We start from the raw sequence: 243793 nt of genomic DNA on the forward strand, positions 1-243793 counted from the left end.
AGCGGGACTGAGGACAGGGCTGATTTAGGGGCCCATGGGGGGGGCGAGGGGACGGGCACGGATGAGGGACAGAGGCAAAGCTAAGTGCTTATTCCTCCCGAGTCTTCACTGGCTGCAAACAAGTTCCTTTGGAGGATGCTGATAAGAAGCAAATTATTTTATTCTGCACGCAATCAATCCCAACTCCAGCCTTGCACGGTCCCCTGAGAAATAAGGTATTAATACTTCTCGTACGGAGCTGAACTCTGGGAGGAAAAGTAATCCGTAAACAGACGGAGGAGATGAGGCGTCATTTTTAAACCATTAGGATCCAGCGGCGTTGCTGGCTCATCCTTCTTCCTAACGAACGACGTGCTGTCTTGACAAATTCCGTGTGAGAAATGAATTCAAGCAGCTGTGCTTCGGCTAGGAAAGGGGCACAGGTCTCTGGGAGCTGGGATTCCTGCCAGGAAGTCCTGGGTCTGTATTATTGACACTGTGTCCTTCTCATTGTCCAGTATTTCTCCTCCCATTTCCCCCAAAGTCTGGTGATGGCACCCCACGCCCTTTGGGGTTCACCCCTCCACTCTACTCAGCCTACCTGTGTTAGATGGGTCCATGGACCACATAGAAGCCAAGCCTGTCCCATCAATGCCTGGCCTCCATCACAAGGCAGGGTAGGGTGGTGGTCATGTGACCTGCATTTGCCCAATGAGAGCTTATTTGACAAATAATAGAAGCAAAAAAGGATGGGGGTGTGGTCAAGTGGTAGAATGCCCGTCTAACAAAGGCCAGGGCTTGAGTTCAAACTCTGGAGCCACCAAAGCAACAACAGCAGCAGCAACAACAACAAAAGAGGCCCCAGGAGCCTACGTAAGGCTGAACAGGTTGCATTACGCTGCAATCTACAGCTCTCAGGAACCCAGGTGACCTTTCCAAATAGGGTTGTGGCCTCCCCCCATCACTGGTGGGACTACCTCTGTGCCTCATGACTGGCACACCAGGACCCCAGCCCATCCCAGGTTCCCCCAGCCTCCGCTTGATGGATGTTTCTGGTGGGAAAGTCTCCATCCTGGGCCTGTCAGGGGCTAAGCAGCCCCTGTGTTGTGGGTTGAATTGCATCTCTCAACATCCATACGTTGAAGACTACCTATGGGTACTTCAGGCCATCTTGGAACTCTTCCCACTGTCCTGGCTAGGAAAGGCCTGTAGCCTGCGCTTCTGCCACCAGCGCCCCATGTCTGTGAGACAAGGTGACTGCAGCCCTCTTCACCCTCACAGCCCCAGCCCTGCTTGGGTTTGGCCTGTGTCCACGCCACAGATCCACTTTCCACATGCTCTGAGGCTGCCGTCTCTCTCCACTCCAGTGTGGCTGTGGGACCTGTGAAGGAAGGAAATCGCTCTGCCATCTCAGGACCAGGCCATCTGCAGGGACTTGCCGTTAATCTCACACCACCCAACAAGGCTGGAGGCTGCACCGTTTCCTCTTCCTCACTACTGGCCCATCGCCTCGCTTCCTGCCAGACCGCCAGACCTGGCTCTCATGCCCAGATGGCAGCAGTTCTTCCCTGTCCCCAGCTGTGGACTTTTGTCCAGCTTTTCCTCCTGCCTATGGAAGAGGAGTGCTTGGAACCCAGTAGCTCCCAGCTGTGGGGAAGACACTCGCTGAATCTGGGATGTGTGGTTACTATGGAAACACCGCGCTGGGCTGCTGAAGGCAGGTGCATCGCAGGACCTCCTTAGCCAGGCCAACCATGGTCCCCGAAAGCTTCCTGTTCCCTTCTTTGGGCCCATCTTCTCTTTCACTCAGCTAGGGAGCTTGAGAGTAGAATCCATAAGCGTTTATTGAGCAACTGGTATGTGCTTGGCTTGAGGGCAGCCATTCCTCCCAGAGAGGGGAGGCCTAGGGGCCTGGCTGAAGGACTGAGGGCACAGGCTTGGAGCCCTCATACCTGCTTCAAACTCCAGCTGCTGCTTCTCCTGTGATGCGTGCTGGCTCTGGCCTTGGCTTCCCTAAAGCTGTGCAGGAAATGACACACAAAGCTGATCTACATGAGGATGAGGACTGTACAGGGATGGAGAGAGGGAAGACCACACTGCACAGGGATGGAGAGGTGGAGGACCACACCACACAGGGATGGACAGATGGAAAACGGCACCACACAGGGATGGGGAGAGCCAGGAGTCGAGCTTCTGGCTTCCGCATCCTCAGGAAGCTGTGAGCTCCAGAAGATTCCTGAGTCCCCTTCCCTCCAAGTCACAGTGGAGCAAAAGTGAGCTGATCCCAGCAAGGCCGCCCCAAATCACAGAGAGATGGACAGAATAAAGGCTCCTGCAACCAGCCGTATGCCTCAAGTTGGAGGGGGCATGCTCTACAGCAACATGGAACCCAAACATTGCACAAAATGGAAATGCCCTGGGCGCTGAGAGGAAGGTCCAGCACCATGGGCCACACTGGGTCTCCGGGGAGAGGCCCCTTGGAGTGGGGGAGGGGCGGGAACACGCAGGGGCACTTCACAAGGCTGGCAGCCCTGCTAGAGTATACATAGGTTGCTCAGCAAAAGGAAGGAGTAAAAAAAGCCAGACTGGTGGTTCATGCCTGTAATCCCAGCACTTGGAAGGCAGAAACAGCAGGATCACAAATTTGAGGCAAGTCTGGCCACAGAACAAGACTGTTTCAATAAACTAATGATGAAGAAAGCCGTTTTGTGGTCCCAGCCCCATCCCTGCAAAAAGAGGGGGTAGGCAAAGAGAGAGAGAGAGCATGACAGAGATACAGACAGACAGACAGGAAGAGAAGGAGGTAGATGAGGAGGAGAAGATAGAGGAGGGAGAAAAAGAGTGAAAGAGTGAGGAGGAAGAAGAGAGAAAGGAGAAAAGAAAATGAAGGAGAGGAGGAAGAGGAAGGATGGAAGAGGAAGAGAAGAGGAGGAGGAGGGACCAAAGGAGGAGAGGAGAAGTAGAGGGAGAGGAGATAGAAGAAGAGAACAGGCAGAGGAGGGAGAGGGATGCACACCTCAGTGGATACTGCTGTGTGTATCAGGGCAGGCTTCTTGGAGGAAGAGGACTGCACTGGGCCTGGGAGTCAAGGTCTGGGCTACAGAAGGGGTGACAATGGTCTTACAGGCTGCACTTCAAAACCCCACTTCCTCAGATGGGAACCTCAGAAAGGCCGCTTGAGACCTTCTGTGATGGGCAGGGGCAGGCCCATTTATGGCACAGTACACATGCTTCTTGTACATACAGTACCACTCTGAAACTCACCTGCAGAGTTGCTGGCCACCGCACCAGGGAGGCAGCAGCAGCAAGAATACCATCACATGCTCTGCCAGGGCTAATTAGGGCAAATCAAAGAAAGGCATTGCCCGTCAGAGCCCAAGTCCCTGACCACAGGGCCTTTGCATCCTGTATGCGGCCTGATAGTGTGAGTGCATTGCTCAATCAGGATGGGCTTTGGCTGTGGCTCTGGAGCAGGTCCTAGGGACAGTGCCAGTGGGACAGTCACTCAGGATATGTCACCTGCACTGGCCATGGCCATTGGGGGAGCTCAGGCCACAGCTTCCGCAGGCACCCAACAAAAGCCCAGCTCCACGGCAGACTCGGAGTTCTTCACGGAGAAGCGTGGCTCAGAGCGGGGGAGCCGTGTTCAAGGCAGAGCGGGGCAGTCTCTGTCTGCAGAGCGGTGAGAGCCTGAACGTGAGCCAGGCCCAGAGATCCAGATGTGCAATAAGCACAGAGCACAGGAGCAGGGCCCGGGCCAGCCGCGAGCCCCATTTCAATAAGCTCCAATCCCTTCTTGTTCAATTCCCAGACATCCGGCTCTGATTGTGCTCATAGGTGAAGCAGACAGACAGACAGACAGTCAGCCCTGTGCCCAACCCTCACTGCAAACACACAGGACTCAAGGCGCTGTACACATTGTGCACTGTCGTCTCCCCAGAGTTTATCCTGTGTCTAGCCCTCTCTGTCCTGTCTCCCAGGTTACCCCTTCTGGAGAGGCCCAATACCCTCCTTCTGTCCCTGCAGGGGGAGAGGGGTGCTGGGCTTCCATGGGGGAGGGGCTCTCCTGAGAAGGCCCAGGCCCAGCATTGTGGATTCAGAGCCAGAGCCCTGGGAGGTGAGGAGGTCCAGCTGCGCCCTGGTCTCCATGGAGACCTACCAGCCGGCCCGGGCAACCTCCACAGGCAGCCGGGCCTCCAAGCTTTTGTCTTCACCAAGCTTTTCTTTGAATGCAAACACTATAAGCAAATTTGCCAGGCATCACGGGGAACCCGGGTGTCTCTCCTGGCTATCTAGACAAAAAGACATGGGGTGCAGGGCGGGGGGGGGGCCTTGATGGAGCTCTGAGGACCACTCGGCTACCTATGCTCCTTCTACCTGCACGGTTAAACTTGCTGCGGCCAGCTGTGGTTTCAGTGCCAAGGCCCCGAAAGTCACCCTGGGTGGCTTGAGAGAGCAACAAGAAGCATGTATAAGAGGTAGATGGGGCGGGGGAGGGGAGAGCAGGGGGGAGGGAGGGGGGCTGGGAGGGATCCTGCGGCCACATTTGTTCATTCAGAGAGTAACCAGGGTGGGGGGTTGTCTGTCCCTGGGGATAGGTGGGTGGGTGACTCTGCCAGCCCCAGTCCTGTGCAGACATCTGCTGTGAATTCACCCCAACTGTGCCGGGAACCCCAATTCCAGATACCCCTTCCTGGAAGAATCGACAACTGTGTGAGCTTGCAGGAAATTTGTGTTTTCGTGTAAAATAATCCCAATTTCTGGCCTTCCTTGCAGACTGACCGCTAGCCACAACTACTCCTTGGGTCCCCACATGGCGCTGCCTTAGAGGAGGTGGGGTACAGGTGTCACAGCCCCCATGGGGCAGTCCCCAGGTAGGCTGGGTGGGAACTGGGGCTGTGGCACCCTGACCACAGCGACAGGCAGAACTGAACAACACCTCGATGTGGCCAGCCTGGCAGTGCAGCACCTGTGACAGGGCCACACAGGCCTTGGCCGCTTTCTGGGCAAACATCTCCCAGCACAGGCTAGGAGCCCTCTCCCTGAGCTGACATCAGCCCTCCAGTCCAATGCTTCCAGCACAAGCATCCAGCCACCTCCTCCAGTAGGCCCTCCAGGCCTCAACCCTCAGGGTGGTCCAGACTCATGAAGGTCCCAGGGCGTATGCAGTTTAGAAAGTGGATGCTGATGGCTACACATACACTAATGCAGCTGTCCTCTTCACCTAGTGGAGCCCCTGATGTCCCACCCAGAGCCACGTTGAGGACACGGGTCCCTGGGCTGCCCCCAGCAGGGCCACTGTGCCTGGAACTGCAAGTTGGCCCTTGTGCCATTGTCAATTACTTTCTGCAAAGAAATCGTGCTCTGTGCTAAGCAATCTCAGTGTGGAGCGAAGGGAGTTTGAGTGCCCCATTCTCCCAGGGGTCCCCTAGCCTCAAGTTTGCTTCCAGTTTTGTCTTGAGACAAGGCCTCACTGTGTAGCCCAGCCTAGCCTCAAATTCAGAATCCTCCAGCCTCAGCCTCCCCCATACTCTGATTAAGGCATGCTCCACCACACTTGCTGCCAGCCTCAGTTCTTGCTTGCTTGCTTGCTTGCTTTTTCTTTTGCCAATTGTGGGGCTTGAACTCAAGGCCTGGGCTCTGTCCCTGAGCTCTTTTGCTCAAGGCCAGTGCTCTACCACTGTGAGCCACAGCTCTACTTCCAGTTTTCTTATGGTTATCTGGAGAGTCTCATGGACTTTGCTGCCCAGGCTAGCTTTGAACCGCAATGCTCAGATCTCAGGATCCTGAATAGCTATGATTACAGGCATGAGTCACGGGTGCCCAAATCCTCTCAGTTCTTAAGTAAGAATTTTCTACTTTGTAAAGGAGGGTCAAGCTCAGGGAAAAAACAAAAAACAAAAACCAAAAACCTCCCTCTGTCCTTGGGCATGGGCTCCAGCAGGTGTCCCAAGATCTGCTCTCAATGATACTTCAGTTCCTACCTCTCTCCCCACCCCCTCCGCCTACCCCTAAGCCCAAGGAGGACACAGTGTGTTTGTTTCTCAGCACCTGTGGCTGCCAGGCCTGGCTCTGCAGGGCAAGCACTGTGTGCAGGCACAGCATTGGGTTTGCTAGTTTGCTTCATTTCTTTGCCCCTCTTCCGTGCGGTCTGAGGTTGAGGCCACATTCTGAGTTGCTAGAAAACAACCCAGTGCCCAGCCCTGCTGGAGAGCCACTGGTGATCAGTGGGAGCGGCTCTGGCTCAGCTCAGGGACCACATTTTTTAGGCTTAGGTTCCCCCCCCTCACACACACACACACACACTCCCAGCCCCACTCTGGCTGGGATAGATTTAAACCTAAAGCAAACAAACAAAACAAACAACCTAGCAGGGTGCCTAGAATGTGCCCAGCGCTACCTCAGTGAACCCACAAGTCCTTTTAGGGGAGGTATCTACTTATAAGTGAGGTCACCAAGGTACAGAGAGACAGCAACTTGTCCACAGTTACACAGTACCTTGCTGGAAGAGCTAGGATTTGAACTCTGACATTCTAGTCGGGATTAGCTTATTTATTTATTTACTCATTCATTCATTCACTTATAGATGAGATCTCTCTCTGTAGCCCATGAGTGGTGACACCAACCAGTGGAGGATGACACCATGTACCTAGTGGGCCTACTGCTTGATGAGTCAAAACAGCAAAGCCTTTAGAATGTGGCAGGCAAGCAGTGGGTGCTCACTTAGAACATGGTGGGCACACAGTGGGTGCTCAACAGCTTAAGCTACAAGTGGCCAAGGACTATCACATCTCCAAGGACATGGTGCCACCACATCCAGGTTGCCTGCCTATGGATGTCTGGATGGATCATTTGACCCTCAGTGCTGGGACAAGCAGCAGATGCCTTTATCTGAGTCCCAACGGAAGGAGTCGGCTGCCTCTCTAGCTGGTCATGCATAGGAAACACTGTGAATCTTCAAGGTGCGGAAGTGCCTTCTCCGGCACGAGCTGCCCCGACAGCAGCAGCGCTGGCGCAGGGACGGGCTGAGGAAGGAGTCCACACTCAGGCGGGCGGTCAGGGTGGCCGTGACGGTCCTTCACCGTGCAGCGCCCACGGCGGGCATTGCCCCCGGGCGGTGGGGCTGGATCCGCCTGGCTAAGACTGCAGCTGGTCCTGAGCCGGGGCGCCTCAAGGTCCTTTCCCGGTCCTGGTCACCTCCAGGCGGGCGGTCCCGGCTGGCGCGGGCAGCCCTGGCCCCCGGAGGTGTTCATCTCCCTCTGGAGGCCCGGCGCGGGGCCTCAGGGCCCGGGTCTGCCCGGAGGCAGAACCACGGCTCTGTTTCCTGTGTAGGCCGCTGCACTGGGGAGCAAGGCCGCGCGCGCGCTGCCCTGGGGCGGGAGTCCGGCCCCGGAACCCCGGAACCCCGGAACCCCGCGAGGTCGCCGTCCACACAGCCGCACGCCGGCCACAGTGATGCACGACGCACGACAAGACAAATCGCGCAGAGTCTCGCGATAGTTCACGTATCCACTCTCTGGCAGAGCGAGCCACCGCGCAGTCTCGCGATGCTTTCCCCCCCATCCCGCTCTCTAGCGGTGTGATCCACCACGGAGTCTCGCGATAGTTTCTCCTATGCGCTCTATGGCGGTGTAGCAGAGTCTCGCGATCGTTTCCCCCCTACCTGCTCTCTGGAGGTGTGAGGCACCGCGAAGTCTCGCGATAGTTACCCCTATCCTGCTCTATGGCGGTGTGACCCCCATACCCCTCGGTCGGCCATCTCTCCAGCCTTACAGGTATGCACCCAGCCCCATTCTCTGATTCTAGGACGTTCTCCCTCCAAATAGGCCCTACCTCTGCAGCCGTCCACCCCTAGTCCTGCCTCCTCCGACCCTGGCGAGCGCGGGTCGCCGGTTGTCGAAGGATGTTCCCGGGCCAGGCCAGGGGTCCCCGCTGAGGGTCCCGGGAGGATCCTCCCTGGCCTCATTCTGATCCCAGACCCCATAGCAGGGAGTGGGTGGGGTAGGATTGGGCCAAGGGACAGCAGGGAGGGGCCATGTGGAAGGACCCCCCCCCCCAGCCCTGTGTCTCTTTTGCCTCCCAGGCCATATGTCACCCGAATGGGATTCGTAAATATTTTGCACCCAGAAACCATCTGCAGATCTGATAGTGAGGAGCCTGGTACAATTTGTGACATAAGGTGTTTACTGAATGTATGTTGATGCGCCTGGTACCCAAACAAAGCTTGTTCTCCAAAAGGCAGTGTGAAGTGGGGACGGGGCTCCCCAGCCCCGCTTCCTGTGGATTCATCCTGCACTGTAGTTATCAGCAGCCAATTCTGGTCCTCAGTGGAAATGTTCAGAAATTAACAATTCATGCTTTCATAATAGGCACACAGCTCTGAATAATGTTGATAAGAGCTTGTCCCTGTCAATGCCACCCCACCAGGGGTATAAATCACCTCTTTGTGCAGTGTCTCCATGCTGTATGTACTGCCCTAACGCTAATCATGCAGTAGCCAGCTCGGTATTCCCACCGTCTTAGGACAGTAGTGCTTGTGTTCAAGTTACTCTTCTTGTCCTTGGTTTTGTTGTTTGGAGACAGGATCTTAGTATGCAGCCCAGGCTATCCTCAAATTTACAATTCTCTCCCAAGTGCTGGGATTACAGGTAGGTGCCACTTATGCCTGGCTTAAGTATAACTACAGTCCTTTTTTCTTTCCTTTGTTCCTTCGTTCGTTCGTTCGTTCCTTCATTTTTCCCATAACTCAACCCAACTTTTGCTAAAGACAGGCCACCCTTCAACAATCCACAAATATGCACTTTATCACCCCAGTTAAGCACATTCACTTTCACCTCACGTTAGGGGCACTTTTGGCCTTGAGGGAGGTTAGTTTTCATCAGATTAAGGGCAGGGACTTTCATGTTGATTGCTCTCCCCTGCCAGCCCCATTTCTAGAAAACCGAATTATCTAAATTGCCTGGTGCTGCCTCTGGACCTGTCACCCGGTCACTGTGCCTTTGTCCTCAGATCCATGGCCCATTTTTCTCCTGCCCATCTTTCTCTGTCACCAGGACCCTTTTCCTTCCAGCCCCCGACTCTCCTGTCTGGGGGTACTGGGCCAAGTTTGGCTGATTAAAGGCACTGCCTGTGGGCTGGAGGTTGGGGTGGGCATCTCTCTTTCACTCTCTGCCAAGACTAGTTGCACATTTCTATAGTGCTGGCTCCCTCGATGTTGTCCCAGGCCAGCCCTGGCCAGGACTGTGGCAGTTCAGTTTGGTATTACTGATGGATTGCTTCTCTGAGGAGACCAGCGGGCAGGTTCACGGCCCAGTGCTTGCTGCCAGCTTCAGTGTGGTCAGGAGAAAACAGTTGCCCCCATTTACGAGCAAATATTTTGAAGGTGAACTTAGTGAAGATGGTTTTCATCCCATAAAAGCAAACAGGGTTCAAGGCTGTCCCCCACAGACCTGCTATTTAGCTGTTAAATGGCAAAGTATCTGCTAATGGCTTTGGCATTCTGGTGACTGGAGGAAGGCCCATTTGGAGGCATTTCCAGAACAAAGTTTGCAGTGTCTGGGTAAACTTGCCTGTGACAGTTGAGTTGCCATGCGCAGAACCCCTAGTTGGAGTTCCAGCCAACAGTGAAATACAGTTACCTCTTATGCCTCTGTGCCATGAGCCTCTCCAGCAAGAATTCCCCACAAGTCTACATCTCCATGTCCTCTTCTCAGCCACCCCGAGACAGTTCTAGAAGGAGACAGCACCAAGGGAAGAAGTGGCAGCACAAGTTGTACTCTAGAACAATCCTGTGATCTTGAATCTCCGTACCTTTCAGCACCCTGGCAAGCTGGATGGGCATTTACTGTCTCCTTAGGCCTAGCTCCTAGGCCCAAAGCTCTGGCCTGAGCCCCCAGCCAGTGAGATTTGACCCCTTCTATAACCAGTTGTGGATAGATGCTTCCTGCTTGAACCCTCCACAATGGCAGCATTAAGTAAGGATGGATATGTGAGATCTAAAACTGGGTTTCCTTTCCATGGCTTCAAAAGTTTCTTAGAAGCCAAGAAAGGGGACAATATGGCCCCACAGTTCTGACTGTTCATCACCAGGGTTAGTGCCCTGGTCACCAGTTCAGGTCAGAGTTCCCTACAAGATGCTCTCACAGCTGGGCACGGATGGCTCACATCTACAGTCCTAGTTAACTCAAGAGACAGATCTGAGGCTCACAGTTTGAAACCAGCCTGGGCAGCAAAGTTCATCAGACTCTTATCTCCAGTTAATCACAGAAAAAGCCAAAAGTGGTGCTGTAGCTCAAGTAGTAGAGCTCTTGCCTTGAGCAAAATATGCTCAGGGACAGTGTCCAGACAAAGAGTTCAAGCCCCAAGACTGGCAGGGAGAGAGAGAGACAGAGAGAGAGAGGGAGAGAGGGAGAGGGAGGGACGGAAGAAAGGAGGGAGAGGGAGGGAGGGAGGAAAAGATTGCTCTCCTTCCACCCACCAGCTACAACCTTGGTCAGCTACAACCTTCATTTCTTCACTGCCTTAGTTTCCCCTCTGCAAGATAGGACAGCACTGGCCCTGATCTAGCTGTTGCAGTGATTAAACTAGATATTGTTTCAAAAGGGGCTTGGCCCTCTATGCTGGCTCCTACTAGGGTCCTCCACACTCTTGTTTTTGTCTAGCTCACGGAGCGGGGGAATGAGAGGAAGCCTGTCAGAGACCTTGAGAGGTTACTTTTCCCCCTAAACTCTGATTTATTCTTGATGTCCCAGAAGTTAATACCCTAGAGGTATGAATTTAAGCCATTCAGAAGAAATCCTGATGAATTGTAATCCCTCATAGAAGGCTTGTTTACATAGTTATCAGCAGATGCTGCTCTTCGCCATCAGACTAGCTGACCACCAGCCCAAGAGAAGCTCCATGATTCATGGGGGGAAGTAGGGAGGAAGGGCTATTTTCAGAATCAGTAACCAGATGCTCACATGACTGATACCTCTGCATTCTTACAGGAGCACCAGTGCCTCAGGGCAACTGACCCCAGCCATCTCTTCCCCCTTTCCCCCCTCCCCAAGCACACCCTGTACATCCTGCCATCCCCAGGTCTGAGTCTGCACCTCCCACCAGCATGCCAGGCTCTGCATTCCACAGGCTCACACCAGCCACCTACCAACAGCCTGTCATTGCCCCCCCCATGACTTGTCACCAACAAGTAGAGTGACAGCAGAGTCCTCTTTATTAACCAAGACATGATTCATAGGCCCCAGGCAGGAACCCAAGAAAAGCAACTTCTATTTTCCCCAAATGACCTAAAACCATCATTAATCACCCACCCACCCCCACCCCCCCAGTCTATCCGGAGTGATGTCTTGGCTTCTACTTTCTTCCATGAGTGTGAGTTGCTAGAATCGGGGTGCATATCTGGGGTCAGAGAGGTGCCCAATACCTTTGCTAAAATACAAACCCTAGAGCTTTGACCCTTTCCCCTTTCCTTCTTAATTCCAAAATCCATTTTTTCAGAGGGAGCAGCAGTGTAGAATTTCCCAGGCCACCACTGAATCTTGAGCTTTCTGGCTAGGGATAGAGGCCACCGTCCCTCCCTGTCCCTCTGTCCCACCCGTCTAGTCTAGGAAAACAGTCTCCCTCTTGGCTGGCCCATCAACAATCAGACTGAATTGATATGCAGAGGCCCTGTGGAAATTTCCTCCTGCATGTTTTATGTAAACAAGTTCATTTGTTCATTCAGCGAATCCACGGTTCTTCAAAGGCCCTGTTTATAGTAAAAGAAAGAAGCAGAAAAATTTGGATTGGCTGGCAGCCAGCTCTACACCTCCAGAGCTGTCAAACTGTTAGAGCAACATTTAAAGCTCAGATGTTTATGTTGAGATGGGCTCTTAAGCCAAAATGAAAATATTGTTTTTGGATGTAACGGCCAGATATATGAGCAATGGACTCACATCCTGATAGACAAAAAGACCAGTGTTTTGCAAAAAGGTGGACAGAGCTGGTGACAGACCTCAGACCTGAGGCAGCCCAAGAACCCATGGAGCTTGCGTCCCGGGACAGCCCACAGAGGCTTTTACATTTCACAACATTAAAGTAACAAAGAAGACAAAGTACCTGAGACCAAGACCTCAACACACCAAGGGTCTGTTCTACTTTCTTGGATCCTAAGTGGGTTGGGGGGAAATCTGCCTGGCAAAGACCTAAGAGTTGACTCCTTCCCAAGTTCAATGTTGTATTTGTGGTTGACAAGAATGAATAGTAACTTGGCTGTGGCTTCCAGAGAAGGTTTACCAGGAGGAAAGTCTTGTATCAGTCAAGATTTGTTGGTTCTAAAAATCCAGCTGAAGCTGAAATATGCCAACCGAGTTTTATTGGGTCACAATAAAAGCTGGGTGAGGATTTTATTTTTTTACTTAAGGTATGGCTGGATCCAGGAACTCAAAAGATGTCAGCCTGGGATTCTCTTTCTCCTCCTTTCAACTTGACATCCAGTTGGGTTGGCTTAATCCTAAAACAGGTGTTTACCTACCTGTAGGAAGATGGCTGCCACTGCTCCAGCTACTCCCTCTGACTTCTCAATGGCAGCAAGGGAAAGAGAACCAGTCTCTCTCAGCTAAAAACAGGGAGCCCACATTTTAGCCAATCACTGTGGCCAGGGGGTGCTGGCCCAACCCGGGTCATGTGCACAGTCTTAGACCCAACCAAACCACATGGGCAGAGCCATAGAATTAACTATATGAAAACGAAGGAAGTAAATTGAGATCAAAGAAAAACACTTGGTTTGAAGAACACATCAGAGCAGAAGAAAAGGGGAAGGAAACGTTGTATTTGGTTTGAAGATGCCAAATCTGGGGGCATCTACTTAGGTCTAGGTCAAGTTCCCAAACTAACCTCTAAGGCAGTGAGCCCTGAAGTCTGTGAGACCATCCGTGACGAAATCAGGGCAATGCTGAGCTCCATAATCTGGAGAGGGAAGGAAGCAGAGAGAAGGAGGGAACCAGCCTCCTGCCCACTTGGTTCTCCAGCTCCTGTGGTACTCTGTGGCTCCACCCAGGACTGAGGAAAGATGGCCCAGAGTTCCTGGGGGTGAGTCGAGGATGATTTACCCCCAGAATAGCATTGACTCCAAGAGCTGCTTCCCAGATCGATCCCCATTCCATCTTAATTTATTAAGGTGGTATGGTTATGTGTTAATCAATTTCATAATCTTGGGTAATTACATTAAAAAGAGAAAAAGAAGCCATTTATTCAGGCTCAGGGTGCTCACAGCTGACAATGTTAGGATAGAATTATTGTACGTATATTTTAATTGATTTTGTTTTTATTGTTTCTACTGAAAAAAAAAGGATTCTGATTTTTTTCCAATTTTCTTCCTTAAATGCAGCTACTGTACAGACGCATTTGCACTGCAATCATTTCTAGGTGGATGGTTCAGGGAAGCGCCACGGGCATTGAGCAGTCACATCTGCATCCGTCCCCAGGACCTTTGCATCTCCCAAACTGAAACTCAGCACTTATTAGATAGTAACGCCTCCCTACCGTCTCTTCTTGTGCCTGGCAAGTATTTCTTTTAAATACATATTTATAAGGAAAACATATAAATGTATGCAAATGGAAAACTTAGTAAACCACAGTTCAGATACTACACAGGAAATTGAGAGTTGGGAAACCCTGGAGGGGCTTAGTCCCAAAGACCACAGAACCTTCTCCACCTTTGAACCTTGAGAACCACAGGGCAAAGAGGTCAGTCTCACTGCAGGTAGGGCTAAATGCTGGAAAATCCTCTCTCAAATCTTGACCTGAGGATTGGTGTCATTTACTGTTTGCCCCAATTGACTATGGTTTTCGAATCTGCGTTTGAGGACATTTCAAAGCCCATCTGATGGCAGATCAAGGACCAATGGCACATGTGACCTACAGAACAGGAGTGAAGCCAGCAATTTTCTCAGCCCGCCTTCTACTCCTGCCTTACGGGACCGCCCTTCTCTACTGTCATTCAATTTGATTGGTGAAGCTGACTCCACCTCATGACCTAGCACTAGCCAATGAGATCAGTCCACTGGCGGGCTGCTGTGATTCTATTGCTGCTCTAGCAATAGAACCCAACACGGGTGCCCTGCCCCCAACCTCACCTGTGTCCTACCCTTGGTAGCCCAGACCTCAGGGCCCTACCATGATTTCCAACCAAAGTTGTCCCTAAGCCTGCCCACGCACCAGAGCTGTTGGACGTGACCATGTCACTAATTCCTTAACTCTTCGAAACCACCCAGGAGGTACATCCGAGGACTATGTTTATTTCCAGGTGAGGAAACTGAGGCACAAAAGGGGCAGAGCAACCTTTCTGGGCTCCTCTGAGCAGTGATTTGAACTCGGGCAGTCTGGCTGGGAACCGCACCTCGCTCCCCACTGTGCTCTGGTTCTGAGAGTGGCTTGCATAGCACAGAGACTGCTCCCTTTCAGAATTCACTCTGGCGATGACGAGGTGCTTGGCAAGGTCTCCAGAACCCAGTGCTTTTGATCTGAAAACTTGGCCTTCTATTTTAAGCCTATGAAGATCTTAGAGCCCTTCTTTATCAAGACAGGATAGGGTCTCTACAGCCAGCCAGCGCTCAGCTCCCCCTCCTCATTATCTGGGCTCACAGGGCCAAGTGTTCAAGATGAAGAAGAAAAAATAAAGCACCTTCGCCTTGTGAAACTGAAATCTGAGGGCAAGGGGCCAGTGCAGCCTGAACATGGCCCCCCAAAAGAGCAGGCTTTGGCTGGGATAACATTGTCGCTGTCTGCACACACAGAGCAACCAGGGGCTGCAATTACATCGTTCATCTGGGGCCTCTCTTTAAATGAGTAATCACCAGCACCACGCTAGTGTTCAAGGCAGGAACCGGACGTGCAAAGAGTTCACGTACTGCTCTCCCACCTGCTGTAGCCCCCAGCAACACCTGCACCAGGCAGCTGCCTCTTCACACCCCTCTGCCCCCAGGTGGCTTTCCCACGCTCCCCAGGTCAGAGGTAGCTAAGAAAAGTGCTCACCAACCATTATGGAATGTGAGAAACACCATGGCTAGCTAGTCTAAGGGCATTTCAAAGCCTGGCACTGGTGGCTATATTCCTAACTACTGTAATCCCAACTGCTCAGGAGATTGAGATCTGAGGACTGAGGTTTGAAGCCCACCTGGGTAGACAAATCAAGAGACTTTTCTCCAAATAGCCAACAAAAAGCTAGAAGTGGAGGTATGGCTCAAGTGGTAGAGCACGAGCTTTTGAGCAAAAGAAAGTTAAAAAGCCAAGCAAGAGTGAGAGGCCCTGAGGTCAAATCAGTACACACACACACACACACACACACACACACACACACACACACACACACACACACACGGTAGATTACAAGTTTGGATTAGAAAGTAGGGCTCTAAAAAACAGGAAGTGGAAAAATCCTAACTCAAACCACCAATAGGGATCAGTGTGTATGTTCATCAAGTGGACAGCAAATGGGCAATTGCACAAAGGAAGCAAAAGTTTCTACCTCTTCCAAAGTGTGACTTCAAGCAAGCCAGTGCACCTCCCAGAGCCTAGTTTTCTCCATCTGCACAGTGCTGATTTTACGAGAGATTAGATTCCTCATCTCCGAAGTTTGTGCAGAGAAATGCACTCACTAACCCCATATTGTCACTTAGAGGTTATTTAAGCCAAGTAAATTAGGCTTTGGCCTGGGCTCACCAGGAATCTCTCCAGCTCCCCATCCATCTCCATTAGTAGGTGAGGTCACACGGGATGGTCTCCTCGGGGCTGGGGCCTGGCGCCTTGCTTCTTACACTAAGGCCTTCCTTGCTTTACATCTGACATCCCAGCCTACCGGCTAGTCCACTTGGGCCCTGGAAACTAGGACTGCTGGAAGGTTTCTTTGAAGAAATGATGCCAGCCAGCCCTGAAGGGTAGACAGGGATTAGTTGGGGAGCCAGGAGCTGGGGGGTGGGAAGGGCTCATGGTGCCAGTGAAAGGCCTGAGATAGAAGAGAAGGGTCAATGCGAGGTCATGAAAGATGGAAGGGCTTTAGATAGCACAAATCCAAGAGCACATTTCTGGCTTCAAAAAAATCTACTCCGCCCACAGAGAGGAGACTTGAGGCAGCACAGGGGCCTTGGGGAGGTGTCCCACATGTGAGATGACAACACTTCAACTGGATGGTAACAGAGTTTCTTAGCTAACACCTTTACTGAGATATATTTTAGATAATACAATGTTCACCTTTTAAGGGATGTATGTATGTATGTATCTGTATCTATCTAATCTATGACTTGAGTTAGAACGCAGGATTTCAGGTTTGCCAAGCAAAAGCTCTACCACTTGAGCCCTAGCCCCAGCCCTTTTTGTTTTAGTTTAGGATCTCGGTTGTTCCCCGGCCAGTCTAGATAGTGATTCTCCTATTTCTGCCTCCTGAGTAGTTGGAATTACAAGCTTGAACATCCTGAACACGCCTGTTCCAAGGAATACATTTAGTTGTCTTCAGAATACACGTGGAGTTGTACAACCATCCCCTCTGTTAGATTCCAGAAATGTTCTTATCATTAATACCATCCCATTAGCAATTTTTCCCCATCCTTTGCCCAGCCGTCAACAGCCACTGTTGTTCTCTGCCTCCACAAATTCGCTTATTCTGATTCCTTTCTTTAAGGCAGTCAAGCCGCATGTGGCCCTTGGTGACTGGCTGCTTCCGCTTCGTGGTCTCTCACAGTGCACCGTGTATCAGTATCTCATTGCTTTTGATGGAAGAACAAGATTCACTTGAGCGCCTATGCCACTTTTTTCCTTTTATGTTGGCATGGAAGCCAGGGCCTGGCCCATGCCAGGTAGGCACTAAGCTGCACGCCAGTGCACGTGCCACCTTTACTCTTTATTGTCATTAGTTCATAGATGTCTGAGTTGCTCCAGCCATGTGTTTGTGTACAAATTTATGTAGACCTCTGTTTTCATTTCCATTGGATGTGTCTGCAAAGGGAATTGCTGAGTATCAAAACTCCATGGAGAACGTTCTGAGGAGCTGTCAGATTGCGTGGTGGCACCAATTACCGCCCCCCCATTTCTTCCCCCCCCCCCCCAGACAGAGCGAGGCTTCCCATTTCCCACATCCCAGCCTGCACTTGCGAATGTCGGATTCCTTGGTCACAGCTTCCTCGTGGTGCCATGGTCTGACTGTGGAGATCTTCTGTGCACTCATGGCCCTGGTGTGTCTCCCCAGTGCGTGCTCGGCTCCCTGCTGGGCTGCTGGGGGCAGCTTTCCTGCCTCCATGGCTGGAGAGCTGAGGGAGAGGCAGGCCAAGTAGAAGGAAGCCTGCTGGTTTCCTGAGGGTGGGGAGTACATCTTGGATGAACATCAGGTGTAACGTCGGGAGCATTTTGGTGAAGAACCAGCATTCAGTGTGTTGGGGTGTGTCCTGGGGTAGGGGAGGTGGAGTGCTGGAGGTCTTTGCCCTGTCACTCTGTATTGAAGAACGTATAGGAGTTCATGTCTACTTAGGGCTTAATCTCTGAGTAGGGTCCTGTTGAAGTATTTGGGAGGAGATTTCTGTTATTTATATTAGAGATGAGGTTACTTTCCCCTGCTGTTGAGGAGGAGGAGGGAGACTCTGGCTCCAGATCCTAGGCTTTGGGTCTCTCTCACCTGGCTGAATCCAGAGTTTCTGGCCAGGCAGGTTTTCCCCAAGGAGCTTGAGCAGCTAAGAACAAAGTAAGAGGTTCCACTGGGGCCTCCTTCATGCTCAGCTGGAAGCTGAGCTGGAAGTGCTGGGAGCCTGCCTGGCACTTCTAGGGTGGGAGACAATCAGAGGGAAGGTGGGGAGGGCAGGGTGCTCAGAGGCTGACAGGTGGTCTGCAGTGGTCAGCTAAGGCAGCTTTCATGCCCATCTCTATTCCCAGTTTGTTGCCAGCAAACCACCCTGTGTCATAGTTCTATAAACCACCCTGAGTCTTATAGCTCCAAGTGCTCTAGGGCCTGGACTGTGAGAAGTCCTAGAAGTATGGGTATGAATGAGAAATGAGCAGCCTTAGAGTCTACACAAACATTCATGTTTAGGGAGTGTTCTGTTTTTACTATGGTCACTAATCTGCATGTAGCCTTTCCAACTTCATCCTCACTACTGTCATACCAGCTCTTTCTGGCTGCCTTGCCGGTCCTGGAACAATTCAGGCACTGGATGATTTATTGGATGGATGGATGGATGGATGGATGGTTTAGTGGATGGATGGATGGATGGATGGTTTAGTATATAGATAGATGGTTTAGTAGATGGATGGATAGATGATAGATGGATGAATTGATAGATTATGGTTTAGATGGTCAATGAGTGAATGGATGAATAGATGATGGATGGGTGGTAGATGGATGGATGATAGATGGGATGGATGATAGTGGATGGATGGATGAATCAATAGTTTAGTGGGTAGGTGGATGGATGGCTTAGTGGATGGATGGATGGCAGATAAATGAACAGATGACGGCTTAGTGGATGGGTAGATGGATAGATAAATGGTGGATGGTTTAGTGGATGGATAGATAGATAAGGGATGGACAGATGGTCAGATGAGTGGAGGTTCTAGAGTCTGTTGGGTTTAGTGAATATGAATGGTTTCATCACACTCTTCATTGAAGGTAGGCTTAGTGGTGTGAATGATACTGTCACACTATTCATTGAAGGTAGGCTTCGTGGTGTGAATGATATTGTCACCCTTTTTATTGAAGGTAGGCTTAGTGGTGTGAATGATATTGTCACACTCTTCATTGAAGGTAGGCTTAGTGGTGTGAATGATATTGTCACCCTTTTTATTGAAGGTAGGCTTGGTGGTGTGAATGATATTGTCACCCTTTTTATTGAAGGTAGGCTTCGTGGTGTGAATGATATTGTCACCCTTTTTATTGAAGGTAGGCTTAGTGGTGTGAATGGTATTGTCACACTCTTCATTGAAGGTAGGCTTGGTGGTGTGAATGGTATTGTCACACTCTTCATTGAAGGTAGGCTTCGTGGTGTGAATGGTCTCGTCACACTCTTCATTGAAGGTAGGCTTCGTGGTGTGAATGGTCTCGTCACACTCTTCATTGAAGGTAGGCTTCGTGGTGTGAATGGTCTCGTCACACTCTTCATTGAAGGTAGGCTTGGTGGTGTGAATGGTCTCGTCACACTCTTCATTGAAGGTAGGCTTCATGGTGTGAATGGTATTGTCACACTCTTCATTGAAGGTAGGCTTCGTGGTGTGAATGGTCTCGTCACACTCTTCATTGAAGGTAGGCTTGGTGGTGTGAATGGTTTCGTCACACTCTTCATTGAAGGTAGGCTTGGTGGTGTGAATGGTATTGTCACACTCTTCATTGAAGGTAGGCTTGGTGGTGTGAATGGTTTCGTCACACTCTTCATTGAAGGTAGGCTTCATGGTGTGAATGGTATTGTCACACTCTTCATTGAAGGTAGGCTTGGTGGTGTGAATGGTATTGCCACACTCTTCATTGAAGGTAGGCTTCATGGTGTGAATGGTATTGTCACACTCTTCATTGAAGGTAGGCTTGGTGGTGTGAATGGTTTCGTCACACTCTTCATTGAAGGTAGGCTTCATGGTGTGAATGGTATTGTCACACTCTTCATTGAAGGTAGGCTTGGTGGTGTGAATAGTATTGTCACACTCTTCATTGAAGGTAGGCTTCATGGTGTGAATGGTATTGTCACACTCTTCATTGAAGGTAGGCTTGGTGGTGTGAATGGTATTGTCACACTCTTCATTGAGGGTAGGCTTTGTAAGCAGAGCTAGAAGGCATTTTGTGGCCACTGAGCACCGAGCCAAGGGGAACCAGGACAACACAGCATTGAAATTCCATCAAGCACAGTGGCAGATGATCCCACAGAAGATCCTGGCCCAGAACATGGTCCTTGTGTGGCTTCAAGAACAGCAACAGCCCTGGAACCTAAAGAGCAAAACACCAGGGACCGACACTGTGCAGCACCAGGCCAGCCACCGACCTTCTGGGGCCTCGTTTTGCCCCTCTGCCCCACTGTGCTCATCAGTCACCTGCCCAGCACCTAGAGCAGAACCAAGGAGAAACTGAGTATGAGGTCAGTGTTACCGCAGGCCCAGCCTGCTTGGCTTGGATCCCAGCTCTGCCCCCGTGACAGCTGTGTGGCCTTCAGCTGGGTCTTTCCCGGCCTCAGAGCCCAGCAGCTAGCTCAGGGCAGAAGCTCAGAGCAGCTGTGTCCGAGCCCAGCAGGCCACCAGCTCTCAGCAAGCATGAATGCCATCGGCACCGACTGCAACGTGGGACTGGCTGGCAGTAGACGCTCAGGAAGCAATTCTGAAATGAAGTCATTGAAAGAGCACTCAACCCCATGACAGGTCCCTGCTTGCCCTGGCTCCCACCTGGTTGCCTTTCCAGTGGGACTCGGAGTCCCTCAGTCTGCCCAGCCTCTTAGGGGTGGTAAATTCCTGTCTCCTCCCATTCCAGACTCAGGGAATCTTACACCTCAGCTTCTCTCAAGTTCTTCTCGAAATCCCCCTTCCTTTCAAAGCCCCTGGCCTGTCTGGAACAGGGGGGGAAGGGGACTTCATGTCTTACAGATGGACCTGGCCGGGAGGGTTCTCAGAAGAACAGCCTGCTCTGGCTTCTGTCTCTGTCCTGACCATCTGGTCCCAACTAGGGACCAGTGTCCTCACCAGCTGTGCCTCTTCGCTGTGTCCTGGGACAGATTTATGGCTCCCAGGCCCCGCACCTCCCCTGGTCTGGCCTCATGGACATGCTGCCCCTCCCTCCTGTCTTATGGCTCCCAGAAGGCCCTTTAGCCAGTGTCCAGATTAATGGCTTCTTGGCATCAACCGCCAATTCTCTGATTTACCATAAAACTGCCTTGGATTGGGCCCCAAGGACAGTGCTGTGGGAGGAGATGATCAAGGGGAAGTTCTCAGGGTGGAGGCTAGAGCCCATGTCTGCCAGCCCTACCTCCTCAAGACCAAGATGCCCAGCTACCTCCTGTCTCCCCAGTCCCAGGCCGCTGCCAGGACTCTGACTGCACTGTGTCCTGACAGGAACCAGGCCTACCTCAGGGCCTTTGTGCCTGTGGTGCCGCTAGCTGACCCCAGGGCTGGCTCCTTCTGCCTGCAGGCCTCAGATCTAAAGGCACCTCCTTGGGAGTCTGCTGACACAGTCAGTGATCGCCCTCGTTCGTTTGCTTCACTGTGGTCTGAAGGACTGTGGCTCTCCTCTGTCTGTCAGGCTACCACTGTTCCCTTTGCCCTTGAACCTCAGCAGTGCTCAGCAACTGTTCTGTACGTGTTCACTCGCTGAGAATCCGCTCCCTCAGACAACTGTATTAAGCAAGGATAGCAGCAATCAGTATGGAGCGCGGGCACTGAGCCAGGCGCCATGTCAGGGCTGTGGTTCTCCACCAAAGTGATGGTGTTTACGTCCACTCCAGCCTTGGCCCCTGCTGTGGCTCCCTGCCAAGGGAGCTGGCCAGTGCTTCTATTCTGGGGTGCGTGAGTCTCCCACAGGTCCTCTCCCAGAAGCCCCCATCCTGGCATAGAGAATCCAGGAGAGCTCTCTCTGGAGAACCCTAGACCCAGCATAATCCTAGAGGTTTGACCTTTGTGTAGTCTCTGCTTCCCACTTTCGTGGAGACCAAGGTGGCCGGGAGCTGTGCGCCCCTTAGTAATCCAGCCACCGGGGCATGGTTGTGCCCTCCTGACTCTACAGACTGGCTAATAGTGCCCTGTTTCTTCCCAAGAGCAAACAGAATCACAAGGCAGCTGATGGCGTGTGCAAGGACACACAGCCCAGCAGTGGAGCCCAGCAATCTGCCTTCAAATCTGCTCTTTACCAGCGGTCCAGACTGTCCCCTGATGGAAATGACCCCTCACTGGAGACGAAAGGGGGCCAAGGCGATGCCGGAGCTAGACAGGACCACAGGTTACTGGGGAAGAAACACTTGATGACTGGTGACAGGAAGCCATCCCCACAGGCTCCAGTGAAAAGGACGGGACAGAAGACCGCTCACTTCAGCCATATCTGGGCCCAGTATCCACACGGTGGTTTCGGTATGGAGTCTCTTTCCTTTGTGTTGGCTGCAGTCTCAGCTCCAGGGTTGGCAGGATGGGAGTCCCTAACTCTGTGCCATTATTCACCCCAGCTACAACCCAGCAGGAAGGAGTGAGCCTTCCCTGCCCCCAGTTTCTCCAGTGAGAAGCTTGGCATCGCCTCTCCTTGAATCTGATTGGACAGAGTGAAGTATACACACACACCTGTAGACCAATCATGATGGCAAAAAACATAAAGAAGTTCTTTGATTGGCTAAGCCCAGGTTGATGTCAGTGCTCAGAGCCAAGGGTGGAGTCAGCACCACCTGAGGCAGACATCGGAGGGCCATGCTTGGGCCAGCACTGGTGCTGGGAGCCGGGAGCAGGAAGTGGGGCCCCAGTGCCAGCTACATGGCCAGTGCACACTCCAACACAGGAACAGCCTCACGTGTGTGATGTAGATACAGAAGGTGCTTTTTTATTTGTGTTTTCGTAACCATTGTAGACTCAGAACGACATTATTCTCTCCATACACTTCTCTCCAACAAGTAGGGCACACATGGTCCTTCTGGGAGATGATGAACTGTTGGGGAGAATCTGGGCACAAGGACAAGGTAAGAAATTCCGCAGTGATGGTAGGATGGCAGGGATGCTCTGGGGACACACAGGTCACGGGCTGGGTGACACGCTGGCCGCCTTCTCCTCCCTCCCCACACCCTGGAAAGGGTGGTGTGGATCATCTCACGGTCCGAACCACTGCTTGGCCTGAACTCCTGGCCTATTACTTCAAGGAGCCCCGGCTTGTGGCTCCGCCCCCTGGCCACATTCCCTGCCATGACCACTCCCATCTGCCCCCCTCCCCCCCGCCACTGGAGCTCACAGCACGCTGTCTTCCATCTGCTCCCTACAAGCCTGTCCCCAGCTTGTCTGTCCCACGTCCTCCACACCCAGCAGCTCTGAGACGAGTCTGCATCACTGCCATGGGCCCAGGGACATGCTCCTGCGATCTTCCTCTCCAGCCGAGATGGGTGATTTCAGCTGGGATGCACCTCTTTAACCTCAGGAGATGATACGACAGATGGACAGATGGGGTGTGGGACTTACAGTGCTCGAATCTTGGGAAAGGCAGAAATTCATGGCAGAAATTCAAGGAGCTCATGGATGGAGGCGAGGGGGAGCGGAAGGACTGCACAGGGCCAGTGCCAGTGCCTAGCGCCTGCTCAGCCATCACCCGAGGGCTGGCACTGGGCAGGACTCGCCCTTTCCTCATGGGCCTCAGTGCTCCCACACGCGGGGGGCGGGGGGAGAATCCTAGCCCACCCATTGGAGGGCTCAGGTACCACACAGGGCTGGAGGTCCACACCGTAGTGTCCACTACATGCTAGGAGCTGCGGACAGGCCCAGCAGTTGCACCTGTCACAGGTCGATGCGTTGGACTCCAAGGAACAGAAAACATGGCTAGAAGTGAATTGTAGGGTGAAGACGCCTTCCTCGCCCATCCACATCCGAGCTGGTCAGGCCTTAGGATCCCACAGAACTCCCTGGGGTCAGAGGCTTGGGCTGCCCTTTCTTCCTGCGCTACGCACAGCCTTCCCCTCCCCCAAGACACAGGCCAGGGCCGCACCAAGAGGACACCCAAGAAGGGCCTCCTGCGGCAGTCATCCATCTTAACTACAGCTGTGTGCACCTGGCGACAGCGCAGAGTAGGCCAGCCCCCGCCCATTGTTATTATAAAGGTGACGGACAGAGGGGTTACAGTCACGTAAGGTGAAGAGTGCATTTCACCTCTTCCCTCGCTCTCTCCAGTGTTTCCCTCCCATCCCCACCTATAAGTTGTATAGTCCATTTTCAACACAGTGTCCTGCTCGAAATCTTGTTTAATTTTCGTTTTTAATTGAAAAGGTGATGTGCTGGGGGAGTTACGGTTACAGGGTAAGGCAGTGAGTGCATTTCTTTCTCATCGTCATTACCCCGCCCCTCTTTATCTCCCATTTACCCCTCCTAATCCCCCCCAGGTTGTAATGTTCATATCCACATAGTGTCGAGTGAGCATCAATGTTGCTGTGGTTCATCCCTTGTTCAGCTGTTTCTGATATTCCCTTTCCCTTTACATATTGCATTGTCTATTATACAAAACACGAGGTACCAAAAGCTGAGAGAAATGAAGAAAGAAAAAACAACAGAGAAAAAAGAACCAACTATATACAGGGTCTAGTGAGAGCCTGTTTTCATGAGTTGGAGTTCATGTTAATAGGCTTCATTATATATATATAATATATATTATATATATTACATATATATAATATATATTATATATATATATGGTCCTTTGCACTAAGCACTTGGATTCTTGAGAGTTATCTTCTACATATTCTAGTTCTTACAGATGAGGGAGATCATGTCACCTGCTTTTCTTTGGGTCTGGCTTACTTCACTTTTGTCCAAGTCTTTCCATTTCCTTATGAATGAACAATGTCATTCTTGCTGATGGAAGCACAGAATTCCATTGTGCATATGTACCACCTGCTCAAGATGGCCATCCTCATGCCAGGCTTTGCCATGTCCCAGGCCTGCCACAGCCTGAGCATCCCACCACCTCCCCCGCCTCCCGGCTTCTCTCTGGCCACTGTGTCCCAGCTCAGGGAACGCAGGGTTGGGTCTGCCTAAGACAGAAATCCATCATCTTCCACATTTCCATAACCACAGTGAGAGCCTCAATTCAGCACCATGCACTTGGTCAGCTGCATGGCCTTTCTCTTACATAGCAAATGTATGAGGCACCCACGCATACGGATGATTAGTCCCTGATAGTTTATAATATCAAGGCTCCTTTATTTCTCCCCGCCCTCCCTCCCCCCCAATACATTGAGTCAATATTGATTGGCTGACCAAACAGAGCATTTCCCGGCAGCAGGAGGCTGTGAATGCTTCACGGTAATTTTGGAAATTTGGGGAGACCGAGGTTTGATATCATGCAGATTGGATGGAAATGTATTTATTTGGTCTGATTTCCTGCCGATGCAATTAGAGCGATGAACGCCAGGAGAAAGTCTTTCTCCTGAGACAGAGAGAGGTCTGCTTAGTATGCAAAAGAGCGCAGTTATTTGTGACACAGGCGCTCAGAGCGTGGTGAGGAAAGCACCCAGTCTGATTTGCAGCTTTAAAGCATTCAAAGATGAATAAAACATTGAATTAATTACTGAGGAACTGTCACCAGCCTGCAAGGGATCTGAGCACCTTGAAAAGCAAGCGCGCATGCGCATACACACACACACACACACACACACACACACACACACACACACACACACACACACACACACGAAACACAAAATCCAGAGTGGGCTGTGACTGCCTGATGCCACCCCCTAGGTTTTGAACACTGGGTCTGATGGGGAATTTTCTCCCATGAAGCCATTGCCAGAGCCTCTCTGCTTGTCCCACCCCCTCAGGAGAGGCACCCCTTTATCCGCCCCCATCCCTCTCTCATCGGGTAAATATTTACTCAGTGCCAGTCTACCTGTCACCCACCCTCTGAGGCTGGTGCCTGGAATCAGCCAGGGCAGCCCAGGCTGTCCACGCCTGCCCCCAAGGGGGACCGGAAAGACAGGAAGTGGGGACCACTTGTGGTTTCAGACCAGATCGGGCAGGCCTAACACGGTGTCACAGGGAAGAGCATGCCAGACCCTGGAGGCCCACGGGGATGGCAGGCCCGGGCTCTGCTCTGTGGGCTCCCATGCTAAACAAACCTAAGTAAGGCAGTGGGGCGGGGGGAGCCATGGCAGAGACGCGGGACAGCTTCGTGTGTCTCGAGTGATGCTTGGCTTCCCCTGAGCCCATACAGTAGATGGGAAAATGGAGGCTCCCTCCCAGTGGGCAGGCTCCCTGCTTCTGCTTTTTGGGAACATGGAGAATGGACGCTCTTCCACTTCTGGGGTGAGCACTGGTTTGGGGGGGCGAAGGGTGAGGCCCCTGCTGCTCCCCACGTCCCATGTGTGGAGGACAACGCAGAGGTGCCTGAGGTGCTTGCTGAGTGGCTGCTGACAGGCCTGGACCGCGGGGGACACAGCCCCCGCCGGCCCCCATCTGCTCCGCCCGCCCTCCGCAGCGCTGGACCGGCTCCCAGGGAGACACTGACATCCTGCTTGTAATTAAACCGTGATTTAATTATCCGCTGAAATGAGGTTCCAGAATTCATCCTGGATGAATCCTAGCCCTGTTAGACAGTGGCTTCCCGCCCTGCTCTTAGAAAATGAGGACATGGGAGAGAAGAGGGAGAGTGTGTGTGTGTGTGTGTGTGTGTGCTGAGGAGTGTGTGTGTGTGTGTGTGTGTGTGTGTGCTGAGGGGTGTGTGTGTGTGTGTGTGTGTGTGCTGAGGGATCGCAGCCCAGGCCCCCCAGGCCCAGTGCACTCCAGGTGGAGGTAAGACAGGAGTCATCAGAACTGTCCAAAGCCAGACTGAGGCAGTGCTGTGTGTCCTGGGGCAGGTTGCCCATCTCTCTGAGCTGACAGGGAAATCACATGGTGAAGGTGCTCTTGCTGGGATCCAGCGTCCTCCTTCAGGCCTCAACTCAGATGTCACTTCTGAGTCACCTGGTCAGCCTGCCGGCCCAGCCCTGACCAGGCCCTCTCCCACCGCCCACCCTGGACTCCTGCTGGGCACCCACCACAGAGCAAGGCAGCTGTTGGTGATCTGTGCCGGGGGAATCCAGCAGTGCGGGTTTGATCTGTTTGCTGTATGTCATCCCTGGTGTTAAGGGGGACTGACCATGTTGGGACGAGGCCTCTGAGGAGGGTGGGTGTTTGGGTGGCCCCCCAAGGGTCCATGGGGCTGGGCTGGGGCAGGGTGCCAGGGACGCAGGGTGCTGGGGTGGGTATGGGGGTTCCTATGGTCTTCCTACATTACCCCGCCTAGACTTTCCTCACCTGGGACACACCCCTTCTACCCATTGGTCAGACAGAGGTCATCTCCTACCAATCAAGGGCAAGGGGCGGAGTCCTGTGACTGCAGAGCCTCCTGGGAAATGCTGGCCTGGGCCTGGTCCAGAGCAGAGGCCCTGGCCATGGGCCGCGGCTGTCCCTGCGGCCTTGGGAGAGGCTGAGAGCCGAGTGTCCCGTGGTTGCTCTGCATACTCGGCTCGAGACCCAGCCTAAAGCAGATGGCTGTCTTTCTGGCCTCTCTGATCAGCCCTCAGTTCTCACAGCTACCCCATGGCCCCCGACAGGCATGAACCCTGGACCACCAGGTGACCGCGTCCAGCCACCGCGTCTCAGTCCCTTCTCTACGGTGACCAGCACTGCTGGCTGGGCGCTGCTAGAGGATGGGAATTCACCACTCACGGTCACAGACAAAGGCAGGTGGCCATGAAAGGGGCCTGCAGGCCTGGCCTGCCGTGACAGCCCGTCTCCGCTCCCAGAACAGTGCTGTGCCCCTGCAGGCTGCAGGGGTGAGCCAGCTGACACAAGTTAGGAAGGCGCCTCGTGCCCTCACACCCCCAATCCTGGGAGCTGGGAGGAGACACAAGCGCCCAGAGCGTGGCAGTCAGATTCATCCCTCCTCACCCCTTCCGGGGTCTCCCGCCTCCCAGCTGCCTCACGGAGTGGATGCTTCTTCCTCTGCCGCCGCCGCCTCAGGCAGCCACAGGGCCCTGGGGAAACCCCAGGCCACTCCCAAGGCCAGAAATGCTTGCCGCCCTCTGAGGACCTGCTCCACTTGGCCCCACGTCATCTTGTCCTCCTCTCCTCTTGCCTTGCGCACTCCCTGCTGCTCCTCAGACACACCAAGCGCAAGGCAACCCCCGGGCCTTTGCACTTGCCATTCCCAATGCCTAGAATGCCCTTTCCCAAGACAGCCTGCTCACCTGGCTTTCTCCCTCAACGAACCCAGATCTTTTCTCAGGTGTCACCTGTGTAGGTGACATCTGTGCAGGGAAACCTTCCCTGATCAAGAATTTAGTTACAAACCCTCTCTCCCCCTCCCTCTCCTTCTCGCCTGCACCCTGTTTTTCTCCTATGTGTTTTTCCTCATCCAATATGTTATTGTTTTACTTAGTTATTTTCCTGGCTCTCCTGCTGGAACACCAGCTCCAGGACAGGAACTTGGCTCTGTCTCTTCAAAGCCATCCCCATCGCTCCTCCTGTCAGATATTCTGTTGACTGAGAGATGGATAGGTAGAAGGAGGGAGGGGGAGGGTAAATGAATAGATAGAAGGAGGGGGCAAGGGAGGAGGGGAGGGAGGGATGAGAGGGCTGGAATTGATGCAGGGACAGATGGCTAGGTGTTGAGGGAGGGATGAATGGATTGATTGGATGGATAGAGATAGATGGCCGGGTGTTTCCCTGTTGAGCTGACTGAGCTTTTGCTCCTTCTGGGCCTCTATAAGACATCAGAACCTTGGGGAGGCCTGGCCTGAGCCCCCTCTGCCTCATGCCCGCAGGAGGAAGTCGTGGTCCCCGGCCATGTGCCTGGGAGCCCAGCAGGGCCTGGTTGAGACCCCAGGAGACAGGGCTGGGACCTCGTAAGTAGCAACATGAGCCCAGGCATATCATGTTGGCCCACAAGACACCTTTCCAGTGGACTTTTGCTAATATTTAAAAATCAGGAGATTTCATATAAAAGTGCTGCACCCCCCCTCGCCCCTCCTGCCAAATGCACAGAAGTAGCAGAGAGAAAGCTGGGCTGGGAGGGCAGGGAACAGGCCCTAGAAGCATCTCTATGGCAACCGCCGGAGGCTGGGGAGGAGCCAGTGCCAGTGGGAGGGGTGGGGTCTGAGCCCAGGACGGGCTCCACGGTCACCTGGCTGCAGAAGAGGCCAGTCCTCAATGCGTGGGGTCCAGTGTCCACCCCCTGCCAGAACGAGGGCCCCCATAAAGACCTTGCGTGCTCACTGCCGGGCCAAGCGCTGGCTGGACAACATTTCCACCCTCTCAGAAACACTAAGATGCTATCGACTCTCTGCCTTGTGGATGGTGAAACTGAGGCCCCGCTTGTTCCGGTACCTGCGTACAAGGCCACACTGGTGGGAGGAAGCAGGTGTAGACAGGCACTGAACCCAGGATCTGGGCTTTAAACAGCTGAATGTCACCAAGAGAGGCTCATTTCAAAAAATAACAGGTCTCTGTAATAGGGCTGTCTACACCAGCTACTTCCTGGGCCATCCGGCCCAGATGGCTGGACACACACACACACACACACACACACACACACACGTCACGCTTCACATGGTAACAATCTGACTTCGTGTGTGGCCTCGTAAGGACTTCTTCCAACTTCCAATTCCACTCTCTGTAAACTACCCCCTCCCCCGCCCCCTTCTTATCAACCAGGGAAGGCTTTGGTCAGCGCATTTCTGGTGGGAGGTAGAGCGTCTGCCTCTGCCAAAGGGGAAGGGTCACGTGTGAGCTGAGACCCAAGGGTGGGATGCAGCCACCAGGAAAAGATGAGGGGAGATGGCAAGTGCAAAGGGCCGGGGGCAGGAAGGACCAAAGCAAACTGGCTGCAATACCGTGATCAGCACGGGGAGCGTGGGGAGAAGTAGCTGAAGCCGGCGGGGAGCAGGCCCTGCAGGGCGTTGGCAGGCATGAGGAAGGGCCTGGATTTATTGTAAGAGCAACAGGGAGTCACTGTGGGTGTCGGAGCAAAGAGGATGCTAAGTTAGTTCATAGTCTCCATGCAGGGTGGGCATGGGTGGAGGGAGGCCCGAGTAGACCCAGACCAGGCTGGGAGCTCTTGTCGCATCCAGGAGGTCAGGATGGAGGCAATAGTGAGACGTGGTGGGTTTGGGTCTAGCCCAGAGGGCGCTCGGCGCTCCAGCTGGGCCGTGAGGCACCTGCATTACGACGTGGGAGCGAATCGTGACGTGAGGATGCGTCCAGCGGTCCTCTTGCTTCTGGAACACTTCCAGGAGAAGTGGCTGGCGTGGTCCAAAAGGCCGTGAGGACACGACCCTCCTGGACCCCAAGCCCCCCAGCTCCACACCCTCACTGCAGGGCGTTTGCTCTGGGGCTTCCACAAGGCCTCCCCCTGCTCCAAGCGAACTCACCCAGCGCTTGCTCACAGCCTGGCCGTGAGGCTCCTGTTTGCGTTTGCTAATTGATATAAATGACTCTCCTTCCACAGCCAGGCACAGGCTCCAGGCACGTCCACAGTAATGTGGCTGGAGGAGGAGAATTAAGTGCTTCCATTTGCCACTTTTCAAAATGAAGAATGGGAAAGGAGGAAGCCTCTCTGCTGAGAGAGAGGGTGCGGCGCTGGAAACCCCTGGGGACGGGGGGGGGGGGGGGGGAGGAGGGGCAGACCCCAGGGTGGCGGGGGGGGGGGCGCGGAGCTCAGGGCAGAGGGAGGGCAGTGGGGAGGGCAGAGCCCAGCCCCTCCAGCGCTCAGACCGGCTGCAGATGGGGCCCTGCCCATGTTCACGGCTGTCCTGTGGGTGCTGAGTCCCTAACCCTGGGTCAGACAGGATGTGAAGTAGTAATGGCAGGAAGTCCCGCCCTCACAGACTTCAAGAAAGAGGGACTTCAAGAAAGAGGGCTGCGCACGGGCTCAGAGGACTGCCCAGCACGGACGGGGAGCTGTGGCTTCAGGTAGGGCTGGATCTAGAAACCTGTGTCTGACGCCTGCTATTGGCAATGCTGCTCTCCTCTTTCCCCACCCCGGTACCAACTGCCGGTGCAGGGTCCCAGAAAGAGCACCTACATCCTCCACTGGCTCACCCCATCCAACTCCTGAGTCCATCTGGCTGGTCAAAGCGGGAGGGGAGAACTCCTGGACAGGACCACCTCGAAGGTGCCCAGGAGAGAGTCACAGCAAAACCAAAGAAGAGGGGAGAGACAGAGAGAGACAGACACAGAGACAGAGAGAGACACAGATTACCTCTCCCCTGCTCCATTCCTTTCAGAAGAAAATGTTACCGGACTGCCTCTTACAGTGATACCAAGCTGATTGATTGCACCTGGTATCTGTCACTGAGAAAGATAATCAAAACCAGCCATTGCCTTGGTTGCTTGGCTGGCCAGGCTGTGACTCTGATAGCTAGGAAAGAGGGTCACCCCCTCCTTACAGGGTTACATCTCAGCCTGCCTGGTGTGGAGGCGAGGGGCCTGGGCTGGGCATCTGGGAATGCCCACTGGACAGAGATGTAAGGGGGTGGGTAGGAGGGACCCCAGCACAGAACACAGGAAGGGAAACCGAGGACCTTCCTGCGCCACCTCCTGCTGGGGCTCAGGCAGGCACATAGGTTTGGGGCAGTGACGGCCATTCCTAAAGCAGCTGGAGTCACCATCTGTTACTCGCCTGGGCCCTGGGACCCTGCCACAGCAGGTGCCGGGTCTGTCCCAGGAAGATGAGCTGAATGGCAGGGTTTTCAGTACGGCTCTGCATCACACACTGGCCTCCAGTTCACCCTAGGGTCAGCTCTGATCAACCACAACTCCACCCACCGGGCCCCCAGCCTCCCACCGCCCAGCTTCCCAGTCCCTCCTCCCAGTCCCCTGGCCAGGTAGTGGCTCCTGCCCACGTCACTCAGCGTTCAGCCTGTCTTTAGCATTTGGGGCAGGCCCCTTCTGACCACCATCTTGGAACTTTCCAAGACATGGGGATATGCCCCCCTGAGGAGCCAGCTGAGGAGAAGAGGGGGTTCAGTGTGGGCCCTGCTCAGTCTGAGAGGCCCACCCCTCCTTCCCCTGCCCCCTGACCTCTGGGACTCCGCCTGGAGAGGAAGCGAGGACCAGGGTGTGGGCACCGATATTTCCTGATTCCGGTGGTCTCGGTGGGAAGTACCGGGCCGGTCAGTGTCCCGCCCCACCCCTCCTGGCTCCCCATGGGGTGCTCCTAGTTCCTCTCCTGCTGTCAGCTAAGTGCACAGTTCATTTGTGAATGTGCTAATAAACCACCGTGAGATCATGCCGGCAATTTCCAGCCACCAATTCCCTCCCTCCCTCCTCTGCGTGACAGACACCTCAACACAGCCCACCATCATCATCACCACCCTGTTCACCCAGCTAATTACCTCCTGCCCACAGCAAGGTGACAGACTCCCTGGGCATCTGCGGGCTCAGAGTACTGATGTAGGTTCCAGAAAGGTCCCCTGCCTGGCCCCCCTGGGACTGTGGGTGGGGTCAGTCGGGTCCACACCCTCTTGTTTGACAGAGGAGGAGCCTGAGGTCTGGGAGGGACCAGCTGCTCCCATTTTGCAGGTAGGAACACAGAAGCATAAAGCAGTAAAATGACAATGCCATCTCCCACTCAGGCCTCCTTCCAGGTTCTTCCAACTCTGGACTTGCCTCACAGCTTCTCCCTGTGCCTGATCTCTTAGGAAAGGCTTTGAATTGTGACCACCTGGCAGAATGAGGGTTCAGCTTTCCCAACACTTACACCAGAATCCTGGTCTTGAATGACTTTCTGGTCCCCTGTGTAGCCCAGAGCCCATCACTGTAGCCAGGGATGCTCTGATTGGTCAGGATGAGGAAAGGGGTGCTCTGATTGGTCAGGTGAGAATGTGTAATACCTGAAACTGCCAATGACTTTGCCCATGGAGTCACTGAGAGCAAAGAGGTTGCTTAGCAACCAGCTGCAGCTCTTTTCTGGTACCCAGGACTGCAAAAGCCCTGATGCCAGGGTTCTGAATGTGGAATTACTGTGGAGCGAACCTCGGTACTGGACTTCAGAGGAGAGAGGGAAGCAAGGGTGACCTTGGTTCAAATTCTGGCAGTGACTCGAACTAGGAGACCTTGGGCAAATGCTTCTCTGCGGGGTCCTGGTCATGTAAAGTGGAGATGATAACAGTGCACTTCGGAGAGTGATCAGGAATCCATCACACTAATTGTGTGTTTGTGGGGGACCTGGAAGAAAGCCTTTCCTGGAGCAGGGCTCAGTAAAGAGAGCTGACCCAGCTGGTACTGGGAGGAGGAAGTGTCACACGCACACCTCACCTGAACCTCTATCCCAGGTCCCCTGGGCATCGAGGGGGGGAGGCCGGGAGCAGACTTCAAAATGGAACCACAGCCTGTGAACCTCCTCGATTCTGAGGTCAGGCTTAAGGACTCCCCACCCTCACTCCTGATGAGAAAGGCCCAGCAGGCCCTGCATACCTCACCAGCCACACACAGCACTACACCTCTGCCATCAGATCTGAGTTCAAATCCCAACTCCCCACCAAAGCCACCGTGTATCAAGGGCCTGTTGTGGCCAGCATCTTGTTACACACCTGACAGGGACCTAGTCCGGTGTGCGTGCGCACAGCTCGGAGTGATGTCTGCACACGCCCACCTCCACCATGACATCATTACCCAGCAGCTGCTGGTGGTTTTCCAGAGCGTAATGGTGGAGCCTTGGCACCCTCCCTCCAGCTCCAGCCAACTCCTTTTGCTGACTGACACCAGTGCTCTGTGTACATGCACAGAGGGCCCCTCAGGTACCCCACCCCTGTGCGTCCACTCAACAGCGTCACATCGGCTGGGACGGAGCCCCCGACCCTCCCCCCCGTGCTCTTGGAGATGGAGGCCGGGTACCAGGGGGCCCCTGATCCTCCACGCTGTCTCACACACGCTGTTACACCTTCTTCAGATCATGGCGACCCAGGATCGGGTCACCAAAGCAGGACCAGAAGGTTCTTGATTTCCTCAGAGGAAAAAAGCTCAAGGACAGATGCAAAGGACGCTCAGCAGGAGCAGCTCATTAATGCGGAGCATAGTGAATGCAAAGGAAAGGCGCACTCTGGAGGGGCAGAGCTGGCAGGCTGGAGAACCCGGGGCTGGGCAGAGCGCCCCAACAGCTCATGATGTCTTCACAAGCTTTTTATCCACCCCGCCCCCTCTTTGATACTAGGATTGAACTCAGATCCTCACGCTTGCTAGGCAGTCTCCAGCCTGCTCTGGTTACTTGTGAGGTAGGGTCTTGCTTTTTTGCCCAGGACGGCCTGGATCACAATCCTCCTATTTATGATTTCTACTATAACTGGGATGACAAGCAGAACCACCGTGTCCAGTTCTTGGTTGCGATGACATCTCATGAACTATTTTCTTCCCCTGGGCTTCCCAGAAACCTCCATCCTCCTGATAATTAGGATATCCATCCCAGATAATTAGGATTATGGGGGGTGAGCCACTGGCCCCTGGCTATGACCTCAGGTTTTCATTGAGACCTAAGGACCTGGGGGTGGTCATTCCTAGGAAATTGAGTTTGTGGATCATCCACACATTGGGTGGCCATGGTGGTCAGCCTCAGGCTGTCATTTCTGTGAGCTGAAGGAATGCCACAAGGTGTTCAGTTAACATCAGCAGGACAGAACATGACTTTTTAAACCAACAGAACATCCAAGTCATCAGTCTCAGCCATCAGGGGTCCTAACTCCACACCTAATCCCTGTGTTACCAGAAACACCCTCAGTTTCCCCTCCAGGCTCTCCCAGCATCTACAGCTGTGCCTTGCTGCTGTGATTCACAACAATCCCTACCCCCAGAGTGAAGAGGTGAGGCCTTGGGCAGCAATTCAGTCACAGAGCTCTACCTCCAGAATGGGGTCCGCATGTTTCCCAGAGGACCCATGTCAAAGGGGAATCTCGCTCTGTCTCTCTCTCGCTCTGTCTCTCTCTTCCATTTGCTTTTCTTTACCATGTACAGACAGCAAGAAGGCTCCATTTTCAAAGCTAAGAGAGTTCTGTCAGAGCCTTCACCCTGCACTTCTTAGACTCCAGAGCCATGAGAAGTGCATTTCTATGGTTGAAAGAGGGAACCAAGGACAGAGTAGGGAGATTCGCTCTTTGGCTGCTACTTACAACAAGGAAGCAGCAGAAGACATGCAAGCCAGCCTCACTTTCTCCTCGTAGTACACAGGACAAAGCTGGCCCCCAGCTGCTGGGCGTACCTTGTCTGTCCGGGTGTGCCACCCGGTGGATGCCCCCTGGGCAGCCCTCCCCCCCCCCCCCAGGTGTGGTGAAGAGGCGCAGACAGCCTGCAGAACTGCTCCAAACCAGTCTTCAAGCTCTTATGGATCCACCCCAGCAATGTGGGGCCGGGGACAATTAGCTTGGGGCACCCTTGCCTGCCAGCTCCCTCTGTGTCCACGTGCCTACCCCTGCCCTTCCTGTCTACTGCCCAGCTTGCACAGCCTGCTCCTAAACTGAGTGCAATCGGATGGAGACATTTGTGCATGAAGGACACAGGGCGAGCCCTCGTAGCAGGAGCCTAGTTCATTAACATTGCTGTAACTACTGAGCTTTGTACATCCACATCTTTCACACACACACAAAAATAGATGACCTCACCTCCTCCGCCAGCCCTAGCCCAGGTGCAGACAGACAGCTCGGGTGGAAGGTGAGAAGCTGGGAGGCAGCCTCGCCCAGGGCAACAGACCAGCTTCAATATTTTAGGAGAAGCTGGGTCAGCCAGCCAAGACCTGTTTTCTCCAGCACCAGCCTGAGAGGTGTGCAGAAAAACAGATCGAATTTCTCTCCATGACTCAAGCTTCCCTCTGCCATGAGCCACAACTGAAGTCATTCACCACCCCGCGCTCTCCGTGACTTTGATGGGCTGGAGGCCTTCATCTCTGAGCGATGATGCTTAAATCCCAGACCCAGAACTCAGTGCTCCCCAGCACCTCCCTGCCCTTCACACACAGCCTCACACCTGCCACTCGGCTCCACTTTACTACTAGGTTTTAACAACTCACCTTTCCAATTATAGTCTCAAAACAAGCAATACTGTCTAGAAAACCATATTATTTGATGTGTGTTTGTGTGCCTGCTGGTACTGGGGCTTGAACGCAGGGCTTAGTCACTGTCTCTTAGCCTTTTCACTCAAGGCTGATGCTCTACCACTTGAGCCACCACTTTCCTTCTGATTTAACTGGGTAATTGAAGATATAAATGTTACAGACTTTCCTGTGGGGGCTGGATTTGAACCATGAGTAGCTAGGATTACAGGCATGGGTACTCAGCTTCCCATTCCAAACTTCTGAGCAAGCAATGTCTGCTGGGACTAAGGAGGCGCCAAACACACAGAAGTTTCAAAGGTGAAGTCTTAGTTTCCCAGCCAGTTCCAAAGGCTGCATGAGCTGGAATCAGGTGCCCACAGCACCCCCTGCAGGCCAAACCTCTCCAGCCCTTCTCTTTGGGAAGACACCTTGGAAAGATGGCTGAGGAGATGCATGTGGGGGGAGGAGGGGCGGGGACGGGTGTGTACACACATGTGCATAAGCATATGTGTGTGTGCATTTCACTACAAGTAAATAACTAGATCTTACAAAACCAGAATTCTTTGAGAAGTCGAGAAGGGAATTTTCAGCTCTCACTACAGCCTCAACTTTAAATAACAGAGTTTATTAGCAAATCAACTGCACCAAAATAGGCATGAGCCAGGGTGTGCGTAGGACTGGGTGCCAGGGGCTAAGCTGCTGGATCAGCAGCTTCTGGGCACCCTGGATGAGCTCATTCCCTTTCCTAAGTGTCAACCTGTCTGTAAAATGCATGCACACATTATTTATTCAGCCCTGTGGTCATGCAACGGGAATTTATTGAGTACCTACTAGGACAGGAACATAGTGGGGAAGGGGAGGCCCTACTCCATGAGCTGTTCAGTGGCTTTGAACAGGGCACATGTGTGTCACCTGGCAGCCCTGCTTGTCACAAGTTCCTCAGCGTGAGGCTGTGTTTTCTACAGCTTCTCATTGGCTTAAAATCCAGGTGTGGGCCAGGCCCCATCTCTCCTCCAGGACTCCCTGGAGTTGGAAGACTGCACTTTCTCCCCTTGCTTCCTGCCCAGCTCCCTCCTTCTTCACCAGCAGAGAGATAGTAGGTCCTTCTAGAATTTCAAAACTTTCTCCTGCTTTCCTCTTCTGCTCCTCAAAGCTTATATAATTTCACGCACTCTGCCCAACTAATCCAGATTAATCTTCTTCTATTCCAGGAATATAAGAATTAGGGCTGGGGTGTCTATGGGGGCTGCATTTCCACAAGGACATGTATGAAGAGAATGTTCCAGACAGAGCAGCAGCTATCGAGGCCAAGCACCAACCCATACATAACTTCAGGACTGGGGAATGATCTCAGGGCCTTGTGCTTGCTAGGTAGACATTATACCACTTGAACCACACACCCCAGCCATTTTGCCTTTCAGTTTGTTTTTTTGGGGAGGGGGAGAATAAGGAAGGATTTTTTAAAAAATTATTATCTTTAAGTGGTTGTACAAAGAAGTTCCCATTGTACAAAACAGTTTATGAATACAAAGTGTCTGGTAACAAAGTCTGGTGCTATTTTTCCCAGGCCAACTTCAACCCTTAATCCTCCTGTCTCTGCCCCCTACATAGCTGGGATCACAGGCACGTGCCACCGTACTCAGCACCTAGCTGACAATTTTTAAGAAGATGACTTGCTCCTGTGCAACCAAAGGCCAGGGCGGAGGTAGGAAGGGCATCTGGAAATCCACAGCCATAGAGGCCATGGCGGGGACCAGGGAAGGGTGCAGGTGGGGTGGGGAGTGAGGAGTGGGGGTTCTGGTGTTCTGGGAACCTTTACTGGCTTTAAATAAACACAGCTTCTCTAATGGAGTGGAGACTTCTCCGATGTTCCCCTTGAGCTGAGCATAAACCGGGATTCAAGGAACTTCCATCCTGGACTGTCCATCACCCTCCAGCTGGAAGCAAGGTTAAAACTGAGCAAAACCCAGGAATCCACATCTGTCTCCTCAGCTCGCTGCCAGGCCATTGACAAGTGTTAGGAGGTAAAATCTCAATCTTATAAGAACTCAGAGGGCAGGAAAAGTCAGGACACTCAGGCTATGTAGATCCACATCACTGCAGCTTCTGTCCAACTGCCAGGTATGGAAACGCTGCTGGGGTTGGAGGTAGGAGGCTGTGGGGTGACTTTCCTCTCTGGACTGGTGTCCTGGGGAACACACACAGGTCTTCAAAGTTCATGGCAGCATCAGCCTCCACGGCTCGTCCTGAGATCAAACCAGGCGGCCCTCGGCACTGCCTTTGATTAGCTATGCATGAGGCTCACGCAAAGGGTCTGAATGCCAAATAAGGCACATAATTATTTTCCAAAGACACACGGTCTGGTTTCATCCCCTGAAGAGTTCCAGGCCCTGGAAATGGGGCGGGCCTCCCAGGGCTGGGGTGTAGAAGGGCCCACATTGGGTTTAACATGCTACCCTCTTAAACATCCTAGCAAGCTTTGAACGAGGGCCCCATATTTGCATGCTGCAGCTGCTTGAACATGGTCCAGGAACCGACTTCCTCATTTGCATTTCAGAGGGGACGGACAGTCCCAAGCTGTGGAGTGGAAGATGAGCAATTGTCCTCATGGCTGCTCTAGATGCCTGAGGATGCAGATCCTCAGGGCCTGAGGATGCAGATCCTCAGGACCTGAGTGGTGCCTTGATTGATTGTGGCTTCCGCCACCATCCAAGGAAAGACGTATCAATTTATCCAAGGACAGATGATCAGAGACTAGAACAGAAATGTTTCCAACCTCCATCCTGTAAACAAAGAAGCCATAGTTCAGTGATCCCCTGATCAAACCCAGCCTAAAGCGCAGGGAGCAGGGCCAAGAGGTAGAAGAGGTTACCTTCCATGTTCCCAGCCTCACTCCAGTGATGTTCCACCCTTGGCCAAGTTCATTGCATTGGTCTTCAGAGTACAAACTGAGCAGTGGTTACATGGTGCTTACAGACCCAGTGAGTGTGGTACCATCTCAGTGGGATCCTCCAGTAATGCACTGACATAAGACACTGGAGGATTTTTCTAGAAAAGGGAATCCCCTTTGGCCTAGAGGCTAATGAAGACAAGCTCTACTCCCTGGAAGGTGGCAGGTATAGCTACATTTGTGGGGGGGAGAGGCTTGGACTCGGCCTGGGCACTGTCCCTCAGCTCTTAGCTCAAGGAAGCACTCTACCATTTAAGCCACAGTGCCACTCTCAGTTTTCTGGTGGTTCATTGGAGATAAGAGTCTCACAGACATTCCTGCCTTGGCTGGCTTTGAACCACGATCCTCAGATCTCAGCCTCCTGAGTAGCTAGGATTACAGGTGTGAGCCACGGGCACCCGGCTCGCTATATAATTTTTAGAGCTCATTGCAAATGAGACATGTAGGTTCTTTGTGCAGGAAGTTTTAAGAATTTCAAATCAGTGGCAGTAGAGTACCTAGCCAAGTACAGGCCCTTCTGAGCTCGGGCTCTGTGCCAAGAATCAAGTCAAACCTTCTCCAGCCAGCCCTGGAGGTGAGCATGGCACTGGGAGGCATCTGGAGGTGATTCCGGATCAAGGTCAGTGAGAGAAAATGTGCTCCAGCTCAGGGTGCCATTAGAGGGCCAGGCTAGAGGCGACTGCTGAATAAAAGACCCAGCTCCAGCATCCGAGGCCACCGTCACCTTGACGACTGAGTCATCAAATCACACCTCATGCCAGCAACCACTCTGTGGTCCCCGAGGTTGTTGGGACCCTTGGCATAGGCCGGCTGGTTTGTACAAATAATCACCTTCCAGGTCGTGGCTCCCTGGGGGCTGGTGAGTCAGAGTCACCACTGAGGGACACTGAGAATGGTGGGCAACCTTCGTATAAACAGTTGGACAGGCGCCTCAGTTTCCCCATCTGTGAAATGTGCCAGGCACCAACACCTGCCTCCTAGATGGCTGGGAGGGGCTGATGTGTTGGCAGACGAATGGCTGAGGTAGGCGGGAAGGACCTCCCTGCCCTTTGGTGGAGCTGCTGACACCTAGCTTTGGGACTGTGGCCTCCAGCCCTGGGGGAGGCAGGGAGGGCAGCGCCTGAGGTTTTCACTTGGTGGCAATTAGCTATGACAGTCCTCAGAAACAATCGGGGAAGGACAGATATAGACTGTAAGGCTGGGCTCTCAGGAGCCTTTCTGGCTTGCCCTATCTTCAACAAAGTTGCTAGAATAAAATCTCTGGAAGAAACATGTAAGTTCCTAAAACTCCAAACAGCAGCCCCAGGTTTTCATGCTTAGGAAAGTTGTATGCCTAGGGCCACGCGTGGACAGAGGGGCTGCTCCAAGCTGCCAGAGCTGCAGGGACACGGGCAGTGGGGTCACCCCTCGACACTGTGCATGGACGGTCACCAGTGCAGAGTGGCTAAGCCTGGCTTTGGGTGTGCTGGGAGACACTGAGCCAGCCCCCACCTTCCCACCCCCTCCCCACCCAGATCCCAGTCTAGGCCAAACGCATAGGCAGATACTTGTCATTTTATTACACTCCATTTTATGTCATCTCATTTCATCCATTCACTTGAGCCAGCACATTTTCTTCAAACGATCGGTGAGATTGGGGGAGGGGGGGTCTTCATGGTACTGCCCATCCCCATGTGGTAACAGAGTCTGTCCGGTCTACTCAGAAGGTCAAAACTCCACAGAGCCCTTCCATCTCCAGACCCCAGAAGGCTCCCTCCCTCGCCTGCCCTTCATCCTGCCGCAGGTTTTAAACAGTCTCTTTCTGAACCATCCTCAGATTAGCTGAGAGGAGGCTTCCATCTGCTTCCTGTCAGCACACTGAGCAGTCAAGCTGGGCTTGGACAGAGCAAGAATGGCGTGAGGACCGTCCAAATCCGAGTCTCCCAAGCCCCCCATGCTGTGGGCCCTCACAGCCCTGTCAGCACCCTGGGCACCGGGCTTTCCGATTAGTGATGACTGGCTGATTCTCCCCCACACTCCATAACTGCGGGAAGACTGACCTTAGGATGCCAGGACCTCATGCTGCCTGCTCAGTCCCGCATCCTTCTCCCTGAAGGACAGCCTGTCTCGTTGCTTTATCCCTCTAGGCTCTCTGCAGCACTGATTTAGAAATTCCAGATGACCCATGGAGAGTTCTTTATTGCAGCAGCGGGCAACTGATCTACAATAACACGTAAAAAGATAGGGGTCCCCAGGCGGAGACAGCAGCTGCAGCTCAGAATGGAAACCAGAGCTGAGATGTGTACGGGATCCACCTGCTGCCGGTATGGCTTGTCCTCCAGGGTAGCCCCCTCTGCCCCTGCTACACACGCGCACGCGCGCACACACACACACACATTCACGTACATACACACAGTCTCAGCCTCCATGTTTGGAAAGCTTCTTGGATCAGACCCTGTCTTGCATTAAACTTATTGAACTGCAATTTCCTTCGTTTTTTTTAATGGCACTGGGGTATAAATTCAGGGTTTCCCACTTGCTAAGCAGTCGTTCTACCAAGTGAGCCCTGCTCCCAGCCAATTTGTTCTGATGATTTCTGAGCTAGGATCTTGCTTTTTTTTTTTTTTTTTTTGCCCAAGCTGGCAAGAAGTACTGGATTGCCATCCCCTTCCTGATGCTTCCTGACAGGCCTGAACCACCATGCCCAGCCATTCTGTTGAGATAGGGTCTTGCAAGCTACTTTTTGCCCAGGCTGATGTAGACTATGATCCTCCCAATCTCAGCTTGATGAGTAGCTATGATTCTAGGCACACATCACACTTGTGAATCTGCACAGAGACAGCAGATGGGGACAGAAGGGTTGGAGAGCAAGTGCCTTCATGTTCAAGCCCAGCATCTAGGCTTAGTCTTTACCAACCAGGATAGGAAGAGCCTAAATGTGTTCTGAGTGGCTAAGTGACCTGAGGAGGATCTATCTCATGGGACCGAGGGACAGCCAAGACTTTCTGTGTATTTTGCCCTGACTTCTCTCCTGTGCCAGTCCTACCCTCTGATACGACTTCGTGTGGGGTTTAGGGCCCAGGGCACGGATTCCTGGCCATAAGAAACCCTCTTCTCCACCCCCAGAAGTATCCTATCTTAGTCACTGCTGACATCGATACTGGGAACTTTCCAGGGACTTCTTGTCCTCCAACTTGTCACATTTAGAATTTGTGAGAACATGCTCACAGATGGGCTCTCTATTGATTTACTATCCAATTTTCATATTCTCAAGCAAAAATAGCTGTCTCTGCTCATCTCAGCTGTCAGAACGGAGGTGAGGTAGAAAGGCTCAGCCGCAGACACCAGAGTGGCAGCGCCCACAGCCTCTCAGACTTGGAAGGGACAAGCGACACTCATGCCAGGGCTCTCTGCCTTGTCACTAGAGTCCCGTCTTGCTAGTTATTGAACTGGGACAGGAACTGAGGAGATGGTGTTGGGGAGCTCACAGACTTTCTGTGAGAGACAGATAATCTGGCTTCCAAGAGTCTACATCCAGAAATAAGATCTGGGTTATCTCTAGTGGGGAACCTCCAGCAGGGACAACATAGCCCCCATGTAGATCCTGAGCTAGGTACCAGATTCTGCTACAGAGCAGAATCTCATGATGCCATCTTGCCCTCAGAAGTCCTTTAGCAGGGCCAGTCATGGTCATGTGCCCTTAGAGGGTTCCATCTGAATGCTCATTGGCCAAGTCCAGGTCACATGGTCTTAGAGGATTCCATCTGGATCTCATTGGCCAAGTCCTGGTTACATGCCCTTGGAGGGTTCCATCTGGATGCTCATTGGCCAAGGCCTGGTCACATGCCCTTAGAGGGTTCCATCTGAATGCTCATTGGTCAAGTCCAGGTCACATGCCCTTGGAGGGTTCCATCTGGATGTTCATTGGCCAAGTCCTGGTCACATGGCCTTGGAGGATTCCATCTGGATGCTCATTGGCCAAGTCCTGGTCACATGTTCTTAGAGGGTTCCATCTGGATGCTCATTGGCCAAGGCCTGATCTCCTGATCTCTGTTCCTGCTGAAGAGAAATTGAGGCAGCATCTTTCAAGCTTCACTGTTGGAAATGGGTGGCTCCTTTGGGGAAATTGCCCAGGTACAGGATAATGCAGTGCAGTTGAAACCATGCCAGGCATCTCCTGCACATGGGAGAGGCCTGGTCTTCCCCAATTCTCTTATTATTTCTTTCCAGGTCTTCTTGGGCCAGTCTTACTAGAAGAGCTTGTGACCTCAAGGATTCTGCACTCTTGAGTCTCTTGAACTCATGGCTTACCCACAAGAGAAACTGACTCTATGTAGATAACTTAAGCCATAACACAGCTTGATGAAAATGATTCACGTAAGGTTGAGAAAAGCAAAGTTGAGCAACTGGGCTTTAAGAATGTCGAGGGCCTGGGAGGTGTCAAGGCCCCGGACAGCAGGGAACAACAGGCCCTCCCTCGCCAGTCTCTCTGTGGCTTTGTTTCATAGCACAGCCTAAAATTACCTTGGATTTATGTTTGCTGGTCCTCTTTCTCTTTTTTCTTTTCCTGTGTCTCCACCTAAATTGGGCAGAGACGGAGTCAGGTCTGTTCACTGGTGGGTGGTGAGAGTTCAGGTCAAGGCAGGCCAGGGCAGCCCTCAGCAAAGTCTGCCTGAGGTACATGCGTAGACAGCTCAGTGAAGAATGGGCCTGAGTGCTGGGTTTGCTAATCCTCCTCCGCTAAGTCAGGAATTCTGTTACTGCCAAGCCCAGCGTGTGGAGGTTAAGAAGGGCTGGAATAACTAGATCTCTGATTTCCTCTTGTGTCAAGATGGATGGTCCTGCTGTGAACCCCCAGGAGACAGTCTTCCGTCTTTCTTAGAGAATTCATCTCCTGCCCATGATCAGATATGTTCTATGTACCAACAGAAGATGAGTTAATGGAGGCAGACACCGGTCACAGGGGATGTGGGCCTTATCTGTCATTCCACAGGGAACTGTCTTCGACTCAGTACCCAGGAGCTATGACCTAGGGCAGAAACCCCTGAGACAGTTCCATTTAAAATGCATAAAGGTTTTTTGGTTGTTGTTTTTTGGGGGGAGGGGGGGGAGGGCCCAAAGGGGAGTGCCAGGACAGAGGGAGGAAGGGTGAACAATCGCAGTCGTGGTATTCAGTAGACACTATGTGGAAAATGAGCTGTGCAGCTTATGGGCAGGGAAGGAGGAAACTCGAAAGAAAGGGGTGACATTGTCCAAAAATGAAACGTACTCATTACCTGACTTATGAAATGGTAACCCTTCCTACAACAACAGCTTAATGATAACAATAAAGTTATGTGTTTTAAACGCACACAGGGAACTTAACTGCTGATGTTGAAATCATAAAAAATTTGTCCCTGAAGTCCAAGTTAGAAATACAGATGAGATGCTTGACCTTGTAACAATCACAAATCTCGTGTTAAAGAAATAATATGAGCCAGGCGCCGGTGGCTCACGCCTACAATCCTAGCTACTCAGGAGGCTGAGATCTGAGGATCACAGTTCAAAGCCAGCCCGGGCAAGGAAAGTCCATGAGACTCTGATCTCCAATAAACCACTAGAAAACTGGAAGTGGCGCTGTGGCTCAAGCAGTAGAGCGCTCACCTTGAGCTGAATAGCTGAGGGACAGCGTCCAAGCCCAGAATTCAAGCCCCACAACTGACCAAAAAAAGAAAGAAAGAAAGAATATGAGCAGCCACATTAAATCCAGTGACTGTCACTACCAACAAATAATTATAAAATTGTTTGTTCCTACTCTCATCTGGAAAAACAACTGATACCCAACAAGGACCTGCTGTAGACTTTTAAAAAGCTACTCAGAAATGAACACGATGAAATTCGCTACTTTATTATTCCTCCTGGGCACTTCACACTGAAAGTCTCCCCGCTCCGTGCTTATCCACATTGCTTCCTTCCAAGAAAAACTTACTACCCAGATTCCTTAAGGACATATTTCCCCTTTTCTTTTCTATGTTTTTCCTTGGCTCTGTTTAAATAAACTATTGATTTGTTTTCAAGGTAATTTAAGAGGGTAATACAGTTGTGATTTGATAAGTGTACCCATAACGCACTCAGGGTAAACACACTTTAGGGGTTCAATTAGGTCTCCTTATTTTGTTAAGAAATCAAATTGACCAAACAATGACTAGTCACTGGGGATTTCTGGGTAGGATGGATGGGTATGAGACTGCATGTGATATTAATAATGCAGGACAAATTAGCCAAAGGCAAATGGATGTTCAAGGGCGAGGAGGCTCCTGCAGACAAGCCCCCTGCCAGGAGGCATGGACTCCAGAGAACCAGAGCAAAGTCCAGAGTTTGGAAGCCAAGAGAACTAGCTCTAGGTGGGCTCCAAATGCCCATCCCAGAGTGGCCAGCCCAATTGTCCACTCCAGGACCAGGCACGTTCATCTTCAAAGACACACATTCACTCATATCCACCAGGACACATTTGTTTGCAAACTCTGAAACACCCAAGTACGGCTGACTTTAGATCAAGCTTGAGCTTAGGCCTGTCTGGTTCCAGAGGCTCAAACTTCCTATCAGAACCCGAAAACCTCTTATTTCAGAAAATCTGCTTGGACTGGCCTCCCATTGAGGCTCCTGCTTTCTCTTGGGTGGTTCCAGAAGCCTTCTAACATTTACATCCTAGGTTCCCCCCCCCCCACCCCTGCAGACAAGACCCAGGATTGGCTCTGACTGGGTCATGTGCCATTTCTGAACCAATCATGTGGCCGGAGTCCTATGGTACCTGATCGGTCAAGTCTGATCACATGATTACCTGTGCCTCAAACCCCGCAGAGAAGCCAGAGCCAGCACAGAGAGTGTGTCTGTCCTTCTGTCCTTCTAGACACAGCATCCTCCAAAGTCTACCTGAGGCCCTGAGCCGCCCTGTCCTCAGATGGCCTTTGGTGTCTGGACCTCTCCTCCCCTGACCTCCTCTCCCAGGCCCAGCCCTCCAGAGTGTGACCTCGCCCCAGCTCCCTTCCCACCCATCAGCTGTGACTCCTGGCCTGTCTGGGGCCTCTCCTGATCCCGACTCAGCATTCTTCCCAGTGTGTGGACTCTGATCTCCAGCCGTGTCACCATTCAAGCCTCCGAGGTCCTGGTGGTCCTTGCTCACTTGCAGGAGGGCGTGGCAGTGGGGGGCGGGAGGAGGGAGTGCAGAGTCTGCACAGCATGCTTTGACCTCAGAGCAAAAGTCACACAAAGGGGTTTTCATGGAAACAAAGAAACAGGTGGTTTGTATGTATATTTTACCATATCATAAACCCTATTATACATGCACAATATACATACACACCCTAAAATTACAGAAGACACTGGACAATTCAGCTGCTCGTAGATTACAGGTTAGCAGGGAAAGTAAGCCTTCATCATCATCATCACCACCACCACCATCACCGCTGCCTGAAGATTGATTGCGTGCCATTCTGAACCTTTTAAGTTTTTTAATGTTACTTCCTTCTTTTATAGAAAGCCCCTCCCGTAAATATGAAATTTCTGTTCTCATTTGATAAATGAAAAAAGTAAGGCACAGAAAAACGAAGGCACAAAGCACACAGGTATCCAGTGGAGTCAAGTTCTAGGGTGGCATTGACCTTGGAAGACCCCGAAGCTGAGAGGTGGTTGGGGGTCCAGCTCTGGCCCCAGGATGGGACAGGACGCTGTCATCATCCGGGGCCTTTGTGATGAATTCCAGGTGCGTGACACAGGTACAGGGGCAAGGGCATGACCATGCAGGCTCTCCCACAGCCCTGGAGGTGAATATGAACTTGCACAGTAAACTCGGCCGCATTACACTGCTGAGATTTGGTCTCTTATCTTTTATGTCACTGCAGGATCACACCAGATATCCCAGGGGATCTGAGCCTCATGCTAATGTGTTCATTCTTTTTAACAGGGAAAAAAATGGACTCAAATATCACTTGTGTGATTAAAACGACACTTAATAAAAAGAAACCTGAGATGTGACAATGGCGGGAGCATTAATCTTTACTCTGAAACCCTAATGAATTAAGACATTCCAGATGCCTATGCTTTCTCAGTGGTTAATGAGTAACAATTAAAACCTGGTTTTCTATGTAAAGGATTTTGGTTGTTTTTCTAAAAGGTTCTACTGGTGTGTTTGCTGCTCTGATCCATTCTCTCTTCAGGTATTTCTGGTGCTGGGGATTGGACTCTGGGCTTTGTGCTTACTAGACAGGCTCCCTACCACTTAAGCATGCCTCTAGCCCCTTTTTGCATTGATTTTGTGTGTGTGTGTGTTGGTATTGGGGCTTGAACTCAGTGTATGTGTTGGTATTGGGGCTTGAACTCAGTGTATGTGTTGGTATTGGGGCTTAAACTCAGAGCCTGAGTGCTGTCCCTTAGCTTTTTCACTCAAACCTGGGACTCTACCCCCATGAGCCACAGCTCCACTTTCAGCTTTTTGGTGGTCCATTGGAGATCAGAGTCTCTGGGACTTTCCTGCCTGGGCGACAGAATGAGGAGGAAGAGGGAGAGGAGGGGGAGGAGGAGGAGGGAGGGAGAGAGGGAGGGAAGGGAGAGGGGGAAAGGGAAGGGGAAGGGGAAAGGAGGGGAAGGGGAGGGGAGGGAAAAGGGGGGAGAGGGAAAGAAGAAGGACACAGCAGAACATAAACACACCTTTGGTGTGATTACCACTGTGGTTTGGGGGTGCTTGCTCTTAGTACCCAAGCCCAGGTCTCCATGTTGAATCAGGGCCATGGTGACAGATGTGGGACATTTGTCTTGATGCTGACCAAGCAGAGCATTCAGTTTCTACTCAGAGTGTTTAGCCCAGATAAATAAAACTAAAACTGATTTTTGCTTTACATATTTTCTTGCTGGGGCACTAGCGTGGACTGGAGAGAGGCGGCCACAGTGCCAGCTCTAAGACATTTCTTGGCACTGTCACAAGTAAAGAATATTAAACCCAGAACTCAGGTGTTTGGGGACTTCGTAAGGGCCACCTCTTATTGCAACTTAATTAAGAAGCTGTGTTGAGAAGCGCTGGGCTATTAAACAGGATGGCAGGCTGTGCTATTCCGGGCTGCAGAGCGACGCGGCCTTTATTACTCTTAACCGCTTCTATGAAAGCAAAGTAGGTTTGCGTTCAACTTGGGGACTAATCCATTAGTCACTGCGGAATCTCTGAGGACAGGCAGGTCCATTTCAAACCTAATTTGCAGTTGGTTTTTCATTTTAGTGGTTTTGGAATAGAATTCATCTCCAAAACCCTAGTGTGTTTGGTTACGTCATGCAAATATCCAATACCCAGGGTGAAATTTCAATGTAACACTAACAATTTGTCTTCCTTGCCCTCAGCCTCATTTGTCAAAGCTATTGACCCAGGTCTGTAAAGAAATGTCACAGTTGGCCCTTCCACAATGGTTTTCTGAAAATAGCTTTCCAGACGATTCTGTGGACATGTTGCGGGAGAAAGTCTCCTTCCTCTGCTAAGAAGGCTAGGCCAAGGCAGGAAATGCAAAGATGGCAGGAAGGAAGAGAGAAAGGGGGGGGGAGGGAGGGAAGCCTGGGGAGGAGGAAGGGAGGAGCGAGGGAGAAAGGAGGAAGAGTAGATTGGACAGCTCTGCGTTTGCTGGGCCCTGTGGATTCAAGAAAAGTCTCCTAATGTTGAATCTGTGTCCTTTGATCTGAGCCATTCTCTTCTGCAGTCAGCTTTACGACTAGATTCATCGCTAACCATCCTGTGTGGAAAGCAGACTTCCCCTCAAAAAAGCAATGTCTTCTTCCTATTACCTCAAATCAAACAGTCCAAAATTCAGGAGCCTAGCTCCTTCCTGTTTTGTTCCAGAAATACAGTAATACTCACCTCTCCAGAACTCCTCCTGGGACAAAGCCAGGCCACATTTGGGACCTGGGACTACCTTGACTTCTGCACACCTTTCTCACCCCCTGATGTCGGGGCCTGAAGCTGATGTCTGGGCCTCTGAAAACGTGTGAAGGTGTCCTGAAGTGCCTGTCTCCTCTCTCTGCCCTTCAACAGGCCTCTTATTTAGCATACAAGGGGAGGAAGTGGCAAGGAGCTGGCCCTAACTTGAGACCCCTGGATTTGGGCCTGGCATCTAAAAACCCAGTTTCACAACTAGACCTCCCTAAACCCCAGGGAGCCAGGGCCTCTTCACGGGGAAGATGGGTTCCTGTCGAGGCTGCATTGGGCAGCACTGCCAGGAGATGACACCATGACTTCTCTATCACTTCTGATCCTAGGTGGAGAAACACCAGGGCAAAAATGTCATCAGTAGCCGAGTGCTGGTGGCTCACGCCTGCAATCCTAGCTACTCAGGAGGCTGAGATCTGAGGATCACGGTTCAAAGCCAGCCCGGGCAGGAAAGTCTGTGAGACTCTTATCTCCAATAAACCACTCAGAAAACCAGAAGTGGCGCTGTGGCTCAAGTGGTAGAGCACATGCCTTGAGCTGAAGAGCTGAGGGACAGTGCCCAAGCCCAGAGTTCAAGCCCCATGACCGACAAAAAAAAATGTCATCAGTGGATCACAAATGACCCAGAATGGGAGGATAATGTGACCTGTGACCTCTCCTGTCACCCACACCTAGCCTCCAGGGAGCTCGTGGCTGTGTGCCAATGTATGTCTTTCCCTCTTCTTCCCACAACTCTCTTCCATTTTACTAAAAAAGGGGAACCACCCCTAGCTGAGCACACTAGGGTTCAAACAAGGGTGTGGCCCCATCAGGAAACTGAGTCATGAGGGTATCAGAACAAAGAAAGGGTGGAAATCGAACTCTACAGACCAAGAGGCTTTATTTGGGAGTGAAGGCTGGGAAGGGAGCTCAAGTCTCCTTGAGCATGGCTGAAGGGCAAATGGCACATACGCACCCCTTACAACGAGAGCTCTTTAAATATTAGGCAGAAGAGTGAAGTCAAGGTGGGGGGGGGGCAGATGGAAGTGGGGTGCGATGGAGAAGGGTAGATGAGCAATGCTATTTGGAGCCCGTGGTGATGCTCTTTCCATTCTTACGAGAGATGCGTTTCCGATATAAACAGGCTCTTCATGATGGAATCACCTGCCCTTCTTCATTCGTGTCTTGTTCCTCAGTTGGGAATCCCTGGGTTCCAGCGATAACCCCCTAATCAAACTTGAAGGCCTTTGAATGTGTGTTCACAATAAGTTTAATTATTATACACCCGTTTTCTGAGACCACAGCGGTGGGCGGGGGGGGGGCATACCCCGTGCATGCTCCCCTCTGCTCCCCCAGAGCATCTGGCTGCTTAGACCTTCGCCCCACTTGCAGGTGGGTCCTGACTCAGGGTGGGGGGCACAGGCAGCTCTGAGGCCTCGCTCTGAGCCTCTGTTCAGGCCCCCCACAAAGCACAGTGCCTTCACAGGCTGCCATCCGCCCAGCTAGTTTATTGATTTTTTTTTCAAGCTCTGTTCAGCGTAAGATGCAACCACATCCATTCCCTTAGTCTCGGGCATTTTTGTGTCCCACGGTTCCATTTTTCTTGTCTAAAAGAGTCATTTTCTGGCTGAGACCATTGATTATTATTTTTTTTTTTTTTGTCTTTTAGAATTCGCCACTTCTAGATGTTGAATTTCTGGTCAGAGTTCAACATTCACTTAAAATTCAGAATCTGAATCTTAATCCATGAGCTACTGACTGGATGAGCTCCTGGATGAGAGACAAGCCCACATGGCTTCGGTTCCCCGCGCTAAGTTCCAGGCCAGCTAAGCGCCTGACAGAGAACACCCCACCCCACCCCAGCTCTGCTGCGCACCAGTGGGGACTGGAAGCTGTGAGCTCTGGTCGCTGAGTGGCACAGCCCTCTTCCTGCCTTTTGGTAGAACCGAATGGCTTTGCCATCCTTGAAGCTTGGACAGTCATGAGATACCTTGTCCTTGGGGTATATGGTTCTTCGGCCAGTATTAAGTACACCATGTGAGCATCTGTCATCTGCCACAGTGACTTTTCTAGAAGCACGTGTCAAGATGAAGCCTGGGTCTGTGAGTGAACACAATGTACAGAGACCCCTGACATAGCAGGGACGGAAACACAGCATTAGTGAGATCCAGCTGTTTCTTACTGCAACTTGCTATGATCTGGGGATCTTTTGTTACTGCAGCATCGGGTAGCTTATCCTGACTAATACGCAATCATTTACAACCAGTTGAAGTGTGACATGCTAAATCCATGAGCTGAGAAGTTCTACCACATGCGTCTTGTGTTGGTGAGGTGGTTGTTCTTATTATGATACTGTAATTGTTGCTGCTGCTGTTACATGAAGCACCTCAACCTTCCTCTGGGTCGGAATCTCATGCCTGTCTTTAGGCAAACACGGGCCATGCTATGTTGGCCTCTCAGTGTTTGACTTCCCGGTGCGGTGAGTGCACTTCCACACTGCTTCCCAGTGCCTGGGGGGCCTTTGAGCAGAACATCTCTGCTCACTTGGCTGATCCTGCAGTCATGACCTCTGACATTCCTCCCAAATCCCATTTTCTGCTTTGACCCAGGGTCAGAGAAACTGGTCAATAAGCAAGGTGGTTGTCCATCAAAGATTGCTTTAACTAAGCATGTCAACAGAAAGGTCTTTACGAGAGAAATCCCATGTGTGGCTAATGGAGAGCAGAGAAAGGCAGTCATTAGCCCTAGAAACTCAGGAGAAGAAAAAAAAATGAATTAGCAAGGCCAAAGGACATGACCTGAAACCCAATACCCAGTGGCAGACTCAGACTCTGTGTGTGTGTGTGCGTGTGTGTGTGTGACAGGACCCTGCAGAATACGCGGGTGAGGGGGTCCCCTGAAGGCTGGCAGGACCCTTTGCCCCCACCCAACAACATCCACGACACCAAGACTCCAGCGTAGACGATGAACAATTGCAGAATGATTAAAAAGCCTCCTGGGACCAGAGGGGAACTTTTTTCTCTCTCTCTCTCTACGTAGCTGGATCTTTTGTCTGAGGTCTTAGATCAGAGATCCAGCATTGCTAACTAAACCTGGAGTGGAAACCACAGGGCCCAACCCAGACCCAGGAGCAAAAGTCTTAACAGTGGCATCATATCACATTCCAGTGGCTCTGGCTTCCATCTTTCCATCCCTCTCCTCAGTGAAGGCTTAATTGAAACCACCTCCCTCCCCTCCCCCCACCAATCCCCTACACACACACACACACACACACACACACACACACACACACACACACACACACACACACGCCACACGGCTGCTCTATCTTAAAGGCACAGGAAATGGCTTTTAGCAGAAATAGAGGCAGAGACTTGGTAACACAATGACTCTTTGTGCAGGCCCAGTGGAACTTCTCAGTGTGATTTCAGAGACCTCTGCCTGCCGCTGCCTTCCCCCTGCACAGCCAGGTGCCTGTGAACCCCTCAACGCCGCTCCTTCCAGGGTGAGCTGCGGAACACGTCCTTTAAAATAAAAGTATCATATCCTGTCATGCAAGAGCCACACCATGTGTATCGACGCTGGACAAATAGGATGGAGGTCTCGTGAGAGCCCAGTGGTGGGCACGGCCACAGAGATTTCAGTCCATGTAATCACATGCTGTGATGCTCACAGTGATGGAATTGCTTAATGACACATTCCTCAGGACTTGTCACCGTTAAATGACTCCCGATGGTGATTGGAAGATTAGAGCAGTCAGGATTCCTGGTTGTTTTCAACAGAAAACCTGAGCTAAATAGCTCTAAGTGAAGGGAATGTCTGCTATCAATAACTAAACACGCACCAGTGTCACTTGTTTCAGGAACCTCTGGGCCCATGGGCTCTAACGACACCATCAGCGCCTGGCCAGAGTCTCAGGGGTCTAGCAAGTCTTCTCTCAGGGACACACCCCTCAAGGCACTTCCTGTCCTGGCCCTAGTAGAAAAGAGTGTATTCCCTTCTAGAAGCCACACAGAAGTCCCTTGTATCTCATTGGCCCTGAACATGTCACGTGCCTATGCCTGGGCCAATCAGATTAGCTGGAAAGGAGTCCAAATGACCTTCATTTGCCTGACTGGAGGGTTGATCCAGACACTGGTTGAGAATAAGGGGGTAAATATCTCAGAGGACACTTCGGTTTCCCAAAGGTGGGAGATGGATTCTAGGTAGCCACTTGTAAGATCGTATTCAGTAAGGAGATTTATAAACAGAGGCGAGAGGTGCATCCTCCTGCCTAAAAGTAAAAGCAACTCTCATTTCTGGGGCTTGACTTCTCAGACCAGGTCAGTCGTACAGGAGGCAAAGAGCCAAAGCCCATAATACAACAGGTCTCTGTGTGAGAGAAAGCATTCTCCCTCCCTCTACCTGCCCCAGGTGACTGTAGCGTCAGTGATCGCTGATTACAAAAACAGATTCCCGCTCCAGTCAGCTAACCCAACACACACTGGAGGCTGGTCACAGGCTTTCCTTCTACAGAGCCTGTCCAAAAGAAAAAGAACTGATGCGCAATCTTTGCTAGGAGAGGGTAACCGGTGGACAGTCTTTTCAGTGGTCCAGACAACATGGGAATGTGTGTTCATCCCCACAGATCCAAGTGCCCAGCTACAAGGGATCCTGATTTCCCCGGCTGGGGTCCAATGTCCACTCCTGGCCAGGATGGAGGAAAAAGAAGCCACTTGGACTCACAGAGCCCCAGGGCATCACCCAGCTGGTATGAGCAGCGAGTCCCCAAAGCCAAGTCACGGTGCAATCACCCCAACCTGATTCTGGCCCTCCAAAGCAGTTCTAGAGGTAGAACACAATCGACCCCAGTCAGCTCAGTTCCTGACCTCTGCCTCAGCTCTCTCCTTCTTCTTCTTCTTCATTCGCTCAAACAAAGCCTGAAAAGGCGAACTTCTGTTCGCCTCTATGAACACACATGTACAAGGCCTGGCCTCCTGGCCTTGTAACATCCGTCGCAGTGCAGTCTGTGATGGCAGAGAACACAGCGGAAGTCTATTCTTTGGAGGCAACAGACTGAGTTGAAATAAGCTGGAACAGGGGGTGGGAGTGTGGATGGTCACCAAGGAAGCAGAAAAGATGCACATATAGTAAACAGACTTCAAGACTGGCTCCCGGAGGGAGGGGGAGAGAGAGAGGAAAGGACCGTGACAGACCAGGTTACAGACAGATGCTCCATGACAGACAGATGCTCCAGCTGTTCTTGCTAAGCTGATATTCTTTAGCAAGGTGGCTTACTGCCTAACACTTTTCTATATGTCTAAAATACTTAAAAACAAGTCCCTGAAACCCAGGTGTGCCGAGAGCACCATCTCCTGTGCCCTGAAATCGTTTCTGTCCCTTGCAGGCCTGCGTGCCTTGCTTAGGATCTCAGCGAGATGGAGGATTGTGGCTCGGGCTGTGCTGCTTTCTGGATCCCTGTGGGTTGCTTCTCTTGTTTTGGGCATGGGGAGCAATGAAGCCCCCCCTCCCTGTGGTGCTCGGCTAACTGCGGCTTGTCTGTCAATCACTGGGGTCCCTAGAGGGAGCTGCCAGCAGCTGGGAGGAAAGTAGTCAGGTGTGATTCTGAGCGGAACCACAGCCCGGGCTGGACACGAGAAGCCGGGCTGGAATGCGTGTGTCTTGTCCGGGCCCGGCTGGGATGTGTGTCTGTCTGTCTGTCTCTGTCGTCCCTCAGAAGGTGGCTGGGGTGGAGGCTGCCTGTCCCCGTCAGCAGCCCCAGGACTGGATTCGAGTCACAGGGGTCTGTCTTCCTCTTGCTTTTCCCCATCCTGTTTATAACCGCAGCGTCTCCCAGGATGCCGGAGCGGTCTCAATCCACGCTGTAGCACGGGCTTCTGGACAAGGGTCCGTCCCATACCTAGAACAGAGCCTGGAACCGGGGTAGAACAGGGTGGGTGTTGGGAGGGAGGAGAAAGGCCCGTAGGAGAAGCTGTTGGGGTGTCTTCTCCCTGAAAACTCACCCCTCAAATGCTCTGTTTTGGGTCTTTTTTTTTTTTTTTAACTAAATGAGTTTTTCTATAAAGTCTCCTTTGAAGAAAGTCTCCCGGCCTACCTCTTTCCAGAAAGTGAGTCTAAGCTGTGATCATTTGATTTCAAAAACTAGCCAAAAAAAAAAAAAAAGGTCTGCAGAAAAGCTGGGAGTGGGGGTTGACTCCTGTAATCTCAGCTACTGACAAGGCTGAGAAAGGAAGATCATGAGGCTGGCCTGGCAATATGTGAGATCTGTTCTCAAACAATAATAACAATAATAAAACAGAACAAGATGAACAACAACATTGTCAACCAGGAAATTCAGCCAAATACCACGGTACATGTCAGGGTCCCACACCCACTAAACCTGGCTGGGTGCGTAGTTATGTCTTGCTAGACACTAGGTCAGCACACATTTTGGGGGCTCAAGGCCACCCACGTGTGTTATCTCACAGTTGCGTGGGTCAGGACATGGCTGGCAGGACTCGGCTCCGTGCAGACTGTACCCAAGGCTGTCGCTTCTTCTGTGGACATCAGTGGTGGTCCCTGCCCCCTCCCCCCTGACCCCCAGGGGAACCCATGAGAACAGGCACAAGGGCCGGTGTCCTGCCCTCTTGTAAAAAGACAGCCACCACTTCCACCCCAGCCCCTCACGGAGGGGAGGAGGGGCTGGCCGAGGACACAGCACACCGGAAGGTAGGGCTCACTGGGTGTCCTTTTAAAGCTGCCCCCCACATGGAGTAATTCTGGAGAGCTGACAGACCACACTCTGACTAATCCACACTGCAGTTTCCTCTAGTTCCCCATTTCAGAAGGGATCTCGCTCCTGAAAATAGCCCTCGTTCGCACCAGAGCTGGGAACCGAAATTCTTGTGTGTGGCTGCCCCGACTCCTAGGAAGGTGTGACATTTCAGGGAAAGGCACACCCCTCCCACCCCACTTTCTAACTGAATTGTGTCTTTTTTCTTTTTTTGCCTAACTGGTGGCTTTCTGGAAACGCTGTTGAAGGAGGTTGGGAGCAGGGAGGCCCGATCTGCTTCATTCTCTTTATTGGAGAAAAACTTGGCTGGAGTTAGTGTCTCCTGACCCCCAGCTGAAGCTGGCGTGGTCTCTGCTCCCCACTGCCCCCACCCCCTAATTCTCACATAGCCTGAGGGGCCAGCTTCTCACAGCAGTGGGCTCCAATCATCCCACCCCGGGGTCCTGTGGAGCAGGGCCCCAGCCCACCTCTTTCCTAGGACAAGTTAACCTGGCATGGTTCCAGGCATTGCTTATCAACACCAAGGGACACTGTCCCTGGGCCTGGCGCTGCTGGTGGCACTTGCTGAGGGTGGGTGGCAGCCACAGCACAGGGGTGTCCGGCTCTCACTGGTGGAGTCAGGCCCGGGTCCCAGCTCCTGGATGGGACACTGCATGGTTCTGGCACAGTCTGGGCTCCATGGAGACGAGAAAATAGGGGAGGAAAATGACTCACCTGGCCAGGATCCCAGGAAGTACATGCTCCGCCTTCACACAAAGTCAGATTGTAAAGACTGAGCACAGAAAGTGCTGGACCTGGAATGGGTCCCAGCGGCCCTGTCACCTGCTGAGATCCAAAGAGAGCTAGCACACGGCAGGACTGGTTTTCAAATCAAGTCTCCTGTCTGTCACTGGCCTGGCAATGGTAGCCTGCCACACCCTCCCCTGCATGTAGCAGGTCAGACTTCCCCATGCTGAAACCACCTCGCCCACCAAGGATGGAGGGGAAGGGATGCGCTGGGTCCGGGGGGAGATCATCCCCTGACTCGCCACAGCCATCATGGGAGCCTACGTAGAGATAGTGACATCGAAACACGGTGGAGGCTCGGTCAGCTGAGTAAAACAAACAAGGCCTGCCAATACCCGAGTCAGCACGCACATGAAGCTTCCGGTGGAGGCCCGGGGCCATTTGGGTGGTGTTTGCTGGTGTCGTACCCCCTTGCCTAACCTGACTAACAGTCCACGTCCAGTCACATTAAAAGCTTACAACTTCCTTTAAAGTCACCTCAGGTGAAAACAGGCCCTCTGTCACTCCTCACAAAAGCACTCAATTGCCACAGACAAGACAGCCCGCTGACTTCAGCAAACAGGAATAGAGCCCCACACCCGAAGGTAATGAAAGAAAACGGAGCCTTGAAAAGCTCTGGCACTGGGGGCAGACTCTGTAACGGGTGTATCCAGGTAGACAGACACTTGGAAATAGCCGAGCTCATGTGTTTTTTTTTTCAGGGTCTGTATTTTGAATGAAGCGACAAGACAGACAATCGGTGGGACTCAGGTACTGGAGGTAACTGATTGCTGCTGTGTGCAATACGAGGTATGTGTTTTATTTCAATCTCTGAAGAACTAGGAGGGAGAAAAACATTCTACATGTTTTGCATTTTTTTATTTGTTTTTCTTTTTTCCCTGACAGAGACCGGACAACCGTTCAATAAGCACAGGCTCAGAAATCAAAGGAGCCCTGATTGCTTTTGTTCCCATCGTAAGTGAACTACGGAGAGATGCCAGAAGGTGACAAAATTACAGGCATAAAGCACTGAGACTGCCTTTCGATCATGAAATAAAAGCACACATGCTCTGCACCACGGCCAGTGTGGCGTCCATCCCTCGGCATTCACTTGAAATGATCCTGAATAAATTCTGTTCCCTTGGGTAGTCCTGGCCTCCACCCCCCCCCCACTCCCCCCACCCCATCCTGAGCGTAGGTCAGGAATCCATTGCCTCCTGCCCAGCCTCAGCCCTGGGGCATGAAGCCAAGGGAGGGCTGTGACAAATGATTCCTAGCAAGCTGCAGAAAGCAGATCGGTTGTTTTCTCACTCTGGAATCTACAGGTCAACAGCACATCTCTGCCAAAACACACGGGCCAGATTCAGCTCCATGGTCCTCCCTCCAGCCTAGGCTCAGAGCACGCTGCACCCCCTGTGCATGCCGACGCCTCAAGTATAGGAGTCCTGGCAGCTGCCACACCCATCACAGCCTCCTCTGCTGCCACACCCACTCCGTCCTGCTGGCCCAAGGGAGTCAAGAGGCCCAGACTGAGGTCCTAGGCCCCAGGCTGTTCCTCCGCCTCTCTCTGATTTGCTTTGGCTCTGAACCCCTCAGCCACACCATCAACCCCACCCGTACTGCTCACTTGGCTACCAGGCCACTCCCAGCTCCAGGGTGCTGACTGCTCTGCCCCCAGGCCCTCCAGCTGCGGGCCACACCTGCCCAAGCTCTCCCTTCTCTCAGAGGAACCTTGGAGAGAGTTGGCGATACATCAGAGGCCCCCGGCAAGAGGTGAGGAAGAAATCCAAGGTCCCAGTCTCCCTTTTTTCTTTCCTGTGCGGGGCGCATGACTTCAGGAAAATTCTTTCTGGAGCCAAGGCCACCTGGAATTAAAGGAGCAGCCGAACCAAAAAATTTACAAAATGAAATGAGCTTCTGTTCCTTTTAGAGCTTCGTGGCCACCAAACCAGTCTTCTTGTTCTCTTGTGGACACTATTAATTAATGCATTATGGACTTCAGTCAGACAGCTGAGCCCAGCTCTAACCAGAAGGAACCCCTGTCAATGTTCCTTCCCTCTTCCCACGAAACATGTTAAATGCCATCTCCATGATCCTCAGGGCCAGACCCTCTGTATCACAAGCCCACCGAGGTCTGAGCCCAGGTCCTTCTCTTCCAGGCTGTGAGGTCCCAGGCAAGTGTACCTACCTCTCTGGGTCAAAGAGAGCTCCAGAAACATTATTCCTCCCTTTCAAACACCCACCGCCGCCCACCTCCCAATGGTATCTGTCCTCTTTGCAGATGCCCTCCTATGAGAACTAAGATGGCGGATATTCCTGCCACTTCTCCATTCGCATGGATAATATCCCATTATAATACATCATTTTCATTTTCCCATACCCTGAAAGTCAGTAACTAGTGAGCTCATCCCCAAAGTAATTTCCTGATCATCAAACTTCTGAATGAATATGTTTCTATTTACTACTCCCTCTGGGACACCTATCAGCATCCATGCTAAACCCTGAGGATTTCATTATTTTTCTAAGATTGATCCAAGTCAGCCCTTAGATCACCTTCAAAATGTCTGCATTTGTTAAGAGCACCGTGGAACCATGAACTCAAGCATTAGGAGGAAGTTCCAGGCCCATTAGAACTGAGAGTTGCTGGGGCAGCAGGGTGAAGGCTTACAGAAGTTGCCAAGAAATTGGCAAGACTGATTATCAGAGTCTTTAAAAAAAAAAAAAAAAAAACCTATGCATATTCCAGAGCTTTCTCAGGCAAGTGTGCTTTGCTCCCTTCCACTTGAATCTTTTGTCTGTGAATTTCCATTTTTCATCATTACTGAGTAGCTCAGCCCCTGAGTAAAGAAGTTCTTCAATCAGAGCCAAGTTCCATATCTTGCCTGGGAGCCTCTGGAAATGATCTAGAGCCAAGTTCCAGATCTTGCCTGGGAGCCTCTGGAAATGATCTCGCGTCTCCTCAGGAACAGTGAGTGCACAGTGCGGGCCCCAAGGCCGCTTCTTCTGGATGTCTCCAAAAGTGAAGCCAATACCAAGCCATCTGCCCAAGGCAGATGAGCCCAGCCAGACCCGCTGCCTGACTGAAGAGACTGCCATACTTCCTGTCCACCCCAGACACTGGGTGGCAATGAATGAGAGCCCTCTGGGCAGGACTGGCAGATTCATTAGCAAGCCTAAGTCAGGATTGTCCTCAGCAAACTTGACTGACGCCTCTCAGTCCCATGGGCCAAGAAAGCCCTTTCTTGACAAAGGCTGTGATGATACATCCTTATGATGCTCTTCTGCAGCCATCAGCCACGCTCGGTGAGTTGTTGACAGGCAGGCAAAAGCATCTATTCCACAGGGTGCAGTCTGAGCTCTACATCTGGGATGAAGGAGGAGCCACAGACCTGGTCTGGCCAATCAGCTGACAGAACCTCCAGACTCAGAAGTGGTCCCAGGAACAGGGAATAGGAGGGACCGGAGCAATGCCCCCAGGGACTGGCCTGCTGGATGTCCTCCCCTCCGTCCCTCTCTGGAGGCTGAGCACACCACTCCTGGCTTTGCCACCCTCCTTGCAATGATGCTGTCACCTGCCTTGTTCTAGCCCATGCAACCCACGGAGCAGGCACTGTGTGAGGGAAGATTTGCCTGCCAATAGACCCGGGAGCTGTGCCCCTGGGTGCCGTGCCTTCCGTCCTGGCTGCCACTGGGGACTGTGCTTAGTGGCCCTTTTCTCATAGACAAGGGAAGAGAAATATGGCCAGAGCTCTGATCTTGAGTGCTACTGAGTCACTCGGCGCTAACTACCTTCAGGCTCCTTGCAGGGGGGAAAGGAATATCCTAATTAAATGACTTTCTGACAAGATCTTGTGGCATATATTCAGTCTGGCAAACAGAGCTGAGCTGCTATCCCACTGAGCACAAAAAAGACTCCTACCCTTCTCTTCCCACTACAAGAAAGACCGCCCCCTCCTCCCAGAGCAGCAGAGCCAAAAGGGCCTCCTGGCAGTGTCAAGTGCGGGCACAGATCTTCATCCCAGAAGGACTTCCCTCGGCACTGCCCAGGCACGTGACTCCGGGGCTTCTCCTTAGCTGATCAGGGTTCACTCTCCTCTCAAAATCAAGCACAGCAGAACATCTCACATCTGCTAACAAAGCCAACAGAGGATGGATCCACACGCCATAAAGCAATGAGAAAATGAAAGTCACATGACAGAAAAACGGATAAAGGCTACAGAGAAAGGTTACAGAAGGGGAATGTGAGTAACCAAGACACATCTGAAGAAGGTGACCGTTTGATTTTTAATTAGACTCGTGAAAAGGGCCGCTTAGTTCACTCACCAGACTGGCAGAGCAAAGCTTGGAAGGCTGAGGGTAAACAGACTCCAGTAGGCTAGCAAACAGGTTCAGGGAAGTGGACATGCCACTTGGGAAGACAAAGTAACATAAGATGGCCCCTGCCTTTGATGTAAGTCAGGGACCAGGGAGGAGACTGGAGGCCATTGGGATCCAAACAGCAAGCATCAAGTCCACAGGAGACAGAAGATCCAGGGCCACAGGCAGGGACTAAGGTAGAGCGAGCTACCAGGAGTGCTGGGGGGGAGGGGGACATGAAGAAGCATGAGCCCCAGGGCCAATTCTCTCACTTCCTTGGCAGGCATCACTAGTCACCCCTGTATTTTCTGCCTGCCTGGGACCCACCCCCCCTTTCTGTATGGGCACCCTCAGGTAAGAGGACAGCCTTCTGTCTTTCTGGGCCACCCCTTGGGGAAGGGATCAGCTTGAGAGCTGAGTCTGGGCATGCTCCCATCTGCCCTGGGAACTCCGCATCCTGGGAACTCTCCAGTCCTGAATCTGGGCCCCATGGTATCCTATTTCCAGGCTTTCCCTCATTTAGGGGCCTAGAAAGTGTGTCGTCTGCTGCGGTATCAGAAAAATTAGTCATCAAACTCCAAAAGTTTCCTTTCTTTCTCCTCTTCCTCCATTTCCTCCTCCTACTATAATTGTGGCTATTGTTACTATCTGTAGAGTTCAGCAACATTAGCTGGAGAGATAGATCCCCACCAGCCGCTCCTGGCAGGGCCTCAGGTCTCCAGCAGCGGTGCTGAGAACCTCCTCCCTGCTCCAAACCCTCAGACTCCAGGAGGAGCTCAGAGCCCTGGGCCTCACCTGTATGACCTGAGGCAGGGGGCCTGTGTTCTCCACCCCACCCTGCCCTGCCCTCTGCCTGAGGTGACCCTCATCCCACAGCTCTGGGACCTGGAAGCAGAGCCAGCCTTTCAGGGTTGTCTCCACAGGACACCAGCAGCCAGCAGCTCCTCCTGCCTTGGGTACAACCTCTGATCTCCCTTCAGTTGCTGGGGCCAGGAGCCCTCCAGCAGCCTGCAGCCAAGAGAGGGCCAATTGCTGCTGCTGCTGCTGGCAGCCTCTGAGACCACCGCCTCTGTGGGCCTCAGGAGCTGGGAGCCCTGATCAAGATGGGATCCTATGAGTCCACATACGTGCCTTCTCCTGCTGGGCTCCAGTCCAGCTTTCAACTTTCTCTGCTTGAGTTGTGGGTGGCTCTATGCCTGGCTTTGGATCCCTGACCCCAGCAGGTAAGAGCTTCAGGAGGAAGATAGGGAGAAACGTCCCTCGAAGGGCAGAAGTCACTGCTGCAGCCGCCATCATGCAATTCCCTGCACCACACTGCTGTCTGCACTTGTGTCTGTCCTTGGAAAGCTCTGAGCTTCCGAAGGCACGAAGCTTTAGAAAACTACACAGATGCTCAAATGTCACCCCCGAACAATACAAGTTGGGCCCAAGGAATCAAAACCTCTCTTCTGACTGTCCTAGTGATTCATAAATACAATTCCTCCCCCAGTTGGTGAGAAACAGAGCTGCGGTGTACTTTTTTTTTTTAAGGGAAGTGGGCTTTTCCTCTTTGGGGATTTCATCTGTTCACGCTGGATGTATTCATCCGTTGGATGTACTTCTTGGACCACCCTTACCTTCTCACGGTGCTTTTGTATTTGCCTCATTTGTTCACTACTCATGACTATATTAAATAACTGCTTTAACAGCTGGGTACTGGTATACATGTCTATAATCCCAGTCACTCAGGATGCTGAGATCTGAGAATCAAGGTTCAACACCAGCCCAAGCTGTAAGACTCTTTATCTCCAATTAACTAGTTAAAAGCTAAATGTGGAGGTATGATTCAAATGGTAGAGCTCCAGCCTTGAGCTAAGCGAGAACATGAGTCCCTGAGTTCAAGCCCCAGTACCAGCCCCTCCCCTTCACTAAAAAGTGTTTTATCATCTGTTTATTTACTCGCTTTATATTATCTTGTAATTGTGGGGTTCACTTTAATTCTAATTAATCTAGGGTGTCTATTCTACCAATTATGACAGAGATGAACAACCTGTTAGAGTCTATCTAAGCAGAAACTTTACCGCTTTGACAACGGAAGAACTTTGTAACCCCCGAAAACCATTTAACCTGTTTGCTGTATTGTTCTCACCCCAGTTTAATCCTCTCTGTCTTACTGACCTCTGAAGGCATAATCTATAGCTTTTTTGGTGCAGTCCTGGCTAACTTAAATTCTTTCCTGGTAGGATATCTATCCTCTCTGTTTCTCTTCATCATTTCTGCATTTTTCCACTGAGGATTACTCTTTTCCTTCTGATGAAAAAATCTCCATTTAAGATCTGTTATAATGCAGGCTGGTCGACCATGATTATCTGGCTTGGGTTAGGTGACAGCATTTATTTCTTATTTGCCTTCATGTTTTTCATGGAATGGAAATTCAGATTGACAGTTGCTGTTGATTTGATTTCCAGGACACATCTGTTATTTCATTAGCCTCCGCTTCCATCATTCCTGTTAAAATGTTTGCTGTCTTTCTCCTCCATTCACCTTTCAAAGTAATTCTGCGCGTTCTCAGCAATTTTCTGCATGTGACTAAGTCTTACCGGGGTGTCTTTCTTTTTCTTTTTCTTCACTTCTTTTCTTCCTTACTTTCTTTATACTTTTTTTCCTTTGCTTCTTTTTGGCGGGCGGGTGGAGCATGTAGCAGTACTGCTCTCACACAGAGCTTGCTTACTTGACTGATGCTCTTCCACTTGAGCCATGCTACCCAGCTGGCATTTCGCTGGTTAGTTGGAGATGGAATCTCTCAGACTTTTCTGCCAAGTGTGGTTTCAAAACTGAGTCACTAGGGTTACAAGTGTGAGCCTCCAGTGCTCAGCCCATCAGGGTTTCTTGGCTTTGGCAATCCTATGACTTCCCACCTCCCATTGTAAAGCCGAATTCGGAAATCCTTACCCAAAAGACCACCAGAGACCGTCACCAATGCAAAAGCAAAGGAGTCTTTATTGCAAGCTCCAGCTTGGTCCCCCGTGTACATGGCAGCAGCCCATGACGCTGAGAGGCCCCGAGCCCAGTTACAGCACTTTTTATACATTTTTTTAGGGAAGGCAGGGGCTTTGCATACATCATAACTTCTTGTAACAAATGACTACAAACCACGGGAAAATCATAAAACAACTCTATAGTATGATGGGTGCACTACAAAGCAGGAAAGGACCAGAAACAAGTTGTTGGTTAGATCAAGGGGGCTGACGTACTTTCAACTGGTTGGCTTGCACCACAGGGGAGTCTCAAGAGGATACGTGCTAAACTGCAGGGTGTCTGGTTTAGATAATGGTCACCAGACCCCAGGAGGGGCAGTTCTGGAGTTTCAGATACCGTAATTCCAGGCATTGGGGCTGAAGTGGGTCAAGGGTTAAGTTGTAGAACTGAGATGGGGGTCTTCAGTGAAATGGAGTTGCTTAGGTTCCTCACCAGCAGCTTTGGAGACCCGCAGTTACACAGACACACAGACACACACCACAATACTTCAGCCTGATTCCACGTCCTCTGCAGGATTGTGCAAGGCCCTGTTGTCTGAAGTTCCTTCACGTAGCTGGACTCCCCTCTGCTCCTCAGGCTTGGGTGTCTGCCTCAGCGCCCCATTGTATTTTAGATACAGTCACTATGATTTTTAGCTGCTCATGTCACTCTTTTCAGATAGACCATTTCCCAAGGACGCACCTTTTCACCAACATGCTATTAGCAGGTATTTTCAAGTTCATCTCACTAGCCAGTCTTCTGTGAGCTTTTGCTATCATACTTTCTAGTTCTTTGTTCTCTTCTGATATACTTCATAATACTTTGAAACAAAAAATTGTAGGGAAAAATATTTTAGGGAAAACATGTGTCTCTGGAAGATATTACTTTTCTGTAGAGAAGATGTATGTGCGTCCTCCCCCCACTGCCCTTCCCCCCACAGCCACTCAGGTCAGAGCAAGCGGCCAAGGTGGTAACAATATGAGATTGCTTCTTCATTCTTCTGGGCTCTGGTTTATTTTGGTCTCTCTCTAGATCGAGTCTTCCAGGGTCATTGGTGGAAGATACTGTGCAATCTCCACGCCTTCCCTGCTCAGTGGTAAGTCCCTGCGCCCCAGGACACAGGAAAACATTGCTGAGTTTCAGCTCTCTAAACTGCACTTCCTGCCGGGCTACAGAGTGGGTTGGGCAGTGCAGGGTGAGCCTCTGCCTCTGAGGGAAAATACTGCAGAGAAGTAAACTCAGTCTGAGTTCTCTGTGCTCTGACATCTTGGGTCCTCAGATCTTAGAAGCTTCTGTAGTAGTCCCAAACTTGAAGTTTTTTTGTCCCCAGGTCTATGAACTTGCTGGAAGTTTCCCAGTTCCTGTGACGACTCTCCACGGGCAAACTGACTTGTTCCTCAAAGGAACAGAAGTAAGGTCCGTGCATGGTGCTGAGGTGTGAGGTCCTGGGGTCGCCAAACCCTGTGGCCTACGTAGCCATCAGATGGTTTTCAGACCCACCCCAGACAGTGCTGGCGACTCTGTTTCTTTTTGGAAGATGTGGGCCTCTTTCCAAAAGCTGCCATCTCTCCTAACAGACAAGAAGTGTGGGGTCTTGGGGAAGCCTGACGGCCATATTCCCAAGACCAGCAACGGCCATATTCCCAAGACCGGCAAACCTCTACAGCTCCTGCCCAGCCACCGACTGTTTCATATGCAAGTTATATTTTTACAGCAAAACATAAATGCTTCCAATGTTTCCAATTTGAGTGACTGATCGCTGTGGAAACACAGCTTCAAAGAACTCAATTATAAATTGTAGCATAGATGAAGAAGCACAGGTTCTAAGTGAGGCCAGCGGGGCTATCTTGCCTTTATAAATTTCTCTCCTAGCAGGTGCCCATGGTCGGGCACTTAACCCTTCTTGGCTGTTTCTGAATCCATCCACTGGGACTGATGTGGATGTCCCCTGTCTCTGGGGACACTTGGGGAGTCACACACGTGTGTGCACAGAACACTCATGCGTGTACAGGAGACATGTAGACTCTGAGATCACCAAAGACCAGCTGGCCACAGGATCTCTTTAACCACATCCAGCCCACAGCCTGTTGCCGCGAAGAGCCACTGGGTCTGCGCCTCCGAATCCACAGCGGGGAAGGTGGGGTGCGGGGAGGGGCAGCGGGGTGCCCACGAGGCTCCTGGGTCACAGAGCCGACTCAAGACTGGAATTCCTTCCTTTGCGGCATCTCCTCAGCTCCACCGTGGGCCCTGTAGGCCAAGCAGCCAATTTCCCTTGAAGACAGAGGGGTGAAATCTCCCTCAAACTATAGATAATTCTCTAATTGGCGCGTGGGCTCCGACTCCGTTGCAGTCATTAGCAGAGCCTGGCGAGCTCCGGCTGGGAGAAGAGGGGGAGGCCCCGCGCTACCACGGCTCCTCGGAATGTTTAATCACGCCCTGACCTTCAGATCGCTGGCTAATCAAACCCAAATTAGCCTGATCCTCAAAGCCTCAGCCTAACAAGGGAGTGCACGGATGAGGTTTCTGTAATGAAAATTTCATCAGTGCAGATTCTCATGGAATATTAAGGCCTTGGCTGGAAGACACCATCAGAGCGGAGGCTGCTGCCACACTGGCCTTCATCCTTAGGCTCGGGAGCAGCGTCGGCCGCTCCACTCCAGGTGACCACGCAGCAGCGCAGGTGGCGGCGGGAGCTGGGGCACCGGGCTCCGGCCTCCTCCGTCCTTTCTAAGGTTTCTCTGCTCGGTGTCCTCTCAGCCCCGTCCTCGCTCTGACTGCTCTTCCGGGACCCCTCACCTTCCAGCAGCAGCCCTCAGATCCTCTGGCTGCGCAGGCCAGGTCCTGGGGTGTGCCCGCTTTGTTTCTGTTCATATCACCTGTCCTAGTCCATCTGGAGCTATGGTAAGAGAGGGCCGCAGAGCACGTCATTTTTTGTTGTTGTTGGTCATGGGGCTTGAACTCAGAGTCTGGGTGTTGAACTCAGAGTCTGGGTGTTGTCCTTGAGCTCTTGAGCTCTTTTTGCTCAAGGCTAGTGCTCTACCACATGAGCCACAGCTCCACTTCCAGCTTTTTGGTACTTAATTGGAGAAAAGAATCCCACAGCCATTCCCACCCAGGCTGGCTTTGAACTGCAGTCCTCAGATCTCAGGCTCTAGAGTAGCTAGGATTATAGGCATGAGCCACCAGTGCACGGTGACCAAATCATTTTTAGTTTACTTGGTTCATGGTTCTAGATGTTGGAAGTTTAGGATCCAAGGGCCCAGTTCTTACGGGGTCCTGTATTGAGTCCCACTGTTTTGGAAGGCTTTTGTGGCAGGGTGGAGCAGGGGTGGAGCTAGCTAACCCTTTAAAGGCCAGCACTCATGTGACAAGGAACCCGCCACTGCACCTCAGCTGGATTTTCTCTCCTCCCTACTCCACTGTCTCATAACCCCACCTATTAGGATCAGTTACACCCTTCCTTCTCCATATAACAAAGTATCCATTGCTCTGTGTGACCCTCATCCCACCAACCTCCTTTCTAGCACCATCTGACTCCTCATCCATCACAAAGATACAGCTCTGCCTCTGTATTAATCTAAAGATGCTGTAGCAAGAGTGATCATGAAACTTCAGTAAGAATTACCACCAATCCAAAGTGGAGCTTTTCAACCTGAATGCTTTTACAGCCAACCTTCCTCACCCTAAGTGTCTTGTGCCCTGAACTTATTGGACCACTAAGCCACCCACTTAGCATCTAGCAACAACAACAATGACAACAAAAATACACTACAAACTAGTCATTTCTCAATCTTGAGTAATCCATTAGGAATCGCGTCAAAGTTTGGACCCAGATTTGGACCCAGATGCATATGTTTAGTGAAGGGTGTGTATACAATGTATACGCAAGGCAACAGCCTCTCCCAAAAGCCAACATCTCCACAAAAAAAACAACTCCAGTGACAGCAAATGAGAAGAAGCAAGTTCCAGCAATAAACTAAAACAACGACAACAAGAATGACCAATGAAAGAAAGGAGATATGTTTAATGCCTGAATGAATTCAAAGAGGGCCCAAACAAAAAGCTAGAGATTTCTGACAAACACCAGGAAAACACAAACAACTGAATGAAATAAGGAAGACAATGAGGATACAAAAGAGGAATACAATAAAGACATAGAAATTTGAGGGGTAAGGGAAGTCAAATTAAATCCTGGAAGTAAAGATCTCTGTAGCCTGAATAGTTTTTAATTACACTAGAAAGCTTAGGTCATGGAACAAATTGAAAATATGGTATCAAGGCTAGAAGATAAAGTGAATAAAATAGATCAAACAGTCAAATATATTGGGAAAACACAAGATATGCAATGCATGTAATTATAAGACCTCCCTCACAGGCCGTCAAAAGATCAAACCCACAAATCCTGGGTATAGAAGAAGAGAGAGCAACTAAGGTATTGAGAATCTATTTAATAAAACAATAGTAGACAATTTCCCCAACCTTGTGAGAACTATGTGGAGGAGGCTTATAATACACCAATTAGGTAAGAGTAGAAATAATCTTGGACATATTATAGTAAATACACTAAATATATAGAATAAGGAATGAACACTGAATGCTACAAAAGAGAGAAAACAAACAATTTACAATGGCAATCCCATTAGAATAACAGCAGATTTCTCTGCAAGGAAAAATCATTCATACCCTGCGAGATAGCAATTGCTAACAAAGAAACCTCAAAATTTAATGACATCACAGACTGAATAGACTTCCGAGGCATCTGTGGAGTATTTCATCCAGAAACTGCACAATGCATCTTCTTCTCAGCAGCCCATGAAACTTGTTCTAAAATAGGTCATAGTCTAGGACATAAAGCAAGTGTCAGCAAATATAAGAAATTTAAAATAGCTCTCTGTATTCTACCAGATCACAATGGAATTAAACTAGAACCCAACAGCAAAAGATACTACAGAAAGTATTCAAACACATGGAAACTGAACCACACATTGTTGAATTGTCCATAGGTCACTGAAGATATAAAAGCGGGAAACAAAAAGCCCCTGGAACCTAGCAAAAATGGAAACACATATTAACAGAATTTGGGGATACAGCAAGCAAAGGCAGCACTAAGGGAAAAATGTATCATTAGAAAAACGACATCAAAAACAAAACAGGAAGATCTCAAATAAATAACAATGCAGACAAATAGGGGAAAAAATCTACAACTATCAGATGAACCAAACTAATAAAGATTATGTCAGAAATAAATGAAATGGAAACTGAAAAACAAAACAGAAGAAAAAAACCTACACAAAGAATCACTGAAGCCCAGTGCCAGTGGCTCACACCTATAATCCTAATTATCTCAGGAGGCTGAGATCTGAGAATTACAGTTCAAAGCCACCCCAGGAAGGAAAGTCCATGAGACTATTAACCACTCAAAAAAACAGAAGTGGGGCTGTGACTCAGTATTAGAGCTCTAACCGTGAGCACAAAAGCTCAGAGATAGCACCCAGGTCTTGAGTTCAAGCTCCAGGACATTAAAAAAAAAAAATCAATGAAAGAAAAAGTTGGTTCTCAAAAAAATAAATACAAGCCATGCACTGGTGGCTCATGCCTATAATCTTAGCTACTCAGGAGGCTGAGGTCTGAGGATCACGGTTCAAAGCCAGCCTGGGCAAGAAACTCTGTAAGACTCTTATTTCCAATAAAAACCACCAGAAAACCGGAGGTGGCACTGTGGCTCAAGCGGTAAAGCGCTCGCCTTGAGCTGAAAAGTGCAGGGACAGCACCCAAGCCCAGAGTTCAAGCCCCACGACCGACACACACAAAAACAAAACAAAACAAACAAAAAATAAATACAATTGATAAAGGCCTAGCTAATTTAGCCAAAAGAAGGAAGGAAAAGACTCAAATGAATCAAATCAAAAATGAAAAAGGCTGGGAAGGTGGCTCAGTGGTAGAGTGCTTGCCTTGCATGCATGAGGCCCTGGGTTCAATTCCTCAGCACCACATAAACAGAAAAAGCCGGAAGTGGTGCTGTGGCTCAAGTGTAAAGGGCTAGCCTCGAGCCGAAGAGCTAAGAGGGACAGCACCCAGGCCCAGAGTTCAAGCCTCACATCCAACAAAAAAAAAAAAAAAGAAGAAGAAGAAGGAAGAAAAGAAAAGAAAGAGAGAGAGAGAGAGAAAGGGATATCACAGGAAATATGCAAGACATCCAAGGGCTCGAGAGAGAATGCTCTGAAAACCTGCGTGCAAATAAACTAGATTATATAGAATAAATTTTTAACTACAAGTAGCCTACCAGAATTGAATCAAAAGTCTATAAATCACTTAAACAGATCTATAACAAGCAACAAGATGGAGGTGTGAGTAGCGTCTCTCACCAGAGACAGATGGATTTGCTATCCAGCCCTGCTCTGCTCAGTGTCCCCACGAAGGAAGAGGCCAGACACCCACGGCTTGCTCTGCTGGAGCCGTGTCCCTCGCTCTCACTGCCCAGCCCAGCGGCAGAAGGAGTCCCAGGGACTTCTTTTCTGATGATGTACATGCGCTTGCACAAAGCAGGGAGGCACCTTGCCCCAGAAGCAAGCTCCAGCCTCAGTGTGGACGTCGTCCCTGCATTTTCTAGGCCCTGGCCTTACCTGCCTGGCTCATAGAAGGAGCCATCCCAGATCTCACATGATGGCTTTAGCCGCAGCCAATGGAAAGACTTTAACCCTTCAGACCCTTTTCTTCCCTGTGGAGCAGGTGCTGTGATATATATCTTCAAGGTCCATTTTCTTCCTTCAAGAGAGAAGAGGCACATTGGGTATTGTGGTGCACACCTGTAAGCCTAGCTATGTGGGAAGCTGAAATAGGAAGATCTCTATACCATCTGGCCCTGGACAAAGTGTGAGACCTGGTCTGAAAAAACAAACCACAGCAAAAAAAGACTTGGAGCATGGCTCAAGTCCCGTGCTTAACTAGCCCCGAATTCAATCCCCAGTATAAAAATTCCGGCGCTATAAAAAAGAAAAAAATGAAGACAGGAAAAGGAGAAGGAGAAGGAGAAGAAGGGAAGGAAGGGAAGGAAGGGAAGGGAAGGGAAGGGAAAGGAAAGGAAAGGCTCATAGACCAACAGTTGACCTGATTAATTAGTCTTTCTTTATTTTCTGGCAGAAACTGGGAGGTGAACTAGAGAGGGTATATATGTTACTGTAAAACAGAAGGAAAATCACTGGTTTTTAAGAATGTATATAAATAGTAAGAGTGCATAGCAGAATGTGTTTCCAGAGTTTGACTCTTGCCAAGCCCAAAACCATTTTTTCAGAAAAACTTTCAAGGGCTGGGAAGGTGGCTCAGTGGTAGAGCGCTTGCCTTGCATGCCTGAGGCCCTGGGGTCGATTCCTCAGCACCACATAAGCAGAAAAAAAAAAGCCGGAAGTGGCGCTGTGGCTCAAGGGGTAGAGCGCTAGCCTTGAGCTGAAGAGCTGAGGGACAGCGCCCAGGCCCAGAGTTCAGGCCCCACGACCGAACCCCCCCAAAAAAGAAAGAAAAACTTTCAAATCTCATTGTCAACCTTGATGCCTACTGTCCAAATGTGTCCAGGAGATGTGGACCAACAGAATGAAAGCCTATCTTTGGTGGCAAGGAATACAAAGCTAAATCAGACTGAACTTGTGATTTCACGGTACACGAGAGGAAGACATTTGGAGTATTTTTTAAAGTGGTTCACCAGGCATGGTAGCACATGCCTATAATCCCAGCAGCTCAGAAGCTAAGACAGGAAGCGAATGGGTTCCAAGCTAATGTAGGCTACATAGTAAGACCCTGCCTCAAAAAAAAAAAAAAAATCCAGGGGCTGGGCAGGTGGCTCAGTGGTAGAGCGCTTGCCTTGCATGCATGAGGCCCTGGGTTCGATTCCTCAGCACCACGTAAGCAAAAAAAGCTGGAAGTGGCGCTGTGGCTCAAGTTATAGAGCGCTAGCCTTGAGCTGAAGAGCTGAGGGACAGCGCCCAGGCCCAGAGTTCAGGCCCCACCACTGACCAAAAAAAAAAAAAAAAAAAAATCCAGTCAAATCAGTATCCATTATGAAGTTTTAAAAAAAGATTTTTATCTTTGTTTCATGTCACAAATTATGAATAATTAAACGTGTATTTTTTTTGCCTTATAGGAAAGGACAAATGATAATGAAGCTAGTGAACCTCATGCATGGCTCAGCCTGCCATGTCACCGTGTCCTTGGTTACAGAGCACAAATCATGAATGCTTTTCTGAGCAGATCGTCCAGCCCTTGGTGACACAAACCAGGGCAGCAGAAGTGAGAACTGCAGGAAGATAGAAGACAGTTTCAGGAGACATCCTGTCCTGGCCAGAGAGGATCTCCTCTGTGGGGTCTCATGGCCGAAGTCTCCAGCCAGTATTAGACATCTATTATCAATGCATCTCCGATCTTTCCTGAGTTGATCTTAGTTTTCCCTGATTGAAACTGACAGGATTTAAATAAAAATTCCTTGGAGGGGAAGAAAGACAGAAGAATTATTAGCTGGAATCATTAAGCAGCCCAAGGACAACACCTTCAGGTATGGCTGGGTCCAGGAGCACAACTGATGGTATCAGGAAGTGGGTTCTTCCCACACCTGCACTGTACTTCAGTAGTCCAGGAGAAAGGGGCTTTCTGTCTCGCAGTTTCAACAAGAGCTCCAGACTCGAGTTTCAAATGTTCACCTGTGATTAAGTGTCTGTAGCCAAGGGCATGACATACTCTGATGACCGGAACTCATTGCAAACTCACCCTTGGGGATGAGGCTAGTGTGTCTAGATGACCACACTGATGGAGAGCAGGAGAGGACGCAGCAGATTCTGTACGCCCTCGACCGGGCCCTGGTCCATTCAAGGACAGAGGATTCCCACCCACCTTTCCAGGGAAGAGCGTGGGAAACCTGGGGCTTATACTCAACCTACTACGTGGGGTGGCCAATCAAAGCACCACCCCGGCCAGCGCTCTACCTTACCCCAGGTCATTCTTTCTAGCCGCTAAATCCAGGTCCTCCATATTGGAAATATCAGGATTAGGAGGCGCCATGTAGAAATAAGAAGACCCACGTGAGGGGAACTCAACAGGACAAAATCCTACTTCTGCACAAGTATGTGCCACTGACCAGACGCCAAGCACACAGCACGCTGCAGGGAACTCTGCCTATGAAGAATCAACTAGACTCTGACCAAAGCCAGAACTTGCCAGAATAAAAAAAAAAAAAGTTTTCTTTTTATTTTTTTCTTGGTGAGTCATGGGGCTTGAACTTCGGGCCTGGGTGCTGTCCTTAAGCTCTTTGCTCAAGGCTAGTGTTTTATACCACTTTGAACAAATTCCAGTTTTCTAGTGGTTTATTGGAGATAAGAGAATCATGGACTTTCCTGCCCAGGCTGGCTTTGAACTGTGATCCTCAGATCTCAGTCTCCTAAGTAGCTAGGATTACAGGCGTGAGCCATCAGCACCCAGCAACAATTCTTTGTTGAAAGACATCTCTGTTTTTTTTTTTTTTTCTTCTGGAATCTAGGTTGCATGGTATTTTAGGAAATGGAAGCCACCCTTTGCTGTGTCAAGCAAACACTTGGACAGATAAGATTTTAATTCCTACACAGCACCACACTCCTAATCTACCTTCCTGCAAGCTCCTATCTGGGGCTCCCTTGGGGTGATCCTGGGGGGGGGGGAAGCCACCACCTGAGCTTCAACCACAGGCCACCCTGAGGCTGATGGGTATGAGTTGGTTTAGAACCCGCTTCAGGTAGAATCTGCGAACATCCTTAGGAAACTGGCCCAGGGGTAAGTTCCAACATAAACACATTCTCTACTTTCTTCCCAGAGACTAGTTAATCTTCCGCTGTTTGGCTCTCCCGTCAGAGGCTGCCGACATTCTCTGAATCCTGCATTATGTGTGGAAGAGGTTTTTAATCATCTTTTAATTCTTCCTCAATTTTCTGATGCATCAGCACGTCTGAAAGGGAGATGAAAAATTGCTTCCTCCTTTTTCTTTGGCTTCATCATCCCTTCCTGGCACTGAGGTGAGGTCTGGTTTGTCTCAGATGCCCCCCTCCCCTTTAAGCAGCCCCATTAACAAACAATCCCCAGGGAACTGGGATTTGCTGGGGGGTGGGGGGAGGGAGGTGGGGATTGGATGCTTCATCCCTGTCTTCCTCAAGCCTGTGAGCTGGGGACATAGGTCAAACATATGCTGGCTTGTTTCGCTGGTTGCTGGGGCCATTCCAGGGGCCATTCTTTCTCACCCCTCTCTGAAAGAAATCTGCAAGCTTTTTAGTCCTTTGGAGGAATAGGGAATGTGTTTAAAATCATCATGGATTTAGAAATTGCTTCAAAGACACTTCTGATTGATTCCATTAGTTGGAGCTGGGAATGTGGCTCAGGGGTAGAGTGCTTGCCTAGCATGCATGAAGCCCTGGGTTCAATTCCTCATTACCACATACACAGAAAAAGCTGCAAGTGGCACTGTGGCTCAAGTGGTAGAGTGCTAGCCTTGAGCAAAAGAAGCTCAGGGACAGTGACCAGGCTCCTGAGTTCAAAGCTGCAGGATTGGCAAAAAGAAAAAAAAAGAAAAGAAAAACATCCTTTAATGATTGATTCCATTTGTTTTACTTAGGGGATACATTTTTTTTTTCTTTTTAATGAAAGCTGTTTTTATCAGTTACTAACCAGGCTAAGGAACCCTAATTTACAAAGATCCCTCCCCCTCAAATTCCCAAGCGGACAGTTGATGCATGCACAGGTATACTATCGCTGTGGCTGCTAGATCTCAGGCCTCCACAAGAGGCTCCGAGGGCTCAGAGAATGCAGCAGGATCTCTGTTCACACCTGCAATCCTAACTACTCTGGAGGCTGAGATCTGAGAATCATGTTTCAAAGCCAGTCCCCCCTCCCCACACACACACACACACACACAAGAAAGTCTATGAGACTCTTATCTCCAATTAACCACCAGAAAACCAGAAGTGAAGCTGTGGCTCAAACTGGTAGAGTACTAGGCCCTGGAGTCAAAGAGCTCAGACACCCAGGCCCTGAGTTCAAGCCTTATGGCGGAGGGGGGGGGGGGGGAGGGAGGGAAGATAGAAGTTAGGAAGGCAGTTAGGAAGGAAGGAAGAAAGGAAATCTGGAGTTTATCAACAAAAAGTCTGAGCCCAGAGGCCCTTTGGAGTGCTAATGGGGCCTTAGCCTGCTTTTAAACACTCCCCCACCCCCTGCAAGGAAGACCCTATTCATGCTCCTCTACCTTCAAGCACTGACAAGAAAACCAAGGCCCAGAAAACTCACTTACTGCCTGGTAGGTGTCATGCCCTTACCTTGAACCCAGTCCTCCAACTCTAGAGCTTTGATCATCACCACTCACCATCTGTCTGGGTACCTAGAAGACAATCTGTTCTTTTTGGGGGGTGGGGGGAGGTGGAGGGAGGCCTCATTGACAAATAAAAGTACAGGTTGTCTTCTGAATTACAAAACAAATATTTCAGTGTAGCTCATCCTGGATTTTACCCAGCAACTTTAGAAGATCCCGCTAGCAAGAAAGACAGGACGGTGGCCTTTGGGGACAGACACGCGGCTGCATCTCTGCTGCTGAGCAAACAGCCCGACATGCACTTGTCCAGAGAGACCCGCTATAAGGGAACGCCCACCTCGCAGACCTAATCTCCGCCCCTCGGTGCCAGAGCCCCACTTCCGGTCCCCCCTCTCCCCCCCCCCCCCGCACTATATAAAAGGGGCCTCCAAAGAGCCAGCCTGCGCCATTTTCTCTCCTTCCTCATGAGAACTTGGCCTTGTCAGCTCTACTGGCAATAAATCTTTTCCTCTGCTTGACCTCTGAACTGCGTGGTCTTCTGGGTTACTTTCTGCCTGAGTTACCTTTTCCTTTCACCCACCACTGAGCAGTGAGCATGGCGCGGTTTTGACGTGGCCACTGTCAAGCCTGTGACCACATTTAAACCTTGTTTGAATTCATTCAGGTGCTAAACACCACCTCTGGAGAGAAGGGGCCAAACAAGACCAGGAAGACTGAAGTGGCTCCAAATGTGTGACTATTCCTCGGGGCAAAATGGTGACCAGCACTGAGCATGAGGTGTCTGTGTCACCGCTGTTGATGCCACATAAGTGTAGAGGTCAGAGAGAGGCTGCAAGCATTGCCTCACGTTTTCCTCTTCTGTAGCAAAATTGTTTCCTTTATTCAAACAGAATACTCACACACGCATTCAAACAGAAAACGTAAACCACAACAGCAACAGTGCAATTATTATGTCGCTCTGAGTGGCTGACACCTATTAGGAAACATTGGCTGGATAAGAAGAATGCTAGGCAAATGGATTGCTACTAGAGGTTATAAAATATTCATTCTACATTTTAGTTTGACTCTTTAGGAAATCTGGTTATCATTTTTTAACTCTCTTGAGTTATTACTAAGTAATCACTTTAAGACATCCTTTAGAGAATCTCAACCAGCCAAAAATTCCTGAATCCAGGTGAGCCCTGACAAACCAAGATGGCGTCCATGTCTCCAATTGGGCCCTTGTGAGATAAGAGGCACTCCCCTCCAGGGGTGGATTCTTTTAATGGGCCTGTTAGAAATATTCTCTCTATGAACCACTGGAGGCACAAGGGTAGACACAAAAATAAAGAATTGTCTCTGAAGGCAAAATTCACTTCTGCAGAAGGGTTTGCCATCAGCCAGAAGTCTTGCAAGCAAGCACACAGCAGGCAGGCTGCTCCTACTTATCCCTAACAGAGCCAGCCCCACCCCTCTGCGCCAATGGATTGAGCCCAGGTTCACAATTTGCTTATAATTGGCTGATTCTCAAGGAGAACATGTATTTACATGAGGTGACCATTAAGAAGAGACTTTGAAATAAGTGTACAAGTTATCTCAAAACATGCCCACACCCTCTGCTACTTCCTGAGCGATGTCAGGTGTGTCTTCTGAGGTGTGTCTAAGTTCCCATCTTGGGGGAAAAAAACCCTAACATTTCAAAAATCCTTATCCCAAAGCATGTCCTCTTTTCCTTTGTGTACTTGCTGGTTTCGTGTTAGCTGATTAATCAAACAAAAGCCAAGCCACTTGGCCAAAGCAGGAACTTTTAAGCAACCCACTTTGATAGAAAAGACAATTTCATCCCAGGGAGAGTTTTTGTGGAATTCCAGGAAAATCTATTGTTTCTTTCCAAAGAGGAAAATGTGGGTTGTTGACATGGAAGGGTTAATGGGGTATTTGGGGAAGCATTTCCTTGTCAGAGACACTTGGTGGAAGGATTCTGACACCTATTCTAATCATCGCACGAGTCTATAATCAGACCACACACTGACACCTCTTCCCTGAGCCTCTGCAGCACCTCCCACGGGACAGGGTGGACGTCCCGCCACTCACTTTGAGGCTGATCACAGAACTTGCCTTGGCCAATGGGAGACTTTGTGTAGACCAGTGGTGAGCAGAGGCTGCGATGCTTTCCAGTCTCTGACACTCTGGCCTCCACACGGGAGCAAGTCCCAGGCGGCCGCTGTACCTCCAGGCAGGGCCCCAGAACAGCAGATACAGAAAGCCAGATTGAAACCACGCCATCACTGGAGACAAGCCCAGCTGGCCTGCCTCCAGAACCACAGCCAACAAGACAAAGTGAGCCGCGATCAGCCAACCCACAGTCTGGGCTATACATCTTTCCATGTGAATATAGCATTGGTTGTTCAAGGTCCCTGAACTTGGGGCTAATGTGTTATACATCGCCAGAGTGGCCCAAAAAAAAAAAAATCGAGTATACTTCCCTACTTGGAAACAGAGCCCTCTCTTGTCTGGCTTCATTGAAGTTTGCCTCCCAAGGAGCCCCCATGCCATGAGCAGAGAAAGGCTCTGGGCCACAAGCATGCAGGGAGGAGGATTTTCTCTGGCCTTCAAAAGAAGAAAAGTCGGGTCTCTAGCTTTCCCACTCCTTCTACATCAAAGCCAGTGAGTCGAGTTCACAGATCATCCTCTGGAGCCCAGGAGTGTCCAGCAACCCAACCATCCGCCGATGACCAGAGAGAAGAGACTGAAGAAGAAAGGGCGTGCTCCCGGCTCACTCCTTCCATCTTCCCGCTCTTTGATTTCAGAATAAATAACACGTGAACACGTTCATCTCGGTCACCTGCGACAAGTCGGAGATGAGGGTAGAAATGAATGCGTTGATTAGGGGGAATTTGTTCCTTCTTTTGTAAAAAGAGCCATGATAGTCAAGTGTTTGAAATACTAAACAGAAACGCCATCGCATCGCCCGAGAAAGAAATCCTCCTAATTACACCACAGGGAACAAATCTTTTGACAGTCTCTTCCTAAGGCACTGGAAGTGACATATTTTCTGTCCCTAAATCGGCAGCTCCTGACTCTACTTCCAGATGATCTCCATCCCAGAATTTTACTTTTTTTTTTTAACACTGCACAAAGTGCTGGCGGCTTATCTTTCCCCTGGCTGAATTGTCTCTTCTGCATTTTACAGTTAATTTGAAACCTAAAGCTGATGACTTATTTTTTGGTGCTGAGTCACCGGATTGGCCTGGTTTTTCAGTTCTGGGTGGACTAAGGTGAGCGACCTGTAACCAGGAGAAAAGCAGAGCTCAGCATATTCCTGAAAGGCTAAAAACAACCAACCCCTGCCAGCCACAGGACACCCCAGCGCGGAGGAGGGAGCCTTCTTTTGTAGCTTCTCTGAGAACAGACACGGGGAGTTTTTCTGGCCACCTTTCAAGAGCTAGGCAAGCCAAGAAATCTTGAAGGCCTGTCCTGGGAGCATTTTAGGGATTGTGAAAGAGGCATAAGGCGAAATCTCTCTTCTGGGAACCCACAAGCTTTTTGACACAGACAAGATTTTAAACCATACAAGGAGGAGGTGTTCCTACTCCTGATGAGGGAGTGAGAGCCTCAGACTCCTCCAGGAAAAAGCTTCCATTACCCGGCTTCCCCTGTGAGACCCTAGAGGCTGGGAATCCAGAGTCTTTTTCTCTTTTTTTTGCTAGTACTGGGGCTTGAACTCAGTCCCTTCCTTGGCTTTTTCACTCCGAGCTGGTGTTCTACCACTTGAGCCACCCCTCTACTATAATAGTTGCCAAAGAGAAACTGCCAGAAAAGAGTTTATTGGGGAGAGCCGAACTCCCAAGCCCCGCTTAGAGTAGGGCATAGCACAAACTATTGGCAGAGAGTTTATATAGGGAAGGGTGAGAAGCAGGTGTGGCCATACTGGAGTCCCTTTGCTGGCTCAGCAGTCAGGTGGTTAACAGTCACAGGTGAGTACCAGTTTCAGGCAGGTGATTCCTGATAAGGCTAAGAGTTGTCCTTCACCAAGAAGAAGGGGGAAAGGAGAGGGGGCTGCTCTCCCGAGTAGACCTAACATCCACTCCTAGCTTTTGGCAGGTTCGTTGGAGATAAGAGCCTCACAGTTTTGATCCACCAACCTCAGACCTCAGCCTCCTGAGTAGCTAGGTCTCTAAGCATGAGCTACTGGCACCCAGCTTCAGAGTCTAACTTTGAATGATCTTAGCCACCTCTACCACACACACCTTGAGCCCCGGAATAAGAAATCCTCAGTCAATTCTGATCAAAAACTTCATGGCTCCCTGAAGCCTGCGAACAAAGGAAGCTGAAAGAAGACAAGTCTTCATTCCCTGAGGGATTGTGCTGTCGCTGGGTACAGGGTGTCTGGCTGTCGAGGGGAAGTGTGATGAATGTCTCTCGTCAAAGCCAAATGACCCAAATGTAAACCTGAGCCTGGCTCTCAGTGCCCCTGGTCAGATGGAGCACCTGCATGTTCCGTGTCCCCTCCCATGACATGTGTCGTCCAAACAGAGGGGAGAGTGCGCTTACCTTTGAATATTGATATTTGTACCTTTGAATATTGATATTTGCACACACACACACACAACACAAAGGCTCTTGTCTCCTTGCTGAACTGATCTGAGGGGAAATTCCATATCCCAAAGAGAAATGCTCACACAGACACAACAGTTATTGAGCAATGGACACAAGCCAGCCAGAAGCTCATACTGTACAGACCAGCAAATCAGTGTGAATAATTGATCCACAGTTTTCATTTTTAAAAATGAGAACATTAAGCCAGGCACCAGTGACTCACACTTGTCGTCCTAGCTCCTTGGGAGGCTGAGGATCATGGTTCAAAGCCAGCCCGGGCAGAAAAATCCCCATGAAACTCTTCTCTCCAATTTACCAACAAAAAACCAGAAGTAGTGCTCTGCCTCAAAGTGGTAGAGCATTAGCCTGGAGCAAAAAGGCCTACGACCGACACCTGTTGGTCATTAGAATAATAACCTAGGTTTTGTTGATACTCCCTGGTTCCATATCAATGTTCCTTAATCTCTTTGTTCCTTCTTTCTCCTTGTTCCTAGTTCAGCTCCTCCCTTCCCCATTCCCTCTCTGCAGCCTTCACAACTCTCTTCCCATTGGTGCCCCATCCCAAAGCCTGGGCTGGACATGGGAAGAAGCTCCATGTTCCCTGAGCAGGGCTGAGAAGGTACAGGTACAGGTAAGGATGGTTCTCCGTCTTCTCACCCCCAGTCCCTTCTCTACTCTGGATCCTGGACCTGAGAATGCACAGCCTCCATCTTGCCCTCTGGCAGCCAATTCACTGTTAAAGCCAAGGGTGGAGAGGCATGGGGATACATCCAACCCGTGTCTCCCTGCTATTCGCTCCGTGCCACAGCCCAGTGCCTGCACCCCGCCGTTCCTCCCAGACTCTCTGTGCACCTCCCTCCACCCTTCCCTCAGCCCAGGGCTGCCAGCTGCTCCCTTCTCTTGCTTGGCCTCAAGTTACCACCTCTCGGAAGTCCCTTAATTCTGCTCAGTACCCCATACAACTTCCTCCTTCTTCTTGGTGCAGCTGTGTCTGATAGAAACCACTGGACCCATGCCCCAAGGACCACAGACAGGAGCAGACTTACAGAGAGTCAGGAGCAAAAGAATGGACTAGAAAGTTTTTTGGCTTTTTGTTTTTGTTGTTCTATTGTTTGGCTAGAAAAGGAGCACGTTTAAAAGTTTCAGCTAAGGAAGGTGTGGTTGCTAAAGAGACTGACATCATTTAACAAAAGAAGAAGCCAAGTGCTTTGCCCTGGGACAATAGGAAAGTTGCCTTGAGGTGTAGCGTGAGAGCTGGCTGGAGCAGGCCGTACAGGCTTCTGGAAGAAAAGTATACAGAAGAGCGGCTCTGCACAGCAGAGAATTGTTGTTGAGAATCGTTTCCCTGGGATTCATGTCACCCAGCTCCGCCAGCTCGGCACTCAGAGGCCACTGCACCCGTGCTCCAAAAGCAGGCCCGGCTACTGCTGCCCCTGGTGGCATCCACCGCTGTGTCTCTGGGTGTTTTGCAGGCCTGCAGAAGGCAAGAGTCAAGAAGACTTCCACTAAGAGGTCAATGGAAGGCTTAGGAAGTTAGTGGCAGGCTCAGATCCTGCAGCGTGTCCCCCAAGTGGGTGGTACATGAAGTCGTAACACAGTGCAGACACCAGAACGTCAGCTGTGCCAGGAAAGGAAGGAGAGCATCCACTGAGGAAAGCCACCACCAACAGAGGGAGCCAGCCCAAGAGAGGCCAGCCAAGCCGTGGAGTGGGGCCGCCCCAGCATTTTGGAACTCATGCTGAGACAGAGGGTAGGGACCCACATCTCCCTGGGGCAAGGGAGCAGGAATTAAGCTTCATTAGAGCACCGTAAGTCTTCGTTGCAAAGTTTATTTTTCCTTTAAATGTGCTGAGTTGTTGTTCCCCGGGGAGACTTAATGCCTGATTGACAGCTGCAAAACTTCTCTGACCCTCAGGCCAAGGCTCAAAGCCGCTCCAGAAGGCACTGCCCCAGAAAGCAGTCTGTGTTGAACTTTTGTCCCAATAACAACCACTTCCACAAATGAGGGACACTTTGACCCAACAGAAGACCTGTGATTGGTGTAAACACAGTTCTTCATTTGCATAACAGGCAGTACCAGGACTGGGATCAAAATGAGGGGACTGTTGTGATTGGTACATACACAGTGGCCAGGCCCCGCCCACAGGTGCCCTTTTCTGGCTCTCAGCAAGTAGTGGCTCCCTCCTGGTTTGGTTTTCATCCATTTACGATGGGGGAGAAATTAAAAACAAATGAAAGGCACTTAGGGGATTGCCTGAGTGGATGGAGCTGTTTTGGGGTCCTCGTCATCATCAATTATTGACACAGCCCTGACTGTGTGCCTGGCGCCACCAAGACAGGAGGGTCACAGGGTCCCTGTCCTGGGGCTGCCCCAGTATGCCGGCGTCTGTGAGGCTGAGGCTTCCAGGCTGGAGTAGAGCTGCTTCACACCTGAGACAGCCTTTACTCTGAGCTGTTCTTTCAGTAATAGAAATTTAGAGAACATTTCTTAGAAACAGAGAGAAAGGTCATACCCTATGCCAGTATTTTTTTTTTAATGTACGTATTTTTGGAGCACAATATCATAATGATCAACACAAGGTACTTATCATTCTACTCTTTTCAAACATGTCTAAAATTTATTGCTAACATAATTTTATGTGTCTGTGATGCATAGTGTGATACTTTAATGCATTCATTTGATAGGTGCCAATCAAATCAAGACATGATGCCTCCATCTCCCTATCATTACTTTTCACGTGTCCACTTCTAACTCTTCACTCTCGTTATTCACAGAATAATAAATTACTGTGGACTACAGTCACCCCACCTCCAGTTCTAATTTTGGGGGTGTTTATTCCAATATTGGGGACTGAAACCCAGGGCCTTGTCCCATGCCAAATCAGTACCCTATGACTAAGGCTACAAGCCAGTCCTTTTCTTCTCCTTTCCTTCCTTCCTTCCTTCCTTCCTTCCTTCCTTCCTTCCTTCTTTCCTTCCTTCCTTCCTTCCTTCCTTCCTTCCTTCCTTCCTTCCTTCCTTCTTTCCTTCCTTCCTTCCTTCCTTCCCTCCTTCCTTCCTTCCCTCCTTCCTTCCTTCCTTCCCTCCCTCCCTCCCTCTCTCCCTCCCTTTCTCTCTCTCTCTCTTTCTCTTTCTTTCTTTCTCTCTTTTTGACAGTCCTAGGGCTTGAACTCAGGGCCTGGATACTGGCCCTGAGCTTCTTTTTTGCTCAAGGCTAGTACTCTACCACTTGAGCCACAGCACCTCTTCTGGCTTTTTCTGTTTATGTGGTACTGAGGAATTGAACCAGTTCTTCGTGCATGCTGAGCAAGCACTCTACCACTGAGCCACCTTCCCAGCCCCACGGTTTTGTTTTTAAGATGGGGTCTCACTGCCACCTTTTCCTGCACTGGCCTTGAGTAAATGATTGCAGATGTGTTTTAACATCACCCTCAGCTTTAAAAGCTCAGACTTCCTAATACTTTAATACTGAATCGTCTCTTTTACATAGTTATCCACAGGTAATTTTTCACAAGTGTTAGCTCTGGGCTGGGAAGGTGGCTCAGTGGTAGAGTGCTCACCTCCCATGCATGAGGCCCTGGATTCGAATCCTCAGCCCCACATAAGCAGAAAAAGCCAAAAGTGGGCTCTGTGGCTCAAGTGGTAGAGCGCTAGCCTTGAGCTGAAGAGCTGAGGGACAGCACCCATGCCCAGAGTTCAGTCCCCACGACTGACCAAAAAAACAAAAAACAAAAAACAAAAAAGAAGGGTAGCTCTCAGAGGTTAGCACTTCCCAAGGTTAGCTATTTTTTGGATAAATGTTTGCCAAGGCCTGTGCATTGAAAACTTCATCCCCAGCCATGACTCTGCTGGGAAGCCGTGCACAGATAGGAAGAACTAACTCTCTCTACAGGTATCAGGCAGAGGGAAGTCAATGTTGTTAGGTAAAGTTCCATGGGGGGGGGGGGGGGGAATGTCACATCTTTTGCTGTAAGTACACCTTAATGTTTCTCTTTGCATAATTAAAGCTGTTAAAGTTGAGTAGCTTGACTGACAGCTTCCAGGCCTTCCCTCTATTCTGTCAAATGAGCTTCTCCTTCTCTGGAGAGCAGAGGGACTGACATCCTGACAGCCAGGCTGCTTTGGACACTTAACTGACACACTAAGTAAACTCCAACCCAGCTGCAGAGACTACTGCAACACCGCTGCTGTGGAAGCCATGACTTGCCTTAGACAGCCTTGCTCCAGTCAAGGCTACCGCAGTCGGCTTGCACCTTCTCCGGGAAACTCCACTTTCACCATGAAAAGTCTCATCTGGACTTCCAGATGACTCTACCCATCTGGCAGATAGTGCCACTCAGGCCAGGGGAAAAGCACTGATACCAGATTTTCTGCTGTGTTCAAGGTGAACAGAGCCTCTTCAAGTTACAGCCTTTCTGGCTCCACAGCCATCAGTGGCCACTACTGTAAGGTCACAGGCAATGCCTGCTAGTGTATTATCACAACTCTACTGGCCATCTTCTCCTTGCGTTCTTGTCTCAAGAGCTCAAAGAATGAAATCTATGGATAACAAAGGGTGAGTGGGAAGACCTTTATGCAGGTGACAGGGTCCTGAGCAAAGGCTGCTTCTGCTCCAAAGTAGCTGAGTCTGGTTTTAATACCTTGCTTGATCTGAGCTCTGATTGGTCATCACACGCTATGCAAATGAGGTGTAAGACAATTGGCCAACTAGAGAAGACTTGCTGAGGTCCTGCAGACATGGAACTGTAGTTCTCGATGAGGTCTTCCTAAGATGGTGCAGAACTAGGAAGGATGGAAGGGGGCCATTCCTTTCTCTGCGGCTGGGAATTTTTAAAAAATAATTTTGCATTTTTTACAGTTTGGTCTCCACTGTTCAGGACAGCAAGGCCTTGTACTGCAAGATGTTCTCTGGGAGCCCTATCAGAATAATAACTATGCTGGTAAGTTCATGATGGCCTAGGGCTCCCAGAGAACTATAGTTTTACCTGTTCAGCACTTTCCCCATGACTCAGAAAACAGACTGCAATCAGTGAGCTTGGAAGCTGTGCACAAGCATGCCATGCCCCTCTTCCAGCTCTATTAGCAGCCTGCTTCTCTGCCTTCCTGGGTCAGCCCTGGAGGCCTCCGCACGAACTGGGCACTGCCTCCTTCTCCTTGTGTATCAACACAAATTAAATTTTGTGTTCCTTAGTGAAAACTAAGCTATTTGAAACCGGCTCATGAAATGCACATAGGAAATTAATGGAGAGAAAAGACTGATCAAAACAGTTGTTCATCCTAGGATAGAAGCAAAGCAGAAGCGACCGGGGAGACACAGAGCCCAGCTTCTCCAACTAAACCAAACCCATGCACACAACCAGCATTTTATGACATTAACTAGTGAGACTGAGTAGAAAATAGTATCACAGTATTATTTTACAAAAATTTTGATGCATGTGTGTTTATTGTGCAAGTGCATACACATATGCTGGGCTTCATTGTAAAATACATTTTTTAAATGATAGGTTGTGGTCAAAACAGCTTGAAAAACACTCTAGTGGATTAAATTACAGAGGAAAATAATTAAATATTATTTAATTATTATTATTATTTAATTATTAACATCTGTCAACAAATTTTGTGAGTAAAAAGAGCAAGGAAATGACTACCTCTAGGAAAACTCTGTGGGAGAAAGCAAACACCACTGTTTTGTAATCGTTGGCTCTGCAGAGAATAGTATTTACCTGTCACCTAATAAAAACCCACCCCTCCCTCCACCCGCTGAATCAGTTGGGGTCATCACAGGAGAACGCCGCTTCCACTCCATTCTGTTGCTGGAATTGGAGTCTCAGCACAGATGGGTGGATTTGTACACCAATAGATACGGGGTACACACTTTTAATTTTAGTGATTGTTGTGTACTAGGAGGAAATCAACCCTGTGATTTCCTAAGGTGACAGGTAAGGTCAAAGTAAGTGGTACCACAGTGAGTTGATTTATTTCAGTACAAATGGTGTTGGGGAGAAAATATTAAAATTACACAGCAGGATGGTCTTTGCATCTGGGAAGATGGTTCTCACTGCCTCTGACATAGTTCCATGGAAGGCCTGCCCCCTGCCACCCACAGCCCTGCCCCCTCCCATCCACAGCCCTGCCCTCTCCCATCTACAACCCTGCCCCTCCCTTCCACAACCCTGCCCCCTCCTCTCCACAGCCTTGCCTCCTGCCATCTACAGCCCTGTCCCCTTGGTGACAATGTGAAGAACCTCAATCCAAGTGTGGAGTCAGCGGCCCCAAACTTCTACTCAGAAAATACACAATCGCCAGCAGTGCAAAATCACAAGTGCTCCTCTCTTCCCAGGCCCTCCTGACATGGGGGTCCTGCAGGTAACCCAAAGGCGCTCTCTGGCCCCATAGCAGTTGGGTCTGCCCCTGCAGTGATCACATGACCAACCTCCCTGTAGACACACGTGCCAGTGCCCACTCTACCTGGCTGTGACCCGATGCGCAGGGTCACTCCCCAGAGTTGCTCACAGCAGCCTAGGTCACACCCAGACCCCATAATTAGGTTCCCTGGCTCCTCAGCCCTCCCAGCAGCATGCACACAGAAGCTATGATCAGTCCTTGGGATCTGACTCAGATCTGCCACTGACCAGGCCTGCCTGGGGTCAGGGGTCATCCCAGGCATCCACAAGCTGTGGAGTGGGGCAGAACACTCAGATCCCCTCAACTTCCAGTAACCCCAGTACTTCCACAGGAGGCCCAGACCCAGCAGGACTGAACAGCAACCCCAACATAGATCAGATAGCACAGGAGATGACATGGTGACGTAATGAGATGACATGGTGACATGTGATGTGGTCGCATGGTGATGTGACACCACGTGGTAATGTGTATGATGTATGACGTAGTAACATGGTAATGTGTGATGTGGTAATGTGACAAGGTGACATGGTGGTTGATGACATAGTGATATGATGATTTGTGATGTGGTGACATGGTCATGTGTGACGTGCCGTGGTGACAGTGACATGGTAACATGACATGGCGATGTGGTGGCACAGTGTCTCAGCAGTAAAAGCGGGAGATGATGTGTCTGCCTCCCGCTCCTTGTCACCTACCCGAGTGTGGAGGACCCAGATGCTGACCAATGACCTAGGAGGCCCCGCGCCGCCCGCCCGCCTGCTTCAGTGACACAATGTGACTTCCTGCCTGAGCTCTCCAGCCCAGCTGGTCACAAATCTTCTTGTAGAGACTGTACAGGCTTGGTAAAGGGATCATCTGATGTTTGCAAACATCCCTGGGCTCAGGAAGGGCCTCAGGCTTGACAAATGAGAAATGAGAAAATTAGAGGCTTCCAGAAAATGTAAATATCATCCTTTATAAATCTGTCCCTGAGCAGGAGGGGGAAAAAAGTTTCCTCAAAGCAAATGAGGCTTTGCTTTTGTTCTTTTCCCACCAGGAGAAATGACTGTGGCTGTTTTACATGCTTTTACACATTCGGTCTGTCTTCCACATTCCTAGCGGGCCATGGCGACAGGTAGAGGGACAGATGAAATTTTAACCCGTTTTCTCGTAACTCTGTGTTACAGCCTTTATTTCATTACCAGCCATGAAGGATCCCAGCCTAACCTGTTCCTGCTTCCAGCTAGGTCCTGCCATAAACCTTGGGAAAGATTTTAGCTATTCTAGGTGCTGGTGGCTCACGCCTGTAATCCTAGCAACTCAGGAGGCTGAGATCTGAGGAGTGTAATTCAAATCCAGTCTCAGCTGCAAACTCCATGAGACTCTTTTTGTTTTGGTCAGTCATAGAGCTTAAACTCAGGGCCTGGGAAAGTCTCACAGCCTTTCCTGCCTGGGCTGGCTTTGAACTATACTCCTTAGATCTCAGCCTCCTGAGTAGCTAGGATTATAGCTGTGAGCCACTAGCATCAGCCTCTGTGAGACTCTTATCTCCAACTGACTACTAAAAAGCTGGAAGTGGAGTTGTGGCTCAAATGGTAGAGCGCTAGCCCTGAGGAAAACAAACAAACTCAGGGGCAGTGCCCAGGCCCTGAGTTTAAGCTCCAGGACCAGCAAAAAAATAATAATAAAAATAAATAACTAAAAATTACAATAAATAAAAAGTTAACTATGGCTATCTAAGCCAAACAGGCCTTGGATATAGTCAGACCATTTCCTTTCCTCTCCCCATGCAGTGGAGGCTGGCCTGCGGGAAAGCCTGAGTCCCTGGCAGTTGAGACAGGTAGACTCATTCACCCCTGGCAGGTACCATGGTTTCTGGAGCCCATCTCAGTCCCAGCTATGTCCCTGGAACAAGTATCTTCACCACTCTGTCTGCCTCAGTTTCCCCACAGCCACTGCCTGGGAATCAGCCGAGAGAAGGACAGCTCTCCTGGAAGTTCCATGGTGACTGACCTCAGGCCTTCCCACTGGAGTTGTTCTCAGGGTAAGTTTAGCCAGGCTCATTCCTGACCAAGTTCAGGAACAGACCTGGTACCTGTTGGTCCCCACTGATAAGTGCCCAGAGAGAGCAATCTCAGGGCCGGTGTGGATTGTCGGGAAGAACATGGCAGTGCCTCACGCTGGCGTTTCCACACCATTCATTTTCTTCTGTAAGTTGCCTGGATCACTGTGGTCCAGGGCTGGAGCCTGTGTCCCAGGAAACAGCCCCAGTGACATCCTGCTGTTCCGCTCTGTACAGTGCTGCCCGGCTTAGGCCAAGGAGCTGCAGGCGCTGAGAGCCACGGCATGAAAAGGAAGAGAAAGTGCCGTGGGCTCACGGAACACCACAGAGCACGGGAACTTCGTGCCCAGACGTCGGTGGCTCTGGTGGAATTTCTGGAAAGACATCTGGGGATGAGTTGGGGACACCTGATCAGTAGAGCCCAGACGGTGCGGCTGAGTTCAAGGACACCCACCAAAGTCTGGGCCCTGCTTTAGAATAAGCCTCAGGGACAGAGCAGGAGGCAGGGGCGGCCTGGGTGGTGAGCGCGGGCCGTTCCCACGCTCTGGTTGAAGCACACACAGGAAGAGTCCCGTCACGCTCAGTTGTCTCCCAGGATTTCCGAGGACCCCAGGAAGGACCAGGAGACGCTGGGAGGCGGAGCGCCGGGTCCCGTCCTGCCGCTTTGGCTCACCCGCTGTCACTCTCAGGAGCAGGCCCTCCACGTGGGCCTGACATGGACTGTCCGCATCACCACTTCCAAGGCCAGGGCTGTCCTGTCACTCCAGCCAAGTCCTCCACGGGGAGGATTTTATGTGTGTGCCATCTGAAGCCACAGCCAACAGGGCTCCACACAGGCCTGGGCACACCGCCGGGGACTGTCAGCTCAGCTTCCAGCCAGGGGCATTTTCAAGCAGAAATAATGGCCACCGAGCTTCTAAAGAGCCCTGACTGATCCCTGGGACCCCATCTGGACTGTTGGGGACCAAGACAGGCCCTGGACCAGCAAGAAGCTGAGACCCCCTTGGCTGGCCGGACAGCACCTGCTGAGGTTTCCAGGGCGGAGACACGTGGACTTAGGGTAATGAGCACCAGATCCCCCCAAAACAGCTGACCGGGGTACCCCACCTCAAAGGGGTGGGGACTTGGGGGGGCCTGTTGGGTGTGGAGCACACGATGTTTGCTTAGAAGATCTAGCAGGTAAGTGCTGGGGCTCAGCAGCCTTGTGGGTCAGAAGCAGGGCTGCGTGCGGAGCTGTGGGCTATGTCCTTGCGCTGTGGACAGTGCTCCCTGGACTGGACCATGGAAGGCCCTTCTGTCACCTGCCACCTATGCCTCTGTCCCTTAGTAATAGCACCTTGAGGGCCACACACCCCCTGGCTGCTCAGCCCGTGGAACATGTGGCCTTGTCTGCCTCCAGGGAGCCCTGTCCACCTCCAGTTTGGGGTCACGTTGCTTTCCATTTCTCAGTGGTGCTCCGCTTACCCAGGGCCCCAGCTCTGTAGCAGGCGCCCTGTGGAACCTCATCCACCTCTACCTGCTGCAGTTGCGTTTCCCGCTGTTCCAGGCCTGGTCCTCTCAGCAGACATGGCAGGATCCAGCTCCGCTCTGGGTTCAGCATTCATTCCTGAGCAGGCCTTTACGGCCCGGCTGCAGAACTCGGGGTGAGGGGCAGGCAGCGGGACTGCGGCACGGGACAGGGGCTGACAGGTGTCCTGGCCTGGGGTCAGCGGGGCCCAGCGTCAGCAGGGAAGTGAGGGCCACATGAGGTGGAGCTTGCCGCACTGGTTCATTCCCACTGCTGCCTGAGCCTCCTTTTCTAGTTGGTTTTCTTACTCTCCAAGTAAAAAATGCAATGTCAAAACCCATGCATAATGCCCAATTTGAACCCTAGAACTTAAAATCTCACGTCTGTAATCCTCAGTCTCCGTGCAGTTAAAGAACACCTTGTATAATAGGGGGATGGCTACACTTGGTGGAACTAGAGGAGACTCGCAGAGCTAATGCCTCATTTTCTTTTCTCTCCCCGCCCTCTCCGCCACCACCCCCCTTCCCCCCCCCGCCCCCCCCCCCGCACCTATTCCTCCTCCCCTGCGTGTTCCATTCTCCAGTGATCTGTGAGTGACAAGGGCTTCCTTCAGGAGTCATTTCTAGGCCCACGTGGCTGGCCATCTCTAGAACCCATGTCCCTCTGTGTGTCCCATTCTGCTGGCCACAGGACCTCCCAGGCTCCCGGCCCCTCCCGTGTGTAACCACTTGTAACTCAGCCTCCAGGGGCTCCACGAATCAGACACAGCAAGCCTGGTTTCCAAGAGATTCCCTCAGCCGCTAAGTCACGGTCCCCGCTGTGGGAACCCAGACCCCGCTGCAGGGACCCAGTTCCCTCTGGATTGACCTGCATTGAGCCGGTTCCATCTGGAATGACCCACATTGAGCCGCAGCTAAGAAGCAGTTAACCTCAGGCTGATTTCCTGGGAACCAGGGGTGTTTACTCCGGCTGGGAAGAAGCTTCCTGAATGTGCCAGAGTGTGCTGGCTGCTGTGGGCCAGTGTTTTCACAGAAACTGCCTGGCTGCAGGGGCGAGGGGGGGAGGGGGCGCTGCTGGGGCTGCGGAATGGGAAATGAGGTCCTTTCTTCCCGCGCTCCTCTGCCCTGATTTGCGTGACAAGTCAGTCTTTCTTTCTTTTTTTTCTTTAATGCGTTTGTCTATTGATTATCGCTCTGTCTCCTATGGAGGGACAAATTAGTTTGCCCACCGGGCAGCGGCCTAAATTTGGCAGAAGCCCCAGCCATGCCGACAGCAAAGCAGAGCAAAAGCCCCCCACTTGAGAAGCCAATTGTAGAGGAATTTCGACGGCCCGAGGATGTGCATGGAGATTCTGGAGGCCTCCAGCAGAGCCCTGAAGAGGAATCTTGGCAGAGGAGGACTGGGAGAAGGAGGCAGGAGAGATCCTCACGCTTTGGCTCCTTTTGGCTCCGTTGACACGAAGCTCGAAGCGCTCTTCAGACCTGCCGCTTCCCCAGGGAAAGAGCGTCGACAGGGTTGATGAGCGGTAGGAACATGGGTCTTGGCTCTGCCAGGCCCGAAGCCACCTTTGCCAAACGTTTTGGTTGTTACCGTGTTTTATTTCGATTCTCGCTGAAATTTGAGCATAAGCTACCTACATGTGTGGCTTCAAAAATAAAAAATTCAATGCAATGTCCTAACTGCACAGAACAGCAAATAAGGAAAGTGATGCATGGCTACTCATTTGAAGTTAGACCAGCCCCTGTTCTCAGGGCCAATGCTCGGACACAAATGCTCACGAAGGGCCCACCAGGTCCTGCACGCAGGAGGTCCTGGCGAGGATGAGACATGCACAGGAGTTAGGAATGCCAACCTCAGTAAGTTCAAAACAAAATAAATACCGCCTGCCATCGTTAAGCCATCGTGGCCATCCCGGGAAACAGAACAGCACGAAACCCACCATTGCTCCCAGGAAAAGTAGATTTGGCTGTGGATGTAAAATCATAACTCTGCTTTAAAGAGATAAGAAAAAAAGGCTTATTGTGAGCCAAGCTGGAGTGGCCATGGCCCAGAAGACAGGTCGCATTGCCCTAAATGTTCTGTTCTCTTTTATAGCCACACAATAAAGGAAGTCCTACCTAGTTGGGTACTGATGGCTCACCTCTGTAATCCTAGCTACTCAGGAGGCTAAGATCTGAAGGTTGTGGGTTCAAAGCCAGCCCCCAAGTAGGCAAGTCTATAAGACTCTTATCTCCAGTTACCCAGGAAAAAGTCAGAAGTGGATCTGTGGTTCAAGTGGTCGAGTATCAATCTTGAATAAAAAAGCTAAGGGACAGCACCCAGGCTCTGAGTCCAAACCCCTCACCCCTCTATCAGTACAAAATGGAAAACGAATTCTTAAAGTCTCCAATTACATTTCTGGAAACATCAGGTAGGGGGGTGGCCGTCAGGTGGAGACCCCCTTCCACAGGTTGCTAACATCACCTTATTGCATTCTGTTTGTTTTTTCTTTGTTGGTAGTGAGAAACGGTTGAACTTAGAGCTTCACGCTTGCTAGGCAGGTGCTCTACCATTTGAATCATACCCCAGCCTCCTTTGCTTTAGGTTGTTTGTTTTGTTGTTGTTATTGTTTTGGTTTTGTTTTTTGTTTTTGTCAGTCATAGGGCTTGAACTCTGGGCCTGGGCGCTGTCCCTCAGTTCTTCAGCTCAAGGCTAGAGCTCTACCACTTGAGCCACAGTGCCACTTCCAGTTTTCTGAGTGGTTTATTGGAGAGAAGAGTCTCATGGACATTCCTGCCCAGGCTGGCTTTGGACCATAATCCTCAGATCTCAGCCTCCTGAGTAGCTAGGATGACAGGCGTGAGCCACCGGCGCTCAGCTGTTGTTGTTTTTTTAGGTATGATCTCAGACTTTTTGCCCAGGGTAACCTCAAATCCCAATCCTCCCAATCGTTACCTCCTAAGTAGCTGGGATTAAAGATGGGAACCACTCAGCCCCGCCCACCTTTATTGAATTGTTAGCTTTAGGAAAGCTGAGGTCTGCCGGGTTTAGCAATATACCCCAAGAAGTTTACCTGGTAGTCACCATGCTGTGGCCTAAGATAATGCAGGTTATTGTTCATGACTGTTCAAGGAAATGTCAGCTCTTGATCTCCAGTGACTTACCTCCGGGGCCCCGATGCTCCTAGTCAGCCAAGCTCAGAGAGTGCAAGCTCCTTCAGAGACCTTGTTGGCCAGCAGAGGGAACACAGCTCTCCACCTTGTCCTAAGAAGCAATCCAGGCAAGACGTGAGATGCAGTGCGGCGGCAGGGAAGCTTAGTGGAAAGGAATAACTTTCCATAGACCCAAGTGGGTCACCACGAGGGCGGGAGTGACAGTCTCCGCTGGCACAAGTGTCTGTTGAAGTGGAAGAGGCGGTGAGCACAAGCCTCCCCCAGGACCGGCCATGGCAGCGTCATGGAATTACATTTGGCCTCTGGCATCTAATTGTGTGGGACCCACCTTAGACTTTCCTTAGTTCTTAGAGGTGGGGGACCCAGAAATCACCTGGCCACGTTTCTTGACCTTGATCTCCACAGAGCTGGGGCACCTCTAAGTGGGAAAGTTGGATTCTGTCAGAGGCCTGGAGACCTCATCCTCCACGTTAAGTTCCTCTTGCTCGTGGCTAAGTGCTACTTGTCAGGGTGACAGGGCTCAGATCACTGCGAATGGCATCTGGTGACAGCCGTGTCCAGAGGGATGCTCCACACTTGAGCAAGATGCAAGGAGAAGGGCTGGCACGGCATTGGCACCGCGTGAGGCCGGCCTGTGCCAGAGTCACCCAGCCATGCCAGCTCCACGCACTCACTCCAGCAGCGCCCAGCCCTGTCACTGGGCAATGAGGACCACGTCTCCATGGTGGCGCCCCATGATTCCTCCCCTCCCCCACCTTGTGGACCACAGGATGCGTGTGGCCAAGGTTAGGTGTGGGCAGGCTTACAAGATGTGCCCAAGGTATGGGTGACCTGTGATTGACAGAAAGCCTCCCTCTCGAGGTGGATCTTTTTGCACACTAGCCAAATGTTGGTTCCCAGGTTTTGATTTATCTGGTCAGTCGTGGGGCTTAAACTCTGGACCTTGGCATTGTCCCTCAGCTCTTCAGCTCAAGGCGAGCACTCTACCACTTGAGCCACAGAGCTACTTCTGGTTTTCTGATGGTTAGTTGGAGATAAGAGTCTCACGGATTTTCCTTGCCTGGGCTGGCTTTGAACTGCGATCCTCAGATCTCAACCTCCTGAGTAGCTAGGATTACAGGTGTGAGCCACTGGTGCCCGGCTGGTTCACAGCTTTTCAACCAGATGCATAAGATAAAGGTCATATGTACAGAGTCTCAAGTAGGGGCTATAACTCAAAGGTCATTTAAGAGATGGTGACTGGTTCCACAACCATGTAGCTAGGTGGAATTTGGGGAGATCTTTCAGGGCAGCCCCTTTCCCTGTTGGGTTCTGCCTCACCTCTACTTCTGTGAACCCCCCCCCAAAGCCAATATGATTCTTGAGGGCCCCAATTAGGAGCCTCCTCCTGTTCACCTGTCAGCTTCTTTACTAACCTGTTATCCTTATTATCAAAACACATGTCAAAACTACCACTTCAACCAAAATAAAAATGGCCTATGCAGCCTCCCCTCACCAACTTGACACATTTCACACGTCCCCAAGCAGTGTTTCCATCAATGACAGATCACATGTGCCATGCCGGTCCCAGGAGATTTTACTGCCTCGCGATGCCTTCACCTAAATAGCATGCTACACACACGACCACGTTGCCTAATGAGGCTGCGTTTCTCAGAATGGATGCCAACTCTGTGATCGACTACAATCAACCATGATTCAGCGCTGGAATAAATACTTTTGAATATTTATTATTCAAATACATATAGAGAGAGGGGGATTGGTTTCTGGTTTCTATGGGATACGTTCCCTAAAAATAGGATTTTCTGAGTAGAAGAATCTGCATATGTTAAAGCAGGAGGACAGGGTGATGGATTCAGCCTGGGGCACAGCCTGAACAAGGTGGGTTCATTTCTGCAGGAAAATGATAGTGCTAGGATGGGGGGGGGTCCCCCAAGGCAGTCCTGGAGGCCTTCTGGAGGAGGCAAGCTAGGAGCAGATGCTGTCAGATGAAGATCTGTGGCTGCAAAAGCAAAGGTCCCATATTGGCCAGTAATACTCTAGAACGAATCTAAGCAGACCAAATAATAGCAAGCAGCAGCAGCAGCAGCAGCATCATCATCTTCTTCATCATCATCATCATCATCATCATGGCCTCTGCACTGTGGCACTGACGTGGCCCTCACCCAGTCCTGCACACGGCCTCATGGGAGACACAGAATTCTTGTCCTCATCTTCCAGGAGAGGAAAGAGAGGCACAGGGAGGGGGCAGCCCTGGTGCAGGTCACCAGCAGTTACCTCTGCCCCACCCCTCTGCTCACAATGGGCGCAGCCCAAGGGAAGGAGGCCGGCATGGGGGACAGAGCTGCACACGCGGAGGCTCCGCGGGGTAGAGGACGGCAACCACTGTCCAGCACGGCTCCCCCCATGCCAGGCCCCTTCCAGGAGCGTCACTGAACCATGACTTCAGCCCTGGGATGGGGCTGATGTCGACGTGTGACACGGAAGGACAGACGCACCCAGGGGTTCACTTGCCAGAGGTTGTGGGTGAGTGTCTCAACCAGGATTTAAATTCTGGTCATCTGGCCTCCAGGCCACCTATACACAACACACACACACACTCACACACAGCCCTAAATGTTATGTGTGCACACACGCATGCGTATTGCTCACACATAGGCAGACACACACAGGAGAGAGGGGTTTTAGCCTGAGACGTGTTTTGCAGCTTTAAGACAGAGGCAGGCTGTGGGTTTCTTGTGGGGCTCTTCAAGCAAAGCCCACGAAAGCAGGTGAATTAAATATTGAAAGGACAGAGGCCAGGATTCCATGTGTCCCAGGCCCCTATGGGTGTGATACAAGCGCAGCGCTGGAAGCCAGCCACTGGGAGCAACAAGCTCGCGTGTGTCTATCCGTGTCACCCCCATGGGCCAAGGTCAACGTCAGGCTCTTCCCACACTGGGAACTGCTGCCTGAGAAATGGGCTAACGGCGTGGCCCTCCGCAGGGCTGCTGTGAGGACTGAGCGGGGCCCAGCACCATGCTCAGATAAGTAAGGTTCAGGAAGGGTCTGTCTGCAAGAACAAATGCCCCGAGCGGACACACAGCCTCCTCGGTCCCAGCACCGGGCAGACCCTGGCCCTGTGTACGCAGCACCTGTGCGCCCGTCTTAAAGCTCGCCCCTCCCCACCCTGCATCATTCCCAGCACTCGAATAAAATGTCTCCGTCAATCACAGAATCACAGCCTTTGCTTCCTGGTGCTGGGCTGATCCAGTCGGAGGCTCCATGATTGCTTTCTTTGTTTGCCTGTGCCTTTTCTGCAGGGATCGACAAACAAGATAGATGGCAAGATGGCTGTGCTGTAACAATGCTCAGGATGCACAGGAGATTGGACTGCCAAGGGACTCAGCACCAGAGGGGCGAGGCGTGCGCAGAGGACCGGACCACAGGAGGGAGGAGGATCAAGGACAGGAAGGAGTAGAACAGGATAATCCAAGTTGAAACCCAAGTCTATCAGTGCCTTCTTCCAGAAGGTTCCAGGCAGAAAAGGGTGGGGCCCTTCCCAGCAGGGAATTGAAAATGGGGACCCACTGAATCCCCAGGTAGAAGAAGACTGGTCCCACCGGGGCCTCTCCACCTGGCCCCCCGACTCCACACTCCCTGTCAGCCTGCAGCCACACTGGCTCTGCTGGTTTTGAAACACCAGAGCCGGCTCTGCACCCGCTGCTCCGCTGCTCCGTCCGCCACGGCCGAGCCTCAGCCCCAGTAAGGAGTGCAGAACTCTCTCCCCGGTCAAGAGATTTGTACGCACATATTCACATGCACACACATGCACTCACACACACACACTTGCAGCAGATGCCAATCCTGAGCCCCGCCCAGAGTAGAGCAAGGCTGAGAGGGAGCGGCTGCTCCCCCAGGAGTTAATACAGGGATGTTGTCAGCCCTAGGCTTTTAACCTGACACAGGTGTCAAGCTGGTTGTCTTGGAGAGCAAGTAAGGGGGTCCCCAGAGGACCCCCTCCTCAGGGCTTGGAGCTCCAGTGACAGGGAGGTCAGGCAGGGCACTGGGGAGGGCAGGCATGACTGGCATTCCAGTGACACTTGCCTGTGAGTGTAAGAATAAGATGTGTTTACGGAAGTGCGTGCACGGGTGTGCATGGTGAGCCTCTGTACCTGTGCATGTCTGTGAGTTCATACAAATGTGTATTTGAGCCAGTATGTGTGATCATACTGTGGTTCTGTGTAAGCGTGTGCATGAGTGTGTATATATGAGCGTGCATGTGTGCACCGTGAGCATGTACATGTGGGTGTTGGAGCATGTGTAAGTGTGCACATCTGACCATATCAGCACAAGCACCTCTATGTGTGTGCCAGTTGTGGATGTGTACGTGAACTCATGTGTGTGGCTGTGTATACGTGTGTGAGGGGTGTGTGTGCATGTTTGTGTGGATGTGGACATAAGCTTACCCATGTGGGTCATGCCTGTATGTGACTGTGCACTTATGTGTGTGTCTGAGTAAGTATGTGTGTACGTGGGTGGATGAGTATGGGCATTGTTTGAGCACGTGTGTGTATGTGTGTCCATGGGCAAGCACATGTGTGTGTCTGCACCTGTGTGCATGGCTGTGTACACATGAGTGTGTCTAGGTGTGAGTATGTATTTGTAAGCATTGTCTTCAGGCAGTGTGGCCACAAGTAGCTCCTTAGGTCTCCTGGGACTCAGCCCAGATAATCACTCATTCCTTTGTTCAACATCCCACTATTGGGTGCTCTGTGAGGCCACCCGTCCACGGGAGCCGTCCACGGGAGCTGTCCACGGGAGCCGTCCATGGGAGCCGTCCACGGGAGCCGTCCACGGGCGCCTGGGGGCAGGCAGATGAGAGCCACAGGCAGTGCTCAGCCGCCGGGCGGAGGGAGAAGAGGGGATCACGCCGCCAGCCCGGCCCCCTCCTTCCCCCTCTGTCCCTGCCGACCAGCACAGCCTCCCCCTTTCAGCTGACCACTGACTGCTCAGAAGTTCGCCTTTGCCCTGGCCATCCTCCCCCCCCAGGACCAGGGGTGGCGCTGCCAGCCATAGAGCCCAGGCTGGCAGGCATGCCCCCAAATAACCCGGAGGCCACCACTCCATGTCTCCCAGACCCCCCCCCCCCCACCCAATGACAGCCCCGGGATCCAGAAAGAAGTGCGTGGCTGCTGGCTCCCCACCCTTGTCCCTCCTTGTCCAAGGGCCCCAGGGCCGGAGCTCAGACCGTAGCCCAGCCCTGCCTCCCCTGGAGCCCACATGGCCCAGCAGGACTGGGGCCAGGCAGCCGCCCCTCACCTGGAGCAGCTCATAAAAGGCAGAGGCCGCTCACCTCAGCTCACCTCACGCGGTGGCGCTCCGGCCGGCAGGTGGCCCAGCCATGTTTGTGAGTTGAGCGGTTTTACAAAGGGATTCCTGGAACTTGCCATTCTTGGGAAATTCTCTCACCTGCAGGGTGAGAGAATTCTGACCTGTGGCAGGAACGCGGCTCATTTGGCTTCCACGCCCCACGTGCCAACATCCTGTCTTTACTGTCCAGTTAATGTGCTCATGTGAAACCGAGCAGAGCAGTCGTTTGAAAGCTTCTAAATCTCTCCTACTTCTTTAGCAACCTGCCCACCATTTCCCAGGAGACCCCCCCCCAAGTCTCAACCCCAGCATTCCTGTACCCAGCCCCAAACATGGTACCCAACCCCAAACACGAGACACCCAGCAGGGCCAATCGACACTTGCTAGTCCTGATCCAGGACCATCTTGGGCCACCATTCTGTGGCCCAAGGGTGCTCAGCAAGGCAGGCAGGACACCATTGAAGAACCAGGGGCCCTCAGCAAACCCATCAGGAGCATGTTCCTAGCTGCTGTTTGCCTTTCCCAGCAACGTTAGTGACCCCATCGGGAGCCAAGAAACCACTGGTGAGGACACTTGCTGCCGTCTGCCCAGTGTTGGACCCTCCTCGGGTTCTCTCGGTGAAGGTGTGTTGGGCTGTAACCCATGTCACCCTCCTTTCTAGTGTGTGGACTCTGTCGTGGACACCTTGCCTTCCTTTGCTCATCCTTATGAGAGACGGATAAACATGGGATGACAATGATGGCCTCAGAGTAAGAACTCCCTGGGTCTGGCAGTGTATTGATCTCGGCTTCTTTTGAGCTCCCACTAAAAGCTCCCATGGAAATGCTGACTGCACAGGGATTTCCTGAGGATCAAACGGAGCTGAGAGTGTAAAGAGCTAGGCAGGGTCAGGCTCACAGAGAGAGGGAAGAAAGTACACATCCTCCTCCTCGGCCCTTCACTCCCCCCCTCCAAGCTCTCCTTCCACTGCGGCTCTTACGGTCCTTAGTATTGTCTACCTCGTGATCAGAGACTCTCACTGGGTTGACACTGTCGGTGACAAGTGTCTGCCACATGTACAGCACTCCCTCTCTCCCTGCCTGGCCTTCCTCTCAGCAGACAAGACAGGAAGACACGCCTCCAGCTCTTAAACATCCCAGAAAGAGAGGCCAGCCTCACAGCTTCTCCAAAGTCCCAAGTCAGCCTCCTACTGGCTGCCTTCAGTCACATGTCCATCCTGGACCAATCACAGTGGCCGAGGATGGATTTTGACCTAAACTCAGACAACCACAGGGGACTCTCAAGATGTCCCTGTCAGGAAATGTGGTCTGGAAGGAATAGCAGATGCCCTCCACCAGGGAACAGGAAACAAGAAGCCTACCCAACCCTGCTCCACTCCTGTCTGTGACATTCTGAAATGAGAAGGATGTGATGGTTAATTTTACATGTCACCTTGGCTGGGTCATTGTGCTCAGATATGTGGTTAAAACTTTTCTATAGATGTCTGTGAGGTTGGGGTTTTTTGGGGGGCAGATGAGATTACCATTTAACCTTTGCGTAAAAATCCAAAGCCTTCCATTTGAGGTGGGCCTCATCTAACCAGATGAGTATCACAAAATGCTGATCGGCCTCCCCAAGTCCCCAGGTTAAGAGGAACTCTGCAACAGACACATTTGGACTTGAACTTCAGCACTGGAGTCTCTAGCCGGTGCCCCACACTGCAGATTTTGGACTTAACACATACCATAACCCATACAAGCCAATCCCTTAAAATAACATCTCTTTGATTCTGAGCAGAGGGTGGGGTTAACTTTTGCCCTGTCCTCTGAGGGTCCTGAGTTAAGTTGACAGATTAATAGGGAGAAAGAGACACAGGTTCATGACTTGCCCCGGGTCAGCCCAGGAAGACTCCAAACCCAGTGGGTCTCCAGGCTGGGGTGCCCTCCTGCTGGGGGAGAGGGGGCCCTCACTGGCCTGTGGCCCAGTACCCCTACTGTGATAGTAGTCTAACTCCCCCCTAGTGAGGACCCCAGAAGGAGATTCGTGACAATTGGGTTTCCTTTGGAAGGCCCCTCTTTAGACAGGGCTAAGCATGGCTGCGGTCCTGCCCTCCAGGGCCAGGCCTTGCTCGCCCGCACTACATGTCTGTCACTCCCAAGCACAGCTTCACTGTGGTATTTTCTGCATAAAGGTCACGGCAAAGCCCCTCACCTCTGGGCTGTAGCTACTCCATGACGGACTTAATCCATCTATCTGCTGACAGCTCCCGCAGGGAAGGGGGGCTGCTGATGGGCGCTGCCCCCCACCTCCCCTCTCTTGTTCTTTACTGTCAACTTAGTGCTCGTTTTAGAGAGCAGACCCCAGAGGCTGCATGTGGGCAAGTCAGGGACAAAGGAAAAGTGCTAATCACACGTGAAGTTTGTGTTTGTTTTTGTGGTTTTGATTTGTATGTGTGTCTGAGTGAGTGTGTGTCTGATTAATGTCTAATTAATACTGTCTTTTGAAGGGAGAGAGATAGAAGGAGAAAAGGAAGGGAGGAAGGAAGGATGGAAGAAAGAGAGGGAGGGAGGGAGGGAGGCAGGAAGTCAGGGAGGGAAGTAGGAGGCAGGGAGGGAGGGAGGGAATGGGTGAAGGAAGGAAGGGGGAGGGAGCGAGGGAGGCTGGCTCACTCCTGATGGATAAGATAGGACTAGAAACCTGGAATGGATGTGGGTCTGGCTGGACCCCTGGACTAGATCTGTCCATTTCCCCTGGGGTCCTCTCACCCCACGGATTGCCCGGCTCCCAGAGTTCCCCCTCTCCTCCCCCCCCCCCCGGCCGGGGGACCTGGTCCTGCCCCTCCAAAGAAGATCCAGGCCCCTGCTCCCCCAGCCTGCTGGTCACCTGGCCTGTCCCTGCCTCCAGAGGGAACATGGATCTGTCACCTGAGACTCAGAACCTGAGGCCGGTGTCCAGGACAGAGGACTGGCCGGGCTGCCCCTGTGGGGCACCGGGAGCTGTGGTGGGCCGGGTGACTCGCGCCTGGCCCTGGGGCTCACAGGAGCCTGTGGGCCTCTGGAATGGGCCGTGAAATAGGCTCTGGCCGGGCTCCAGGCAGAGCAGCTGCGAGGCTTGGCGCGGAGATGGCAGACGAGGTGTCAGGAGCTGGGGGGACCCCGAGGTGCTGCGGTGACAGCACACAGCAGAAGCAGCCTGGGTCTGAGGATCCCGCACTTGGGAGGGTGCGGGGTGCGTCTGGGGTGCCTGGGGCCCCTCCCCACCTGCCACCTGGGCACCCCAGAACAGAGAATGCCTCCTGGCGCTGGCAGGGACAGGCACAGAGCAGCACAGTCTCTGGGTACAGGGGAAACGGGGGTCACCTTGTCACATCAATAGCAGCTTGTGGGACACTCTTCCCCCCACACCTGAGAAGACAGGATGAAGAGCAGATTCTCTGTAAATTACAAGAACAATAAAGAGGAGTGTGACGATACATGCCTGGAATCCCAGCCCTCCAGAGGCTGAGGTAGGGTGATCAGGAGTTCAAGGCCAGCCTGATCTACAAACAAAATAAGATCCCCCACCCCACCCCCCAAAAAAAGATTACAACCCTGGTATCATATAGGTAATGGGATTATAAGTACTATTTATTTTCTTATTTATAATTGTCGGTATGTTCCCACATTCCCAAAATGATCCAGTCAAAATCAGAAGGGGAAAAAATAAAACATTAACGTTATCAACAGCTACCAACTAAGAAGTGCCAATAATCTGCAGCAATGGCTACAAAATATGGGACTCTTCGTGAAATATAGGTCCTCTGATAATTGATATTTTATTCTCAATAAAAAATTTTGATGTTAATGCTTATAAAAGAAATGTTTAAAGTATTCATTATTATCATCCGCATTTGAGAAGAAAACATAGCTGAATTATTTCGGGAAGTATGAAAATGGTTACTTCGGTTTAAATTGCTATCTATTACATCTTCATGCTACTCAGTAAGCTTTTCTGTTTTCTGTCAGCCTTAAAATGCATAAAAATCACAAATTTGAGAAATAAATGTATCATTTTGAATAATCTTTTTAAAATTAGCACTGTGTTCTCTCACTACAGAAAACTCTCTCTACTGCGTGTGTTTGTGGGTTATATTTGCATACCACAGCCTGGGCTTTTTGTTTTCTTTATTTTTGGTGCTGGTCCTGAGGCTTGAACTCAGAGCCTTGGCACTGTCCCTAAGCCTTTTAAAAAAAAAATATCAATGGGGGGGAGGGGGGAGGCTGGGAAGGGATGTGAAGGATAAACAAAGGAGGAGGCTGCAATGCTTGGTAAGAAATGTACACATTATCCTGCCCATGTAACTGTAACTCCTCTGTACAGTATGTTCACAAATAAAATTAAATTAAATTAAAAAAAAAAAAATATCAAGGTTGGCACTCTACCACTTGAGCCACAGCACCATTTCTGGCTTTTTAATGGTTACTTGGAGATACAAGTCTCATGGACTTTCTTGCTTGGGCTGGCTTTGAACTATAATCCTCAGATTTCTGCCTCCTGAGTAGCTAGGACTGTAGGCCACTGGCACCTGGGTAGGCTTTTCATTTTATTTTATTTTCCCTAAGTTCTTGGTTCAAACACAGTGGTGTCACATGTGCCTTATAAAGGCCAAGGCAGCTGGTGTGGGGGCGATGGGGGGCAGGAGGAGCCTCAGGGAGGCAAGTACTTCAGGAGTGACTGGGTTAGAACTCACTGCCTTTCTCTTTGCCTCCCCCCGGACACTGCTTGCTCCCTGAGCCATGGCCCCCAAGCAGGCGAGCAGCCCAGGGACCTTCCCAGAGGATCACTGCGGCCTGGGAAGTAAGCGCAAGCATATACCTGGAAGAAAAGCACCCTCCATGAGAAAGACACTCAGTAAAATGACTCCTTTGATCACAGAAACACTTGCAAAAGAAAAAAGGCAGACATCTGTACTACAATGACCCAGATTTTAAAAAAAAAGAAAAAAGAAGAAAAAAGCCTGACCACCCTTAATAGCTTAATACCTCTAGGCCAAGCTGACACATAATGTCAAATTATCTAACCGGGAGAATGTAGCGCAGCAACCATGGGGACATGCTCTGTACCCTAGGGATGTCTAAGCAGCCCCCACCCTTCCCTCCTGCCTCCACATGACCCCCTGGGGTTGGGACCCCAGCACACCTCGCTGGGCATCCACACTGTTCATGAGATGGGGCTTTGCTTTCTGCCTTGTTACAATGCTGAATAAAACCTCTGCCTGTTTCCCACCTTGTCTGTATCTCGATGTAACATTCTTTTATGTCATTGGAGACAGCACACCCATTCCCAGAAATAAGTGTGCCACATGAGTCATTTATCTCTGCAGACATGGTCTAGATAAACAGCATGTGTACACAATTGCACATGTGTGTGTGTTTGTGCATCTGCATGCATTGGTGTGGAATATGTTTGCATGCACTGGTATATGTTTGTGAGGAATGGAGTATATATGTGTGTATATGCTTGCACACATTGGTGTGTGGTGTTTCTGCTCTGCTAAACCATTTGGAAGTGTGTGCAGAGGTTATGACATTTTGCCTTTGAACCCTTCGGGTGTGTCTCTTAAAGCAAAGCAGCTTCCTCTGTAATCTCAAAACTATTTTCACACACAAGACAGTACTATGGGTGCAAGCTGGAATCTAGTGTACAGTAGCAAATCCTATTCCCTGCAGGATTCCATCAAGGGTGGCACCCTTGACTGGAACTTTCTACTTCAAGGATGGAGGTGGTACACCACAGTCCCCATCCTTGGGGGTCTCAGATGTTTGGGCAATTCCCAGAGTGACAGCCAGTCCTCTGTAGAGGAAGAAACAACCCTGTGTCTGCTGCTTTCTTCTCCTGATCATGCCAGATGCGCCCAGTTCACAAAAGCCATCACTGCAAATTGCAAGCCGGAGCGACTCTGGAATCTGATGTCCCCTGGAGCCACAGGGCCGTGGGGTAACTGGGACTATTACTGTCACCGCTGCCACTGGGACTGCTGGCCATGACCTCCCAAGCCTGGGCAGACACAGAAGCAGGAGCTGGGAGTGGATCAGCCTTCGCCACACACAGCTGCTGCTGGAAAGGCAGGACTTGGGAGGCAGGCAGCCCGGCGGGGACAGAGCCACAGGCTGCATCCTTCATTCAGACCACACTTACCCAGTGCAGGGACCCAGCAGGGAGCAGCAGTGGTTGGGGCAGCAAGAAGCCAAGTGGGTGAAGACCCAGGAATGGAGGGGCCCCTGAGCAAGAAGAGGCAGCCCTGAGGTCTGGTGGTGTCATCCCCCAGCTTCTCCCAGGAGGATCAGTGAAGCCTCCAGGGACCCCACTGGGACCCCTTCAGAATGACCTTGGAAGCCGCACACCTCCTGGGGAGCAAGGCAGGTGGGACCCAGAGCCCAGGTGGGGAAGAAGCAGAGAGCAGCCCACAGACAGCAGGCCTGCACCTGGGGAGTGGGCAGAAGTACGAAAGAAAATAGAAGTTGCTGAGGTCTGGGGGCATAATATTGTGGCACTAACTTGAGAACTCTTTTCCCGTCAAGACGTGTTAGGTTTAAAAAAAGAAGTTTCCATCTGTCAAGAGTAAAAGTGAAGTCTAGTCGCCACGCTGGAATTCCATTTTTGTTTCATTCTGGGTAGTCTACTTTCTTGTCTGTCTGCATTGCCAATCTGCCTCCCCCTGGCCCCCAGCTTCCTGGCATTAGCAGCTCAGCAAGCCCTGGGCAGCCCAGGTGGAGGTTTCAGCCTTCCTTCTGAAACCTCTGCCACCGCCCCGCCCCATCCCTGCCTGCCACTGCCCATCCCTGCCTGCCACCGCCCATCCCTGCCTGCCACCTGCCCATCCCTGCCTGCCACTGCCCCTGCCTGCCACCTCCCCATCCCTGCCTGCCACTGCCCATCCCTGCCTGCCACCTGCCCATCCCTGCCTGCCACTGCCCATCCCTGCCTGCCACTGCCCCTGCCTGCCACTGTCCCGCCCCTGCCTGACACCGCCCCGCCCCTGCCTGCCACCGCCCCGCCCCTGCCTGACACTGCCCCGCCCCTGCCTGACACTGCCCCACCCCTTCCTGACACCGCCCCGCCCCTCCCTGCCACCGCCCCGCCCCTCCCTGCCATTGCCCCGCCCCTGCCTGCCACCGCCCCGCCCCTGCCTGCACCGCCCCGCCCCTCCCTGCCACCGCCCCGCCCCTGCCTGCCACTGCCCCTGCCTGCCACCCGCCCCGCCCCTGCCTGCCACTGCCCCTGCCTGCCACTGCCCGGCCCCTGCCTGCCACTGCCCCGCCCCTGCCTGCCACCGCCCCGCCCCTGCCTGCCACTGCCCCGCCCCTGCCTGCCACCGCCCCGCCCCTGCCTGACACTGCCCCTGCCTGCCACTGTCCCGCCCCTGCCTGACACTGCCCCGCCCCTGCCTGCCACTGCCCCTGCCTGCCACTGTCCCGCCCCTGCCTGACACCGCCCCGCCCCTGCCTGACACTGCCCCACCCCTTCCTGACACCGCCCCGCCCCTGCCTGACACTGCCCCACCCCTTCCTGCCACCGCCCCGCCCCTGCCTGCCACCGCCCCGCCCCTGCCTGCCACCGCCCCGCCCCTCCCTGCCACCGCCCCGCCCCTCCCTGCCACCCGCCCCGCCCCTGCCTGCCACCGCCCCGCCCCTGCCTGCCACCGCCCCGCCCCTGCCTGCCACCGCCCCGCCCCTGCCTGCCACCGCCCCGCCCCTGCCTGCCACCGCCCCGCCCCTGCCTGCCATTGCCCCGCCCCTGCCTGCCTTTACCCCTGCTTCAGCTGCCCTAGCCCTGCCCTGACTGCCCTTTGGGAAACAAACTAGTAAGACTCACATTTTGCTGCAAAAATGTGTAGGTTAACATATATAACCAACTGGTATATAACTTGTACAACTCATCAGTGCCAGGAGACAGGACCAGCTCACAGATGGGGTTCTGATGTTAAAAATGAATGCTTTTTTTTCCAGGGCTGGGAAGGTGGCTCAGTGGTAGACTGCTTGCCTCACATGCTTGAGGCCCTGGGTTCAATTCCTCAGCACCACATAAATAGAAAAAGCCAGAAGTGTCATCCAGTGGTAGAGTGCTAGCCTTGAGCCAAAGAAGCTCAGGGACAGCGCCCAGGCCCTGAGTTCAAGCCCCCAGACTGGTCAAAAACTGAAACAAATAAGATTTTTCAGGCACCAGTGGCACATGCAGGGGCTGAGAACAGGAGGATTGAGGTCCGAGGCCAGTCCAGGACAGAAAAGTCTGGAAAGTCTCTGCAGTGACAGGTGCCTGTAATCCATCAACGATGACAGGAAGCCTAAGGTCCTGGGACTGAGCTCAGGCATGCGCCTGGGACAGGAAGCAAGACTATCTCAGAAACAGCCAGCAAGAAGCCAGGCTGGAAACGACGCGGAGATGTGCCAAGCACAGGCCCTGAGTTCAAACCCAACGACGCTGAGATGTGCCAACCACAAGCCCTGAGTTCAAACCTGTGAGACGGAGGAGAAGGAGAGAGACAGAGACAGAGACGGGGTGAGGAGATTCCGTATTACAGATTTCCATCCTTCCACCACACACAGCGCCGGTCCTAAGCAGGTCAGCAGCCAGCCTGGCCCGACCCAGCGGAGCCGCCCCTGCCGCAGGCCCCGCTGCTCTCTGCTGCCCCCTGCTGCCCCCTCGCCGCGGAGCTGAGCGCCATCTCTGCGCGAGGCGGCACGCCCACACTCGTGTGGTTCTTCTCCAGTTAGAACAAACCGTCTCTCCCCTTCTCTACACAAAACAAGAACACACAGACAGCTCGAGAAACCCATACTGCTTTGTACACATGAATCCGCCATTTCCTAGGCCAACTGGTGTGATGCAGACGTAGGTTGGGAAGCCACGCCTGCTGGCTCCTCCCACAGGCCTGCCGCTCCGCCTCTGGCTCCTCCCACACACCTGCCGCTCCGCCCCGGCTCCTCCCACACACCTGCCGCTCCGCCTCTGGCTCCTCCCACACACCTGCCGCTCCGCCTCTGGCTCCTCCCACACACCTGCCGCTCCGCCTCTGGCTCCTCCCACACACCTGCCGCTCCGCCCCTGGCTCCTCCCACACGCCTGCCGCTCCGCCCCTAGCTCCTCCCACACACCTGCCGCTCCGCCTCTGGCTCCTCCCACACGCCTGCCCACCTCCGCCTCTGGCTCCTCCCACACACCTGCCGCTCCGCCCCTGGCTCCTCCCACACACCTGCCGCTCCGCCTCTGGCTCCTCCCACACACCTGCTTCTCCGCCTCTGGCTCCTCCCACACGCCTGCCGTTCCGCCTCTGGCTCCTCCCACACACCTGCCGCTCCGCCTCTAGCTCCTCCCACACACCTGCCGCTCCGCCCCTGGCTCCTCCCACACGCCTGCCGCTCCGCCCCTGGCTCCTCCCACACACCTGCCGCTCCGCCCCTGGCTCCTCCCACACACCTGCCGCTCCGCCTCTGGCTCCTCCCACATACCTGCCGCTCCGCCCCTGGCTCTTCCCACACGCCTGCCGCTCCGCCCCTGGCTCCTCCCACACGCCTGCCGCTCCGCCCCTGGCTCCTCCCACACGCCTGCCGCTCCGCCTCTGGCTCCTCCCACACGCCTGCCGCTCCGCCTCTGGCTCCTCCCACACGCCTGCCGCTCCGCCCCTGGCTCTTCCCACACGCCTGCCGCTCCGCCTCTGGCTCCTCCCACACGCCTGCCGCTCCGCCTCTGGCTCCTCCCACACACCTGCCGCTCCGCCTCTGGCTCCTCCCACACGCCTGCCGCTCCGCCTCTGGCTCCTCACACACACACCTGCCGCTCCGCCTCTGGCTCCTCCCACACGCCTGCCGCTCCGCCTCTGGCTCCTCCCACACGCCTGCCGCTCCGCCTCTGGCTCCTCCCACACGCCTGCCGCTCCGCCTCTGGCTCCTCCCACACACCTGCTGCCCCCCTCAGCCGGTCCATCCTCATTAAAGCCCCCCACAGCCTGGGCAGGGTCCTGAGGCCCCGCTGATGGGCCTGCTCCCACTTTCCCCATGGGAACCACGCTCTCCTTGAACTTTTTTTCATTTTTTTTCTCCTCAGACCTGGAAGCAAAGAAGCAGTGTTTGTTTTCCCACCACACTGACACCAACAGCCCCTCTTCACACACACACACACACACACACACACCTTGATTACCCGCTTGCTATTGAATCCCTGCAGTGAGAGACAACCCCCGCATTTGGGAGGAAAATTAACCGTACACAAACAACACCCCGTTTCATCTTGAATTAAACCCTTCCACACTCGCTTGGCACCGAACACTCTGGTGTTTCTTTCGTGCTTGGAGTCCAGTCTGCCCTCTTCCCTGGGAGACATTTTGGCGAAGAAGCCAGGAGTGGAACTCCCCCACCCGCACCCCCAGGGCTGAGCTGGTCTCCTCCCTTCATGGCTCCTTCTCTGGCCCATTGAAGCTGCCATTGCTCCAGCCCACCGTAAGCCCCCCCACCCCAGCAGGGCCTTCCCTCAGCCTCTGAGGAGTGACAGCAGCCCAGGCCACCGTGGGCTGCTCCTCCCTGCCGCCCGCCCGCACTTGGGAAGTCAACGAAAGATTAAACATGATGAATCGCAGCTCCGGGAAGACGCAGCGTGGAGAAAGAGCTTCGTGCGCTGCAACTGGAGATTTATCGCCGCGTGCCACAGATAATGACACCATCCATCTCCCCCAGGCTGAGCGCGGGGTCCCCCTCTGCAGGTTGGAGAAGGGCCGTGGGAAAAGCCCTGTGTCCCCTTGCGGGGTGATGCAGAACCAGGCTGCTCAGGGATCTGCCAGGCTCACCAGCCAGGGACACCCCAGGCTCTGCAGAGTGGACGCCTCCGCTCCGACTCCTCAGTCTAAGAGAGGGTCACCGACAGCCTGACCAATGACCTGCAGGGACCTGGGATACCAGAATCTAGGACACACTTCCAGAACTTTCAATTGTCCCAGGGCCTCAACTGCTAACACACACATTGCTCAGTCCCAACAAGAGTGCAGAGCCACCTCACCGCCACACCCCAAAGAGCCTGGGAAATGCAGGACTTAGTTCCGGGGGTCTCTGTGAGAAGGAGGTTCACCCCTCCGCCATGCTCCTCACAGCAGGCTGGAATCAGTTCACACTCACACACTACCCCAGGCCCACAGCAGCCGCCAAACTCCGCCTTCCTCAGTCCCACGATCCGTTCTGTCTGAATGTATATGCCCTTCCAACCTCTAGAACTGAGAGTAATAAATTACTATGGTTTATAAATTACCTAGTCTAAGGCCGGGCACTGGTGGCTCACATCTGTCATCCTAGCTACTCAGGAGGCTGAGATCTGAGGATTGTGGTTCAAAGCCAACCCAGGCAAGAAAGCCCATGAGACTCTTATCTCCAGTGAACCACCAGTGGTGCTGTAGCTCAAAGTGGTAGAGCACTAGCATTGAGCAAAAAGAACTCAGGCCCTGAGTTCAAAACCTACAATTAGCAATAAGTAAATAACAAATAACTAAATAATGAATACCTAATCTAAAGCATTTTGATGGAGCAGCCCAAACAGGCTAAGACAGGATACAAGAGGTAACTGGAGGTCAGCCACACCGAGTGAGGGGAAGACAAGATGGGCAGCTCCTTAACTTCCATGCCTTTTGTTGGTTCTGCAAATGAGAGCTCAGACTAAGCTTCTCCTTAACAGCAAGAGTGGGGGGAGGGGCTAAAAGCTAAAAAGAAGTTTGTTAAAAAAAAAGTCAGCGGATATCTCCTCCTAATTAAAATCTCCTTAACGATAGGAGCAGGTTTCCAAGGTCTTTCCAGGTCCTTCCAAGATTGCCATCTTCGGTTTTAATTGCTGGGGCCATTTGATGTGTATTGCAAACAAAGTAGCACCTCAAATCCTGCTGTCCCGGTATTATTGACTCACATAGATAACAGGGACATTTAAAGAAATATTCTTAAAAGAAAAAAAAACACGGTTCTCAGTGGTAGAAGTAGATACAATAGATGCTAAAATTGAAGAAGGTAGCTTGGGGCACCTATGGTTTGGGAACACCTGGGAATGAGCAAGTTGGGGTGCCCGCCTCCCCCCCCCCTGCCCCCCCCCCCCCCCCCGCCACTTGCCGGAACACAGCCCCTCCCCGGTGCCTGGCTTCCAGGGGCGGTGCCTGCCCTGGCCGACTGCACACTTCCTGTTGTGAAGGGCTTCTGGGATGGCCCGGACATGGCTGCTCCACTCCTGGTCCCCAGCCTCCCCTGTGCCCAAAACAATCCCACCAGCCTGTGTGGACAGGGCTGTTAGGTTTTTAAAAAGAGGTAGCCGAGTAAGAACTGCACCAGCACGCACGTGGTATTCAGGTAAGGGGGAGGTTTATTCAGTAGACCTACTGGGACCAGGCAAGGTTGGCACTCCACGCGGCTGGGAAAGGCCTGGGAATGAGAGAGAGCTGGGAAAGAGAGGAAAGAGCTAGAAAAGAGCAGAGAGAGGGGTAAGAACAGTAGCACTCACGTGGTATTCAGGTAAGGGGTAGGTTTATTCAGTAGACCTGCTGGGACCAGGCAAGGTTGGCACTCCACGTGGCTGGGAAAGAGAGAGGAAAGAGCTAGAGCAGAGAGAGAGCAGAGAGAGCTAGAAAAGAAGAGCAAGAGCAAGAGCTAGAAACGAACAGAGAGAGAGAGAGTCGGGGCCTGGGCTAGGCCTTATCTAGGGTATGGGCGGAGAAAGGTGTGGCCACATCAAATTCAGATGTGACCTCAGCAGATGCAGATGTGACCTCTTCCAGGTGTCCCAGTTGCCTAGGTAACGCAGGTACTGGGTGGAGACTTTGCTGCGAGGAGGGTGGAGTCTGCTCGCCATCCAGGAGCGGACCTTACAAGGGCTAGGAACCTGCCAGTGGCAGCCTGAGGATCTCCGTGGATACGAAGAGCTTAGGTATCCCATCTTCCTGGATTGTTGTCCCCAATCAAGTCGCCCAGGACCTTGCTGGTGACACCTTTGCATCTTCTGGAGTGGGGGTGGGGGTCTTCCCCTCCCCTTCCTGGCGCAGCCCCCCCCCCACAGGCCAGCTCCCCACACAGGGATGGCCAGGGATGGCTGTGGTGCGAGATGACCTTCAGATGGCGGGGTCACACTCCTAGCACAGCCTGGAGTGTGTTCAGGAGGTGACAATACCCCCATATTCTCGGAACCATGGACTCCTGGGGGCTGTGCAGGTCTCAGGTGGGCGTGGGTGTCCGCGGAGGACCCTCTGTGGTGCTTTACCCCTGGCTCATCATTTGGAAATAATTAGAAAATTGTGTCCTTTCTTCTTCCAAAACAGATCTGAAGATTGTAGTTCAAAGCCAGCCCGGGCAGGAAAGGCTGTGAGACTTTTCCAGGCCCTGAGTTTAAGCTCTATGACTGACCATAAACACAGGGCATGCCCTATGGGGGCGCCATCACTGGATGACCCCAGCGCCTTCCCCCACAGCCCCGCAACTCCCCCACAGCCCACTTTCCCATAGCAACCACAGAGGCCTGTGCAAACCTGCTCCTGGGTGGCACTGTCCAAAGGGAAACGTGCTCCCTGCCTAAACTATGTCACTGTCACCCCTCCGTCGTCACAGCCATTCTTTTTACTACTTAAAGGAAAGCCTGCTTGCACATGATCCTTCTCTGCTAGACCCTGAGTTTAACCCCTGACCTCCTGCTCGGCCTCTCCTCCCCCTGCCCACCCTCCTCTGGACCCCCTCTGTCTCCCTCTCAGGGCCCCGCCCTCGCTGAAACATGGTGCTCCAACTTTCTAACTTTCCCATGGCCTGGGTCGTGGCTCAGGTGTGGCCTGGCAGCCTGGGCTCCCTGAGCCCGTCTCACAGTGCATTGGGGGGAGACCCGTACCCTTCAACATGAAACTCTACCCCCAGTACCTCTCCATCCTACACAGGCCCGAGCCCTCAGTCCCTGCACAGCCTGAGCCCCGAGCGGGGTGCCAGCCTGTGCCCCGCATATCCCTGTCCACCCTCTCACGCTCTGCTTTGGCCCCTGCAGGCTGGTCTGACAAGGTGACCCCTCCAGGTGCCGGGCCCTGGGGCCTGGCTGGGAGCCTGGCCATGCATCACCATGCGGGCGTGAGGGCCGGCTGCGGCTCTGCAGCAAGTACCGCACGGCATCCCCCGCGGTCCCGCGCCCCCATCAGGTGGTCCCCATCTAAGGCTTCAACGCAACCCTTTCTCAAGAACGCCACCTTAGCCCAGGGTGGCTCACACCTCCAATCCCAGCGACTCAGGAGGCTGAGATCTGAGTGGATCACTGTTCAAAGCCAGCCTGGGCGGAAAAGTCCATGAGATTCTTTTCTCCAATTTACCATAAAAAGCCACAGTAGAGCTCTGGCCCAAGTAGTATAACACTAGCCTTAAGCACAGAAAGCTCAGGGACAGTATGCAGACCCTGAGGTCAAGCCCCAGAACCAGCATGGGAAAAAAAAGAAAAAGAAAGAAAGAGAGAAAGAGAGAGAAAGAAAGAGAAAGAAGAAAAGGAAGGAAGGAAGGAAGGAAGGAAGGAAGGAAGGAAGGAAGGAAGGGAGGGAGGAAGGAAGGAAGGAAGGGAGGAAGGAAGGGAGGGAGGAAGGAGGGAGGGAGGGAAGCACGCTACCTCCTCCTGCTCCTGCAGGCCTCGGTGGCAGGGGCCTGTCCCCAGGGACAGTGGGTCGGCGGCCCCCCTCCCCCCCGCCATCTCTTCCATCTCTCCTTTCTCACGACGCCACCTGTTTCCTGTCACATGTCCCCTGACTGCTGCACAGCCCTGCCTTGTCCATGGCTTCTTCTCCAGTTACCCACAGCAACCACACTCCAGAAGTACGGCCTGGAATTTTCCAGAAATAAAACATTCAGAAATATAAATTAGGCACCGTTGTGAGCAGTGCAATGAACTCTCCTTCTGTCCCTCCATTGGACCCAGGACATGCCTCCTCCTCTTCTAGTGTATCCACATGGGGGCCATTGCCCAGAAATCCAGGAAACAGGTAACCCAGGAACCCAAGAGCCCAGGAACCCCAGAACCCCAGGAACCCAGGAACCCAGGAACTCAGGAACCTAGGAAACAGGTAAGCCAGGAACTCAGGAGCCCAGTAACCCAGACACCCTCTGGGTTATCAGACAAGCTGGTGCTGAATTCTAGTGCTTGTTTTCTCTCTTCACAGCAGATATTAGCAAACCTAAGATATCATCAGCTATAAGATGCACCGTTCTTTTTATACACTAGCGACTCACACCTGTAATCCAGGAGGCTGAGATCTGATGATCGAGGTCCAAAACCAGCCTGAGACACTCTTAACCTCCAATCAACAACCAAAAATGTGGAGGTGTGGCTCAAATAGGAGAGCACCAACCTTGAACAGAAAAGGCCAAGCAAAAACGTATGATCCGGAGTTCAAGTCCCAGTCAGCCTGATCGCAAGGCCTAAGGAAACTGAAGCTTCCTGGCACTTGATGCTCAGACATCCTCGAACTCTGCTCCCCCTAACCCAGCCAGCTGACTTTCCTGCAGACCTGACACGTGGGGTCAAAAGTGCAGAAAAGAACACGTGGGGTATGAGGAGGCTACCTCCACATGAGTTCATTGTGAAGAGCTCTTCACCCCGATTCTTTCAGCTTGGTGTGAAAAGATTTCAAACCCTTCCTTCCATTTTATTCTCCAGCCTGCTGGGCAGGCGTGAGCAGTTCTCATCTCCTGCCGCACTTTGTTGCGTGCTCGTTCTTAGGAGATAATGTCCCTTCCTTCGGGGACAGCCTTGGTGAATTAAGTGGCACATGGTCCCCAGTCCCCAGCACCCCGCACCTCACAGCAAGCGCCAGGCAGTGGCTTCTGATAAGAGCTAATGACCAACATCTGCTTTCAGTTGACAAATGCAATCCTGGGCCAAACAAGGTTTTTAATGGAGGAGGACGAGGAGATGGGGTGGGGGGAAGCGTCCAGCACAATATGAGGCAAGGATGGGGGGCTGTGGAGGAGCGGGCGTTCTGAGCAGAGGTTTGGAGTGCCTGGCCATGATAAGAAACCTAAAGCTGCCAACAAAATGAAGACAGCCTGAGCCAGTGGCGCGCAGGGACTTTGTCGAGGATGCGAGGAGTGGGAAATCATTAAACCCGGTTACCAGGGCTTCCCAGAGATCGGCAGAGCCAGCCTCCAATGCGAGGCCCCGCACGGCAAAAGAATCTAAACTAATTCTTCGCTTGGCTGTTCCTGGGGGAAGAAGAGGATGTGTTTGCCAAAATAGAAGATAACCAACATTGTAACAGAGGTAGTGTGCATGTGTGTGTGCGCGCATGCTCGCACACGCGTGCGTGTGTACATGGGTGTGTGCATGTGTGTAGCTGGAGAAAAGGAATGAGGGATATTCAGAGAGGAATGAGGAGGAAAATATATAATAAAGGGAGGCACAAATGATCCACCTGTGGGGCGTGCACACGTGCCCGTTCTGGGGCTTGATGGGTACGTGCTATCTGTTAGCTTTCTTGCTGAAGGTTGGTGAGCCATACCTCCACATCTGATTTTCGTTGGCTAATTGGCAATAAGTCTCACAGACTTTCCTGCCTGGGCTGGCTTTGAACCTTGATCCTCAGATCTCAGCACCATCTGATTGCAGGCATGAGCCATCAGTGCCTTGGCAGACCCATTTATGATGCTGGCCTGAGAGTTACACACAGACACACACACACACACACACAAACTACCCTTGAAGTTGTAGCTGACACCAGCCTGCAGGTCCCAAGCAGGCCCTGAGCCCCAGGGCACCAACCTGAGGCCCCCATTACTGTCCTTTGTCTCGATCTGCCCTGTCTCCCTTCCCTGAAGTGCGGGTAATGCTTTCCCACACCCCAGCAGGTCCCGGTGACGGCTCAGGATGTCCCAAATCCTGAAGTGGGGGCACGCCAGAGTGCTCCCCCAGGTCCTACACACACACACACACACACACACACACACACACACACACGGTCCCCCATCATGCCACACCTCTTCTGTCCATTCCTCCACAAAAGCACCTTGACTTAGTGCCCAGGCCTGGGGCACCTTCCCCTCACCCAGGCCCTTGTCCTTGTGACCACAGAGGGGACAGGCTGGGCTCACGACGCCTCTCCATGCAGTCACCTTCCAAGAGACACTGCTGCCCGCGGGCATGCGCCCAGGACACAGCTTTCCTCTTAGAACAAAGCTGCTTGACCACACATGGCGGATGGGTTCAGGGAGGGGGCTCAGGGATCCGCCAGCTCTCACACCAGCCAGGGCTGTGTGTCACCAGGGCACGTAGAACAGCTGTGACCGTGGCCATGCACCCCCGGAACTGGAAACAAGGACTCTCTGGCCCTGAAACATATGAGCCCCGCCCCCCAGGAATAAAGAGCCGTCCAGGGGGTAAGTGGCCAGGACGGCCAGGGAGTGATGAACACTGGGAAGCGGTCAGCTGAGGTTGGGAGTGTAAGCCTTGGGGGTGGGATCTGCCCTTCCAGCCATCCCCTCCCTCCCAGGCCTTGGGCACCCAAGAGCCAGCTCCAGAAGAGCCTCACCTAGCTATGATTTGAGCAAAAGCATCCTGCTTCTCTGCTCGAGAAAACTCATTCAGCAAAGCTGCAGGAGTTCGGCCGATCCTGAGTGTCGGCCCTGCCTAGACCTCGCCCTCACCTCACGCGTGTTTGTGCTGCCTGAGGACCTGGTCTCCAGCGAGGCCAGCACCCCTTCCTTCCCCCACCCCACTGCTGCTGCGCTAGGAACAGCAGATGGATGGTTAAGGGACTAGACAAACGGTCCCCAGCATCTGCTCTGAGCCGTGAGAGGCTGGCCAGGACGCTGATGAGCCATCTTCGTTTTCCTTGGCTACTAAGGAACAGCACCAGAGAGCACAATCACACCTGCTCATCCCCCAGACTCGCCCTCCATTCGTGACCTTGCCCTTCAGGTGTCAGGCATTAGTATAAATTACCCTACACAATTATTTGCAATTAAAGGAGCAAATGTGTACTGTACGGCAAAGATTAGCTGTGCTTTGCTGGAGTAAATCACATCCGTGCCCGCACACTGGCCTGCGAGGCCCCTAGGAAATACAATTAACTTTCTCCTGACTTAATAATGCAGCTTTTGTCATCATCAGAGTCGAGCTCAAGACACACAGTTTCTCCTCGCACAGTGGCAGCCCACCAACAAGAGAGCTTGGTTTAAATGAAACGAACGTATCAGGCAGAATTCACCGCAGGAGTGTGGTGTATGTTCTATGGGCCGTGTTTCAGCCTGATATCAAACCCAGGGACAAAGCCAGCTGCAGTGGCTCACGCCTGTAACCCCAGTGACTCAAGAGGCTGAGATCTGAGGATCGTGCTTAAAGCCAGACCAAGCAGGAAAACTCTGTGAGAGTCTTATATCCAATTAGCCTGCAAAAAGCCAGAAATGGAGCTGTGGCTCAAGTAGTAGAACACCAGCCTTGAGCAAAAAAAATCTAAGAGAGAGGGGCTGGGAAGGTGGCTCAGTGGTAGAGCGCTTGCCTTGCATGCATGAGGCCCTGGGTTCCATTCCTCAGCACCACATAAGCAAAAAGAAAAAAGCCAGAAGTGGAGCTGTGGCTCAAGTGGTAGAGTGTTAGCCTTGAGCTGAAGAGCTGAGGGACAGCGCCCAGGCCCAGAGTTCAGGCCCCATGACCGGACCCAAAAAAAAAAAAAAAAAAAAAATCTAAGAGAGAGTGCTCAGTTCAAGCCCCAGTACCAGTGTGCACACAGACACGCTCACACATACACACAAGCCCAAGGTCAAACGTTCCCACACAGGGCTGGAGATGTTTATTTCCAACCCACAGGTGGCCACAGCATCTTCTACTCCTGTTGAGATGAATTTTGGTCCAATTTCATAAGCTGTTAACACCACCTGTGCCCCAGCCTGGCACCCCAGAGCTCAGCACCTCCGGGTGCCTCTTGGACCTCCCCCCCATCCCCACACACTTATTTTCCTGGTTTTAATGCCTCCTTTCCACGCTGATTGGTTGGAGCACATTAAAACCTTGATGTTTATAGCCTCATCAAATCCCATCTGCTCTGAGCACAAGCACAGGCAGACAGCACCGGAGCCAAACCACACCGCCCAGGCCTCACCCCTCGGCAGAGACACGGGGCCGTGGTGGGCACCTTGTCCCCCAGCAAAACCCAGGCCACTCCCCAAAATGCTGCTGAGGACAAACACAGGGAACAACGCAGCCCCTGCCTGCCTAAATGAAGTTCCCCGCGGCCTACACCCGTGACAGGGGACAAGCAGGCGAGGTCAGATGTCCAGCCCGGGCCATCGCAGACAGAATGTCCCCAAGACACAAGAGACATGAAGGGAAAAACTGTCCCGGGCGATGCAGCCGGAGGCAGCCGGAGGCCGGAGACTCAGGAGGCCATGAGGGTCCCCAGGTTTCGCAGAGCCTACCCAGGCCGGCTGAGACACGGTTGGGGGATTTCCCTGGCTGAGCCCCTCACCTCCCCACAGACATGGAGCCCCAGTGGGCCCAGCTGTCTCCCCTCCCTCCCCCAGGGGAGCAGACGGAGGCTGAGGCCAGGAGGATGGTGGAGTTCGCTGGGAATCATGGGAAAACGTGTCCAGAGAGCACCCTGAGGACACATACACACACATACACCCACCTCAGGGCTCCAATGTCCTCCGCTGCCTCCAACCAAAGGCTGTTCGGGACAGCCTTTCTCCTGCGTCCTTCCATCCTCACCAACACAAGTGCACACACTCATGTGCACACGTGCACGAGCAAACACATGTCTGCCTCGGGACCGAGATGTCCCCGGGCTGAGGGGCCCGTATGTGCTCTGCGGGGTCTCTGGGCCCTCAGGGCCTCCTGTGTCCAGCCCCCGCCCCCGACGGTGCCATCAGAGGCCGTGGCTCATGCTCAATGTCTAGGGACCTGGCTCACATGTTGGTAAAAGGAGGGTTGGAGGCATGGCTCAGGTGGTAGAGCGCCAATGAGTGAAAGCATCTGATACGGAGTTCAAGTCCCAGTCTTGGGCAAGAACAAAAACAAACGGATGTGGGCAGTGTGTGTGGGGTCTCACTGACTGGGGGAGTGGGGATGGGGGGGCTCACTGGTTGGGGGGGTGTCACTGCCGGGAAGCCAGCGGCACCAGCTGCTTTTGGCTTCCAGTCTCTGGAGGGGGGGAGAAGGTGCGTTCTCTTTTCCTCTCCCAGTGCGGCTTGGGGTGGGCAGGCACAGGGTGAGCAGCCCAGGAGCTGGAATTCATGCAGAACGTGGCTCGAGAGACCCCCGGCTGCAGGGTGGTCCTGCAGGCCCGGGGCAGAGAAGACAACATGGGAGGGGCTGGCATCACGGGAGAGACAGTTCAAATCCATCTACTCCATCCTTGCCTGATCTAATCCTCGGGGCCACAGGCGGGCCCAGCCCAGCTCCCCCGCTGCACAGCCAAGTCCCAGAGTCACATGGAGGTTCTCAGTCAGACTGAACCGAGGCCTCTGTTCTAACCCCTCTGCCACCCCTCTCCTCTCCAGGGAGCTGCTGTGGCTGAAACCCAGACACCAGGGGGGCCTCCATAACCCCAGATGCCAGAGGGGAGACAGGAGCTCGTTGCTAAGCAACCCATTGTTGTCCGTGAGAGACTCCAGGTGATGCTGGGCCCTGGGCCTCAAAGAACCAAGATACAGCCAGCTGAGTACCCTGGCCCACTGATAGGCTCGGGGTGGGCCACATGATCATGTGACCATGTGACCATATGAGGTCAAGAATGAGTGTGGGCCGCGCTCCCACCCCAGGGTGGCTATGGGATCCACGCCTTGTGAGCGGAAGTGTGGGGACAGACAGGCCGTGAGAGGTGATCCACCAGGGTTCCAGGCGGGAGATGAAGGGCAGATCTGACCTCAGGACGCCTCTATGGCTTGGGGGGCACAGGCTGACGGGCTGAGCTGCAGGTGGGGACGGAGGGTGGGCGTTGGGTTGTGGGCGTCACTGGATCCAGAGCCGACCCTGACTGTGTGAGAACCAACTCTGTCCGCTCTAGCTGGGGTCCAGGGGAGCCGAGTGCCCGCTGACCCCTCAGGGGCCATGCAGGAGCACCGCAGGGAGCCCCCCCACCCCCAGCTCCCGGGGAGGGTGACCACACCTGTCCTGCCCAGCTGGCCCCTGCCAGCCGTCCCCAGAAACCAGTGGCGTGGAGATGCCTTTCCCAGAGGAAGGCATCTAAGCCATTCTAAGGCCCTGGGGCTGGCCACCAGCCAGTCCCACCATTTGGCCTGGGGCGGGGGGGAAGAGGGGGAACATGTGGATCCATGCAGGTGACCCTGTGGGGGATGGGGGTCCTATGGGAAGGGGCTCTCTTCCCTCTGGGGCTCCCTACTGATGGTGTCATCTCCCCAGGGAGAAAGCAGCACTGCCAGGCCCCGGTGCCTGAACTCAGGTCCCTGGATCCAGCCCTACCTGAAGCCACAGGCCCCCTCCGTGCTGGGCAGTCCTCTGAGCCCGTGCGCAGCCCTCTTTCTTGAAGTCTGTGGGGGCGGGACTTCCTGCCATTACTACTTCACATCCTGTCTGACCCAGGGTTAGGGACTCAGCACCCACAGGACAGCCGTGAACATGGGCAGGGCCCCATCTGCAGCCGGTCTGAGCGCTGGAGGGGCTGGGCTTTGCCCTCCCCACTGCCCTCCCTCTGCCCCGAGCTCCCCCACAACCCGGGGTCTGCTCCTCCCCAGGGCAGCGTTCCCCCCCCCTAGGGGTTTCCAGCGCTGCACCCTCTCTCTCAGCAGAGCAGCTTCCTCCTTTCCCATTCTTCATCTTGAAAAGTGGCAAATGGAAGCACTTAATTCTCCTCCTCGAGCCCAATTAATATGAGAGTGCCCCATGGATCGTTTATATCAATTAGCGCAAATCCATGGTGGAGGGCCTCGGGGACAGGGAGCCCTGGGGGGGCGGGTAGGGGCTGAGCCCCCCCCGAAGGAAGCCAAGGTCTGTGCCCCCCCACACCCCAGCTCTTCTCACTGATGCTCACTCCACACTGACAGTAGCAGCCAGGCTACCTCCACACCCCGCCACGCCACGCCCAGCCACCGTCCCTCCCCGCTCTCCCCTCCTGGCCTCCCCGGGCTGAACCCCACCTCACCATCAGGTCCCCCACATCCCCATGCTATCTTCATGTCTCCAGGTGAGGGGGGCAGACTCACTCCACGCACACGGCAGTCAGGCTGGGCTTTAACAGCGCGAGGGAAAGAGCGCCGCTCTCCTGCTCAAAAGCCCTCAGTGGCTCCCACTGCTCTTCAAACCCACCCCACCCCCAGCATGGCCTCCAAGCTCCCACTGGCCTCTCAAACCCGCCCTCCCGTCCCCCCTCACTCACCCCTGCCTGCTTCCGCCCCACGCAGCGCACACTCCCATCCCAGGCCCTGTGCACTTGCCGTGTCCCACAACCCACGCCAATGGGACCCCAAACACAGCTTAACGAATTCTTTGGGGGCTCCAGATATCCCCTGCTGGTCCACTCAGTCCTCTAATGTCCATGAACGCCTGTGTGCACCAGCCACATGCAGACCCCGGGAACACGGCTAGACACATAGCAAGATAAGACCCTGCCCAGGGGAGAAGCCCAACCCAGTGGCTGGGGATGGGGAGGAGAAATGCAGAAACAGCAAACGGGATAAAGAAAGTAAAGAAAGCCAAGTGCTGGCGGCTCACACCTGTCATCCTAGCTACTCAGGAGGCTGAGACCTGAGGACCACGGTTCAAAGCCAGTCCCAGCAGGAAAGTCCGTGAGACTCTTATCTCCAATAAACCACCAGAAAACCAGAAGTGTCGCTGTGGCTCAAGTGGTAGAGCGCTCACCTTGAGCTGAAGAGCTCAGGAACAGCGCCCAGGCTCAGAGTTCAAGCCCCATGACTAACCAAAAAAAGAAAAAGCAAAAAGAAAGAAAGAAAGTAATGAAAGATGCCAAATAATGAGCAGGGCTCTGGGGAGGATGAATAAGGGAAGGGCTAAGGCTGTAGGCCAAAGCTGGCCAAGGAGGGCTTCCCAAAGACACACGAAGTCCTGTGGGACGGAGGGCTCCTGCAGGTACCTGGGGCGGAGGGTTCCCCACATTCGAAGCTTCATACACCATGACCAATTGGACTTCATTCTATTGATGCAAGGGTAGTTTAACATGAATACTGGTGAATAAAACGAATCACACAGACAGAACCAAGATCAGAAATCACATAATCACCTCAACCAATAGAGAAAAGCCTTTGACAAAACTCAGCAGCCTTTTATGACAAGACCCCTGAAGAAACTTGGAATAGAATGGTTGCATCTGAACTTAATAAAGGCCGATGTTAAATCCAATGGAGATAAGGGAAATTACATTCTCGGAAGTTAGGAACAAGATAAGGATGCCCACACTCTCTACACTTACTCCATACAGCACTAGAATTCATAGCCAGAGCAGTAAGGCAGGAAAAGGAAATAAAAGATGTTCAAATAGAGAAGTCCAATGATTCCTATTTACATATGACATGATGGTACCCTCAACGCACCCTACAGGCTCCACCAAAAAACTTGGAAACATAGTAGGATACAAAATCCACACACAAAAATCAGTAGCTTTTTTTTTTTGTCAGTCATGGGCCTTGAACTCTGGGCCTGAGCACTGTCCCTTAGCTCTTCAGCTCAAGGCAAGTGCTCTACCACTTGAGCTACAGCACCACTTCCGGTTTTCTGGTGGCTTATTGGAGATAAGAGTTTCACCGACTTTCCTGCCCAGGCTGGCTTTGAACCTCGAACCTCAGATCTCAGCCTCCTGAGTAGCTAGGATTACAGGCGTGAGCCACTGGCGCCCAGCTATCAGTAGCTTTTTTCAGTTGTATAGAGTGTTTCATTTTAACACGCCCATTTACACACACGACATGTAATTCTGCCTTCCCCTCTGTCACTCTCCCCCACCTACCTCTTCAGTCTAGACACCTTCCTTGTCCCATTTTCATACAGGAACATAAAGCATTCTGACTATATTCTCCTTCCCCCTTTCACCAATTAAGCCAGTAGCTTTTCTATGTATGGACAATGAGCCAAGAGAGTTCCATGCACAAGAGTTCCAGAACCAATAAAACACCTCAGTACTAACTCTGCAACAGAAAGTATAAAACCTTGAAGAAAGAAGACAGCAGACTATGGAAAGACTTCCCATGTTCATAACTGGAGACTCCCCGTAATGAACATTGCCCACTGGCCAGCTGAAGCATGGCTGGGAAGACTAAAAGAGCAAAGAAGCGAATATTGGTATATAGATATAACACATATTAATTTAAAAAGATCCAGAAGTGCCAGGTGCTGGTAGCTCACACTTGTAATCCTAGCTACTCAGGAGGCTGAGATCTGAGGATCAGGATTTGAAGCAGCCCAGGCAGGAAAATCCATGAGATTCTTTTTCCCCCCAGTCCTGGGGCTTGATCAGGGCCTGGGCACTGTCCCTGAACTTCTTTTGCTCAAGGCTAAGCACTCTACCATTTGGGCTACAGCTCTACTTCCAGCTTTTTCTGTTTATGTGGTACTGAGGAATCAAACTCAGGGCTTCATGTATGTGAGGCGAACACTCTACCACTGAGCCACCTTCCCAGCCCTCCATGAGACTCTTATCTCCCATGAACCACCAAAAAGCTGGAAGTGGAGCTATGGCTCAAGTGGCAGAACATTGAGCATAATAGCTCAGGGACAGCACCCAGATTCTGAGTTCAAGCCCCAGGACCAGCTCCGCTCCCCTCCCCAAGCCAGTAGCACAGTTTATATGTGTGAATAAGCTAATTGTACATGCATAGGGAAAACAAGGAAACTAAAATCATGAAGACATGGAAATAAAACAGTATACTTGAAAAAGTCACTTCCTTTTTTTTTTTTGGTGGTACTAGGATTTGAACTCAGGGCCTGGTGCTTGCTCAGCTGGCACTCTACCACCTGAGCCATGCCGGGCTGGCATACCGACCAGGCAACTCAGAAGTGACATCTGAGTTGAGGCCTGAAGGAGGACGCTGGATCCCAGCAAGAGCACCTTCACCATGTGATTTCCCTGTCAGCTCAGAGAGACAGGCAACCTGCCCCAGGACACACAGCACTGCCTCAGTCTGGCTTTGGACAGTTCTGATGACTCCTGTCTTACCTCCACCTGGAGTGCACTGGGCCTGGGGGGCCTGGGCTGCGATCCCTCAGCTCCCCAACCTTGGACAGCCGCCTTTGAAAGTGGCCCTGAGTACACACACACACACACACACACACACACTCCCTGTTCTCTCCCATGTCCTCATTTTCTAAGAGCAGGGCGGGAAGCCACTGTCTAACAAGGCTAGGATTCATCCAGGATGAATTCTGGAACCTCATTTCAACGGATAATTAAATCACGGTTTAATTACAAGCAGGATGTCAGTGACTCCCTGGGAGCCCGTCCAGCGCTGCGGAGGGCGGGCGGAGCAGATGGGGGACAGCGGGGGCTGTGTCCCCCGCGGTCCAGGCCACCATGCTGGGGCAGGGGTCCCCTCCGGTGCTCGCATGCAGCTGGGCACCCCCTGCCCATGGCCAGGTCAGCCCTGCAGCTCAGCTCTGCAGGGACAGCCTGAACCGTCCACGCTGCTGCTCCCGGAGACCCCATGACAAGGGACAAAGCATGGCCGCGCCGGACAGCGGTGGGCCTCCAGCCTCCAGCCTGGCATCAGCTACAGAGGACCCCCATCGAGGCACTGGGGGGCTCTGGCTGGGGTATGGGGGACCCACAGAGCTGCCACATGGCATGCAGAGGAGCCAGGCCCCACCATGCCCTCCTGCCTTCCACATGGAAACAAGTCTGCCACATGGGCCTCTCTGGGTGGACACGGGACCCGTGTCCATGCCAGGGGCTGGTACATCCGTCCCTGGCCATCTTCCATGGGCAGAGCCTCATCTGTCCTGTCCTCCATCTCCACGGGAGGGGCCGGGCGGCCAGTGAGCCTGACAGGTACCCCAGCAATGCGGGGATCAGAGCAGGCCGGAGCCAGGGGGGCAGGAAGTAAAGGACCACCAGGGAGCAGAGGTCCAGCACCCAGACCCTCTGCGTCCTCCTTGGGACACGGGGAGCAACAGCAGCCTCACCCACTGTGCAGCCTCACCCCTGCATGGTCTCCCCTCCCCCTCCCCTGTGCCTCCTCTTGCATTGCCTCCCTCCCGTGCAGCCTTGTGCTGCATGGCCAACCCCCCCGCCCTGCATGGCCTCCCCCCATGCGGATTCCCCCCTGCACAGCCTCCCCCCCCCGTGTGGCCTTACCCAGCGTGGCCACCCCCACCCCCTGCATGGCCTCAGCCCCTGAGGCCTCTCCCGGCCCTGCAGGGCCTCACCTCTGCAGGGCCTCACCCCTGCACAGCTTCCCCTCCTCCCCCCCCCTCCCCATCTGACACCAGAGGCCTGTGGCTTCCCAAGGACTCAGGGACCGTGGCGGGCAGGGGCTGCCCCCTGACAGCGGCAAGGAAGGCCCAGCTCAGGCACAGCCCCCAGGGTGTCCCCCCACCCTGGGCAAAGGCGCTCACAAGCCACTGTGGGGCCCAAACAGTCCCTGGAGCTCCTGAAATTGGAGCCCGGGGGACCAGGTGTGGAGATCAACTGCCCCGAACCTGGGTGGGCCTGCATGGGCTCCGGCAGGGAAGGAGCGCTGCTGTGGGTGATACTGACTGCTCTGCCCCCACCTGCTGGAATCATGACCCCCCTCCTCGGGGTGGGTGAGTGGTTAGTGAATTGGGATGGAAGGAGCTGGGGCCGGCAGGCTGGGGCAAGCGCGGAGGGCTGCCTGGAAAAGGAGGCTTGCATAGGGTCAGAGAGGCAAGGCAGTCAGGAGAGGATTCCGGCAGCATAAAGGATTCAAAGCCCCGGAGCCCAGAGCATGGCACGGATATCACCTTAACCGTTGTTCCCACGAAATGCTTAGATCTTGTGCCATTCGACAACCGTTCTTTGAAAATTAATTCCATGTTTTATTCATCCTTAAATTCTTTAGAGCTGCAAATCAAACAGTCGCCGGCTGCTGGCTGCGGCTGCTCGCCGGCCCAGGCCCTGGCTCTCCGCATACCAAGCAGCCCGCGCTGTCCCGGGGAAATGCAGTGCATTTCTTTTGGTGTTCTTTGCCTCGCTCTAATTGCATCCACGGCAGAGGCAGAGCAAACACCTTCAGCTCTTGATTTGCATTATGCAAAACCGTAATCTCGCCGACTTCCCGCAAGCCCAGGGGCTTCACAGGGCCCAGCCTCATGCACGCAGGGGTGGGGTAGGGGAGGGTGTTAACACCTTGGCTCTGAGCCCACAGCCACCCCCCCCCCCATGTGCGTGTCCTGCAAGTGTGCTTCCCAGGGGAAGTGCACAGCCGCTCACACCGTGGGTTTCTGCGGGACCCCTGCGTGGTGCCTGCCGGGTGTGCTGGCCTTGCACAAACAGGCATGCAGTGGCTGAAGGAAGGACCTGGAAGGTGGTGCAGGGAGTGAAGGCCACGGTCTCCCCGGGTGCCCGGCCCTGGTGGACGGCAGGTGGGAGAGACGCTGCCTGCTGAGTGGGCTCAGATAACCCGGTGGGGAGGGGGTAGACAGCACCAGGGAGAGCCACAGGACCGCAGGATGGCAGACACCAGGCCACACCCACCCTAGTGACGGCCCTTCCCGTGAGCACAAGCCCCGCCCCTCCAAGCCACAGCCCATGCCCACCAGCAGCCAGAGCTCACAGGTCAGCTCTGCAGACCGATGCATTTATGGCTGATGTGTTGTTGTTGTTGTTGTTACTGTTGGTATATTTCAAGCCCATCCTACAGATGCAGCGAGTGAGTCCTCCCTCGGACTGAGGGAGTCATTGCTTCCTGGCATCCGTGGCCTAGAGCTGACGTCCCCTACTCAGTCCCCACGCTGCTGTCCTCAGGCCGGACGCCAGTGGCTCACACCTGTCATCCCAGCTACTCAGAGGGCTGAGATCTGAGGATCGTGGTTCAAAGCCAGCTGGAACAGGAAAGTCCAAGAGACTTTTTTTTTTGTCCATCATGGGCCTTGAACTCTGGGCCTGAGCGCTGTCCCTCAGCTCTTCAGCTCAAGACGAGCACTCTACCATTAAGCCCCAGCACCACTTCTGGTTTTTTGGTGGTTCATTCGAAATGAGTCTCACGGACTTTCCTGCCCAGGCTGGCTTTGAACCACGATCCTCAGATCTCAACCTCCTGAGCAGCTGGGATGACAGGTGTGAGCCACCGGCGCCCGGCAAGTCTGTGAGACTCTTATCACCAATGAATCACCAAAAAGCCAGAAGTAGAACTGTGGCTCAAATAACAGAGTACCAGCCATGAGCAGAAACACAAAGGGACAGCGCTCAGGCCCTGAGTTCAAGCCCCAGGACCGGCACACACAGAGAAATCAAAAAGCTCCTGTCTCTCAGCTGCACAACGCCCTCATGCACACCCATGTCACCGCAGATGGGTAGTTAGTGACACAAGCCCCCGTTGCCAGCCTGAGACACCTCAGCTTGGAGCTCAGCACCCCTTCCTGCACAGTGCTACACAGTAAATGCGCTACGAGCCACGCGCACCGTGTCCCCACAGCTCCGTCTCTGCCTTTAGCCACAGCAGCCACCAGCGCTGCCCAGACGCAGGCCAGGCTGTGCGCCACGCAGAGCCCACAGAGATGGGGCCCACGCGGGGACGATGGCTCACACCCACTGCCCAGGCGTCTTCTCTGACTGTGGCTCCTTCGTGAATGATGACAACACGCGTGTCTATGCACACACGTGTGCGCTGTGGCCGTGGCGGCTCCAGTCACTGAATGAGCAGGCACGGAACGTGATGGCTTCCCAAGGGCTGCCCTGGCCCCTGCAGATGTCTCCAGAAAGAAAGGGAAAGGGGGAGGGAGACGTTTAACCACGTCCCACCTAGCAGAGATGAAACCCAGCCATAATTCACCAACATCGCACACCTACTCACAAAGCCATGCCCATGAAGTGGAGGATAGACAAGACATAAAAGGGACTGGGAAAGTGGCCTAGTGGTAGAGTGCTCACCTAGCTGCATGAAGCCCTGGGTTCAAGTCCTCAGTACCACATACACAGAAGTCAGAAGTGAGCCAGGCACCCGTGGCTCACACCTGTAATCCTAGCTACTCAGGAGGCTGAGATCTGAGGATCGCAGTTCAAAGCCAGCCCAGGCAGGCAAGTCTGTGAGACTCTTATCTCCAATAAACCACTAGAAAACCAGAAGTGGCGCTGTGGCTCAAGTGGTAGAGTACTCACCTTGAGCTGAAGAGCTGAGGGACAGCGCCCAGGCCCAGAGTTCAAGCCCCACGACTGGGGAAAAAAAAAAAAAGCCAGAAGTGGCTCAAGTGGTAGAGTGCTAGCCTTGAGCAAAAGAAACTCAGGGACAGTGCTCAGGCCTTGAGTTCAAGCCCCAGGACTGGCCAAAACAAGAACAAAAAAAGAAATAAAAGGACAATAATATTCCATGAGAGGAAACTCATTTAATATGCAAATGAGAAGCCCCAGGGCCATGGCCTCGTGCAATCCTGGTCAGCAGGTTGTAAGTTAGGCTTGGAGGGCAGGAGGGGAGGGCGGGGGGGGGGGGGGGGGGGGGGGGGAGAGGAAGGACGGCCCAGAGCAGGCAGACACGGGGTGCCCGGGATGCTGCTGCACGAGGCCACCTCCCATCTGACCACCAGGGGGCACCTGGGGCAGGGAGATTTTTTTGTTGTTGTTGGGGGAAGGCCTCTGCCCTGTATAGATTATTCTCTCCATGAGCATCCAGCATTCCCTGCTGCCTCCTGGAAAGGCTACCGGGGTCCTGGGCCACAGGGGAGCCTGAACGCAGAGAGCCCCAAGTGACCAAGGCTGCCCACTCACCCCAAAAGAAATGTAGACAGCAAACACATGGTGAAAGACTCGGAAGGCATTTCTTCATGGTGTGGCCAGTCCCGGGAGGCAGACCCAGGAGCTGCCCTCGGGGCGCTGCCGCGATCCTTGGGTCTCGGTGGCGGAAGGAGGAAGAGCAGGGGTGAGATGCAGGTCTGGCCGACGGGTCTTGGTCAAAGTGGGGTCTCACGGCTCGTCACCAGCTCCCCAGAGGTTGCAGAGAGGCTAGCCGGTCAGGAAGGCGAGATGGAGCTCATTCGGCTTGGAGGCGCTGCTGGGGGGTGGGGGGAGCAGGCCCGGTCGTGGCTGGCGGGTGACACCCGCGCACCACCATGCCCCTGCAGTTCTTAGAAAGCACTTAGGCACTCCACATCCCACCCAGGCCCTTGAACCCTGAGGAGTAGGAACAGACGCCCCTTAAATGCACTGTGGGGTTCCCATGGTCTGCAGAACTGAGCAGGAATCAAAGCTGATCTGCTGAGCACAGATCCGAAACAGGAGCAGAGGCGCCAGGCCTCTGACCAGGTCCCCAGGGCCACCGCAGACCTGTAAGTAATGCCACCCGTGTCACGGGTCAACAAGAGGGGCCGCACACACTTCCCACGGGTGCCGCCCCGGGGCAGCTGCCAGCCCTCATAGCGATTCCTTTTCTCTGCTGGCCACTGGGGTAGAAGAGTCACGAGTGTGATTTTGGCCACAGAGTGAGGAAGAACTGCCGCTGGGGGAGGGGGGGGTCTCCCTGCTCCCACAGAGGCGGTGGGGAGGGCAGCGGTCTCTTCTCTCCTTCCTCTGGCATGGCCATCATCTGCCCCTCACCCCGGTGCTCCTGGACACCTCAAAGCCGCTGCCAGCTGAAGTGCCAGGGGGCAGTGGCTTGTCCAGTGCCAGACCCGGGGACGGGGGCAGAGCGGGCACTCACTGCTGGTCCCATGCTGAGCCCCAGAAAAGCTGTCCCCTGGACCCAGGGGGCGCTGGCGGGTCTGCCATCTGGGGCCTGCTTCATCGGAACTGTCTAGACCTCTGGTTATCGGGGTGCCGCTTCCAGATGAAGCTGTGTCTCCAGACACTCCTTACTAAAACACACGTATCTATCCTAAATGAACTTACACATATTCACAAGCACATATAAATTCCCCAAGGGTTCTTAGGCATCGGAGGCCTGGAGGACACGAGGCTCTCTGGCTAATCCAGCCGTCAACCCTGGGACAACCACCTACCTGGCCCAGGGGCCGGTGGAAGCCTGGCACCTACCATGCACTTAGCAACCCCACATCTCCAACACAGGGAGGGAAAAGCCTTAGCCAACACCACATGAGGACAGAGGAAGCTGCGCACACACCACCAGCCAATGGAGGAATTTGAGGAGGAATCTGAACCCAGGATCATGGAGCTCATCACCCTAAGAAATGAGCCGGGTGCTGGTGGCTCACACCTGTCATCCTAGCTACTCAGGAGACTGAGATCTGAAGATCGAGGTTCAAAGCCAGCCTGGGCAGGAAAGTCCGTGAGACTCTTATCTCCAATAAACTACCAAAAAAGCAAGAAGTGGAGCCATGGCTCAAGCAGTAGAGTACTAGCCTTGAGCAAAAGAGCTCAGGGACAGCATCTAGGCCCTGAGTTCAAGCCCCATGACCAGCACTAAACAAAACTAAATGCCTTCATGTTTCCAGCTGAGTGCTGGGACAGGTCTGTGGGTACCGGCGTCCAGGGGCTGTGGGCTCTGCGGGTGCCAGGTCCACTGTGAGGGTGGCACTGGGGAGGGCAGGCAGCAGGCCGGACACAAGTGTCAGCCTGAGTTCCTGTGCCCCTGTGTGGGCCCCGCCCCTCGGCCCACGTTGCCCTCTGCCCAATTTCTCCTCCTTCACCATTCCTCTCTAGAGTGAACCCCATTGATTCTGCCTCATTTGCTCCCGAAAGGGAATGAGGTATTTGGGACAACAGCCTCACTGGAGTCTGCTCAGGGTCACAGGACACTCAGGGAGACTCAAACTCAGCCCAAAGCCCTTTCCTGGATGCCCTGCCCTGGCCCCTGTGCCTCAGCCCCACCCCCACCCCCATCCCCCACTCCCGTGTCCAGCTTTGGGCTGGGCTCCAACTCACCCACCTCCGGAGCAGCCAGCTTCCTTCCATGAGATCCTCGGAGGAGTGCCTGGCCCACAGCGCCACCCCGCGGCCACAGTTCCATGGTTCGGGGAGAGGGCACACAGACACTGGGTTCCTGGTCTCAATTCGCAGAACTGGGATCTCCACATCCTTCTAGATCCAGCTGGGAGTGTAAAGGAGAGAAGGGAAGGCAAGATCACACTTCTATGCTATTATGATTCATGCTTTTAATCCTGGTGACTCAGGACACTCAGATCTGGAGGAAAAGGTTTGAACCAGACCAGGCAGGAAAGTCAAGACTCTACCTCCCAAATAATCATCACAAAGCTTGGCTGGGGACACGGCTCAAGTAGTAGAATGCCAGCAAAGCAAGTGCGAGACCCTGGATTCAAACCTTGATACCAGTGAAAGAAAGAAAAATGGAAAACGTCAAGAAAAACTAGCATTTATGATGAGCTCAACTCATCCGAGCAGTCCCAGCCCCACTTCTAGGCAGAGCTAAACCCAAGTAGGCATCGGGTCCGACAGGCACTCCACGGTCCCCAGCGCCCTCTGCTGGACAGGACAGGTATCCCATGCACACCACAGGCCTACCTCGCACCTCCTGGAATTCCTCTGGCGCCCCAGATTACAGCCAGGTCTGGTCCATCTCCATTGTTTACAGAAGAATCAAGAGACAGCAACATCCTGAAAGGGGTTGCTTGGCAAGCAGACGGCTGCTGGTCTGAGGACAGGCACAGTGACTAAGTTCCAAGGTCTCAGCCAGGCCTTCCTGCCAGCCCAGTGTGGTGCTCAGACAAGCGGCAGATGTAGATGCTGAGCGCTGTTAACAGCTCCTAGGAATGCACTTTCTGTCCAGGCTCTTAAGAAAGGTTAGCTGGGAAGGCCTGTTGGCTCAGGGGACTCCAGGGTTGCTGTGACCAACAGAAAGGCCCTCAGAAGATCACCCCCCCCCAAAAAAATGTTCACAGACTTTGGGGTCTTCCCAAGTGCAGGAAGTATGGGAAGGGGATTAAACAGGGAAGAGATAAACTAGGGAAACCAGGGAGGAAAGAAGAGAGGGAGAGATTGAGGAAGAGAGGGAGAAAGAGAGGGAGGGACGGGAGAGAGGCAGGCAGGGAGGGACAGGGGAACTAGTCAGGGAGACTCCCTGTGTTGAGCCCAGGATTCCAGGCAGCACCACAGGACCGCAGGCCCAGGCAGGTGAAGAACTGGCAGCCAGCCTGGGATCCACTGGGGCTCACTCAAGGCATGGGCACAGGTTTTCCTGATTGGCCCACTGCAGCCAGTTCTCATTGGCTGTTTATAGTCAGCCAATCACCGATTGGCCAGCAACTGAGACCACTCCCTGAGTATTTTAAACTCCACTTAACTGTGTATGCAATGGGGTTTGTGGGTTGGGTTGACAACTCGAGGGCCACCCTGAACCCTTGGCAAGTATAGGACTCCATGAAGGGGCAGAAACTTCTGGAAAAACAGCTGTCACTGTTTTTTCACCTGTGGTGGAACAGAGCTCAGTTAAATACAATATAAAATCTGTTATTTGGGAGCCGGTGCTCACACTTGTAATCCTACTCAGGAGGCTGAGATCTGAGGATCACAGTTCAAAGTCAGCCTGGGCAGGAAAGTCTATGAAACTCTTATCTCAAATAAACCACTAGAAAACTGGAAATGGTGCTTTGGATTAAGCGGTATAGCGCTCGCCTTGAGCTGAACAGCTGAGGGACAGCGCCCAAGCCCAGAGTTCAAGCCCCACAACCGACAAAAAAAAAAAAATTAAATCTGTTATTTAGGGTTGGGAAGGTGGCTTAGTGGTAGAGTGCTTGCCTAGCATGCATGAAGCCCTGGAATCAATTCTGCACTACCACATAAACTGAAAAGGCCAGAAGTGGTGCTATGGCTCAAGTGGTAGTGTTAGCCTTGAGAAGAAGAAAAAAAAAGCTCAGGGATAGTGCCCAGGGCCCTGAGTTCAAGCCCCAGAACTAAAAAAAAAAAAAAATCTGTTATGTTTTACAGATCAACCTTGTAATCTAAGGAAGTCTGTGCCCCAGCCCTTGAAAGAGCTCTGAGGCAGAGCAGCAACCTAGCTGGCACAGGGCTGGCGGGCTTGGGGACACAGACAGTTGAGATCCGCATGGCCCTCGGCCTATGCTGGCTCAGGCTGGATACTAGCCCATAGCACCCAGCACCGGATGAAACTGACTTCAATAGCAATAGAAATCTATGGTGAATTTAAGGAGAACCTGTGCGTAGGGCACACGCCCAAGCATGTGCGCCGTCCCTCAGGGGACAGGGGCCATTTCTCTCATCAGGGCTGAGGGCTCCCAAGTTTTGTCTATGACAAGACACAGTTGCACACATGGCAGGAGGTGTGTCCTATGGGGACCTAGGGGACCAAGGTGTCTCAGCAGGAGCAGCATGGGGGAGGGGGGAATGGAGCCTCTCTCTCTCCCCTGCTGGGACATTCCTGTAATGAAGGGAAGTTGGAAGGCTGAACAGCTGGGGGCACCCCCTGTTGGCTCAGAAGCTGACAACATGACCCCCCGGGACACCCCTGTGCCCTCTTCAGGGAAGGTAACACCCCAACAGTAAGATGGCCTTGTGCCAGGCGCTGCCCAGGGGCCAGCCTCTCCACCCATCACCCCAAAACCAAACACGCTGGGCCGCGAAGGGAGGGCGCAGGGCCTGCAGGGCTTGGGGGCCTGGAAGCCGTACCGCGTGACTCTGCTATTGAAAAAGGAAAGGCGTACTGACATCTTCACATTTTTCAATAATTTAGTTTGTGTTCTTTTGTTTTTAGTAGAACTGGGAGAAGCTGTCAATGCGACTGAGCATTGGTCCCACTAAGACAATAGGCTTTTTCTTTCAAATGTAAAATGTCAAAGAGAGAATCATACAACCTTAGAAAAAAAAGTCTTTGACAACATCGATAGGTAACAACAAAAACCTCGGTATAAATCTCGGGATGTCACGCCATATAAATAAAGTCGGAGCCAATCCTGTGCTCGGGGCTGATGGCTCCAGTTCCACCAGCTGTGGGGACACTGAAGGCTGGTGGGCTCTTGTGTCCTCTGGGTACCAGGCCCCTGTCCCCAGTCCCAATCTTTCCTGGCAGAGGCCCGGCTCCCCATGTGTGCCCGGTGGGTTAGTACAGGGCCAGGGGCGCGGCTGGAGGCCAGGGCGGAAGGAGAAAGCTTGGTCCCTCGGAGTGAAGGCTGAAGGACCAGCGTTCCAAAGTGCAGGCTGAGTTCCCGGAGGGAGCCGGGCCTGTGGGCCTCCACGCCCGGGGCCAGGCACCCATGAGCTGTCAGCTCAGCCTCCCTGGGCTCCCGGAACAAGTGTGGAAGAAGTGCTGCACGGGGTCCTTCGACGGGCATGGCTCCCGCTGTCCTCGAAGGTGCATGGAGGAGGCTGGGCGGGAGCCTCGGCCGTCTCCGCCCCAGGCCTTGCGGCCGCTGGCCCCTCCCACGTGGCAGCGGCAGAGGCCGTGGCTGAGCACGTGGCACATCGGTGTTCAGAGGTCTCCATCCACCGGAGGCTGGCAGAGGCGGTAGAGGCTGGTGGGGGACAGAGGGGGCTGGGTGAGGGGCGGCTCCATTGGCATTTCCACCATCGTGCAACAGGTGACTCCTGCCCACAATACAACGCTCAACGGGGCAAAAGATGTGGCGTGCCAGACAGGTGCTGCCCACGCCTGACCTGTGGAGTGGGCACCCAGCGAATGGCACACTCAGGTCTGACCACACCCGGGCCTCCGCCCATTCCCCCTCCGTGGGGGCAGCCGGGCATCCAGGCCTAGACCACCAGGCTCCGGATTCAGGCTGCACAGACATCTACTAGCTGCGTGACTTTGACAAGACCAAACTCCTCGGGGGCTCAGTGCCCCACGGTGGACAGCAGCAGGGCCTAGCTCCCAGGGTGCGTGCATGCTGGACCCAACGGCTTTGTGTGGGGAGAGCCTGGCATGGTGCCTGGCACAGGCAAATGGGGCCAGGGCATGACCAGCCTTGTGGGGACCCAGGCACGGGTCCTGCCCTTGTCAAAGCCCTGGACAAGCTGCTCACAGGGTGCACAGACTCCGCTGCTTCTACCTCCAAATGAATGACTCAGAACTCATGGCCAGGCCTCAGGCCTGTGGGAGGAGTGAAGCCAGGTAGGGAGAGGAGCAGGTGAATGGAGGAGACGAGTCTCCCATGGGTGCAGGGGTACAGGGCGCAGGGATCAGCAGGACAGTCCACCCAGCCAGACCCATGCTCTCCACTCCCCATAAATGAGGGACGGCCCTCAGAGCGGCTGCATCTGATGGGCGAGACCCGAGTCTAGGGGCAAAGCCGGGACATGGTGCTGGTCTTCCTGCAGGGAGGCCTGCGGGGAATGGCCGGCCACTCACCGCGGTGCCCCCCGGGGCATCTGGTCTTTGATGCGGAGGTTTTTGGCCAGAATCTCCACTCTGGGGCCCTGGAAAGGGAGAAGCATCAGGCCGGGCCAGCTCAGAGCTGCCGCCACCCCCTCCAGGCATGACCTGGGGCTGGGGCCGGGCTGGAGCGTCACCTGCTTGCGCATGATGTCCGTGGCCTGCATGATGCACTTGGGCAGCAGCCCGTGGCTCCGTGCCAGGATGGCCGCCTGCTCTGCCGAGACACTCAGCGTGCTCCTGCAGCAGGTGGGGGCCGGTGAGATGCGGGGCCCCAGGTCCCCGCTCTCGAGAGGCCTCCCCGCCTCAGCCCTGTCCATCCTGGCTCCCTCCGGGTCACAGCGGGGCCCCCTCTGCCCATGTAAGGGGAGCAGGAGGCAGGGTCTCCATGGGGCTCCCTGGGGGACGGGGAGGAGGACGTGGGAGCACGGGTGACAGGCGGATCCCCAGAGGCCTCCGGGTGAGCACAGCGCAGGGTGGACGAGCACCCCGCCGGCCGCAGCGCCCCGGTGCCCACCAGCGCAGGGGAGAGTGGCCAGCTGCTCTGAGTCTCTCCCCGACCTGCCCCGGACACACGTCCACACTGCCCGGGTGCAGGGAGCAGCAGTGCCACACGATGCCTCCCGGCCTGGACAACGCAACGGTTTCACCCCCATGAGCCCGGGAGCTGCCCGCGAGGCCGCGCTCGAAGCGGAGCCTCACAGCCGCCCGCAGGGACAGAGGACAAGGGGCCGAGACCCGGGGCCCGTGCCACTTGTGGGGGCACACGGGGGCTGCTGTGGGATGGGAGACGCCCTGCGGGGGGGGGGGGGGAGGCTTCGCATGGGAGGGGCTCAGCAAGGCAAAGAACAGCAGAAGGATGGGTGGGAAACCCACAGGACTCCGAATTCAGGACTGTCTGAAGCCTGGGGACCTGGGGGACCCTGCAGACGGGGTCCACACAGCCCCGCCCTAGCAAGGCTGCTCGCTGGGCCTCGGTTTCCCCCTCTGCGAATGGGCGGGGATGGCCGGTTGTGAGCATCCTGTGAGACTCTCATCAGGCAAAGGCCCGGCACACAGTAGGCCTCCACAAACACACTGAGGCCACAGGAGCGAGGCCAGGCCCAGGCCCCGCCAGCCCCGCCCGCACCCCCTCACACAGGGCCCCGGGCTCGGCTCTCGGCTCACCGCTGCATGCCCGTGCCGCACATGGCAATCTGGCAGGCCCCCAGGCGGTAGCAGAGCTCCGAGGAGATGGGGATGAGGCTGGCGCCCGGGCTGCCGCTGGCACCGGGCCGGGGGTGCACCAGGGACTTCATGAGGCGGCAGAGCTCGTCCAGGGCGTTGATGGGCCGGATCAGCTGCGGGGTTAGAGGCCGCACGTGGCTGGGGGAGGCCCGGCTCCCCTCCCAAAGGCTACGGCCCAAGGAACCTGCCTCAGCTCCTGCCCTAGAACCATCCCTGGCAGCCCACCGTCCGCAGGCTGGCATCCAGTGCCCACTGTGTATTCTAGCCTTCTTCACCCTTCACCCTCTCCAAAGCTCGGGTGGTCTCTTCCCCAGAACAAGCTTTCCATAGACACCTCCCAGGCCATGTGTGCAGGCCCAGTGCCTAGCCCCATCCCAGCCACCTGTGCAGGCTGGAATGACAGTCCACTAGTCCCGCCCCCAGCCACCTGTGCAGGCTGAATGGCAGTCCACTAGTCCCGCCCCCAGCCACCTGTGCAGGCTGAATGGCAGTCCACTAGTCCCGCCCCCAGCCACCTGTGCAGGCTGAATGGCAGTCCACTAGCCCCGCCCCCAGCTACCTGTGCAGTCCAATAGCTGGACATGGACTTCCATCTTCCAACCTACGACACTGTGCAACTGGGATTACAGGCACACACAACCATGCCTGGCTTATTTACTGAGTTGGAGGTCTCACAAACTTTTTGCCCAGGCTGGCCCTGAACCTTGATCTTCCCAATTTCTACCTCTCCCAGTAGCTAGGGTTGCAGACCTGAGCCACTGTGCCCAGTCTGTGGGCGCACATTCCCACAGGAACACCTCCCGGGCACACGCAGCATGGAGTTCACAGGTAATCTGCGTGGGGCTCCAACCCACAGAACGCATTGGTAAATAAAGGATGAATGAGCGGACTCAGGGGGATGGGAGCCCTCCCAGGGGAAGGGGCCCTCCCAGAGCCTTCGGGAAGAGGCGCTGCTGAGCCGCAGGGGCTTCTGGGCCAGGACGCTAGCTGGGGTGAGGCCCAACTCCAGGGCCCCCGCCGGCCCACACTTCCCGTGACCCGAGACACACCTGGTCGATCTTGACTGCTGTGGTGCTGGCATCGGTGGGCAGGTTGGACCGTTCCAGGTAAAACGCCCTGAGAGGAAGACATGGCCGAGGACCGGCGTGTCGCTCACTGTCTTCCCGCCCCTGGCCCAGCCCAGCGTCTGCAGCACCGCCTGCACCCTCCTCCCCGGGCTCCACGTCTTTTCCTCAGGGACCCTGCCCCCACGCAGGCTAGACGGACCGTCCGTGTCCACGGGCCCCACTGGGCTCCTGCCCCACAGACAGGATCCACACAGCCCTGCACTGGCAAGGCTGCTCGCCGGGCCTCAGTTTTCCCCTCTGTGAATGGGCGGGGACGGCCTGCTGCGGGTGTCCCCCAGCACACAGCAGGTGCGCGGCTCTCCTTGGATACCTGAGCTTGCGGTAGTACTGCTGCACCTTGTCCAGCGACTGGGCGTTGATCTCCTGCTCCAAGTCTTCCACCGCCTGGCTGCCTGGAGGTGGAGGCCCCTCCACGTTGTCCAGAGCTGTGAACAGGAGCAGGGAGGGTGGATGGCCCCCGATGCCTGGTGGCTGTGCCCCCCCCCTGTCCTTCCCCCCCCCCCCCCCCCCCCCCCCGCCGCTCCGGCTGGAAGCTCACCCTTGGTGAAGAGCACGGTGTGCAGCCGGAGGCTGGCCCCGCTCTCCAAGCGGGACGGCAGCCTGGAGAAGTGGAAGCTGTCCAGGTAGAAGACCACCCTCAGCGCCTGCCGGCTGCCCTCGATGTGGTAGAAGACGTTGGTGTCTGTGGAGGGCAAGGTGGGCGGGCGGCTCAGCGCGAGGCCCAGGGCGGCGGGGCCTGCACTGGGGCCGATTCCGCACACGGGCGCCGCCCGTCCACCCCGGGCCAGGCTCAGCCCCTTGTCACCCCAGCCTGGGGGGCGGGGGAGGGGCCCTCCCACCCCGAGCTCCCTGCCTGGCTGGGAGGCCAGCTGGACAGGCCGTGCCTTCAGTGCCCCACATGGGCTCCCCTGAGGCCCTTCAGCCCGGGCCCTGCCTCCCGAAGCTGCCCGCGCCCGTCCCAGGCCTGCACCATCTTCACCGGCAGGACAGCCTGTGGCCCGGATGTTGGGACCTCACTGACCCCATCCTGCCCTGTTCAGACATCACTAATCCATCCGTGGATCTCCCGGCGCCCAACTCAGCCTCCATGAACTAAAGAGGCCCCAGCACCCTCGGGGCGTAGAGTGATGCTGGGCTGACAGGTTACTGAGGGGCGACTGGGGAAAACACTCTTTATGCAGAAAGCGGCATTTAAACTTTCACATTTAGGGGGGAGGAGGAGGAGGAGGAGCAGGAGGGAGGAAGACCATGCAGTCTTCATGACGGGATGAGCCCTTACAAATCTTAAGTGTTCACCCTGAAGAAGGGCTTCCCTTAGAAGGAGCTGTGGCGTGTTTTTAACAAGCTGTGAAGACAGCTGGGCATGAATGAAAAGAAACTCCTCTTTCTCCACGTGGACGGCAAGCCGGCCTAGAGAGGCCCGCCCCGCGGGGGCAGCAGGGGTGGGGGCTCCGGTCACTCACTGGCCACGCAGTTCTCGTCCAGCTGCTTGAAGGAGAAGCTGACGTTGTCCAGCTCTGACAGCGTCCCCCACAGGTCCTCCAGCATGCTCCGCTCCTCCTTCTGCGGGGACAGGGCGCAGCGGGACCTCGGACGCCACCCCCTGCTTCCCCCCGCGACCCACACGCTGACGAGCCACCGGGCACAGGTCCCTGGTGTGGCTCTGCATTGGCCAAGGGCTGTGCCCTGGCACATCCTGTGCCCGCTGCAGGTCAGGACACAGCTGGGCCCTGACTGCTAAGTGGCCCTAGTGATGCCCTGTCTCCCTCATGGGCACCGAGATGCAGACTTAACCATGCTCTTCACCTCGATCCACCCACACTCACGGGCCCCACCCTGTACAGGTACCTGGGGCCGAGCATTCGGGATCCACGGCCGTACCCAATGGCCACCACCAAACCCAACTCCCAGCCACTGCCCAAGGCCAAGTGCAGGGCCAGGCCAGAGGCTGGGGCCCTTCCCCCTCCTTAAACAGGACCATCCATTACCTTTTATGCACATTACTCATCTGCCTAGAATAACGCCTCAGCCACCTCATCCCAGGCCCTGCCTGCTCCCTTCTGGTCGCACTGCCTTGGGGCTTTTGCATGTGTTCTCTCACTGCCCAGCACACTCTGCCTCTGTTTTCCTGGCTGGCAAACACCTCTGCTCAAACATCACCTCTGCAGAAAGACTTTCTGCACGGTCTCACTGTGGGTGGCCTGCGGCCAGCCCCGGCTCAGTCTGCCTGCCCCTGCTAGCATGTATTCCGCAGACCCAGACATCACAGCACCAGAGGCAGAGCGTGAGGGGACTGGGCTCCAGGAAGAGGACGGCCAGGGCTGGAGGCCCACAGCCCTCTGGGCCCTGGGCTGAACTGGGCTCTTTGCCCACTTAGAGCCTGTGCCTGCCAGCAGTGGCCAGCAGAGGGCGCTCCAAGGTCACAGGGGGCCACGGGACCTGGGTGGCCTAGTTTGTGCTAGGGGCAGCCGGGGGATTCTGAGCAGCACCCCAGGTTCACACCGCAGGTCGGTTGTGCTCCCTGCCTCTGCCCAGCCCCTTCCTGCCCCAACCCCCTCCCACACACACACCTGTGTCAGGTGGTCAGACTGAGGGTGGCTGGGAACACAGAGCAGACTCGTTTGGTTCGCTCACGGTCCCACCCCTAACAGCAGCACACACCTGACACACTGCTACTACCACCATCACCACCATCACCATCACCACCATCACCATCACCACCACCACCACCACCATCACCATCACCACCACCACCACCACCACCATCACCACCACCACCACCACCATCATCACCACCACCACCACCACCATCACCACCACCACCACCACCACCACCATCACCACCACCACCACCACCATCACCACCATCATCATCACCATCACCACCATCATCATCACCATCACCACCATCACCACCACCACCACCACCACCACCATCAACACCATCACCACCATCACCATCACCACCAACACCACCACCATCACCATCATCACCACCATCACCACCATCATCACCACCACCATCACCACCACCACCACCACCACCACCACCATCGCCACTATCACCACCATCATCACCACCACCATCACCACCACCACCACCACCATCACCATCACCACCATCACTACCATCATCACCATCACCACCACCACCACCATCACCATCACCACCATCACCACCACTATCACCACCACCACCACCATCACCACCATCACCACCATCATCATCACCACCACCACCATCACCACCACCATCATCACCACCATCACCACCATCATCATCATCATCACCATCACCACCATCACCACCACCATCATCATCACCATCATCATCATCACCACCACCATCATCACCACCATCACCATCACCACCATCATCATCATCACCATCATCACCATCACCATCACCATCATCACCATCACCACCACCACCATCACCACCATCATCACCACCATCACCACCAGCACCACCACCACCTCCGCCATCTCCGCCACTCACCACCGCGGCTGGCGCCAGCAGCGACTGGCAGTGCAGCAGGACGCCAGTGGCTGCCACCTGCTCCAGCCACTTGCGGCTGGCGTCACGGCTGCTCTCCTCGTACTCGCCGTTGTTGTTGTAGCGGTAGCTGAGGGCGGCCAGCAGCTGCTCGGAGAAGGTGCACACGGCGGCCACCAGGGCCTGGGAGAAGATGGCGTCCCTGCGCAGCTGCAGCTCTGTGTCTGGGGGAGGGGCACCAGCACTGAGAGGGGGGCCCAGCAACCCCCCCCCACACAACCAGACCCCAAGGCTGGGTCCACAGAAGTCAGTTCCTCCCAAAGCCCCTGGCACCCCCCCAAATCTCACCGGGAGACAAGCTGCCTCACCCAGGGACCCCCCACCCCCTGCCTTGGCCAGAGAGGTGCCAAGCCCACGCTCGCTGCGCCCCTCCATCCCCCCCACCATCCCCCCACCTGAGCCTGGCCCTGAAGAACCCCACTACCATGCACTCGGGCCTTGGGGCAATCTAGGGGGGCATTAGATTGATGGGGTGCCACTGCCACGTGGGGTGCGTCTCTGGAAGGGACAAGGCACAGGGAGCAGCCAAGACTGCCACCTCCCAAACCCGCCCGCTGTGCCCCGCTGGCTCTCAGACAGGGCCTCCTGGCCTGGGCCGGCCGTCCTGTGTCCTCCGCCAGGGCCATGACAGGCCTAGCTCTCAGCCCCGACACCTTCCCTCAGGCCAAGGAGTGAGGTCTGATCTGACTGGCTGAAGGACTGGGGCAAACCAGGGGCCTGACTGGGGGTGCTGGCGGGGTGACACGGGCCACTCACCTGTGCACTTCAGCAAGGCCAGGAGTAGCTGGTTCTTCCCGTCTGCAAGGAGAGGGGGAGACAGGCAGGTGTGGGGGGGAGGGGTCCCAGAGGGGCGGCCCGTGGGCCCTGCCACGCTGCCCCTCGGAGCACCAGAGCACAGGCTGGGCTCCTGGAGCTCGTACTGTGCAGAGGGTGAATTCCAGCAACGCCGGACGCCTGGCCATGGAAGCCCACGACACCAGACTCATCTGGCGACATTGGCCAAGATAAGCCAGCACAGCACCTTACCGCCCACAGACAGCCCGAAAGCCTGCCTGCTCTGGAGGCTGAGGTCTGAGGATCACAGTTCAAAGCCAGCCCAGGCAGAAAAGTCCCCATGAGATTCTCATCTCCAAGGAACCACTCAAAAACCACAAGTGGTAGAGCGCTGGCCTTGAGCAAAAACTGCTTAGGGACAGCACCCAGACCATGAGTTCAAGCCCCACGACTACCAAAAAAAACCTAAGTCCAGCCTGCCAGCCTGCTGACCTCGGATAAGCCTCCTCAGCTGACATGGCCTCCACTTGGGCAGCTCCGTGGTCAGTGTGGACGGCCCTGAGCTCGCTTCCCGGAAAAGGGACCCACTCCTCTTGCCCTGCCCTGAGCCTGCAGATGGGCCTGATCCAGAACACCCTTGGCAAGCCACCCACCACATGCTGACCTTCCACGTATCTCTGGATGTTGTCCACCAGGGTCTTGATGGAGCTGGGCAGGTTCCAGGGGTCCTCCTGGATGCTGGTCTGGATCAGGCTCCGCCCACGGATCATACATTCTTCTTTCTGCTTGAACTCTGGGGCAGGAAAGAGGCATGAGGGCCAAGAGAGGGAGGGGAGTGGCCCATGACTGTCACCAGATTTCAAAGCTCATAATCCTAGACAGAGACAGCTGGCAGGATGCCTGGGTATCGTCAGGTATCACCCACCACGGACAGCAGAGGTGGTAAGCATGCCACTGCTTCATATACCACACCCTTGGCAGACATCACCCATCAACCTCAGAGTTCCCTCCTGCTAGTGTGAGGCTGCAACTCCCACAGCTACAGTGGACATCACGCATGAGTCCTGGCTGCTTTCCTCTCAGAGCTGGAGGCTGTAGCTCCAAGTCTCTCAGGGATTCCCTCCGTGGAGGGACATGAGTGGTAATCTAACCCTTTCTCTACACAGAGGTGGAAGCTCAGACACAGTAGAAAAGTGACTTGCTCAAAGTCACATGGCTGGGCACTGGTAGCTGAGCCTTAAACCTGGCCCCAGCAAGGCCATTCAAAGGCCAGCCAGGCACAGGCCTAGGCCTTTCGCCCTCTTCCCAGCCTTCTGAGGTTTCTGTGGGCTCGGTTCCTCTCAACGCCTCTGCCTCCTGCGGCCTACGTCTGCAGAGGAAATCCCGAGACACAGGAGAGGCAGGCACCAGGACCCGCCTCCTGCCACTTCCTACCTCCTACTTACAGGCAGCCGCCCACCTACATCAACTGCTACACGCCACAGGAGACCCTGAGGGCAGGGCAGGGCTGAGCTCACCAGTGCCCAGTTCAGGACTGGCACAAGCTGGCTCTCAGGAATCCCTTCCTACCTGCCCGGGATGGTGGACGGTGGGTGGATGGGTAGCTGGATAGGTAGATGTGCTTAGCTGGGTAGATAAGTGGGTGGATGGTGGGTAGTAGATGGATGGATGGATGGGTGGGTAAATGTGGGCAGTTGGGTAGCTGGGTGGATGATGGATGGTGGGGGATGGGTGGTAGATAGATAGTGGAATGGGTAGATGTGAGTAGTTGGGTGGATGGGTGGTGGATGGTAAACAGACAGGTGGGCATGTAGATAAATGGGCAAATACTAGGTGGAAGGACCTGGGACATTTTATTTCAGGTGTCTGAGTTTGGCGCCGCGCTGGGCAGGCCTGGGGACATTCTGTTGTCTGTGTTCACACTGGGTTCACTGCTATGGCTTATCATTGACCTATGCATGGCACGCTGGCTTTCCATACAGAGCTTGACAAGGTCTTTCCAAAGCTCAGCTTCTAAAAGGGAGGGGAGAGGAGCTTTCAATAAGAAGAGGAGAAGCTGTGAATTACAGCTGTGGATATTTCCCTGAGCCCCGGGGGCCTGTGCGGTCCCGGCTCACAGGCCTCCCTCCCACTGGGGTCACCACCCTGCAGCCCAGGAGGGCCAGGGGCCGCCCGGGGCAGAGTCTCCTTGTAGAGCCATGTATGGCAGGGCCTGTGGCCTGTGCCACACATACTTGGGTTTTTTGCTTTTTGGGGGGAGGGGGGAGGAGAGTTTTGTTGGTCATGGGACTTGAACTCCTGGCCTGAGAACTGTCCCTGAGCTTTTTCACTCAAAGCTAGTACTCTACAGCTTTGAGCCACAGCACCATTTCCCGTTTGCTAGCAGGTGGTTAACTGGAAGATAAAAGAGTCTCACAGAATTTCCTGCCCGGGCTGGCTTTGAACCGTGACCCTCAGATCCCAGCCTCCTGAGCAGCTAGGATTACAGGCATGAGCCACCGGCGCCCGGCATACTTGGTTTTCTTTTGACAACCCTTTATGCAAAGATGGTTCTCAGCTCTGGGTCTGCACAAAGCAGGCTGTGGATCGGGCTGATCTGGTCCATGGCTCGGACCCACCAATCTGGCGGAGCCTGTGATCTGGGTCCCCAGTGGCTTGCCCGCCCCCCTCCCCTACTCCCTCCCCTTTGCCCCCCCTCCCCTCTCCCCCAGGGGCGCTAGCCAATCACCTTGCAGGTTGTGCTCCATGGGGAAGTGCCGGGCCTCCTCGAAGGCCCTGCTCATCACCGGGCCCTGGAGAAGCCCGTTGATGGCGTCCACCTGGTTGAAGAGATGCTCCAGGCAGCCATGCAGCTTGTCCTGCTTGTCCCACGCCATGCGCATGTCACAAGGCAGCTCGTCCCCTGGCAACCGGAAGACCTCAGTCAGCCACCTCTGCCTCCCGCTGGAGGGCCATGGACACATGAAGCAATGCTGCCTCTGTCCCCCACCCACCCACCCCCACACCCCCCCCACCGGTCGAGCGCATGAATGTGCATTCACCAGTGACCCCCTTCTGGGGCTGGGGAGACTCCGTGCATTTCTTCTACCTCTCCTGGGTGGTTTGGGTTTGAGTTGAGCTCACACACAACCACACAATCATGCGGCACCCCAAGTACATTCCCTCGCACCCACAGGGGCTGGCTCTTAGGTTCCTGTGAGCAGCACATAGGAAGTTCCCAGTCAACACGCGCAGCCTGACACACCACCAATACACAGCCCCACTCTGCACTTACCCGACCCCATCTCGTCGCTGCCCAGGTAGGAGCTGCTGCTCCTCACGCTGGTATAAGACAGGACCGAGTCCCGGTTGCTGTTACACTCGCTGCAACGGGGAGACACAGCTCAGGGACCTCCGCTCACCTCCAGCCCAGCCCCTCGGCCCTCTTTTTGGAGGATGGACGAAGGCTTGGCCTTGAGTAGATACTGGGCAGGGTGCAGCCCATTGCCTGCGAGGGAGGAAACTTCCAGAAACACAGGGGGGAGGACAGCAAGCATCTTCAGCCAGGTGTCACCACGGTCCCTCATCTGCAGGGCCCCCCCGCGCACCTGCCTCCTCCCTTTCTAGCCCTGCTGGACATGTCTGCCCATGCCACACTAGGCCAAAGGGAACAAGTCAGGGAGCGGGAACCGGGGACAGCCTTCTGAACAACGAAGGGGAAAATAAATCCATTAAAATGAAAACTCAGGGGCTGGGAATGAGGCTTAGTGATAGAGTGCTTGCCTAGCATGCATGAAACCCTGGGTTCGATTCCTCAGTACCACATACAAGGAAAAAGCCGGAAGTGGTGCTGTGGCTCAAGTGGTAGAGTGCCAGCCTTGAGCAAAAGAAGCTCAGGGACAGTGCCCAGGCCCTGAGTTCAAGCCCCCAGGACCAGCAAGAAAAAAAGAAAAAAGAAAAAAAAAAAAAGGAAGAAAACCCAGGATGCTATTGTCCAGAAAGAAGCGTACTCATTACCTAACTTATGAAACCGTAACCCTTCTGCATATCACCTTTATCATAACAATAAAAAAATCTATTTAGAATATTGTTTTTAAAGTCCACTCTTAAAACTTGAAGAAAAAAAACAAACCCAGAGCTGGACAAACTTGGACCCAAGTCCAAGGACAGCAAAGTCCCAGGCAGCCAGATGTCTACCATGCGACACGGTGAACACTGGGCACAGGATGGACCGCGTGTGTCCAGCAGGCACCCCCTCCCCATCCCCCGGGGCTCAGAACCCCTCACTCATCCACCCGCTGCGTGAGCCAGAGCCTGGGCCCACTGCATGCTGGGCAGCGCCCCCCACATACACCCCCAGCTCCACGCACCTGTAGGAGTCGCGGTAGCTCATGGTGTCATGGCCCGAGTCCTCCTGGTCCTCCTCGGACACCTTGAAGCACACCTTCTTGCTGCCCCCGTGGTCAGTCCTGTCTGCCTCGCTCTCCTCGCTCACCAGCGGGGAGGACGAGGACGAGGCCCCCTCAGCCAGCGGTGCGTCGCAGGCCCCCAGGGAGGTGGGCTCCGTGATGGTGGACAGCAGCCTGCGGGAGGGCAGGCCCGCGGGGTCACCGCTGCACAGGGTCCCGGGCTCTGAGCCTCCCCGCTGACCTCACACAGAGGGGCTTCCCCAGTGCCTTGTGCCCTTCCTTGAAAGCCCCTCAAACCTCACCAGGCTCCCCTGTCCCCCCAAAGTGTGCGTTCCACAGCGCCATCTTACGGGCAAGCTAACCGGGCTCCAGGCGAGGCCACAGCGCCTGCCTCCTCCTGCAGCCTCCCCCAGAGCTGGCCCCCACGAGAGCTGTGCACACTGTAACTGTGAGTCCGCGCACTGCACACTGACCCCCCCACGGCCCCCTCCTAGGCTTAGAGGCCAAAAGCAAGTGATGTGACCACTCCCAGACTCCGTTTCCTCGTCTGTAAAATGGGATCTATCAGGATCTGCCTCCAGCCAAGTGCACCCTGGCCGCCGTGGAGCCGCCTCCATCCAGCTGTGGGGCCTGTGGGCGTGTACGCTCCACAGCGCCGCTCCTGCTCCTGCGGGTGGCGGCCAGCGGTGGCCCTGCAGGTCCTGTGGTCCCACAGCCCCGGGGCGGCGTGTCCAGTGGCCTTTCCAGGTTGGTAAATTATGAATGTCCCTGGCCCCCTCTCCAAGTAACTCTGGCCCCAGAGGCTTCAGCAGAGCGGGTTCTGGGCAGGGGCCACTCTGCTCTGGGGGCACCTGGCACCTCCCAAGGGGAGGCACTGCCTGGTGGTTGCGGGCAGGGATGGGGCACAGGACGCCCCGCTACAAAGAGGGGTGCCTGGCTAGGCACCAGTGACTCACACCTGTTATCCTAGCTACTCTTGAGAACTGCAGTTCAAAGCCAACCTGGGCTAACAAACGGGAGACTTATCTCCAATGAACAAACAAAACAGCCAGAACTGGGGTGAGTGTGCTCCAAGTGGCAGAGCGCCAGCTGAGAGGGAACAGGCCTAATGCGTCCCAGGCCCTGCCCCTGAGCTCTGCCCCCAGCACCGGGCCCCACCCCAAGCCCTGAGCCTGGCCCTGAGCCCCACCCCCAGCACCAGGCCCCACCCCCAATCCCTGAGCCCCGCCCCAAGCCCCGCCCCTGAGCCCTGCCTCCAGCACCGGGCCCCACCCCCAAGCCCGAGCCCATCCCAGAGCCCCTCTCAGAGCCCCGCCCTGAGCCCCGCCCCTGAGTCCCAAGCCCCGCCCCTAGCCCTGGGCCCCGCCCCTAGCCCTGGGATCCAGGCCGGGCCACACCTGTTGATCTGGGAGACATACTGCCGCATCTCCCTGAGGGCCACGTCCAGCTTGGTGAAGAGCTGCAGGAAGGCGTCCTGCACCTCGCGCTCCTCCTGCTTCAGCAGGAAGCTCAAGCCTCGCTCCTCGGGGCTGCTGGCGCCCAGGCCCAGGGCGTCGCCGTCAGCAGTGGGCAGGCACCTCCAGGAAGGGGCAGCCATGGTGGTGATGCAGTGCTGCGTGTAGGACTTGGGGTTCAGGTGTCCTGGAACAGAGCGGGGAACTGCGCTCGAGTACAGCCCCACACACAGCCCTTGGGGGAGGGGATACCAGTGCACCACAGAGCCCCGATGAAGGGCAAACTCCCCCTTTCCACAACTCTGTCTGGGGGCAGGAACGAGGTTTGGAACTTGTGCTTACTAGGCTGGTGGTCTACACTGAGCCATGCCTCCAGCCTTGGTTTTAGCTAGTTATTTGTAGAACTGGGTCTTGCTTCCCATCCAGGTGTGTGGGCCTGGGGCCTGAGACATAACCTGACTATGCTAGGCACCCTGTCATTGTGGGGTGGCTGGCATGTGGCACCACCTCCAGCCTCCCTCTGGGGACACGGAGTCTCACAGAGTTTCTACGCAGGCTAGCCTTCAACTGTAGCCCTCCTGATCTCAGCCTCTCAAGTAAGCCAGCGTTGTAGGCTTGAGCCACTAGTGCCTGGTCTCTCCTTTCTAATACTTTTGAAATGACTAGGGTAGCTCAAGAAGAAAGTTTGTTTGCTGTTAATATGTTTTTAGCCACTGTGGTCTTTTTTTTCCACGTGAAGCATAGACATAGTGGCTGGAGCTCCAGCAGCTACACTTGACTATGAGGCATCCTGAAGGTTAGAGGTAATGACTCAGAGAAAGAGGAGCAGCCTGTATTTCTGGTGACACTGGCGTCCCTGCTCCACGCCTGGACCGGGGGCCCTCAGACACAGGGTTCGTATCTGCCCTGTGAGATCCACGCAGGTACCTTGCTCCGGGTCGAGGCCGATGAGGGAGGGCTTGCGGCCGAAGCGAATGCTGAAGGAGCGGCCGACCGAGGGGGTGGTCTTGGGGTAGGACACTTCCATGAGGTTGATGTGGCAGTTGGTGGGGCAGAAGTCCAGGCCGCACAGCGGGTGGGGGTCGGGGGACGCCTGCTTGAAGGGGGGGCTGACCCTGTTCCTCAGCTGGGCTGCGAACTGAGGAAGAGGGGAGGCGGGTGGTGAGGCCGAGGCCCGCGCTGCTCGGGCCCAGGCCGCAGGTCCCTGAACGGAATGAGGGAGCAACAGCTCGGAACGTAAAGCGGGGGGCCTGGGGCGCCCCTACGGGGTCCCAGTTTCACGGCCAGCCTGGCAGGAGCAGAGCCCACCGAGAGCTTACGGGCATTGCTTCACCACATCACCCCAGGGCCAGCAGGGAGGACCCTGTCTCTAGAGACGGGAAGCACGTGGCCCGGGCCTTGCCAGCCAGCCACCCTGAGCGAGACCGGAAGGGCCTTGGAGTCACCACGGGAGACTGGAAACGAGGCAAGGCGTGGAGCAAGGTCCCCTCCTGCGCTAGCTACCGAAACACCCAGGTGCCACCACGCCTGAGGCCACCGGTGTGGTGGGTCTCGGTCCCCAGTGCTTCTCCTGCGCGGGGCACCGGGAGCGGGGGGTGTGGGTGGAGGGAGAGGGGCCGCGGCCCGGGCCGCACCTCCCGGTAGCAGGCGATCCTGCGGCCCACGCTCTCCAGCCTGGTGTCGCAGAGGTGGCGGAACTCGTAGTGGGACATGGTTACGATGGCGCCGCTCATGGCCATGAGGCGCCCGCAGTTCTGCACGAAGGTGCTGTCCGCGGCCGCCAAGGCCTCCAGGACCTGCAAGGGAGGGCAGGCGAGGGCTCAGTACCCCCACACACACCCCGGCTCCGTGGGGCATCAGGTGCCCGCCGAGGGAATAGAGGCCTCCCCGGTTTCCTCGGGGGTGGGGAGCAGGGATGGCCGGCAGGGCCAGGGCGGCGCCCCCACCCCGCCCAGGCACAGCCAGACCTTGGCCACCAGGCGGAAGCAGCCCCGGGGCTCCACGATCTTCTCCAGCACGTGGCACCGCACGCCCGCCGTGCTCACGTACTCGTACACCACGCCGTGCTCCAGGGGACCGTTGTCCACCGTCAGGCTGACCACGGGGCCGTCCTCGCGCAGGCTCAGCTGGGGGCCCAGTGACAGCAGGGGAAGGGCTGGAAGCCGAGGGCAGATAGGGCTGGGGTGAAGGCCTCAGTGAGGAAAGGGGGTGTCTGCTGAACGGGGGGGGGAGCTCAGAAGGTTCTGTTCCCCCTGGGAGACTGGCCCAGGGAGCCACTGCCATAGGCGGGCCCAGCCTCAGGGTAGCAGGCCATTTGGGGCGGGGTGGGGGGGGAGGTGGGGGTGGATCTAACCCTAAGGATCCTCAACAGGACGGACAGAGCTGAGGAAACAGGGTTGGAAAGACAGCGGGATGAGGGGAACTGAGGTCAATAACAATGGGGCCAACCAGTCAGCCACAGAGCCATGAAACAAGGAAGCTTCTAGAAGCGGCAACAGATGAGAAGATGGGAGACTCTCTAGAGCCCCAGAGGGAAGTGCAGGCCCAGGGCGGGCATTTCGGGAGCTGCAGGATGGTCAGTGTGTGCAGTGTTTGTGACAGCTGCCCCTGGAGACCACGGAAGCCACAGCCACAAGGACATGGTGCGGGGGGGGGGGGGGGGGGGGGGAGCAGCTCCCTCACCTGGGTCGGGATGGTCCTCCTCCCTGGCACCCTGACTGCCAGGGTCCTCGGGGGTCTCCTGGCTGGCCCGTGCCTGCTGGGCGTCCTCGGGGGTGTGGTAGACCCACTGGTACAGACCCTGAGAGGAGCCATCAGGGGAGGGCCGGGGGGGGGGGGGGGGGGGGAACAAGACAAAGCTCAGGCTCTGAGCCTGGCGGTGACTCTGCATCCAGAGAGGCCCCTCTATTCCCCCACCACCACCACGGGGGAGCCGCGGTCACGGCGTGGCTGTTCTGTGCTCTACACAGATGCCAAGGGAGAGCAATGTCAGCCAAGGCCGAGGCACCATGGCTCACGCCTGTCATCCTAGCTACTCAGGAGGCTGAGATCTGAGGGTCGCAGTTCAAAACCAGCCTGGGCAGGAAAGTCCCGATAAGACTTAATCTCTAATAAACCACCAAAAAACTGGAAGTGGCGCTGTGGCTCAAGTGGCAGAGCCCGCGCCTTGAGCTGAAGAGCTGAGGGACAGCGCCCAGGCCCAGGGCAGGCAGCAGGTGGTCCATCAACAGCAGCTGGGCGCCACCGATGGAGCTGCTGAGCAGCTACCTCCTGGCCCTGCCCCTGGCCCCCAACACCAAGGACACGCCCCACAACTCAACCATCGCCCCACCGGACATCACCCACGGTGCTCTACAGTTATAACATGCAGTCCCAGTCATCCCCCCCCCCCCCCCCCGGAAGGGGAGCGCGGCCCTCCACCTGGGCTGCCGGCTCACCAGGGCCTCTTCCCGCCGGCTGCGGAAGGCCTGGAAGTGCTCCAGGACCTCCAGGGCACCCCCGCTCGCCACGCTGCTGCCGTCGACCTTCAGGACGCACTGGCCGGCGCAGAGCCCTGCGGCCAGGGACGGGGAACCTGGGGTAGGAGCACAGGCAACGATGGACAGACGCCAGCCCCACCCCAAATGCACACCCCAGCCCGCACTGCCACCAGCTCCCCCACTCAGGGCTGGTCCAGGCCGGAGTCTCTCTCCCTGCAGGAGACACTGGGGCTCAGGGAGCCTGCATGTTCCTGGGCCATCCTAGATCCACCCTAAAGTACTCCCAGATTTTCATCTGCCTTCATCCTCTTACCACAAAAGCAAACAATGAGTGCATAAGCTTTACAAAGAGGACCTGCAGGGGGTGGGAGGGCTGGCTCTCCAAAGGCAGAGTGCAGGGGAAGGCAGTCCAGAACACAAGACCTCTGCTGGTGGCCCTGGGCTCGATCAGGCCACGCACAGGCCGGAAAAGGTGCATTTCTGGCTTTTCTTAGGAAGCAGGTGTGGGCTCCCTGTCCTGGCTGAGAACCACCACCCCTGTGGGGTGAAGCACTGCGTCCTTCACCTCTCCTTGTCCTCCTCTCGGGTCCCTCTGCCCACCTGAGAGCTGCCTTTAGAAAATGAGTGCTCACAGGGTGCTGGCCTGCAGTGGCGGTGTCGCAGCTCTGGAGGACTCTGAGCTCCACCGCCCAGACGGCCCGGGGCCCAAAGCCACCCTCAGCCCCGCAGTTCCCGCTCACCTCTGCCCACTGCATAGACACAGGGTGGGGAGGCCCCTCGGATCTGGAAGCTCAGGGCCTCTGGGTGGTCGGGGACTTTGATGGTCCTGTGTGGAAGCCAAGAGAGATCGTAAGGGAGAGCCACAGCTCCCCTGGGCGTGAGGACCAGCTGCGGAGTCCCCGCCTCCGAGGCCTCCACTCCCGGCACGAAGAGAAACACCGCTGCGCAGCCCCAGGCCGGGCCCAGGGGACTCACTCTTTGGCCTTGGTGGCCACCAGCAGGCGCAGCGGGCGGCGGGAGCAGAAAGACTGGTTCAGGATGGTCTCCACCTCCGAGAAGGGACGCAGGAACACGAGGTCCTCGTTGATGGAGTAGATCTTCCTGCCTGCCTGCAGACCGGCCATCTTGGTGGGAGGGGGTGAGAGCATAAGCACAGGGGTTACTGACCTCCTTCCTCCTCACTAAGGAACCCAGAATGTTCTAGAAACGGCGTGGCCCCTGCAATCCAGCAGGACTGGAGAGTCCCCTGGGGTGAGGAGTCCCCAGCCCTGACTCTGGATGACAAGCTGCAAAGGGGGCACTGAAGGGGGGGTGGCTGTCGGCTGACTGGGACACTGATGGTGCTGGCCATACTGCGGTGGCCACCAGGGGGGGTGACCACGGACACCCAGCCAGGACAGGAGCCGACAGGCTGACCGGAACCAGGACTCGGGGCCACCTCCTGCAGCGCTGGGAACAAGGTGAGTGTGCGGCTCACAGCACTCGGATCCTCCATGACACAGTGAGCAAATGTCTCACTACAGACCCTCCCCCCACCACACCCTAAGAAGCAATGGACAAACCACTGATCCCCAGCCAGGGAAGGCTCTTCTAGCATCCCAGCCTAAAAAACCTTTCCTGCGCTTCCAGGCATGGTCCAGCAGGGGGCACCAGGGGGCACACCAGGACCATCCTGAGCACCTGCTCCATCCCAGATCAGCTTCCATAGACATGGGCTTTGACCCCGACCCCAGGAAAGGGAGGAAGGCATAGCAGTGTCCACCCTTGTGCCCCCTGTGCCCCACTCCCATCCCCGGGACGCCTTCTGGGCCTCACCTCAGCCAGGGAGCCCCTCTGCACCGACTTCACCACCACAGCCTTGTTCTTCTCCTCGATGTCAAAGCCATAGTCCTCCTCCTGGGGCAGGATCTGAGGACCCCAGGCAAAAGACCCACCAAATGTGGGAGGCGCCAAGGGCAGACACGCCTGGACCCCACAGGACTGGCCCCGCGGCTCCCCACGTCCCAGGTCTGTAGGTAGGGGTGCAGGCTGCAGCCTGCAGGGCAGCAGCCACAGATGGGCCGGCAAGATGGAGGAAAACCAGAGTGCTGCCTGGCACAGAGTAGGTAAGCGATGCGTATCTATCAAATGAGGAACCACCACAGCCAGGGGTGGGTGCCCTCCCGCCTGCCAGCCTGAGCACAGCCCTCCTCCACACCGGGCTCCGGCATCGAGCATACCACAGCTGCTCAATAAACCCCAAAGTACCCTGCCACCAACAACTTGGGGTAGGAAGGGAACCTGAGGCACGCAGCCCCTTCACAGGGCAGGGTGGCAGAGTGTCAGGTTTGAGGGTTTTGATGGAAATACAGGAGCTCAGAAAACATCCACTGAAAGCCGGGCACCAGTGGCTTACACTTGTAATCCCAGCTACTCAGGAGGCTGAGATCTAAGGACCCCAGTTTGAAGCTGGCCTGGGCAGAAAAGTCCCCATGAGCCTCATCTCAAATTAACCACTCAAAAACTGGAAGTGGAGCTGTGGCTCAAGTGGTAATGTTAGCCTTGAGCACAAGGAGGCTCCAGGACAGCACCCAGGTCCTGAGTTCAAGCCACCACCAACTCCCTCCTCCTCCTCCCAAAAAATCCACTGAGTGCCGGCAGTGTCTGATCAGGTTGGCAAATGCTGCTTTGAATTTCATGGACTATGACAGCAACTAAATGTGGGCAGGACGCTCGCTGGTCGCTAAGAACTACAGCTCTGGGCTCCAGCCTGCCTCCTCCCCCCAGTACACAGCTGGGCGTCCTGAACCCCTAGTCCACCAGACAGCACCCTGCTGAGTGCCCTGCCCGGCCAGGATCTGCAGGCAGCCGAAGGCTGCGCCCAGGGGGGTCTGGAGGAAGAGGGTGCCAGCTCAGCCCTGCTCCTACCAGCAGCCGCTTGGCCAGAATGTTCTCCAACAGCTTGAAGTCATTGCGAAGCAGTTTGTTCCTGCTGCCGGTCCCCTCCATCTCCTCATCGGCGTGGAAGCGGAAGTACTGTGGCTCGTCCTTGAACTCGCTCTTCTCCAGCACTGCGGGCACAGAGGCACAGGCAGGGCACATGGTCAGACTCGTGCGGCCAGGGCTCAGCAGCCGTGGGCAACGCCGGCAGCCACAGGCGGGAGCCATGCCCTGTACAAGTTTGGTTTGGCCAAGGTGGTATTGAACAGAGGTGGAATTGTGGGCCAACACTAACATATTAGGCTATTTCACAGGCGGATCTGGCTTTCTGACTTCTCTAGAAAATTCTAAACTTGTCCCGGCTGCTGTAAAGACACGTTGTAAAGCCAAAGGAGCGAGGGATGGCGGCAGCAGGTCAGCACGGGTCGCCCAGAAGCCACAATGAGTACAGGAATTTGAGAACATTTGACGTGTTGGAGAGAAAAAAAATAGAAGCAGATCCCTACCTCACACTGTATTTCACTTAAAGACTCACATATCAGCAGCCAGGCTACAGCTAACGTAGGATCCACTCTCTGTCCTCGGGTAGAACCCAAGTCCACACGCAGGAGCCCAAAAAGCACTATGGGGCGTTAAGACCTTCAGCCAGCCACGACCCCACAGGTAGGAAGTGGGTTCGAAGACTCCTGAAGTGTCCACATCCAGTGACAGGTTAAGTATGTAGAATACATTAAAACTAACAAATCAAGCCAGGCTCTGGTCAGTAAATCTGTTATCCTGGCTCCTCAGGAGGCTGAGATCTAAGGATCACAGTTCAAAGCCAGATTGAGCAGGAAAGTCCATGAGACTCGTATCTCTGATGAATCACCAAAAAGCCAGAAGTGGAGCTGGGTTCAAAGGTTGGGATACTAGCATTGAGTGAAAAAGCTCAGAGAGAGTGCCCAGGTCTTGAGTTTAAGCCCCAGGACTGGCACACAACAAAGAAATAAAATCAAGACAGAAAACCTAACAAATCGACCAGGAAAGGCTCAGAAATCTGAATATACACAAGTAACCAGCAGGCTAGGAAACCAGCAAGAGGCCAGCCATGTGCAGCTGGAAACACAGCACCCTAGTGATCGGAAGCAAGCCTTGAGATTCTTCAGCCTGGGACTGAAGACTCCACACGCCAAACCCAGCCACTACGTATCCTTAGGAATAAAGATTGGTTGCAAACAGCCGTGCTTTTTTTAACCAATCACTGTGGCTACCAAAAATTGGATCATTGTCACAGTGAATGCAGGACCCAGAAAGCCTAAATCTGCATAGCTTGGCCCTGTGTACTACCCAGCCTGGGCACAAGCCGGGAGACGGCCCACATCGCTGCTGTGGAGTGTGGTCTCTGAGGCCGGGCACATGATGGCCATGCGCTTAGCTTCCTTTGTACTCCTTTTACAGAGAACAGAGAAGCTAAGTGAACTGCCCAGGGTCACAGAGCCTACAGGTGCCAGAACAACCCTCACCCCAGCATCTCTCCCCATGCTCCCCCGTTATAAAAGCAATACATGAAAGGGAGACAGCAAGGCTCAATGAGGCGCAGGTACCTGCCTCAGGTGGGTAGCTCTGCAAAGAGAGAACCCCTACCTCAGCCTGAGCCACGAGACACCAGTGGCCCCGCGGCTGAGGCTCCGTCCTAACTCATGGCTAAATGCAAGGCACAGAAGGCATCTCCTCCTCCTCCTCCATCACAGGAGAGCTCCTGGCACACTGCCTGTCCCAGCCCTCCATTACCTCTTGGAGACATCAGACATGTAAATTGCTACTTTCTCTGGGGCTGGGGAGTGGAGAGGAGACAAGGGCAGAGGGGGAACTTGCTTTGCCTCCGCTATGATCAGGAAGTAAGAAGGTTCCGGAGCCGGACGCTAGTGGCTCTCGCCTATAATCCTAACTACTCAGGAGGTTGAAATCTGAGGATGGAAGTTCAAAGCCAGCCAGAGGAAGGAAAGTCCATGAGACTCTTATCTCCAATGAACCCCCAGAAAACCGGAAGTGGCGCTGTGGCTCAAGTGGTAGAGCGCTGAAGAGCTGAGGGATAGTGCCCAGGCCCAGAGTTCAAGGCCCACAGCAGACAAATAAAAGAAAAAGAAAAAAAAAGATTCTGGAAGGCGCAGGGGGTGCAGTGTTGGTCTCTGCGGAGATGTCTGCGGGGCTGAGGTTGTTCAGGTTGTGCTGCCGGCTCAGCCAGTAGCCCCGGTGTCCCTCTCACCAGGCCAGTTGGGCTTGGTATATACAGATGTGGGTTCAAATCCCTGCCCTGGCCCCTACGACACTCAGCCTCTCCTCTGGCCTCTCTAAGCCATCTATAGGCACCGTAGGGTCAGGGTGACATGACGTGGCTCAGTGTCCCTGTGTTGGGCACCACCAGCCTTGAGGGCTCCTCCCTGGCACGTTAGGGCCCACAGGCCAGTTTGGACGTGGCAGAGGGGGCCGTGACCACGCAGCCACACAGCCTGGCCCTGCCATCACCGCGGCCACACCCGAGGGGCCCCAGCCCTTTCCTATTTTAGTCTGCTTTTGAGTTTGTGGCAGAGCAGGGGACAGCCGCATCCTACTCCCCCCAGGGACCCTGAAGTCATCAAGGCTGTCCCCCGAATCTCTCTCCCTCCCACCCTCCCCACCCCCGCCCCGGCATGTCCTCAGACAGCGGCCTTCCCAGAACAGCAGCTGGGACAGACCCCTAATTACCCTTACCCACAAATGAGGGGTTCTGCCAGCTGACGGGTGGAGGATGGGGCTTGCAGGCCCCGGGGCTTCTGGGAATGAAGGGTTTGGTGAGCCTGGCCCGTCTACATCTGCTGGGGACATGGTGGCAGGAGGGAGGGACTTCTGACCCCACAGAACCACGGACTTGCCAGTTCAAGGAAGGTCTCCCAGGGGAAACCGAGGCCCAAAGGAGTACACACCCAGTGAGAGTCAGCAAGAGCACGCCTGGCCCCCAACCTGCGGCTTACAAGGCAGGAAGACCAGGGGTCAGAACACTATGTCCCACATCTGTTTTGTAAATAAAGTTTTACTGTTTCCGGGCTGTCTGTAGCTGGAAGCTAGAGGAGAGCAGAGGTGGCAGAGGCCACGCAGGTCTGTGTGCTTCCTGTCCAGCCTTTAACAAGCCACTTCACCCACCTGAGTTAGACCCAAACAGCAGAGACCAGAGTTGTGGCCCTGAGACCATCCCAGCTCGGTCTCCTGTGTGAGCACCAATTACGCCCTTTCAGTGGCACCTAGGCCAAGCCATGTCACTCTCCCCTAGACTCATGCCCGTACCTCCTCCCAGTCCCTGCTCACTCCCCCAGCCACCAGCTGCTGCCAGAGAGCCAGAGACAGTGGTGTCAACCCCAGTCAGCTGGGACCTCGGTGCCCAGGCCTCCTGGGAGACCCCACGGCTCAGCAGGGAAGTTCTCCCCCAACCTTCAACACCGTGGAAGACATGGCACATGTGTGCACGTGCACACGCCGCACACACAGGTGCACACACCGGCACACGCACACAGAGGCAGTGAGTGGCGTGTCACCACTGCCCCACTGCCCAGCACTGTGCCTGGCACGCACTGGACACCAAGCAGAGAACAGCACAGCAGACCGGAAGGACAGGCGGGGTCTGGCCAGCCGGAGCACATGGCTCTGAGAAAAGCAAGTCCCTGCTGGGAAAAGCCACAGAGGGAGGGACACAAGAGATGCGCGCAAGGCATCAGGGAGACACACCGAATGATCCAAAGGGCTCAGGTAGAGGGAAAAGTGCCAAGGTAAAGGTCCTGAGGAATGCTCTAGGCCCTAGGCCCCTGGGCTGAAGGCAAGGATTACCATGGTGCATGAAGCCGTTGTTACACAGGCCCACGCCGAGTGCCACCGCTTCCTCCCGCGTCTGGCAGTCCCCCTGGAACAGATAGAAGAGGCGACGTTAGGTAGGCTGGCATCAAGCCGCTGAGGGTGGGCACCTGTGCCCAGAACGCAATGGACACCTGACAGACGTGTCTGTGATTCTTCCTGAGAGACCACAACAAGGCTGCTTTCCCAGAGTGCAGGGGGCACTGGCTAGATCTGGCCCACCCTGGCTAGATCTGGGGTCTCGTGTACACTAGGCCACTGCCCTACCACTGAGCCTCAATCCCCAAATTTGGATGACAAATGTGAACCACAAAGCCCAAGAAAAAGTAGAGATTTTAGCCAGGTCCCAGTGGCTCATGCTTGAAATCCTTGTAACTCAGAAGGCTATCTGGAAGGCTGTGGTTAGAAAAACCAGCCTACGCAGAAAAGACCATGGGAATCCATCTCTAAACAGCAGAATAGGGTGCAATGGCTCACACCTGTCATCCTAGAGACTTGGGAGGGTGAGATCTGAGGATCACGGTTCAAAGCCAGACTGGGCAGGAAAGCCTATGAGACTCTTTATCTCCAATTAGATGGCAAAAAGCTGGAGGTGGAACTATGGCTCATAATGGTAGTGTGTGAGCCTTGAGCACAAAAGCTCAGGGACAGCGCCCAGGTCCAGAGTTCAAGCCACAGGACCAGCACAAAAATAAAATAACCTATATAAAGCTAGGCTAGAGGTATGGCACAATTGCTAGAGTGCCAACCAACCATCAAGTAAGCATGCTAGACAAATGAGAGGCTCTGGGTCAAACCCCGGTACTCTCAAGAAAAAAAAAAAAAAAAGGCCGGGCACTGGTAGCTCACGCCTATAATCAGACAGGCAGCTCCTGGATCCAAGTGGGTAAGGGAGGGTGGCGGGCTCAGAGCCAGGCCAGGCAGGCACTGGGAGAAAGGCCGGCCCACCGTATGCAGCTGTCCGCGGCTCTGAGGGCCACACCTGGCCCAGGGGCTGCAGACCCAGTTCTCAATCTGGGAGGCCGAGCCAGCATGGGTCCCCGCTGGGCTTCTCACAGGCAGGGCTCAAGCCCACTATCCACAAAGGAGCCAGGCAGCACCGGCAGCAGGGTGTGCCGGAGTCCCAGTGACAGGCCCTGAGGAGGAAGCTGGCCGCATCCTGCCAGTACCAGTGACAGTGGCAGGTGGCAGGTGCTCCCTGAAGGACATGCTTGGCCCTGCAGTCTCTCCCTCAACCTCCCCACAGAGCTCTGAAGCCACTGAAGGAGGAGATGTTGACAGTAGTTTGAGCTTGATTTTACAGGTTGGGAAACTGAGGCAGGAGGAATGGAGGGATAGCAGAGTGGGTGGAGGCAAGTCACCACCCCGAGGCAGCAAGGGGTTTAGAACTCCACACTTCCTGCAATGCCAAGTTCGAATCCAGAGCCTGCCGGGACCCCTCAGGCGCGGGCTCGTGCTTCACGGCAAGCATCGACGTACACAGCACACAGGAAATACACTTGCTCAGTTCCAATTCTTTTTCAAGGATTTTCCTAAACTTTTGAAGTTACTTAGCACCCAGGAAAATTGACTTCACAGATTGGCTGTGATTTCTTAGCAATTGCTAGTAATTTGTGCAATGTGAGAAAAATCCAGCCAGCCAGCTGATCTGAATGGGATGAAGTTTCTAGAACTGCTCAACTGGATAGCTAGCGGGGGGGGGGGGGGGGGGGGGTTGCGGTCGACACAGAAGAGCTCCCTGCCCACTTGGCCTCTCTGGGTCCTGGTCCCCCAACTGCAGCGGCTAGAAGACTGAGTAAGATGAGGTACAAATCCCTCCAGGACCCAAGAGTGGAAGCAGTGTGTTAACAGGAGGAGGAGAGGCAGGGAAGGCGGCTTGGTGGGCCTTGGGGAGCCCCTATCCATGAAGCAAGCACCACGCAAATGCTCCAGATGGGAGCCAGAATGGACCGGCTTGCCCAGGTTTAAATTGAAAGCCCAACATGGGGTGCGGGGGGAGGGGAGGAAGAGTCCACCAATGGGTGAGCAGAGTGTGGGCATGGCCTCCACCTGCTGCCGGGGCCAGCCCTGGGCAGTGACAAGGCAGGGCATTCACAGATCGCTGGTCCCTGAAACACCGTCCTCCAGGCGGCAGCCTGCAGAGGGGTGGCTTTCAGGAAATGATGGCGTCACGACCAAGGGACTGGCAGGGGGAGGCCAACCCCTCCACGCCAGAGTTCACAGCCAAAGCAGAGCCAGCCCCACCCAACCCTGAGCCTGCCGACACCTGGACCCCAGCCCCCGGGACAGAGGAGGCCCGGTTCTGTTCTCAAAGGGCCCAGGACACATCCAGGGAAAGCAGGGACCTTGGACGCCTGCTCCGTGAAATGAACATCAGGAAAGGGGAGACTGTAGTTCTGCCTGCAGGATAGAGACGGAGGGTGGGAGGCAGGACCAGCCCTTTCCTATCGAGGAGCTGAGTTCATCTCAGGTAAGACTCAGACCTCTGTGCACGGAGGTAGAAACTGCACAAAGCCATGAATGTGATGAACTATGTTTACCAAGGATGAAGATCTGATATGTATTTTGCCACAATTTAAAAAAAATGAGAGGAGCCAAGAACCAGTGGCTCATACCTGTAATCCTAGCTACTCAAAAGGCTGTGATCTAAGAATCCTGGTCCAAAGAAAGCCAGGGCAGGAAAATCCATGAGATTCTTATCTCTGTTAAACCACCAAAAAGCCAAAAGTGGAGCTGTGGCTCAAGTGGTAGAGCACTAGCCTCGAGTGAAAAGAAAAAAACAAAAAACAAAAAGCGCAGTACACAGGTCTAGAGCTCAAGTCCCAGAACTGGCCACAAAGGGGGAAAAAAAGAGGACTTTTTTAAAGCCCGAGGAAGTCCCAGGGAGCCAGGGGCCGGCGCATGCTCACCTGTGCCAATAGCCAGTCCACCAGCTTGCTGCCCGGAAGCACAGACTTGTAGGTCTTCAGGTGGTGGTCGCGGTCCCTGTGGGCGAGGCAGCAGGTGAACAGGGGATGGATGAGGGGCCGCCCTGGGTTCTGGGACCTCGTGTAGGGGTGAAGAGGAGCAGAGGGAAGCAAGTGCCAGCCTGGACCCCTCCTGACCCACAGTATGATCGGCCTCGGGCTCTCGAGTCTCTCTCGCCCGAGGGCATGGCTGTCTGGAGACGCTGGGGCTGTGGAACCCAGGGTGATGCAGTACAGGCTGCCCACCGTGCCCGGATGACCCACAGCAGGACCCAGCTGACCGAATGTGGACAGCGAGAAGGCAAGGGCACTCTGTCCCTGAGCAGAGGTGAGCGGTGCATGCAGGCCTCGCTGGCCAGTTTATGCTAGCCGAAGGGGCGGCCTCCCTCAGGCTGGCATGGGCACAGGCATGAGACCCCAGCAGAAAGCCGGCCGGGGGAAGGGAGTCCCGGGCTCCCTGCAGGGCCAAACCACAGAGCTCTCTGCCAAGCAGGAGGTCAGAGGCTGAGGAAGGAGCTGGAGGAAGACTTGTGGGGACGCACTGAGGCTGCAAATCGGGGTACACATGATGCCCGCCCACTGCTTCTTCCTGCCGCTGGCAAAGTGTGGCAGCAAGTGTTGGGGCTGGCACGGGAGGGAGGGCCTGGGTTCCGTGGGCAGCAATACAGAATGAGTCCTCCCCTGAGTCCTCCTCAGCCTCTGCAAAAGGGCATGACCCTGAGAATAGGGTGGACAGAGCTGCGCCTGGGTGAGATGGGGGTCGCCCTGTCTGTCCCTTCCTGCGCCACTCTAAGCTCCGTGGTGAAGAGATCGAAGGGAAGGGGCCCTGGCTTCACGGAGGCACACTGGCAAGACGGGCCCGCCTTCCACCAGTCACGCCACACACACGTACCCAGGGCCACGCTGCCCTACGCCTGGCCTCTCCATGTGCGGCCTCTTTTACGCTCCACCAATAAAAGGGAATCATCACATGCAAGGACACAGATGCAGATGCGCCGCTGAACAGCGAGACCCCAGAGAGAAAGTGAGGGGAAGGGGTCGGGGGCAGAGCCCAGACACACACAGACGAGCACCCAAGGGGTGGCCTGGCGTGACCCCGTGGGGGAGGGGGCCGAGCCTCCCTTCACAGCCACCTGCACTGGTTTCTGCTTCTCTGAAACCCTCTCACAGCCTCCTGGGGACCCCACGGGGCAGACATCATCACTGAACCCCAGGAGACGCGGGCAGGGCCTGGGCTTGGCTGCCAGCCGCAGCCGTGGCAGCATGAGAAGACAGGACGACGCGGGGACTCACTTGACCACCGGGGTGTAGAGGCTGTGAAGACGGCAGTAGAGCCTGACACCCTGGAAGGAGACGGGGGAGTGAGGGAGCGGCAGGCTGCGGGCACGGGCCCCCGCGCGGAGTGCCCTCTATGGGGTCAGGGGTCGGAGGTTGATTACCTTGGACATGACGTCCTCCAGCTCACTGCGGGCCTTGTAGGTGCCGTCGTCGTAGCGGAAGCGGTACATCACCTGCTCGTTCTTGAACTGGTGCTTGTCGGACACTGGGTGGGTGGGGAATGGGAGGAGTGAGGCGGGACTTCCTCTCTGCCCCACCCAGCCAGTGCTCCAGTATCGGCCAATCCCGTGAGGCTCCACCCTGCACCCTGTCCCCAGCCCCCACTGCCCCCTTGTAGTCCCTGCTGTCCCCTGGGCCTAGCAGGCTCTGCCCGGCAGCCAGCAGGGCCTTCCTCTGTGCCAAATCTCACAAGCAAGGCCCCCACCATCCTCTGTAAGTCCTGCGCCCTCTGACCTTCCCCCCAGACCTACCTGTGCCCTCTGACCTCAGGCTCTAGGCTTCCCCATAGGTTTTGTGCTAACTTCACCCTCTAGCCCCACTCAGTTCTGTGCCCTCTGACCTCACCCCTGTTCCCGCAGGGGGAGGCAGCCTGCTGGCCTGCATGCCAGTCCCTGGAGAGCTAACTTGGAGTCTTCCTGGGCCCCCGGAGCTGGGCTCCTCATGGAACTGTGTGCCCACCTGGTCCGCTACCACCCAGTGCTCACTGCTTCCTCGGACCCTCCTGAGACCCCACTGTCCTCTGCCACCCTCCCCGCCTCGACCAGACCCACACAGACACCTTCTGCGCCCATCTCCCCTACCCCAGCCGCGGCAAGCCCCTCCCGTCCTGCCCAGCGCCACATGAACACCGCGTCCACATAATAGGCACTTAATAAATGTCACCACATGACCAAACCCTGAACAATGGCTTCTTTCCTGTCTCAAAACATCACACAGAAAATTCTGCTCCCGACCCCCAACTTTCTAAGGGGTCCTTGCTGTGCAGGCACTAGAGAAAGGCTGCTTCTTGTCTGCCAGGGCAGACATGGGAGGGTGGTGGGCACTCTGCCAGGGGACAGGAAGCTGCATGGAAGCTTGGGAATGCCTGCCAGGGTCTGAGCGGCTCCCCTCCGCTGCACCAGCCCCCCACTCACCATGGTGGATAATACCATTCTCCAACAGGGCTTGGCCCAAGTTGACCCCTTCTTCTGTCTTGCTGATTTCACCGATTTCCAGGAGCCAGGCAACAAACTCACTGCCAGAAACAGAAGATGCCATTGAAAGGACTTGGCCTGGCCAGCCCCATCCACACGGGGGAATGGCCGCCTGGCCAGTCCCATCCACATGGGGGAATGGCTGCCAGACCTCCCCACAGGCCAGGAAGCAGAGGTCCCCACAGCCTGCAGAGACGCCTTGGGTCTGTCTTCCCTCATGGGGAAAGTGGACGCATCTGCCAATAGACTGATGGTGCATTAATAAGAACGGCTGGATGAGTAGATGGACAGGTGGATGGATAGGGAAGGGAGGGAGGGAGGTTAAAAGGGAGGGCAGACAGATGGGTATGTGGGTGGATGGATGGTGGACAAGTGCGTGGATAGATGAACATATGAATGGTGGATGGCTAGATGGATGGTGGATGGCTAGATAGATAGCAGATGGATAGTGGGTGGATGGATGGATGGATGGATGGATGGATGGATGGGTGGTAGGCAGATGGACGGGTGAGTGGGTGGATATACACTGGGAAGATAGTGGATGGATAGTGGATGAATGCATGGTGGGTAGATAGATGGGCGAGAAGGTGGATCTACACTGAATGGAAAATGGTTGGAATGACAGTGGATGGACAGATGGTAAGTAGGTGGATGGGTGAGTGGGTGAATAAACATTGAATGGAGGGTAGTGATGGATGGATGGTGGGTAGATGGAGGGGTGAGTGGGTGGATATATACTGGAGGATGGTTGGACAGTGGATGGACAGATGGTAGGTAGATGGATGGGTGAGTGGATGAATATACATTGAATGGGAGATAGTAGATGGATAGTGGATGAATGGATGAGTGGGCGGATATACACTGAATGGAGGGTAGTGGATGGATGGATGGTGGGTAGATGGAGGGGTGAGTGGGTGGATATACACTGGGAGGATAATGGATGGATGGTGGATGGATGGATGGTGGGTAGATGGAGGGGTGAGTGGGTGGATATACATTGGGAGGATGATGGATGGATGGTGGATGGATGGATGGTGGGTAGATGGAGGGGTGAATGGGTGGATATACATTGGGAGGATGATGGATGGATGGTGGATGGATGGATGGTGGGTAGATGGAGCGGTGAGTGGGTGGATATACACTGAATGGAAGATGGCTGGACAGACAGTGGATGGATAATAGAGGAAGAAGGCACGATGAGCAAGACAAGCAAGCAGCTAACTGGACAGAAGGATAATGGATAGATGGATGAGTCGATGGGCAGATGGCCAAGCACATGAGTACAGAGATAAACAGGAAGAAATCATAGTAGGCCCAAAGGAGCACAGAGTCAGGAAAGCTAATGGTGATCAAATCGTGTTAATTCCCATGCTCAAACACTCTGACGGCCCCCACCTCCCAGATCTCATCTCTGCCCACGCGAGGAGGCCCTGCCATCTCCCACCTCCCTGCTGTCATCGCTACACCCCCACACTGTGCCTCAGCCCTGCCCACCTTAAGCCATTCCAGACTCCTTCCTGCCCCAGGGCCTACACTGGCCTGGAAATGTCCTTCCCCCACTCTTCATCCTCAAGGTCTCAGCACGTGACCCCTCCTCACAGGTGCAGCCCCCGCCCACCCCACCAACGCGCTGCCCAGCCCTGGTGGGCTTCCTTCAGTTCTGGAGGTACCCTGCTTATAAGGTTTCTCGTGTTTACCTCGCACTTCCCTAGCCAGAGCAGAATCTCCGTGTGGGTAGAGACAGAGGAGTTATGTTTGTTTCCTGCTCTATGCCGGCCCCTGGAAGAGGGAGAAGGCCCCAGCAAAAGAGACAGGGACCCCCAACCATACTGTCTGAACCAACGGAGGAATAAACAGGCTAGGGAATGAAAAGGGTTGTCCTTGCAGGGCGCCGGTGGTTCACGCCTGTCATCCTCGCTACTCAGGAGGCTGAGATCTGAGGATGGCGGGTCAAAGCCAGCCCGGGCAGCAAAGTCCATGAGACTCTTATCTCCAATAAACCACCAGAAAGCCCAAAGTGACGCTGTGGCTCAAGTGGTAGAGCTGAAGAACTCAAGGACAACACCCAGGCCCTGAGTTCAAGCCCCACAACCAACCCAAAAAAAAAAAAAAGCAAGAAAGGAAAAAAAGAAAAAGGGATGTCCTGGAGTCCACAGGGAAACTGAGGCCTGAGGAAGAAAAACAGCTTTTCTGTGCTTGTCGGTCAGAGATTAGGGGTTCTCCCAGACCCCAGGACCAGCTCTAATGAGGGCTTCTCAAGCAGGGCCACAGCGTGCCTCTGCAGCTTATCCAAACCAGCTGTCCCACCTCTAATTACAGGTGGGCGGGCAGGCGGGAGAAGAGGTTATTTTTAGCTTTGTAGTGCTGGCAGGGAAGGCCCAGCCTGCATTAGGTAGAGTGCGCTGGGGCCCTCACAAAGCCCAGGCTGGAGGCCACGGGGGTGAAAAGAAGGGCACGTGTCCTGCGAAGCACCCAGAGCCTGGCCGCCCCGGGAGCGTCCTCTGAGTGCCCAGACTCGGGGTGGGCAGAGGCTGCCAATGGGTCCGGGAGAGGACGTCTCTCTAAGGAGCTGGCGCCTGGCATTAAAGCTGCCGTCTGGATGTCCCCTTGGGCCACCTCTGGTCCTACCAGCAGTCCTGTAATGGGGAAGGGGATGGGAAGTGTCCCATGGCAGCCGGCCCACAAGCCACAACCACCAGGATCCAGCCTAAACTGGGCCTTGCCAGCATCTGGGTGATGCAGTACGGGCTTGCAGCTTGCTGGGCCAACTTGGGCACACTGGTGGTCCTCTCTGGGCCTTAGCAGGATCCACCTGCCAAATGGTACAGTCAGGGGCCTTCTGATTTAGTGGCTGTGTGTGTGTGTGTGTGTGTGTGTGTGTTACTGGAGCTTGAACTCAAGGCCTTGTGTGTACTTGGCAGGAACTGAGTCATGCTTCCAGTACATTCCTTCACAGGTCATTGTGCTTTTGGCCTGGGCCCACACCTGCATCCAAATTCATTGATTTTGCACTTCTTGTACTGGCTGGGATGACAGGAACAGGCCCACACCCAGCTACTGGCTGAGAAGGGGTCTCCCCTATATGCCCAGGCTGGACTCGAACCACAATGCTCCCTATCTCAGCCTCCCAAGCAGCCAGGGTTCCAGGCATGCTGGTGAGAGGTAACTGGGTAGACTTTCGCCTATGAAACCTTAAGCTAGCTAAAACTCCTTTCTGACCCAGGGAGCTGGGACGGCTGTAAATGGGCAAAGCCAGCCAGGCAGACCCGGTGCTGAGTCAGCCAGAACTCGTTACCCGTTGCAGCCACAGAGAGTGGAGGGCTCAAACCTGATCCAGGAAATGTGTCTTCCAACGGCCCTGCCCAGTGGCACGCCGTCGGCCAGCACTGGGGATGCAGGGAAGGGTGCGTCAGACCAGGGCGAGTGAGAAGCTGGGTGAAGAGAGTGAGGAGGAGGAGGAGGAGGAGGAGGAGGGGGGGGGGAGGAGGGGGAGGAGGAGGAGGAGGGGGAGGAGGGGGAAGAGGAGGAGGGGGAGGAGGGGGAAGAGGAGGAGGAGGGGGAGGAGGGGGAAGAGGAGGAGGGGGAGGAGGGGGAGGAGGAGGAGGAGGGGGAGGAGGGGGAAGAGGAGGAGGGGGAGGAGGGGGAGGAGGAGGAGGAAGAGGAGGAGGAGGAGGAGGAGGAGGAGGAGGAGGAGGAGGAGGAGGAGGGGGGGGGGAGGAGGGGGAAGAGGAGGAGGGGGAGGAGGGGGAAGAGGAGGAGGAGGAGGAGGAAGAGGGTGCTGGGGGCTGGGCTGAGACTCAGTTGGAGAGTTGAGCCCTCTTTGGAGAGTTAGCACTGTGGCCTTTCACCCCACTTTCCTCCCTGGTCCACTGGACACTTACTTGGCCAACTGTAAGTCAAGGCCAAGGCTGGGCACACCTCCTGATGGCTGCTCACTCCCTAGCGCAGGCATCGGCCCTCCCGCCTGCGTCTGGATAGGCTGAGGGCTGATCCTTGTACCTGTGACCCTCCCACTCCGAGATGCTTCCTGGGAGTGACCACTGATTGTCCATCCACCACACCCCTTGTCCACATGTGTGCCAGGCTGAACGCCAGCCAGGCCCACAGCTTGGGGCTTCCAGCCTGCCTGGATCAGCAGGATGATGTCTAACCACTTCCTGGACCGCCCCCCCACAGAGCTCCCCAGAGCTCCGATGGAGCCAATGGTGTCCTCATTCTGTGCAGGTGAATTCCACCCTCGTCCCACGCCACCACAGTGCCTCTCTAGAGCATCTGAAATAAAACCCGAGTCTGTACCAGGCCTACAGCTGGCCTCCACTAACCCTGGGACTTCATCCTCCATAACTCTTGGCCAGCTCGGCCTCCTCGCTGATCCTCCCTTGTTCACAGCTCACTCCAGCCACAGGATGTCTGCACCTGCTGTTCCTCTCATCTTCCAATAGCTGGCTCTTGCAAGTTGCTCAGATCTGAGATGAACTATCACGTCCCCCGAGAGGAGGTGACACCCCTGCCCCCTACATCCCCTCTACCTACATCACCCTCATGATCAACCTTCACTGACCCACTGCTTCCTTTCTGTAACTCAACCTTTTGTCTACTGTCTGACTCTTCCACGAGATGATGTCTCTCTGCAGACAGAGACCGCCTTTGACTGCACCCGGCAGTAGACACTGAGTGAATGAATCCATGTCCTCGCCCCCCTCTGCCGGGGGTCCCCACAGCAGCCGGCTTCATCATCGTGGCCCTGCTGTCAACGCTGGCATCTGTTAGTTTTCTAACAGACACCCTCTTAATACACCTGGGCACAGACTCCCTGGGGGCACAGCCTGGCACGCACACCATCTCGCTGGCAGCGCCCGCCGAGCACACGATGTGGTGACCGCCATCTCAGTGAGCCCTGGAGGTCCCCTTTAGCGATCATTTACTGAGCGTCAGAGCAGTTACAGACCTGTGCAACATCACACAGCCAGCAAGTGGGGAAACCACGACTCCAGCCCAAGTCTGACTCAACTCTCTACACCCTGGAAGGACAATAAATTGGACACTTCTGCCTTCACGGAGTTCGTGTCTGGTCACAGAGAAGTCGCCACAGGGAAATAATGTGGACCGTGGGGAAAGCAACAGCCGAGGGAGAATGAGCACGCGCTGGGCAGAGATGGATATGGAGAAGAGTGCGGTGCAATAGAACACAGGCTGCGGAGCGGCCAGTGCTGGGTTCGAATCCCAGCCCCTCCCTGCTGTGACTGTGTGACTGGTTCAGTTTCCTTGGGGCTTAAAGGTTGTGTGGAGCGCTGTGCTGGGAGCAGAGGGGAAGGGAGGGGCTGTCAGCTGTCTCTGCAGCCGTGGACACCATGGGTGGAGGGGACAGGGCACTGGGGGGGGGGGGGGCAGCGGGCATGAGAGCTGCACCCTGGCAGGACAGGGCAGAGAGCCGCGGAGGGAGACGCGTGTTCCTGGGATGTCTCCTGAGGGAAGTCTGGTCCTTCAAGCCCTTGGTTACAAAACCAGCTACAATGCTGGCTGAGATCCAAACAGGGCGTGAGAACAATTGCCCCAATCCTTCCTGAAGGGGCCGAGCGCCGCTACCGAGGTCAGCCACCCCATCCGCTGCCCCACACAGGGCAGGAAGCAGGAAGGGGACACAATCCACTCCGGGGAGCAAAGCCTCCTTTCTTTTCCATCCAGGATTAGGGATTAGCTGATGAGATGGTCCGGAACCTTCCTCCTCCCCGGCCAGGTAACCCAGCAGCAACGCCGCTCCAGCCTCACAGGGCCCATGCCAGGCCCAGAGGACAGCGGCAGACCGTGCGGGTGGAGGCCCAGAGGACAGCGACGGACCGCGCGGGTGGAGGCCCAGAGGACAGCGACAGACCGCGAGGGTGGAGGCCCAGAGGACAGTGGCAGACCAGACCATACGGGTGGAGGCCCAGAGGACAGCGACAGACCGCGAGGGTGGAGGCCCAGAGGACAGCGACAGACCGCGCGGGTGGGTGGAGGCCCAGAGGACAGGAGTGGACATTTGCAGGTGGCACACAGTGGGATGAGGCCGTGCTTCAACACACCCCTGTGACCGTGTATACCAGGTCTCAACAGAAAGCAGGTTCTAAGCCGGGCACTGATGGCTCATGACTGTAATCCTAGCTACTCAGGAAGCTGAATCTGGCTGAGGACTGAGGTTTGAAGCCAGCCTGGACAGGAAAGGCCACGAGACTCCTACTCTAACTGATCACCAAAACGCCAGAAATGGAGCTGCAGCTCAAGTGGTAGAGCACTAGTCTTGAGCAAAGAAAAAGCTCAGTAACAGCCCCCACTGACTGACACAGACAGGTAGACAGACAGATAGATGGGTTATGAATGATAAGCAGGTCCTGCAGGAGTCGGGGCAAACAGGCTTAGATCTGCATGGAGACCCACCAGACTGTGAGAGACTGGCGGAGAGGGAGGCCCAGGGCTGGACTGCGGTGCGCAGGGCTGCGTAGGGCTGGACTGCGGTGCGCAGGGCTGCGCAGGGCTGGACTGCGGTGCGCAGGGCTGCGCAGGGCGGGGGGGCTCCGGCCGGAGAGCAGGGCCGGGGTGGGCGGGCCACTCACTTGCCGAGGAAGCACTTGGGCACGGTGCTCAGCTTTCTCCGCCGGTCCTTGATGAGGCTCACCTTCTTGCTCATCATGTGGTACAGCTTCTCCCCCTTCTCTGCGATCATGACGTAGGCATCGCGCTCCATGCCCAGCTTCAGGCCTGTGAGGGGGCAGCGTCAGCAACAGAGAGGACGCGGGACCCGGGCGGACCAGGGCAGCCGCCTGCCCGCACCATGGCACTGAACCGGTCGGGTCTCCAGGTACTGCTCCGAACCCCTGCCACGGGCTGCTTCACCTCCACGGCCTCCACCCCAAGCAACCTGAAGGGCTGTCTGACCCGAGGCAGCGGCCGAAAGACACCAGACGCGGTGCCCAGGCTTCTACACAGACCTCATCGGGCCTCGGCGGTAACAGTAACAGTACTAATGACAATTAGCATTATCATAGAAAACGCCTCCACAGCACCCACTGTGCTCAGTATGCTCTTCACCAAAACCTGAATGACAGGCACCATGATCACTGCCCAGACAAGGAAACCGAGAAGCTGCTGAGCTGAAAGCGGTGCAGCCCAGCTGAGCTCGGGACACCTGGGTCCAGTCCAAAGCTAGGCTCCAAACCACACCCATCCCTGTGCACCCAGCCCCAGACAATCCTCCTGGCAAGGCCCCCTTCACGCCACCCCCAGCTCAACTGCACATGCCTGGGCTGACCCCAGCCTGGATTCGAGCCAGAAAGACATGGCCCAGCCTGGTCCAGCCAGGGTCCCTACACTCCATCCTGACCGTGCCAGCAGGCAGACCTAACCTTGTCCTACCAGGGTTACAAGTTTCTTTGGCTGGAGACATTTTAATTTAGTGTGTGTACACGTAACCTGGGCTTGAACTCAGGGCCTGGGTGTGGTCCCTTAGGTTTTTTTTCACTCAAGGCTGGTGCTCTACCACTTGAGCCACAGCTCCACTTCTGGCTTGCTAGTTAGAATTAAGAGCGTTGTAGTCTTTCCTATATAAGCTAGCTTTGAACCATGATCCTCAGAGCTCCTGAGTAGCTAAGGTGACAGGCATCAACCACCATCACTTAGCTTTTTAATACATTTTTAATGCAACAAGATCCAGGTATCTACGCTCTCTAGAAAAAGTACCCAAGGAGGGGGCCATGCCAGACCCCTCCTGGGCCTGTGACTTGGACGTGGGTGGGAGGAGGGAGAGGAGGGAAGCAGGTGTGCAAGGCAGAATTTACGGGGCCTGTGGATTCCCACTGCCACTGAGGAACGAGGGAAGGAGCGGGTCAGGCAGCGTAAAGGACGGGAAGAACTGCGCTGGCAAGCAAGCTGGGCTCACGGGCCAGCCAGACATGCGCAGCAGGAAGCCAGCTGGAGTCCTCTAAAACTGGGACATGCAGGGGGTCCTGGGAGATATTCCCGAGTACGGCCAAGCCCAAAGCTGCAGCCTTCTGTCCCCATTGTCATACGAGACACTGAGGCCTGGGAGCGAACGTGACTCGTCCCTTCCTCCCAACCACGGCAATCCCAGCACAGGAGCTCAGAGCCCACCCCCAGTCCCCGCCTGCCCTGGCTTAATGGAAGCCCTGCAGGCCCCTCCCCCCCCAGGCTTCGATTCGGTGACCAGTAAGCAGAGAAAACCTCGGTCAAAGGAGAAAGCGGGCATTCCCGAGGGCTCATGGGTGATCACCTGTCTGGGCTGAGCTGCACCACCTGCCACCTCTCGGGCACCACAAGTGCCAGCACAGTCCCGGGGCTCCCTGCCCACCCACACCTGCTTCCCACAGCTCCGGCCTGTCCCCAGGCCCAGCCCGCTGCCTGCGGGAGACACACAGCCCAGGCCCCACTCACTCTCACGCTGCTCCCGCTCCCGGATGATGGCGTCCAGCCACTTCTGTTTCTCTTCCGCCGTCTTGGCCATGCAGACAAACCACTTGTTCTTGGCGGTGTTGTGGATCTTCCAGCCATTGGTGACGGTGTAGCCATTGCTGTGGTAATCGGCTGCCAGGGGCAGGAGGCAAAGGGGGCTCAGTACAGATGCGGCCATGTGACCCCAGGTGACCCCACGTGACCCCAAGGACCCACAACATGGTGGGAGCCAGGCAGGCCCAGCCTGGCACTCCAACATGGGGGAGAGGGAGAGGGCCACTGCCAAGGCAGGGTTTGAGAGTTGAACTTTCAGCTCTTCCATATGCTCCCTCTCCTAGTTTTGCTCCCACACTCAAGGAAGAACTGCTACAAAGATCCCTGACTTGCTGAGCACTGGTGGCTCTCGCCTGTCATCCTAGCTACTCAGACGGCTGAGATCTGAAGATCGCAGTTCAAAGCCAGCCTGGGCAGGAAAGTCTGTGAGACTCTTACCTCCAATGAACCACCAGAAAACCAGAAGTGGAGCTATGGCTCAAAGTGGTAGAGCGCTAGCCTTAAGCACAAAAGATCAAGGACAGTGCCCACGCCCTGAGTTCAAGCCCCAGGACCAGCACAAACACAAAAAACCAAACCAAAGACTTTCAACTTCTCAACAACACAGGCCTGAGGCCTCCTCGCCATCCACTGGGCCCTGAGATTCCTTCGGCCCTCAGTGTACTGACAACTCTACACTGTGGCTGGACAGGAGCAGGCAGCCCTGTTGCAGCACAGCTGCTCTATGCAGGGACATCTGGGCCCACAGGTGTCGTGGGACTGAAAGGTCTGTGGTTCCACACCAAGTGGAAGCCCCACTCAAAATGAGCCCAAGAGCACTAGAAACTGCCACAAGATGGCAGTGAATGGCACAAACAGCCCAGTTCTCACCACCCAAAGAACAGGTGAATTGAGCAACAGCCACACAACAGGTGGTATGCCCTGGGGAGCCGCGTGCACAGGCACAAACCCACCCCACCAGGTGTGGAGCAGAAGCAGCAGGTGACACAATGAAAACAGCATTTTCTGACTGTCCGAAAACCCTACATGCACAAAACCAGGTGCATTTTTAAAGCCATTTAAATGTACGTAATCGGGCTGGGATGTAGCTCAGTGGCAAAGCGCTTACCTAGCAAGTGCAACGTCCTGGGTTCGATCCCCAGTACCAAAAAAAAAAAGAAAAGTTAAATGTACATAATCATGTATCTCTGTAAAGTTCAAAACTAGAAAATTTTTAATTGCTCAATAAGGAATATCTAAGAGGTTTTAAAAAACACTTATTTTATGCTGGTATGACGACTTGAATTTAGAGTTTTGCAATCACTTAGCTTGTTTACTCAAGGTAGGTGTTCTACCAGTTTAGCCATACCTCCAGTCCAGCTTTTTGCTAGTTATTTTGGAAATGACGTCTCGGAGACTTTTCTGCCCAAGATGGCTTCAAACAGCATCCTCAGATTTCAGCCTCCTGAACAGCTAGGATTACAAGGCATGAGCCACCAGCGCCTGACTATAAATACTTCTAAGCAGCAAGAAAATGATTGTCACACATTTCAGACTTGGTGCCTTCAGAGAGAAGGAGACAACGTCTGTGAAGAATCGAGGCATGCTGCTTTGTTTCTCAGCTCGAGGGTGAGACCCGGTGTCCCTTTCTGTGGGTAGCTTTTTACATTCATCAACCAAGGGGAAGAGTGAAAACCAGCAAAGGCAGTGCTGAGCCGGGCCAGGCCAGGCTGGCCAGGCTGGTGGGTAGCAAGCGGGGCCCACCTGTCCCATCTTCCACGTTCTCCACCTCCATAACTTCAGTGTTGATTCGACCCCTGAAGATGTACAGGGAGCCATTGATGGATTTGGTCCTTTTGGTGGATTTCTTACTCCCAGTGACTCTGAAAGACGGGGGGGGGGGGGGGGGGAGTCACAATTCCTGCAGGGGACGGTGACAGAGAGGCTGGTGACCCCCCCACCAAGCGGAAGTGGAGATGAGCTGGAGACACGGGCTGGGGGGGGGGGGGGGCAGGGCCAGCTGTGCAGCTCGGAGATTCCCTGCAGCGGGGGATGCAGGACACCGGTGGGGCACGCTGCAGCTACAGAGATGAGAAGAATGACGATCTGTGCGTGTCTTACACACACACACACACACACACACACACACGCACACACAGTTTGTGCAGAAATCCATACAGAAAATGCCCAAAGAAGCATGCAGTTCACTTAACTTTTACAGTGAACACAACTGCGTCAATGCTTTTCACCCCAGGCAGCCCCGGCCGCTACCCCACGGAGGGTCAACGCCACCCTCACGTTCATCCCACATTCACCTCACTTTTCATGGTCTCTTTGTTGGTGGTCGCAGGGAACTGAACTCAGAGCCATCACTCACTCTGCTTTCACAGGGCCTTTTTGGCCCAGACCAGCCTCAGACCTCTCTGGACCTCTGCCTCCCAAGTAGCTGGACCACCACACTAGCTTATTTGTGGAGATGAGGTCCTGCTAAATCTTGCCAGGCTGGCCTCCAACGGCGATCCTATTTCTGTCCCCTGAGCAGTTGGGTTTACAGGCATGCACCACCATGCCCAGCCCTCTCTGCTTTGCTATTTCTGAACTTCCAGCAACTGAGGTCACAGCAAGTCTGTGAGCATCTGGCTTCCTTGTTCAACCACCTGACCACGAGTTGAGGACCTGGCTGGGTGCAGCAGTAACACGCTCTTCCTGCCACGCATCCTGGGGGAGGGGAGGTGCACTAGAAGCCTGGGGCGGGACCCCTGTGTCATGAGTGGCACACAAGCTCAGCCCCAGGAGGAACTGCCCAGTCTCCAGCAGCAGGGCCAGCAGTGGAGGAACATTCTAGTGTCCCCACATCCTCCGGCCCTGGGACCCTTTTTCTCTTGGCCACCGTGGGGCAGGCTGGGGTAGTCATCACACATTGATGAACACCCCTGGAGTCCACCAACCCTCAGGGTCTCTTTCCCAATGACCGTCCCTGACCCATGGCTGGTTGTCTGTTTTGTTGTTGACAGTGTAGTGGGTTCACCCAGTGAACACTTCCCATTTCTCAGGCCACATGGAGTCAGTAAGATTCTCAACTCTGTTCTGTAGCCCTAGAGCAGCCACATCACACAGGAAGGGCTGTGGCACGGTGTGGCTGCACACTAGTCAACTTTTAACGTACAAAATTGGGGGTGGGGAGGCTTGCCTAACAACCCACCACCCTGCCAGCACCCAGGCCACCCTGCGCCTTACCAAGGTTCTCCCAGTGTCTGTGTGCCTTTTTGCCCCCTTCACGGTGTCTTTTGATGAGCAGCAGTTCTTCCCTTTAATGTGGCCTCATGACACTACTTCTCTTGATAACTATACTGTCCTATTTAAGGACTCCTGACCTCCAGATCACAACAATGAGCCCACCACCACCACCACCACCCCCCCCCCCCCCGCCCGCCTCATCACCTGGATTTCCGCTTGCAGTAGACGAGGAGGTTGTCAAAGAGGAAGAAGGCTCGCTCCTGGATGTTGCCCGCAGAGATTTTCAGCAAGGTGCCCTGCAGGAGCAGCTGGGTGCAGATGTCCGTGAGGTTGGAGCCCTGGGCAGCCAGGAGAGGCAGTGAGTGACCAAACCTGGGACAGTGCCAGCCAGACCCATCCTTCCCTACCCCTCCCCGCCACACCTCCAAAGCCCCATGCCCGCCTCTCCAGGCGCCTCTGCCAAGAGTGGATGACATTGAGCTAGCCTGCGCCATCCTGGGGCTGCGGGCCCTGTCCCAGAGCACAGAGGCCACCACACGGCCAATGGCAGGTCCTCCGGCCCTGCTGGGTCCCTTGGGCTCTGTTTGGGGTGTTTCTATTGTCTACTAGATCCCCTTGTATTTTTTACTTTTGATGGTGATAGGGTCTGGGCCTGGGTGCTATCCCTTAATTTTTCAGCTCCAGGTGAGCACTTTTACCACTTGAGCCACAGCGCCACTTCTGGTTTTCTGGTGGTTCATTGGAGATAAAGAGTCTCATGGACTTTCCTGCCCGGGCTGGCTTTGAACTATGATCCTCAGATCTCAGCCTCCCGAGTAGCTAGGATGACAGGTGTGAGCCACCAGCGCCTGGCTCTGTGTGTGTGTGTGTGTGTGTGTGTGTGTGTGTGTGTGTGTGTGTGTGTGTGTGTGTGTGTGTGTGTGTGTGTGTGTGTGTGTGTGTATCTTGATTGTTTGAATCTCCTCACAAAGTGCCACCTCCTAAAGGACAAGCCAGACTCCCTGGTCAGGCCATCAGCAGGGGTGGACCGAGTCCTCCCTCACCTTACCTCTCTGTCCAGCAGCCCTCAGGCTCTGGGGGACACTGAGGCTTGGCAGGAGCAGTAGTCCAGGTCACCCAGGTCACCCATCCCAAACCACGCTGTCCAGGCCATCTCAGAGACGGGGAGGGGCCCACAGCGGCCTCCCCTCCCTAGCCAGGACCACCCTCCAGCAGCGCCCACAGGCTGTGCGGAGAGGAACCCTCCACACCAGCCCTGCCGGAAGCCAGCAGCCCATTCCCGGAGGCCTGGAACCCAGGCACACGGGGCCGGCTGGGCACTGAGAGGTCAGTGAGGCAGAGGAGGCCTCCCAGGGGCACAGCCACGCACCATGAGGCTGACGCATGGACAGGTGGCGAGGCCTGGACGCTGTAAGTGGACACGAAGCCCAGTGCTCAGTGTGTCCAAGGCCCAGGGTCTACCGCAGTGCCGCAGAAAATAAAACCAGGGGCTGGGAATGTGGGCTTAATGGTAGAGCGGCTTGCCTGGCATGCAGGAAGCTCTGGGTTCGATTCCTCAGTACCACATGCACAGATAAAACTGAAGTGGTGCTGTGGCTCAAGTGGTAGAGTGCTAGCCCTGAGAACAGAGAAGCTCAGGGACAGCGCCCAAGTCCTGAATTCAAACCCAAGACCGAAGAAACAAGAAAGAAAGAAAGAAAGGAAGGAAGGAAGGAAGGAAGGAAGGAAGGAAGGAAGGAAGGAAGGAAGGAAGGAAGCAAGGAAGGAAGGAAGGAAGCAAGGAAGGAAGGAAGGAAGGAAGGAAGGAAGGAAGGAAGGAAGGAAGGAAGCAAGGAAGGAAGGAAGCAAGGAAGGAAGGAAGCAAGGAAGGGAGGGAAAGAGGGAGGGGGGAGGGAGGGAGGGAAGGAAGGAAGGAAGGGAGAAAGAGAGAGGGGAAGGGGGAGGGGGAGGGGGAGGGAGGGAGGGAGGGAGGAAGGAAATCAAAGCCTCGTGAGCTAATCCCAATGCCCTCTGCAGACTCAGGGAGCCCTCAGAAGCTGTCTCATCACACAGAGGGAAATTGAGGCACACGGTGGTAAAGGGACTTGCTGTAAGGGAGTCAGCTGGGGTGTGACCACTCCCTTTCCCTCTCCCTCCCACCTTTTCCCTCCCCTTCACCTCCTCCTTCCATCCCTCCCCTCCCCTCCCTTCCCCCAGGCTGCCTAGGGGTGGGAGGGACAGCCCAGAAGTGTTTCCCCTAATAAATCCAAGTCTCTAATCCAGGGCAGGAGCACCCAAGCAGGGGAGGAGGCCTGTCCCACAGGGATCCAGACACCAGGGACAGAGAAGCATACAGGATGACTTGTATTTATGGTCCATCCCTGAGTCCCTGGGCCTCAACCTCAGCCTTGTTCTCTGCCTGGTGAGCAAGACAGACACTGATGGTGCTAAACCCAGGGGCTCTGGCAGTGGAGGTGTCTTGCTCCCTCCCTCTCCCTTCCTTTAGTATCTAACAGAAAGAACAAGGCTGGGGCCGCCAGGGGAGGGAGGAAGGGGCAGGGGAAGAGCCCCCGGCCAGCCAGGCCCCCGGAGGCCATGCCATGACCCACACCCACAGACCAGTGACACCGGCAACACCTGAAAGTGGAGGGGGGGGAGCTTGCTGCAAAGCCCAGACTGGCCTTGAACTCGCAAGCTGCCACCTCCTACAGGTGGGACACTGCTGGTGCAGTGGAGGCCACAAGGCAAGGCTGATGCCCCCAGATGAAAGCACTGAGCGCACCAGCTGCTGGGCCAGCTTCACCCCAAAACACGGCTTCTGTGCAGAACCCAGTATTTTCATGGGTGACCCCGGAGGCCTCCAGGGAGCTGAAGGCACCCCGCAGAGGGGCGTAGCAGCCAGGCCTCAGCCTCCCGCCACCAGGCAGTGCGTGTGGGATCCCGAAGCTCAGGAAAAGAACTCTAAATCCCAAACCCAGCCAGAAAAATCCCCGGTGCCTCCGGCAGTGTCCGGCCAGAGCCTTTCATCTCCGGCTCCCACAGCTCCAAGCTGAGGCTTTGATTTCTTTTTTTCCCCCCATTTCCTCCTATAGGCTCCTAAGAAGTGTCTAATAATCTAAGGGGACGGGGAGGCTCAAGCAAATACATCACAGACAACCTCACAACCTCAAGGGCTGGAGGTGGTGGAGTGGTAGAGTGCCTGGCGGGGGAGTGTAGGCTGAGTGCAAACCCCAGCACGTCCTCTCACAAAATCACAATCCTGAGGAAGTCACACCGTTCACTGAGCAGCTGCTGAGTGCTGGATGAGCACCCTGGGGTTCAGATATGAAATGTGTCCTGGGGTCCCGGGAAAGACGCATCTGAGCGGCCTTCTCTCCTGCGGTAGACGTTCACAAGCTACTCTCGAGTCCTGAGTCGGAAGCTACAGCCAGCAGCTGCAGTGCTGGTAGCTCACACCTGTAATCCTACCCACAGAGGAGGCTGAGCACCAGAGATCACAGGTTCCAGAGAAGCTCGCCAGACTCAATCTTAACAGACAAAGCTGGGCATGGTGGCACACACCTGTCATCCCAGCTACGGTGGGAAGCATAAAATAGGCATGTGTGGCTGGACACAGACGGCTCACGCCTGTAATCCTCCCTGCTCCTACTCAGGAGTCTGAGAACTGAGGACCAAGGTTCAAAGCCAGCCTAGGCAGCAAAGTCCATGAGACTCTCCTCTTCAATTAACCACTAAAGAGCAGGAAGTGGAGCCGTGGCTTTAAGTGGTAAGAGTACTAGCCTTGAACAAAGAAAGCTCAGAGGCAGCACTCAGGTCCTGAGTTCAAGCCTAGGACTGGCACATAGGCAGGAATCAAACCCCCATTTCAAAACAACCAATAGGGCTGGGAAGGTGGTTCAGTGATAGAGCGCTTGCCTTGCATGCATGAGGCCCTGGGTTCCATTCCTTGGCACCACATAAGCAGAAAAAGCCAGAAGTGGCACTGTGGCTCAAGTGGTAGAGTGCTAGCCTTGAGCTGAAGAGCTGAAGGACAGTGCTAGGCCCAGAGTTCAGGCCCCACCACCGACCAAAAATAATAATAATAATAACCAATAAAAAGTGGGCTAGAGGCGTGGCTCAGCAGTGGAGCACTTACCTAGCAAGCATAAGGCCCTGAGTTCAAATCTCAGCACAGCCTTTTTTTTTCAAGTTGCACACCTGGCAGGTAGGGCAGCGTGCAGCAGAGTGGGGTACAGGGAGGGCTGGGGGGCCAGAGGCAGCTGCTGGGGGGCACAGGGCCCAGAGAGGTACCAGGTTTTCCAGAGAAAACTCAAAACCTGGATTTCTGTGTTGACTCTGGTGGAGAATCCGCCACGGCGGCGTGGCCTGAACCCCGCCCCGGGCCCCGGGCCCCTTGTGGGCTGCGGCCCCGCGAGACGCACCTCCCAGCCCTCGATGTGTGACTGCAGCTGCTCCAGCGCTTCCAGCTTCTCCATCTGCCGCTTGGTCTCGTTGATGTTGGCGCACACCGTCTTCATGGCCTGCAGGGCACTCTGCACTGCGGGGTGGTCCGGGTGCTTGCCGGGGGTCCTCTTGGCCAGCTCCTGCACCGAGGCGGGGGACAGGAAAGGAGCTCAGCCCTGGCTCAGCGGCAATCACCCGAGCAGTGACAGAACGAACATCACCTCGCCTGGCCCGGCGATGGACCGGCAGAGGGGCAAAGTGAAGACGCTAAGTAGACAGCAGGTCAGTCAGAGAAAGACCAGGGAGAGGAGCCGGAATCGAGGGATCAGGAAGTGCTGTTTCATATGGCGGGGGGGGGGGGGGGGGGGGGGTGTTAGGGGACATCTGAGCAGAGACCTTGGCTGAAAATCTGAGGGAAGAATATGATGGGTAGAAGGAATGGTACATAACGAAGAACAGCAAGGAGGTAAGTGAGGAGTGGAGCAAAGACAGGAAGACTTCGAGACGGGCAGGTCACAGGTCTCTTTGCTGGCGGGGGGAGGGGGCGGTGCTAAGGTTGGAACTCAGGACCTCGTGCTTGCTAAGCAGGCATTCTACCACCTGATCCACGCCTCAGCATTTCCCCCTTTCGTTATTTTCCAGGTCAGATCTCACAGTTTCCCCCAGGGCGGGCCTCAGATCACCATCCTCCTACTTCTACCTCCCCGGTGGCTGTGATGACAGGCATGCCCACCACCACCAGGATCTTTGTTGGCATGAGGTATCACTAACTTTTTGTACAGGCTGATCCAGGGAGGGGCCAGTTATTCTCTCTCACAGGGAGGAAACTGAGGCACAGAGCAGAGCCAGAGGCGCAGCGTGGGCTTGGTGGGTTGCCATGGGCTTCGGCAGGCCCAGTGCAAACAACCCCCACATCTGAGCAGGGCAGCGTCTGAGCAGGGCAGGCCCTGGGGAGCCCTTGGCCACCAGAGGGGAGGCCGTGAGGCCACCGCCACCCTGCAGGGCCAGGGCGGCAGCGGAAGCCCCCTGCAGCAGGGCGGTGACCGCCCTGGCATCCGCCCGCCTGCTGTCCTGTGGTTTCTTGAGCAGCCGTGAGGAGGGCTTCCAGGCAGGGAGGATGTGGGCCCCGGGGGGCTACCAGGGGTGCAGCTCTGAGCAGGCCACCCTGGGCGCTCCCCCCCTCACAGCCCCACCAAGAGAAGTAGCTTGGCACAAGGGCCTCCAACGCCAGACCAACAGCCAGACACACATGCCTGTGGCAACTGCCCATCCACCTGTTTGTTCAGTCTCACTGGGGCCCAGGGAAGGCCCAGGGTCCCCAAGGGCCTGGAAGATGAAGAGGTGGGGAAAGGAAGATGACCCAGGGAGCGGTCACCAGGCTGAGTCCCTGCCCAGCAGGAGCTCTACATCCTCCTCCTCACCAAAGCCCCATCCAGCAGTGCCTGCAGCTTTTCCTGGAGGGCCCCAGGAGGCTGCAGAAGAGAGATCTGCGGGGAGAGGCCAGACCCCGCGCGCCCACTTGGAAGGCTGTCCTGTGCGCTCACCTCCCATGCAGCTTGCCTGGTCTCCTCATGTGGCCCTAAAAGGGAGCCTCAAGGGGGGAAGGGGAAACCTGTCTGCATCCGGGACACACACCCTTCCAGGAAGTGCCCTCGCCATCCCCCAGCCGTGGACCCCACTTGGTGCTCCCGGGGTCGCTGGCCCGGCCAGCTGTGGCCAGCTGCCATGACAGCCTGCCACCGGATGGCAAGGTCCCCTGCAGAGCTTGGGGGATGGCTGTGTCACCCCACCAGGCAGGGGAGGGGAGGTGCAGAGACCCGGATGCCCAGGGCACACCGGGCACATTCTGCAAAAACACCCAATGCGGAGTTTTCTACTGGGGCAGCTGCCACCGTGGACAGCTCCGCACTCACTGACCAGCATGGCCGCAGGATGAACAGCCGCAGGGTGGGCAGCCAGCACACCAGGAGAGACAAAAGCAAAAGCAGGGTGAGGGGACAGGAAGGGGACCGCGTGGTCCTGTCACGGAGGTGGCCAGGGAAGAAGGCCCCTGAGATCAGGACATCCAGGCAGCAAGGCTGGACCAAGTCCAGGGAGGGAGTTCTGGGATACCTGGGCAACAACGTCCCAGGCAGAGGCAACAGCACGTGCAAAGGCCCTGAGGCAGGATCCTGCCCGGGGTGTTCACAAACCCTCAGGGAGCCAAGAGTGGCTGAGCAAAACCAAAGCAAGAGGAGGAGACAGAGAGGACACGAGGGTGAGCTGGTGAAGGGCCTGGCAGGGGATTTTCAGCATGAACCTCCGAATGCGTGGGATGGGGGGAGGGCCTGGGGAGGGGCGTGTGGGAAGTCTGCCAGGAGCCACAGCAGGCCATGGGGAGAGGGGGACACAGGAGCTAGGAAGTGGTCAGGCCCTGGGCAGGTGCTGAGGTGGAGCTGGCAGGACTTCCTCTGGGGCTGGGCATGGGTGGGGTGGGTTGGGGGGGGGGGGAGATAGGAGCTGGGGACAGGGGAAGGAAGTGGGAGCCAGGCTGGGGTGGGGGCAGGTAGGAGCCAGAAGTGGGGACCTGGGGGGGGGGGGGGTGAGAGCTTGGGGGGGGGGTGAGTCAGGGCAGAGGGAAGGAGTGGGAGGGGGAGACTGAGGCAGGAGGGTGGGGGATCCTGGAGGATGGGGGAGGTAGGAGCTGGGGGGGGGGGGGCAGGTGTCAAAGAGGGTTCCAGTCTGTCCTGAGTGAATTGGAGGAAGGAGGCACTGCTGCCTGAGGAAGCCATGGGGGGGGGGGGCGGCGTCTGAGGCAGAGGGGTGCCAGCACTGGTGAGGGGCTTGCTAAATAAGAGCTGCAGGCCCGCCGCTGTGTGCAGGAGAAGCCTGGTGTTGGGGGACGGGGCAGCGGGGAGGGTCCCCAGCCAACATCATCAGCACAGAGGGGAGAGTGGAAGTCGTGGGAAAGCCCATCCAAAACCATGTCCATGGACGTTCACAGAGACATAGATCTGCACAGAAAGCGGACACAGCGTAAATAAAGGTCCAGCCACAGCGTGGAATCTCATTCAGCCATAAAAAGGAGTAGAGTACAAACACAGGCTACCCGATGCTAAAGAAGCCAAGGCACGAAGAGACAAGTATTAACTCCGTTTATGAGAGATCCAGAAGAGGTCCATTCCCAGACACAGAACGAAGCCAAGTTACCGTTCGTGGCTGAGGAGGAAAAGGGACTGCTGGTAGGCCTGGGGCTTCCTTTGGGGTGCTAGGAACATTCCAGAGTTACCGCAGTGATCGCTGAAGAGACCTTGAATATCCCTTTAAGTCTCTTGTCTTTGTTTTTATTTTTTAAAGGCCCCAGAATGGTCAAGGCCATCACAAGACCAAGTGGACATATGGGAAGACCAGAAGGAAGCCCCACCAGCTCACTGAGATCTGGGGAGCAAAGGCCGCTGGGAGCCAGCGGCCAGCAAGGAGGGAGGCCGGGACTGTGGTACCCCCTCCAGCTAGCTACGGCCCTCTACCTGCCTGGCAGCACCGGGGACAGGAGCCAACAGCCAGCGTGCCATGGGCTCCACAGCAAGAGCCGTGTGTGCTCAGAGAGTGTCCTGCAGCGGCCAGGGTGCTGGGTCCCAACTCTCGGGCCAGCCAGCTGTGCACCAGGGGCATCACCCAAAACCCCAATCATCTCCCTGGCTGGAAGCGTGGATGGAAAACTCCACAAAGCCTGCAAATACTAACTATCTATCCCAGGCTGGTCTGGAGAGCTGACACAATGTGCTGGCTGTTCTTACATTAATGTTCAAGTCCAGAGTTTTGGGCTGCTCCCAAAAAGGCTTTCTCTCTTGCCTCCTTCTCTCCCAGCAGACTCCGACCCTGTGGCTGGCACCATTCAGAGGTCAGGGGGACAAGGAGGCCCATGGGGGCCAGGGGACATCTGTGGGGGTGTCGGAGGCCAAGGGGACAGGCTAAGTCTGAATCCCAGGCAGGAGCTCACAGGGTTGCCTTTCAGAAATGCACTGGAAAATGTGACAGGAAGGAGACACTTGTGGGTAACAAGGTCCCCTCGGACCCAGCTGCTCACTGATGCAAACGCTCTGGTCATGAGCACCAAAGGCCAGGACATTGGGCTGCTGTCAGCGGGGGAGGCGTGCAGTCCCCACAGGGATGGGAGGTCCTGCTGGCTGGCCCCGAGCTCCCCAGATGCCCCATCCACCCGTCACAACCACAGCCATGAGGAGGAAAAGGAGTAGCTCCCAGAGGCACGTCAGCCCCATGAGCAGCTCTGCTGAGGAGGGTGAACCACAGCCGCCACACTTCCTACGGACCTCTCCTGCAGTGGGACTGAAGGTCTGCACGCTGTCCTGTTCTCCCGGGAGTCTGACCTCTAGGCGGATGCAGGCCTCACAGCCACCTGTGCACTGGTTCCAACCCAAGTGTCCTGGAACTTGCTGCTCTGAGAGCCACTGGAACCTCAAACTTTGTCCAGACCCAGAATCCAAAGGGTTAGCGGCTCAGATGGTAGATGGTCAACGGTCTAAAGCCAGGAAGGGAACAGGCCTGGCACAAAGCCACAGAGCTCAGGCTGCTTGTCTTAGGCCTCAACAGGGAACAAGAAGTGCTGTATGTCCGATGCCTGAGCACCTGGGCAGCTCAGAATGCCTGTCGGGGGAGGATCTGGGAAGACAGTGGTCACACCACGGCTTCCCTGCTGTGGCCTCATCTCCCGAAGCAGGCTAGTCACCGTGCTGACCAAGTTGCCGCAGCGCCTGTTCACTGGTCCTGACAAGTTGGAAGGGCTCTTAGCACAAATCCATGCTCCAGAGGAGAAACCGAAGCAGGAGTGGCATGGCTGGCTCAAAGTCACATAGCTGACAAGTGCCAGAGCCAGAACCCAAACCCAGGCGGCCTTTGGCTCCGATCAGGGGCCGGACGGTGAGTGGTTTGGGCCCTGCTGGGCACAGCTGGTTCCTGTTACATCTTCTTCTGAATGTGTTTTGTTTTGCTTTGTTCTCAATAAGCTACCAGCAGCGGGAGCCCAGGGGCCAGCCAGGGCAGCTGCCATCACCCAACACTTGTTAGAGCTGAAAAACCCTGATAGGGAGCACAAGGTGGCAGCACCCAGTGGGATTCTGAAGCTGAGACCCAAACGCCTTGGGTCTCCACACACTCAGATCTACCCTGCTCTGCTCAAGATCCAGCCAGGGTGGCTGAGCAGAAGGAGAAAGTAGACACATGGATGGCTGTCACAAGCCAAGCCACCCCAGATTTGGGGGGAAGCGGGGGGAGAGGTCCCATCTGTCCTCTTTTCCAGCCTTGTGGGCTCCAGTGACTAGTTCAAGGTTAGAGTACAGGACCCAAGTCTTGGCTGAGAGTCACTGGTTCACTGACCCAGTCCTCAGCCAATCAGAACACAGCACTGCTGCTCAGCTCAATGTCACTGGACCTGAGTAGAACATACAACCATGTCTCAGCCAATCAGAACAAAGCATTGCTTCCCCGATCTCTGTCAGGAGACCTGACTGGAATGTAAGACTGTGTCTCAGCCAATCAGAACACAATATGGCCCTGCTCGCTGTCATTGGACCTGAGTGGAACGTACAACCCTGTCTCAGCCAATCAGCTGCACTACTCGGAGGCTGGTCACTTGTGTGAACAGTAAATAAAGGTCTGAGCAGGTTAGAAGACAGAGCAGTACAAGGAAAGGCTTCATGAGATTGGCTCAAGTCAAACCACATGGCTCAGAATTTGTGACATTCCCCCCGCCAGAGTCTGATGACTCTCCGGACTTCCTGAGAAGCACTAGAGCTGCTCACACTCCCACTGACTCTCAGCTTGAGGAGGCCTGCGATCAGAGTGACTCCACGGTATAAAGAAGTGAGCAGGCAGGAGGTCAGGGCCTGGTCTGGATGCAGCCGGCAGGGAGCCAACACTGCCGGCAGACACCTCGGCTCCTTGAAGTAGCAGAGGCCAGTGCAGGGAAGGTTTCCTGTGACACTTCCTCTGTGGGGAAGAGCCCGGTGAGCCTCACCTTGAGTAGGAGTGGGTACTTGCAGATCCGCTGGATCGGGGACAGCAGGTAACCCTCCAGTGGGATGTCCGTGGTCTTCCGGCCTCCCAGCAACATGCAGCTCTGCAGGGACAAGGACCTTCATTATCACTTGCCCCCAAGGCCCAGCGCCTGTGCTCTAATGTAGCAACAGATGGACACTTGGAAAGCAACTTCGCAACCCGAGGAGAAGTGGAAAGGCCATCGTCTACAACCCAGCACAAAGCCTACCTCAAGGTCCGGGCGGCCTGGGAGCCGGATGCAGGTAAGAAGTCTTAGACCAAACCACAGGCATCACCCAGTGTCTGCAGCTGCTTTCGAGCTATAAAGGCAGCCTTGAACAGTTCAAGTGGAGACCGTACAGTTGCAAAGCCTGAAACATTTACCATCTACCTTTCACAGGCACAGTTGCCAGCTCCCGGTCATGCACACGCTGACTGTCAACCGTCACCCAGGGACAGTCACTAGTGCTGCGTTACAACAGCAGATGCTGAGGCAGTCGAAACAGCCATTCACTAGGAAGTGGGCTCACGGGTGGGCACTACCGAGTGTATACCAACCATCCAGCTAGCCCAGTTAGGTGCAGCTCTTACCAGGACTCGATGACCTAACTCCTCTCACAGGTGCCCAGCTCTGTCCGTGCCGTCACTCAATGCCCTGGTCCCCGGGTACTGCCTCCTCCAGGGCAGCCCAGGCTGCTTTGTCCTCCCCCCACAGAGACAAAATACAGTGTCATTACCACCCTGTGCACTGTTAACATGGGCGGGGAGACCAGCGGCCTGTCACTGGAAACCATGACCAGGCCGGTGTCACAGCGCAGACGCTGGCATCTTCCACTTCAGCTCACCCCCAGAACAAGCCAGCCGGAAAGGAGGGGTTCTAGCAGGCAGGCTGCTGAGGACTCCAGGTTTAGAACCACAGTGCTAAGCATCTGGCCCATCTGGCCCCCAAGATCAGCCTGCATTCGGCTCTCGGGACTGCTTTCTTCCTGGAGCCTCTGGAATGGGAACTTCTCCCACGCAAGCATAGGGTTTTGGACATCAGGGACCCTGAGTTATGTGTCTACGGTCCACGGTCCTGGGTCCCTGGGCTCATGAGATGCCAAACACATCCATAAGCATAAATTAACAAGGCAAGGAAGGAGCTGGTGGCAGCGCCCCCACCCCCAGCCCGGCAACAAGGCACCTCAGCCCCCACCACAGCAGCCCAGAAGACAGGAAGTGAACTTGGATTCTGGGGGGAAGGGCTGCCAGCCTGTCACTCACACACTCGGTGTGGGCCCACCCGGCGCTGGGCACAGGTCCAAGCCTGGGGTGGGGGGGTGGGGCTCACACTCAGATGCAGGTGTGAGCTGACGGCGTTACCAAGGGCCGAGTGTGCCAGGCAAGGACCCTCCCGTGCATGGCAAGCCGGGCTCATGGCTTGGAACGGCACGGGCTGTCTCCTTCCCACAGGGACTCAGCCGGGGGTGCTGCCCTCGAACTCTGCAACACACCCGCCTCCGTGGGAAGCGGCGTGCAGCAGCCGGAGCCCCGCTGTGGCCCCTAGCTCCCCGCCGCCATGGGTGCCCCCGGCACAGATGGGGTTCAGGCCACGGCAGCTGAGGTACCAGCCCGACGCTGCTCACACTCAGGCCTTTGTCTTCGGGGCCAGCGCTGCACTAGCTGCCCTGATGATGTCAGTGCTGGACAGGGGCCGGGGAGCCTGGGGGTGGGCAGAGCTTTCCAGAAGCTCCGGGGCCTGGCAGGAGAAGGGCCGGTCCCTTTGTCCAGGATCAAGGAGTCTCCCAGGACTGCCACGGACACTAGCCGAGTCCCAGGCCCTCCAAACTGTCTGGCTTTAATCTCATTTTGAAGGGAAAACAACAAACACACAGAGCCGCCATTCATCACTCCTGCCCCTCCCCCCAGGGCCTGGGAAGAGCCGTCCCATTCACACAAGACACTCAGGTGAGCGGCCACTGGCTTCCCCCCCCCCCCCCCCCGGGGTCTGCAGCCTTCCTGGTGGTTCTCCCCAGAGCCAGGGTTGGGAATGGCCAGCCCCGCCTCCCCAAAGCTCTCCCGCAACCTGCCTATCACCCCGTGTCCCACCCCAAGAGGGATCTTTCATTCACCTGGCACACCTGCCCCTGCGCTCCTCCCTGCCCAGCGCCTGGCCCTGAGCCCTCCTGGCCCCCAGGAGTTGGCCAGTTCATCCACACCACAGGCCAAGGTACCCCAGGGACGCCTGCTGCCTTGCCACCTTGCCCAGGCCGGGGCAGTAGCCTTGTGGGGGCTGGGCGGTGGGTGGAAACAAGGTCTTCACCGCCGTCATTCGGTTAAGATGAGGTCACACTGGACAGGGGACCTGACTGGAAGGACTCAAGTCCTTGTAGGAGCAGGAGAGGACACAGGAGGCCAAGGAAGAGGGGCAAGGCAGGGACTGCAGCGGAGGGAGCCGCAGCCAAGGCGTTGGGGGGCGGGGAGGGGGGGAGACAAAGCCTTTCGTGGAGCACTGGAGGGAGCGTGCTCCTGTGAGCTCCAACTCAGGCTCCTGGCCTCCAAAACTACCTGAGTAAGTGTTGTTTAAGCCCCCCAGGGAGGACCACTGGCCAGGCAGCTGTGGCATGTCGGTCTCTCCTGGTCTTCCTTACACAGGACAAAGGACACTGTTCTCTGACTGTGCTGTCACCACCCTGCCCCCTGCAGACAATGACACCAGCTGGTCCCCAGAGGAAGGCCACGCACTCCTGCGGGGACAAAGCCCACGAGCCTGCGTCCGGCAAAGGCCCCAGATCTGAAAGCAGCCTGTCTGGGTGAATTCAGGTAGAGTTCGAGAAAAGCAAAACAGCCTTTGTGGAGAAGGGTGCAGTGCTCTGCTCTACACACAGAGGACACAGCCAGGAAGAAGTGGAGAATCTTCTGTCGTACAGGGGAGGGAGGGGACGCCCCGGGCGGTGGCACTGGGGGAAAACACGTAAACGTGCGCCCCTCAATGAGTGTGCTGAGTATTGGAAGCTGTGCCTGAACATAAACGTTTCTCTCCAGCTCTCAGCTCTTTCCAGGGACTTGTATTCCTGAATCACCATCCTCTTCCGGTGTCTCGGGCCTTGTTCCTCCTCCCACTACCTGGAAGCTTTTCCCTCCAGTTACTCCACAGCTCCCTCTCCCTCCATCCACTACTGCACTGTCCTCTGCACCACATCTTCCTCGAAGCCTAAACTAAAACAGCAGTCGCATGCTCGACTCGCCTGCCCTCGACTTCCTTTATGTCCTCCGTAGAACTTGAGGCTGAATGAGAGAATCCTCTACAAGAATGGTCAGTCTGGGAGGACAGGGATTTTTCCTGCCTTCTTCGTCTGTAGCCGCAGGGCTTAGACTCATCTCAACCAGAGAAGTACTTGTGAAGGCGCTGGCGAAAAAGTGATGGAGCCAGTGAATGAGTTGATGAATGAATGGTGTTAGAGTAAGTGAGGAATCAGTGAAGGGAATGGATGAGTGGAGTTATTAGGGAGTGAGCAAGTGGATGAGTGAGTGAAGTGAAAGGGGGATGGGATGAATGAGTGAGTACGTGAATGAAGGAGGAGGTTGTGAATGAGTGAAGGACCCCCTTACTACGGACAAGCAGACGGACAGGAAACGCTCGAGTCCTGTCGCATCACCAGCGAGAGCACAGCACGTCATGCAGAAAGCCAGATTCCATCTGTTCCTGGCATCTTAACATCCCACAACAGACTCGTGACAGCTCTTTTGCAGGTGGCCAAGAGCTAGGAGACGCCAGGAAAAAGGGAGACAGATGGCATGTGTGCTGGCACCCACCCGTCCCCAGCCAGCCCTAGGCCAGCTGCTGCCAGTCTACCAGGAAGATGGGGCCAGAGAGGGAGGGAGAGGTTGGGCTCTTTCTAAGCCCTTGTCCGCACCTTCTGGTCACCTTTCTCTTCCCAGGACCCCAGCTGGGGACAGGGGACACCCTCCAATGACAGGCAGAAGGAACTGGGTGCTGGCACCTAAAGTTTCTGAAAGGCAGAAACGTGGCCACCCCGGTCCACAGGGGTGGACGTGACTAGTGTGAGTTCATCTTCACTTTCAGCCCCTAGTACATTGTGAGTATGAAGGTGAAGACAGAAACATGAAGGTACAGTAGCCAGGGAGGAAGACGGCAGCCACAAAACACACGAAAGCCAGAGATGAAAATGGAACCAGCTGGCCAATTTGCCACCTTCGGATGCTCACGGGAACTGGGCCAAGCAGCGTGAACCCGCCCATGAGCGAACAGCAACGTTCTGAACTGCAATTCTGGAAATACTTAGCTGGAGACTGCGCCTTCCTTACATGCAACCCAGCTCCTGGAACCTGGTGACACGCCTGTGCTACGTGTGCTGATCTCAGCATTCTGGTAGAAAAACAAATTGTGTGGGACTAAGGAGTCTGTGATGGAATGAGGGGAGACTCCGAGTGCGGGGCCAGGACTGGAACCTCACAAGCTCAATCACTCTTCGAGTACGGACTCTTAGTAACCACTTACTGTTCTGGAACCCTAAACATCACCTCTGGCGAAGGCTGTGAGGCGTCCCCTGGCGTATTCCTCCACAGCAGTGTAATTCTGAGCAAGACACAGGGCTGACCAAAATGAAGTCTACGTTCCAGCCTCCCTTGCAGCTAGATGTGGTCATATGACTGCATCTGGCCAATAGAATATGAGTGGAAAAAGCAGGTGCAGACTATCCTCCTCGCCCAACCCCATCCGACCACCCACAATTAGGATGTGATAAGGGGTCACTGGACCTTGTCCTTGAGGGCCACGCCTAAGGTCTTGACCTTTGACCAACCCAGACTGTCTACAACCACGCTGGCAGCTGCCAACGTGAGGGAGAAACAAATGCTCATCTTGTTTAAGCCACTGTCACTTGAGATGTCTACAAGGTGGACAAATGTGTTATCTCCACTCATCCACAACAGATGGGCTGCAAGGCTCAAAAGAGATGACAACTGACAGTGTGTCTGACGGGTAAGTAAAGCTCTTGACAAAGAGATGACATGGGCATCGACTGTCCTGCCTGACCACCATCCACCCTCCACTGACACACAGCCCCACAGACCCAAACCAGCCATGCTTCTGTGACCCACTCCGCCCTCAAGCCCTACAGGTGTGTGTGGATCCAACTCTGCCCTCCGCCCTCAGAAGTGACCAATCAGGATATCACCCAATTCTTTCTTCTAGAGCAATTGGTTCAGAGATAAGGTTTTGAACCAAGCTCAGCCATTGAGCATCAGACTGGAGATTTTTCCCTGTTAAAAGGAGGAGAGAGGAGACTGGCTGATCCTGAGGCTGCTTGGCTACAGAAGGAAAGCACAGGACTTCCAGAGGCCATGTTGCCAGAGACCAGGGAGGACCCGTCTGAGGACGGACAGCCCAGACCCATTCCTGACGCCATAGTTTGCACACCGACACTCTGCCATGTCTACAGCCCTCTCGGGGCTCAAACGTCCCCGGATCCTACTGCCTCAAGGTTTCACCAGCTTCCTTCCATTTCTGGGTAACCCTGATACCCAGTAAGCCCATTATCAATGGCAGTAATGCAGTCACCACTGTATTTGTCAGGATCACCAGCCAGCAACTGGTGGAGTCGGACCCGGCCCCTGCCTGCCTTGCAGTTCCACCAGCCAGAGCCCACCAGAAAAGCGTTGCCCGGCCTGCCTCCCGGAGCTGACCAGGCAGCGACGCACTCACCAGAAGGAAGGCCCGTGCAGTGGGGATCTTGTTGAGTTCCACCAGCAGCCTCAGAGCCTTCTCGTGGTTGCTGCAGTACTCCTCATACACGCAGAACTTGTCCTTCTGCAAGACAGGGGCAGAGCTGGGGAGGCGGGCCGGGAGGAAGGCAGGTGCTGGAGGGGCGCCCCTGGCCACAGGCCAGGTGGGGGAGGACAGGCCTCCCAGGCCCCACGAGGCTGCTGTGTGGGGGTTCAGGAGGGGCAGGCCTGCTCACTTGGGGCTCCCTCTCCACATGTCCCAGTGCTGTACCCAGAACCCGTGACACAGCAGGGGTGACAGCCAGGCGGCCTGGGCTCGGGCCTGGGCCATCTGCATCTCTCGCTGGGAACTGGGGGACTTGACCTCCCTGAGCCTCAGGGTCCCCAGTGACAAGGTGACATTAGTAAGTCACAGAGTTGTCACAGCAGAGGGATGGCTCTCCTGACTCCCAGGTGCCCCTGAGCCCAAAGTGCAGAGGTCACCGCAGGTCACCCATCCACACCGCGGGCTGAGGGCTCCAAAGTGGAGGGGACAGAGCCCCCCGGCAGGAAGCTCTCAGCGGAGCCGTTGCCCTTCCCAAGGGCTCCAGAACCGACCAAGCCCTAAACAAGGAAGCCCCAGAGCTGCCAGGGAGGAAAGGCTCGGGGCTGGGGCGGCCAGAGACCCCCCAAGAGACTAAGGAAGGAAGAGGTGGGTCTCCATGGCAAGAACTTGTCCTGTTCTAAACATGCCTAAGCTGTCCCTTCGGCAAGAGGCTGCAGGGATGAGGAGCCAAAGGAGAGGTCAGCAGGGGCCCAGCCGCCTTCTCCCCACTCTGTGCCCCGGACCAGCTGCCCATGCAACACCAGTGCAGATGTCCTGAGGGAGGCCACGCGCGGAGGACAGGCACTCGGGCTTCAGATCAGCGCGGCCCTCCTTCCATACTGGAGGAGACCCAGGCACTCACCGAAGACCCGGGACAAGGACTTGCTCGGGGTCTCGCAGCTACAGACGCAGCAGAACCAGGACCCAAACTCTCCTGACCCAATGCCTACGTCCCACTCATGGCCGTGCCACGGGAAGGGGGCAGGAGTCTAAGCCACGAAGGCGCCGACCCCCACCGCAGATCCACAAACCCATTGCCCCTGGAGCGAGGCCATGAAGACAAAACAAAGCCAGCGCCACACTCCCGGCAGTGGTACGTGGCCTTGGGCAGAGTTGCTCTACCTCCCTCTGCCTCCGTTAAACAGGCGGAAGGACAGAGCCCCACACCTGGGCTGTTGGAGGATCATATGGAGTGCCAACCACGTGACGCTGCCACTGAACCAAGATTAGTTTCAACCAATCAAGGAGCACAAATTGCTCCATGAAAGTAGCAATGCCACAATTACCGGTGTGTACCCACGTGCACCCACGCGCACACTGATTCACACTCCGAAGACAGGCCCTCCATCTTGAAGCGACACCACACAAGCTACACGCTCCAGACACCAGCAGTGGCCGCCGCAGCCACACACAGGAACATCACAAAACACCACGCATGTCCTGGCCCACACTGCAGCGCACCTAGGAACCGACATAGAAATGAGGGCAGGGAAGGAAACTGGGGAGGCTGGGGATCGCCAAGGGTCTGGAAGGCACAGATCTAATTGTGCTGGTCTCCAATGAGCCAGGGGATCGCAGAGGATCTGGAAGGCAGAGGCTCACCCCGGGGCAGAGAGCGCCGAGGAGGGGGCTGCAGGACATATCCACAACCAGGCCTCAGCTGCCGGAGGGGAAGGCAGGCCAGGAAGAGGGAGGCCCTTTCCTGTCTGTGATGCAAGGCCCTGTCTGAGGCCTCTCCTGCAGAGAACACCAACTGGACCGAAGAGTCAGGGCTGGGCTCTGAATGCAGGCAGGCAGGAGGAGAACTCTTTCTCTTTCTGTCCTCTTGGCCTGGCAGCTCCATGGGCACAGGGCTTGCATTTACCACTGGTAAACTATGGCAGGGACAGGAGTGCCTGGCAGATGGCAGGCACTGGGACTTTCTGATGAATGAAAATGAACCAGAGGAGGAAGTGAGGGGGGCCTGGCAGGCCCCAGAACCAGCTCCCTGCTTCTCCCCAGGCTGATCCCACCACAGCCCCGGGCACCCCAGGTGAGCCTGTGACCCAGTCCAAACCAACCAGAGAGCTCCCTTCCTGAGGACAGTGGCCATGTGACCCACCCTGGGCCCGTGCCAGTCCTGCAGGACTCACAGAATTACTGGAAAGAGGTGTTCTCTGAACTTCAGTGGCTGAGCTGACACAGCCACCACAAGGCTCCACCATACCAACTTTAAAATAAAACCAGTATAGAGGAAAACAAGACCCAAAGGTAGAGAAAAGTCAGGTCCAGAAGACAGCATCTGGGCTCCTTGATCCAGCGATCCCATCCAGCTATCCAACACACTCTCTGAACCTTTCACTAAGACGCATGGACAAAAATCCTTTTTTGGATGAGTGTGCACTCGTACTGTGGCTTGAACTCAGGGCCTAGGCATTTCCCTTGAGTTTTTGTTTTTGTTTTTGCTTAAGGCTAGTGCTCTACCACTTGAGCAACAGCTCTACTAGTGGCTTTTTTGGTGGTTAATTGGAGATACGAGTCTCACAGACATTCCTGCCTGAGCTGGCTTAGAGCCAAATATCCTCAGCTCTCAGCTTCTTGAGTAGCTAGGATTATAGGCACTAGCACCTAGCAAAAATCCTTTTGGAAAGCCTATCTGAAGTAGTGGGGGGGGAGGGGTTGATCACTTACAGTGAAGGTAATCTTGACACAGACACATTTTGAAAGGGAGAAGACAATAAAAACATGGATTTAAGCTCAAGAAGCTACACTTTCCCTGTCCACCTCCATCTATGCCACAATGGGGCCAACCTCAACAATGGCAGTGCTGCCGCAGCCCCTGGGGAGCCCATAGGCCTAGTGCTAAGATTGATTGGTGATGTCTGCCACAGATACAGCATCCTGTCCGCCCGCCCCCCCCCCACTTCCCTTTCCCCAGCCCTTCTCCTTCAGGGATCAGAAGGGTGGGGGCCCAGCTTGAAACCTGGAGACATTAAGTTTAGCAAAAGAAAGCCTCCCCCCCTCCAAAGCCCGAGCATCCTGAAGTCCTGGTAAGGAGCAGCCCAGCTGCGGCCCAGGCCCAGGTCTGCAAATGTGGAAAGCCTCTGACAGACTCACTTCCTCCCAGGGGCCAGCGCGGGGAGACAGTGGTGGTGGGGCTGGGCACACACTGACCTGAGTGGCTTTCTGGGTATGTCACCAGCTAGAGACACCCAGGGGAGGGGATCTAGCCCCCCCCCCAGGGGTACCAGGGGTTGTCTGAGGTGACATGGTGACCATCTATTCCACACCACAGCCAGAAAGGCTGAGACCAGGAGGGGAGAGGCGGGAAGGGACTGGGCCTCCAGCAGGGAGAAGGGGGGAGGGGGAGGGGGTGTCTCCTCACCTTGCCATCATCACTGGGAGATGGGCTCGGATCAGACAGGACCTCACTGCGCTACTCCTGTGCTCAAACCCCACAGCTTCCTACCATCTGCAGAGCAGAATCCAGGGTCCCTGCTGGGGCCAGAAAGCCCAGGGGCCTGGCCCTCTCCCCGACTCACCCCTCGGGCGACAGAGCCCCCTCCCTGCTTACGTCCCGAACGGCGTGAGATGTGCTGATGCTCAAGCGGCATCTGCAGTTCACTGAGACTCAAGTCTCCCTGGAGGGCCCTGCTTTCAGTGGCTGACCTCTGACCTGACGCACCAGGACAGTCACCCCTGACCCCATCTGCGTCTTCCATGTGCCACCGTCCCAATGACATGTAAAATGACCTTCAGCTTGCCCTTGGCCTCCACTGGGAGCCTCCTGACCACAGGAAACAAATCGGTCACACACTCAGCACCACATCCCGAGGCTTGTGACCCAGTACTGTGGGGGGGGGGGGGGGGTGCTTGTGTGTGTGTGTTTTAGAGGACAATATCGGGTAAGACTGGGGGGGAAAATACAGGTCCAGAGCCATCTGGTCTCAGTCCTGATCCTAGCCCTGCAACCCTGCACCATCACTTAACCTCTCTGAGCCTCAGTTTGCTCATCTGTGGAATGGGTACTGCTGCCGTGCACTTTCTGAAGGCCGGTGCCTGGAAAGCACATGGAGCAGCGCAAGCAGAGGCCACTTGGGACTGGTCTGTGATCAATTCAGCAGGCAGTGGTTGGGTTGGTACAACTCCTGGCCCAGGTGCTAGCTAGCGGGGGAGGGAAGAGGGGGGAGGCCAGGTTGAATGCTGCCGGGCTGCCATAGCCCCATCAAGCCCCATCCCACATGCACTGCCATGTCTAAGGCCCAGACCTAAGCCAGATGCTGTCCATGGCTCCCAAGCTCTCGCACAGCCCACTCTCCACCCGGGCACGGTGGGACGGAGGCCCAGCCCCTCCTCCCTGCCGCCGCGCACACCCCAGGGCCCGCCCTGCTGGGGCATGCTTTCCAGTGAGGCTGCCGGGCCTCCGGTGCCCGCAGCTGCTCTGCAGCCACCTGCACGCTGCTCCCAGCTGGGGCAGAGACAGACTGCTCCGAACCCCCTGAGCCAGTGACTCACCGGGGGGAACGATGCTTTCACAGCTTAGATTAGCGAGGTGATTTTTTTAAAGTAAAAACACTGACTCACACCAGCGTTCTCAATCGCTGCCATCAGCTCAGGGGTTTGGAGACGGATGCACGTGACACGTTCAGAGCATCTATACCCTGGAACCTTCCGCCAAGGAAGCCCACGGTGTCCCCGGCCCAGGCTGCTGGGCAGTGACCCCTCTGGTTCCATCTTTTGTTCTTAGAGGACTTCTGTTACCAAAGAACATGGGCTCCGGCCATTTCCAACGCTACGGCACGCTTCCCTGCTAAGTTTACGCCCTCAGTGACTGCTCACAAAGGAATAAACCAGTAATACCAGGGGTGCAGATGAAGTGCGAAGAGCAGAACGCTGGCTTGACCATCGGGAAGGGTCTGAGCCCAGTTCTGTGTGTGTGTGTGTGTGTCTACGTGTACGTGTACGTGTGTCTTACTTCTGGACCTTCAGCTCAGACCTGGCACCATCCCTTAGCCTTCTTCCTCAAGGCTGGTACATTACCCCCTGAGCCATGACTCCACTTATGGCTTTTTAGTGATTAGTTGGTGATGAGAGTTTCACAGGCTTTCTTGCCTGGCTGGCTTCAAACCATGAAGCTCAGCTCTCAGCCTCCAGAGTAGCTAGGATTGCTGGCTTGAGCCAATGCGCTGGCTTGAGCCTTTTGCTGGCCTGTGGAACGAGGAGGGGAGGGAAGGGTGGGGGAGGGCCCTGGAGAAGGGGGTCCCCAGGACCCCTGGGCCAGGAGGTTGGGAAGCCCAGGACACAGCCGTCCTGTGGGAGGCCATTCTCCATGTGAAGGCCACAGGATGAGCATCAAGGCCCTGAAGTGTGCAGGTGACCACCCATCACCTGGGCAGAGAGGCCCCAGGGGTCCAGGGCAGGCCAGGGAGGTGGGCTGGGAGCGGGGGTAGGGTGGGGGGGCTGGATGCTGCTTCCTCCGGCGCTGGGTACTATACTCACAAATTTCAGGAAAACGTTCCCCAGCTCATGCTGGGACTGCGGCTCAGGGCGCAGGCAGTACTCCAGGGCGGCCAGGAAATCCTTGTGGACCTCCAGGATGTCTTCGATGTTGGAGAACAGGATCTGGGGGAACGAGGGCCGGGGGCCAGGGTCCGTGGGGGCTCACCGGGAGGGCAGAGCCAGCCCAACAGGCCACATCCTCCCCAGCCCAGCCTCTGCCGGCTGGTCTGCCCCGGGATGGCCGGAGCAACAGGAGCCACACTACCACCTGAGTCACAGCTCTACTGCTGGCTTTTTGGAAGATACGAGTTCCAAAGAGTTTCTTGCCCAGGCTGGCTTCAAACCATGATTGTCACACCTCAGCCTCCTGAGAAGCTGGGATTACAGGTGTGAGCCACCACCCCTGGCTCAGAGAACAGAACCCAAGGCCACACCATGCACAGCGCCACGTCACACCCACACACCACTGCCGCGTCCTGCCAGAGCCCGGCTCACACCCGTGCCTGGGCCGTGGGGGGGAGGATCGCCCCGGGTCTGCACTCGCCCCGGGGACGCGGCAACGCTACATCCTGGAAGCGAGGCTTTCCATCAGTCATCTCCAAACGAGACATTCAGCCGGGCCTGTGGACACTCTGGGCTGTCACATATTTGGGGGTGAGGAAACTGTCACGTTTCAGGGGTGTGCCTGCTCTGCAGTCATGGAAACTAAATAATAACCCGCAGTGGACTACTATGCAGTCTGCAAGAGGAGGGGCAGATTCCAATCTATCTTCCTATGGACTGTGGACGTCCATGCTGGCCTTCCGTTTGGTGGGGGAGGGGGGCGCTGAGGTGCCAAACGGGCCTCTGTTGGGCATAGGTGTAAACCAACACCAGAAAGACCTCTCACATCTGTGCTTGAGGAACAGAGGACTCTTGGCTACGATACACGTTGGTAACCGCAGGGCTCTGGCCGGTTGGGAAACTAGAGATTTTACTTCGGTGCTGCATCGGCACCATCTCCTTTTAACAAGGGAGTTTTTTGTTTTTGTTTTTTTTTTACTTTAACTTTTGAAGGAGGTGCTTGCACAAAAACCAAACACAGGGCTGGGAATGCGGCTTAATGGTAGAGTGCTTGTCTAGATGCATGAAGCCCTGAGTTCGATTCCTCAGTACCACATACACAGAAAAAGCCTGAAATGGTGCTGTGGCTCAAGTGGTAGAGCGCTAGCCTTGAGCACAGAGAGGCTCAGGGACAGAGCCTAGGCCCTGATTCAAGCCCCAGCACTAGCAAAAAAAAAAAAAAAACAACAAGCAAATTTTGGCTGCAGGGAGGACTTGGCCACCAACTTAGTGTTTACTAAGCACCTACTATGTGCTGGGTAAATCAGAGGCCCTGAGGGGATGGCAGGACTGAGACAAGGCCCCGCCGTGTGGAAGTGGTGTTCTAACAGGAGGGGTGCATAACAAGAAAGGTTCTACCTGGAAGCTCTGTGTGTGTGTGTGTGTGCGCGCGCGCGTACCTGCATGCGCACACACACACACACACACACACACACGCGCGCACACACGCGCCACTCCCAGGACCAGTGACCACCCTCCACCAGCTCCCTTTTCCACTCTGAGCCTGTTGGCCTATGCAAAGAAAGCAAACTCAGAATCACGGTGGGCCAGGTCCCTGTCCTGAAGAACCAGACGTGGGGGTCCACCCCACCCCCACCCCACAGGCATCAACTCTGCAGCCCTGCCCCATCTTCCCCTCTCCCCTTGGACCAGGACCTCCAGGCCCAAGGCCTAGAAGAAGCCGGGCCTGGTGACGCTGGCACCCTGCAGGGACACTCGATGTCCAGCACCCCGGCAGGGGGCAGGGGTGGGCGCCAGGCTCCCAGGCCAGGGGCCGGACCCAAGGAGAAGGCAGGAAGATGGTGGCCACGCCATCGAGTGATGGGCATCGAGTGATGCAGGCAGCTCCCGTGGCTCCCAGGACAGAGGCCTCTGGGGCTGGCGGGCGCCACGCCCGGGCATCTCCCGGGAGGAGCACCAGCCACAGCAACAGGGAAGACTGGGAGGGGCGGGTCCTACCTTGACGTTCTCCTCCGTGAGGCCCTTGTCCACAGAGTCGGCCACGTTCTGCCGGATGCGCTGCAGGAAGGCCTGGCGGGGGGAGAGGAGAGGCAGAGGGGAAGTCACGTGAGGCCAGGTTTCAACACTGACCACCCTGGGGGACTGCTGCGGTCCAGGGACATGGGCAGGGACCCCATGCCAGCCTGGGGCCCACTCGGGCACCGAGTTCCTGCATCACACAAGTGCCCCTCCAATCTGATCTCACTTTGTTGACGGGGACGGTCCAGCTATGAGAGGCTGAGTGAGGAGGACAGTAGTTAGAGGCTGGCCGCAGTAGACTTAGCAAGAGGCCCCATCTTAAAACCAGAAGGAGTGGAGGCATGACTCAGTGGCAGAGTGCTGGCCTAGCGAGTGTGAGGCGCTGGGTTCAGTCCCAGTACCACAGAGCAGAGCAGGTCCTGTTGACCTCCAGCAGCCGCCCGCCACACTTCCTGGGTGGCGTGACACCGGCCGCCTGACTGTGTGAGTGGGCAGGGCAGGGGCACACACCTGCCTGGCCCCTGCCTCGACCTCCCGGCATGGGATGACAGGCAAGCACCGCCACGCCACGCCACGCCACGCCACGCGAGAGAGCCTCCCGGCCAAGTGCCCAGAGAGGCCTCGCTGCCGGCGCATGAGAGTGGGGAGCAGGGCGGGGGGGGGGGGGGGTTCTGAGAAGCAGCAGCAGTGACCTGGTGGGGGGAGGGATCAGACTTGGCAATGAAGGGAAACCGAGGCCAGCTGCCCACGGAGGTCCCTGCCTAGCCCACCAGCTCGGGTTAACCTGGGGAAAGGCTGGGGAGCTGCCACAACCATCACAGCCACGGGCCACAGGGACCCATGCTGGGGGGGGGGGGATCCACCAGCCACAGATCATCCAGAGCCCGTCCCATCCCCCACGCCCGCCTGGAGAGAGCTCGGTGTGGCGGGGGAGGGGGGGGAGGAGGCCAGCCCAGGACCGTGCTGGGAGGCCACAGGCAGGTGGGTGAGGGGCCGACCCTGCGCGAGCGCGGCAACCCGCACCACCACCCGCACCCCGGCCCCCACCATCGGTTTTCCAGCCCCAGATCCCACGGAAGAGACCCACCCCACCCCCAAGGGGCTCCCCAGTGCTCCTCCATCCCAACTTCCCCAAGCCTCACCCCTTTCCCCCCCACCCCACTCCCCCCACCCCTGCTCCTCCCATCCGGCTCCTCCCCTCAGACACCACAGCAATGTCCCTGCAAAAGCAATCAGCTGCTGCTCCTCCAACCAGACCAGCAGGCCCAGGCCCAGGGCTGAAGCCGTCACCCTTCCCTCTCCTGCTCACCCCTAAAAGCCCCTTCTCCACAAGCCCAGCCCAAAGGGTCTTCTTAAATATGTCAACCACACTGAGCAACAGTGGCTCAGATGGCTCACACCTGTCATCCTAGCTACTCAGAAGGTTGAGATTTGAGGATCATCATTTGAGGCCAGCCAGGGCAGGAAAGTCCAAATTCCACCTCCAATGGCCAGCAAAAAGCAGAGCTGGAGACATGGCTCAAGCAGTAGAGCACTAGCAAAGAAAGCAAACTGTAAGGTCTGCTCCTGGATAGCGAGCAGACTCCACCCTCCTCGCAGCAAAGTCTCCACCCAGTACCTGCGTTACCTAGGCAACTGGGACACCTGGAAGAGGTCACATCTGAATTTGATGTGGCCACACCTTTCTCTTCCCATACTCTAGATAAGGCCTAGCCCAGGCCCATACACTCTCTCACACTCTCTCTCTCTCTCTCTCTCTCTCTCTCTCTCTCTCTCTCTCTCTCTCTCGGCTCTTTTCTAGCTCTTTCTCAGCTCTTTCCTTCTCTTCTCTCTCCTAGCTTGCTCTTTCCCACCTGCTCTCTTTTCTAGCTCTTTCCTCTCTTTTCTAGCTCTTTCCTCTCTTTTCTAGCTCTTTTCTCTCTCTTTCCCAGGCCTTTCCCCACCACGTGGAGTGCCAACCTGGCCTGGTCCCAGCAGATCTACTGAATAAACCTACCCCTTACCTGAATACCACGTGCGTGGTGCTGTTCTTACTCGGCTATCTCTTTTTAAAAACCTAACACAAACCAACTGAGCGCATAATACCTTGGGTTCAAACCCTAGTTACCACCCAAAGAAGAAGGAAAACACAAAAAAGTCTTCCACAAAACTGAGCACTGGTAACTTTTGCCTGTCATCCTAGCTACTCAGGTGCCTGAGATCTGAGAATCACGGGCCAAAGCCAGCCTGGGCAGGAGACTCTCATCTCCAATTAATCACCACAAAACCAAAAGTGGTGTTGTGGGCCAAAGTGGTAAAGGACTAGCCTTGAGCAAAAGAGCTCAGAGAGAGTGCCCAGGTCCCAAGTTCAAGCCCCATGACCAAAAACAAAGAAAAAACCTCCCCAGTGCATTTAATAATAATTAAAAAAAAAAAACAAAAAACAGATCTTTCCCCAGACTATAGGCCTGAGACCTCATCCTTACTGCATTCCATGACCTCACTGTGCAGCACGCCCACACCGTACTTATCTAGGGCCGGGCTCTCACATAGGTAGACTCCTTCCCCTTGCCAAACCTACACCTGCCCTGGGACCTTTGCACAAGCCACTCCTGCTAACAGGATGCTCTCCCCAGGTCTGCCTGGAGCACACAGTAGGACTCAAAGATCAAAAGGAAGGCCCAGCACAAGCAAGGCCTGACACATGGTAGGGGCCTGGACTCTGCACCCCGCAGGGGTGGGGGGGTGGAGGGGAAGGAGCAGAGGCTCCCGGAGGGGCTGCGACAGGACAGGAGCAGAGAGTGGAGCGGTGGACAGGAATGTGGCCAGGAAGCCGCCTCTGGCCCTCAGACAGGGAGACAAAGGCAGCCTCAGCCAGGCAGCCGCCTGGGGAGGGTGGGGCACAAGGAGAGCCCCACTGGCTGACCTAGATGGGGCTTCCTGTCCTGCTTTCTTCTCACAGCACTGGCCGCCACCATTGTGCGGGGACAATGGCAGGCTCGGGCCACCCAGGGAGAGGCTGCAAACAGGCAGCAGCCAGCACGGCTGGGAAGGAGCGGAGCGTGGGGAAGGGGCTGTGGCACCAGGGCGCCCGGCATCCTCTGCACTCATGGGCAGCTTTGCAGCCGCATCGTGAGATTCCTGGGCCTGACGCCCGCTCCTTGCCCGGCTCCGCTGCTCCATGTGCCCCGGCCCGGCCAGCACTCAGCCAAGACCGCGCGGATGTGAGAGGCCCCTCCCACTCCCCCCCCACCAGGGCTGGCATGGCTGTGTTCCGCCCCACAGCCGGGCGGCTGCACCCAGCACGCCGGCCCCCTCCCTGGCCAGGCCACCAGTGCCCGGCCCTCACCCAGCACCCGTGTCTGAGACCCTGGGGACCACAGCCGGCCTCGCCTGCCAATCAGACGGCAGCTGCCCTGGGGAGCCAGGGAGTAGCCATCTGCCAGGGACCCCGGGGCCTTTCCCAGAGGAGCCGAAACCCAGGGAAAGCTCTGCGCCCCGGCAACCTGATCTGCTGGTGGTCCCCAAGGACTCCCCGCAGTGCTGGGGTGACTCACTGGACATATGGTGAAACCTGAGAGAGCCGGGGGGACAGGGCGGGGCACCCCACAAACCCAGGACAAAGGAAGGAGCCTCGCCTAAGGACCCCAGGGTCATTAGCTGGCAGGCAGGCCTCAAATCTGGGTTAGAATTGATAGCATGCTGGCCAGCACTGTCTGTCCTGAGCAGAACGCTACACCCCTGCGGTGCACAGCGCACCTCGGCACGAATGCCACAGAGAAGGGCTGAGCCAAGCCTCCATCGCGGGGGACCTGGCAGCTATGGCCTCCACCTGGACTGAGGGGAGGAAATGGTCACGCGGTGCCCTCGCTCCCCTCTATCCTCCAGGACATCCCCATCAGCGCACGCCCAGCTCCTAGCTCGGTAAGTACACCGTTTAGAAGCCAATGAACTAGCCAGGCGCCGGTGGCTCACGCCTGTCATCCTAGCTACTTAGGAGGCTGAGATCTGAGGATCACGGTTCAAAGCCAGCTAGAGCAGGAAAGTCCGTGAGACTCCTATCTCCAATAAAACACCAGAAAACCGGAAGTGGCGCTGTGGCTCAAGTAGTAGAACATTTGCTTTGAGCTGAAGAGCTGAGGGACAGTGCCCAGGCCTAGAGTTCAAGCCCCACGACCAACAAAAAAAAGAAGTCAATGAACTATCGCCAAGCAAGTATCCGAGACTCACGACTGTCATCCTAGCCATTTAAGGAAACTGAGATGGCTGCAATCTCAGCTTTGAGACTCAGACTTGAAGCCAGTCTGGGTGGACAAATCTAAGACTCTTATCTCCAATAACCAACAAAAGGCTGGACTGGAAGCATGGCCCAAGTGGTAGATGGCCAGCCTTGAGTGAAAGAGCCAAGTGAGAGCCCATGTCCCTGAATTCAAGCCCCAGTACTGGCAACTGGCACGCGCGCGCGTGCGCACACACGCACACACACACGCGCGCGTGCGCACACACGCACACACACGCGCACACACACACACGCACACACACACACGCACGCGCACACACACACGCGCGCACACACGCGCACACACGCGCACACACGCACGCGCGCACACACACGCACACACACGCACACACGCACACACACGCGCACACGCACACACACACACACACGCGCGCACACGCACACACACACGCACACACGCACACACACGCGCGTGCGCACACACGCACACACACGCGCGCACGCACGCGCGCACACACACACGCACACGCACACACACATGCGCGCGCACACACACACACACACACGCGCGCGCGCGCGCGCACACACACACGCGCGCACACACACACACGCGCGCGCACACACACGCGCGCACACACACACACTCACGCGCGCGCACACACACACACTCACGCGCGCGCACACACACACACACGCGCGCGCGCACACACACGCACGCACGCCAGGCATTAGCGGCTTGTACTTGTAATCCTAGCTACTCAGGAGGCTGAGATCTGAGGATCCTGAGGAAAGTCGATAGATTCCTATTGCCAATGAACCACCAGAAAACCGGAAGTGGCTCTGTGGCTCAAGTGGTAGAGCACTCGCCTTGAGCAAGAGCTCAGGGTAGCGCCCAGGCCGAGTTCAAACCTCAAGACTGACTCAAAGAAAAAAAAAAGCCCACAATCCCCAAGCCTGGGAGTGAGTCACAGAGGGAGAGGCCCTCCTGCTCTTCCCTGCCTGCTCCAGATATGGTCATGTGACTGGGTTCAGGCCAGATGAGGAGGGGGAGGGGAGCGCCAAGCCCTCCTCGCAGGGCCCGCAGACACCCCCCCCCTGCCCCCATGCAGATCTGGCCTCTGCCTCACACTGCATGTATAGCTGGGCCTATGGACCCAGGAATCCCAGTCTTAGCTTGAATGTTGAGGCCCAGTTACTCCCTCAGGAAAACTGAGCTGTGGGCTTCGAGGGTCCGGGGGAGGTGGTAGAGGCTAGAGCCCAGAGGCCGCCTCCCCCTTCACCCAGGCTGGAGCTCTTCCATCTCCCAACCCTGCACACAACAATGGCTACCATGGATTGCATCCACTGTGAGACTCGGCCTCTTGAACAGGCAGCCTGCCACCTCTCCCCAAGCTGCAGCCTGGGGCAGACATCACTAATAGAGTGCGGATCTTTTGTCCTGTATGCTGCTAGCTCTCCTCACCCTTATCAAGGACAACCCAGGGCCTGCTCTCAAACCCTTCCCCATCATACCCCCACTTCTCCTCACCCCTGTGGGCCATTTCCTTCACCCCTGAAGAGTGGGGTCATGGGCGTGGGGCCCTGCCACATCCAGGAGGGCAGGCAGCAGCTCCTCTGGCCTTCAGCAGCCCTCCTCTCCCTACAGTGAGCACAAAACAACTCCAAACCCTGGGGGCAGAGTCACCCTGGCACCACTAAGCATGGGACAAAGACCACAGACCTGGGTTCAAGCGCTGGCCTGGCCTGCGGGCTGTGTCCGGTGCAGCCTCTGGGCGGCTGCGTCCTCCGGGAGGGAGGGGGGCATTGCACGGCACTGCTGCCCGGGGCTCTGGAGTCTCCTGGGGATGCCAGAAGGGTCTGTGGGTTGAATGGTGGTGTTGGGGGCGCAGCTCTGCGTCCACAGGAAAGCCCACAGAACCGACGGTGGCCCGCGAGAGCCCAGCTGGATGTCCTGACCCACAGAACCCAAACCCAGAGCTCCCGCACTCCACGCAAGCTCCAGCCCACGCCTGCGGGGGCAGCACGGGCACAGCAGGTGCCTGGAGGAAAAGTCCGAAGCAAGCCGGCGGCGAGGCTGGGAACGGCCACGCTGGGGTGGCATTTCCCGCCGGAACGCCAGGACAAAGGGGAGCCAGGCAGCGGGCTGGGCCGCGGGGCCAGCGGCGGCCTCCTAGGACCCTGCCCCGGCAGGACAATGGGTGGAATGCGCTCTCCTCTCTGCCGGCTGACATTTGACATCTGAAGACAATGACTTTGAAGAGGTTTTGTTTTTTCCTCTGTCAACTTTTTCCTTTCTATTTTCAGAAACCATTGTCCCCCGGCTGGCGGCTGCGCGGTGCCCCCTTGGTCCCGGACGAATTGTGTTTGGGGAGCCAGAAGACAAAGCGCAGAAGTGAGAGAACTCACAAGGCGGCGGCCTCGGAGCGCAGCCAGGGCGCCGGCATGGATGTCCCCCCCCCGCCCCCCTTTGCTTTTCCCAGGCCGGCCAGGGCCCCAGGGGGGGACACGGGCGTGGGAGAGGCCGGGACAGCAGGGTGGGAGGGCAGAGTGGGCCCCAGGCACAGACAGCAGCTGCCCGCTGCGGCCTGGGGTCTGAAACTTGGGGAGAGTTCGTGCGGTTCCCACCACTCCCCCCAAATTCCTCTGTATAGAAAGGGGACTGAGAGCCGGGCGCCGGGGGCTCATGCCTGTCAGCCCAGCTGCTCAGGAGGCTGAGATCTGAGGATCGCAGTTCAAAGCCAAATGGGGCGGGAAAGTCCGTGAGACTCTTCTCTCCAATGAACCACCAGAAAACCGGAAGCGGCGCTGTGGCTCAAGTGGCAGAGCACTCGGCTTGAGCTAAGAGCTCAGGGACAGCGCCCAGGCCCAGAGTTCAAGACCCAAAACAACAACAAGAATCACAACGAAAAAGGAAGGCTGGGAAGGTGGCTCAGTGGTAGAGCGCTTGCCTTGCATGCATGAGGCCCTGCGTTCCATTCCTCAGCACCACATAAGCAAAAAAAGAAAGAAAGAAAGAAAAATGCCAGAAGTGGCGCTGTGGCTCAAGTGGTAGAGCGCTAGCCTTTAGCTGAAGAGCTGAGGGACAGCGCCCAGGCCCAGAGTTCAGGCCCCACGACCAGACCAAAAAAAATTTAAAAAAAGAAAAAAAAGGAGACTGAGGTTCTCACAGGCTGCACAGCAGCCCCAGAGTGCACCGCTGCGGGCACGGCACTGGGGCTGGACCTCCACACCCCCAGAGCGAAGGCACTGGCCATGGGTGGGTGGGTAGATGGATGGATGGGAGGGATAGATTAGATGATAGATAGATGATAGGTAGATAATTGATAGATGATAGATAGATAGATGTGGGTGATGGATGGATAGGTAGGTAGACAGATGATAGAGTGAGAGAGGTGATGGATGGATGATAGATCCATAGATAGCCACTGATCCTAAGTACATCCTCAACACGCCATCCCGCGGGCCTTGGCCAAGACCAGTAGCTCCGGGCAGGACAGGGGTCTCCAAGGGATACTGAAAACCCCAACAAGGGCCCAGAGAGGCCCAGCCAGCCAGCCACGTGGCGGGAGCCCAGTGACATACAAGTCCAGTCCCCACCACAGGCTCAGGAAGCTCAGTTTCCCCTCGTATACATCACACCCACACACCCACACGCCCACCTCAGGAGACAGGGCCAACGACAGCATCACCCACACCACATCCGTGCCTCAGCACGCCAACAAGAAAGGACCCCTGCCCCCAAACACAGGCTGCATGGTATCTGCCTGCAATCTGTGCCGTGTACCAGCTAGCCTGCCTTGCCCAGGTCAGCCCAGGCTGGCTCTGACCCCAGGGCCTTTGCACAGGGTCACAGCACAGGACCACTCAGATGTCACCCCCTTGGGCAGCCTCCTGACCACCCTGGCTAAAGTAACCTTCCCCAGGCCCCCTTCCACCCAGCTCTGACCCTCAGTAGAGCAGGGGTGACCATCTCAGTGTCAGTTTGAAGGTTCTTCTCTGCAGTGGGTATCTGTGTGCCCATCTACAATCAGGGTAAGTAGAAGCCTCCCGCAGGTACGGCTCCCACAAGCACAAAATAAAGAGCTCAGCACAGGGAAAGGAGCGTGAGTGACTCATATGTAAAGAAGAGCAACTGTCCACTGGATGGACAGATGGATGGATCAGATGGGTGGATGGATGGGTAGATGGATGGACATGTAGACGAATGGATACAGATGGGTGGACAGGTGGGCACACAGATGGACGCTAACTGTGGTGCAACCTGAAGACTCTGCCCAGTGCAGCGGGCGCTGACGGGCAGCGTGCTATACCTCCAACTGCTCCCGAGCCAGCGGCCATGGAGCCGCACACCGGGAGACCCGTGCGGCCAGGACGGCGGAGGCTGGGTGGTGGCGCAGGTTCCCGGCCGTGCGCGGGGCCGCGGCGCTCCAGGCCCCACCCGGGAACTCCCGCTGCCCAGGCTGTTTCTCCACAGGTCCGCACCCCCCTCCTGCCCCAAGACAGCCCTGGAGGCCCCCGGCCGCCACTGTGCAAGGCCCATGTGGACGGCAGTGTCCGCGACTGAGGCGCGCCGGGGCCCCTCCACCCTGGGCACGCAGGGCAGCGACGCGCCGAAGGAGACACCGGGCCTGGCACACAGGAGCGCCCGGCGCACGCGCAGCGGGGACTTCTACCCACACTCCCGTCCACCCTGCCCCATCACTCAGCAGACGGGGCCCACAAAGCTCGAACCCAGGCCTGGGCGCTGTCCCTCAGTGATCAGCTCAAGGCGAGCACTCTACGACTTGAGCCACAGCGCCAGTTGCGGTTTTCTGGTGGTTCATGGGAGAGAGGAGTCTCCCGGACTTTCCTGCCCAGGCTGGCTCTGAATTGCCATCCTCAGCTCTCAGCCTCCAGGGTAGCGACGCTGACAGGCGTGAGCCACAGGCGCCTGCCTGAGGCCAGGCTTCTGGCCCAGGGGGTCCCAGAGCTCCACAGGGTGCAAGGATGGATCCCAGAGACAAGCCCAGAGCTTGTCCCCCCAGGCTGGCCACACCTGCGGCGGAAACCCCAGGCGGGGCAAAGCCCCAGAAGACAGAGCCCCATACCGGTATACCAGCCGCAGGGCAAGGCTGGCTTCCATCACAGAGCCCCATGACTTTTTCCCTGAGGGGCCTCCCAGGGCATCCGCTGGAAGGAAGCTGGCCAGCAGGCAGCAGCCAGCAGCCGCACCAGCACCAGCACCAACACCGACACCAGCACCAACACCGACACCAACACCAACACCAACACCGACACCGACACCGACACCAGCACCAACACCAACACCGGCACCGGCACCAACACCAACACCAGCACCAGCACCGCACCAGCCCAGCCGTGCGGCATCTGCCAGTGGCTACCAGGCCCAGCTCCTCCAGCCCCAATGTCCACCGCACCTAGAGGCCCGGGTTGACCAGGGCAGCGGGCTGGGGAGAGCAGGGGACAGCAGGTGCCAGGGCCGCTGGGGAGACTGAGCTCAGAGAAGCCACAGCAAGCAGAGCCACCACGGAGCCAGTGCAGCGGGCGACCACTGTTGTCAACATCAAGCTCTGCATCCTGGCCTCTGGCTGCTTCAGCCTCCCTTCAGCAAGAGGAGGCCAGCCCTGTCCACCAGCCTCCATACACCCACTCTGTCCTCTTCCCTGACCACTACCCACACGAGAGCAGCAGCCACCGCAGGAAAAACTCACTCGCTCCTCCAACAGTGTCGACGGCCCAGCTGAGACCTCATGAAGAAGGGGAGTAAGTCTTGTGAAAAATGCCCCTGACCAATGAACCGCACATGCAAAGGTACTGAGGCAGCGAGAACCAGCTGTGTCCCAAGGAAACCACTGAGGCTGAACCAGAGGCGGTGATGTGGAGAGGAAGAGGACCCGAGGTCAGAGTTCTGCCATGCAGCCTAACGACCAGCTTCCCGGGGGACATGGACAGGTCCTGACCTGGTTCTCACAGAGCTGTGGGCTGTGTGCGGGGCTGGGGCTGCAGGTGAGGTGGTTTGGGGGGAGGAGGAGGGAGGCACCACAGGGAGGAGGGAGAAGGAGAGAATGACAGAGGAGGGAGGGAGGGGCGCGGCTCCCGGCCCCGTCCAGCCTTGGCCCCTATGTGACGTCCATTTGAAGTACAAGAGCACACAGGCCAGGGGGTGAATCTGGGCAGGCTGCCTGGAGGAGGCACCTCAGGTCTGAAGCCAGAAGGCCAGAAGATGAAGGCTGCCTCTGGTGTCCTCTGCTCCCCCTCGCCATGCCACGCCCCCCCACGTGGCGCCTGCCAAGAATGAAGCATGACCCGTGGGGCTCCGAGCTCCCAGTGGGACCAAGTGAGGCTCAAACCCCAAAGCCACCCTTTGCTTGCTGTGTGACCCCAAGCTGGTGAGCGTGCCTCTCAGTGCCTCTGTGTCCCCCACCACCACCTCCTTCCCAGCCTGCAAGCTGCCAGCAGGACACCAGGGCCACCGGGCAGCCTGACGTTCAGCCTGGAATGGGTGAGCAGGGCCGAAGCCCTGGGGAGACGCTGTGCGGTCACCGGCTGGGCACCTACTAGAACTCGGACCAGAGATGAGGCTCCACCCTCTGAGGGGGGGGGGACAGTGAGCCCCAGCAGTCACTGACATGTACTGGGTGAGCTGGGAGCAAAGCAGAGGCGGGAGACAGGAAGCGGGAGCCGGTGCTACTGTCCACACAGCGGCCAGGAAAAACATCCCTGCTGAGGGAATGTCCCGCAGGGGAGGAGCCATGGGATGTGAAGGGAGACCCCTGGGGCAGGGCAAGTGCAAAGGCCCTGCGGCAGGCATCTGGTTGGGGGTGGGCAGGCTGCCATGGTCGGAGCAGGGCAGATGGGAGGGGGGAGACCGCCAAGAGTGACACGAGGATGTGGGGTGTCTTCAGGGACATGGACGGAAGGGAGCATTTGCAGGGGAGGAGACTCCATGCTAGGCACAGCGGGAAGGCCTTGGGGGACAGAAGTGCGGGCTGCGCACCTGAAACAGAAGACTAGAGAGCCAAGTCCTCCGGGAGGCACAGTCCCGAAGGCCCACCCTGGGGCCCTCCTCTGAGCCTTACACGTCCCCACCTGAGACCTGCAGGTGGGGGGAGGGAGGGGGAGGGGGGAGGGAAGAGGGGGTGGGATGGGGAGCAGAGGGGCAGGAGGTCGCTGGGAGGGAGAACCTCTCTGGCTGATGCCCCCTGACCCTTCCAGCCCAGCTTCCCCTGCACTGACGCCTCTGGGACACAGGACACGGAAGCCCTTCAGGAGCCATTCCCACAGCCCCACTGGGGGCCATTCAGCCACCGGCAGCCCTGGACACTGACCTGCCGCTGCGTCCGCTTCCCTGGCCCAGCTACACTCCCGGCATCCAGCCGGCACAGAGATCCTGTATCCTTCCGGGCGCCATGCCTCACGCCTGTAATCCTAGCCATTCAGGAGGCTGAGATCTGGGGGTGACAGTTCACAGCCTGCCCAGGCAGCAAAGTTCCTAAGACTCTCTAATAAACTACCCAAAAAAGCCGAAGGTGGAACAGTGGGTCAAGTGGTAGAGCGACAGCCCTAAGCAAAAATGCCAGGGGCAGCATCCAGGCCCTGAGTTCAAGACCCAAGAACGGCACCAAAAACAAAAGAAAAGAAAGAAAAAAAATGCTGAATTCAAAAGGGGACGGGCTAGTCCCCAAGCCTTCCACGTGGGCAGCTGCCATCCAGTGTCCTCAAGAGGTCATTCAGAGGCCCGGCATTCTACCCCACCTTACAGATGTATGGAGGAGGAGGAGGGGAGACAAAAAAAAAAATGTTTGTGAGAATTTTATAAGCAGATCTGAAAGACAGAAGGGCCAAGGAAGGCTGAAATAAAGCCTGCCTACAAAATGAAAAGCAAGAAGGACCAAGCCAAGCCAGGCACCTGTGGCTCACGCCTGAAATCCTAGCTACTCGGGATCTGAGGATCGAAGTTCAGAGCCAGCTCGGACAGGAAAGTCTGTGAGACTCTTATCGCCAATGAATCACCAGAAAACCCGAAGTGGTGCTGTGGCTCAAGTGGTAGAGCACCAGCCTTGAACTGAAGAGCTGAGGGACAGCGCCTAGGCCCAGACCTAGGTCAAGCCCCGTGATGGACAAAAAAAAAAAGATCAACCTAGCACATTGGATTGTGAAGGCTGGCAGCCAGGGCAAAAAGTCAATGAGGCATCACTTCAACAAAGAAGCCAGGATGATAGGTCATGTCTGTAATCCCAGCTATCAAGGATAGGTAGAGATCACAGTTACAGGCCAGTCCTGGGCAAAAAGTGCAAACAAAGCAAAAAACCCTGGGGGCATGGCTCAAGTGGCAGAGCACCTGCCTAGCAAGTGTGAGGTCCTGAGTCCAAACCCCAGTATCATCAAAAAGAAGTGGCGGAAAGAAGCCCGTAAGTTGGGGAACACCCAGTGATGTATTCTTTTAGTTTTTGTTGTGCTACACGAAGGGGTTACAGTTACGGCGGTCAGGTAAAGAGTACGTTTCTTTTTGGATGATGTCACCCCCAACGATACATTTTCAAAGTCTAATTTTGAAAAAATGGCCCAAACTCCTTTTCTTCTCCACACGCGGCACAAGTGGCCGGCCCCTGGATGGTGGGACAGGAAGTACAGCTGTGGTTCCTCTGTCCTCAGGAAACCAAAGCAAGGAGGATGCCCAAGCACCCAAGTGCCCAAGCCAGGAGAACGCTGGGCGGCTGCCTGCGTGGTGACTTGAAGCGCCGTGTGCAGCCGGCTTTGCGGCCACCCCACGCACAGCCCGCGGGGCGGGGGTGGGGGAGGGGGAGGAGGGGGGAGGGGTGCAGCCCCCGTGGGTCCAGCGTGAACCCGTGTGTCTGGAGCTCTCTGCAGGTCGCTCTCTGCCCCGGGGTCCCAGGAGCACCCCCCCCCCCAGGGGCAGGGCCGGGGTGAGGCTCTGACGCCAGGCTGACTTCATCTCGGGTGAGTCATCAAAGTGCGAACAAACGTCCTTCGCAACTCAGCTGCCAGGCGCAGACCTAGGCTAGGCTTTCTCACTCCAGGCTGGAGCTCGACTTCCTGGGGCCTGCACTCAGGGTCTGGGCGCTGCCCCAGAGCTTTTTCACTCAAGGTAAGCGCTCTACCACGTGAGCCGCAGCTCCACTTCCGGTTTGGGGGTGGCTCATTGGAGATAAAGAGTCTCACTGACTTTCCTGCCTGCGCTGGCTTCAAACCTCAATCCTCAGACCTCCGCCTCCTGAGAATCAGGGATTCCCTGGGCCTGCATGCTTTCCTCCACAGACTCCAGTGTCACTCCTCCACCAGCCCGACCTTGTTAGGGACACTTCCCAGCATGCCCTTCCCCTTGGCCTAAAGAGAGCCCTTCCCTGCAGCCCACGCCCAGCTCCTGTCCCGGCCCGGTCCTCCCTCCTCACACCCCACACCACCTGCATCCTACCTATTCCTCGTTCACTCTGTCCCCATCCCAACTCTAGCATCACAAGGGCTGGGCCCTGAGCACTGTCTCCACATGCGCGGGATGCCACAGCGCCTGTCACAGGCCTCAAAGCCAGAGGGGGCCAGCGGAAGGAGGGGAGGGGAGGAGAGGAGAGGGGAGGGGAGGGGAGGGGAGGGGAGGGGAGGGGAGGGGATTCCGTCATCCCTCCTTTCTGGGCTACTCCAGACCTGACGTCTCATCCGTGGGTATACGGACGGTCACAATGAGACGCCTCTTGTCTTACTGACACAGAGCGGGGGCCAGCAGAGGACCCCAGGAGAGCACCCTGACATGGAGACTGCAGAGCTCAGGGAGGAGGTGCAGCTGCCCAGGGCTCAAGGAAGGCAGAAGTTTTAGGAAAAGAAGCTGGGAAGTGGCCAGCGGGAAGAAGGGGAGGAGGACGCCCCCCTCCCCTCTCCCCTCCCCCCACGGGGCCCTGGGGGCGTCTCCTCTGCCCTCCAGGCTGCCGGGGGAAGAGGTGAGCCGCACACGCGTGTCAGAGCGCCCCGGCTCGGGGGCTGAGGTCACTGCCCAGCACGGGGTCACGGCTGACCCCGTGTAATGTAATGCCCATTACTGCAGGCGGGGCCGCGTGGGTGGAAGCAGCGCAGAGCTCCGCGCACACGCGCGAGCCCGTGGGGCAGTGGACACCTGGCAGGGCCTCGTGGCAGCGGCCGACGGCGCTGAGCGGGGCCCGGTGAGCCGGGGTTACCAAGGCTCCCAGTGACTCTTCCCGGCAGGGAGGGGTCGGCTGGGAGCCCCGTCCCGGGCGGCAGGTGCCCCGGGCAGCCGCCCCTGCAGCCGGCCTCCGGCGCACAGAGCACACAGAGCACACGGCCCGCGGTTTGGGCCACAGGCATGTTTTGTTTGGCCCCTGCGTTGTTTGTCAAAAATGTGATCTGAGTTGCCAACTTTCAAAAGTCGAGTGATTTCATACCAAAAACTCCGCACTTCCGGCTGTTGGAAACGGCTTTCAAAAGCCAGATGTGGCAACACAGGCTGGAGTTCCCGCTTGGGAGCCGCGCTCGGGACGGAAGCGGCGGTGGCCCCGCGTGGGGGGTGCACGCTGGCCAGCTGGACGGCTGGACGGAGGGCAGGTCATGCGGTCTGGAGCCTGGCAGCATGGGCTCGCTTGGGCCTAAGCACCGTCGGGTCCCCCTGTGTGACCGTGGGCAGTTATGTCCCACTGTGCCTCCGCTTCCTCGCCTGAAGCCGTGGCCACCCCGGGGGCTGGCACTGGGAGAGCGCTGGGTTCATGTCAAACAAGACCACTGTCTCCCCAGGGACAAGGGTCTGAGGAGCTGTTCTGTTGCCACGCCCTTGTCTAACAGGCCCCAAGTCCCACGGCCCCACCCATGCTCTCAGGTACGTATCAACCAAGAACTGAACACATGCACGCACACACACGCGCACACAATTCCCCCAGGGAAGCTCATAGAAGTGCTAGTCACACAGCCTACCAAGTGCACGTGGTGTGCCCACATAATGGAATACGACTCAGCCATCAAAAAGGAAAGCCGCTCTGGGACACGGAGCGTCGTGAACAGACCTTGAAACCCTGCGACACGTGAAGGGAGCCAGATGTCCCGGGGTCGAGTGGGCGTGCCAGTGCCGGAGAGGGATGTGAGCCTCCACCCGGAGGGCGGGGCTGGTGGGAGGGACGGCTGGCGGGCTCAGGACTGATTTCTGTGTGGTGAGAAAGCGGCGATGGCCGTGTGGTTGTGTGCAAAGCCCAAGCCGTGGACATGCCGAGAACGCAGCAGGCATGAGTGCGCTTGTGACCTGTGCCAGGAGGGAAGTCAAGGCACGGGGAGGCTGAGGGGGAAGCACACTAGTGCTGAAAGCACTGCAGGGAGGCCCTGGCTTTCCCACCGTGACTGCTTCACCATCAGAGCCAGGACCGGAGTCACAAATCACTTCCTCTCTGACAACAGGCCTGGACGCCTCAACTCAGGATCCCAGGGGCTCCGAGGACCCCGCCCCCCAGTGCAGAGTGATTCAGAGACACCACCCCCACCCCCACCCCCAGTGTAGAGTGCTTCGTGGAAGCGCGCACTGACCACGTGGCCATTAGTAGGTGGCCCTCTCCGGGGCGGGCTTTCCAAGTCACGTGACTGGCGCAGGTGTCAGACGAGGGTCTGCCAGCGCGGACTGACTCGGTGTGTTCCTGGGTCCTACTCTCCCCAGGAGAGGCCCGGCAGACGCCCTCCTCCGGGGCCAGCGGGGTCCCCGACTGCTGGGAGCTGTGCTCAAGCCCCTGAAGCGTGGCCCTGTCTGGTGGCGAGGGATCGCAGGCAGCTCGCCGCCAAGAGGCAGGATGGACAAGAGGAGGAAGCGAGGAGAGCCCGATGTCAGGGGCAGGGAGGGCCAGACTCCCGGAAGAGACCAGAAGCAGAGCGGGGAGGGACAGTCAGGCCCAAAGAGCCCGTGAGGACAGAGGCAGCGCTGGAGACAACTGAACAAGGGCGAGGGGACCCAGCGGGGCCTTCGCGGAGGTCCTTCCCACACTCGGGCGGCACCAGCCCTGCCCAGGCATGGGGGGGGGGGGAGGTCCTCCCCAGCCAGGCTGGAGCCTGTGGGGACAACCTCCCTCTGTGGAGGAAGCCCTGGCTGGGCTGGGGGCTGGGCCTGGAGTGCCAAGCGTCCAGCCAGGTTGCCATGGCCACAGAGACAAAGACAGAGGCTGAGGAGAGGCCAAGCACAGGGGCCCCAAGCGGCTGGGGGTCCCTGGGGAAGCCCACACTTCCCCAGGGACCCAATGAATGGGCTCCAGGCTGCAGGCCAATGGGCACCGTCACGGGGGTCCGGCAGGAGGGGCCTGCGAAAGTCAGCAAGGAGCATGTGCCTGGGGTGGGAGTGCCCCCAGGCTTCTAGCTGCTCCCAAGTGGCAGACCAGGAGCTGGTGTGGGGCTCACTAAGCCGGGCACCGGTGCTCACGCCTGTAATCCTAGCTACGGAGGAGATCTGGGGCAGGCAAGTTCCCAAAAGACATTGACTCTTATTTCAACAACTGACCTGTAAAAAACTCAGCTGGGCCGGGCACTGGTGGCTCACGCCGGTCATCCTAGCTACTCGGGAGGCTGAGATCGGAGGATCACAGTCCAAAGCCAGCCCGGGCAGGAAAGTCCATCAGACTCTTATCTCCAATAAATCACCATAAAACCAGAAGTGGTGCTGTGGCTCAAGTGGTAGAGCACTCACCTTGAGCTGAAGAGCTCAGGGAGAGCACCCAGGCCCAGAGTTCAAGCCCCATGACCAACCAATAAAAAACAACTCAGCTAGAGATGTGGCTCCAATGGTAGAGAGTCAGCCTCGAGTGGAAAAAGCCAAGCAACAGCGCTAAGTCCAAGCCCCTGCTGGGAGCACACACAGACACGTGCACAGGAAGACACACATGCACAAAGTGTAAACACACACCTGCTTTCAGCCTCACACGGGGGGAGCGGGGGCAGATCAGCAGAGAAGCTAAGGCCTCCAGCAGTCCAGACCCGAGAACCAGTTCTGAGGCTTCCTGGCCAAGCTTAGAACTTGCTGTGTGACTTCAAGCAGGTGACGCTGTGCCTCAGTTTCCCTATCCACGGGGTAAGATGAAGGTAAGGATGGCCCATGGCCCGCGGCCTGCAGCGCTGCTCTTAACACCAAAGCGCTGCACCTGGGGCAGGCTCTCCCAGGCTCTCCCAGGCTCGCTGGCACAATGGCACGCGGGCGTGGAGACCTGGGGGGTAGGGGCTCAGCTAGTGGGCAGGAGCGAAGAGTGCCGCCACATGTCCCTCAAAGCGCAGGTCAACCCCACACGTCCCCAGTGCTGAGGAAACCCTCCTGCACAGGCCACCGCCATCACCGCCACGAGCGGAAGAGAGGATACAGGAGCTCTGGGAGGTTGTCCTGTGAGACAAGCGGGCTGGGGTCCCCCGCAGACACACTCCCCCGGGGGGCGCGGCCCGGGGGGCTCCATGCGCTGAGACCGGAGGTCGCTCCCCGGCCTGCCGCTCTCATGCCTCTGCGGGCCCCATCGGTGCTCAGATCGGTGCGTGAGGGGGACAGACGCGGGGAAGGGAGGGCAGGGCTGGGGCGCAGGCCTGGGAAGGCGAGCCCCCACATCCCACTTGTGCAAGGAGACATGTCAAGGAATTCCATCCTGGTCCAAAGGGATCTATGTCCCACGGTGGAGTCGATGGTCTCGGAACCACAGCGCCCCTCGCTGGGGCACGGCCTGGCCACCCCCGGGGCAGTGGAATACTACACAGCCGTCACTCCCGCCGCACCCGGATGACCCCCAGGGCATCTGATGAGGCCCTGGAGCATGGCGGCATGGGCCGACTGCACCCGCAGGAAGCCGGGACCCGCACAGCCTCTGGGAGCCTGACGCCCACCCTCTCACTCTGCACAACGCGACATCTTTTCATCGGCACGGGGAATGACGATGCGGTATGCACACGTGCCAGAGTAGCGTACAACGGCCATGGAATGCACACGTGACCCCCTGCATGTGCGCCGCTGATCATCCTATGTGCAGTGCGTGGCAGTACTGTACACTTGGTTACATGATCACAGACGCAGGAGTTGGGGTCATCTGATTTAACACGCGGACGCCGGAGTATCGGGATTCCAGCTCACATAAAATCCACAATCGGCCCAGGCTTCGGCTGTGAGGAAGAGAGGAGGAGGAGAGCCATCTCTGGGGAAGTCGACTGGGGGGGACAGGGGTCGCCCCGGTGCTCGCTCTCACACACACAGTGTCCCCCAATTCTAGCCCCCCATTCCCAGAGGGAGTCCCCGAGAAGCAGCCAGGGGAAACGAAGCTGGCCTTTGTATCTGGGCCCAACAGAGCGGGACAAAGGGCCGAAGGACAGGCCCGCTCCCCAGCCCCCCACCCCTCAGGGCCATCCACGCTGGAAGCCGGCCACTTCCCCGGGGCTCGGCCACCCCCTCCCCGCCAGAGCCGGGCACAATGTTCTCTTTGACCACCCCGTCTCCCACTTCCGCCTTGAATCGCGAGTTCATGGGTATTAAGTGGCTCACACAGCTGACCTGGCTCCCCACAGCACAGCGCCGGCTCTGTTCACAGCCCCCCCCACCCCGTGCGCCACCGCCTCCTCCGTGATCTCCCCGGGGAGGGGAGAGCCAGCCCGCGCCCTCCCCGCCCCTCCCCCAGCGCTCTGCTCAGCCCGGCCAGGCTCACCAAGCTGATCTTTGGGGAGTACACCTCGCCCCCCCTCCCCTCTCCAGGACCTTACCACACACCTAGGGAAACTGAGGCTGACCATCCTCCACTAGCTCACCAGACCTGTGACCACCATCACCTCATGGCTCCTCCTGCCAAACTCGCTCCACCCCAACTCGCACACACGCTGCACACGCTGCACACGCAGCCTGAGGCTTCCCATGAACGCTGTCACAAGCAGACACCGATGGGGGCAGATTTCCCCTGTCCCTGCTCCCCGGAGCACAGCTGAATGGGAGCACAGAGCCGCAAGGCCTGGTGCACAGTAGGGATGGCACACAATAGGTGCCCATAGACATTTCTTGTGATTACATTCGACCACGCTACATGGTGGTGTATGATCCACCTAGAGGGTTCAACTGGAACCCCTGCCATCTGTTCAAGACCCTGACTCAAATCCATGGATGTGAATGAGTAGACGTCTCATTCTGAGAAGTAGCAGAGCCAGGAGAGCTGGCTCCCGTCTGTCATCCTTGCTACTTGGGAGGCAGAGAAGGGGAGGATCAAGATTCAAGGCCAGCACAGGTAGAGGCCTACCGATCCCATCTCAAGAAAGCTTAAGAAGGGGCTGGGAAGGTGGCTCAGTGGTAGAGTGCTTGCCTTGCAATGCATGAGGCCCTGGGTTCGATTCCTCAGCACCACATAAGCAAAAAGAAAAAAGCTGGAAGTGGTGCTGTGGCTCAAGTGGTAGAGCGCTAGCCTTGAGCTGAAGAGCTGAGGGGCAGTGCCCAGGCCCAGAGTTCAGGCCCCACGACCGGACCCAAAAAAAAAAATAAAGCAAGTTTAAGAAAAAAGCTGGGCATCGTGGCACACACTTGTCATCCCAGCCACGGAGGAAGGCACGGCTCAAGTGGTACAGCACCTGTCCAGCAGGCTGAGAGCCGGGGTTCACACCCCAACTGGGGGAGGGGTCTGCAGCAGCTAGCACGGCTTGGCGCCACACGGTGTCTTCATCCATGGGCTACGTGACCAGTTGAGACACCACAGCCCAAGCGACCTTGAACGTCCAGCTCCAAGAGCTGGGATCACAGGCACCAACGCCCACACCTGCCTTACTTTCTTCCACGTGGTTCTCAAGAAGCCCCCCAGGCTGCCGGCCACCCGCAGCAGCCCCACAGCTGGAGCGCGGGCTCATGGCTTCACCCCCTGGGGGCCTTTCTCCTCCATGCAGCCGCCAAGATCGCAGCCCAGAAGCCACCCCAGTGCTGGGCTTTTCTTGGCTTCTGGGCACCTCCTATGGGCAGGGTAGCGAAGGGGGCACGGGGGGGAAGGGGGCACGGGGGAAGGGGTATGGGGGGGGACAGGAGGGCCCCGGATGTCCTCTGGATGTCTGCCCTGGGCAGCACAGATCACACAGCTTCCCAGGACCTGGTAGCCGCATCTCCGCAGGCCTCGCCACAACACTGGGAGGACCCAGCCACTCCCCATTAGAACACAGAGACGCTTAGTAACCTGCCCTGGGTCACACAGCCAGGACTGGACAGCGCTGGGCCCAGTCCATGCTGAGCCAGTGGCAGGGCCTAGGCGGGTTTTAAAATATTTAGCAACAGGATCCTAGCTGTCCACGTTTCCTTAGGAATTCGGGGTCTCCTGGGATGGGGAGATTTTAAGCCCTGAGCCTTAAAATCATGGTCCCCCCTCCTGGCAGGTGGAGCGGGCGGCTGGTCACTCTCCTGGGCACTCAACCTGTCAGGAAGAATGACGACGCGGCAGAGCCATAGCCAAGGAGCACGGCCCGCCTCTCCCTCGGCCTCCCACTCAGGCCTCTGCTCCGCTCTCCCCCAATTCCCGATGAGGAAACTGAGGACCCAGCTGCACAACTGCACAATGAGTATTAGCAACGCGTCCGGGAGGCACCGGCCCTCGATACCGCTCTTCCGCTCTCTCAATCCACCAACCACAAGGGTTGGTGATCCTGGCACGGGCCAAGCTCACACCTTCCTCAGGGCCTTTGCATAAGCTGTCCTCTGCTTGGAACCCAGCTCCTTCTGCCTTTCTGATACCCTCCCGCAGCCCTGTGCCACCAACCTCATGGCACCTGTCACTGGCTTTGTATCAGCCTCCTTCCTCTCCCCCTTTCCCCTCCCCCTCCTCCCCCTCCCCCTCCTTCTTCTCTCCCTCTAGCTTCAGGTCTATTAGACAGGGATCTCAGAGACCTCTGTTCGCCAGTCCGGGCACACAGCAAGACCCAAATCAGAGTCCCCAGGACAGAAACTGGGAAACCCAGGCTAGTGTGGCCCTCCACCACAGGCTCTGGAGGAGATGGGGAGGGGGCTCAGACACAGAGGAGGGGGGAGGAGGGAGGAGGAGCGGGGAGGAGGGGAAGGCAAGGGGGCGGGGGGCAAGTGAGCAGGGCCTTGCTGAGAAGGTGCTTCAGAGACCAGCCCCTCTCCAGGAAGGCATCAGACGCAGCCTGCGCTCCCAGCTGCCTCAGGGGGAGGAAAGCGGGGTCCCGGCTCCCACCCCAGGTGGGCGGGTGGTAGAGCAGGGCAGGGGTCCCCGCACGAAGGGCAGGGGGAAGCTGTGAGCCCACGGCAGGAGCCGGGGCCACCAAGGACCAAGCACCCCTCCCCCAGCACGGGGAGGGGAGGGGAACCAAGCCACAGCAGACAGCACCCCTGTGCAGCCCCATCTGGGGCCATTTAGAGCCCCGGTGGCGGGGATGGGGGCAGAGCGAGCCGCTGTGTGTTTAGGACAGAGGTGAGGGGTCAAGGGGCACTGGGCAGTCCACCCTGTCCCGTCTCCCCCCACATACAGCGGTCTCCCCCCCCCACCTCCACCAAGGGCCACCTGAGACACCCAATCCTTGCTCCCCTCCCTTGCTGGGGACTCTGGCCCATCAGAACTCCACCCTCACCCACGCTGGGCAACCCTTGATCCCAGGATGGTCACAGGGGTCACCCGCTACTCAGGACACAGAAGCCAGCCCAGGCAAAAACAGTTAGCATGACCCTAGACCCTATCTCAAAGAAGAGGCTGAGCAAGGTGGCTCACCTGTAATCCCGGCCGGCCGTAGGTAAGGATGGAGGTAAGAGGGCAACCCAGGCAAAAACATGAGACGCTACCAGAAAAATAACACGCAAAAAGGCCTGGAGGTGTGGCTCAAGTGCTCAAGCGCTTCTTGCCTACCAACTGCAAGGCCCTGACTTCAAACCCCAGACCCACCAAAAAAAAAGAAGCCGGGTGCTGGCGGCTCACGCCTATCATCCAGCGACTCAGGAGGCTGAGCCAGGGCAGGAAAGTCCGTGACACTCTTATCTCCAATAAGCCACTCAGAAAACCAGAAGTGGCGCTGTGGCTCAAGTGGTGGAGCACTCACCTTGAGCTGAAGAGCTGAGGGACAGTGCCCAGGCCCAGAGTTCAAGCCCCATGATCAACAACAACAACAAAAAAGGATCCAGCAGGACCTGAAGCCACCCCCAAGCTCAAGGGAGTCCGTGAAGTCTGTTCACGCTGTCCGAGTTGGAATTTCTGTATTTCCAACCCAAACCGCCCAGGCTGATCTCCAGTCATGTCCCGGCTGTGTCATCTTCTAACTAAGAGAAGCACCTTGGGACAACACCCCTGCCGATGTCAGTGTACAGCCGGGCCCGGGCCGGGTGGGCGCCTGGGACTCGGAGTCACCCACCCCAGAAGACGTGTGACAATGAAGCGCAAACCTTTAGAAACTGACAGGTCCATGGAGCTCCACAGGACACCAGACACCCCGCCCCCCATGCTCCTCCCACGCGCCCAGAGAAGCAGCACACCGCCTTCCAGCTGCAGAGGGGATCGGGCGGAACAAGCACACTCCTCACCCACTGCCCAGAGGGGAAACCAAGGCTCAGAGAAAGCCAGGCAAAGCGAGGCAATCACTGAACGGCTGAGTTCCTGCCCGGGGCAGCAGCAAAAGAAGCAGCTTCTGTCCACCCCAGCTGCAGAGGCCGCCCTGTCCCCAAGCGACCTGACCACACAGGAGGGGGGTGGACGCGGGACGGGGGCGGGCTGAGGACCGGCAGCCAGGACAGGTCTTCCGAGTGTCCCTCTGCCTGGGGTCTTTCCTCTCCCAGGATGGACAGCTCAGCCCTGTGCCTGAAGCACCACCAGCCCCCCCCCCCCCCCACACACACACATACCCGTGAGCCTCAGCCACGCAGCTCAGCCAGCAGGAACTGAGTCCTGGGTTCAAATCCCAGCTCCACCACCAGCGGACAGGAAGCTCTGGACAGGTCTTGGCACCCAGGCCTCCACCACCTCATCTGTAGAAAGGAACCTGGTGCGAGTGGCTCGTGCTGTCAACTCTAGCTACTTGTCAGGCTGAATCAGGAGGGATGTGACTCAAGGCCAGCCCGAGGGAAAAAGTTTGTGAGACTTCATCTCAACCAATAGCCAGGCATTGCTGAGTGTACCTGTAATCCCACCTACACGGGAAGCGTAAACAGGAAGGTCATGGTCCAGGCAAGCCTAGGCACAATGCGAGACTCTGCTTGAAATATAACGATAGCAAAAAAGGACCAAGGCACCTGGCTCAATGGGTAGAGCACTTGCCTCACGAGGGTACAAAGTACTGGGGTTCAAACCCCAGTACCACCAAAAAAAGGGGGCACTTGTTGGGGCCGCTTGCTGGTCAAGACCAGACCAGTGGCCAACGAAGACAGGGCATTCTGGCACTCAGGACACCCTCCCAGCAGCTGCCCGGAACCAGGGGGGCTTTTAGCTCTGGCCAGATGTCAGGATGCCCTTCTTCCTGAGTGTGCCAGGTTGGGCAGAAGCACCCCAGCCCGAGGGCCAGCATCCGCACCACCAGAACGTCCAGCTCTGTGAGGGCAGCAAGCTGGACAAACCTGTGAGCTGGGCACCGTGCTGATGTCCCCGACAGGGCACAGAGCCCAGAGCACACACAGGACACACAGGCTGGCACGCCAAGGATCCCATTTTTTTTTTTTTTTTTGCCAATCCTGGGGCTCGAACTCAGGGCCTAGGCACTGTCCCTGAGCTTCTTTCGCTCAAGGTTAGCGCCATGGCACCACTTCCAGCTTTTTCTGTGGGTGGTGCTGAGGAATCGAACCCAGACCTCATGCATGCTAGGCAAGCACTCTACCACTGAGCCACCTTCCCAGCCCCAGTGTGAAGGGTTTCCTCCGTGCTCATTCTCATCGCTCTCCCTAACGGCCGGCATGAATTAAGCACCCAGTGGTCCAAGCGGTAACTAAACATCTCCACCCGTTCAGGGACACGGGCTGAGAGGGAGGCAGTGCCATCATTAATACCATCATCGCCTGACTGATGACCAAACCAAGGCCCCAAATCACTCATGATCAACTTGCTGAGAGAAGCGGGCAGGTGGCACCTGCCTTTAATCTCAGCCAAGCAAGGGAAGAAAGTGATAGGATCTTGGTCAGAGGCCAGCACAGGCCAGAGCAGCAGACCCTAACTGAAAACCAAACCAAAAGCAAAAAAAGGGCTGGGGACCTGGCTCGAATGGGGGGGCACCTGCCTGGCGAGCCTGAGGCTGGGAGTTCAAACCCCAGTGCTACCCCAAAAAGAGGAAGGAGGAGAAGCGAAGACGAAAGATAACGTGGGGGGCCGGGTGGTCCCGTGGGCTCAGCTCCTGCGCCATGCCACCCTCAGCAGCCCGGAGCCCACATGTGCGGTGTCAGGAAGCCCAGGGCCCCTCCCCGCCTCTGACCCGTCCCGTCCCGCGGTTGGCCTGCGCCGATGCGAAAACCACCGTGTTCTAAGTAACGAGGATGGATGGACAGACAGACACGCTGCTGAGTGCTTTCCAGAAGGCAGCTGTGACTGGTGCCCACGCCAGTGTCGCTTCCCCAGGTGTCACCTGTGCCACACGGCAGCAGTGGGGACAGAGGACCTGCAGGCCCGTGCACGACCCCCCCCGGCCCCCCCGCTGCCGAGGAGGGCAGCGGCTGAGGGTGTGCATGCTGCCCCCCCCCGGGGGGCATCCTTCCGCCCCTGCCCCTTGCAAGCCCAGGCTGCACGGAGCCAGCGCCCAGCTCCTCCTCGGGAGCCGATTTCACACCCAGCGGGACAAAGCCGCCTTTGTTGCGGGGAGGAGCAGATGCTGTGGGGAACATTCGAGGCTCTGTTCATTCAGCCCCTGCAGGCGGGAGGGAGGGGACCGGGCCGACCTGGGAGGACAAGCGGGCAGGCGGGGGTCACCCACACACCCCCTCGCGCCCCTCACCCTCCACACTTCACCCCTAACTCCATCCTGCAGGGGAAAGGACCAGGCTGCCGGGCCCTCAGTGGGTCACACAGCTCGGAAAGGGCACAGGAACACGACACGGTAGACCCGGACAGCTCTCTCCTCTCTCCCTCCCCCCAGCTCACCCCTCCAGTCCACTCCCCACAGGCGCTGGCCTCCATGCTGGCACCTCCTGACTTCATCCCTGACACATCCCCCAGCTCACCTGACCCCTTGCTTGTCCCAAAACACATGTCTGCCTCAGGGCCCTAGCACCTGCTGTTTCCTGTGCCTGGACTCTCCCAGGACAGAGACGAGAAGGTGCAGAGCCTGGGCTGAGTCTCCAGTGAGAGAGAAGGCACTGGACAGGTCACCAGACCTTTCTGAGCCTGCTTCCTCCCCAAAAAGTGGACAACACAGGAGCACGCCCCCCTCCAGGGAGATGTCCAGGCTCGGACGGGATCCACTGCACTCAGCACTCAGATCTGTGGGCACAGAAGGTGTCTACAGAAAGAGCCAGGAATCAGGGAGAGGTGGGACAGGACCAAGGTGTGGGCACGTGATCTGACAACCAATCAGTCCTGGGACAGGGGGTGGGCACATGACCTGAGACAGCCAATCAGAGCCCACTGAGGACCTGGGGGGCGGGGGGGGGGCCTCCACTATCCAGACCACACAGTTCCTTCCTTGCTCAAGGACTGAAATGGGTTTCTGTCACCTGCAGCAGGAGAACTCTGGCCGCTGTCAGCTTCCTGCGTGCATGAGGGGAGGCCGACGGGGGCCAGGCCCACACTTCCTCACAGGGGTCTGCACCAGAGGCTCCCAGAAAAGCCTAAGAGCAGGAAGTAGGGCAGACAGATGTAACATCCTGTGTGAAGGGAGTGGGTGCCCACATCCATAGGAAGTGGAAGTCGGGGGAACAGCAGCAGCCCCTCTAAGAGAAAACCATCCTTTCACCCACTTCTCCACTAGAACCGGAAGTATCCGGTTGCCGGTGGCTCACCCCTGCAATCCTGGCTACTCAGGAGTCTGAGATCCAACAATCATGATTCCAAGCCAGCCTGGTCAGTAAAGTCTGTGAGACTCTTATCTCCAGTTAACCAGCAAAAAGCTGGGGGAGCTGTGGCTCACGTACTAGAGTGCTAGCCTTGAGCACAAAAGCTCAGGGACAATGCCCAGGCGCTAAGTTCAAGCCTCAGGACAGAAGCAAAGGAGGAAAAAAAAAAGATCATGTGACCCTTCCCGGCCAATGGAAATGACTAAAAAAGTGGCGCTCGGTAGGAAATGGACTGCCCTGCCCGTCTCTGTGGCTGGACATCACTGTGTCTACATTTGCAGAGTGGTCACTGGGCAGCCCGCTCTGGTGTGAGGCTTCAAGCTTGAGTCCGGGTCGCCCAGGGACTGAAGAGGGAGAAAGCACCTAGAACGCCATCGCTTCACTGAGCCAGGGCCTCGGCACACCCCGCCATGGCCGCCCACCACAGGAATGTAGGCCTCCTCCAGAGAAGCACGCTGTGCCTGCTCGCCTTCTGCTTCCCACCGGACGGAAACCATGTTCGGAAAAGATCTCCGCACTGGGGGTCCCTACGAAGGGGAGGGGAGCTCCGGGGCACACTGCGGCCTGTGGGGGACCGGTGGTCCAGCAGCTCCTGTCCATGCTGCCTGTAGGAACACTGGTGCATCTTCTGCCTAAGAAGCCAGACATTCAGAGCTGTCAGAAGTCTAATTTGGAGCCTGATCTGGTCTGAGGACCCCTGGTTTGAAGCCTGTGGGGACCACATCTGCTTCTCGGGGGTCAAAGGTGACGGAGGAGGGCCCTCTGAGGGAACACTGCACGGGGCGCACGCTCTCCAGACAAGGCCTCCGCCGCTCGGCCTCCCCCACTCAGTCCCTAGCACTGTGCACTCACTCCCCTCCCTACCCAATACTAACAGGGCACCAGCTGCGTATGTGCAGGGTGCCGGCACCAGGCCAATGCACACGGCAGACAGGCTCTGGCCACAGGCGATGTGGGTCCTAGCGGGAGAGACTGAAGTCAGGTGATGAGGCACCTTCAAGCAGGGCAGGATCCAGGAAAAGACTGCGGGCCCAGCCAAGCGCCGGGGGCTCACGGCTGTCATCCTAGCTACTCAGGAGGCTGAGATCTCAGGATCCTGGTTCAAAGCCAGCCCGGGCAGGAAAGGCCGTGAAACTCTCATCTCCAATAAACCACCAGAAAACCAGAAGTGGCACTGTGGCTCAAGTGGTAGAGCACTCGTCTTGAGCTGAAGAGATGAGGGACAGCGCCCAGACCCCAAGTTCAAGCCCCACGACCAACAAAAAAAAAAGACTGCGGGCCCAAGTGGCTGGGTAGCCATCTGAGGAAATGGCCTGAGTGGAGAGCACCAGGCCCCATGAGAATCGGGACTCGGCATCCCCTGCGAGAGTGGCTACTGCAGGCTCAGCAGCTGGGACCGGAGGAGGAAGTTCAAGACCAGAAAGAAAGCTGGTGATGGAGGCTGGGGCCAGGATTCTAGCACCTTCTAAACCACAGCTTCCATTTCCTGTCCCTTCCACCCCGCACGCTGAGGGTGAGAAAGAGGAAGTTCTGTGATGGCCGCTGCCCTCATCAGACAAGCTGGATGACATGGCAAGGTGCTAACTTAAATCACCCCTGCCGGGGAGCACATTAATTAAATACATGGGAGCTCAACCGGCTCATTAGAAAGCAGAGACTGTCAGGGTGGACCTGACACAGCAAGATCCAGCCAAGCGCTGAGGACTCACGCCTGTCATCCTAGCTACTCGGGAGGCTGAGATCTGAGGATCAAGCCAGAAGTGGAGCTAAGGCTCAAGTGGTAGAGTGTTAGCCTTAAGTACAAAAGCTCAGGGACAGTGCCAGGCCCTGAGTTCATGCCCCACAACAAAGGACGGAGGGGGGAGGGGGGACGGGAGAGGAGAGGGGAGGGGAGGGGAAGGAAGGGAGGGGAGGGACAGCAAGCCAGGAGAGACCCTGAAGGACAATGTGGGTCCCCAGCATCTGCCTCATGATGAGGGGTCCCCAACTCAAATTCTAGCTAGACCCTCCATCCACTGACTGGTAGAGGACAGAACTCGAGGCCCAGGGAGGGCAGAGGAGCCTGGGCCAGGCCTGGCGGGGTGCGTGGTGACCAGTCCATGCCCCTGGGCCCAGCTCTCCTCCCTAAGAGACGGTAGCCCAGCGGCTATTGGGGTGGTGAGGCGGTGGCTAGAGGCTGAGCCCCCGTCCCCCAGAGTTCTCAATCAGGCAAATTCACTTCCTGAGCAACAAACAAGGGTGTCTTCCTCTGCCACAGGAAGCCAGCCCCCTGGCCCACCAGCCTTTCTCAAACTGCCACACCCTGGACACAAACACACACACAGGCCCAACTCCTCTCTGGGAGGGGCGGGCTCGGCTGGCCTCCACCAGGGGCCCTGCCTGATTACCTGGAGCCCCACATCCACCACGGGAGGCTGACACCCCGGCTGCACAGCAGCCTGGGAGAGGGCAGGTCCCGTGTTCACAAAGTGGGCCACCCCAGCCGCCACCACGGCCAAAAACCTGCAGGGGCGGGGGCTGGGCATCAAGTGGTAGAGTGCCTGTTTACAATGATCCCAGGGCCCTGAATTCAAACCTGGCCCCTGCCTACCACACCACCCTCCTCTCCCATGATCTCCCCCACCTCCAGCCACACTGGCCTCTGTTCCTCTCACAAGCCAGGGACCGTCAGTCCTGCCCCAGGGCCTTTGCACGTGCTTCTCTGGCTGCCTGGAATGCACTTCTCTAGAGCACAGCCAGTTCCTCTTCCTTCAGGTATCAGCTAGACGCCACCATCTTAGACCTTCTAACCCATCTAACTTCCAACATCACCCCGTCACCTACACGTCCTTTTCATTTCCTTCTTATGCTTCATGGACTGTAGTGAGGAGCTTGTTTCCCCATGAGCAAAATAGGTGTGATGATGAATGACGTGGGGGGGGGTGGGTACTGCAGAGATCGGAGACAATCCAGACGTCCACACAAAGCGCTCAGCACAGTCCCCGGCACACAGTAGGGCCTCCGCGAACATCAATGTTAAGACAACTCCTGCCGTCATTAGGGCCAAAGATCTTCCTGCAGGCAGGCGTTCTAGCCACATGCCACAACCTAGCACACTGCCTGGCACATAGTAGGTGCTCTGTGTGCATGAACTAAGTCAGGGAATTGATGAATGAGAGTCCATTGCTTGCACCTGGGGGGCATTGGCCTTGCTCCCAGCAGAAGCCAGCCCCCACACACACATACACACCATTCTCAGACGGGAAAAGAAGCCCCCACACCCTGGTGGACCTGCCAGCACCAGCCACTGTGGCCCCGTGCTGCCAGCCTGAAGTCACTGCCTGCCTCCCCTGGAGCAAACTCAGGGTCTGGTCTGTGGGTTCCAGCCTCGGGAAGGAGCCAGACGACGGACACAGATTGAGTGTTTGCCACCGGCCACAGAGGAGCAGCATGCAGACTCCCTTCTGCTCCTGAAGGAGCTGGGAAACAAAAATAAACCTGCAAGTCTCCACAGCGCTGCAAAGCGGGAGCTACCCCCGCCAGCTCCCAGGCCAGGCAGCTTCCAGATCCAACCCAGGAGAACTACCATCCTCCCGTCCCCGTGGGTGGCAAAGCAAAGGGGGTGGCCCAGGTCAGACAGGGAAGAGCCAGGATTTGAATTCAGGCTGAGCTCCTGGATCTGTGCTCTTCACCAGGAGCCTTGGGGGAATCTCATAGCTAAACTGGCTATACCCCTGAACACGTGCACACACATGTGTATACGTGTGTACAGTGTGCACAGGCACACATAGGGTACCTGCTTGCACGTGTGCCACACACACACACACAGGACACACTGCGACGTTGGCTGTCAGTGCTCCGACGGCTGACAGGAGAGCTGGTGGGGTCACTCAGTTGGCTTCACCCACACCTGACATCATCTGGCAACATCTGCAGACAACTGACATCCACTGGGGAACAGCTGCTCATCCAGCAGTCCACGGCGGGGCGAAACTGCTAAACATCCCCTAATGCGCAGGCTGGGCAGGTGACAGGCGTGGCCCCCAGCAACGGGGACATGCCCTCAGGGAAGCCCCTGCAGGCAGAGCAGGCCGTGGTCACCCGGCCCCGGCCTGGGGTGTCGGGATGGACGCCGACAGGGTGCAGGGCTGCCCTGAGTTCTGCCCTGCCCTGTTCCTCAGCCCCGCCTCCCTGACCCACTCAGGAGCTGACTCCCAAACTCCTGGCTCAAGACCCAGCTCCCTCTGGAGCACACTACACACTGACTTGAAGATCAGCGCGTGTGCACGTAAACACGCACACACACGCACACACAAAGCAGACCTGTGGGCCGGGGCGGCACCTGACAGAGGGTGTAGGTCCTCTGCAGAAGGCAGAGTCCAGCGGGCTAGATTAAAGGAGGGCCCCAGGCCTGACAACCAGGCCAACACCAGCCGTCTCCTGCAAGTGAGCGAGCGCTGCACGACCTGCAGGCCAAGAGAAGGCGGCTGCTTCCTGGGCGCCTGTGAACTCTGCCGTTCCACGCCGACTCCGTCTCCATGGGCATCCTGCTTAGGCAAGGACCCCAGTGCGCGCTGAGGGCCGCGGTCTGCTCGCCTGTGCACAGTTGCGTGCTGGGCGCCCTGGGCAGCGTGGCGTCTGACAGATCCCCACACCCAACGGCAACGCCTTCACTGTCCCGGCCTGGCCTTCCCAGCACCCTAACACAGTCTTTCTCTTGGGCCTTTGGCCTCATTCTCCTGTACTGGTCGGGCCGGGACTCCAATGACAACTCTCTCAGGCTGTGTGAGCATGGGAAACTCACTCAGCCCCTCTGTGTGTTTGTGGCAACTATAAAATGCAAAAGCATTGAACACCCGCAGTTTGTGAGTTAATTCACAGAAAATGCTTTCTTACATCTTTGTGTCTTAAAAAAAAAAACAAAACAAAAAACAGTACTGGGGCTTAACCCCAGGGCCTGGATGCACTTAGCTTGTCTTAATTCCCCCTCCCCCCCCTCAAAGCTGGTACTCTATCACTCGAGCCACAGCTTGACTTTTGACTTTTTGCTTGTTAGCGGAAGAATAAGACTTTTCTGCCTGGGCTGGTTTTGAACCGAGATCCTCAGCTTTCAGCCTCCTAAGTAGCTAGGATTACAAGTGAGAGGCACCAGTGCTTAGAACTTAGTCCCTTTTGGCTCTTCCTGCCTTCCTGAATCAGACACACACCCTTCCAGTCTTCCCCACGGCCTGTGACATGATTACTGTTTATTTTCCAAAAGCCGGGGAGCTCCTCAGTGCCACCCTACTTTCACACAAGCACCTGTGTCACAGTAAGTCCTGTCTCCTCAGCCCACCCCCCAATCATTGTGTCCTAGGGCCCGACCAGAAGTGCAGAAATCTGTCAAAGAAACAAACAGCAGTGACAACACCAAACCACAGCTTCTTGTTTTGGCCCCCCACCCCCCCCCCCCCCGGAACTCCAATAACAACTCTGGTTTCCTCCCTCCAAAAGCAGAAGCACAGGATGCATCCTGGGAGCTGGGAAGCCCCAGGCCCAGCGTTCAGCCCCCCTGGGTGCCTGCACAGGCCGGTGTCTACCCTCGGCCCAGGGTGCCCTTGATGCCCTGGTGCCTGCTTGCCTTCTTTTTTAGTTGGGTGGAGTGTGAACTCAGGGCCTGGGCTCTGTCGCTGAGATTCTTTTCTTCAAGGCCACTACTTCAGCCGCAGTGCCACTTCTGGCTTTTTCTGAGTAGTTCGTTGGAGATGAGTCTCACAGACCTTCCTGCCTTGAACTGCAGTCCTCAGCTCTCAGCCTCCTGAGTGCCAGGCAATGCTGCTACTCTTGCCCCCCCTGCCTGGCTGGCACACCCAGCATGGAAGCGGGGTCCCCGCTGGCAGGCTGGGACTCCAACCCAACCATGAGACCCTACTCCACCCATTCCTTAAGGGGTGAACCGTTGGGCCCCACAGAGGCACCCACGTTTTGCCTCTTGACCTTGCTACGCGCTCCTCCAAGACAGCTTTTGGAGCCCCTACTCTGTGCCTGACCCTAAGCTCCTGAGCCACAGGCCCCACACTGTGCCGACGGCACAGATTGCAAAACAGGGTCACCCGCGGGGGGGGGCCCTCCAGAGACCCCACTCACTAACCCACCACCACAAACAGCCCAAACATGGGTCACAAGGTCAAGGTGAAGACCCCCACAGCTGAGCCAAACCAGAGAGAAGAAGGCAGGCATCTGGGTCAAGGGGGGCATGGGCAGAGGTAAGGGGCACACAGACTGGGTTTGAAGCCCAGGCTCCGTCACCCTGACAGGCCAGGCACCCTGCACCAAGCAGACTGTATCTGGCTGGTAAAATCCAGCCTATGGTCAAAGCCTGGGTGACCTAGGGCAGCTCGCTTAAACCTGCTGCCTCAGTGCTCTCGTTTGTCAGTGTGGTAGCCACAGCCTCCCTCGCCAGGGAGGCGGAATGGGCTGCCACGTGCCGAGTGTCAGCTCCCGCACCACAACGCCTGCCATGCACTGCGCAGATGAGCCCCACAAGACCCGGCTGCTGAAAGATGGGCACCAACGTTCTGAGCCAAGGTGCTGGGTGCTGAGTCCTACCACCCCTGCAGCGCCCCCAAGTCAGAGCGGCATCCAGATGAGAAGGCTGTTCTTGCTGCTCCCTGATTCACAATAAAACACATACCCTGAGCTCCCTTGGAGATGAGAGGGGGTGATGCAGGGCCTGAATGAGGTGGGGGGGGAATGGGGGGGAGGAAGGCTCTGCAGGGACCACAAAGCCCCAGACGGGAACCTAGCAGCCACAGCTCAGAGGGGCAAAGGAAACACAGTGGGAGCCCCCCCCTCCACCAGAGCCCACACACACTCCCAAGTCCTATGACTCAGGACTCACTTCCTCCAGGTAGCCCTCCCTGACCACCACCAGCTCCATGGACACCCAGAGGCCAATACCTGGTCATCTGAACCACGGGCTGCCAAGCAAGGCTCCAAGCATTAACAGGCCCAACTTATTCTTTAAAACCCACAAAACGGAATGCATTATTGTCATCTTCCATTTTACGGATGAGAAAAGCAGGGCTCAGAAAGGGGAAGGCAGCTTGCTCAGGTCAAAGGGCAAGGACTCGACACCAAAGCAGCCTGGCCTCTCCCCGGGCTCAGCCCACCGTAAGGCCCTGCCTCCATCCCCAAAGAACTGAGGCTGAGTGCAGGGGAATCCCTCAGCCCAGTGTGGAAAGCCAGGCAGGGAAGGGAGGGAGGTGGCCTCAGCGCACTGCACAGCCCGGCAGGGAAGCTGGGCTAAAAGCCCAGGGCTTTCAGGAGCCATTCCCCCCTGGGGCCAGGCGGAGGCCTCCCAGGGCCCGCAGACAGCTGGCTCGGGTTACACAATCAGACTGCTTCTGGCTCCAGCTCTGGGACACACAGGGAGACACAGGCAAGGAAAGAAGGCTGGATTCCCTGGCCCAGTAGTCACAGGTGGGGGAAACTGAGGTTGGTGGGCACGGATGGGGCCGCTGGGAGACGGATATCAGAGCTGCACCCACAAATCTCAGCGTGGATATGCCAACCAACCACCACCGAACAGACTCAAGCCGATGGGAAGCATCCAGAAAATGGAGAAGGGGAGGTCTTCTTTCCTGTGTCTTTAATAATAAGAAGGTGGACTTCTTCGGTTGGGATGGACCATTTAGAGCCATGGTCGCGGCAGTGGCCAGCCGACCTGCAGGGCTGGGGCAGAGGCCAGTGTGGGGCTGCACATTTTCTTCCCCACTAATAGACATTTCCTGCTCTTCCCGGCTGAGGAGCAGCAGAGTTCCTGAGACCCTGCCAGCAATCCTGCCGGCCACCGGCCGGGTGCTACCAGGGCCTGCGGCATCTTAATTCAGGAACTACCAGCTTCACCTGGAGCAGATCCCTCCTCCCTGCCCCACACACACCCTTTATAACTGACAGAGAGACAGGAAGAGACAGAGAGAGACAGAGACACAGAGACACAGACACACAGACAGACACAGAGAGACCCAGAGAGAGAGAGACCCAGAGGGAGAGAAACCCAGAGACAGAGACAGAGAGGGGGAGAGAGAGACACAGAGAGAGAGACCCAAAGAGAAAAAGAGAGAAGAGAGACGCAGAGAGAGGGAGAGAGAGAAAGAGGGAGAGAGAAAAGGAGAGACCCAGCCAGCCCTGCTTCTCACAGGCCTTTCCAGCAGGGTCCCGGGGCCAAACGGCTCTCCAGGCCCAGGCCCGCCCCGCCCCCACCCCGCCCGCACGGGGAGGCCCGGACGCCCCGCGCCCCTCGGGCTGTGACCTGCGACCTCACAGCTGCCCCTCCGAAGCCTCGAGCACCGCGGTCCCCGGGGGACTCCGCCGTCGCCCCCCCCCCCCGCCCCCCGCGATCTGAGCAGCAGAGCCTGGCTCTGGGGTCCCGAGGAGGCGGACAACCCCGCGCCCCCCCCCCCAGCAGGACTTAAGACTTCCTGGAGCCGAGGAGGGGAGTGAATGAGAACGCAGCGGGAGGCTGGAGATGAAAGCCGGGAGTCCCCCGCCTCCGACCCCGGCGCTGACCCCGTCCCGCCCCGCCCGGCACCCCAGGCCCCTTTCCTCACTTCCTAGGAGAGAAGGGAAGCGGCCCCTCTTCCTCCTCCTCTCCGAAGACGGCCACCAACGTCCAAAGCCCCGGTGCAACGTCCGGCAGTTCGAGCCCCGCTCCCCGCCCGCCCGTAACCAGCTGTGCCACCCCGAGCAAAACCCTCCCAAGAGAAGGAGGATGGGGGGGCTCCCCTGTACCCCCAGGACCCCCAGGAAGGGCCCACCCCGCCAGGAGGGGCCGGCCCCACGGGGAGGCTCACTTGTCACCGGGCAGAGGCTGCGGCTGTGGGTTTGCAACTTGGAGACGCGGGGGGACGAGCGGGGAGCCCCGGGCCGGAGGGTCCTGGGGCACGAGCGGGGAGCCCCGGGCCGGAGGGTCCTGGGGCACGAGCGGGAAGCCCCGGGCCGGAGGGTCCTGGGCTGCAGCCGGAGCGGGGCGGGGCGGGGCGCCCCGGGTGGGCAGCGCAGTCCCCGGGCTGTCCTCCCGCTCCGTCCCCACGTCGGCGGGGCCCCGGCGGCGAAGCTGCTCCCGGGGAGCGCCCGGGGCCCCCGCGCCCCGGCCCCCGGGGTAACTGCACAACAACTTGGAGAGCGGGGCGGGGGGGGCCGAGGGCGGGACAAAAGGGCAGCGCGAGGGGCGGCGGCGGACGGGAGCCCCGGGCCGGGCGGCCAGCGGCGCGGGGAGCGAGGCCGCGGCCACAGGTGGCGGGCGGGCGGGCGCTCACCGACTGCAGGAAGCGCAGGGTGCCCACGTAGTCCCGCTCGGTGCCCAGGATCTCGTTGAGGACGCACAGGCGGAGGCGCAGCTGGCGCTCGGACTCGCGGGCGGCCGCGCTGGGGCCGGCGGCGGGGGCCGCGGCGCCGGGCCCGCGGGGGTCGGGGTGGGCGCCGTCCCCGCCGGGGTCGCCGCTGCTGCCGCCGGGCTCCTCCATGGTGGCGCGGCCGCGGGGCGCCGGCTGTTCCCGCGCGCGCAAGTCGCGCTGGCGGCTCAGGCGTCCCGGCGCCGCATCCCGGACCGGGCGCGCCGGCGGCCGGTGACCGCGGGCCGCGCGGGGCGGGGGCGGGGCGCGCGGGCGGGCGGGGGCGGGGCCGCGGGCGGGGCGGCCCGGAGCGCGCCGGGCGCCGATCGCCGCCCCCGCCGCCAGGGAGCGTCTGCCAAGTGCCACGCCGCGCCCGCGCCGCACGGGAGCTCCGCGCGCCCCGCACCTCGGTCGTCAGCTCGGCGGGGCGCGGGCGCGGGCGCGGGCGGGAACCCCTCCCGCGGGAACCCCTCCCGGAAGCAGGCGCGGGGCGCGGAGGCCGAGCGGCGTGCGCGGAGCGCGCCCCAACTCGGCGCCGGGACGCGTGGCGGCCCCTCCCCCGCGGGGCTACGCCACTACCCCCGCCACGCGCGACTCCGCCGGGCGGACACCACGCAGGACCGGCCTCGCGGGGGAGATCGAAGCGGGCGGGGGGGCGCTGCCCTGGGCCGGCGTCCCCACCCCGGCTCCCCGGCCATCGGGTGTCCCGGGGCCTGCCGCGACCTTGGGAAAGGAGCGCGCGGGGCCCGCTCTGCTCGCTTCTTCCCGTTCCTCTTCCCGAACTTCTCTGCCCCGGGACCCTGCCATTCCCGCCTTGCCTGGAGGCCGCGCGCCCCCTCCCCCGCGCGCGCGCCCCCCTCCTCCGCGCGCCCCCTCCCCTGCATGCCCCTTTCCCCCGCGCGCGCCCCCCTCCCCCGCGCGCGCGCCCCTCCTCCGCGCGCCCCCTCCCCTCCATGCTCCCTCCCCCGCGCGCGCGCCCCCTCCCCTGCATGCCCCCTCCCCCGCGCGCGCCCCCCTCCCAGCGCGCCCCCTCCCCTGCATGCCCCCTCCCCCGCGCGCGCCCCCCTCCCAGCGCGCGCGTCCCTCCGGGCTCCGACTTGAGGCGCCTGCGTGACCTTGGTGGTCTCGGAATGGACGGCCCGGCCCTCACCTGCCTTGGGGGCAGCAGGGCCCGGGCGAGGGGCTCTAGGACCCTGAGCCGAGCTTTGGGTTCCGCCCCCCTCCCTCCCGGTGGCCCGGGCGGGGTGACCTTGGCCCGCGACCTTCCCGCCGGGACCCCCGGTCGGGCCGAGCCGTGGGGCGGCGGGGAATGACTGGGGGCTCCGCGCGCAGCCTGGAAAGGCGAGAGAGGCTCTGGTCGTGGCTCTTCTGGACTATAGTTAGGAAGGAACGGTCCTCCTAGTTTATCTCCCCCCCTCCCCGCCGTGAACACGCGGTGCCCTGGGGAGGGGGGACGGGAGGCTCTTCCCCCCCTCCCCCCCGTTCTTTGGGATCTGGGGTCAGGTGCTTTTGACCCTGACTAGGGCTGGGGTCGGGACCTGGCCTGGGCAGGGAGCAAAGGGAGATGGGACGCGGTGGGCCACCTGTCCCCCAGTAGGGGACTGGCCTTGCACTTCCCACTCTCACAGAACAGGAAAGGTCTCTGCAACAGCTGTGCTGTGTGACCCGGGTCTGGTGACAGTATCGCGCCTGGACTCATTTGTTAACCCTCCGTGCAGACCCCACTCAAGTTAACCCGCCTCCCACAAGAGGAGACTTGGTGGAAGCTGGCGGGGAGTCTGCAGTAATGAAAGTCTGCCATTTTCAGCCCCAGGACCATTGCCACCTTGGGGTCCTTCATAATCATTCTTTGTGGTAGTGGGACCGACCTGCACAGACCACAGCAGCATCTGCTACCCAATGGGTGCCAGAAGCACCTCTCCTCAATTGTGGGGACCAAGAAAAAGGCCCCCCACCATGGCCAAGGACCTCTTAAAAAAGGCCTGCCAGGGCTGGGAATATGGCTTAGTGGCAGAGTGCTTACCTAGCATGCATGAAGCCCTGGGTTTGATTCCTCAGTACCACATACAAAGAAAAAGCCAGAAGTGGTGCTGCGGTTCAAGTGGTAGAGTGCTAGCCTTGAGCACCAAAACTCAGGGACAGCGCCCAGCCCTTGAGTTCAAGCCCCAGGACCAGCCAAAAAAGAAAAGAAAAAAAGCAAACAAAGCCAGGCACAGGTGGCTCACACCTGTCATCCTAGCTACTCGAGGCTGAGATCTCAGGATCGCAGTTCAAAGCCAGCCCAGGCAGGAAAGTCCGTGATACTCTTATCTCCAATAAACCATCAGAAAATGGGAAGTGGCACTGTAGCTCAAGTAGTTGGTAGAGCACTTGCCTTGAGCTGAAGAGCTGAGGGACAGCGCTCAAGCCCAGAGTTCAAGTCCCATGACCAACAAAAAAAAAAAAAAACTATAGGCCACTGCTTATTGCAGGAGGGTCCAAAGGGAGGCTGGTGCTGTGTCAAGGTACTGCTGCCTTAGCCCCACCCCCACCCCGCCATGGTGGCTTTGGTGGTTTTCTTTTTAAGGTTTGGGGCCTCAAAGTCCAAGAGGGCTGCTGAAAGGACATCACCTCACACACCAGCTCCACAGCAGGAGAGAGAGGACATAAAGGGTTTCTCTCTGCCTTATACCTGTCTCTTACCCAAAGCCGCAGGTCAGAACTGGGTGGTGTGGGCACCTTTGATAGAAAATTGATGGTGAATGCATTTGGCAGAAAATGTATAGTGAACGCATTTGCTCTGAGCAGGAGCATGGTCACTGCATTCCAGCAGCACCGCTTCCTTCACGGGCTGGGACACAGCTCGAACAGCATTGGGTTCAGTTGTGGAGAGACAATGGCCACTCTTGTGAGGGGACCCCCAACCCGTCTGCACAAGCATGACCACCGCATGGAGCCTTGCAGGATCGAGCAAGGAACACTGGGACATTAGAAAAGAACCAATCACCAGGTTCTTTCCCTGATTCCTACAAGTGTGTAGGTAGGACCTACTATGCACCAGCTGAGACACAGCAGGTAATACAAGATCAGACCCCTGTCCTCTGGTGTGTTTGAGAGCAGAAGAAAGAAGATAACCACATAAACAATAAATAAACTCAATCCTTTCCGCTTTGTTGAAGGCGTGCCAACAGTGGACCTAGAAAAGCAGAGGTGCTTGATGGCACCACAGAGTCTCTGTCCAGATCACGGCTTACATGGAGCCTCAAGCAGTATGATTCAGAAGGGCACTCATCTCCACCTTCCCTGCTCTTTCCCCCTCACCCCACAGCCAGAGCGGCCCTCTGTCTCACATGCACATGCTCACAGGCAGGGCCTACGCCAGCCCAGCGGTAGCTGGGAAACAGCAAAAGGCAAGAGAGGAAGAAACAGCAGCTTTCAGATGGGGGTTGGGGGTGATGGGAAGATAGGGAAATTCTCGGGGACAATTTTAGAGTCTCCGTTGCCATGCACTTCCCAAGTGCTGGGAAATACCACTGCGTGCTGTTGCATAATGTCACAGCAGTGGGGGGCAGGACTCGCTGCCTGGAAACACCAGGCAGTTAGTTCCTTCTTCCTGACCCCACCAGAATCTGCGGGCTCTGCTTCTGCAGTCCTCCAAGCCTCTGTTCAGAAGAAATTTTAAGCCGGGAGCTGGTGGCTCACACCTTTAATCCCAGCTACCCAAGAGGCTGAGATCTGAGGATTCAGGTTCGAAACAAGCCTTGGGCAGAAACAAATCCATGAGACTCAGCTCCAATTAAACACACACACACACACACACACAAAGTAAAACTGTGGGAAAAGCTCAGGGACAGTACCCAGAGCCTGAGTTCAAGCCCCAGTACCATCACAGAAAGAAAGGAGGAAAGAAGGAAAACTTCAACCAAGAGGAAGGCTGGGAAAGCAAGGGTCAATTCTCTTTCCATCCCAAGTCAGGCCAGGTGGAAAGTGCATTACTGCTTTGCCCTGGGATCTCATTTCCCAATCCTTTCTCCTCTCAGCGCAGAGCCAAGCAGCTTGCTTAGAAGACATATGCCACTCTGCCCTTGCAACTGGACAGAACCACTAGGTGCAGGTGGCTCACACCTATAACCCCAGCTGCTTAGGAGGCTGAGATCAAAGCCAGGCTGGACAAGAAAGTCCACGAAACATATCTCCAATAAAAGCTGGAAGGGGTGTTGTGGCTCAGGTGGTAGAGTGCTAGCCTTGAGTAAAAGGAGCCCAGGGACAGTGCCTAAGCCCAGAGTTCAAGCCCCAGGACAGGAAAAAAGAAAGGAACTTGGACAGAACCACTGGACAGCCCAGTCCAGAGCTGGACACACAAGTCCAACCTGGTTGCTTCTCTGAATAGTTCTGAGTCCCCTGAGACTTCTGGAGTCCCGACTGCTCCAAAGCAAGCAGCCTGCCTTTTGGAAGCAGTTCTCCCCAGAGGGCTCTGGCCCAAATGTGAGTCAAGTATTATAGATTTCAGGGTTCCAGAGCTTTGCCAAATCATGCTGGTGCCAGGAAGTACTGGAAACACAACTTGAAGGAAATAAAGAGGAAAATGCCTGGGACCTTCCATTCAAACACCCACAGCTTTCTTTCCCAGCTTAGGGCCATCCTAAGGACTCTAGAGATCAGTTGCCTGAGTTCAAATCCCAGCCCTCCCCACAGTCCTTGACTGAGCAGCTTTGTGTAAATGGCCTCACTTCTCTGAGCTTCAATGCCCCTATCTGTAAAATGGAGTTATTAGGGGCTCCTACTTCACAGGAGCAGACTTTCTAGGTGAAGCCAATAATGCCTGGAGCTATGGCATCCATCTTGAGACCATGAGGGAGGACACTGATGACCAAAGATGTAAATGTAATTTTAGTGTCTCTGAGCCCCTAAACTACCATAAAATACTAAGGTCTCCACTAAAGTCCAGTTTCCTGGAGTCCTCCCAGGTCTGCCTCCCCCCACCTCAGCACACTCCTTTCTTGGAGGCCCCGATTCCTGTGCTGGTCGGATGACCACACAGCCAGGTTTGCAAGCCGCAAGCCCACATTGTAGTTGTTACCTCAGCATAATTATTAATATCGTCCCAGTCTGGGCCATCTGGCTATCTGAACCTTTCAAGGAAGCATTGCTGGCTCTCTACTTCCCTTCTAAAATGTGGATGTCCCTGAGAGGCATGACCTCCACCCGGTCACCTTCCCACAGACCGAAGACCTGAGGCTGCTACCAGGAGGGCCGAACTGGAGCTAATGTTCAGAAAAGGGTTTGCCAAGGGCCTGGTGGGCAGCAGAGAGATCATACAGCTCAGCCAGGCCAGAGCCTGTCCCAGGCAGCATGGCTAGAAATTCCTCAGCCACAGATGCTTTCCACAGACGCAGTGGACACACGTTTATGTGTCTAGCTCTCCCCCCCCCCCCAACCCCGCCAGTTTATTTCCTGAATGGAAAACTCCAAAATACAGCTGCCCAGTGCAGGCCCAGATACCTGGCAGTTCCAATGGCAACTTTTACTGAGAGCGGCAGTCTCCTTCGCAGCATGTCTGCCTTTCCTAGTGCCTTCTCCAAATTCCCAAGAGAAAGAAAGTTCTTTCCCGAAGCCTAATAACAAACCAGATGTTTTCTTTCTTTCTGTCTGTCTTCTGCAGTACTGGGGATGAACCCAAGGCCTCCAGCAACCTCAGCAAGTGCTCTGCTGCTGAACCTTACCCCTGATCCTATTACATTTTTTTGGCCATTCCTGGGTCTTGAACTCAGAGCCTTGCACTTGCTCAGCCTGGTTATCTGGCTTGTTTGATAACAGTTGATGGCCTACTGCTTGAGCCAGCTTTTTGCTGGTTATTTTAGAGCTGGAGTCTTGAGTACTTTTGTGTCTGGAGTTGGACTCAAATTGTGATCCTCTAGAACTCAGCCTCTTGAGTAACTAGGATTAGGGATGTAAGTCCCGGGTTCCCAGTGCCCCAGGCTATGTCCTTTGTGGCAGGCATTGTCACTGTCACAGGTGATGAAGGAGCCTGAGCAGGGCTATTGGGGGGTCAATTAGGATATAGGTTAACTGCTGCATTGAGTTCTAACTCATACTGATTGTGTGTGTGTGTGTGTGTGTGTGTGCGCGCGCGCACTCTGGGGCTTGAACTCAGAACCTAGGTTCTGTCCCTGAGCACTGTCCTGAGCCTTTTTGCTCAACACTGTTTGTCACCCCAATTATGACAGTGGGGTGCTGGGAAGCACCTCATTGTCACGAATAAGGAAGCTGTCAAATGCATTCACCATAAATTTTCTGCTCACAGAATATGTCCTAGAGTCAGGCAAGAGTCTCGTGATGAAGGGGGAGAAAAGCAGAATATCAACTGTACGTCGGAAAGTGGAAGTGTGCACTTCCAATAAATAAGTCCTATACACAATGCAATTCCATATTAGCAGTGTGTGTTATATCTGGGCACTGGATTATTATGAGTATTTTTCTTCTTATTTATATACTCTGTGTGTGTGTGTGTGTGTGTGTGTGTGCGCGCGCGCGCGTGCGTGTGTGCACGCGCACTGCTTCAGGGACTTAAAACTCAGGTCCTAGACTTCATCCCTGAGTTTGTTTTTTTTTTTTTTTTTTTTTGTCGGTCGTGGGGCTTGAACTCTGGGCCTGGGCGCTGTCCCTCAGCTCTTCAGCTCAAGGCGAGCGCTCTACCACTTGAGCTACAGCGCCACTTCCGGTTTTCTGGTGGTTTATTGGAGATAAGAGTCTCACGGTCTCTCCTGCCCGGGCTGGCTTTGAACCTCGATCCTCAGATCTCAGCCTCCTGAGTAGCTAGGATTACAGGCGTGAGCCACCAGCGCCCGGCTATCCCTGAGTTTTTGCACTCAAGACTGGTACTCTACCGCTTGAGCCATGGCTCCACTTCTAGCCTTTTGCTGGTTAATTGGAGATAAAAGTCTTATGGACTTTCCTGCCTAGACTGATTTCAAACCTCAGTCCTCAGATCTCAGCCTCCTAGGTAGCTAGGATTACAGGTGTCAGTACTGGCTCTTCTTCTTTGTATATTCTTTACATTTCCTAAATTCTCCACACTGGATGATGGCTCTTTCAGTTTTGCTTCTTATTTTTACCTTCACCGCCCATCACTCTCCTCCGTCTTCCTCTCCCCGACCCACCCACATGGGTGTATTTAAAGCCTGTTCTTTCTATCCATCTGCTGTACATTTGTTTGGATATGTGTGTATCCAAATAAATGTCACAAAAAAGTACACCAAGAGTTAAGGACATAGTGGGTTTTTTTTTTATTGTTACCTTAAAGGTAGTTATGAACCTTATGCTATCTTACCTTTTCCTCGTTGTAGCACATTTCTGGATCATTCTTCCTTGCTCACAGTGCTGGTAACCATCTGGGGCCTGTTCAGCCTAGGAGAGATCTTTTGGAGCTCCTGGCAACTCTGCTGAGACCCTTCTATTTATTCCAGGCACTCCAGGGACTACATTTCCCAGCATCCCTCACAGTGGGTGGGGCCACAGTACGGGGATTTAAGCTCAGGCAGGTCTGCAGAGGACATAGGCACATCCCTCCAGGCCTGGCCCCTGGGCTCTCCTCACTGATGGGGTGACAGATGGACAAAGTGACCGTGAAGCCATGGGCTGAAGGTAACAAAGCTTCCCATGGCCTGGGTCTGAGTGCCAACCTGAAGGAAGGGCAGCCAGAAGGCTGGACTATTATGTGAGCAGTAAAACTTGCACTGGGTCCTTCTCTTGTCCAGCCCCACGGTGCAAGGCACCATACCCTGGAGTTCCTGAAAGCCATTCCTAGTGGAGCCTCCCAGCCTTCTCTACCCTGCTTCCTGTACCCTGGGAGTCACCTTGAGTTGCCTGCCGGAAGTGGGTCAGCAGGACACAGGAGCTGTACTTGTTACATTTGCCCAGCCAAAGCAATGGCAGGAGAGGTTGGAGTCTGGTTCTCTGGGCATTCGTGAAGTTCTGAGAGCCCCCAGCCCATTAATAAAATCACTAGAATGAATTCTGGCACTTTTGATATGCGAGAGCCAGGCCAGCACATTGCTGTGAGGGCCAGTGGTCACTTTATCACACTTTGTGATCATCTCTCTGGAAGACTCAGTTCTGCTGCTTGAAGTATCCACAGCCAAAGATAGAGTATGTCACTGTGAGCATGGACACATTCCAGTAAAACATTATTTATAAAAACAATACCCCGGGCTGGGAAGGTAGCTCAGTGGTAGAGTGCTTGCCTCGCATGCATGAGGCTCTGGGTTCGATTCCTCAGCACCACATAAGCAAAAAGAAAAACCTGGAAGTGGCGCTGTGGCTCAAGTGGTAGAGTGCTAGCCTTGAGCTGAAGAGCTGAGGGACAGGGCCCAGGCCCAGAGTTCAGGCCCCACGACCGGCAAAAAAAACCAAACAAACAATATCCCAGCTGTAATTTGCCAATCCTCCAGCTAGAAAGAGTCATGTCTCCTCTCTTTAAATCTCTGTATGTCATAGGAGTTAGTTCCTTGGTAAATAAACACAGATGACACCCCATAAAGCCTTATTGCTAGCTGCTATAAAGTGTCCCAATGAATAGAAGAAAGAAGAAAGGAAGGAAAGAGAAAGAAAGAGAAAGAAAGAAAGAAAGGAAGGAAGGAAGGAAGGAGAAAGAAGGAAAGAAAGAAAGAAAGGAAGGAAGGAAGGAGAAAGAAAGAAAGAAAGGAAGGAAGGAAAGAGAAAGAAAGGAAGGAAGGAAGGAGAAAGAAAGAAAGAAAGAAAGGAAGAAAGAAAGAAAGAAAGAAAGGAAGGAAGGAAGGAGAAAGAAAGAAAGGAAAGAAAAAAGGAAGGAAAGGAAAGAAAAAGAAAGAAAGAAAGAAAAGGAAGGAAGGAAGGCAGGCAGGCAGGCAGGCAGGCAGGCAGGCTGTAACTTAGAGCTGGTCTCAATGAACCACCCAGATAAAGAAAGACCAGAAGGAAAGCCAGCAGTAGACAACCTGAACTGTTCTACACAGAGACCCTTCCCTCCAGCCTCACCAGGCTTTGCCTCACACTCTGGTGGGCATATGTTTAGGGGTTTAGTTTCCAAATTCCAGAAGCTATGGAAGAGGAAGAGTGCCCATGGGTGGTGGGGGGTGGAGGCACTTGGTTCTCAAAAGCAAATGGTTCCAGTGACTAATCCATCTTTCGCTCCGGTATTTTTATTTGTCCCAGCAGAAATGCACATGAGTCACGGCTGTTGTTGGAGAAGGTTTGAATGCAACGTCGTGCGTCTCCTGCTGCAGACGGGCAAGGCCTGGGTGCTGGGGTGGGGGTGGGGTGATGACTTCATCCAGAATGACAAAAGCTGCGAAGCCGTGCTAACCAGGCCTCTGTGCCCCCTCCCTGCTCCCACCAGCCTCAAGCAGAGGAGAGAGAACAGGCAGGCATCTGCGCACCTGCGGGAGGACAAGCGCTCGCTTCCCCACACTCTGGCTAGGTCTTCCCCTTTTGTCCAGAGCCCACCACCAGCCCCCTTCCTTCAGAAAGCCTGGATTAATGTGATCCTGAAGCCCCTTTGGAGCCCTCAGAGGCTTGTGAATCAGCTCCCGGTGGCCACCTCCGCTCCGACTCGCAGCCTCTCTGGAGATCAGTCCCTTGCAGTCCATTCAGCAGCGTTCTGTGTGAGCGTGAAGCTCCTGCCACGTGGGTGAGCTTTCTCTCTCGGTGGGAATAGTGAAGAGCTGAAGTCAGAGTGCCACGTGGGCTCAGGGCTGGCTGCGTGACTTTGCCTCTCGGGGCCTCTGTTTCCACAGCATCTAGAAAGGGGGATGATGAGAATCACAGCAATGGAAGAAAAGGAGATGGCATCTCCTGAGCCCAGGGTGGTACCGTGGAGACGGGCAGGGAGCTTAGCTATTCTACTCATTGCTCAATCCCAGAGCAGAGAGCAGAGCCTGGCACCGGGTGGGTACTTGCGGTGTTTGCCTGGTCTTCCAAAGTGATGTGTTGGAAAGCCAGTCCCCAGCACAACCATGTCAGGGGGTGAGGTCAATGGGAGGGCTCTGCTCTGAGGAATGGATTAGTGTCATCACTGCAGGAGTAGGTTAGTTGTTGAGAGAGTGGATTTGCTATCAAAGTAAGTTCAGTGCGCTCTTCTCCTTCTGCTTTCTTCCTCTGGGATGATGGTGATGGGAAGGGCCTCACCAGAGGCCACCACCATGCTTTATTCTTTACAACCATAATCCAAATCCACCTCTATAGTTTATAAAGTACCCAGTCTCAGGTTCTTTGTTACAGCAGCAGAAAGTGAAGACAATCCTCAGAGAACATTTGTTAGATGGACAGACAGATGGACTGATGAATGGATGCATGCATGGATGAATGGACAGAT

General features: G+C 55.6%; 1 protein-coding gene and 1 long non-coding RNA gene across 2 annotated transcripts; both read right to left on the minus strand.

Annotated features, from left to right (window-relative positions):
- Positions 1 to 127397: 127397 nt before the first annotated feature.
- On the minus strand, positions 127398 to 130698 carry LOC122127897. The gene is made up of 3 exons (XR_006151324.1): positions 130311 to 130698; positions 129718 to 129879; positions 127398 to 127884 (listed from the first exon to the last, which is right to left on the minus strand). It is a non-coding gene; the product is annotated as an uncharacterized LOC122127897 (long non-coding RNA).
- Positions 130699 to 132473: 1775 nt separating this feature from the next.
- Positions 132474 to 233610, minus strand: Prex1 (phosphatidylinositol-3,4,5-trisphosphate dependent Rac exchange factor 1). Its single transcript, XM_042702171.1, has 39 exons — positions 233389 to 233610; positions 197931 to 198002; positions 195870 to 195992; positions 190287 to 190391; positions 184560 to 184661; positions 178525 to 178686; positions 174329 to 174462; positions 172652 to 172770; positions 170837 to 170986; positions 169003 to 169147; positions 162353 to 162453; positions 161321 to 161424; positions 161175 to 161224; positions 159825 to 159900; positions 156892 to 156964; positions 153043 to 153185; positions 151951 to 152043; positions 151111 to 151259; positions 150876 to 150961; positions 150094 to 150230; positions 149339 to 149456; positions 148624 to 148811; positions 148291 to 148452; positions 147584 to 147794; positions 146600 to 146843; positions 145164 to 145376; positions 144089 to 144177; positions 143543 to 143716; positions 141479 to 141607; positions 140797 to 140838; positions 139984 to 140204; positions 137948 to 138047; positions 137023 to 137166; positions 136795 to 136909; positions 136407 to 136473; positions 135298 to 135470; positions 134268 to 134370; positions 134107 to 134174; positions 132474 to 133273 (listed from the first exon to the last, which is right to left on the minus strand). The coding sequence occupies exons 1-39, from the start codon at positions 233593 to 233595 to the stop codon at positions 133231 to 133233; spliced, it is 4935 nt and encodes a 1644-aa protein (XP_042558105.1). The 5' UTR covers positions 233596 to 233610; the 3' UTR covers positions 132474 to 133230.
- Positions 233611 to 243793: the final 10183 nt, after the last annotated feature.

The sequence above is a fragment of the Dipodomys spectabilis genome, unplaced genomic scaffold, assembly GCF_019054845.1.
Source record: "Dipodomys spectabilis isolate Male_0828 unplaced genomic scaffold, ASM1905484v1 ptg000317l, whole genome shotgun sequence".
In the NCBI taxonomy this organism is placed as follows: Eukaryota; Metazoa; Chordata; class Mammalia; order Rodentia; family Heteromyidae; genus Dipodomys; species Dipodomys spectabilis.

What these genes read in the sequence shown, in the direction of transcription:
- Prex1 (XM_042702171.1), bottom strand. Translation starts at nt 233,595, where the DNA reads ATGGAGGAGCCCGGCGGCAGCAGCGGCGACCCCGGCGGGGACGGCGCC. An exon ending in GGAACGTTTTCCTGAAATTT is followed by an intron (nt 190,392 to 195,869) that starts GTGAGTATAGTA and finishes CCTGTCTTGCAG; the next exon opens with AAGGACAAGTTCTGCGTGTA. An exon ending in CAGTACTACCGCAAGCTCAG is followed by an intron (nt 136,474 to 136,794) that starts GTATCCAAGGAG and finishes TCTTCCTCTCAG; the next exon opens with GGCGTTTTACCTGGAACGGT.